The sequence below is a fragment of the Myotis myotis genome, unplaced genomic scaffold (genome assembly GCF_014108235.1).
Source record: "Myotis myotis isolate mMyoMyo1 unplaced genomic scaffold, mMyoMyo1.p scaffold_m19_p_18, whole genome shotgun sequence".
In the NCBI taxonomy this organism is placed as follows: Eukaryota; Metazoa; Chordata; class Mammalia; order Chiroptera; family Vespertilionidae; genus Myotis; species Myotis myotis.
Window position 1 is genome coordinate 4,012,108 of NW_023416322.1, and position 252,791 is coordinate 4,264,898.

General features: G+C 46.7%; 5 protein-coding genes and 1 pseudogene across 16 annotated transcripts; 2 read left to right on the top strand and 4 right to left on the bottom strand.

Moving 5' to 3' along the window:
• Nucleotides 1-21,733: 21,733 nt before the first annotated feature.
• On the bottom strand, nt 21,734-30,896 carry LOC118673227 (annotated as a pseudogene).
• A 2,995-nt stretch (nt 30,897-33,891) lies between these two features.
• Nucleotides 33,892-53,100, top strand: ATP1B1 (ATPase Na+/K+ transporting subunit beta 1). Its single transcript, XM_036343429.1, has 6 exons — nt 33,892-34,462; nt 38,716-38,844; nt 47,140-47,295; nt 49,266-49,450; nt 50,794-50,874; nt 51,790-53,100. The coding sequence occupies exons 1-6, from the start codon at nt 34,366-34,368 to the stop codon at nt 52,051-52,053; spliced, it is 912 nt and encodes a 303-aa protein (XP_036199322.1). The 5' UTR covers nt 33,892-34,365; the 3' UTR covers nt 52,054-53,100.
• On the bottom strand, nt 52,870-165,105 carry NME7 (NME/NM23 family member 7). 5 transcript variants are annotated; one of them, XM_036343424.1, is made up of 12 exons: nt 164,972-165,105; nt 143,365-143,472; nt 142,500-142,666; nt 139,410-139,520; nt 136,541-136,591; nt 132,926-133,133; nt 127,320-127,425; nt 114,184-114,248; nt 111,337-111,405; nt 109,181-109,282; nt 96,521-96,628; nt 52,870-53,185 (listed from the first exon to the last, which is right to left on the bottom strand). In XM_036343424.1, exons 1-12 carry the CDS (start codon nt 164,972-164,974, stop codon nt 53,153-53,155), a joined length of 1,131 nt encoding a protein of 376 aa, XP_036199317.1. In that variant the 5' UTR covers nt 164,975-165,105; the 3' UTR covers nt 52,870-53,152. The 5 variants fall into 5 exon arrangements, with proteins under 5 accessions (XP_036199317.1, XP_036199320.1, XP_036199321.1 ...); XM_036343427.1 differs by lacking the exon at nt 164,972-165,105 and adding an exon at nt 147,203-147,460; XM_036343425.1 differs by lacking the exon at nt 52,870-53,185 and adding an exon at nt 79,681-81,774.
• Nucleotides 165,106-165,242: 137 nt separating this feature from the next.
• BLZF1 (basic leucine zipper nuclear factor 1) lies at nt 165,243-183,741 on the top strand. The gene is made up of 7 exons (XM_036343422.1): nt 165,243-165,594; nt 166,572-166,645; nt 170,987-171,426; nt 173,384-173,583; nt 176,447-176,575; nt 179,488-179,707; nt 182,388-183,741. Exons 2-7 carry the CDS (start codon nt 166,615-166,617, stop codon nt 182,571-182,573), a joined length of 1,206 nt encoding a protein of 401 aa, XP_036199315.1. The 5' UTR covers nt 165,243-165,594; nt 166,572-166,614; the 3' UTR covers nt 182,574-183,741.
• CCDC181 (coiled-coil domain containing 181) lies at nt 166,126-202,892 on the bottom strand. 5 transcript variants are annotated; one of them, XM_036343418.1, is made up of 7 exons: nt 202,737-202,881; nt 197,380-197,519; nt 195,375-196,316; nt 192,322-192,468; nt 188,144-188,298; nt 186,063-186,218; nt 166,126-167,195 (listed from the first exon to the last, which is right to left on the bottom strand). In XM_036343418.1, exons 2-6 carry the CDS (start codon nt 197,494-197,496, stop codon nt 186,065-186,067), a joined length of 1,515 nt encoding a protein of 504 aa, XP_036199311.1. In that variant the 5' UTR covers nt 197,497-197,519; nt 202,737-202,881; the 3' UTR covers nt 166,126-167,195; nt 186,063-186,064. The 5 variants fall into 5 exon arrangements, with proteins under 5 accessions (XP_036199311.1, XP_036199312.1, XP_036199310.1 ...); XM_036343419.1 differs by lacking the exon at nt 166,126-167,195 and having other exon boundaries at nt 185,885-186,218; nt 188,144-188,295; nt 202,737-202,892; XM_036343417.1 differs by lacking the exon at nt 166,126-167,195 and having other exon boundaries at nt 185,885-186,218; nt 202,737-202,880.
• A 5,293-nt stretch (nt 202,893-208,185) lies between these two features.
• Nucleotides 208,186-226,650, bottom strand: SLC19A2 (solute carrier family 19 member 2). 4 transcript variants are annotated; one of them, XM_036342937.1, is made up of 7 exons: nt 226,246-226,384; nt 224,701-224,843; nt 218,876-219,478; nt 214,061-214,283; nt 212,816-213,008; nt 212,326-212,467; nt 208,186-210,271 (listed from the first exon to the last, which is right to left on the bottom strand). In XM_036342937.1, the coding sequence occupies exons 2-7, from the start codon at nt 224,767-224,769 to the stop codon at nt 210,143-210,145; spliced, it is 1,359 nt and encodes a 452-aa protein (XP_036198830.1). In that variant the 5' UTR covers nt 224,770-224,843; nt 226,246-226,384; the 3' UTR covers nt 208,186-210,142. The 4 variants fall into 4 exon arrangements, with proteins under 4 accessions (XP_036198830.1, XP_036198829.1, XP_036198831.1 ...); XM_036342936.1 differs by lacking the exon at nt 224,701-224,843 and having other exon boundaries at nt 226,246-226,650; XM_036342938.1 differs by lacking the exon at nt 226,246-226,384 and having other exon boundaries at nt 224,496-224,842.
• Between the last annotated feature and the right edge of the window lie 26,141 nt (nt 226,651-252,791).

Sequence of the window (252,791 nt, forward strand, 5' to 3'; positions counted from 1 at the left end):
CCTAGCGCTTCTCCAAAGAGACAGAGGCCAGGAGCCTGTGTGTCCCAGAGACCGGACTGTCCTCCTGCGATCCTGGGGAGCCGCCCTGCTGCTGGGGCCTCCCCCATGCACCATCTCTCGCCTGACTCGGGTGGGCTGTCTCTCTGATGCCTACTCTCAGGCCGGCAGGGCTGTGGTGCCAAAAGCACAGGCCTCCATCCTGGCTTTCTCAGGGGCCCAGGGACCAGAGGGTGCCTGGGAGCCTCCCCCGGTCCTCCTCCCTCTCCAGGAAGTCCTCCGGGGAGCGCACCCTCCTCCCACAGTGGCCTCCTTCCACCCCACACTTGCAAAGCAGGGCTCCGGTTCCTCAGCCATGAACCCATGGTCCACGTGATGAAACTTCTTCCTTCTCCCACTGCTCTCTCCAGAGAGGGCGGGTGTGTTCTGGCTCCGGCCACGGAAGCAGGTTTCTTCTGGAACAGTCTGGAGAAGAACTGGGTCACAGAACCACCCCAAGAAAGCAGCCGGGTGTTGCCAAACGGCCTGCCAGTTCCCGGTCTCCGCTGCTGTGCTTGTCTGAGACCCAGGCTCCCACCTGCCAGGCAGCTGGCAGCATGAGCCCCGGTCCCTGCAGACAGAAGGGTCTGCAGGCTGGTGTCCTCCTGCCCCTGGACTGTTAGGGGCAGAAGTAGAATAATGGGGACCAGCTATAGTTATAAGAAATAGGAATCGTAAGAAACATTAATCTGCTCACGTAAGGAAACATTCAAACCTGTAAAGAATTGTTTAATTTATTTGAGCCGAACTGTCAACAATTGGCCAGGAAGCAGAATCTAACAGATTGGGATAATGCTCCCGGAAATGGTGATTTTTTTTAACCTATTTTTATAAATTAATATCAAAGGAGGAGATGTAGGGGGGTTACATGAAATCCGTTGGTGATAGATTAGGGATGTGGGAGAAAGCAAAGCTGGGGAACCTCTGGGATTGGAGAAAAAGAAACAGGAGAGACACACGCTTCCTTCACACAGGTGGGCATAAGATAGTTAACAGTCAACAACTAACATGATAACAATAATAATGAGGAAATTCGTAGTTTGTGCTCTGGTGCCCTTTGTGAGCCCTGAAGGGTCCGGAAAGAGGGAAGTTACAAGTTACCCTGACATTCCAGGGGTATATTGTCTTAGATACAAAAAGACAAGAAAGTAAAGTTGATCTTTGTTAGGGAAGATACTGGTCTAAGACTACCCACTATAAACTGCTTTTTAATTAAAAAGTTTTAATTTCAGCCCCAGCCAATTTGGCTCACTGGATAGAGTGTTGGCCTACAGACTGAAGGGTCCTGGGTTCGATTCTGGTCAAGGACACATGCCTGGGTTTTGGGCTCGATCCCCAGTAGGGTGCGTGCAGGAGGCAGCCAATCAATGATTCTCTCTCATCATTAATGTTTCTATCTCTTCCTCTCCCTTCCTCTCTAAAATCAATATATATAGATAGATATATAGATATAGATATATACAGATATATAGATATATAGATATATAATTTTTTTTAAGTCTTAATTTCAGACCATCCTTTGTGGTTACTTTAGGCCTAAGAGTTTGCAAGGCCACCACTCAGGCCTTCCGCTAGTTAGTCAGGTGAGCATGTGGCCCCTTTCGTCCACAAACCATGCTCTGTAACTGTAATTACCTTGTTCTGATGAAAGAAAGCTCATTCGAACCTGGCTGGGAGTTGAATGGCCCAAGGACCTGGGAGTCAACCTTGGAATTCAGTTCATCATCATGGACAGATTACATCCTTGTTGTCCAAACCATGGAGTCCCACCACATTGCCTATAACCTGTAACCATTATACCCATTCTTATTCCTTCCGCCACTTCCCCCTGTAATCTTTGTCCTTCTACCCAATATAAGCTGCTGGCTCATGGGGCGTGCACAGCAGATGTTTGTGGACGACCTGCTGCTCTCCACGCCGCCGGCAGGATTGGAATAAACGCTCATATATGAGTCTACCCTGTCCCTGCTGAATTGACTCAAGTAGCGACAGGCAGCTCGGACCCTTGGTTGTCCGGTGTCAGGTTTCAGTATCAGTTGTGCGTGGCCCTTTTTCAGGGAAGAGAAGGGGAAGTCCCGACCCACATTCAGAACCTGGAGATGAAGATGAGAAAAGAGAGGAGTTTAAAAATTAAGGGTTGAGAATTCAGCAGCGGCCAGGGTTAGCATTGCTGCCGCACCACGTCCTCACTGCACAGCCTCCATCGCTCCCGCTGACCCGGGAGTGACAGCGCCCTCTCCCGGCTGCTGGTGGATGTCCACCCGGCGGACAGTAGAGCCAGACTGTGGGCGGTGGGAGGAGGTGGGCAGCAGCAGCACCCAGCAGCCCTGGGCATGGTTATTAGTAAAATGCGGGCCCAACCCGCAGAACCCACTGATGTGAGGGCCTGACCCGGGCGCACTGCCCGTCCCTGTGGGGTCGAGAGGAGGGGGAGGCAGAGGGCCAGCGAGGAGTCGCCCTTGGAGCTGGGAGGGGCCCACGGTCCTAAAGAGGACCTAACCCGTGGGATGGAGGCTGCCGGGTGGACCAGCCCCAGATGGAGGGAGGTGGTGAGGAAACAGCCCTGGCCCAGAGGTTCCCTCCCGCTTGGGCTGAACTAAGTACGTTGATCAAAGTGAGTCATGCTTCTCCCCTGGACCCAGTTACTCCATCTCAGACGTTACTTCAAGTTACTCCACCTCGGAAGCGATCTTCCCCAGGCACCCTCACACGGGGAGTCACCACTAAACCACCTGGGACACACCCAGGGCCGCAGCCCCAGGCGCACAGCTCTGGCCGCAGGGTCAGCCAGCGACTGTGAAAAGAAGATTAAAAACAGGAAGCCTCTGAGGAAGGTCACAGCCTGGCCGGACTCAGAGCCCTTCCCGCCAGAGACCTTCAGGAGGGACGCTCGCCGGTGCCAGTGTCAGGGGTCCTCCATCCTAAACGTTTAAGGTGGAGATTTGGGGGGGTTTGGGGGTCCTGGGGGAAGATCTCAATAGAATTTTCAGTGGTTTTCCAGGTGTGTCCATTCAGGGCTGATGGATTGGCCGGCGCCAGGGCGGGGGTCACTATCGAATGCAGCTGGTCCTGTGGTCAGCCATGGCTGGTTTTGTTGCTTTTCTGGGCCGGAGCTGCAATACAACTGAGGCCCAGATATTACCTCCAGGGAGGAAAGGTCGGGGGGTCCAAACCGAGGACCAGCCGTCTGCTAGGGGAGGAAAGGTCACTCTGGGGCTGGAGCCCACCCTCCAACTGACTGTCCCTTGCTGGGCACCGGGGCTTCCTACGCTGGCGACCTGCTGGGCCCGGCCCATCGTCCCTGCTCTGCTTACGTCTGTCTAACCGCCCACGGCAGATGGGTGAACACGAAGTGGGAAGGGCTGGATGGGAACCACCACAGCCCGAAGCGGTCTCTAGATGAAAGGTGTGGGGAAGGGCTATTTCCTCTTTCTCCTTGTCTGAGTTTCTCTAATTTTCCAACACAAAACCGAATTTATTTTGCAATCAGCGAAACATTCTCCTTTTACGTAGGTAATTTAAAAAAAATAAAATTACAAAGAAGAACCTCTAGCCAAGTTGAACATGGGGACTTTCAAGTACTTTTAAGAGGTCATCTCAGAAGGCAGAGACCTGCCTAGGCCGGCTTCACAGGAGCCTGACTTCCAGGCCAGGCCCTGGGTCCCCAAGTTCCAGGGTCATCTCGATGCCCCTCCCCTCCCCACCCCTACCCACCATGCCCACCACCGCGGCATCCTCACTCCCAACGATTCTGTGCCTTGGTTCCCTTCTGTTCACACAGATCACAACCTGACAGCCCCGGCCAAGCAGGCTCACAGGTCCCTTCCTCGGATGCCCTGCCCTCGGTGGGCTCTTTTTGATTTAACGAGGCACCCACATGGGAAACAGGAGAGCTGCTCTCTTCCGGGAGGTGGGAGCACCTGCCTCCCCGTCCTCCTCCCTCAGCACGGCCTGCCACCCGGGACCTGATGCATACGCAGCAGAGGGAGAGGATGAGACGGATCAGACGCTGGAGGACAGCACAGCAGTGAGTTTCTGGGGTTCTGGTTTTTGACTCATAGATCGCAGACTTAAAACAAAAGAAGCCCACAGCCTAGAAAGGCCTGCAGGTGCAGATGGTGACAAGCTGCAGGGAAAGCCGGCTCTCCCCAGGGCAGCCAGCAGGCGGACAAGGCAGCCTAAGGAGACAGGCCTTTAGACAATAACCGCTCTGCTCCAGCCTCACCCCAGGAAAGCACGGGCCCACCCCCACCCACAGCCGCGAAGCCAGGGGGGACCTGCACTTCCACTGCGGGGAGGTTCCAACGAGGTGTCCCCACTGTCCCACTGGTGGTTCAGGGCTCCCCCCATCTCAGACTGAGAGGCCTCCCCCCACACAGGAGCCGGCCCAGCAGTAAGGGCAGACCTCCTCCACCCTCCCCTCCACCCCGTGGGGAGTGTCAGAATCAGAACCTTCACCACTGCCCAGTGGGAAGGAGGACACCCGCCACCGGGCTCCCATCCCCCCAGCAGTCAGAGGAGCTCCCCCCTCGCCCCCCTGGACCACTTGAGCATAACGGAGGCCAAATGCGGAGCCGGCCTCCGCCCCGCCCGAACGCACAAGGTGGCAGCCCACTTCCCTGCAGCATGGTGCCAGCAGGGACCGGCTACAAAGTAGGTGCCAGTAGGACCCAGAGTCCCCTCACACCACACAGAAACGCCGGTTCCAGTCCAAGTCGCTCCTCACCCCCAGGACCCGCAGGGTCTCAAACGGAATTTTAAAATGCATTCATTTGCTAGGTGCCGACACCAGGATGACACAGATGCTGGATTTGTATGACAAACGTTTTAAAGCAGCCGTGATAAAAACGCTTCACCGAGCACTTGTGAGCATGCTCGAAACAACTTCAAAAGCAGGAAGCCTCAGCCAAGAGCTGCAAAGTGTCAGCAGAGAAAGAGAAGACACAAAAAAGAGCCGAATGCGAATTTTGGGGCCAAAAGATACAGTCATCAGAATAGAATCTCCGCGAATGGACTTGTATTCGCCTCTGATTGCTGCTGTGACAAATGGTCACCAGCTTTGTAGCTTAAAACAATACAAATGTATCACCTACAGCTCTGGAGCCCAGAGAGCCAAATGGGCCCCATGGGCTCAGCCCCAGGTGTGTCGAGGCTGCAGAGGAACCTGTTCCCTCGCCTTTTCTAGCTTCTCGGGCCGCCCTTGGTCCTTGGCTGTGGGTCCCTCCCATCACCAACATCAGCGGTGCCTGGTCGGGTCTTCCTCACAGTGCAGCCCTCCGCTGGTGACTATCCGGCCTCAGTCTCCTTCCCCGAGGGGGACCCTCGTGCCTGTAGGGGACCCACTGGGAGAACCCAGGGTGAGACCCCCATCTCAAGATCCCCGATGGCGTCGGCAAAGCCCTTTCTGTCTTGCAAAGTAATCTAGTCCCACGTCCTGGGAACTCGGATGTGGGGCTCTTTGGGGACCATGGTTTTGCCTGCCACACTCTGCCCCCTCAAGACTCGTGCCTGTCCCACACGCAGCGTATGCTCACCACATGCCAACCTCCCCAGATCTCAGTCGATGGCCAAACCACCCCAAAGTCCAAATTCTCATCAGCTCAGAGGTCCCAAACCTCGTCGTCTAAGTCATCCAAACAGGGTGGGGGGCTCTGGTTATGACCCAGCCGGGGCAGAGTTCCTCTCTGCGGGCCTGTTACCCTAGGAAGCAGGTGATCTGCTCCACAATGATGACGGACGGCTTAGCACAGCCGCGACAGACATGCCCTTCACAAGGGGCGGTGGGAGGAGGGTGAGGGCATGCGTCCTGAGCAATTTTTAAATCCCAATGACAAATGTCACTCAGCCCCATCCTGGGGTTAACCTTTCTTTCTCCTGTAGCACTTTTTCACAGTTGAATGGTTTTACCTGTCTGTTTTCCTTTCTTTTTTAAAAAAGACATTTTTATTGATTTCAGAGAGGAAGGGAGAGGAAGAGATAGAAACATCAATGATGAGAGAAAATCATTGATCGGCTGCCTCCTTCACGCCCCTCACTGGGGATCAAGCCTGCAACTGGCGCGTGTGCCCTGACCAGGAGTCTAATCATGGCCTCCTGCTTCATAGGTTGACACTCAACCACTGAGCCATGCTGGCCGGCTATCTGCCTGTTTTCTATCTGTAGAATTTGGGGGTTCAAGAGCTCTGTAATTTTTAAGGAATTTGAATTAGTAATAAAAAAAAATCTCCAAGCCCAAATGGTATCACTATCACTACAGAATTGGAGCAAACATTTGAGGGACAATTAACTTCTACTCAACGCAATCTCTCCCAGAAAACAGAAGAGGAGAAAACATTGCCCCATTCATTTTCGGAAGCTGGTGTTACCCTGACACCCAAACTAGACAATGACAGAACAAAAAAAGAAAACTACAGACGAATGTCAACTATCCCTCAAAAGCACGAATGTAAAAATCCTTAAAGCATTAGCCAGTAGGATTCCTCAATATATGAAAAGAATTACAAACTCTGACCAAGTGGGTTTATTCAATGGATGAAAGTCTGGTGATTCGTTGTTTGAAAAAATCAATGAAATCTATCACATTGACAGGCTAAACAGGAAAATCAGGTGATCGTATCTATTAATGCATCACGAGGTCTGGCCCACTGGACACCCTGCCAGCTCACCCCAGTCTCTGCCACTCCCTGTGGTCTCCCCGTCTCCCGGGCTCTGGATCTGCTGCTGTTTCATCCGCTTCCCGGCTGTCAAACATCCAGGGAGGCTCCCCGCCTGGCCCCGGCAGCATTTGAATTTTCCACTTTTGTCGCCTTGGATTCCTGACACCAGGGAGCAGGGTGGCTCGGTCATGCGAGGCAGTGCGTTCATGGACATCTTATCTCTACCTCTCATGTCTGAAAAGTGTGCGCCTGCGACATGACACCACGAAGTGCAAACCCTTGAAAGTCAGACAGACCTGAGATAGAATCACAGTTTTCCCATCTGACTTGAGCAAATGACTTGAATTTTCACATCTTCACGTATAAACTGGGGACAGTAGTACAGTAGGTCCTCAGGTTACGTCGGAGATCCCTTCCTACTGCGCGACGTATGATTTTCGCCATAAGTCGGAACCCACCTACGTAAGCACCTACGGCACTCACATGGAGCACACACACAGCAGTTTACGTGAAACAGTAAAAAAAAATTAAAAGAAAGATAACAATTCCTGACCTTTACTTGTGGTAAATAAATAATAAAACACATAAAGCACATATGTACACATGTTGAAATGGAGGAACTTTTTTTTTTAATAAATAAATGGGAGATGGCGATGTAACCACGAAACGAGTAGGTCCGGTCCAACGTAAGCCGAGCCGCTCGCTGCCGTTCCCCCCGCACCAGGCGGCCTCTCTCTTACTGGGCGGGGTCCCCCCTTAGTAACCAACAGCTTGGCTAAGAGAGGCTGGCTCCCCCGGAGGTGTGTACACACTTCCCATCACCGGGAGCTTGTGCTCACGCTCCTTCCAGCCGGCCTCACCGTCCTCACGATCGCCCTGCAAAACGTGCTTGTTTCATGCTCATCTTGCGAAGGAGGCTCTGGGGCCGGCGGTTGTTTGGTGGTTGAGGCCCCCGCCAAGGCCTGTGACCCTAGGAGCTGTGCGTGCCCGAGGTTCCCACCGCCCTGGCTGCCTGTGGCTCAGCAGAGCTGGGGAGAGGCTGTTTCAGACCCCCTCACCCCCCGGACACCGGCCCACCTTCGCAAGGTTGCTACAGGCTAAGTCTGACAGCGGTGACCTCCTGGCCAGCCTCGTTCCCGGCCTTGGGGTGACAGAGAATTGCATGTCCATTTCTCCTTCCTCCCTGACGCAGGAAGTCTCCGGGAGGAGCAGGAGGCTCCGGTGCCCGCAGCCGGCGCCGAGCTGGGGAGGGTCAGTCCCGGGCGCCCAGCCGTGGTACAGCCGGGCCTGCTTTCCTATAGCAGCCCCGTCGGCATCTCTTCCGCAACCCGATGATCTTCTGTTGGCGCCGACTTACATTGGCACAGAGAGGGGGACAAAAAACACACCAAACAGGCCGAGGGAAATATTAGCTCTCCCCGGGGACGGCTTGCTGGCCGAGCTGCTCCGGGCCGTCCCTCACCGGAGATGAAGCTACTCAAAAACAACAGGACACTCCCTGGCTCCTGACACGGCGGCGTCCAGGAGCTTCCCGGGGTGTGAAACCAGAGAAACGTCCGAGGCTCCTTTCTCAGCGGTCGGTCAGCGGTCGGTCGGCAGCTCCAGGAAGACGGAGCTGGGCTGGCCGCCGGCTCCCCGAGCTGTGCGAGCCTGCGCAGGGCCCCACCCGCTCCCGCCAAGCCGGTGCTCTCCTTGTAAAATGGAGATGGTGATCACTGCCAGGCCTTCCCACAGGGTCTGCACAGGAAATGGCAGGTGATGCAGGAAGTGCTGGCGACAGGGCCTCAGACTGGGCCCTCGGAAATGGTAGGGGGTTACATGAGATCTGTGACAGGTCATGATGGCCACTAGCATTGCTACAAGTGCTGCGTTTTCTCATGTGCTGGGAAAGGGTGGTGGTGCTGGTGGTATTTTAGGTATTATCAGCAAAAGAGCCAGAGGTGGGGGGTGGAAATCAGATTTCAGAGAGTGTTCTGGGGGGGTTCACCTCCCACAAAAGTTATATTTTTCAGGGATTCTCTTGATTTTTAAAAATGAAACCATGTTTTCCTACTAAATTATAATTCCAGAAATGTTCTCTGTTCAATTTTGATACATTTAACTGTTTTCTTTAAATGATATCCTGACTTCTCCTCTTCCTACCTCTGTGATCTTGGCCAACATTATTTACCTCTGTAAATAGTGGTTTTCTCATCTATCCAATTAAGTTCTAGAATCACCTTTGACAATGGACAATAAAGCTTCATACTCTGTGTGTGATTCCAATTATATATCATCCTAGAGAAGGCAAAACTGTGGAGACAAAAAAGGATCTGTGATTGCCAGGATTTGGGGTGAGGAGGAGGCAAAGAAGGGATGAGTAGGCGGAGCACAGAGGACTTTTAGGGCAGTCAAATACTCAGGGCCTGGCCGGGTGGCTCAGTTGGTTAGAATATCGTCTTGATAACCCAAGGTTGTGGGTTCAATTCCTGGTCAGGGCACATGCAAGAATCACCAATCCTATATAATAAAGAGGTAATATGCAAATTAACCCTCACACTCTCACAAGATGGCTGCCTATGACCAGGCCGGCGGGGGGGCCATGAGGGGCAACCACGCCAGCGGGGGGGGGGGGGGGGGGGGCGGTAGTTGGGGGTGACCAGGCCAGCAGGGGGGGCAGTTGGGGGTGACCAGGCAGGCAGGCAGGTGAGTGATTAGGAGCCAGAGGTCCAGGATTGTGATACCTGGCAGTCGGACATCCCCCAAGGGGTCCCGGATTGGAGAGGGTGCAGGCTGAGCTGAGGGCACTCCCCCTCCCCCTTGCACAAACTTTGTGCACCAGGCCTCTAGTGAATACATAAATAAGTGGAACAACAAACTGATGTTTCTTTCTCTCTCTCTCTCTCTCTCTCTCTCTCTCTCTCTCTCCATCTCTCCCACTTCCCCTTTCTATCTCTCTTAAAAATCAATAAATAATTTATTTTAAAGTCTTAAAAAAAAAGTGAATGCACATGGCTATTGTGGTGCAGAGAAAAATAATCACTCACCGATTTCTAGGTACAGCTTTTCTCATGGGCAGTTTGATGATGTATGAGTATCCAGAGCCTTTGAGTAAGAATGTCCTCTCGCCAAGAAATTCCTCTTTCGAAATTTACGGTAAGAAAATAATTGAGAACATGTACAAATATTTAGTTTTAAAGATGTCCACTGAGTTGAAGTGTCATTTGTAGTAGATAAAAGTCAGGAGCAACCTCAAGAGTACCACAGCATGTTAGTGACGTGGATATGTACAAATGTGCATGCAAACGATAGCTTTTATAACACGTTGTATAAGTATGCTTATCAACATGGAAGGCTGTGCACAGCGTCTTGTTACAGAAGAACAGTGTGGAGAAAGCACGCAGGTACCAGCATAACCTGCGTTGTTACGTAGTGTTTTCAGTGTGCCACAAAGAGCTCTGTAAAGGTGCACAGCATGGTGGCAGGCTTAGGGGGTAACTTTCTACCCTTTCCGAATAATTATATGTGCCTTTTATAAAAGATACACATTGTTTGCATTTTCAAGATCTTTAAAGTGAGTCAATAATGGAAGAAGACTGAGCCCACTAGGACTGTGGCATGGACGGGTACGCGTGGTTCTGAACGACTAGGACTGGTACACGTGGTTCTGAACGACCAGGACGGGTACGCGTGGTTCTGAACGACTAGGACGGGTACACGTGGTTCTGAACGACCAGGACGGGTAAGTGTGGTTCTGAACGACTATGACAGGTAAGTGTGGTTCTGAACGACCAGGACGGGTACGCGTGGTTCTGAACGACCAGGACGGGTACGCGTGGTTCTGAACGACCAGGACGGGTACGCGTGGTTCTGAACGACCAGGACGGGTACGCGTGGTTCTGAACGACCAGGACGGGTACGCGTGGTTCTGAACGACTGCTGATACTTGGTCCCGCTGGTGCAGTAGCTGTGCGCCGAGCGAATTGCCTTTTCCAACCCGCCGACGGGAGGAAACGGCGAGGAATGGAAAGCATCATTTGAGACTAACTGCGCCTCATGCTTCTGCTTTGGACGTTCACGCCGTGTTAACTTGCAGACGTGCTTTCAGCAGGAAACCCCCAAAGTGTTGTTCTTTTGCCGGGCCCTGGCCACAGGAGCCATCTCGTCATTAGAAGAAAGCATCGGGTCGGCCGCGTGTGTGGTGCTTTCCTCCCGGTTCCCGGGGCAGCCACAGGCCCGCAGCTCCGGACGCTCAGGTAACGCGGCCGATGCCTGGAAGCGCTGCACCATAGACACAAGCAGGCAGATCCCTCTGCCCCTTAACAGCTCCGATCAGAACACGAAGCCACCTCCGTGTCCACGAGAGACACACGGATAAAGACACTGAGGGGAGTGCCCCTTTCCCCAGAGACCAGACGCCGGCCCCAGAGGCTGTCACCTTGGCCGGGCGCTGTCCCCACCTGGAGAGAGCGACACCGATGCTCGGAGAGGGTGGCCTCCCGGAGTCAGGCCGAGGTGCAGAGGTGAGGCCTGGCTGAGGGTCCCTCGCCCGAAGGTGCTGGAGGCTCTGTAAGTAAAGCAGGTGGGCCCCGTGACAGTCGGGAACAGGCTTGCTCAGTGTCAGCGTGTCCCTGAATTAGCTGCGTGTCCTTGGGCAGGAACCTTCCCAGTGGGACTCTGCCTCTGCCTGGAGCACGAGGAGGCTCTCTTGGAGATGCTTGCTCCTCGGGTGAAACAGCCCACGCTGTCCAAGCCCATGAGCTCCCCTCCCCTGGCCCTGCAGGTTTAGGCCCTGCCGGCCGCTTGCCCCTCTGGGCGCCCTCTGTCCACCTTCCCCTGCACACTTGTCCTCTGACCTCCCAGCTGTGCAAGGTCAGGGTGGCCTTTGAGCTGGCCAGGCAGGTGCTGGGATGTGTCCCCACGGGCGCCTCTTGTTTGTTCTGTTCTGCCCAACTGGACTAACCAGACACCCACGTCCGTAGGCAGAACACCGCTGAGCACACTTTGCAGAGTAAACAGAGGTCGAATTTTCCCTTAGCAGACACCTGTGGAGTGTGAGTGACTTCCCCAGGCAGCCTGGGGAGGGGCTGCCCTGCCCCGGACAGGAGGGAAGAGAGGGGGCTGCCACGTTGAGCTGCACCAAATTGGAGCACAGCCCAAGTGACAGGAGGGACCGAGAGAACTGGGCTGTCAGTCAGTTCTCAACTCCAGTTCACTCCATTGGCAGGACAAGGTGGGCACGGTGCCAGAGTCAGCACAGGAGGTGTGTGTGCCCGAGGGGGGCTTCGCCCCAGCAGCCACAGGTCATATTGAAGGTCATAGAATTAAGTGTGGGGCCATCAAACCAAATGTATGGTAAGGGTCTTCTCTCCTCAGGAACTTATGGTTTTATTTTAACGTACAGTGTGCAAAAATAAACAAACATTTTATTCAGATAGGGTGTTGTTAAACTAGTCACTTCCTAGGCAGGTTTTTAAAGTAAAAGATGCCACTAAGAAGTGGACCTAGCGCGTCCTTATCAAAGAAGTTTGCTGTGAGGTTTCCATTTCTAGTGAACATCTAGTCAAGCCGGGTCTTTGGCTCCTTTCTGGTTGGCTGAGGTTCCATTTCATGGTCATGGTTGATGCAGACACGCCCCACATTATTCTTAGCAGGAACCCAGCCCAAGAGGCCAGGCCGGAAAGCACGAATAGGCAACAGATAAAATCAGACCGTGAACCGATTATGACTCTAGCCAGCAAGTATGTGATAATGGCTAAGCTTAATGTTTAAACAAATATTTGTTTCATCGGAGGTGAAAAGGGGGAGTGTACATACGTTTCTGATACAACATAGGTATGGCGCAAGCCTACCATCTGGAGTATGTCCCTTACAGACAAAGCATCCCCTCACCTGGTGGCTGCAGGCACTAATTGCACAGGTGTTTTTTGTGAGCTTCCTGTACTAAATGACGGACGGAGCACATCTGTACCTATAAGATCTAGAACTCGAAGCTGTAAGGAGCCTACAAAGTCAGCTAATGTAATTCCTCGCGTGTTATAAAGGCTGAGATGCAGGTATTTTTTGTTCAAGGTCGACGTTTAATGACTAAGGTGATACTGGAATTCAGGTCCCCTGGCTCTCAGAGTAGTTAATGTTCCACTATACCAGGACCCTCCTTGGATTCTGTACTTTGCCCTTGATATATTCATACAAAAGTTAAAGCTCAAGTCTGTGAGAGGCCAATGTCCACAAATAATAAAGGAACCTGGACATCCCGCCTAGTTCTCCGCTCCTGCCCACAGCTCACTTCTCCACGCCCGCAGTGCTCAAGGCAGAGGCTCGGGTGGGCGGGCGGGCTGGTTGGTGGGTGGGTGGGTCGGTTGGTGGGTTAAAGATGCCCTGCAACTGAACTGAAAAACCAAGGAGCAATCAAAGCCGCCCAAGGTTTTTGCTGGAGGTGTGATGAGCACGCCCAAGGAAGGTCATTGTTATCACTAATGCAATCACAGCACCAGGCGCGTGAGAAAGAAAAAATACATACATAATTGACATATAGAGTTATTCACATACATAATGAAAAAGCATATGTCATTATATATATACATATATAGAGATATATATACATCCCTGCTTGTCTAAATATTTGAGCATTTCTTCAACTTACATACATATAAAAGTTAAATTGTATACATATATACTTACACATATATGTAAAGAAAAATATATATCATAATAAAATATATATATATATATATATATGTATATATATATATATATATATATATATATATAGCTTGCCTTTAAATATTTGGGCCTTTCTTCAAATTACATACATATAGAAGTTAAATTATATACATATAATTATGCATATATGTATAGAGTTGTACATGTAAAGAAAGTATATATATATATATATAATCTTGCCTTCTAAATATTTGAGCATTTCTTCAGAAGTTACATTTTTCAAGGGACTGCATGGCTGGTGAGAGTGGATGGTGGGGGGCACTTGCTTGTCAGAGGTAAATGATACAAACGATCCCACTCTGAGCTTTTCTCCCGACCCCCACCCCCAGCAACGGCCTCGGGAACCGCAGCTCCCAAGGTGGAAGCTCCGGGTCCTGTGCACTCCACGTTGGGGTTCTCACTGGTTTCCAAGCGTCCACACTGCGGCCTGGGGTGACAGCCAGGACCAGGGCTGACCCGGAGCTGCTCCCCGAAGAATGGCACCTCATGCCTTGGTCGGGGAAATTAAAACCAGCCCCCAAGATGCTCTGTTTGTAAGACACCTTCCGCCCGGAATTCCAGCTGCAGAAGTACTTGTGGCGAGTAAGCAGCCGGGGGCCGAGAGCCCGGTCTGGGCTCTGCTGACCCCAGCACCCGGGGTGCAGAGTGAGCAAGGGGAGGAGAAGCAGGCTGGCACTCTGAGGCCCGTCGGCCCCTGAGGACGGGCACACGCTCGCGGGCAGCGTCTCCAGCGGGGCACCCGTCTGCTCCCCGGACTCCAAGGCAGAGAGCGTGGCAGCATTGAAAGGTTCAGGTGGGGACAGGTGTGGGGGAGGGCGGAGGTATCAGGCACCGAGCTGCAACCCAGCAAGAGGTGTGGGGGCTCGGCCAGGGGACCAGCGAGCTGTCCTCCAGGCCACACTGGGCGGCTGGCCGCCCGCTCAGCCGCGGTGTGGCCCTATGCCGGCCAGGCACGCACACCCCGGTGCACGGGGACAGCGTCACACAAGCGCACTTCAGGGCTGTAATGTATATAAGCATTGAGGTACTCCAAAAGCTGCTAGTTCTACTATATCTGTGTATGTGTGTGCCGTGTGTGTTGTGCATGTATATATGTGTGTATATGTGTTATGTATGTATGTGTGTTGTGCATGCATATATGTGCGTATTTGTATTGTCTATGTATATATGTGTGTTGTGTATGTATATGTGTGTGCTGTCTATGTATATATGTGTGCATATGTATTGCACATGTGTGTCATGTTGTATATCTGTGTGTTGTGTGTGCATGTTTGCATGTGTGTGTTGTGTGTATATGTGTATGTGTTGTGTGTATACATGTGCTGTGTGTGTATGTGTTGTGTGTATGTGTGTTGTGTATGTATATATGTGTATATATGTGTGTTGTGTGTATATGTATGTGTTGTGCATTATATGTGTGTGTTATGTGTATATGTATGTGTGTTGTGTATGTATATGTGTGTATATGTGTTGTGTATTGTGGTGTATGTATATGCGCGTTGTGTGTATATGTGTTGTGCATGTATACGTGTGTTGTGTGTATATGTGTTGTGTATGTGTATGTGTGTTGTGCATATATGTGTGTGCATATATGTGTGTTGTGCATGTATGTATATGTGTGTGTTGCGTATGTATGTGTTGCATATGTATGTGTTATGTGTATATATGCGTGCATGTGTGTTGTGTGCATGTGTTTGTCATGTACACATGTGTATATATGTGTGTATGTGTCATGTGTGTATTGCGTGTTGTGTATGTATGTGTGTCATGTATGTGTGTGTGTGCATATTTGTGTTGTTATGTATATGTGTGTTGTGTATGTATGTGTGTGTTGTGTATGTATGTGTGTGTTGTGTATGTACTGTGCATGTATATGTGTTGTGTGTGTATATGTGTGTTGTGTGTATGTGTGTTGTGTATGTATGCGTGTGTTGTGTATGTATGCATGTGTTGCGTATGTGCTGTGCATGTATATGTGTGTTGTGTGTGTATATGTGTGTGTTGTGTATGTATGTGTGTTGTGTATGTATGTGTGTTGTGTATGTATGTGTGTTGTGTATGTGCTGTGCATGTATATGTGTGTTGCGTGTATATGTGTGTGTTGTGTGTGTATGTGTGTGTTGTGTGTATGTGTGTGTGCTGTGTGTGTGCTGTGCATGTATATGTGTGTGGTGTGTGTACATGTGTGTGTTATGTATATGTGTGTGTATAAAATTTACAGTCGCAGCTTAAACGTTTGTAGGTGCCTGACTACCTTCATTCAGAGGCCCTTCCGAGGTGGTTGCTGAGCTCCACTAAAAACATCGCAATAGTCACACCTGTCCGCTGAACTAAAAGAAACCCTTCTTCTAGTTTTAACTTGAACTTTAATAAGTACAATATTCATTTTTAATCTAGAAAGTGAGCCTTTGGATGATGTTTTCTGCATACAAAAGGCACCTCCGATGACAACTGGAAACTGATGTGAACAGAAACAAGTGCCACGGTGAGGACAGGTGTGTGACAGGTGTGTGGCAGGCATGAGGCAGGCATGTAACAGGTGTGTGACATGCATGTGACAGGTGAGTGACAGAGACAGAATACCGCGGGGGAGAGGCAGGGTACCCCATCTCTGGGTGTGGGGGGCGGGGTTTGGAGGAGGGCCAGGGAAATCCAGAAAAAGAGGAGGACCAGGCGCACAGCCAGGGGCCCAGACACAGTAGTGAACAGGACAGGGTTCCCTCCGGAGGCCAAGGCCAGGAGGTGGGAAACAGGCATGGAATTCGGGGTGAGGACACCCATCCCAGGCGGTGAAGTGCCTAATGCAGCGCTGGGGACATGAGAGCCTTGGCCAGCCTTGTTCTTCCTCGGGGGGGCCTGTGTTTAACTTCTTTTTGCTCTGGGGTCTGAAGCCCATTCTAAATCAAGCCTTTAAACTTACCTAAGGCTCAACCACCTACACTACTGAACTATGGACCCTTAACCCAGGTGACCCTGAACCCTGAACAGCCAAAGGAGAGTAAGACCTCATCTTTGCTTGGGCCTGGGGTCCCAGGAATGAGCCCGAGGTCCCGGGAATGGGCCCGAGGTCCCGGGAATGAGCCCGAGGTCCCGGGAATGGGCCTGGGGTCCCAGGAATGAGCCCGAGGTCCCGGGAATGGGCCCGAGGTCCCAGGAATGAGCCCGAGGTCCCGGGAATGGGCCCGAGATCCCAGAAATGGGCTTGAGGTCCCAGGAATGAGCCCGAGATCCCGGGAATGGGCCCGAGGTCCCGGGAATGGGCCTGAGATCCTGGGAATGGGCCTGAGGTCCTGGGCTGCGGGGAGGGCACCTTTGTTCCTAAAGACCCTGAAGACCTGCAGAGGGTGGCCCTTGTCCCCAGGGGTGCCATGGGGGTGGGCAGCTGGGTTTGCTGAATGCCCTGCAGATAATGGCTCTTTTTAAAAGAGAAAAGAGATGCTGTTTTCCAAAGGCCAAAATGGGAGGCGAGGTGGTGGTGAAGGGGAGCAGGGGTCAGTGAGAGTCGGCAGCGGGGACCGCGGTTGGATTCAAAACAGAGAGGGGACAGAAGTGGCTCTGGGCCAGAGAGCTTGAGAGCCTGCCCACCCGCCAGGACTCACACAACTCATTTTCTTTCCTTCTTTCTTTCTTTCTTTCTTTCTTTCTTTCTTTCTTTCTCTCTCTCTTTCTTTCAAAATATATTTTTATTAATTTCAGAGAGGAAGGGAGAGGGAGAGCAAGATAGAAACATCAATGATGAGAGAATCATTGATCGGCTGCCTCCTACACGCCCCATGCTGGGGATCGAGCCCACAACCTGGCATGTGCCCTGAACAGGAATCAAACCATGACCTCCTGGTTCATAGGTTGACGCTCAAGCAGTGAGCCCTGCCACCTGCGCTCCTTTTCGATTTCATAGGCAACAGCTGTGAAGTTGGTCTAAGCAACATCACATGTCTAACGGAGCCCACGTGTCTCAGGGGGGCGCTGAGAAGCATCGAAAAGCACCCCCCACAGGGCCGGACACTGCAAGGGGCTCCAGTGCAGGCCCCGCCTCAGCATGTGCAGGCCCCAACTTGGTGTGTACAGGCCCCGCCCCAGCGTGTACAGAGCCTGTCCCAGCATGTGCAGAGCCCGCCCTGGCGTGTGCAGGCCCCTGCACTGCAGCCTCTAGGTCTGAGAGCCCCAGGACACCAAGCCTCGCACCTGGGCACGCCCTCTGGAGCTGTCTGGTGGCCCTCTGGCTATAGGACTGGGGACATTCTCCCCAGAGCTCCATGGAAGAGTGTCCCTGTGCTTCTTGTCACAGCAGGTGAGCCACACTGCCTGCATGTCCCAGGGTGACCGGATGTCCCAGGTGACCCTGACCAGAGCTGGATGACTGTGAGGTGGCAGCCCAGCCCTGACATCTGCCCAAGGCCAGCAGCCAGGGCTCCAGGAGCTGGAGGGCCATGGTCCATGCATCTGCCACCTGTCACTGGTTTACCCTGCACCTCGGGCACCGAGTCCTCACTCCCTGCCATCTGTGGGCCGTGCATACAGCACCTCGTGTCCTTCTCTCCCTCCTCCTTGCTCTCATTCACCTTTCCTCCCTCCCTCCTTCCCCTCCTCCTCCTGCTCTTCTCTTGTCTCTCTCTCTCTCTCTCCTTCTCCCCCCACCCCCCAGAAGAAGATAATGTGTCTGTAAAGTACTTTGAGCTCCTTAGAGATAGAGGGTCTATAAATATAGGCTGTTATCACTGTCGCCATGGAAACAGGCTGTGCTCCATTCCCGCATCTGTGAGCACAGTTCTGGCCTCCCCTGGCTGCTGGCTCCTGCAGTCTGTCAACCCCCCGTGGTTTCAGGGAGCACTGAGCCCGGTCGGTCGCGGTGGGGACGGGGCAAGACTTGTTTGCTATGGACTCGCCTTCGTGTCCGTTGCTAAAGCTGTGCTTCTGTTTGCTAAGGTAGAAGGCGAACGAGATGGGCAGATACTAGTCCAAGGATGCAAATCATGACAGGCACAGGTGCCACCCAAGCCGGGGCCTAGCCTGCAGTGAGCTTCAGCATGATATTCCGCCTGCAGCGCTCCAACCCCTGGCTCCTCCACCTCCCAGCCAGCCTGGCGAAACGTGGGTGAAGGGCTGAGTCTGCGCTCTCTGCCGGCCGGTGACGCTCTGGAAAGCAGGAGCTGTGTCTTTCCTGGTTGTCTCGGCAGTGCCTAGTACGGTGCCTGGTGCACAGCAGATGCTGGACAGAGGTTTGGGGGGCGGGGAGGGGATGACCCTGTGGCAGCCATTTCCTGTGACAAAGTGTGGCCGGGACGTAGGGTCCCGAGCACTGCGGTTCCTGGTGGTCTGTCTGCTCCCCCAACTCCCCCCCACTGGCCATGCTCATACCCCCCAGGCCGATGATGCCCCTTCATTCCCAGCTTCCTGGGTGGTCCTGGGCTCTAGCTCCCTAACTGAAAGCTGGGAGCCTAGAATAAGTATCCTGCTTGTCAGCCCTGAGAGGCGTGAGAAAGGGAGGGTGACGGCAGTGGGCCAAGTCCCGTCCTTCGGGCAACGCTAGATCTCAGGTTTCCCAGGCCACAGGTGAGCCAAGGCAGGAGGTGGGATGGGCGTTGGAGTCACGCCCCATGCACCCCATCCTCAGTGCACCCGGCTGCGAGATCAGAGGGGCAGTCCCCCAGTTTGGGCGGCGGTTAGGCAAGCCCACCCCCGCCCTCGGGCTCCACGTGTCAGATTCACACGTCATTCTGTCCCAGCTGTGGGGCACGAGCACAAGGAAACAGCCCAGTTGGAATAACGCACCTACTAGTTTATCCTAAAGGTCTGGCAGGTGTTCAGATCCTACTGAGAGGGGGTGTGAGGGCCCTGCCTTGGGGAAGAGGCGGGGACGGAGGGGTGAGAGGAGCTCAGGCTCTGTGATTGGCAGGGGTCTATGCAACATGAAAACGCGTGGCCGCTGGTTAAAAGGTGATTTCAGGAGGGAGGGGCGAAGGCGAACTTGCCATTGGGTCCCAGCCGCGTGGAGGAGCCCACGCCGATGGCGGACGCGGACTCACAGGTCCACGGTGTTGCTCAGACGCGGTTCGTGCCGTCGCTGTGAGCCTAAGACAATCATGGGGACCGCAATGCTGTCCGCAAACGCTTGGATGCACGGAGTTCATGTTCTGAGCCGCAGTGAAGGTCATTCCCAGAGGGAAACGCTCATAAAAACAGCCAGACCCCCACGGGCTGGTTAATGATGCACGGAATGCGTTTCCCAGCCCAGCGTGCTCCTGTTTCCTCGCTCAGGGCGCGGGGGGAGGTGAATGACAGACCGCAGGAAGGACGCACACCATTCATTCAGTTGCTACCGAGCGAGCCCCTGCTGTATACCAAGAAGGCGCCGGCAGGTCAGGGAAACGGGAGAAGACGGTCTTCAGCCAAGAAACGAGGCTGGACCAGATGATGCTCAAGGCCCTCTTGGTTCCAGCATCTCGGGGCCCTTGACGAAGGCCTGGGGTTCACTCGTAAGAAACTTAAATCGGCTGCAATAGCGACAAGAAGCCACTTCGTATGGAGCGCCTTTCCAGGGAGCGTTCAAAACCCGCCTGGGCCTTCCCATCCGCGCGTTCCTGTCTGCTGGGACTCGCACCTGCTCTTTCGCCTAGAATTTTACTGAGCTGCCCAAACACTCAGAGTATTGTCTTTTCTGTTGTTGTTAACCCTCACGCGAGGATATTTTTGCCATTGATTTTTAGAGAGTGGAAGGGACGGGGGGGAGGGGGGGGGGAGAGGTGAGAGAGACACATAGATTGGATGCCTGGGAATGGAACCCAAAACCCTTGGGTGTGCGGGCTGACACTCTAACCACTGAGCAGCACTGGCCAGGGCTCCTCTCCAGGCCTGGCCCAGCATGTCATGGCCGCTCAGCGCATGTCGCCCACGCCCACCCCTCCTCTTCCTTCCATTCCTTCTGAAGAGCCTGCCGTGACAGAATGCGCTATTTCACGGAAAACCACGCCCGAGGAAGGGCAAACGCCCGCAGAGCGCGCCAGGCACCCAGGATGGCGCCTCCAAAGACAGTGCTGAGCGGGTGAAGTCTAAACAATGACTCTAATTTCAGCGTCGAATGTGCCAGATCCCACCAGGCTTTCCTGGTTCCCCTCAGCTGATCGGAGCCCTCACTGGTTGCCGCACCGCACAGGCCTGGATTGCGCAGGTCACAGGGCAAGAGAGCAGGTAGGGGAGGCGGCCCAGGGCCGCCTGCTCTCCCCATAGACACGTGGCCCTGAGCTGACCCAGCACTTCGGGTTGTTGGTGGGCGGACCCACCAGCCATTCCCCTGGATGGAGTCACCCTAAAGGGAGATAAAGTATTACTTTTTGTTACAGATGCTTGTCCTCTGAAGAGAACAGAGGGATGCTGCCGGCTGGGTGCTATTTGCAGAGCAACAAGAGCCCTGATAAGCCAAGACTGATGCCCAACGGCCTGAGATTGGCCCATCACTAGAGACTCACATGTCACAATGAGGCCAGAGCCCCCAAAGCTCTGGACCCCCCCCAGGAGAGCCCCAGGAGTCCCTGTCCCCCTCCCCCAGGAGAGCCCCAGCAGGGAATGCAGGGATGTGGGAGGCAATGGCAGGGGTCCCATTGGGCAAAAATGCGAAAAATGCGGAAGAGAATGAAGGCTGCCAAAGTCACGTTCAGGCACCCGGGGTGGCCTGGCTCGGGGTGACTGCGTCCAGGTCGGCTCACAGGCGTGTTCTCCCCTCACCCCCCACCGCCTTCCTGGGGTTTGTGTTCAGGGCTTGCTCTGAGCCGCTCCCCCCGTCCCGTGACCTTAGGTGCATTGCAGCCTTCACCAAGGTCTGAGGGATTGGAGGCACGTTGTTCAAATCTGCAGCCTCTGGTACCAGGGAAGTTTTCCACTTGTGAATTCAAGGAAAGGGGGTTACTGGCCAGTGCGGCTCAGTTGCTTGGAGCGTCATCCTGGCAGCAAGAGGTGGCGGGTTCAGCCCTGGCAGGTTTGGCTCAGTGGTTAGAGTGTCAGCCCTCGGACCCAAGGGCCACAGGTTGAGTCCCTGTGAAGTGCATGTACCTCGGTTGCAGGTTCAATCCCTGGCCCCCGTCAGGATGTGTGCTGGAGGCAACAGATGGATGTTTCCCTCTCTCTCTCTCTCTCTCTTTCTTTTTCAATTAATAATAAAAAAGGATAAAGACGCAGACATCTCACAGGCACCCAAGCCTAGGGCTGGGCCCACGGGCAAGCGGAGGAAGGACAGCTGCCCCCAGGTCTGGCAGAGGCGCCCTCTGTCTCCCAGGGTTCATCTCAGGACCTTCTTCCTATGACAGACCCTGCGCTTCCCGTGGGCACAGCTGCTGTGGTGCCTACGGTCCCAGCCGCCTCGCTGCTGGGGTGACTGTGAGTAACGGGGTATAAATGGAAGCAAGATGTATAAATTTGGCATCATCTTCAAAGCAAAGCCACTTGTCCTGGACCTCCTCCTCGCCGTGAGAAGGGCTGGAGATGCGCCGTGGACCAGCCTCAGTCACGCCAGGGACAGCCCCAGGGGATGCACAAGGGTCAGAGGACTGGGCAGCCCAGTCGCGGACAGCTCCCAGGCCGGACGCCTTGGCTCCGCTCACCCCGGCTGTCCTGAAGGAAAACGAGCTGCTCTTTTAGAGTCACTTTACCTTTTTTGTTTTTGTTATTAATCCTCCTCTCCTGAGGATATTTTCCCATTGATTTTTAGGGAGAATTGAAGAGAGAGGGAAAGACAGAGGGAAACATCGATGTGAGGGAAACACATCGACTGGCTGCCTCCTGCAGGAGCCCGGGCCGGGGAGGAGCCTGCAACCAAGCCTGCCCTTGACCGGAATCGAACTCAGGACCCTTTGGTCCGTAGGCCAACACTCTATCCACTGAGCAACACCAGCCAGGGCCTGAGTCACTTTATCCTGAGGTCTCCGTTGCAGTATCTTGGTTTGCATCCTCACTGATCAAGGCTGGAGGGCAAGCCCACAGAGGGAGCCTCCCTGTGGGGGGCAGGGCCACCCTGGCCCACTGTCTTAATCAGCTCGAGCTGTGGTGACAATACCACCAGCTGGCGGCTTACATAACGGACACTTATTTCTCAGTCCTGGAGTCTGCAAGTTCAAGACCAGGCGCCAGCATGGCGGGGGATTGGCGAGGCCCTCCTCCTGGCCGCAGACAGCCCTGCTGCGTTCGGCGTGCGGAGACAGAGGCTCAGGTGTCCCCTAAGAAGGGCACCATCCCACCACGGGGCCCACCCTCACAACCTCATCTGCACCTAATTTCCTCCGAAGGTCCCACCTCCTAACAGCATCACCTTGGGGGGTAGGACTTCAGTAAATGCGTTTGGGGGGACACACACATTCGGTCTATAAAGGCACTGTGGCCTGAGTGGGCAGTTTGGGCAGGACTCGCAGCCCACAGACCACGCCTGGGGCCGGTTAGGTGATAAGCAGCTGAACTCACATCTGTCACTGCACTTAGGTGCCTGAAAGTCCTCTGCCTGGCGGGTCCCCGTTGGTAAGCACCCTCCTCTCACCTCTCTGGTGAATGATGTTTGCTGGGTGCGAGTCATCTGTTCTCTTTATTTTTTCTATTTCAGACATTTTATTTTTCCAATTCTAACATTAGGCTTTGATAAGTACAAAAGGCTCACAAGTACAAACATTTCTGTATAGCTATACAGTAAAAAAACACCATAAAAACAAAACAATTTTTTTAAGTTGGGCAATTTTCATCTCTACATAGCAGAGTGACAGTGTTCTTGAAGTGTGACGGTAAAAACGGTGAAAACGATGTCACTGTGATGACAGCAACATTCCTGATGACTCTTTCCCACTTGTCTCGGGAAATCTGTCCTGGGTGCTGATCCTGGACGGATTCCTCGTTCGTATTTCACAGCAGCCACTTCCCTGCTTCTTTGGGGCTTCGATGAGGAGCCTTCGCTGTGCGGCCCTGATGCTCTGACCAGAGGAAGACTCTGACCCCAGCTTCAGAAGCAAGCAACGCTCAGATTTGTAACTACCATCCTTTCCGATGTTAAAGAGAGAGTGATGACGGAAAAGACCAATGAATTTTTTCATAATAATTTCTCTCCCGGCAAGGATTTAGTTTACATAGACACACTGCAGATGAATTACTAGTCCATGTGATGAGCTTTAACTTTTTCAAAGTATTTTTTTTAAATTCTCTTGAAAAGATCAATTCTTCCTACCTGTAGGATGCTGAGTGAAAATGGCCCGCTGGAACAGGGAAAGTCTGAGTTTGTCTGAGTTTATCTTTGTTTTCCCTCCTAGTAACCTGCTGGACACAGAGCACAGATCTCCTAGGTCCATGGTCGGCAAACTGCGGCTCGCGAACCACATGCGGCTCTTTGGCCCCTTGAGTGTGGCTCTTCCTAAGCCTTAGGAGTACCCAAATTAAGTTAATAACAATGTACCTACCTATATAGTTTAAATTTAAAAAATTTGGCTCTCAAAGGAAATTTCAATCGTTGTACTGTTGATATTTGGCTCTGTGGACTAATGAGTTTGCTGACCACTGTCCTAGGTCTTCATTCAGCGGCTCTAGGTGTGGCTGAGATTAAACAAAACAACAAAACAAAACTCACTGTAATTGGTAAGAAGATTGGCGGATGTTGTGGACGTGAAGCGCAGACCAGTGCTGGGGAGCCGGCTGGGCAGCAGTCGCAGCCTAGACTGGGTTCCCTCCGCTTAGTAAGAAGGAAGTCATCCTCGTCCCCCTCCCCCACCCCCCACCCCCGCTCCACGCAGCACCCCTTTCCTCACGCCGCCACCGGCCTCTCCGGGCAGCTTTCTTCTCCGGCTCCTGCCTTGTGAGTGGTGAAAGGACTGTGAGGCTTCTGGCTTTGAAGGTGCCGAGGGGAGAGTGGGTTCTGGGGCCTCTGGGAAAGCCCTCATCCCGTCACGGCCCCTGTCGGCCTCCTGTGCCTTCACGCTCTCTCTTGTCCCTGCTCCTTGCTTCCTTTTGGGGTTCTTTCTTTCCTTGAGGCCACCTCGTGTTTCTCCTTGAGGCCTGGCTCTTCCTCGCGTCACGGTGGGACCCCTGATTTGCTGCTTTTATATGCAGCCTCTTGAACTGCCTTGGAAAATCCCCATTTTCTGGAGTTCTCTTACTTTTCGTTAATTTGTATTCTTGCTCCCGAATTTCCTATTTGTCATCATAGTAGCAGGTGAAGGGAGATGTGGGAAAGGTCTGGCGAAACGTTCGCCTTCCTGTACGTGCATGTGCATAAGGGCCGTCTTGGCCACAGCTGTAGCGGCTCGCTGAGGCTGATGGTCCAGAGGGGCCTCGGCTTTGTGGGTGGTCCAGGTGGAGTGGCTGGCGATGCTGCCTTCAGGTTTCTGGGCAAGCGTCGGCACAGCGGCCTGGCATGTCACACCGTCACATCGTGTTCTCCAGGCAGGTCTTCCATGACATCTGTGCGCAGAAGTCATGGGCAAAGAACAGCTTAAGCAAAGCGGGCTGGACAGGCGTCCTGGAGGTGTCCTCTCGGAGCAGAGGGAGCAGCGCGGACTTCTTGTGGAAAGGGGCAATTTTTTGACAAATGGCCCCATTTGTCACAATTTCTACAGGTGATGTTTTTGTTTGCTGTATGGTATCGGTGGGTCCCTCTTCCAGACGATCTATTATTATATCTGGGCCTCAACATCTTTGTCACGGATGAACCAGTTTACACCATCTTCTCCTTTTGTAAACCAGAGCTCCCTTTGAGTCCCGTCATCTATTCCTGAGTCCACGAGGGCCCTAGTTAAAACTGGAAACCCTTCCTTTAGTCATTTATTCAGTCGGCAATTCTTCAAACCACTGAGTCCAGGCCCTGTGCTGGGAACTGTGGAGTGCAGGTCAGACAAGGTCCCTGTTCTCCAGGAGCTTAATTTACAACTGAATGGGAGCTGGCTTAGTGGGTAGAGTGCTGGCCCGTGGACTGAAGGGCCGCAGGTTCGATTCCGGTCAAGGGCCTGTACCTCAGTTGCAGGCTCAGTCGCTGGCCCTGGTGGGGGCATGTCTGGGAGGCAACCAGTCCATGTGTCTCTCTCACATCGATGCTTCTCTCTCTCTGTCTCTCCCTCTCCCCTTCCACTCTCTCTAAAAATCAATGGAAAAATGTCCTCAGGTGAGGATTAACGAAAAAATTAAAAAAAATAAAAATGCATTTAAAAAATAAATAGCCTGGCTGGCATGGCTCAGTGGTTGAGCATCAACCTATGAACCAGGAGGTCATATAATTCAATTCCTGGTCAGGGCTGTGGGCTTGATCCCCAGTGTGGGTCGTGCAGGAGGCAGCCAGTCAACGACTCTCTGTCATTATTGATGTTTCTCTCTCTCTCTCTCTCTCTCTCTCTCTCTCTCTCTCTCCCTTTCTCTCTAAAATCAATAAAAATATATATTTAAACATGAATAAATAAATAAATAAATAAATAAATCCCATTGTTAGTTAACATGCTGCAACTGACCAGGCAGCTGCCGGCTGGGTGGGTGACTCACACCCCTGCCACCACCCCGCAGGCCAGCTGCCCCGGGTGCTAAGTGCCCTGTGCTACTAAGATTAGGCAGCAGCTGTCCAGGTCCCTCAGCCCCAGGGCGGCTGCTGGTACTGAACCCAGGGCGGCTGCTGTGGGAATGTGAGCAGCCCAGCCCTGCCCGTGGGGCAGAGCCGCAGACGGGGCCTGGAGCACCTGCGTCTGTTTCCTGCCGCCCCCTGAGACCCTGCCCAGCTCTGCCCCTGCTCCTTCCAGAGCCTCCTCTGGCCCGAGGCCTGGCCGTGTCTAATGAATTACTCTTCCAATGGCCCCTCAATGTCTCCACAAAGGAAAGAGGCTGATGCTCTCCTTGGACAAGTGTCAGATAATGGCAACCCCTGTAGGCCCTGTAATTTGAAAGGGGCCTGGATGACACTAACTCAAAAGGCAAATCCATAAGTGTCAATCCCCCTGCATTGTTGTGGCAGAGACGGATAGACCCTCTAACTTTCACGGGAACATGCTGCCCAAGTAAAGACTGTGCTCCCAGCTACCCCTGCGCCAAGTGCTGCCCCGAGGCCACGTTCTGACCAGGAAGCCCAGCAGACAGCTCCTGGTGGGTGTTTCCATAATGGGCTGCACTCCTGCCTTTGTCCCCTCTGGCCTTCAGGCCTGGCTGTGATGACCATGGGAACATGCACCAAGGGGGCCAGGAGAGCAGGGCCCCTGGGAGGGATGGTCGAGGGTGAGCTGGAAGGGGCCTGGCCCCCGAGGACGCAGTGAACAAAGCCAGCATCCTCCTCCGGGACCACCTTCCGGGACTGAGTGAGAGGGACGTAACCCACACTGCCGAAGCCATTTTATTGTGGGGTTCTCTTGCTCACGCCCAAGCCCCAGCTCTAAGGATAAAATTGTCATTTTATCCTTCCTTCCTTCCTTCCTTTTTTATTTATTTATTTATTAATTAATTTATTTAGTGTTAAATTCACCATTTTATTTTTTTTAATATATTTTTATTGATTTCAGAGAGGAAGGGAGAGGGAAAGAGATAGAAACATTAATGATGAGAGAGAATCATGGATTGGCTGCCTCCTGCACTCCCCACACTGGGGATCAACCCTACAACCCAGGCATGTGCCCTGGTGGGGTGTTATGCCATGAGATCAGACAGGGGGCCACCTGCCATCCATACATTTGGGCAAGGGGCACAGCCCTCCTGGGGGTTGTGGGTGCGATGCCACGTAGATGGTGGGTATGAAAGGCGGGTGTTTCCTTTATTAACACAAAAGCTATGCTGTGAGCAAGCTGGGATGCAGGTACCGCAAAGGCAGGCACTGCACCGGCCAGTCCGCCTGAAGGATTTGCTCCTGAGAGCGCCCAAGCCTCCCTTTCCGGTTGTAATCCAGTTTACGCAATTTCTTTTGCATTTTCCTGCCTCCCAGCTCCTCCTCAGAGTAAAATAAATGCAAAACAGTCTTTTTTCATTCCTCCCCTTGGGTTTGATTCCTACAGACTAGCTCCTTACCATGCAGTGTTTCGAGAACAGCCGGGGGCAAACTACGGCCCGAGGGCCTTTGAAATGAATAAAACTAAAAAAAAAAAAAAAGGCCGTACCCTTTTATGTAATGATGTTTACTTTGAATTTATATTAGTTCACACAAACACTCCATCCATGCTTTTGTTCCGGCCCTCCGGTCCAGTTTAAGAACCAAAAAGTTTGCCCACCCCTGGGCTAAAACGACGGGGAGAGGTCAAGCCCGTCAGGAAGAGGAAAAGTTGGCCCACGTTACAGGCTGGGCAGGTTCTGTGCTGCCGTGTGTCATCGGCTGCGGATCTGAGTGTCCTGTGCCCCCCATAGCTCGGCAGCCCTGGGAAGGGCACGGCCCGGCCTCCGTGTCCCAGCCTCGCAAAGGGCGGCACCCAGGCCACGGAGGTCAATGCTGAGGCCGGTGACGGTGGGATCTGTGGGCCTGAGCCCCCGCCTGGACCGAGACTGAAGGCAGAGCAAGCCCGGACCAGCCGGCAGGGGCTGCCGACACTGGCGAGGGGTGCAGGTCCTGCCAAGACTCTCCTGCTGCCCGCCCAGCCTGCTGCCTGCACATCAGGGCATCGGAGGCTGAGGGAGTTGGAGGAGGAGACCAGCCCCCTTGGCAGCAGCCCTGCAGTGTAGCCCCTCCCCCCCCCAGGGCAGTGTTTGCAGCCTGGGGCCAGGGGCCCCACCCTGACAGTGTCTTGTGTGTCCCTGTCCTTGAGCTGGATGAAGGGGAGGGGCCTTTCTGTTTCTCCCCAAGAGCAAGAGCCTTTTCTGAAACATTTGCCCGGCTCCAGCCACAAGGAGGCCTGGGCTCGAGGAAACCACGAGGCAGTGCTGGGAGGGTAGAAATGAGGACGGTGATGCGGCCAGGGCACCCTGGACACGCTCCCTGGACTCTGCCACCTCGGGGCCAGGTCCTTGCTTTAAAAAGGACGTTAGTAAATCGGAGCCGCCGGCGTGGCCCAGTGGTTGAGCGTCGACCTATGAACCAGGAGGTCTCAGTTCGATGCCCGGTCACGGCACTTGCCCAGGTTGCAGGCTCGATCCACAGTGTGGGGCTTTCAGGAGGTGTTGGGGTCCGACCCCAGCAGGTCCAGGGGTTCCCAAAGTTGTGGATGGAGTCGGCGAAGAAGGAATGACATGGAGGCAGCGTTCAGTTCATCAGCCAGCATCTCCAGCCAAGTTCTGTAGCGAGGTTCTGCCTTTTATTGTCTTGTTACATCTGTATTTATACCAGTTGATTTTAATCCTATCAATTTCTATTCCAAAGGTTAGGGCGTTTCTTATCTCCTTTCCAGGGAGTAAAGATTATGTAGCTTAAGCGTAATTGTTCGTAGTTAAAGTGATTAACTACCCGCCTGGCACTTAGTTAAGGGGTTTTATTCCCTCCCTAACTTCAGGGAAAAATCCCCACCTGGGGAAACAACCTTTCTCGGAGAGGTGACCTTGGTTAAAACACATAGCACCAAGAAGGGGAGCAAACATATTAAGAACAGTATGCCATATACGCCAGGTCCCTTGGAACATATGCTGTGCAGATGTTTCTTCCCTGCAGCGACTGTGTCAAGCAGCAAGGATGGACCGGCTTCCGGCAAGGAGGCAACTGATCAATGGTTCTCTCCCATCACTGACGTTTCTTTCTCTCTCTTCTCTCCCTGCCTCTCTGATACCAATAAAAATATATTTTAAAAAAACTAAATGGAAAAGTGCAGAGGAGAGGAGCTGAGCATGACGGGAAAGGTTAGAGACCACCTCACAGGAGGCTGGAGAAGGCACTGTGTCCGTTTGAAGGGTGAGCATTAGGGCAGGAGGAGAGCTGTGTGCGCCCCTGGAGGGCTGTGCACCCCGGGCCTCCTGCGCCCTCCAGGCGAGAAGCAGGGCTGGGCTGCAGGTGGAAGGAGCCAGGCCTCTGCTCAGCTTCCCAACAGCGGGATGTCCCGGCAGGTGGGCGTGCACAGCCCGACAGTCACCTGGAGGCTGACCTGTCCCAGGAGATGGGCTAGGACACCTCGGGCACTATTGTCCGCACCGGTCACGGTGGGTTTGGCCACGGCGACCATGCACGACCTGGAGCCCTCAGCTGAGGCTGCTGGAGGAAGGTAAAGACTCGGCGGATGGACCATAACACCGGCATTTCTCAAATCTCTGGCAGACTCAAGTGGTCCAGCCAGAAAAGAGTCGTAAAATGCCCCACATTCTCATGTGCATCTGCCCCGAGGCCAAGGCCATAAGACCATGCTGCTCAGAGGGGGTCCACTTGTTACCCATTAGGCAGACAGAAACTTCTCCAAAGGAACTTTACTTTCTGAAGCCGAGAGGATGTGCTGGTTGGTACCAGACCTTCCTCCAGGGAAAAAGCAAATGGAGCCTCTTAGTGCCTGGGCAGGAGAGAGGGCAGGCAGGTGGGAGGCTCTCACAGTGTGGCCACGCCCCCTGCCCCTCCGCCCGCCACCCTGCACACCCAGGATCCCTGTGCAGACCACGCATTGCTGTGTGTCCCCTCTACTCTGGCCGCCTCCACCTGCGCACACCTTACAACACATTGGCAAAGGACCCGGATGGTGGAGAGGAATCCCAGCCTCTCCCGCCTCACATGGTGCTCTCTGGACTCGCCCGTTGTTCCCCGACTTACAAGATAGGGACCAGGTCAGCAGGAAGCAGCTTCCGGAAGTCTGCCAGCCGGGGCCTGGTGACCGAGGTGACGAGGTCCCTTCCTCTGAGGGCAGGAGTAGTCCGCCTTACCAAGGGGCCTTCTAAAACAGCCCCCTCCTTCTCAACTTTTCATACCACGTCCTCACCTAGAGCAAGAACTCAACCCCAGACCCACTGAAACAGGCACGGGCCAGATGCCTTAAATGCAGGTACCAAAGGGACATTTCTACCGAATGACACCCTAGGGGGCTCCCGTGATGGCTGGTGAGGGGTTCCCACCCAGCCTGCCAGGCCTCCGCCCATGTCCCACCAGCGTGACTAGTCGACCCCATGTCACAGTGCTCCCCACTCCCAGCCCTCACTCCACTGCAGAGCTGAGCATCCGGCCTCGCCACTGCGAACAGACCTGCCGTGGATCATGGAGCCCTCTTCCTCGGCGTGCACACTTTCTGCTGCCAGGATGAGTCATCATGCAATCCGAGCCCTCCCCCGCTGGGCACCCTCCCGCTGGCACTGAAGCAGTGTGTGCGTGAGCGTGCCGTGGCCCGATGGTGGCTTGCCCTCTGAGGCCTCTGCAGGCGTTGGCCCAGGGGCTCAGAGAGCCAATAGCTTGGGTGGGGGTGGGGTCTGATTTTTAGATCTGAATCTCCCTCGCGCACCTGCCAAGCCACACCCCCTCTTCTGCAGGCCTGTGAAGCTCCATTTTAGCCTGTTTCCTGGGTTTGAACCTGTCATCCTCACTTGGATGAGGTCCCTAACCTGCTGCTCTTCCTCCTCTCTGCTCCCCTCCACCCAGCCCACACACTGCACCAGTCCTGGGAAGAACCATTCATAGTACTCCAGACCCATTCCGCCCCCCTCGCCTGCACAGAAAAGAGATGTAAAAATTGCTCTCTCTTTCCTCCCCCCCCCCCCCCCCCCCCCCCAGCCTTCAAATGCCTCCATCCTCCATCCTCTTTTCTGCAGAGAAAAACTGGATCTCCGTAGGCAGGCACTGAGCCACTTGCCTGGTTCCTGTGGTCAACACCTCCCCCGCCCCCCACGCCCAGCTACACTCTGCACCTGCCAGAGGCTCCCTGCCCTCCCGAGAACCTCGAACTTTCCACCTTCAACTCGCTGCTACAGCACCCTTTGCTGAAGGGGCCTCAGAACAAGAGCCCAGCCCAGCCCAGCCCAGCGCAGTCCAAAGGAACACGGTGTGCTCAAGTTATCCATTACTAGGGTTAGAGGAGGTCACAGGGCGGGAAGCACGCTGGCAAGCAAGGAGAAAGGTGCAGAGAGGATGGGGGCCTCCTGAGGGTATCCAAGGGCATCCGAGTGGGAAGGTGGCAAAGTCATAGCAACAGCCCCAAGGTTGGATGAGGTCAGATGGAAACGGTGCATTACAATTAAGCTAGCTACTCTTGCTATGCATAGGCACTGCACTTCGTTAGCACTTTGCCACAACTCCCATTTAATCCTTGCAACCCTGTAGCACTCGTTTTTACAACTGAGGGAGAACAGGCGACTTGACCCAGGTCGCACAGCTGGCACGGTCGCAGCTGGGAGTGTGAATGCAGGCCTGTCTTGCTCTTCACCAGGTGGCTCTTTGTGGTGAGGCACTTAGGTGGGTGACACAATTCTGGAAGGTCGAGAGTGGCAGGGAAGGTGGCATCTGCACCGGGTTCCCAGGGGGCTGAGATCCTGTTCTCTGTAGGCAATGCGGGGTTCTGGGGCGGGGGTACCAGACCTTGCTGGGGGTGGGCAGGGAGTTCCTGGGAGGCCTAGGGGAGGCTGATTTAGAATGAGATTCCTCTTTGGCCATGAAGGCAGGACCCTCAGGACCTGTCAGAGTTTACACGCAGGGGAGGGGGTGTGGGAGAATGAGCGACTGGGGAGCTAACATTGGATGGGGAAGGGGGAGGAGTATCCCCCAGAGGAAGACAGTAGGCCAAGGACAAGAGGGAAAGTTCATCCTGGCCAAACACAGTCTCCTTGGCATTTGCCACCGCCCCACAGAGCTAGAGAGCTAAGATAAGACAACTCTTTTTTTAAAGACAAAATGGGGGTTCTAATTAAAAATCTGTCACTCGGAGCCTTTCTCCACCGGCTTTGTTTTATGGCATGCTTGTACTGGAAAAGAATGAGAGGGGAGAGGGAGACAGAGAAATCAAGGTGGGTGTGGGGAGGGTGGACAAGGGGAGTGTGCACAGGGAGGGCCCACTCCTTCCCCCACCCCTCCCGGTCTGTTCCACCTCCTCCCCGCACTCCTCCATTTCTGCTGATTCTGCCCTCCAGCTCTCTTCCCTCGGACAGGTAGCTGGTGTCCAATAAACACACGCCCTTGCAAGTGACCTGCCTGCTGGAAACTCCTCGGTGGGGTAACTCCCGTGGGAGGGGACCAGGGCATCCTGTCCGCAGGTGCAGCCTCTTCCTGCAGCGCTTCAGCAGCTGGGGCTTTGCCAACACAAACTGCAGGGAAAGCAGGGTGGCTTCCTGTCTCGGCACCAGGCTCTCAGGGTCGCCCTTGAGGCAGCCCTGCCCGCGGCACCCCTGTGGGGCTGGGCAGACAGGTGGCTGCTGCTTTCCTTAACTCCCGGGGTTCTCAGGTTGGCCCAGACCTTGCAGGTGGGCCTGAAGAAGGATTCGCGGGAAAGAGCGCGTTCTATTCAGTTAATGCTCATCCTCAGACCTGCGAGTTGACCTTGGAGACAAAGGTGCCCCAGACAAGCAGCCCAGACTGGGCGATTCCTGGACATGGGGCTGGGAATCCGCCCCGATGGGCCCTGTTGCCCTGGGATGGATGGATGCCCCTCCCCGGTGGTGACTGCAGAGCACCCTGCCTTTCTGCTGTGTCACTGCCCCCAGAGGCACGTGCGAAGCCGCTCAGGGGCTCCCGGAGGTGGGGGACATGAAACCAAGGAGTCTAGCTTTTCAGCAGCAGGGAGAGGAGGGGAGGGGAGCGCATGCCCAGGGCTGCCCGGAACGTCTAGCCATTCGAGCTGTTGTCCCAATCCCTTTAGTCCCAGAGATTTCACAACCAAACGAAGGGGTCGGTACCCCCCAAAGGGGCGCAAAGGCATGTCCGTGAGAAGGCCAGCCACGGGCTCCGCACCAAGGACAGTCCGCGGGGGTTGGGTCATGTGCAGACATGGTCGCTGGGGTCTAGACTAGCACGGACCGCCTGGCAGTGCCTTTGGTCTCGGAAGGAAGACTCCCTGGGGGTTGGTCGGCCTCCGTCACCCTCCAGGCCCCGCGGCCCGGCTGCGCTCTGGGTGGGTCAGCAAGTGTCCTGCTTGAGGTGGTTCGGGCCGCCCACACGGAGCGCAGCCTGGCAGTCAGGGGAGGGCAGGGCTGGAACTTCAACCGCAGCGGCGGGGAGCGCCCAGGGGCGGCAGGTGCAGGAGCGGGGAGGCGGGGCGGAGCTGGGCAGAGTCCCCGACTCCTGGGCGTCCCGGAGTGACCTTCCCCCCCGCCCGGGCCTAGGAGGGTGGACCTGCGGCAGAGGAAACCCGGAGCGCGCTGGGAGGGCGGGCGCGGACGCCACTAGATCAGTACAGCCGGGCCGGGGCGCCGGGCGACGCAGGTGCAAGACCCCGCACGACGGCGGGGCTGGTGGGCGCTGGGCCGCAGCGAGGAGAGGGCAGCGCGGCGCCGCCTGCTCGCTCCCCGCCGCCCCTCCCCGCGCCCCCGCGCGCCTGCCCACCCCTCTCGCCACCGCGGCTCCTTTGTGCCGGCCCCACGCCCGCCCCCCCGGACCCGGGGCCCCGCCCCTCCGCGCCGGCGATTGGCCAGCCTGGCCGCTAGTGGGCGGGGCCCCGCGGCGCCGCGGCGCGGTATATAGTAAAGGTAGAGCGTGCGCCCTCCGCCAATTGCTCGGCTCGCGGCGTCCCTGTTGTGCCGTCCGCCGTCCGTTTGTCCGTCCTTCCCGCTGACTTTCCCCGGCCTCGGCCATCTCCGCAGAGGTCACCGGAGGCGGGGGCCCCGTTCGCGTTCCCAGGGGCCGCAGGAGTGGCAGCTGCGGGCTCCAGGAGCCCCCGAGCTCCAAGGGCAAGAGGAGCGGGTGCTGGACCAAAGAGAGCCCGTGAGCGGCCGCGTGCCCACCAATAGGTGCGGGGCTCGGAGCCGCCCAGCCCTCCCTCCGCCCCCGCCCCCGCCTCCTCCCCCTCTCGCTCTCGCTCCTGCTCCTCCGCGGCGCGTCTGGCACTCGGAGCGCCGCAGCGGCAGCGGCGGGTGCAGCCTTCGCAGATCCCGGCCGGCGCCGAGCGGCAGCGGGAGCGGACCCCGGGCGCACGCCGCAGTCTCACCGCAGCCCCGCGGCAGCCGCTGACCCGCCACCATGGCCCGCGGAAAAGCCAAGGAGGAGGGCGGCTGGAAGAAATTCATTTGGAACTCGGAGAAGAAGGAGTTTCTGGGCAGGACCGGCGGCAGCTGGTGTAAGTACGGGGTCCGCAGCTCTCCCCCCAGCGCCTGTCTCCAGGGCGGCGCGTCCCCTGCGCGCCCTGGAGGGTGGAGGGGTCGCGCCGCGGGCCGATCGCCAGGGCGGACTGCGGAGAACCAGGCGCCGGTGCGGGTGGGGGCCGAGCGCCAGGCGGAGGGTTCTCTGGATCGTGGCGGTCGTGTTTTGGTAATTTGCGGTCTATCGATCGAGCCCTTCCCTGCTGGGAATGGTCAGGCATGGGCAACGAGATGGGTCTCTCCCAATGGTCATGTCCCAGGTCCCTAAAAAACAACAGGGAGGTGTGAGGCTGCGGGCAATCGGGCGTCATGCAGGCAAGGCTGCGTGTTTTAGCACCTTCTGGTCTAAATATGTGCCTCCGGGCGCGGGCGGGAACCGTCCCCACTGCAGTGTTTCAGCGCGATGCCCAGTCCCCCGCGACCTCCCCCGGAGCCCGCACAGCCCACCACGGCCCTGCAGCACCGCACAGTCTGGTTGATTTCCACGTCTCCTCAGATGCGGCATTGGGAGCTGAGTGGATCATGGTGCAGGGTTCGTCTAGGAATAGCACAAAGGCACAAGCAGGTCATTGTGTAAGATTTTGGGCAGCCGGTAGCTTAGCTGGATACCTTTCCACCCCCATTGAAAATTAAATACCACATGTGTCGTCTGCCTCCCTACACCTGGAGGGTGACATAGGTGCGTGTGTGTGAGTGTGTGTGTGTGCGTGTGTGAGTGTTTAAAGGTCATTTTGAAGGGCAGAGTTGTAGGCAAATCTGAGTCGTGACTGCAGCGAGAGAGGGAGGGACTCCCCCTGCTGCATCACTGCCCCCTCCCTCTGGTATCATCACCACCACCATCATGGACACCCCTGCACCCCCTTGCAGCCAGAGGGAGCCCAGAGAGGGGCCGGCGTAGGGTCCTCATTGGGAGACTCTGTGGGCATCAGCAGAATGAGTCAGGGAAATAGGTCTTGGCTGACATTTTGAAATGGAAGAAGCCAGAATCTGTGTTTTTATGTAAAGAAAGAGAAAATGCAGCCTGTGGTCTAGGCCCCTCTTGATTGAAAAGTGAAGGGTTAATAATGCATCACCCTTCAAGGTTAGTCAAGGTGAAACCTCATCCCAAGGTGTTCCTGGGGAGCATGGTGTCCGGCAGCCGTGTTCCATGTAGCTCTTCACCGCGATGGCTTCTCGCGTGTGCTCCATGTTTTCCTGTATTTGGGGAGACTGCCCTGCAGTGGGATGATTGCCGTGGCTCCTCTGCGTCTTCCCAACGTGGAGGGAACCTGGGAGTCAGGGTGTGTGGCGTGAACAGCTCCCTGCCAGGGCCATCTTCTAGCCACTCCTGGTGCCTCGCAGGAGGCCTGGGGTGGGGGCGCATGCGGAGTGGCCCCCTTCTCCCAGGCCCCGGAACCTCCCTGCCCGGGGGGCTGTCCCCAGCCTTGGCATGGGTCGCTGCCGCATTGGCTCTGGGAATATTGCGAAATTTGCCCTCTCGTGCTCCTCCCCTCCTGATTAAATATATATTTTTTTCCTCCTTCCAATTACAGAATAACATTTGCTTTGGAGGGTAAGGCTGTATGGAAGTGCTTGTTCTTTCAGCCGACATTTAAGGGGGCAGCACCTCCATGAGATAGTGGGGGGAGAGAGGGAGAGGGAGAGAGAGAGGGAGGATGAATGTGTTAATGTTTGTGTCTCGGGTCCACACCACACAGTGGATGGATGCAGACCCAGGACCCGTGTGCCTGGCCCATCTTCGTTTCCCGAGGCAGGTGCTGGGCCAGAGCTCCAGGGTCTGCTCGGTGCTGACATGTCTGCCCGTGCCGCGGTGTGGGAAAGGTCAGAGCCTGGGCAGCAGAGGCGGCGGCGGCGGCCCCGCGGGGAAAGGCCACCTTTGCAGCACTGGCCTGCAGGGCGCCCTTGGGACTCGCCCTTGGCTCAGTCATGCCTGCAGGTAGATTGTCACCGGGGGCGCTGGAGCCTCCCTGTCACCGGAAACCTGGGCAGAAAGCCCCACCTGTTTAAGTTAGTGCCGATCACCTGAGCCCCCCTTACTGCGCTAACAGGAACTGCGGGTTGATGTTTTCCTTCTGTCCTTGACCCTTTGAAGGGTACTTCTCTCCCCCCCTTTGGACAGCCTTTATATTACTTGTATTTTTTAAAAGGAAGAAAAACTGCTTTAAAGAAAAATGCCCCTCTAGCCTGCCCCTGTGCCCCGGCTGGCTGGTACCATTTGCCCAGCTCTCTCTGAGCAGCCCCTGGGGGCCTGTGTAGGCCCTGCCAGACCTGCATTGCCCCCACCCCCACCCCAGGGGCTGCGCCCCGATACCTGGGCACCTTTTGCTAAGTGACACCTCACAGCAAGAGGGGAATTCCTGGCTTCCCTCTGGGCCCAGTGCGTTGGGCAACCGGATCGGCTGCATCTTAAGTGTAATCAGTGTGCTTGGCCAGCGCCCCGTGCCCCCCTCCCCTGCGTTCCTGTTGTAGATGGCAGCCTCCATTATGCACCTTCTCCTGTGGTTAGCGTGGGGCCTCTGGGTCCGAGGGAGGGTATAGAAAGGCTCTGGGCGTTGGAAGCCAGTGTGCCTGAGCCGAGAGCACCGCCGAGGTGGGGGCAGCACGCAGCGGCTGCATGGTTCTCCGGACTGCCGCACCAGCCTTGCACCTCTTAGGAGCAGCCGCTGGAAAAATTTTCCAGATCTCTTGACGTCACAGCCTTGCCATTTGCCTGCCGCTGCCTGGATACGGAGCAGCGCTTAACCCTTGCTCGCCTGGAGGCAGCGACGGAGCTGGGCAGCTGCCTTCTGCCGCCCTTGCCTTTTCCTTTGCTGGTCTCTGCCTCGCCCCCTTCTTCTGAAAGGGTTATAATCCTTCGCTTTGGTGTGCTTTTTTGGCACGGGTTGCTTATTCTAACAGCTCTCTAGTGGGATTACTTGCTGATAGGAAAGCTGGGGTTTAAATGGATGGAGACCTGGCTAATGCCCCTCCCCATACTCCCCCCCCCTACACACACACACACACAGGTCCCCCTCACCACCCTCACCCACTTCTTTTCAATAACATTTTTGTTCTGTAGCTTTTCCCCAAGGACCCCACACCTAATGCATGAGATCTGGGCCTTTTCTAGGCGCCACCAAAGGCCCCTCTGCAGTCATGTTGCAGACAGGGAACCTCCCGGCTCACTTCTTCCCACTTTGCATTTGCGTTGAGCTGTTTGGCTGGCGCAGGGCTGCCAGGCCGCGCCTGGTACAGCCTGTTACCGTGCAGCTAATCGGGAGGTAATCCTTGTAAACCTGTAACTGATAGCTCAGTGAGCCTCCGGGCCCCGGGTTTTTTTGCATTTTTGCTTTTTCAGCTATCTCAGCCTCTGCTATCCTGGGAAAAAGAAAATGCAGCTCAGGTTAGTCATTATTCTGGGTCCAGAGGATGAAATACAAATGTGCTGGCCATTTTTACTAGTGCATTTTCTTTTTAAATATATTTTTATTGATTTCAGAGAGGAAGGGAGAGGGAGAGAGAGAGATAGAAACATCAATGATGAGAATCATTGATGGGCTGCCTCCTGCATGCCCCCTACTGGGGATCAAGCCCACAACCCAGACATGTGCCCTTCACCAGAATCGAACCCAGGTCCCTTCAGTCCATAGGCCGACGCGCTATCCATTGAGCCACACCAGCTGGGGCTGCGTTTTCTTTATTTCTGGTTTGGTGCGCCCATAGGGAAACCTGGGTGTGAGTGACGATTGATGAGTACCAGAGGCGGGAGGCCGTGAGGAGCAGGAGAGCCTCCTGGGCCCTGGGCACTCCTGGCTGTCGCAGTGCTGTGTGCTTGAACGAGCAGCAAGGCGTGGCTGTAAGCAGCACAGCTCACAGGCTTCTGTGGGAAGATGCTGCCCTTTGCAGTGCATGGCAGAAGCACACCGACAGGGCCCTGGGTTTCATGGGCGACCTTCATGGACATTTTTTAAATTTGGGGAATACAGTTATTTCCTATAAAGAATCTTAGTCCTAGTTGAACATTCCTCCTACCCCCAACCTCCCCTAACAGGCACACCGTGATGGAGGCTGTCCTCCCCCTGCCCCCTCCCCCTGCCTGTCACACTGGTCAGGGATGGAGCAGGAGCCCTGCAGGCACGGGTGCGGGGGGCGAGGTGGGGGGGAGGGCGTGCACGCACCTCTGGGAAGGTTCGAGGGGCGTTCTGAGCCCGTGACGGCATCACAGCACCTGTTCTGTCTGCTCTCCTTGCAGTTAAGATCCTTCTGTTCTACTTGATCTTTTACGGCTGCCTGGCCGGCATCTTCATCGGGACCATCCAGGTGCTGCTGCTCACCATCAGTGAATTTAAGCCCACCTACCAGGACCGCGTGGCCCCGCCAGGTAACGTGAGCGAGCACGCGCTCAGTGCTTCCCGAGGGGGAGGGGTGCTGGCCTCCGTCCTGGGTCCCTGTGGCCACAGGCCGTTAGGGGGCTCTTACACACTGTCTCGAGGGGACTGTGACTCAGAGAAATCCTTTAAAACACCGCTTGGCTCCTGTTCTCAAAGGCGAACTGATTTCACACGGGAGGAGCCAGGGTTTCAGGAGTCCATTTTCCCACCTGCTACTGACTTACAGTTTGACCTTGAACAAAAGCACCCTCTTCCATTCTCAGTATTTATACCTGTTTTATGAGCATCTGTTTACTGGCTTTCGGGACCCACTGCCATTTAACTGTCTGAAAACATGGCTTCCCAAAGCTTCTAGAAAATACAGGACCACACGAGGGCCCCACCTGTGCGTGTCCACAGCGGCCATGACCACCCCGGAGCCCGGGCTGGCGCCCTCGATGCTCGCAGGGCAGGGCGTGCAGCCTCCAGCGCGGCTGTCCTGGCTCTGAAGAGTCATTGTCGGGAGGACCTGGAGGGAAGGAAATGTTGCATAACTTCCGAGTTCTCGTTATAAGTGACCTTGGGGTGGCAGTGGCGTGTCCCCTCCAGTGTCCTTGGGCAGCTGTATTGGGGTGACAGTCCTGGGCTGTCTTCGGGCACCGGGCAGCCTCGGTCACGTCTGGCTGCCGTTGCAGACTCCTCACACCACCCCCTTGGCTGTGGGAGGGACTCTGAGAACATCCCTGAATGTGGAGGTGGCGAGCGGGCCTTTTAGCCTCACGTCAAGTCACGTCTGATGTAAGGAAACCCCCTATTCCCAGATACGTTAGGTCTAGGGGATGTTGGAAGTGGAAAAAGAAAACATGTAAGTATATAAATTTACTTAAACCTGCTCTTAATAACCCCGTTTCCAGCAGCATCCCCAAGGAGAGGGGGTCTGTGGGCGGCTGCAGGGGATTCTGGGAAACGTCCGCCACAGTTAAGGGTGGCATGTCCCGCACCCTCTTCTGTTACAGTGTTACGGGAGCATTAGTGACCACAGTTTAAACTTGAATGGAACTTTTTTTTCCGTTTAAAAGCTATTTTTCGATAATGATGCGATTTTATAAGAATTCTTGTATGTACAACCACAGTTGACCAGGAAGTCCAGCGTCTTGTCTCATTGCCACATTCAGAAACGGGTCCTTTACTGTATGAACTCTGGGGTTCAGCCTTTGATAAAGTTCCGCATCTCCTCCGCGTCCTGTGCAGAAGGAACTGCTACTCTCAAGGGGAAACCAAGTACCTGCCTTTTCACAGGGACCTTGCAGGTGACCTTGCAGATGACCTTGCTGGGAAACCCCTGGCCGAGGTGCTGGTCCTCCCGCCACCCTCCCGCCTCTCCAGCCCCTTCCTGAAGGCACATGCTTAGCGCCTATATTTAGCGTCCTCGAGGCCGTGGCGGTCCCTGGCCCAAAGGAATGCCGGTGGCTCATCTCGGAAATATGCGGTCCTGTCCTTTGAGTCACAGGCCTCATCCTCCAGCTTCCCTGTCCTGTCACCTGGGTTCTTTGTCACTTCTCTGTCTTTCCTTTTCCTCCTCCCCTCGCCCTTCACTTTGCCAGGGGAGTCCAGGCCAAGCCCCCTCTATCCGTGGCCTTGCCCAGTGAGGGACCCTGGCAGCCTGGAGGGGGTGGGGCGGCCAGGTCTCAGAGCTCTGCCTGCGGAGGTGCTCCCAGGGGCTGCGCGCCCTCCTCTTGGCGTCGTGGAGAGCAGATCATAGCGGTCTGCATCTTTGATAGGCAGTAGCTGTTCTTCAGGCTGCAGGCGGAACAAATGTATAGAGGAAAACCCTGACCATTTTGGGTCTTCAACTGAATGTCTCTAAGCCTCTCTTTGACATTTAAAGAGGGAACACTGTAGTTTTCAGCAAATGAACCTACTGAGTGTGGCAGAGTTGGCCCAGTGTTCACAGACAGAAGACGAATTGAGGCCGTTTTTGACTGAATTGGAGGTGCTAGCAGCAGCCTGGCCGGACCGGGTGTGGCCCGCCCTGTGCACTCGGAACCCTATGACCGTGGCCAAGGGAAGCAGCTGTGCAGAGCATTCGGCCCTGCGTGTCTCTGACGTTGGATAAGCCGGCAGGCTGAACACGAGTCTCAGGACTAGATTACAAAATGAACCGCAGGTCAAGGGAACACGCATACCACGGCCAGCTTCCTGGGTGGTGGTGGCCATTGGCCTGTGGCAGTCCTGAGCTCCTTTTGGAGTGCTATTGCTGTAGGATATCGGAACAGACCTGCCCACCAGGCCTGGGAGGCCCAGGCTCTCCTGGGCAGAGATGTTAGGCTGAGACATATTCCTATTGCTATTCTCGTGGGTCAGAGTGGCTGCTGGTGGCAGTTTCACGTTGCCCAACCTACACCTGCATGCGGGGTGAGCCATTCCACCTGAGTGCACAGCAACGCTGACCTGACGGGGAAGGTGGCCTCTGGAATTGGACACAGCCACACGCACTGCTTCACCTCACTAAGCCTCAGTTTTCTCATCTGCAAAATGGGAATGCTATCCTGGGAGGATTAAAGAAGTGTAGGTAAGGCACACGAGTGGCATTAAAAGGTGGCTATTAACAGCCACGTTCCGTAACCCCTGGATACCGAATTCATTTTTGCAGGCTGAGCTGTGGCTGATACAACAGAGGCGCTTTATGCACTCACGTTTTCCTGAGGTGAATAGAATCCTGGCTTTCTGTGAAGAGTTGTTGGGAGAAATTGGAATAGGAAACATGTTTGAAAACAGTGAATTTAAATGACATTGGAGTTCTGTGATCTCCCTGTAGAATACCCACGCCCATGGGGTCAGCCCCGGCAGACCTCTTAGGGAGTCCCCATGGTGTCAGCTGTGTCCTCTCCCTGTGATGGGGGTGTGGGGGGCCCTGGACAGGCCGAGGTCCGCGTGCACACCAGCGCTCGCCCCCCAGGCCCAGCCCTGGTCTGCCCCTGGGTCCTTGCCCCGCCTCCAGCTCACTGAGCAGCAGTGGCATGAAGGAAGGTCCCTGTGTGTCGCCCATGGGCCCGGGGAAGGCAGAGCCGCCGCCGGCTTCCTGCTGAGCAGGGATGAACTTGTGCCCTTTCCTTCCTCGCGAGGTTGGGGTGGCTTTGGTTTGGCTTTGAAGCGCACGTGGCTCGTTGTTGAGAGGACGGAACCAGAACCGAGGCGGGGAACAGGGTGGCGAGGCCAGACCACACAGCCCCGCCCGCAGCCTCGGCTTCGTGTCGGTGGCCCAGGGGCACATCTCGTCTCCAGTCTGTTAGGGTCCCAGGCACTGTCGCTCCAGCTCAGACGAGTGGGTTCGTGAGACGTCATCACATCCATCAGAACTGCCTTTTTCCCAGCGACAGCACTCGGATGACGGCCTTTCCCTTAAATTTCAGGGGGAATTGGAGCCGTTTGCTTGTTGTATTTTGGAGAAATTGTTTCTTTAAAGCCAAGAAGGGGTTTTCTGCCGTTGCCGATGAGACGGCACCAGTTTGTGATCTGTGAGCCGAAATGATGACCAAACACACCGGCCTCTCGTGCCCCCTCCCCCTCCCTCTCTGATGATGGGCTGGCACTGGGGGGTGGGGGGGAGGGCACGAGTTCCTAAGTAAAGGGTGTGGCTGCAAACTCTAGTTCCTGTCCCTCAGGGTCCCCAGCCTCCGTGGTTTCACCACCTGCCCATGTTGCTGTTTCTTCATTTCCAAAGACAAGGATACAACCAAAAAGCCCGCCTGGGTGCCCAGGAAGCCTGGGGGTTAGCTGTAAATAGTCCTTGGAGCCCCAGGAAGATGGGTCTTGCCCTGATAAAGAGACCAGGAGGCTCCGGAGGGGGGGACGGAGGGGGGGGGACAGGGCACCGGCCTCAGGGCCTCCGACCCCAGGTGGTGCAATGCGTGGGGGCAGCTGCCTCAGTGCCTGCGTCCTAGTAATCTCGTGACCCAAGGGCCCGAGTGACGCAAACGAGACTGGGGCGGGGGTGGGGTGGGGTGGCGAAGTATTTTCTAGTGGCTTCCAACCAGGAAAGCATACCTTTCCCCACATACACGCATGAATAGACATAATCAGATATCAGCCCAGCGTGGTGTCCTGTTTCAGGGTATCAGTCCTCAGCCAGTGTTTTGTTTTGTATCCAGGGAAGGCACATACCCGGGCTGTGCTTGTCCTTCAGCTCGGCCCCGACGGGAAGGCACAGTTAACGTAAAACGCTGGGATTTGCCTCCGTCTATATTTCCCGCTGGAAAAGCCATACCTCCACTGGGGGCTAACACATTAGCAGCTGCACGGCCTGCAGAGCTGCCCGGTGAAATCCCACGCGCTTGTACGATAGAGCCGCTGGAGGACGTGCCCTCTGCTCACCTGAGGGTGGGTGTGCGGCCCAGGCAATGCCTGCTGGGCCTCCGCCCAGCGAGCGCGGCATCGATCTCGGACGGAAGAGGCCCGTCCACCGAGGGCTGTTGAACGCCCAGATGGGCTGCAGAGGCAGTCCAGCAACTCGTCTCTCCAGGACTTTTCAAAGGAAGCAGATTCGGGGTGCCTGGAGAGGGTCACAGGGGCTGCCTGGAGGGGGTCGCAGGGGGCTGCCTGGAGGGTCACAGGGGCTGCCTGGAGGGGGTGCAGGGCTGCCTGGAGGGGGTCACAGGGGCTGCCTGGAGGGGGTCGCAGGGGCTGCCTGGAGGGGGTCACAGGGGCTGCCCGGAGGGGGTCACAGGGGCTGCCCGGAGGGGGTCGCAGGGGCTACCTGAGGGGGTCGCAGGGGGCTGCCTGGAGGAGGTCACAGGGGGCTTCCTGAGGGGGTCGAAGGGGGCTGGAGGGGGGCTTTGAGTCTGGTTGGTCCCTGGTCACTGTCAAAGCTGAGCCTGAGGCGGGAGGTGAGGCAAAGGCTGCTGGCTTCCCCTTTACCCTTCCTGTGTCATTAGGAAAGCTGATACTGAACTCGCAGAGGCAAAGTAAAACGCATAAATATCTTAGTGGCATTTGAAGGGGGAAACTGCACGTGCACACGCGTGCACGCACATGCATGTATACATGTATGTTCAGGCATACACGTGTATGTGCACGCGCAAATCTATAGACACGCACACATGTACAATTGTATGTACAGATGTGAGCATGCACATGTGTATATGTGTATGGGTGCATGCATATATGTGTATGCATGTGTGCACATATGGGTGTGTTGCATGCATGTGTGTACACACGTATGAGTGTGCATGTAGGTGTTTATCTGTACATAGGTGTGTGTGTGTATGAAACATACTCCCCATTTTTAATTGAAAATCACTTCTGAACACACAGGAGAGACAGGATATGAGGTAAAGTGCCCGTGGCTGCATTGATTAGTGATCTTTGCCCCTGGTGGTCGGGGGGTCCCTGCCTGAGGTTTCTCCGGAGAACGAGGCTTCTTTGGGGAGAGCGCAGGTGAACCCGGGCGACATGAGGGCCAGGGCGCTGACTGCCCTGTGCAGTGGGAAACCCACATCTAACTTTTCACTCCCAGAGACTGAACGCTCATGGCCTCCGTGGACCAGACGCCTTTCCGAGAACATAAACAGGCCATTCACACATTCTGCCTGCTGTGCTCTTACAATAAGGTAGCTGGAGAAAAGATGTTCCTAAGAAAAGCATATGCAAGAGAAAATACATACATATATTTTATGCATTCATGACATACTAACTTTTTCTTAATTAAAAAAAAGAAAATATTTGTAGGATATAATACAGTATTTTTGCCTGAACTTGCAGAGGCAAAATAAAACCCATAAATAGCATTCATCTGTGAGTTTTTCAAATTATCACAAACTTTCAGAAAATGTTCCAATGTCTTAGAGGAATCTGCACGCCAGTGGGCCAGGTCCTGGGGCTGTGCGGAGGCCTGAGTCTCCGAGCTAAGGCTGTCCAAGTGGACAGGGTGGACCCTGGTGGCTTCAGGAGCGAGCTCCACCACAGGCCCTGGACGAGGGCAGCGAGGGGGTGGCAGCCCCAGGAGAGGGCAGCGAGGGGGTGGCAGCCCCAGGCGAGGGCAGAGAGGGGGTGGCAGCCCCAGGCGAGGGCAGCGAGGGGGTGGCAGCCCCAGGCAAGGGCAGAGAGGGGGTGGCAGCCCCAGGCGAGGGCAGAGAGGGGGTGGCAGCCCCAGGCGAGGGCAGAGGAGGGGCGGCAGGGAGACCACCAGAACCCGAGGAAAGAGAGCCCCTCCTCACCTGGGCTCCTTTCCCTCTTCATCTTTGTGGGTAGCTGTCGATGGTACCCAGGTGCCTCTAGCACCAATCCCACGGCCGGTTTTCCTAATTTATTGTAGAAAGATTGTCCAGGGGACATTTAAATTCCTTTGGTCATATAATTTTCTATGGTTTCGGAGCATTATAAAAAATGTAGATTATTTTATTTATTGATCTTAGAGGGAGAGAGAAACATCAAATTGTTGTTCCACCATCCATGTACTGCCTGGTTGAGTCTTTTTCTTTAAAAAAATTTTTTTTTGATTTTAGAGAGGAAGGGAGAGGGAGAATGAGATAGAAACATCAATGATGAGAGAGAATCATGGATCAGCTGCCTCCTGCACGCCCCCAACTGGGGATTAAGTGCGCAACCCAGGCATGTGCCCCCATCAGGAATTGAACTGTGACCTCCTGGTTCATAGGTCGATGCTCAACCACTGAGCCACGCCAGCCTGGCTGCCTGGTTGATTCTTGCATGTGCTCTGACCAGAGACCAAACCGCAAGCTTGGTGACTTGGGTCAATACTCTAACCAACTGAGCCACTGGCCAGGGCCTAAACATCATCTCAGCTGTAGTAACCTTTTTCATTTTTAGGCAAAGACTGAAAACATTTTGTTTTTATGAGTGAGCTCTGTGACTTCCCCCGGACTCCCTCCCTCCCGTTGGCAGCCTCGTCCTGGGTTCTTCAGGTTCTGCACCAGCCTTTTGAAGATTCCTAATGCCACTCCTGGAGTTGCCTGTCTCGGCCCCCCCCTTTCCCCGGGGAGCTGCGTGGGGGAAGCGTCCCAGCCAGCCCCACGCCGGGCCTCCTCACGCCCCGCCTCGAAGCTCAACGCCATCCTCAAGGGCTAGAAAAACAGCCGCACCCCGTGGTCACTTCTGCTTCAGTCACGTCACTGTGTTCATATCTGCGTGGTGCCCGGAGGAAGGTGGCCGTGCGCCGTCCGCCTGGCACAGAGGGCAGGTCTGGGACTGGGGACTAGAGTAGGGTTGCTGGATGAGCAAATAAAAATACGGGAGGTGCAACTACATTTGAGCTAAAGATCAATTACAGGTGATCTTTTAGGTGGGTGTCCCATGTAATATATGCAGTACATGTCCCCTGTCGTGCATGTCCATGTAGCATGTAGGCCATCGATCTCTAATAATAAAAGGGTAATATGCTAATTAGACCGGACGTCCTTCCGGATGTCATTCCGGACGTCCTTGATGAAGCCGGGGCGAGGGGGAAGCTGGTGCTGGCAGCTGGGGGAAGAAGCCTAATCTTGCACAAATTTTTGTGCATCAGGCCTTTAATGCTTATATAAAAGTTCCTTGTGGGTTATCTGGATTTCTGGTGTGGCCAGGCATCTTGAATTCACCTGCATCTGGGACAGAATTCCACTGTGACGGGCACCCCCCCGTCGCCCCTGGGAGGGCCGTGCACTGCTGTGCACAGGTCTGTCTAGGAGTCTGTGATGGCAGAGTCTTACAGAAATTACAGAATTTAAGGCCCGGGTGAAGCGTGGAGCCCAGGGTGCGCATGCTGAGACCTTTACCCTGGCTGGCACTGTGCCTGCTCAGAGTAGCCACTTACTTCAGAATGGAGAGCAGGTCCCTCGCGTCCATCCCGACCCTCCAGTTCAGGGTAAGAGCCAGAGAAATGTCCGTGGGGTAGTCTTGAGTCTTGTAGGCTTGGAGTGGCCTGACCTCACTGACGGGGAGACCTGTGGCTCCGGCCGGCAGTGAGGCGGGAGGGCACCTGCGCACGAGGGGCCGCTGGGCAGGCGACAGGCTTTGGATGCGGCGTGGTTGGGTGGGAATTGTGGTCCCACCGCTTCCTCTGTGACCTTGGGCCAGGTGCTTAACGTCTCTGTGCAAGAAGTGCTTTCATGCATAACGTGGAGATAACGCCTGGCATGAACCATGACGTTATTCTGATGCCAAGGGATTACACGCGTGGGGAATCGGACTCGTCCCCTTTAGGCAGGTGGGATGAGCCGTGTTTGTTCGCGGAGCGTCTGCTGTGGATTCTCTCGGTTGACTTGCTTCTCGCTGGTGATCGTCTCTGTTTGTGCCTCTGCCTGGTGCAGGACTCACACAGGTTCCTCAGATCCAAAAGACCGAGATCTCCTTCCACCCCGCCAAGCCCGAGAGCTACGAGCCGTACGTGCTGAACATCGTCCGCTTCCTGGAGAAGTACAAGGACTCCGCCCAGAAGGACGACATGATTTTTGAAGACTGTGGCAGTAAGTCCTCGCTCGGCTGCTGTGGTGGGCTCATTCCATCCCCGTTTCTACTGAACGACACTCCTGGGATAATCAAAGATTGCCCCTGGTCATACTGAGGGGCCATTTTAAAAATTGATTACTTTTAGAGAGAGAGAGAGGGGGGAAGGGGTGGAGAGAGACATGGATGTGAGCGAGAAACATTGATTGGTTGCTCCAGCCACTGGGGATTGAGCCCGCACCTGAGCACGTGCCCTGATCAGGAATCGAACCCACAACCTTTTGGGGTACGGGATGACGCTCCAGCCAATGGAGCGACCAGGCCAGGGCCATTTTTGTGTGTTTCTAAAGCAGGGAGTGTTTTATGGTTCGGGCTTGGGTGCAGTGGAAAAAACAATGTATCCTCGAGTGTTACTACTGCATTGAAAGATGTCTTTAAAAACCTAGACCTGTGGTCGGCAAACCGCGGCTCGTGAGCCACATGCGGCTCTTTGGCCCCTTGAGTGTGGCTCTTCCACAAAATACCACAAAATACCATGTGCGGGTGCACACAGACAGTGCGATTGAAACTTCGTGGCCCATGCACAGAAGTCGATATTTTGTGGAAGAGCCACACTCAATGGGCCAAAGAGCCGCATGTGGCTCACGAGCCGCGGTTTGCCAACCACGGACCTAGACGATCTGCTTTTGACTGCTCAGACTCACAGCCACAGGTCCGCTCTGGCCCCGGTGCCCATGGCTTTTGAGAAGTGCAGTTGCCCGTATTTCCAGATTCCCGCCCTCCCCCGGGCTCGCTCCTCGGAGGCGCGCCGGGCCTTCCCCGAGTGCCCCTTCGGTGGGACCGTCCCTGACTCCACCGGGCTTCCCACCAGACAGGACACCTCCGGGCCGGTGCCGCCACGCCAGTCCTTCCCCCCATCCCAGCACCGAGCAGCCCGCCTCCGCCTGCAGGGGGTCCCCTCCTCATGATGAGGGTGAAAGCCCCAGTAAGTCCTTTAGGAAAGATTCCCTCGTTTAAAAGGAACGTCTCATCACGTCTTTCTCTTTAGAATTTAAAGGTTGTTTTTTTTTTAATGTATTTCTTTATTGATTTCAGAGAGGAAGAGAGAAGGAAAGAGAGATAGAAACATCAATGATGAGAGAGAATCATTGATTGGCTGCCCCCTGCACACCCCCTACTGGGGATGGAGCCCGCAACCCAGGCATGTGCCCTTGGCCGGAATCGAACCCGGGACCCTTCAGTCCACAGGCTGATGCCCTATCCACTGAGCCAAGCCGGCTAGGGCGAATTTAAAGGTTTTCATCTCACTTTGCGGTAACTTAAAAGGCCTGATGGATTGAACTGAGGCACGTTACCGTTGGAAGGGAAAACGGTTAATTTGTGACCTTGAAAGTCAATAGAAATTAATTTGCTTCAGTATTCTGCAGGATGTTTTGTGTCGACTTTGAAATCTACATTCCTTTTCTTCTTCCTCTGGGTTTGGTATGAGGCATAATAAAAAATGCTCCAACTAAACTTCCCATTTGAATGAATTTATAAGAACGCACAGCTGTGAATGGCAAAGGACTCACATCCGAAAGAACATTTTTAGAAAACCTTGAATATGAAAAGGAAGCAAACCGATCCTTTCCCTCTTTCCTGTTCAACCTGTGAATCAGAGGCACAGCCCCAGGACATCCTGACCCAGACCTCCGGGTCCTGCCAGTGACGGGACCCTCCTCGCCTGGGTTCTAACCACGCTGTCCTCCGAGGGCTGCGCTGTGAGGGACGATCCAGTTTCCCTGCAGCCTCCCGACAGCTGAGTCATCCATTATTTAAGGCGGAGAAATATTGCCAGAGACCAGCTGTCAGGAGCTGCCCTGGTGGGGTTCGGTGCCTGCATCGGTGTGCTGGGAACCGGGCTGCACCCAGACACTGCGTTCCGGGCAGAGCAGCCGCTGAGCCGGGGAGGGCGGTGGGGGACAGGGTGACCAGGCGCTTGCATTTGCAGGTGTGCCCAGCGACTTCAAAGACCGAGGCGCCTACGACAGTGACCCCGGCGAGCGGAAGGTCTGCAGGTTCAAGCTCGAGTGGCTGGGCAACTGCTCCGGAATAAATGACGAGTCGTTCGGCTACAAGGAGGGCAAGCCCTGCGTCCTCATAAAGCTCAACCGCGTCCTGGGCTTCAAACCCAAGGCAAGTCCCACTCCTCCCAGCGCAGGTGGGCCACATGGGGCGCGGAGCAGTGAGGGGTTCGCAGGGAGCCGAGGCGGTGTTAGAGGACACCCGCCAGGTGAAAACCTGCGTGCCCAGCATGAGTTCCACAGCTTCTCGCTCTCGCTCTCTGCAGCGGTTCCGAGGGGCGGGGCGGGCTCCCCGGTCAGCAGGTGACCGTTCTCCACCCTGTACTCAGCCCAGAGAACGGCGTTCAGAGCGTGAGCTCTTTCGGAGTAGACATAGGAAAGGATGTTTTTAAATTTACAAGCTACCTGCGCAGAGAGCCGTATGCTGGTTTTGGTACTCTTGGAGCCCGGGTATTTTTAAAAATGAACGGCAATCTGAAAAAACAGTTTATTTTCCTGAACGAAGATTCCCTTGCAGAATTAGTTGAATTCCGTCTGAGTTGAAGTTGATGACCGTGCTGCTGGCTTGCGCCTCCCACGGGGGCCGTCCTGAGGGCCCTGAGGGATGGCAGGTGCCTCTGCTTTTGTAAAACGGGGGACCTTATTCTCTCCTGAGCAGCTGATGCTGCCGTTCCCCCGTAAGCACGGGCGCCGGCAGGTTCTGGCCGCCCGCGTGGGCACCGCGGCCCTGAGCGCAGTGTTCGTCCTGACGGGACCGATGGCGGTGCAGCTGAGTCATGACCAACACTCACTTCGTTTCTGGAGCCTGGCCCTTCTGTTCACCAGTTTGGTCTTCCTGTTTTTAACGTTGCAGGGATTGCTGGCAGGGAGTTCCGAGAGTCCGATCTAGATCATTCCTTTCTGGTCTCACGCAGAGGCTAGGCCAGAGCATTAGTGCCGTACGATACAGGGGCTGCCCTTCAAAGTGTGCGCGGGTCCCTTCAAGGATGGACCCCTGCTGGACCCCGCCATTCAGGGCAGGGCCCCCACCTGTGTGCAGACCAGGCGTCCCTCACAGCGGGAATGCCCCGGGCAGTGCCCCCACAGGAGGGGAGGGAGGGGGAAGGCGAGGGAGGGCGGGAGCATTGTATCCTCACGGTCTCGAGGAAAGCCCGAGTTCCATAAAAACAAACGCCGACCTCTGTCCCTCTGTCTTAGCCGGCGAGGGATGCTTTGCCGGGCCGTTTCCCAGCCTGGAGCAGCGCCTGGTGGTTCCCGGGGAAGTTCCACTTAGGGCTGGGCTGGCCCCGCCTGACGGTGCTCACGCAGCGCAGGCCTTTTGTGTCATCGGGTCGCGGCCTTTCCGAGATCCCTGGCACTCATTCATCTGCCACCCCCAGGTGTACTTGTTTGGGCTGCAGAAAATTTTAAAAAGTTATTTACAAAATCACTGACCACTGTGGGTTTTATTTTTAGCCTCCCAAGAATGTGACCATGGAGAATCTTCAAATGGTGAAGTACAGCCCCTATGTCCTGCCCGTCCAGTGCACTGGCAAGGTGAGGGCTGGGACTGACCGAGGGGGCGCGGTGGGGGCGGGGCGGGGCAGGGGGACCAGAGGGAGGGGCAAGGGGGGGCGAGACAGAGACTGAGGGAGGCTGTTTGAATTAGAGGTAAGATTTTAATATGGGACGCAAGAAACATGGCTTCCGGAAGCAGCCTCTGTCAGTCAAGTTGTGACTCGATGGAGTAGAACTTCTTAAAAGAACAGAAAGATGTCACAGGAGTGAAACCGCATGTCGCCTCCGCCCTGGGCGAGGCAGCGGGAACCCTGGATTGGTCAGGCGGAAGGAGCACTGTTCCTGGAGCTGAGAGGCGGACTAGCCCACGCGGCTTCTCTGCTCCAACTGGGGGAGGGGGGGGGGGGAGGGGGCGGAGTTTGAGCCCAACATTTTTTTTATTGGTAATTTTACATAAAAAATTGTCTTTGGTTTTTTTTTTAAAAATATCGAGACTCAGGGTAACACTCAGCACATGTTCCCTGTAGACCTAAGAGCAGGTGCCTGGGGGCTTGCTTAGAAGCAAGGGACTCCATCCCCACAGTCCCTGCAACAGGAGAGAGGACATGGGCACAGGGGGATGATGGGCACGTGAGGAGTGATGTCCCTGGGAACGGGCCGCTCCCTTCCCTGCCGCCCGGCCTCTCGGGCCTGCGCTGGAGAAGGGCTGGTGGGCCCCGTTCCCCGTGTGCGGGGCAGTCGCCTCCGAGGGGACCGCTTCCCAAGGCGGCTTTTACAGACAGTCCGCGTTGCTCCCTGTGAGACCCCGGCCCAGTGTCCTGCAGGGTTAGGTCACCTGCTCCCGGCCGGTCGGGGAAGGCCGTGTCCCCGTGTCAGCGTCTGCTCGCTTCCCGAGGGACCGAGGGCCGGTCCGGCGCCTGCGCCTTTAACGTCTCGTTTCCTTTCGGTTTCTAGCGGGACGAGGACAAGGATAAAGTTGGGAACATAGAGTACTTCGGCCTGGGCAACTACCCCGGCTTCCCGCTGCAGTACTACCCCTACTACGGCAAGCTGCTGCAGCCCAAGTACCTGCAGCCCCTGCTGGCCGTGCAGTTCACCAACCTCACCATGGACACGGAGGTCCGCGTCGAGTGTAGGGCGTACGGGGAGAACATTGGGTACAGTGAGAAAGACCGCTTTCAGGGACGCTTTGATGTAAAGATTGAAGTTAAGAGCTGATCACAAGCACAAATCTTTCCCACTAGCCATTTAAAGAGTTAAGAAAAAGATACAAAAAACCTACTAGTCTTGAACAAACTGTCATACGTATGGGACCTACACTTAATCTCTATGCTTTACACTAGCTTTCCGCATTTCATAGGTTAGAATGTAAATTTAAAGTGTAGCAATAGCAACAAAATATTTATTCTACTGTAAATGACAAAAGAAAAAAATACAAATTGAGCCTTGGGACGTGCCCATTTTTACTGTAAATTATGATTCCATACTGACCTTGGTGAGCAGCGTTCCTGCCCCGAGCATTGCTGCGTGCGCATTTCAGTTCGTGCGCGTCCCGTGGGCGCACACACCGGTCATTTTCAAGCCATGTTTTATCGTATCTGTTTTCTACTTTCTGTGAGCAAGTTTGCTGTCCAAGGTGTGAATATGCAACGGGAATGAAACTGGCATGGTACTTCTGGGGTGGGGGGCTGGCTCTTTCAGAGACCCACGTGCGAGCGTTTTCACACACTCCATAGTCTTTCCTGTGGTGTCAGGTCTTATTCCCGGGGCGGGGGCTGTGGGGGGAGGGGGGCTGCCCTTTGAGTTTTAATGGCACTACAGAGAAGCACGGACAGGGAGGGTGTGTTGTGCTGTAGGAAACGCTGGCCTGCCCTCGCCCTGTCCCCGTCGCCGGCCGGGATCAGCCCAGGTGTTTGCTTTGAGCGTTTTCCTTTCCTTTCTCTGAGGCATCACGTGCTGGTGCTGTGTCTTCATGAATGTGTTAACCATTGTCATGGTGGAAGAATTTTATATTTATGCAGTTGTACAATTTTATTTTTTTTTTCTGCAAGAAGAAGTGTAATGTATGAAATAAACCAAAGTCACTTGTTTGAAAAATAAACCTTTATTTTGGACTTTATAAAAGCAACGCAGTAGCCCATAGACGGTGTCCGTGTTGTCCGCAGCCAACCCATGTCCCCGTGTGTACTAGCGCAGGACTGCAGTGCTCTTGTTGATCTTGTACTCGGTCAGGTTCAAACAGTGGACAATAAAAGAATGAACGTGCTCCTCCGTGCCTGAGTCCCTCGTCTCCGCGCCGGCTCCTTTGTCTCCACCGCTAGTTATCCAGGATCTTGAAGAAATACTGGACCTGAAAGACAAGCATGGCTTCGCTGTGTGAGGGTCACGGGCGGCGCCTGCAGAGGCCACGCCGTGCTCGCCCCTCCCCCGACGGGTGGGCTGGTGGAGGCAGGGCCCTGGGCGGGAGGGTTTGCAAGTCAGACATGGTGGGTGCTCCTTCTCTTGTTTAGAGAACAAACTGGTTCCTGCTGGTGCTGCACCAGATACGTCTGGTTTAAAACAAAGCCCAGTTGTCAGCAGTTCAGTTAAAAAAAGCTGAGGTGAGGTTTGGGGCTCGGAAATTAGCAGGCTCCTCCCTGCTGTTTGGGCTCATGGTCTGCCCGAGTCCTTATTTAGCCATATTGAGAAATCAGCCTCAGTGCGAAGACCACACTGGCTGCTGAGAAACATTTATCAGGTATAACTGAGCCGAAGGTTTAGTATCGCTTCACCAACCTGGGAAATGCCCAGACAGACATGGTGGCTCATGTTTCTGGAAAGGGAGCCTCGCACAGGCCAGGCCGAGAAACCCTTAAGTGTGAGCGAGCCGCTCAGGGAAGCGCTGTCCGCGGGAGGCAGTGTCGCTTTCAGACTCGAAATAGCAGCCCGTTCACACCCCACTCCCACTCCTCGGTGTACAGCCCGCGGACCTGCTGCTCTTGTCTATTCTTTAGAAACTACCTGAGACGCTGGTATCGCTAGGGCAGCAAAGCGTGATGGCCAATTAATGCCAGAGGGACAATGGCCCATTGAGCAGCAGCAGGGAGCACAGGGGCACAGGCCTGGCTGAGGCACCGAGGAAACGGCAAAACCTAAAGCAGCACGAAGTGGCCTCAGAAAGGAGCCCCCTTGTCCCCCCGAAACGGAAGCTATCCTTCCCGTAACCTGGCGGGGGGGGGGGGGGGGATGGGTGGGTTGGTGAAACAACTCTTTGCACAGGGTCTTAAATGTGTGATGTTTATGAACAAGAAGGGGAATGTTTAGTTTTTACTTTTTAGAGTGGAGGGGAGGGAGCGGGGGAGAGAAACATTGATGTGAGAGACACACATCGACTGGTTGCCTCCTGCACACGCTCCAACCAGGGCTGGGTATTGAGTCTGCAACCGAGGTACGTGCCCTTGACTAGGAATTGAATCCACGACTGGTCTGCAGGCTGATGCTCTAACCACTGAGCAAACCAGCCAGGGGGGTGGTTTGCATTTTTTTTTTTAAAATACATTTTATTGATTTTCTACAGAGAGGAAGGGAGAGGGATAGAGAGTTAGAAACATTGATGAGAGAGAATCAACAATCAGCTGCCTCCTGCACATGTCTAACTGGGGATGTGCCCGCAACCAAGGTACATTCCCTTGACCGGATTCGAACCTGGGATCCTTGAGTCCGCAGGCTGACTATCTACTGAGCCAAACCGGTGCTGGCTGGTTTGCATTTTTCAGGCTATTCTAAGGTCACAACCTTGGTCAGACAAAAGACCTACTGCTTTCATATACCTTCTGTTCTGAGCCGTTGCATGTGTGCCTGTAGGGGTGTGTGTGTGTGTGTGTGTGTGTGTGTGCATGCACTCTGCCTGTCACTCCCTTCAAGCTCCTGTCCAGTCCTGCTTCCCTTGCCCACCTATTTCCCACCTGTGGTCCTCAGGGTTGTATCTCCAGCCAGGAGAAGGGAGTGGGCTTAGTGTTCTCTGAAGTGGGCGTTTGTGGGCAGCCTGCTCTGTGCCAAGCAGGTTTAACACTGACGGTCGGGCCCAGGGGAGAGCAGAGCGCACCCACGTTTCCTTTCTGCTGCAGCTCACTCCTAGCATGAAGCACTTGCGGGCTCTCAGACCTCTTGCTGCTGCATTCCCCGCCCCCCTTGCACCAGCTGGACACACAGGATCCCCTAGAGGAGGTCAAAGCCACAGAATCAGAGACGGCCCCTGAGTCCTCACGGGGAGGAAACTGCTTCTAACTTGTAGCTTCAACCACGTCGTGAATAAGAAATAACCTTTTATTGTTAAGCCACTGAAATCCTGGGGCTTATTTGATAATGCAGCTAATACAGTGCCTTTTTTTAAACAAAAAAAGTGAAAGGTCTGTACTCTGAAAACTATAAGACATTGAAGAAAGGATTTGAACAAGATACAAATAAATGAAGGCTACACCTTGCTCATGGACTGGAAGGATTAACACTGTTAAATGTCCATACCACCTGAAGGAATAGGCAGGTTCCATGCAACCCCTAGGTAGATGCCAGGGGCATTCTTCCCAGAATTAGAACTAACCCTAAACTTTATGGAGAATCACAAAGACCCAAAATAGCAAAAGAAACGAGAGAAAGAACCAAGTGGGTGGTACCCTGCTTCCTGATAGCAAACTACACTCAAGGCTGCACTACTCAGGGCCCTATAGTGCTGACACAAAAACATGGGCTACAACAGAGAGCCCAGAAATAACTCTCATTTATAGGACCAATTGCCCTACAACAAAGGCAGCCAGGAAATACAACGGGGTGAAGACAGTCTCTTCGCTAAGTGGTGCTGGGACAACTGGACAGGTACAAGCACAAAATAAAACCACCACGTGCTTGCACCATATACAGAAATAAACTCAAGATGGTTAAGCAGTTAAGTGTTAGGCCTAAAACCATGAACTAGAAGAAAATACAGCGAACTCTGACATCACTCTCAGCAATACTTTTTGGATATGCTCCTCGGGTAAGGGAAACAAGAACGAGTAGACAGCCCAGCCAGAGTGGCTCAGTGGTTGAGCGCCAACCTATGCACCAGGAGATCATGGTTCGATTCCCGGTCGGGGCACATGCCCGGGTTGCAGGCTCGATCCGTGTGGGGTGTGCAGGAGGCAGCTGATCAATGATTCTCTCTCATCATTGATGTTTCTCTCCCTCTCCCTTCCTCTCTGAAAAAACAAAAACAAAAACAAAACACACCATATATTTAAAAAAGGAAAGTATACAAATAGGACTATATTGAAGTAAAAAGCTTCTGTACAGTGAAGGGAACATTGACAAAAGGAAAGGACAACCACTGAATGGGAAAAGGTATCCCACAAATGATACATCTAATAAGGGGTTAATATCCAAAGTCTGTAAGTAAAGAACTCGTGAGACAGCCCCAAACAAACAACCCCCAAACCCAATCCAATAAAACACTGGGCAGAGAACCTACAGAGACATCTCTGCCAAGAGGACTTAGGGTGGGCAACCGGCATGAAGACACGCCCAACCTCACTTCTCCGGGAAATGCAAAGTGAACCCCAGAGATATGGCCTCACACCTGTCATCATCAAATCCACAACACGTGCTGGTGAGGCTGGGCAGAGAAGGGAACCTGGTGCACTGCTGGTGGGATTGTAAATGGGTGCAGCTACAGTGGAAAACGGTATGGAGGTCCCTCAAAAATTTAAAAATAAAACTGCCAAATAGTCCACCAATTTCACTTCTGGGTATTTATCTGAAGAAAAAACCCCCACTAATACGAAAAGATATACATACCCCTATGCTCCCTGCACCATTCTAGGAACAGCCACAACAGAGAAGCAACCTAGATGCCCATGGGAGATAAGGGGTAAAGACGATGTGGGAGACAACAGAATATTACTCAGCCATAAAAAGAATCAAAGCTTGTCATTTGTGACAACATGGATTGGACCTAAGGCAGTGGTTCTCAACCTTCTGGCCCTTTAAATATAGTTCCTCATGTTGTGACCCAACCATAAAATTATTTTCGTTGCTATTTCATAACTGTAATGTTGCTACTGTTATGAATCGTAATGTAAATATCTGATATGCAGGATGGTCTTAGGCGACCCCTGTGAAAGGGTCATTCGACTGCCAAAGGGGTCGCGACCCACAGGTTGAGAACTGCTGACCTAGGGGATATTATGCCAGGTGAAATACATCACAGAGAGAAAGGTAAATAGCAGATGATCTCACTAATGTGTGGAATCTAAAAAAACAAATGAATAAACAAAACAGAAACAGACCCCTGGATATAGACAATAAGCTGATGGTTGCCAAAGGGGAGGGAGCTGGGAGATGAGCTATACACAAAGAAACAAGTAAGTAAGTGGAACTCCTGCTTCCAGACCATTACCAAGTCTTTCTCTTCTCATCAGTGCGCTCCGTCCCTCCGGGGACCCTGTCCTCTCCCTCCTCCCTGTATCCTTACTACCCCTCAGAAAGGGGTGCTCACGCCAGGCCAGCCAACCAGACACTTAGTTCCCATACAGACTGTAAGGGAAAAGTTTTCCAAAGGCCAGCGTTTCCAAAGGCGGGCGGGGTCGCCTGGGCGCGAGCATGAGAACAGTCCCTTAGGAGAAGGAGGCCGGGCCCCCGGCTCTGCGCCGGCAAGCAGCCCTGTGCAGGCACACTCAGTCGCTTGTTACATTGCATCTGTTTTAGGACCTCTAATTACGGGCAAGCAATACTCGATTTCCACTGATGGCAGTAAAACAGACTTAAGTATAATAATGAATGCACTTAAAGAACCGCAGTAAATAAGATTTCGGCTGGTCTCAGATATGGTAAAAATGACGCAGGTGATACATGGCTGACGAGAACTTAAGAACCTTTGCTCAAATTACAGCATGAAAAGAAGCCAAGGTTGGCGGTTCTGTACCTGTTTGGGCCAAATCTACTTGAACTCGGGTTTGGAACAAGGGCGGCACTCATCCCCGGAGGGCCCTGCTCCAAGCCCAAATTAAAAACGTTATCAGCAATCAGAGACCAAAATCCAGTTATCGGGAGCGTTCGAGTCGGCGATCGCCGACTGCTGGCCTCCCAGAGGATTAGTAACGCCTGGCTATCTGTTTGGCCCGTGGAAGACTGAGGACCTTGGGAACACAGGGAGGCTATGCAGTGAGCAGTCAAGACCAGCTTTACTCGAGTGAGTCAAGTGACCTTAGTTTCAAGTTTGAGAGAGAAATGTGCCTTGCTCCTCCGTCAGGGCAGCACCAACCACACATGGTCCCTGCCAACCCCGAGGCTCAGCACCAGGGACGATGACAGGGAATTAAAGAGACATGAACCTTTGCTATCCCGTTAGCACCCATCTCCTGCCCACTGTGGGGTGGAGGGCTGGGTACCGGCAGACACCTTGGTGTGAGTTTTAATTCTGTATTCTTCCCTCTGAAATTATCCACATCACCTGTTTTGAGAGAGCAAGTGTCTCACTCAGGTGCCAACTCTGACTGACCACAGAATGCAGCCACAGGCGAATCCCACTCCCTCAGAAAAGGCCCAGCTGTTACTAAAGGCCTCGCACTTTTGTGTGACATTTTTGTTTTGTCTCCCATGTAAAACTGTGACCTCCAGCTTGCTCCACCACACACCTGAACAAAGCCGCCTTCCTAAGAGCAGGACTCTGACGCCCCTTCCCAAGGGAGAGCGTGGCTTCCTCTAGCGTGGCCTGTGGACAGGCAGAGGGGCGCAGGGCGGGGAGAGCCCCGTGCCGCCACAGTGCCCGCCCGACACAGGCGCTGCTGGGTGAGCCCCTGGTTAGGTGCTTCAGCTCAGGGAAGTCTAGGGCTCCAGACACAGGGCTGGGAGGAAGCGTTCGGGCCTTGACCGAAGGGAGATGAACAGGACCTCCGTGCCCATATCACAGCGATGGAGCCCAGACATCCTAGGGCTGTGGCTGTCCCCTGAGATCCAGGCAGGTACAAAAGTGGCCCAAGTCATCAGAGTAGCTCCCGCATATAACTGTCTTCCCCGTGAGCACAGAGGCTACATGTGAAGGGCTGGGAGACAAAACAAAAATGTCGCACGAAAGTGTGAGGCCTTTAGTAATTCCGTAAAGCCAACATCCTCGGGATTCTCCTGAAAGACCTTGGTCTTTCTGATGGCCACTTGCTAGTGAGAACAGCTCTCTGTGAGCCAGGAGGCAATTACTCATCAACTCAAAATAGATGGCACTGCCCTTTCTCCTTGTGGAACAGACACCCCTTTTTCTAATGTAACTACAGATGCAGGAAACAGCGTTCGAAGTCACCGAAGTTTCTGGAGTTTCATTCTAAAACTGTGCCTCTTCTCCTTGAAGGTGGCTTTAGTTGTAGCCAGTCCCTGCCCAGCCCCTCAAACAATCTGAAACTATGAACAGACATTTGTCGCTTCTGTCCCCTTCTCCTCCCCTCCCCGCCACAAAAGATGAAAAAGCACTGAGTTACCGTGGCTCAGTGTGAGTCACGCCAACTTCTCCATATTTACATTTTAAATTTCACTCACTCTTGCGACAGATTAAGTGCTTTAACAGATTACCCTGCAGGATCCTCATATGTTTACAAAGTAGATATTAGCCCATTTCTCAGTTGGTGAAACAGGCTTTTCCTAGGACAGCTAGTAACTTGCCCGGGGGCACATGGCTGTGAGTGCCTGGGATCCACCTAACCTGAAGTGCTCACAGGAGGGTGGAGCCTGGCCTGGCTACTTCCGGCCGGATGACCTTGAAAAGAACATGTCCCTGCGTCTCAGATTTCATATCTGTAACACAGTGATACCTATTACACAGGGATGTTGTGAAGATTAAATGAGTTGGATTACACAAGCATTTAAAACAGTGCCCAGCAGGTACTAAGTACCACGTAATAAGTATCAGTATTATTGGCTCTCAAATAGGCCCACAATGCATGGCCCATCCTGTTATGAAAACACAGGTTTCTGAGCCATCAAGAGAGCTGAGACTGAAGGCCATTCCTGCTTCTCAGAGGAGAGCGTGCTTCACCGGGATCCCTTCCTGCCCTCAGAGGACAGCGTGCATCACTGAGATCACTCCCTTCCTGCCCTCGGAGGACAGCCTACATCACTGAGATCACTTCCTGCCCCTCAGGGGACAGCTTGCATCACTGAGATCACTTCCTGCCCCTCAGGGGACAGCCTGCATCATTGAGATCCCTTTCTGCCCCTTCAGGGAACAGCCTGCATCACTGAGATCACTTCCTGCCCCTCAGGGGACAGCCTGAATTACTGAGATCACTTCCTGCCCCTCAGGGGACAGCCTGCATCACTGAGATCACTTCCTGCCCCTCAGGGGACAGCCTGAATTACTGAGATCACTTCCTGTACCTCAGGACAGCCTGCATCACTGAGATCACTTCCTGCCCCTCAGGGGACAGCCTGCATCACTGAGATCACTTACTGCCCCTCAGGGGACAGCCTGCATCACTGAGATCACTTCTGCCCCTTCATGGGACAGCCTGCATCACTGAGATCACTTCCTGCCCCTCAGGGGAGAGCCTGCATCACTGAGATCCCTTTCTGCCCCTTCAGGGGACAGCCTGCATCACTGAGATCACTTCCTGCCCCTTCAGGGGACAGCCTGCATCACTGAGATCACTTCCTGCCCCTCAGGGGACAGCCTGCATCACTGAGATCACTTCCTGCCCCTCAGGGGACAGCCTGCATCACTGAGATCACTTCCTGCCCCTCAGGGGACAGCCTGCATCACTGAGATCACTTCCTGCCCCTCAGGGGACAGCCTGCATCACTGAGATCACTTCCTGCCCCTCAAGGGACAGCCTGCATCACTGAGATCACTTCCTTCCCCTCAGGGGACAGCGTGCATCACTGAGATCACTCCCTGCCCCTCAGGGGACAGCCTACATCACTGAGATCACTTCCTGCCCCTCAAGGGACAGCCTGCATCACTGAGATCACTCCCTTCCCCTCAGGGGACAGCCTGCATCACTGAGATCACTTCCTGTCATTCAGAGGGACAGCCTGAATTACTGAGATCACTTCCTGCCCCTCAGGGGACAGCCTGCATCACTGAGATCCTTTTCTGCCCCTTCAGGGGACAGCCTGCATCACTGAGATCACTTCCTGTCCTTTCAGGGGACAGCCTGCATCACTGAGATCACTTCCTGCCCCTCAGGGGACAGCCTGCATCACTGAGATCACTTCCTGCCCCTCAGAGGACAGCCTGCATCACTGAGATCACTTCCTGCCCCCCAGGGGACAGCATGCATCACTGAGATCACTTCCTGCCCCTCAGGGGACAGCCTGCATCACTGAGATCACTTACTGCCCCTCAGGGGACAGCCTGCATCACTGAGATCACTTCCTGCCCCTTCATGGGACAGCCTGCATCACTGAGATCACTTCCTGCCCCTTCAGGGGACAGCCTGCATCACTGAGATCACTTCCTGCCCCTCAGGGGACAGCCTGCATCACTGAGATCACTTCCTGCCCCTCAGGGGACAGCCTGCATCACTGAGATCACTTCCTGCCCCTCAGGGTGAGCCTGCATCACTGAGATCACTTCCTGCCCCTCAGGGGACAGCCTGCATCACTGAGATCATTCCCTGCCCCTTCAGGGGACAGCCTGCATCACTGAGATCACTTCCTGCCCCTCAGGGGACAGCCTGCATCATTGAGATCCCTTTCTGCCCCTTCAGGGAACAGCCTGCATCACTGAGATCACTTCCTGCCCCTCAGGGGACAGCCTGAATTACTGAGATCACTTCCTGCCCCTCAGGGGACAGCCTGCATCACTGAGATCACTTCCTGCCCCTCAGGGGACAGCCTGCATCACTGAGATCACTTCCTGTACCTCAGGACAGCCTGCATCACTGAGATCACTTCCTGCCCCCAGGGGACAGCCTGCATCACTGAGATCACTTACTGCCCCCCAGGGGACAGCATGCATCACTGAGATCACTTCCTGCCCCTCAGGGGACAGCCTGCATCACTGAGATCACTTACTGCCCCTCAGGGGACAGCCTGCATCACTGAGATCACTTCCTGCCCCTTCATGGGACAGCCTGCATCACTGAGATCACTTCCTGCCCCTCAGGGGACAGCCTGCATCACTGAGATCACTTCCTGCCCCTTCAGGGGACAGCCTGCATCACTGAGATCACTTCCTGACCCTCAGGGGACAGCCTGCATCACTGAGATCACTTCCTGCCCCTCAGGGGACAGCCTGCATCACTGAGATCACTTCCTGCCCCTCTGGGGACGGCCTGCATCACTGAGATCACTTCCTGCCCCTCAGGGGGGGCTTGCACCTGGGTTCACTCAGCGCTCAGGGACAGCCTGCATCACTGAGATCACTTCCTGCCCCTCAGGGGACAGCCTGCATCACTGAGATCACTTCCTGCCCCTCAGGGGACAGCCTGCATCACTGAGATCACTTCCTTCCCCTCAGGGGACAGCGTGCATCACTGAGATCACTCCCTGCCCCTCATGGGACAGCCTACATCACTGAGATCACTTCCTGCCCCTCAGGGGACAGCCTGCATCACTGAGATCACTCCCTTCCCCTCAGGGGACAGCCTGCATCACTGAGATCACTTCCTGTCACTCAGAGGGACAGCCTGAATTACTGAGATCACTTCCTGCCCCTCAGGGGACAGCCTGCATCACTGAGATCCTTTTCTGCCCCTTCAGGGGACAGCCTGCATCACTGAGATCACTTCCTGTCCTTTCAGGGGACAGCCTTCATCACTGAGATCACTTCCTGCCCCTCAGGGGACAGCCTGCATCACTGAGATCACTTCCTGCCCCTCAGGGGACAGCCTGCATCACTTAGATCACTTCCTGCCCCTCAGGGGACAGCCTGCATCACTGAGATCACTTCCTGCCCCTCAGGGGTGAGCCTGCATCACTGAGATCACTTCCTGCCCCTCAGGGGACAGCCTGCATCACTGAGATCATTCCCTGCCCCTTCAGGGGACAGCCTGCATCACTGAGATCACTTCCTGCCCCTCAGGGGACAGCCTGCATCATTGAGATCCCTTTCTGCCCCTTCAGGGAACAGCCTGCATCACTGAGATCACTTCCTGCCCCTCAGGGGACAGCCTGAATTACTGAGATCACTTCCTGCCCCTCAGGGGACAGCCTGCATCACTGAGATCACTTCCTGCCCCTCAGGGGACAGCCTGCATCACTGAGATCACTTCCTGTACCTCAGGACAGCCTGCATCACTGAGATCACTTCCTGCCCCTCAGGGGACAGCCTGCATCACTGAGATCACTTACTGCCCCCCAGGGGACAGCCTGCATCACTGAGATCACTTCCTGCCCCTCAGGGGACAGCCTGCATCACTGAGATCACTTACTGCCCCTCAGGGGACAGCCTGCATCACTGAGATCACTTCCTGCCCCTTCATGGGACAGCCTGCATCACTGAGATCACTTCCTGCCCCTCAGGGGAGAGCCTGCATCACTGAGATCCCTTTCTGCCCCTTCAGGGGACAGCCTGCATCACTGAGATCACTTCCTGCCCCTCAGGGGACAGCCTGCATCACTGAGATCACTTCCTGCCCCTCAGGGGACAGCCTGCATCACTGAGATCACTTCCTGCCCCTCAGGGGACGGCCTGCAACACTGAGATCACTTCCTGCCCCTCAGGGGACAGCCTGCATCACTGAGATCACTTCCTGTACCTCAGGACAGCCTGCATCACTGAGATCACTTCCTGCCCCTCAGGGGACAGCCTGCATCACTGAGATCACTTACTGCCCCCCAGGGGACAGCCTGCATCACTGAGATCACTTCCTGCCCCTCAGGGGACAGCCTGCATCACTGAGATCACTTACTGCCCCTCAGGGGACAGCCTGCATCACTGAGATCACTTCCTGCCCCTTCATGGGACAGCCTGCATCACTGAGATCACTTCCTGCCCCTCAGGGGACAGCCTGCATCACTGAGATCACTTCCTGCCCCTCTGGGGACGGACTGCATCACTGAGATCACTTCCTGCCCCTCAGGGGACGGCCTGCAACACTGAGATCACTTCCTGCCCCTCAGGGGACAGCCTGCATCACTGAGATCACTTCCTGCCCCTTAGGGGACAGCCTGCATCACTGAGATCACTTCCTGCCCCTCAGGGGACAGCCTGCATCACTGAGATCACTTCCTGCCCCTCAGGGGACGGCCTGCATCACTGAGATCACTTCCTGCCCCTCAGGGGACAGCCTGCATCACTGAGATCACTTCCTGCCCCTCAGGGGACAGCCTGCATCACTGAGATCACTTCCTGCCCCTCAGGGGACGGCCTGCAACACTGAGATCACTTCCTGCCCCTCAGGGGACGGCCTGCAACACTGAGATCACTTCCTGCCCCTCAGGGGACGGCCTGCATCACTGAGATCACTTCCTGCCCCTCAGGGGACAGCCTGCATCACTGAGATCACTTCCTGCCCCTCAGGGGACAGCCTGCATCACTGAGATCACTTCCTGCCCCTCAGGGGACAGCCTGCATCACTGAGATCACTTCCTGCCCCTCAGGGGACGGCCTGCATCACTGAGATCACTTCCTGCCCCTCAGGGGACGGCCTGCAACACTGAGATCACTTCCTGCCCCTCAGGGGTCAGCCTGCATCACTGACATCACTTCCTGCCCCTCAGGGGACAGCCTGCATTACTGAGCAGATCGCCTATGACAAAGACAGACCTTTGCAAACAAAGGCGGTAAAGAGTCACGAGAACCCAATGTAGCATGTGATCCCTGAATGGATCCTAGCCCAGAAACACTTTCTTCTTTTGCTACAAAAGACGTTTGTGGAGGAAACTGGAGAGATTGTTGCTCAGGGAGCAGTGCTGTTGTGATTTTCTAACTTCGAGTCATTGTTCTGTGGTGAACGAGTACCGTGTTTTAGGGCACATACTCTGAAGTGTGGTACAGTAATGGGCAGATAGAAATAATCCCTTCCATCTCTCAGTGCTCCCGATGGTCCTTGGGCTGCAAACACTGCCCTGCCCTTGGCAATCAGGAAAGGGAGGTGCCCAGAATCCGGGCTGGACCCAGGCCCATCTGACACCGTCGTAAGTGATCTGAGGGAGAGAATGAGATCTTGTGTTCACCAGCCTGCTGGCCCACAGGTACATGGGGCCCTGGGCATGAACGGCGTGCCAAGGAGATGGGCGGGGCCTCATGCAGTGAAATGGGAGTGTGGGCAAGAGGAGGCAGTAAGGTCAGCGGGGACACCTTGGGCATGCATAAGAAGGAAATCCAAGTGGGCTCATTGAGCAAGTTCTCTAAGCAATCGCCGGTGACTCCGGGAGCATCTGGAGGGAGTCCTGGGGGCTCCCTGAGGACTTGGGTCAGAGGCAGCTGCTGTCAGCAGCCATGCTGCTGCCTGGCCTCACAGAAGACAGGGCACCGAGGACCGAGGGCCTCTGTAAAAACACACCAGATATCTCTTCATGGGAAAACTTTTGTTGCCACAGTTCCTGCATATTTCAGTTTGCAAAGCTCTAAGAGGGAAATAATCGAATTAGAAAACAAATAAAATTACTTGGAAGACAGGACGTCACTTTTATAAAGACATTAGAGAAGTCAGGAAAGGCTCTTAGATCAGATCTGACTGAGGCTGACAGGTTGCATACTCAGAATTTAATAGTTAATGAGGAAATAGTGGCATGAACTTTGTCACTTCTATCCAGAAAGAAATGGAGAGAACAAATGTTGATGTAATTGAAGATTTAAAAAAAACACGACTTTTTTACACCGAAGATATCAAGTCAAAATGGTCAGAACTCACGTTGATAATATCTTTTAAAGGGCAGGCTGGAGATGCAGAAAGGATACCCTTAAACTCTGACAGTAATGCTCTAAAAGGCAATTGCCATATCTATATCTATATATCTATGTCTATGTCTATGTCTATGTCTATGTCTATGTCTATAAATATATATAAGCCTAAGCGACCGAACAACATAACGACCGGTCGCTATGATGTGCACTGACCACCAGGGGGCAGGCACTCAATGAAGGAGCTGCCCCCTGGTGGTCAGTGCACTCCCACAGCCAACCTCCTGCGGCCGGCCAAACTCCTGCAGTCCCTCCCTGCCGCCAGCTGGCCCCATTTGGCCCTGATCGCTGGCCAGGCTGAGGGACCCTACCCGTGCATGCATTTGTGCACCGGGCCTCTAGTTTTTCTATAAACCATCCCCTCTGTCACTCACGTCAAGCTGTCCTGGCTAAACACATTGCATGAAATGTCAAGCGTCTCCTTAGGCACAGCCCCTGGGAAGGTGAATGGGACCGTGGGCCTGGGCTCGGGCCAGTGCCTTGGCAGACAGATGCAGGACAGAGGGGCGCCGTCTCGGGTGCTGTGAATCAGGGGCTCCCATCCCCCCTGCGCTCCGCTCCGCCCCGCCTACCACCGTCACTGTGTGCAGTCTCTGGACAGACGTATGCAGCCTCAAGGAGACTCCCTGCTCCTGGTTAAACCTGGCAGCCGTTTCTCTGCCTTGCATCAAATCCCAGTTACCCCAGTTGGGGCTCTCACGAAGCGTCCGTCCGACAGGCCCCACACCAGCTTGCATCGGGCTCCAGCCACTCCTTCCCTCCTGAGCTCGAGCAGAACCAGGCTTCGCCCCTGGAAAGTCCTTTGCACCTGGAATTCCTGCTCCTTCCTGTGCACTGTGTCCTGTGCATACAGTGGCTCTAAGTACGTGATCAACCGTCTCATCTGTGCTCGCTGGCTCTTCTTTTTCACGCCCTCCCCCTCCCCCCTCCAGCTGCTGCTGCGTGTTAAAGAGGCTCCACGCACTGTCCCTCCCTGCCTCTGCCTACTTGCTGCTACCTCCACCACACACACCGCAACCCGTGACCAGAGGGAACCAACTGGCAACACGTTCCTATTGCACAGGAAGGTAAGTAAGATTTCCAGAAAGGGACACGCGTGACAGACAAATCCTTTTTCTATCATGAATTCATCTTAATTTATTTTCAAGCAAGAACATGGTAGCCCATAAAGATTCCAAAAGTTTTTTGAGTTTCTGGAACAGCACAGAACAATGAGTTATCTAAAGCTTTATTGGATGTCCTGAGAATGGCCTGGCTTAGTTTACAGCCTTATGTGAATGGCATACCTCGGCCGTGGCCCAGCAAAGTCTGGATGACTTACTTTAATTAATGTTCCATATTCTCCTAAACTACTTAGAACACAACGCTAATGTCAAAGGCTCAAACAGAACCCAACCAACAAAAGTACAGGCGACCTGGCTATCGGCTCACTCCCTGGTGCTGTTTTCGAGATTACTGCTGACGGATTCGAGAAGTGTTTAGAACAGGGAGGTACCTCTCCGTGAGCCTGTCTTCGGGGACTTTCAGGAGAGAGAGAAGGCGTGTTCCAAGGCAATGGCAGCAACAACAACGTTGGCAATACTGTGCGCGCCCAGTCCTCATTCTCCCTTTCCCTTCATAGAGAGGATGTTGATTTTGCTGCCATTACATGTATGGGGAGGGGGCACGTGATGAATTTCTGACCAATGTCACATAAGCAGAAGTTGTCAGGTAGGTTTCCAGGAAGCTCCTTAAAACCAGGCACTCAGGCCTGCCTGGTTTGGCTCAGTGGATAGAGCGTTGACCTGCGGACTGAAGGATCCCAGTTCGAGTCCGGTCAAGCGCACATGCCCTGGTTGTGGGCTCGATCCCCAGTAGGGGATGTGCAGGAGGCAGCTGATCAATGATTCTCTCTCATCATTGGTGTTTCTATCTTTCTTTCCCTCTCCCTTCCTCTCTGAAATCAATAAAAATATATTTAAAACAAAAAACCAGGCACTCAGCAGGTGTAAGTGTCCCTCTGCCCTAGCCCTTTGTCCTTTCTGCCTGGACCAAGCACGTGACACAGGAAAGGGTGGCCACCTTGGAACTGAGCGGTGACTCGAGGGAAAAACTGAGATCCCAGAGCTCTCAGGACTGGTTTCCGGAGCTGCTGTCACATCGACCTCCTCACTTCTTCTTTCCCAATAAGAAAACGTCTCATTTGTTCTATTTTTGGCGTTTCTATTCCTAGCAGCCCCATTCTTAACGGCTATAAATAACCGTAATAACCACGACAACGGCGACAATAGCAGCACTGTTCTAGACGCTTTGCATTCTTTACCATTTAACACTCACAATCCTCACTGACCTAGGAGTACCATGTCTGTGGACAGCTGGGAAAACTGAGGCTTGGGTCCCATACTCAGCTAAGAAGCAGACTTGGGAGGTGAGCCCCAGCAATCCAGTTTTACCTGTGCATCTGCTCTCTCCCACCTGCTAAGTAAGGGAAGACTGCCAGCCGCTCAGCCGAGGTTCTGGGGTCCCATGGACTGTTCTCCACCACTCTTCTCCTTTAGGCTAAACACAGCTCCAATTCAGGCTTCTCCACTAAATTCCTAAAACTCCTCCTTTGCCTAGTCATCCATTGAAAGACATTCGGGTTGTCTCCATGTCTTGGCTATTGTGACTAATGCTACAATGAACCTGGGGGTGCATATATTGTTATGAATAAGTGTTTTCAAGTTTTGGGGGTAGATACCCAGAAAAGGGATCGCTGGGTCATATGGTAGCTCTATTCTTAATTTTTTGAGGGACCTCCATTCTGTTTTTCACAAGGATTGCAGCAACCTACATTCCCACCAGCAGTGTGCAAGGACAAAGAAGACATGGTACATGCACACAATAGAATACTACTCAGCCATAAAAAGATGAAATATTGTCATTTGCAACAACAGGGATGGGTCTCAGAAGTATCACGCCAAGTGAAATAAGTCAGATGGAGCCCTAACCAGTTTGGCCTGAGGACTGAAAGGCCCCAGGTTCGATTCCAGTCAAGGGCATGTACCTTGGTTGCGGGCACATCCCCAGTAGAGGGTGTGCAGGAGGCAGCTCATCGATGTTTCTCTCTCATTGATGTTTCTAACTCTCTATCCCTCTCACTCTCTGTAAAAAAATCAATAAAATATATTTAAAAAAAATAAGTCAGATGGAAAGGGACAAGAACCGTACCATTGCACATACCTGTGGGATATAAAACAGAAAGCAACAAATGAACGAACAAGCAAACAAGCTCTATACAGACCACAGAATGGTGGTGACAGGAGGGGAAGGGGGTGAGGGGGACCAGAAGGTAAAGGTGGTAAAGGTGATGAAGGAGACTGGACTTCGGGTAGTGAGCACACAATTGAGTTCAAAGAGCTCATGTTATACACCTGAAACATGTTATCTTCAACCAATTTAATTTAAAAATAAATGTTTAAAGAGTAAAGGCAGATCAAACAGTTCCAGGAAATAAATATTCACTGTGAGAATTTAGAGCCTCCTGCTGTGTCTGTCTACTTCCTAACTCACCTGCCAGAGCATTTCAGCAGCACCTGGTCCTCGCCTGTGGGCATGTGGGATGAGACCTGCCTTCACTGATCTACCCAACCCTGACCCTTGCCGATGACGTCATCACCAAGGGCGCCAATCAGGGCCAGCTTCAGTGGTGGTGTCTTCAGTCAGGCGCCATGCCCCCCACTGGGACCTGGGGCTCCCCTAACACAGGTGGGAATTTCTACCTGCAGTGGGATACACTTGGGTTAAGACTGAAAACAAAAACAAAACCAACCACTGGAAGTTGCCTGTGAGGCCCCCTTGCAAGTGTGAAGTGACCTTTCTCACCACGACTGCTCTCTGAATCGATCACAACACAACAGTGAACGGGAGGGGAAGTGGGGGATGCTGGCCATGGTGGAAATTCATTGACAAGTTTGGAAAATCAGAATCACAGGAATTAAGAACTGAGGGAGACCTGAGAGAATGTTGTGCAGTCCCTTTAATTCCATTGCTTTCTCACTTTCAGACTTTCCATTTCCTACAGATGGACAACAGAGAATGTGATGCTTAACATGTCTAGTCAGAGACTCACTGAGGGCGTGTAAGACTGGAGACAGGAGCACGTCTCTGACTCTGTGCCTGGACCTTCCTCTCATGCCTCCTTACCAAGGAAACAAGACACGCCCACCGCTACTTGGGCCTAGTCTTCTAGGCCAAATTCCACCACAACCACTTGTTTCTCTGGGGTTTTAAACTCTAGCCACTCTGATCTTGAATAATGACCTAAATACTCAACCTTATGCTGTATTTCTGGGCCTCTATACACACCATTCCTCTTGCCCATATGCTCTTCCTGGGCCTTTTCCTCCCATCCTCACCTCTGTACCTGTGACCTTATTTTCTACTCTAAGCCTCCAATCTACCAACAAACAGAAAACAAAGAAAGATTCTTGTGGAACTTAAAAAACTGATAAGTGGCCAGACTAAGCATTTAAATTAGGGATCACCAAATTCCTTCTGTCAAGGGATAAGGCGGTAAATATTTCAGGCACTGTGGGCCATACATCTCTGTTGCAACTCCTCAACTCTGCTGATGTTATGTAAATGAATGTGTGTGGCTGTGGTTCAACAAAACTATTTTATTAGACCACAGACATTATGTAAATGAACAGACGTGGCTGTGGTCCACTAAAACTTTATTTACAAAACCAGGGAGCGGGCCAGATGTGGCTAGTGGGCCATGGTTTGATGAGCCCCACTAAATCACACTATGTCTAAACAGCATCCATCTCTCTAGCTGGCAACATACAACAGTTCCCATAAGTATGTTAATAAATAGCAAAACCACACTGATCATACACAAGAAGTTGTATCTCCCATGTGGGATGTCTTCATACATCTTACCGAAAAACCTAATTTAAATAATTTAAAAACTCACGAAAGCTCATTTTTTAGGGTAAGGACTATTGATCATACTTGAGTAAATGACACATATCACTTAGCAATTCGTGGTCTTAACAAATGCTGAAGATTATACCACTGAACGCAGCTGGAACAGGCATGCACCTTGTTCTTGGTGAACTGTGCAAGGTTCTTTGTTTTGTTTTCATGTCTCTTCCTCCCTTCCTCCACTCCTCCCTCCCTCCCTCCCTCTTTCAAGAAAATTATCTGATTCGGAGGAGCCTCCAGCCCCCGCCCCACCCCCACCCCCACCACCACCACCTTGGTCAGTGCACAAAGCCTATCACCTGCAGCCAAGAGAGAAAGGAGAGGCTGGCTCTAGTGAAACTGGTGCTGCCTTATGCTGCTTAGTCCACACTCCAGACCTTGCAGTGGCCCAAGGCCAAGGTCTTATTTGTCTCCAGAGGCCTTGCTTCCTACAAAGATTAAATATGCTACAGTCGTATAATTCACTGAAATTACTTAAATACTACTTTCTGAAAAACACTCCTTGTTTTTTGGGAAAAAGCACTAAAGTGCTTGCTTCAAAGCCATTTCTATATTTAATCCTGAATTGAGAAATCACTCAATATTTGATGTGCCACTAATGCCCCCCCCCCCGTCCCACCCCCTTTTCCAATTCTGTTCTTTAGCAAACTTGAGTGGTAGCCAGTCGCTCAGGGTGGCCCTCATGAGTCACGCCATCTGGTAACTGTGGCCCTGGGCATCCCCTCTCCATGGAACTTGGGCTGGCCCGGGCTCACGTTAGCCAAGAGTGTGACGGGAGGGACGCTGTGCCAGCTCCAGACCTCAGAGGCCTGGCAGCCTGTGCGCTCGCAGGAGGAGGAGCTGGGAGCCCGCGTGGAGGGAGAGCATCAGCCGCCCGAGCCCAGGGAACCTCAGAGCTGAGAGAGAAAACGCGTTTTTTAAAGCCACTGAGGTTAGGGTAGTTTACTATGCAGCAGTAGGTACTCAAAACACTTTGAATGATGACAAAGAACAGACGTGACTTCTTTTCTGGGAACCAACGCAGTGAATATCTGAACCATACAGAGTTCTACCTGGAGTTAGTAAAAAAAGAAAAATAATTTTTTTTCTGAAAAAGCTTACTGACCCAGTCTTGACTTGGCCAAGAGGAAGACAGTGAACAACAAGATCTCCAGAACGGAGGGTCATTTTCTGCAGAACGGGGAACTGTGGGGCTTACCTATAATAAGTGGCCATGTTACCTATAACAAGTCACCATGTTTTCTGCAGAGAGAGGCAAACAGGTGCGATGGAAACCCAGGGCGGGAGTCGGGCACAGCCGGGGCGTGCTGCCAGCATTCTGTGCACTTGCTGTGGGACCCTGGGCCCCTCCCTCACACCAGTGTCCTCAGCTCCCAAGTGTGAACCATGGCGGTTTGTACCTTTCAGGACTGTTTAAGGACTCAGCCAGGCAGATGTGTGTAAATGCACAGCACTGAGCCTGGCGCACAATCGCACTCAGTACATCTTATCCCGTTGCCCTTCGGAGCCTCGTGACAAGGACTCGGCTGAGTTGCAGGCAGAGCCCTGGGAGAGGCCTCTGACCTGGGACCCTTCGTCCCAGCGCAGCTCCGCTGATCCACGGGAGACGAGCCGTTCCCCAGCCCCCGCCATGGTCAATGCTGTGACCAACAAGGATCAGGAAATCCGGCTACTATCCTGGGCTGAGCTCGGTTCCCCCAAACCTGTATGTACCTCAGAACGTGACTGTATTTGGAGAAGGTCTTTAAAGGGTGACTATGGTAAAATGGGGTCTTTAGGGAGGATCCGAAGCCATGACTGGTGTCCTTGTAGGAAGAGATCAGGACACAGACACACACAGGGATGATGTGTGGAAGCGAGGATAAAGAAGACATGGCACATGCACACAATGGAATACTACTCAGCCATAAAAAGATGAAATATTGTCATTTGCAACAACAGGGATGGGCCTCAGAAGTATCACGCCAAGTGAAATAAGTCAGATGGAGCCCTAACCAGTTTGGCCTGCGGACTGAAAGGCCCCAGGTTCGATTCCAGTCAAGGGCATGTACCTTGACTGGGGAACGTCCTCAGAAGAAACCACACCTGCTGCCACCATAACCTTGACGTCCAGCCTCCGATCTCGCAGGAAGTCAATGTGTGTGGTTTGAGCCACTCGCCTGTGGTCCTGTTAGGACAGTCCTGCCAACCACATGGCTGCTCCGAAAGGATGATGGTAACTGAGGACGAGCTAACACAGCATGGCCGTGAGGGCCTGGAAGGGAAGGGCCACACTGGTCACCTAGACGGAGAAGAGGAAGGAGCCAGGCCTCGGCTCTGGGGAGCTCGGGGCGCAGTGGCTTTCTGGGGTTTGCCTAAGGCCACGCCTGAGCTCGTAGGTTCACAGCTCACCCAAGGGCACTGCGAGCAGAAATGCCACTGCGACAGCAAAGGCTGAGGGAGCTGGAGCTCCGCCACTCGGACCTCTTTCTCCTGGAAAGTTGTGAAACATCTCACAGGACAGCGAGAAGGGAAAACGCGCTGCTATTTCGAGCCCTTTCTTCTGCTGTAAGGCCATCGGCAGTGCCAGCTCAGCGAGAGCTCCTCCGACTCTGGCGCTGCTGCGTCCTGCGAGAGCCAGCTCCACGAGCAAAGGCCGCATCAGAGTGACGTCTGACATGAAGCACAGACACTGCCTCAGAGTGGATCGGGGATAAAAATGTCAACTGTGTGTGAAATAAAACACCACCTTCCCGAGTCCTTTGTGGTAGCATCATGGGAAATTTCCCAGCCTCCCCGACGAGAGTATCTGATGTTGGTAACAGTAACTCATAAGTAGTCTGACTCCACCGTGAGTCACAGGGGCTAAAATACTCTGCATAAACGCTGCACTTATTTATGCTGTTGGGTCAAAACCACAATGTGTGTGATCATCGACCTTGGTGACATTAACCACCACGCATCCTCCAATGCCTGGGCTGCTGGTACACGCAGGAAGCTGAGCAGGGTTAGTGGGGACCCCAAGCTTAAAAGCCACTGAAAAGAGGACTGACCCACAGGCAGCCTCAGTGATGATATTAAGAAGAGCTATTCCTATGAACACAGGATCTGGGCATCGAGGCACAGCCTAACTTCATCTTTGACCCTGGAAAGCTAAAATATTCTCTTTTAGTGAAGAAAGGGACATTATATTGAAACTTTTTAAATTATGGGACGTTATGAGAATAGAGCAAAACCAAGCCATAAAAACCTACAATTTTAATGTAACCTTTTTCACTTCCTTTAAAAATGGAGCCCGGCCGGTGTGGCTCAGTGGTTGAGCATCCACCTATGAACCAGGAGGTCACAGTTTGACTCCTAGTCAGGGCACATGCCCAGGTTGCGGAATCGATCCAGTGTGAGGTGTGCAGGAGGCAGCCAACTAATGATTCTCTTTCATCATTGATGTTTCTATCCCTCTCTCCCTCTCCCCTCCTCTCTGAAATCAATAAAAACATATTTTTTAAAAATGGATTAAATGCTATAGATTAAAAATGGTGGCAGAGTAAGTGGGTGCTGCATGGACATGCTCCCAGGAACAAACTGGTATTACAACTAAAATACAGAAAAACTTCCTGAATAATCAATGGAAAACTCACAGGAGAGACCCTGACACCCGAGGACCAAAAGTGGAGACCACATAGAGACGGGTAGGAGGGGCGGAGGCACGAAAGGGCTGGCTGGCACCCACAGACAGCAACTGAAGTCTGGGAGAGACAGCTCAGCTGTGGGGGGTTGCCATGGAGAACTCTGGGATCTAATCCCCAAGCTGGGCCCCCCAGGAGAGAGCACCAAAACTGAGGAGGGTACCCAAATAACATCTGGCTGTGAACAGCAGCGGGGCGCTGTCTGCCGGGGAGTAAGAGCTGAAAATTCAGGCACCCCCTTAAAGGGCCAAGGCAAAAAATTCTCTGTGGAGCCACCTACCTTGTGCTCCAGCAGAGGGAGGGTGAAGTGGACTGGAGCTGTGAGAGCAGAACCCAGGACTGGGGACTCAGGGGATAGAGCTCAGAAGGCAGACACCCCAAGTTTCCTGGGCTGAGTCATTCCCTCATACACTGGAGGACATCTTTCCCACATAGACATTTGCCTTGCCTGGGGGGAAGACAGTCAACACACCCTATTGGAAAACACCTTACCCTCAGGCCACTTAAGAGATTAAAAATAACAATTAGCCTCCAGGCAGAAGCAACTGCCCTACCCTGCTGGAAAGAAACCCCCAAAACCTCTCACCACACCTGAGGACAATTGCCTGAAGGGCAATTCAAGGCAGAGGCTGTCTCTGGAGGCTTTGAGTCTTTGCCTGATCTAATTAGTCAGAAACAGCCTTTAACACTGTCCTGATTGAGAGGTGTAGAGCAGAGGTCCTCAAACTTTTTAAACAGGGGGCCAGTTCACTGTCCCTCAGACATTCCACACATGTGCATTGTGGACCTGGGACAAGTCGGCTGCTAAGCAGGACAAGGCAGCAGCAGCAAAAACACCCGGCGGGCCGGATAAATGTTTTCAGCGGGCCGCATGTGGCCCACGGGCCGTAGTTTGAGGACCCCTGGTGTAGAGGATCTACCTAATACATAGTCACAAACCCGAACAGGAAGCCAAAATGAGGAGACAAAGAAACAACCCCCAAATGAAAGAACTAGAGAATTCTCCAGAAGAAGAGACAAATGAAGCAGAGATAAGAAATTTATCGGAATCAGAGTTCAGAGTAATGATGGTAAAAATGCTCAACAGAATGAAAAAAGATATAGTAACTATGAAAAAAGAATAAGGAATGACATAACACAATAAAGAACACATTGGAAGGAATACACAGCAGATTAGGGGAAGCTGAGGATCGAATTAGTGAATTAGAAGACAGAGTTGAAAATGTAACTCAATCAGAGAACCAAAAGGAAAAAACAATTAAAAAACAGGAGGACAGCTTAAGGGAGCTGTGAGACAATATGAAGCATAACAATATTAGAATAGCAATTGTGCCAGAAGAGGCAGAAAGGGAGAAAGGCATAGAAAAGGTGTTTGAAGAAATAATGGCAGAACACTTCCCTAACCTGGTAAAGGAAAAAGTCACACAAGTTCAGGAGGCACAGAGGCACAGAGAACCCCAAACAAGAAGAACCCAAATAGGCCTACACCCAGATACATCATAATTAAAATGCCAAAAGTTAAAGACAAAGAATCTTAAAGGCAGCAAAAGAAAAGAAAGCTGTTACCTACAAAGGAGTTCTCATAAGGCTGACACTTGATTTTTCATCAGACACTCTATAGGCCAGAAGGGAATGGCATGAAGTACTCAAGGTAATAGAAAGCAAAGATCTGAGACCAAGATCACTATATCCAGCAAGGCTATCATTCAAAATAGACGGTCAAATAAAGAGCTTCCCAGACAAAAAAAAAAAAAAAAGGCGAAAGGAGTTCATAACCACCAAGCCAGCATTACAAGAAAGAAACAGAGAGAGAAACCTAGCCATCCAGAATTAAAATGGCAATAAATAAGTACCTATCAATAATAACCCTAAATGTCAATGGATTCAATGCTCCAATCAAAAGGTGTAGGGTAGCTGGATGGATATGAAAAAAACATGACCCAACTGTATGCTGTCTACAAGAGACCCACCTCAGAACGAAAGACACACGCAGGATGAGAGTGAGGAGATGGAAAACAATTTCCATGCAAATGGGAAAGAAAACCAACTGGAGTAGCAATGCTCATATCCGACGATATAGACTTTAAAGTGAGGGCCATCACAAGGACAACAATGGTCACTACATAATACTGAAGGAACTGGTCCAACAAGAGGACATAACCCTAGTAAACACACACGCACCCAATATAGGAGCACCTAAATATATAAAAAAACTTCTAGAGGAATATAATGGCGAGATTGACAACAATACAGTCTTAGTGGGGGACTTTAACACCCCTCTGACTTCACTGAATAGATCTTCCAGACAAAACCTTAAGGAAACAGAGACTCTAAAGGACACACTAGATCGGATGGATTTAACTGGCATTTATAGAATATTTCACCCAAATGCAGCAGAAGATACGTTCTTCTCAAGGGCACATGGATCATTCACAAAGACAGACCACATGTTAGGACACAAAACAAGTCTCTACAAGTTCAAGAAGATTGAAATCATATCAAGCATCTTCTCAGATCAGAGTGGAAAGAAAACAGGAGTCAACTACAGTACAAACACCCCAAAGCATTCAAACACATGGAGGCTAAATTGCATGTTATTAAACAACTAGAGGCCTGGTGCATGAAATTCATGCATGGTTAGGGTCCCCAGGCCTGGCTGGCAATCAGGGCTGATCTGTGGGGTGACCGGCGGGGTGACTGGGCACCCTGCTCGCACCTGCCTTGGCCGGCCTGGCACTGCCCGCTGGCCAGCACTGTCCCCCGCCGCTGCAGCCGGTCGCCTCCCTCTGTGCTGTGATCAGCAGGGCCATCGGGGGCTTCCCACTCGCACCTGCCTTGGTTGGCCTGGGGCCAGCGGGCTGGGGGCAGCTCCTGAATTGAGCATCTGCCCCCTGGTGGTCAGTGCATGTCATAGTAACCGGTCATTCTGCCAGTTGTTCTGCCATTCGGTTGATTTGCATATTAGATTTTTATTATATAGGATGAATGGGTTACCAACGAGATCAAGAAAGAAATCGAAAACTTCCTGGAAACAAATGAAAATGAACACACAACAACCCAAAACCTCTGGGACACAACAAAAGCAGTCCTGAGAGAGAAGTTCATAGCACAACAGGCCTATCTCAAGAAAAACAAGAAAAATCAGCAGTAAACTATTTAACACTACAACTTAAAGAACTAGAAAGAGAACAAGAAAAGCCCAAAGTAGAAAGAAAGATATACTAAAGATTAGAGCAGAAATAAATAACATAGAGACTAAAAAAAAAAAAAAAAAAAAAAAAAAGAATACAAAAAATCAATGAAACCAAGAGCTGGGTAAAGGATAAACAAAATTGATAAAACATTAGCCAGATTCATCAACAAACAAAGAGAGAGGACCCGAATAAATAAAATCAGAAACGAACATGAAGGAGTAATCACTGACACCACAGGAATACAAGGGATAGTAAGAAAATACTATGAACAACTATATGTCAACAAGCTGGACAGTGTAGATGAAATAGACAAATTTCTAGAAAAATACAATCTCCCAAAACTGAATCAGGAAGAATAAAAAAACCCCGAATAGGCCAATAACAACTGATTAAATAGAAGCAGTAATCAAAAAACTCCTAGCAAACAATAGCCCAGGTCCAATCGGCTTCACAGGGGAGTTTTACCAAACATTCAAAGAACTAACTCATATACTCCTCAAACTATTTCAGAAAATCCAAGAGGAAGGAACACTTCCAAACTCTTTTTATGAGGCCAGCATTATCCTAATTCCAAAACCAGATAAAGACACTACAAAGAAAGAGAAGTACAGGCCAATATCCCTGATGAACACAGATTCTAAAATCCTCAACAAAATATTAGCAAATCATATCTAGCAATATAATAAAAAGATCATACACCATGATCATGTGGGATTTATTCCAGGGAAGCAAGGCTGGCACAATATACGCAAATCAATAAACGTGATATATCACATAAACAAACTGAATGGCAAAAATCATATAATCATATCAATAGATGCAGAAAAAGCATTCAATAAAATACAACACCTACTTTTTCAAAAAAATTTTGCTTTATTGCTTAAAATATTACAAAGAGTGGTACATATGTCTCCTTCCCGCCCCCCGCCCCCCGACCTTCCACAACACCCATTTTTGATAAAAACTCTCAGCAAAGTGGGAATAGAGGGAGCATATCTCAACACAAAAAAGGCCATATATGACAAACCTACAGCCGACATCATACTCAATGGGCAAAAACTAAAACCATTTCCCTTAAGAACAGGAACAAGACAGGGATGCGCACTTTCATCACTCCTGTTAGACACAGTACTGGAAGTGCTAGCCATAGCGATCAGACAAGAAGAAGAAATAAAAGGCATTCAAATTGGAAAAGAAGAAATAAAACTGTCATTATTCACAGATGACATGATATTGTACATAAAAAAACCCCAAAGACTCCATCAAAAAACTACTAGACTTAATAAATGAATTCGGCAATGTAGCAGGATACAAAATTAATATCCAGAAATCTATGGCTTTTTTTATACACCAATAATGAACTCACAGAAAGAGAAACTAAAAAAACAATCCCATTTATCATTGCAACAAAAAATTAAGATCTCTAGGAATAAACTTAACTAAGGAGGTAAAAGACCTGTACTCAGAAAACTACAGGATGTTGAAAAACGAGATAGAGGAAGACATAAACAAATGGAAGAATATACCATGTTCATAGTTTGGTAGGATCAACATCATTAAAGTGTCCATAGTACCCACAGCAATCTATAGATTCAATGCACTCCCCATTATGATACCAACAGAATATTTCACAGACCTAGAACAAACTCTCCAAAAATTCATATGGAACTAAAAAAAGACCCTGAATAACCAATCCTGAGAAAGAAGAACAAAGTTTGAGGTATTACAATACCAGATATCAAGCTATATTACAAAGACACTGTTCTTTGCAGAACAATTTACAATAGTTAAGATTTGGAAACAGCCTAAGTGCCCATCAGCAGGTGAGTGGATTAAAAAACTGTCATATATCTATACAATGGAATACTATGCTGCTGCTAAAAAGAAGGAACTCTTACCATTTGCAACAGCATGGATGGACCTGGAGAGCATTATACTAAGTGAAATAAGCCAGTCAGAGAAAGACAAGTATCACACGATATCATTCATTTGTGGAATATAATGAACAACATAAACTGATGAATAGAGCCAGAGGAAAAAAATATTTTAGAATATAAGTAATCCTGTTATTTGCAGATTTTTAATATTTCCTACAACTTTTGTGATATTATACTATGTTAGTACAATTTTGGTAATATTATTATATTTAAAATATTTTTTTCCTAAAATATGTTTATTGCATTAAAAAAAAAAAAAAAAAAGGAAGTCCTTCAGCTCATATAGAAACCTAACCTCTGGTCGAAAATGTAGTGCTAAGGGTGAACCACGGGCTTATGGACCCTAAGGCTGAGATTAAGTAAGTACATCAGCCCTGAGGGCTTCTACATTCACAGATACCAGGGGAACTACTAGTCCACGCTGCTTAATAATCTTAACTAACCTACTACTTCTCTACTTGTGGGTTTGCAGTGGTTCTCAACCTTCCTAATGCCGCGATCCTTTAATACAGTTCCTCATGTTGTGGTGACCCCCAACCATAAAATTATTTTCGTTGCTACTTCATAACTGTAATTTTGCTACTGTTATGAATCATAATGTAAATATCTGATATGCAGGATGTATTTTCATTGTTCTCGACCCACAGGTTGAGAACGCTGGTTTAGTTGGTAGTGGAAGGAATTTGTGAGCCCTTCAGCGACACTGTAAAACTCGACCACGCTTCTAATTTGGACGTTAATACTCAAAATAATGTTAGAAACATTGATCTCTTCTTGCATAGGTTATTCCCTATTGGTTTTGTCTAGAGCTATGGATTTAAATGTACAGCATCATGTTTTAAGTTAGGGAACCTGAATCTAACCTTTGACTATAATGGGAAAAAAAAGTGCTCCCTAAACCAAAGTGACAGCTACTGAATGGCTGAAACAGCTTGTGCTTGGAGGAAGAAAAATAATATGTATTCATCTCATGGGAATGGAATTAGTCATAAAATCCCCAGCTAGGACACACTCATCATGTGCTTTGCTGTCATTACCAAAGAACTAGCAAAAATCTCTACATGTCCCTTTGAATAGAAAACATATTATTTGCTTCATTTCCTTTAGCTTATAAACACATTATTTACATCTTTCTTTTAAAAACTGTATCCCTCTTTTTTGATGACACAAGGAAAGCATGGGTACAAATGAACCTCTCTTAACCTTAGTATAATTTAAAATATCGTTGACCAGAAATGATGCTGGTGGAATGCCCAGTGATGTTTGTGGTATAGCCGTTATGAAATGAAGCTAATTTCCATGACCTCTTACCTGGTTCCCATTACTACGCCATTAAATATCGCTGGGGATTTAGTGTGGAGACGGTCCAGCAGCTCGGCACTCAGATGTGGCCACTGAGTGACTCATACAGAACATCTTTGTTTTCATTTAATTCCTATCAGTAGCTCATACTTCATTAGTCCCATGATGGACTAAGTCCTTGGTGGTGTGTCTAAGATCAAATCACAGCAAGGACGGAGCCACTGGACTCCAGGCGGGCAGAGGGAGCGGCCAGTTCCAGAGCGCTTTCTGTCCAGAAAATGCCACAAACCCATTTTGTGAAAACCGTCACTTTCCTGCTGAAATCAGTTTCAGGATTTCTACTGTACTCCCAGTTGTCGGCAACCAGCTAGCGCTTTTGTTGATAAATGAGATATTGGAGAAGAGTTCCTCCCACAAAGGCTCCACATTTTGTAACCTCATGCTCCCTGGAGAGCCCGGTTCTGTGCTTATGGAGCCACTGAACAGAGCAACCACCCACCTAAAAAGACTGGGGCAGATTTTACAAACCTGCATTGGGTATCCATGTGGAATAATTATTCTGTTCCTGAAATTCTGAACTCCAAGCCCCAGATGAAGGCTTCTCTACCTTCTGGCACCTACCTGTTTACTTAAGCTCATCTTCCACACCTGTTCCTACTACACAGCCCTGTTCACTCCAGCCAGCAGGTGCAGTCTCTCCCATGTCTTTATTCAAAATCCTCTCTCTTTGCATAGTGTTCAACTTTTCTTACCTTCATTTCATGTCTAGTTAAGTCTCCATATAAGATTTTTCCTAATTGTTGCGGCTTCTCACTTCTCTTTTCTGATCTCTATTTGTATTTATAGGGGGATATAAATTATGGGAATATATTTTAAGAATTAAGAACATGATATAACTAGTCTGACAAAATATTGCTTCATATGTATGCACTTGTCCCTTACAGCTTCGGATCCCCAGGAAACAGAAGGAGTTCAGTGTGCATCTGTGGCAGTAACAACGAGGACTTTCGCGATGTGAGGACTCAGACTTGCATTTGCCCAGGAGGCTGAAATAGAGCAAGATGGTAATCTAAGCTTCTACCTTAGAAAACCAGAAAAGATGAGCAAATTAAATCCAAATTAAACAGAAGAAAATAAATAATAAAAACTAAAGAAGAAATCAATAAAATTTAAAACAGGAAATCAACAGAGAAAAATCACTAAAAGTTGGTTCTTGGAAAAGATCCATAAAACTGAGGAGCCTCTAGCCAGGTCAACTAAGAAATAAAGAGACAGAACAAAAATTACTAATATCAGAAATGAAAGGGGGGACATCACTACAGATCCCATGGAAATCAAAGGATAATAAAAGAATGTTATGAAAACTCTATGCCCACAATTCTGACAACCTAGATCAGTGGTCGGCAAACTGTGGCTCGCGAGCCACATGCGGCTCTTTGGCCCCTTGAGTGTGGCTCTTCCACAAAATACCGACTTCTGCGCATGGGCCACGAAGTTTCAATTGCACTGTATGTGCGCGCCCGCACGTGGTATTTTGTGGAAGAACCACACTCAAGGGGCCAAAGAGCCGCATGTGGCTCGCGAGCCACAGTTTGCCGACCACTGACCTAGGTGAAATGGATTGATTCCTTTAAAGACACCTGCAAAAGAAGAAAGAGACTATCTTGAACAGGCCTATATCTATTAACAAAATTGAATCAATAATCAATAAACTTCAAAACAGAAAGCACTAGGCTCTGATGAGTGAATTCTGCCGAAACTGGTGAATTCTACCAAACATTTAAGAAATTATACCAATTCTCTACAATCTCCTTCAGAAGACAGAAGCTCATTCGATGAGGCCAGCCTTATGCTAATATTCAAACCTGATGGACACTACAGGAAACTACACAACGTCTCTCATGGAAATAGATGCAAACATCCCCAAACAAGTATTAGCAAATAAGACCAAGCAGCTGTTCACACCTCAATGCTGCAAAGCACACCCATCAGTAAACAGGGAACTTCACTGACTGCATCAGACCATACACAGAACTTGGCTCCCTAATTTACTTCCTCTTGGTGGGGAGAAAAGGGACCTTATAAACTAGGGGTTCACAACATAAGGATTTATATTTAATTGCACCCTAGTGCATTCCCTTAGAAGCAAATCAACCTCTAAGGTTAATGAAAGGTTACATAGTAAATTAAGTGTTGACCTTAAGTGATACCTGTCCTCCTGCTACTAATATACCAACGGCAGCACAACCAACATCTCAATTTCCATTCCATCCGCCTTCTGTTTGGTAGCTGGAAAGCTACAAACTATATTTCCCAAACTCCCTGGCAGCTAAGGGTCTTGCTACAAATCAGGCTCCACCAATAGATGGCTTCGTGTAAAATTGGAAGAGAGAGGCAAGACAAGGCCATCTTCTTAGGCTGTGGCTGCTGGCCAGTGAGGCGGAGGCCTGTGCTTGCAGTGGCTGGACTCGGCCTTCCCTGACTCGTCTTCAGGTCTGTGGCTGTGAGAGACAGGTGAGTCAGCACTTGTGGCTGCAGTGGCACCAAGACCGCAGCCTGAACCTGGATCAAAGGACAGTGATTGGCGTGAGATCAGGGTCCCTGTGGCACCCCTGCCCTTCTCTGGTCTCCCCTGTAGGAAACCCCTTTCTTATTGAAATCCCTCGAGGGTCTGTTTTCTGTCCTGAGCTCTGCTGATTTAGTCCTTTATTCAGGTCATCTCATCCAGTGCTTAGTGTGAAATGCTTGCCTTCCTTCCTTCCTTCCTTCCTTCCTTCCTTCCTTCCTTTTCTTTCTTTCTTTCTTTCTTTCTTTCTTTCTTTCTTTCTTTCTTTCTTTCTTTCTTTCTTTCTTTCTTTCTTCTTTTTCTAATCCTCACTGAGGATATTTTTTCCACTGATTTTTAGAGAGAATGGAAGGGGGAGGGAGAGACAGAGAGAAACACCAATGGGAGAGAGACACATTGATTGGTTGCCACCAGCATCCCCCAACCAGGGCCGGGGCCGGGGCCGGGAAGCCTGCAACCCAGGTACGTGCCCTTGACCAGAATTTAACCTGGGACTTTTCAGTCTGCAGCCGATGCTCTATCCCAGCCGTGGGCAAACTACGGCCCGGGGGTCGGATTCGGCCCATTTGAAATGAATAAAACTAAAAAAAAAAAAAAAAAAAAAAAAGACCGTACCCTTTTATGTAATGATGTTTACTTTGAATTTATATTAGTTCACACAAACACTCCATCCATGCTTTTGTTCCGGCCCTCCGGTCCAGTTTAAGAACCCATTGTGGCCCTCGAGTCAAAAAGTTTGCCCACCCCTGCTCTATCCACTGAGCCAAACCAGCCAGGGCTGAAATGTCGTTATTTCTATTCTGTAAGCGGGGAAAGTGAGTCTGAAGCTGAGGGTAGAGAGGGTGGGGTGAGCTCTGGGACCCACCTTGTGCTCTAGGGTTTCGTTAAGGCTGAGGGAAGCCTGCAGGACACAGTAACACGCAAATGCAACTTTAAACTTTTGATTTACCTTTGAACTCAAGTTCAAATCAAGCAGAAGTTATGAAAAGCTCAGCTCATTTCTCTTTCTAGTCGCCACTTCCGTCAGCTCATGGACTTTGCACTGCTGGGAACAGGAGTGCTGCTCTTGCAACCTTTCAGCTGAGTCAGAATCAAAGAAGCCAGGTTTCCCCAGGGCGCCATGTCTCAGAAGTTCTCAGCTTCAAGGTTGAGTAAAAAGGTGCTTGATGTCTTCGAGCAACACATTGTTACAGCCTTCGAGAAAGAATAAGCTGCACCTCTGTTCACAGCCAAAGGAAGCGCCTGCACCCCTGACAGTGATAACAGCCGCCAGTCAGCCGACGCCCAGGCCAGAAAGATGACGCCCTGAGAACCCGGCACCGCAGGGCAGGAGGCTAGACTCCACACACCAGCCCAGTGCCAGGCCAGCCACTCTCCTCTGGGGAAGTAAAGGGGTTAAATAGGAATCTGAGTCCCTCAAAGCCTAGCAGCACGAAGCACTGGTGCAGAGACAGGGAAGCAGAGCAGGACCGCGCAATCGCTGCCGCCGCACGGTGCACAGAACACGCTAATTCTGTGTGGCTCACGGAGGGCACGGGAGAAAGGCTGGGTGGCCCGTCTCAGGGCATCCAGCCTGGGCTCACTGTGGGGAAGCCTGAGCTGCGAGAAACACAGCGGATTTATAACCAGCCACACACCAAAACCCAGCGCATCGCACCGATGCCCTTTCAGCTTCACACGCAGACATGGTCTGCTTACTCCTTCCCAACGGTCCCCTTCAGTCCACTCTCCACTTTGTGCACAGCAACCAGGAGGCTCTCTCAGAAAGTACGTTCCTGACCATGTCAGTGCCCAGGGTAACACCCATATTCGTCAGCAGAGGGAAACTGCCCAGCCTCGGCCTCCCAGGGTCCCCCCACTACGCTCCTGCGCCAGCGCTGTGGTCTGGGGCCTCTCCTCCTTCCCCAGCTGACACGGAACTAACGGCTTCAGGTCTCAGTTCCAATGTCATTCCCTCCAGAACACCTCCCTGACCCCTTCTGGGGTCTATTTAGTTGACAGCCCTTCCTAGTGCACCTCACCCTATCTCACTACACAGCCTGGCGGTGGCTGGAACTGGCCACTGTGATTACCTGGTGACTGTCTGCTTTCCTCTTCAAACCTAGGCTCTGGGTCACCACTATCCTCAGTGCCCACCCAGCCTTGCAGGCCATTTACGAACGACCGCTACGGTGTCTGACACTCTTGGTGAAGAAAGCTGAACCTTCTCCGCGGTGCCTGAGTATGTTTGTTCAGTGAATGAATTTAAGGTTTGGTTTTGGCTACACAGTAAATCCTCCCTTAACATGTCAATAGGTTCTGCTACTTGAAGCAAAATGAAGCTAATTGCGCCACAGGCTAATGGATACAAACGAGTTAAGTTCCTAGGCATCCCATCATCGTCATAAGGAAACAACAATGAATAAAATAACATTATTTGAGAACCTGGTGTACACAGAGTTTTCCTGGCAGCTTTAATCTTTGAACTGACAGGTCTGTATATTGAATTTCTTATGATGTGAAATAGGGATATGGAAATACTTTACTTCATTCTAATTAACAAACAGTATGGTCATTCACTTAAAAATGCAAGTATTCTGAACAATGTTTGGGTAGTAGAACACTTTGAGATCTAATAAAAGCTTTGGATGTTTTTTCCCAAGGAAGTGAATGTATTCATAACAGTTTTCAAGAGTCTTGGGCAGTTAGTCCACAAATAAATTACAAGCTCCTAGATATGGTATAAAACAGTCACTTCACATGATCCTGGTCTACTCTTCCAAGCTCACCTGCCATTCTCCAATATCAGTTTAAATTCTAATACAGTGGGGCCTTGACTTACGAGTGTCCCAACGAATGAGTTTTTCGAGATACGAGCCATCTCTTGGCCGATTTTTTGCTTTGAGTTGCGAGCTAAAATTCGGGTTATGAGCCAGCTTGAGATACCCCACTGCTAGTTGGCGCAGCGAACGTCACAGTGAACGCCACATCAGCCCAGCATCACGTGTCCTTGTAATGGTGAAGACTGATTTGACATACGAGTAATTTGAGTTATGAGCTCCGTCACGGAACGAATTAAACTCGTAAGTCAAGGCCCCACTGTATATCAAATTGCATGTGGTTCCCCAGCACGCACACGGTTTCCTCGGCCTGGAGTGCCATTCCCACCCTTACTTAGGCAGAGCCGGTACCTTCCAGGGTCCTCCCTGACTCCACTCTGCGCTGGGAAGTAGGGACCCAGTGGAGGCTCAACCTCCCAGCACTTTTGTCCTGATATGAAAGATCTATTTAGTTTACAGCCCTTCCTAGAGAACATCACATCCTGTGAGTTCCCCCTGGTGTCTGGAACAGTGAATGGCACAAACAGGCCTTCGACACCTGCATGCGATCTTGAACTGAGAAGGACCAACGTTAAGGATGGTAGGAGAGCTAGAGCAAAGAGAATCCACAGATACTATCCCCCAGGTGAGAAGGCAGGCTGCAATGCCAGCAAATAAGCAGAGGTCGGCAGTGGATAACTGTCAGCAAAGGCTACTAACACAGGAGACACATAAAGTTATTTTATCCTAAAAAAAATTGGGCCCAAGATATCAGTGTCACTACGGGTGTCTATTATCAGGGAACAACGGCCTCTTTGTCAGACTCCGAAAGCGCACACTGCGATGCCCTGGAGGGCCCCCGGGCGCCCCTGCACGGCGCTTTACGTTCTTGTCCTACGACTAAGCAGCGGATCCGAGCTCTCGGGTGCTGACTACACCGGAACGGAAAGTTAATGTGTACCAGGCAAGGCGAGAACTTTGCACAGAAACTTATGTTCAATGATGTCCAAGCAAAGGCACTATTTTGCCACCTTAAACCTGCAGTGGTTACTCATTGACGGAGTGGATGACGCGGCTGGTGATCCTGCAGCGTGTGCCAAGGGGGCCCGCAGTGATCACCGAGGCTCACCCCTCACACAGCAGACCATACGCCTGGCACGTGCGGCCTCTCAGTGGTGGGCGGGTCAGGGAGCTGGACAAGCCCCACGCTGGCTTTACTCACGCTGGAACTCTTCTCTCGTGTCAGGTTCACTCCCTGTCCTACGGGCAGTTAGAGCAGCCAGTGGGTGCGGGTGGGGGAGGCAGGGAACAGATGCTTCCATGGAAGAATGGTACCCCCACCCCCCTGAGAGATGACACTCCAGCCCCCACTCCCACTCAAGCCACCTCAAGTCACCACGGGAACCGAGACAGCACGGATGGGCGAGCGGACGACATGGAGTGACGGGCAGTGAAAGAGAAACCACCGGACAAGACCGTGCTCACAGAGACCGAGGCCGTCCTGCATGTCGATGGGAATTTAAGAACAGAGCGTGACTTATGTAGGAAAAGGGTTTTAAAGCCCTTTGGCTGTGGGTGCACAGTGCACCCGAGCAGTGGCCTGAGCTACGCGATGAGGTTTGGGAGTGGTCGAGCCTCGGGGAGAGGGAGCACCATGTGAGACACACAGTATCTAACAGTCCGGAGAAAAGTACCGATGCTGCACGCAGCCTCAAATAAAGGCACATCTGAGGCCTTTCAAAGAAATCAGCCATCATTTTCCAAGGCAGACCTCCAGCCTACGTCCCCACCATGAGACAGAAATCTGCACGCCGCGTGGACTTGGGCTGCATGGATACGGAGGCAGTCAGTACAAAGTCAGCAAAACCAACATGCTTATCAATAATCACGTGACCTCACCATTGCCCTGCTGATGGGGCAGAGCCTGCTAGTTGAGAGTTCTGATGAATAAACAATTTTATATTTTTCATCTAAAACTGAGGGGGGCAAGTTCATGAATAAAAGTGGAAGCCAGTGAGGATAAAATATAAGTGAATGTCCACACATCCTAACTATTTCTGAGGGAGGCCACCTATTCTGGCTGAACATTCTGTAGCATCCCCACTCCCCCGCCCCGCCCCGCCCCGCACCCCAAGCTGAACTGCCCTGCTCTCACTCAGCACTGCCCCAGGGCTGGAGAAGTAGCCTCGCTAGAGTTCAGATTATAGCCCGGGAGGAGGGGTAGAGAGAGGGATCGTGATGGTCGGGTTCCTCTCTACTGCGTGACCTGGGAGTGGCGAGGTAGGGAGAGGGGATTGTGGACGGTCTGGGCTCCTCTCTGCTGTGTTCTGTTGTGTGATTCCGGAAAAGTTACTTGACCCTCCATGCCTCAGTTACTGACCCAGAAATAGGGTAATGATATTTACTGCCCTGAAATCACATATGTTAATGTATGTAACCCATGTAGAACAATGCCTGGCACATGGTAAGTACCCCTAAAGTTAGCCAATATTGACCCCATACACATACAGAAAAATATAAAATTAATAAGCAGATGACATGAAGGAATTAATGCAAACCAATTTCATAGCATAGTTATCTTTTAAACTTGGCCACACACTGTATCAAGTTCCTAACTTGAAGTAAACGTGTGTCCAATATAAGATTTAAAAATAGTGCCTACAGTACTTTGGATTTCACTTGTACTTGCATCAAGGAAAGAATGTGTGGCCTTTGCTGCCTAAGACACTGGCAAGATGCAGGCGCTACCTTTATGGCTAAAGGGATGTTCGGGTTAAAGAGGAACAGGAGACAGCCACTGTTCATCAGAGTTATTCACAATTATCTCACAGAACACTGCTTGCGCTCTGTGGTAGTACTGGTATTTGACACCTGAGGCCTGAAGGCCTTTCAAGTTTCACTAAAAGTTTACCTCACCTGCAAACCTTCTCTATACATTTGTTCTGAAGACATCGAGCCTGGCACTTTCCTTCTGTTAGACTACCCCTGTTTTCTCCTGTTAAAACAGAAATGTCCAGCACTGTCTAATGGGCAAAGAACAGTAGTGGGTTTAGCAACCTTTACTCTAGAACCAAGGGAGTAGCAGCAAAGCTTTATGAATGGGAAGGAGGATGGATTTGATCAGGCCATTGAAGCTGACTTCTGTCCCCTCTGGAAGGACTTTTAGTCGCCAAGAGTTACTTATCAATGCAGCTCATGCTTAGTCATGGGCTGGAAGGTGAGGCTGTGCGCATCCAAAGGCAAGAGTCCAGGTCGAAGTGCAGAGTGCAAAGGCCAGCGCCTCCCTTTTCCAGTGCCAGGGAGAGGAGGGGACCGCCACCCGGGAGGTGGTGGCTGGAGCTTTATGGGATGTGCCAGGTGAGGAGTCACATCGCCGGGAAGTTCCTTCAGAAACTCCGCCATGATGGGGAATAAGAGCTCTCATGAGCACGCTTATTTATTTGTTTTAAATAATATTTAACTCAGAGGGGTTACTATTTTAGTTACACATTTCTGTCGATTGCTTGAAGGTCACACTTGGTTATAATATAAGCTTATGGAATGTAAATTATATAGTTCTGGGATGAGTCAGGGTTAACTACTTTCTAGTTTGTGCCTTTGGGTTCCTTCATGATTCTTAATCATCTTCATTCAATTATTCAAAATTTATTTAAGTCCTTGACAAATACTGACACTCTGAAGTTAACACGTCTGCGCTGGCCACGGCTCCTCCATCCCCCCGGCCTCCTGGGGAGGCTGCTGCGGCCCCTCCTGCCGCCCCTCCCCTGACTTATCACTCCCCTCTCTGGCTGAGGTCAATGGTCCTCCTCAGCGCGCCCACCTGTAGACCCTCGCCCGCATCATCCAGCTCAGAAACAACAGCATCACGATGCACCTCATCGCCCAAATCCCCCACATCCTAAGCATCACCCAGAAGGTCCATCCTGTGATCAGCCCCCTCTCCAAGGCTGTTTCAGACCCTGCCCACTGTCGTTATTCACAGCTTCTGGTGTCTGATGTTTGAAATGGGGATTAGCGATGTGGCGTTCACATCTTATAATACACTCTCTCCCCGGAGTCTGGGAGCTCCTGTAACCTCTACACCAGCGTCTGTGCAGCAGAATGGGCAGTCACAGTGAGGGCAGTCACAGTGAGGGCAGTCACAGTGCGGGCAGTCACAGTGTGGGCAGTCACAGTGAGGGTAGTCACAGTGTGGGCAGACACAGTGCGGGCAGTCACAGTGTCAGTCACAGTGAGGGCAGTCACAGTGTCAGTCACAGTGTGGGCAGTCACAGTGAGGGCAGTCACAGTGCGGGCAGTCACAGTGTGGGCAGTCACAGTGAGGGCAGTCACAGTGTGGGCAGTCACAGTGTCACAGTGTGGGCAGTCACAGTGTCAGTCACAATGTGGGTAGTCACAGTGTCAGTCACAGTGTGGGCAGTCAGTGTGGGCAGTCACAATGTGGGCAGTCAGTGTGGGCAGTCACAATGTGGGCAGTCACAGTGTCAGTCACAGTGTGGGCAGTCACAGTGTCAGTCACAATGTGGGTAGTCACAGTGTCAGTCACAGTGTGGGCAGTCACAGTGTGGGCAGTCACAATGTGGGCAGTCACGGTGTGGGCAGTCACAGTGTGGGCAGTCACAATGTGGGCAGTCACAGTGTCAGTCACAGTGCGGGCAGTCACAGTGTGGGCAGTCACAGTGTGGGTAGTCAGTGTGGGCAGTCACAGTGCGGGCAGTCACAGTGTGGGCAGTCACAGTGTGGGTAGTCAGTGTGGGCAGTCACAATGTGGGCAGTCACAATGTGGGCAGTCACAGTGCGGGCAGTCACAGTGCGGGCAGTCACAGTGTCAGTCACAGTGCGGGCAGTCACAGTGTGGGCAGTCACAGTGTGGGTAGTCAGTGTGGGCAGTCACAGTGTGGGCAGTCTCGGTGCTGGCAGTCACAGGGTGGACAGTCACAGTGTCAGTCACGTCATGGGCAGTCACTAAGGTGGGTTCTGTAGAATCATACAGGTGTCAGATCAGGTTGGGCTCTGCCATCAAACTTGTGAAATACGTCCGTATCACAGAGGAAGGTTACGCATTAGCCTCTCCATCTTCACTTGGGGATGCGGGTTAATCCTGTCTCCTGTAGGTAATCCTTCACACTCATTAGTCTCTGGGGATGTCAGCTGTGCCGTCCGAAATGACTTTGAAAGCTCTGCTTTTGGCTATCCATGCTGCGATGTCTTTTCAGGCTACAAAACCTCCCGGGGTGACTGAATCTTCCCCGAGGTGATCGGGATCCTCCCTGGGTAACAGAATCCTCCCTGGGTGACAGAATCCTCCCGGGGTGACCGGGATCCTCCCCGGATGTCTTAGTGTGTCGGTACAAGGCCTCTGCTGACTCTTCCAGCCTATCTCCTGCCATTTTCTACCTCAGGTCAAGCCCAGGGCTTACTAAGCTATTTTTAGATCTCTAAGAGAACGCTGCTCTTGTCTTCGTACAAGTTGTTCCTCTTTGACGAGGTACTAGTAAAAATCACAACTCTTCCCTCGCGATAGAAACTAGAACTGAGATAGGTTACAAGTGTGGGTGTGTGTGGAGGCCAGGAGATCCAGGCCGCCAATCTCTTAGTCACTGCACCTGTTCGCTTCTGGGTAATGCAGTACACTGGCACCAGAACCCATGCAGAAACACTTATGCAGCCAAATTCAGATTTGTTTTGATCACCTATATACACAATGAATTATTTTATGTAGTTCTTAACATTTTATATTATAACCACAAACATGATATAACCAAGTGACAGAATATTTGAAAAAGATAAACAGATCCATACTTGGTCACTCCAACAGAGCCATACTTTCATCATTCCAAAAAATAATGACTATGATGACCACTCCTGGAGATAAGCTCCGGGAGGGCAGGGCTATGTGTATCCTGTCTACTGCTGTGTTTTTAATTTTTAAAGAATGTAAATACCTGGCCCGGCTGGTATAGCTCAGCAGTTGAGCAAAGAGCCAGGAACCAAGAGGCCACCGGTTCGATTCCTGGTCGGGGCACAAGCCCAGGTTGCAGGCTCCATCCCCTGTTGGGGGTGTGCATGAGGCAACCAATCGATGTGTTTCTCTCACACTGATTTTCTCTCTGTCTTTCCCTCTCTCTTCCACTCTCTCTAAAAATCAATGGAAAAATATCCTTGGGTTAGAATAAAAAAAATACACATTAAAGTATTCAGAGATTATGGGGCACTGTGTTGGCAACTTAACCCCAATGCTTATTTAAAAAAAAGTTTTTGTATAGTACTTACAACTCTTCTGTAAGTTTGAAATTATTCCAAAAGGAAAAAAGTGGGACTCTCTAAGGGTGGGTCTGAGCATCAGATTTTAAAAGTGGCCGAGGTGAGTCTAACATGAACCAAGGCCACTGCTACAGGTAGGTCTCTGTTACCATCATTAAAGAAAAAAGGTTACATACTTCAGCCCGAGTACACGAACCAAAATTTATTTAACCAAACCCTCCCCACTTTCCCTTCAAAAATGATTTACTGGAGAGTTTTCATATGCCAGGCAGGACAGATCCCTCCCTAGGGGTGCTCAGTCTTGTGGGAAATATACATGAGGAGACAGGCTCTGTAACGATCAATTGCTGGCATTTGTTCAACAGTGGCTCTGTCTGGGCAGCATGCTATCTGACGGCAGGCACCGCTCAGATCTTCATGTACAGGATCGGGAGCCAGGTGCAGTGAGATGAGTAAGTGCCGGGGTAGAGCTATGCCGACTGTGGGCTATGCTGCTGGGTTGGAGGGAGCGAGGAGCTATGAGCACACAGGGACCGTTCTCAGCTAGACCCGCAGCCACGCACCCTGTTCCGCTGTAATCACACCTCCTCCGCAATGACACCGTGCGGCCGGCTGTCCCCTCCCAGCCCCGCCGCCCTCCTCCTCGGGTTAATTCTGAGGAGTGGAATCTGGTTGTAGGGAACAACCCATGGCTTTCAATACCTGTGGCCACGTCACTGGCACCAGCCCCTGAGGAATCCATTTTCCTGGAGCCTCACCGGAAGTGGGCGTTGAGACTTCAAAGTGTTGCCATTGGTAGAAAACTAGTATTTCTTTTATTACTAGTTAAACTAGATCATTCCCATTCACACTCTCTTTAAAGCAGAAACTTAAGGTCTTCATAGTCACTACCGACAGTGTGTCAGGGGACACCAGTGAAATAACACCCCGGCCTGTGTCCTACTGCAGCCGCTGTCCTTCCTCCCTGTAACCACCAAAGCGGTTGTGTCGCAATGAGCGGCATCCAGAGAAAGCCATCTCCAGGTTCCTGCTGAGCCCCCCCCCCTCCCCTCTGACACTTACTGTGAGCTCAGTGTGAACAGGGGAAGGGTCAAGTTGCTTTGAAATCCTAGCCCAATGTCAGCAAGGCAAACACTCTGTGTGGTTTGTTATGAGGACAAAATATACATTGAAATCATACTTCCTGGACATTCGGCACAAGCGTGGCTCAGGAAACATCACGAGGGAAAGACTGAGGGGTAAATTGCCCAATTCTTGCCACAGCAACGGGGAGCCCATAGTCCCCGTGCCCCCGACAGCTCTGGCGTATGCCTTTGAGATGGGAACTTCCTTTCAAAAAGGTCCTGGACTGGGCAGTAAAGGTCGTGGTCACCAACAACTAAAGAATGCTCCCCAAGGAACAGCACGTGTGAGTACCAATGTTCCCGGTCAGAGGCGTGTCTGTGTCACGCTGACCCGCACTTCGAAGGCCTATGAGCAGATAACTCTTCTGGCCTCCATGTGTCGTTGTGCCAAGGCTTGACCATTTAAAGCCAAGTCATCTGCAAGGAGCTAATCCCTGACTCAGAGAGCAGTCCTCGGTGTATCAGCGTTCTTTGTTCCATTCTATTGATAAGAGAAATGAGGCCTGGAAAGAAAAAGTGACTCAGCGGAGGTCACATCAGCTATAAATCACCAGCCACAGGACAGGAGGCTGTTAGGGCACAACTTCCACTTGCTGTGTTGTTTTTTATATTTGCAATGAAATCTGCTGTGCAGTCAGGTTAGAACGATTTTAATCATTTCGTAAATGGCTTTGTAAACTGCAGGCGGTAACAGTCTAAACTGCATGAGCAGTCACAGGCATACTTGGATAGCATTTGTTAATGGGCATAAATTTCATGATTAATAACGTTTCAGTTTCGCTGAACAACACTCTGTAGTCAAACCCAGACTGCAGGTCCTGAGCTATCAGAAGGTGAAGGGAATAGTCATAAAATAGGTGGGAATTTAAAACCAACACTTAATCCTTTGGGTAATTACGAGGTGACGTTTGTACCATTTTTACATTTTGGGAGTATGGTCAGTATTTCATACCAGGGTTAGATAAGATTTTAGTTTAGGTAAGATTTTAGCCAATTTACACCCTGGATTACAGGAGAAAGTCTTACTGGAGCTAATGAAGTCATTCTCTACAGCAACAAGAACAAAAGCTGGCGGGAAGAAAGGTGGCAGGCTGTGCCCCAGGCCCACACTAAGAGAAGGCTCTGCTGGCATAAGGGAGGCAGGAGGAACAGCCACCTGTGCTGGTGGAGAGGTTGGCCACTACAGACACGTCACTCCCACACTAATCACAAACACAGCGGATGTCAGCCCCAGTCCCCTTGGCATCCTGTGGGGTGGGGTAAAGAACTCAACAGACTCGTGCAAAGTTCATGTGGAGGAATAAGCTTAAGAGAATAACCAAGAAAACTTTCTAAAAGGATAAACTGCAGTAGTAAAGTAGTATTTTTCTGGCACCGACCAGTGGAATAAAATGGAAAGTTCAGAAACAGGCACAGGTGTGCATGGGCATCAATCAATGAGAAATGGCAATGAAAGGAAGCACTGATGAGCAACGTCATCACACTGACTGGATCGCTCCCTCACACCACGTGACCACACAGGTGCCAGGTGCACTGAGCATTTCAATGCAAGAAAATTAAACGAAATGGGGAAGGCTTCTCTACAGATGATTTCAAAGGTAGAAATAAAATAAAAGATTGATAAATTTGACATAAAACAAAAAATACTAAAGTAAGATGTCTTATGGATATCACTTTTCTGTCCTTTATACTACAACTAGAGGCCCAGTGCACGAATTTGTGCACCAGTGGGGTCCCTCAGCCTGGCCTGTGTCCTCTCGTAATCCGGAATCCCTCTGGGGATGTTGGACTGCCAGTTTCGGCCCAATCCCTGCAGGCGGGGATGTAGTAGTGCATGAAGCAGCAGGTGGCCGGGGAGGAGCCCCGAGCCCGGGCTGGGCACCATGCTGCTCCTGCTCATCCCAGACTTGCTGCACCTGCTGCCGCCGCCACTAGTTTGGTAGTGCTACCGCAGAGGTGGGAGAGGCTCGCACTGCTGCAGCTGCGCTTGCCAGCCATGAGCCTGGTGTCTGGCGCCCATCTGTCAGCTGAGTGGCGCTCCTACTGTGGGAGTGCACTGACCACCAGGGGGCAGCTCCTGCATTGTGTGTCTGCCCCCTGGTGGTCAGTGCGCATCATAGCGACCGGTTTCCTGGTTGTTTGGGCATCCCATCCAGTTGTCTGGTCACTTAGGCATAGATATATTCCTTAATTTAGCATTTGTCTTTTCATTGCATTAGTTCCTTTTGACACATAAAATTTTTTTAAACTATAAAAAAGGATATCAATCCTTTCCTTAAAGTTTCTTTGCTTTGGCCAACAAATGACTTTCTTAACCCCAAACCAGACCAATTTTTCTTTATATTTTCTTATAATTCTTTGTTTTTTATTTTATGTTAATTACCACGTTAATCGCCCAGTCAGTCACCGGTGACTGACACTGTATTTTCTGGCTGGAAGACAGAACAGGCTGGGCGCTTAACGTGCTAAACAGATGAGAGGTCAGAGCACGGCTCTGTTCTACATGCACTGTTTGATTTGAGGATGTTACTTAACCCCTCTGAGTCTCAATTTCATTTCCCTGATAAAACAGACATAATACCAACTTATTAGAGTTGCTGTGGGATTCCCAGACGTAATTTACACGGAGCACTTACGATGGCAGAACCCGATAGAGTCAACGAACAGTGGCTATTTCTTTCCATGCTCTCACGTTACATATTAGACTTCTGGATTTCATTGACAGATTTCCATGACTAGCCACTTATGGTGATATTTTCACCTGACTTTAAAACAGGTTTCATACTATTTAATTAATGCTGTAGTTTTTCACTTTTTAAATTACTTTTAAGCCATAATATCTGCCAGTCAGAAAAATAACAGTTCTTTGAAGGCTATCCAGTTATAAACCGCATCCTACCGCTCAGTCCTTTAAAGCTGCAGCCTGGGGTCATCAGATGACCAGTAACAGTACCACCCAAGACTACTAAGCGGTTCTTACACACCAGGACTGCTGAGCTTATTTGTGAACCTGAGCTATCAGCAGATGTTTCCGACTCACCTCCAGCAGCCCGTCCTCTGGCAGGTCGGTGCAGTGCACGGCGTTCTGGATCTTGGATTTGCCGAAGACCGCCCGGAGGGTGCCGGGGCGCAGATGCCGGGCAATTTCCTGTTCAACACACATACGCAGATGGGCCAAGTCAGCCAAGTGGTGTTGGTAAGAAAAATGCCAGCAATATAAAACGTTGGAATTATTTGTTTATGGAATACACGAATACATTGAGGGGACTAGTTTTTCTTGGAAATAGCATGAATGTATGGAAACTTTTCCTGCTGAAGGGCCTTCAAATAATTTAATTTTTTCCTCTTCTCCTGCTCTCTCTCCTTCTCCTTCTCCCTCTCTCCTACGCACACACACTTTCACACATACACACAGGTTACACAGATATACATTCTGCTACAGCATTCTTGGACAGGGTGTGGTGCAAACGTAAAGTTTTTCTGGAATCCTAGGGCACATGGGTGTTCTATTTTACTAAGCACTGCCAACCATTTCATTTCCTTTTTAAAAAATGTATTTTTATTGATTTCAGAGAAGAAGGGAGAGGGAGAGAGAGAGAGAAACACCAATGATGGGAGGGAATCATTGATTGGCTGCCGCCTGCATGCCACCTATAGGGGTTCGAGCCCACAACCCGGGCACATGCCCTTGGCAGGAATCGAACTCGGAACCCTTCGGTCCGCGGGCCGATGCTCTATTCGCTGAGACAAACCGGCTAGGGCCCAACCATTTTCTTAAGTGGTTATAACAATTTTCCCTCACCCACCCGAGCACAAGAATTCCCACCCCCCACATAAAAGCCAACCTCTGATGCTGGGTGAGTTTAGCGTTCCATTCCGGTGGGTGTGAATAGCATCATGGCCTTGGTCCATCTTTCCCTGGTTACTAAAGAAGCTGAGTGTCTTTCATATACATCCTCTTCTGCAAAGTGCCCATTCTTGTCTTTCTCCATTCCTCTATGAGGTTATTCTTTTTCTTTTGAATGCTATTCTTACTATATTCTAACTTCTATTTTTTATCAGTTATATATGATGCGAATATCTTTACCTAGTATGTAGCTTGCCTTTGAGTTTTTAAGTATGTTTTCTGATGAACAGAAATAATTTTAATGAAATTAAATCGTGCCGAGACTGCTGAGCAGCAGTGAGGCCTCTTGAGGTCAGTGGTCATGGAGGTGAGGGGTCACTCAGGTTGTCTGGGTTCCCAAGCCACGTTTCCTGGTCCAGTGTATTGTGTTTAGATGCCTGGTAGCGATGAAGCATAAAGATATAGAATAGCAAGTGTTCACAGCTGCTGTTAAAATTCAGGCTTTCGTTTTGGATAATTTTTTTAGGGAAACGCCTTGATACTTTGATTTTATAGTAATACTTTGTGATTACTGTAAAATATTAGCTATGCCTAGGAAAGTAAAAAATACTGCAATACTAAAAGTGAAAGCTCACTGGATCCCCACAGACCATGTCCCCTCCATCTCCTGGACTCCTGCTCCTCCCTCTGCTTGGACTCTGTAGTGAAAACCATCCTCAGGCCCAGGCGCCAACCACCCTTGATGAAGCCAAAACGAGTGTCAGACACATAAAAGCAACACAAAGTACCAGCATGTGATTTTCATTGAATACCACAAATAACTGTTTAGAACTGAGCACAGCATGCGTGAGGGGTTTAAACAATTTTCCAAGCTCCACAAAATCACCCCCATATTCACTCCCCACATCCACCTGCCTGCTCAGCCCCAACCCGTCGAATGCTTGGTCATTGCCCAGCTCATCACAAGCACGAAACATTCAGCTCAGGTAGTCCTGCAGTGGGAGGAAGCGTTCTGCTTGAAGAATGACCTCTACATCTGAGAGGTGGAAAAATGCACTAAGTAGAATGGTGATTAGCAAAATGCTGAAAAAAAGGAAGAGCAAATGTATGTAATTATTCTATTGCTGTGTGCATTAAAAAGAACATTATTGATTATTGAGTAACTAGAGGCCCAGTGCACAAAATTCGTGCATGGGGAGGGTGTGTGTGTGTGTCCCTCAGCCCAGCCTGCACCCTCTTTAATCTGGGACCCCTCGAGGGATGTCTGACTGCCTGTTTAGGCCCAATCCTGGTGGGCAGTCAGACATCCCTCTCACAATCCAGGACTGCTGGCTCCCAACTGCTTGCCTGCCTGCCTGCCTGCCTGATCACCCCCTAACCACTCCCCTGCCAGTCTGGTCGCTCCTAACTGCCCTCCCCTGCTGGCCATCTTGTGGTGGCCATCTTGGACCACATGGTGGTGACCATCTTGTGTGTTGGATGGTCAATTTGCATATTACCTCTTTATTATATAGCATATAGGATGGGTCTATTCAACTGATAAAATATATTATAAAGCCATTCTGTTTCAGTTCTCCACAATATGGGAGAGATATGCAAGAATAAAATCACCTTTCACTTAAGAAATGAATTAAATTGATCCCTAGCTAGTGTGGCTCAGTGGGTTAGAGCGTTGCCCGAGGACTGAAGGGTCATGGGTTCAATTCCGTTCAAGGGCATGTTTCGTGGTTGCAGACTTGATTTCTGGCCCTGGTCAGGGCACATGCGGGAGGCAACCAATTAATGTGTGTCTCTCTCATCGATGTTTCTCTCTTTCTGTCTCTCCCCCTCCCTTCTATTCTCTCTAAAAATCAAAGGAAAAAATATCCTCAGGTGAGGATTAACAAAAATATTAAAAAATAATAAATAAATGAATTAAAATAGGAAGGATTCATGAAATGTACTAATTATAGAACTTTAAGAAAGACAACTTGGTGATCAACTATTGAGTATATTCATTAAATGAGTGGCACATGGTGGGTAATCACACCTGTAATTAGTCTAATTTTGGGCAAATTCTAAGTAAAAGAAAGGAAGGCTTCCCTAAACTATAGGGTAACCATAACCACAGTGATATAGATAAGTGGGTGAATATTAAGAGAGGGACTAGCATAGCTCCTGTCTGGGCCACCCTAGGACAGCTGTGAAGCAAAGAAACAAAACAAAGTCGTGTTATAATCACTGCCCTCATCCCACAGACAACGAGGGTAATAGAACATAATATGAAAGGCCAAGGAAGCAGCTGCCACCATTAAAACAGCACAGACCCACGCTGGTTCTCCCACAAGGAGCCCAGCACTATTAACAGTCCTCTTCCCGGCCCCTCGGGAACCTCAGCAATATCTCACCAAAGCTCACGTGCAAACAGCTTTCCGTTTGCATGCAGCTGTGAGTTAACTGAGACAGTTGCAGTTTACATTCCTGGAGATAAGCAGTATCAGACTAATTCACGACTAAAACAAGATAAGGAAACACTGGGAGAAACTGGTAGCAGGAAGGGAATCTGAGAAGAGGTGGAAAGGCTCCTTTTTGTCAGTCCGAGGATCCTCTCCCACCCAGGGAGGACTCGGGGAGGAAAAGGAACTCAGCCGCCGGTGGCCCAGGGTGGCCCAGGCTCACTGAATGAGCCAGCAGGGAGCCCACAGTGAAGGCCCGTCACAAAGGCCACCTGCTTGCATATGAGGAGCCACTGAAGCATCTGACTTCTCAGCACTTAGCACTCCGGGGCCACCAGCCCTTATTCTTTCCTCCGCCCACGCGGCACCGCAGACCAGGCCGGGCCAGGCTCCCCTCCTGAGGGTGGCTCCTGCCAGGGCTCCCTGGGGCTCTGTCTCACCTCTGGCTCTCCCTGGGCAACCTCATAAATGGTGCTGGGAACTAGGGCAACAGTTTTGTTTTGTTTTGTTGGGTCTCGGTTCTCTTCCATAATTTCCCTTATTGTTTGTTTGCTTTTCAGGGGTTGGGGGTGGGATAATAAATAAATGATTTCAGTAATTAGAAAGAAAACAATAAAAATTACATTAAAATGTTTTATTTCACGCCTCAAGAACAGAGATGTCTTCCAATTTTATTATAGAGGCTTCTGTTTTAAAGCCTAAATGTAGTGAAGCCCAAGTAGAAACTCCTCACATACAATCTCGTCTGATCTGCAGCTACTCAGTGGATAAGCTAGAGTCCATTGATCAAATAAAGGAATCCGAAAAAAGCAAAACAAAAAAAAGGACACCCTACACCTTGCATTAGTCACAGAAATTGATTTACATCTGTGTTTACTTCCTAATGCTTTGTTCATATTGCAGACAAATGAAGCATTTAATCAAATTTAAATATTTTGTCCTGTTTTGAAACAAACAGCATAATCAAGAGACAACTGCTGAAGGTTTGCCAGAGACTTGCAGTGTGGCCTGTGGCCCAGCGGAGTCACATCACCTGAGACTGTCAGACAAGCAGAATTTCAGCGCCCCCTCCTCCGATGAAGAGAGAATTTACACTTCAATAAGATTCCTGGGGTTTCCTATGTTCATGGAAGTTGAAGAAGTTCTGTGTTAGAACACAGGTCCTCTAATTAGCATCTAGACCAGGAGATGAGGGGCATTCATAAAGGATAAATTACACAAGGAACTCATGCCAACTGCCAGTCAGAAGCGCAGAGCATCAAAGGCACGGGGTTGAGGAAAACAGAGCCGCTCTAGGCTGGGCCTTGGTGCTTCTTAAGGACAGAACTTGGAAAAGCAGAGAAACTGGAGTACGGTAAACTCACCCCCTCTGCACAAATCCCGTTTTGTAAATGTGACAGACCCAGAGCTTTGCCCACTAATATGCATTTTACCTGTTACACTACATCTTACATTTCGGTTTTACTTAGAATGTAGGGAAACCTCTTTTTGAAGCACCCTGAAAGGACTTTTATTAGAAAGAACAGAATCCTATATAATAAAAGCCTAATATGCTAAGTGTCCGGTCGTCCGGTGACCAGCCGACTGTTCAACCAATCAAAGCGCAATATGCTAAGGCTGCTCAACACCTCACTATGACATGCACTGACCACAAGGGGGCAGATGATCTGACCAGTAGGTTAGCTTGCTGCTGGGGTCTGGCCGATAGGGACTGAGCAAGATGGGCCGGGACATGCCCTGGAGCCCTGCCGCAGTCCCTCCCTGGCCCAGTTGTGCATTGGTTGGGTCCTTCGGCCTGGCCTGCGCCCTCTCGCAATCCGGGACCCCTTGGGGGATGCTGGGGAGCCGGTTTCAGCCCAATTTACAGGCCACTCCTCTTGGAAGGGCGCCAGACGCAGGGCTCCCGGCTAGAGGCAGGTAGGAGCTGCAGGCGGCATTGGACTGAGGGTTTCTGCCCAATCTCTGCAGGCTCCCCAGAGGGGCCCCACTCGGGCATGAATTCATGCACTGGGCCTCTAGCTTTAAAATAGTATGAATAGTCAATCCCTAGGTTGCATGCACTGAGTTAATATTTTCATTATATTTTAAGTGCTTTCAAAAGCCCCTGCCCACACTTACTACGGAGGAGCTGGGATCATTGTCCTGACATCTCCGGTCACCAATCAAAAGCCAACAAACGAACACGAAAGGGGGCACTTGTCTGCAGGGTCACATTTACGGCCCCGAATGCCTTTCTTGGGCTTTGCCAGTGGTAGGACTGTCTCACCAAGATATAAATAAAACGCCTCGGAACCGCCTCCCAGGACACTGTGGCTCAGGGCTGTTCCTGCCACTGCAACTGATCCTGGGCCCAAACCTGGCACCTACTGAGAGTCTGGGAAGGTGGCAGCTCTTTCCTGCCCCAAACGCTAACTTCCCTGGGGCCTCGAGAAGGTTTGAAAATACATTCCTCCCACCTCGCCACGAAGCCTGTGTCTCTAGGAAGTGCAGTGCTGACACCTGACACTGACAGTGCGTGTGCACTGGGGAGATTAGGCTGCCCGCGGCTGCAGCTCCCGGGACTCAGATGCTGGCGGCTCTGCTGGCGGCTGTGCCCAGCCCAGGGCGGAAACTCTCGCCCTCCTTCTGACTGTGATGGGGACATGTCTGATTATTTTCTCAGGGAGTCAGAGCAAGTGACCTTCGCTATGAATAACAAGTGGCAGGGTGTGAGAAATGACCCGTCCGAATTTCAATGACAGACTGGGGAACAGAAGCGTGGTGAAAATGAGACTTTTAATAACACTCTCGGGACCAGGCATTGTACAGCACACACGTGGGCAGGGATCAGAGCCTATTTATTTAGTCCCTCCTCCAGTTCCTCATTGGCTGGTACTATGAGTCCACCTGTTTCCTATACCTCGCCTAGGTCTTGCTGTCTCACGTTGGGCCATTTAAGAATTGGGCTGAGGCCTTCCTCGCTGCCTCCACCTCCCCCGTCTAGCTGAGGCAGATGCCTGGGGGAAGGGGGGGGTCCACCATGATGCTGGCCCCACATTCTGCTTGCTCTGGGGAAATTCCTCAAATTCCCTCAGAAGCCGACCATGCTGGAGATGGATCACAGAGGTCCATTTCTTACAAAAGGGAAAAAAGGGACAATATTAAGCTAAGAGATCTTGAAGGGAACAGATCATGGGGGAGAAAACACTTCATGCAGCCAAAGAGAGGTAAAGCGTCACTAAGGAGGAATAAATTTTAAAAGTAAAAAGGAAAATACATGAGAGGAAAACAAGGCACTAAAGGGAAACTCATTGTGAGGATTGTTCAGGTAAACGCACCAGGAAATGGGGTGTAGATATAAGGAAGGGAAATGGAAACAAGTGAAATGTCAAAATCATACACACATGCACACACACACTCACACATGCATTCACACACATGCATTCACACACACATGCATTCACACACATGCGTTCACACACACGTATTCACACACACATGCATGTGCACACACATACACACTCAGAAGAAGAAGAAAGTAAAAAGCCCATTACAGGCAGAAGAAGATAGTTACCCAAATCTCTTAACCCCTGTGGGGACCGAGGTGGCGCCTGTGGAATAAAGGGTGAGGGAGAGAGGCTGGGTGGGACAGAGGGGACGTGGTTCCCAGCAGTAATACGGGGGGCGGGGGGGCCAGGGGGGACGTGGCCTCAGCAGTAATATGGGGGGCGGGGGGGAGAGGGGACATGGTCCTCAGCCATAGCAGGACGAGCAAAGCAAAAGAACTTGCAGGGAAAACAACATTCAAAAATATCAGGAGAGTCAGAAAGGTCCAAATCCAAAAAGATACAAGTGTCTTGGAAACAGTGAAACCCACCTGTGCGGTGTCATGAGGGTGACTGAGCTGGCATGTCACACAGCTCACCTTCTGATGGAGCAGGGGACTGGGCAGGGACAGAGGGGCTGGTGGCACCCGCACCGGCGAGGAGCATGGGCTCCGTGCCAGAGGCCACGTGCTAAGAGTCCTCAGACAGACTGTGGCGATGGCTGAGCCGGTCTCACCATCCTCAGAGGCGCAGGGCGCGCAGGGCGTGCGGGTGGGAGGGTTCAGCTGGGAAAGGAGTGAGATAAAAGGGCCGCCTCCAGCCACGCCCGGCCTTCCCCCTCCAGGGGCCCTATCTGACCCGGCGCTTCCTCCTCTAGAACAGGGCTCTTCACTTCGCCTGGTGCCGAGGCCTCTGGGGCAGTCTGATGAGGACTAAGAAGCTTTCTCAGAGGCCTGTTTTTCAATGTCCACAATAGGATTACAAAGGAGATGCGTTATTTTGAAATACAATCATCAAAATATTTTTAAAGTTGTGATACAGTAATGTGCATCTTTATCAAGAGCTAGCAGCTGAGCCAATAACTACTGTCCTTTTCAGGTAGCAAGACTATCCAGGACGCGGTGAGGTATGTGCGCTGCGGGTGGTGTGGGGTGCTGCGGAAACCTGATTCCGGCGGGGAGCAGAGTGCAGCACTGCATCATCCCAATGATGCTCACTTCTAGGGAACTCTAACCTTCCCTAGGAGATGAGTGAACATAGTGTGTGGGTTTTTCTCCTCATCCAAGTTCACAGACTCCTAAATTCTACTCCCTGAAACTTGGAGGGTCTGTCAACACCGGGACGAGAATCCCGCTCTAGGCCAGTCTCGGGCTGTCCTCAAGGGGGAGGGGAATTCCCAAACTAAGCCCCCTCCATCCCCTCAGCAGGGAAAGGGGGGGGGAGAAAACAAACCAAGGAAACAAAATTACTTTTCCAAATTCCTTTACCTGCAGATAATCCTTTCACTCTATAACTGGAGAATGGCCTAAAAGGCAGGTTCTGTGATAGAATATGGGGATGAATAGGTTTTAACCACAGGACAAGTGATCACTTTCTAACGTTCATGAGAAGTCGAAGGCGTGCAGCGTGATGGCCCTGGCCAAGGCTGGGAGGGAGGTGCTGGCTGAGGCTGCAAGTCCAGGAGCAACATTCTGAAATGGAGGTTTTCTTTCTCTCCTTCCTGAAAAGGCAAAGCTGTTTCAAAGCGCTTCATGGTCTCTCCAGGTGCCCGCAGCCGGCTTAGCAGGAATTCTAGTTTGGATTTTCTTCTTATCCTGACAGTCATCACTGACTTCTGGCAACCAAGTAGGAAAATGCTTCATCCCGAAGCCCTCCTTGGGGCGTGAGCACTATTCTTGGGATCCAGGATTAGCTTCACCCAACCCAGGATTTCTCAATCTCATGTGGCCATGAATGGTTTTCCCCTTAGATAGGTACTTGTATTCATCATGGCAACCACAAGACTCCATTGTGATTACTGACCACACAGCGATTTCCTTCCCCTCGGGCCAAGGCACTCTGGCTCAGGGAGGCCTGCCCTCCATCTTTTCATTGTCAACCCCAAGAATACGAGGCCCCTGGAGTCTGTGAGTGCTTGGCTGGCCAGTGGGTTGGCCGATGGGTTGATCGACTGAATGAATGAATGTCTGAGAGACGGAAAGAAATGCTGAGTGCAGGTCGCCGTGTGTCCCTCTGCCGCGAGCACAGGGAGGAAAGGCCAGCACAGGCAAAGTTTATCATAAACTTCTCAGTGCAAGTCTAGTTCATGTTCCACTTAAACTGAAATAACGGTGCGGCCCTCTCGCTGCAGAAGAGGCAGGTGCGTCCTATCCAAGCATCTGGAGCTCCGAAGCGACAGAGACCAGGTCACTAGTGAGTCAGCAGCATCTCATCTGCAGTCTGTGCATGTTTAATGGGATATCTCAGCAGGTATCACAATTCCTAGCAGATGATGGCAGCTAATAGGAAGGTGACAGGCCAAAACTGGGCATGATCCTAAACAGTTTCTCAATATAACCTTTAGTGGGTTGGATCACATTTATAGGAGATAATGAAGCAGTAAAAAGTTATTCATAGAGGTACAGATTTAGGAGAAAAATATTAATAGTTGGATTTCAACCCGGTAAGCCTTTAAAGAATGTTTTTTTCATCGACCATCTGTTTTAGGATCCTGATCAACTAATTCCACCCACTGCATAATCCCCAAAGCAGAACTAACAAGAAACAACATCTGCTGGTTACAGCAGGGTGACATATAGCATTTTTGTTTTTACAAAACTTGAGTTCAAAAAGAACCTTCAAAATTAAAATTAACATTGAAGGACCTGGACGAGAGCCCACTGCTGCCAGACTATGTTCTTTAAGAACAAACAGAACAGGCCACTCAAGAACTTCTTCGCCGAAGACCCGGGGTTCACTTTTCCTAAAGCTGATCGGGGCCTAAGTAAGAGTTTAAACTCAATACTGAATGCTTTTTTCCCTATTTCAGTCGCCTATTTCTGAGAACAAAAGCTGCTTATATGTAACTGAAATTTAAATCAATAGCTCAGGAAGAAGAGTTAAAGAATGAATATAATGAAAGAGGCTTTGGGGTTTTAATCACTGTTTCTGTATTTCTTTCAAAATCGAACAGTCCCTTCTATCACAAACTTGTTCACCTGGGGGATAAGCTGCCTGGCTGCTCATACCCACACCAGAATCACCACGTCCTGCAAGCTCGCCTTCCAGATACATTTACCTTGTGCAATCATGAGGTAAATTTTGGGGGTGCCTACCATCTCAGTTTTCCGGGGGCTGAGGGATTTCTCAGATGCTGGACCTGGGAGAACCCTGGGCGAACTGGGACAGTGTTGGTTACTCTGATGGGTATATGACACTGAGGTAAGTGGGGTGTGTGTGTGTGTGTGTGTGTGTGTATGTGTTTTGTTAGAAAAGTTATTCTTTATTAAAAACATGATTTAAACAGGGTTATTTTTCATTGCTGAATCACTTAATAGCTAGTGTAAATTACTGCATGCAAATCACTTCGAATTCAGTAAATTACTATCATGTGATTGTGCAACTACTCTACATTCTTATTGTACTTAGAATACTTTCAATTTTCTTACTTTAAAAATGCACTTACTACTTTTCTGGAGATGTATATTTTATATTTGCTAAAATCAATGAAATGCTTATAAAATAACTGAGTTGGTTATTCTAAGAAAGGTGATTCCTGCATTTTGCTATAAACTAGCAAGAGGAACTGTGGTTTGGCTGGTTTCCACCTGTGTGTGTGTTGTGGCCGCTGGTCGGGCATCAAAGCTTCTCGTGGTTGCTGGGCACTGAACTGACCAAGGAGGGGCAGGGACTCACCCTCCACTCAGCTCATCTGCAGACTGAGGTGAACCAGCAGCGAAAGCAGTGAAGAGAGTTCCACTCCATCCTATTTCCTTCCTGTAGACCGGGGGGTCCCTCCACATTCCTTCTCTATCCACTTATCCTCTTGAGATAAAGAGTTGCCCTGGCTGGTTTGGCTCAGTAGATAGAGTGTTGCCCTATGGACTGAAGGGTTCCAGGTTTGATTCCAGTCAAGGGCACATGCCAGGGTTGTGGGCTCAGTCCCAAGTAGGGGGCATGCAGGAGGCAGCCGATCAATGATTCTCTCTCATCATTGATGCTTCTATCTCTCTCTCCCTCTCCCTTCCTCTGAAATCAATAAAAAGTGTAAAAAAATAATAAGAATTTCAAGAGAGATAGAGGGGGAGAGAGGGGAAAGGGAGAGAGGGAGGGAGGGAGGGAGAGAGAGAGAGAGAGAGAGAGAGAGAGAGAGAGAGAGAGAGAGAGAGAGAAGCTAAGCTACCCAGTAAACACTACCTGGCTGCTTCCCCGGACGCCCACGGCTCCCACCCCGGTCCATGTCACCAGCATCTGGGGCCTGGACTGCAACCTGTGCCCTGTCTCCCTTCAGACTGTTCTTACACTAGTCAGGATGATCCTGTTTAAAGTCTAATTGAGTCACTACTCTGCTCAAACTCTTCAAAAACTAATGGTCTCACACAGAGACCAGACAATCTCACGTCATTACAAGGGTCTGCCCACCCTTCTCTCTGACCTTGATCTCACGAGTAACATTCAATGAACACTCGCCGCCGTCCCTCTCTCCAAGCTGCCTCCGCAGCAGAGCCGCATCTCAGGCACTCTGGCTCAGCCACGTACACTGGCTTCCATCCTTCCTGCTGCCCCCCTTTGATGTCAAGGCCTGTCCTTCCCGACTCTAGAGCCCCTGCCTCCAAGCTCTTCCAGTTCAGCTTGCTCTCCAGGAATAGCTAGGCATCCTCAAAATTAAGCAGATGCCAGGAACTATATGGGATTCTAATGACACCACGTCCACCATTTCAGCCTGGCTTTTAAGGCTACCCAGCCCACACTCCCAACCCGCCCCACCGGATTTCCTCTAAGCAACTGTATTTCCTTGTGCTTCCAGGTGCGCACTGCCCACCGAAGCCCAGCAGGTATGTCTGCTGAGGGCCAGTCAAGGTGCAGATTCCTTCATCGCTGCCTTTGCGCATGCTTCAGAGATTTCCCCACTCTCTCTGTGCCTTGACGCTTCTTTAAATCCCGTTTACGTCTGTCTCTTCCTCTAACAAGGTTTTCTCAGTCACTTCCACTTCCTAATCATTGCTGCTTGCTAACAACCCTGTGACACTTTCACCCAAACGTTAGTCCTTGCTTGCGGGTTTCTCTGTAAATGCTCTAAACACCTTTTGTGTACTCTGCCCCCCCCCCCCCCCCACACACACACACAGGGCTTCGAAGCACTTTCTCAAGCTGACTCCTTAGCAGGTGCTGCTAGCAGACTATTCTACACCTACGGGCATTCCCATAAATGCTGTCTGAGTCAAAACGCAGCGGATTGGCACTCATTTACAGTGACTGTTTACAAGTGGTAGTGAAAAGAAAGAAGGAGAAAGCGTAAATGTTAGTTAGTTTTTAAAGTCAGTCACACTTCCCATGATCCGGCCAGCTTGTACCACACGCATGGAGATTTCCCATGTGTCCTAAGGCAACGTCTGCTTTTCTACCTCCTCTCTGACCCTCGCCACCAAGCGCCCATGGGAAGAGAGCCCAAAGCCATTGGAAGGTGTACAGAGAACACCAAGCTTCACCCAGTCCCACTGCGCACACTCAGTGTCGGATCTGGTCTGAGGCCACCAGATCCACGTTCTTTACACTGACTGCTTACTTACGGCCTCCCTAAGCCAGAGGAGAATTAGTACCTTGGACAATTTCCCCCACAGAGCTTGGTAAATTTACTTACCCTGACAATTTAGCAAAGAAGAAACAACAAAAGAAAATGCCACGTTAAATGTTTCTGCCCATTCTGTACCATCACTAGGCTAATAAAAACTCACTGCTTCTTAGAATATTATACAAAAAATAAATGATGGGAAATGCTACTTTGAATTAAAAGTTTTGTCTAATATGTCCCCATTTGTATTATTTCTTTTAAAGAACAAACTGAAGCTATCAAACCAGTGAAGACATTTGGTTAAGGACTGAAACGGACGTGGCGATATTTAACAGTAACTCACAGGATCCGCAGGCCCACAGAGCTCTCGGAAGGTCTTTGCAGGGTTCGTCTGCAGGATCTCCAATGCCACGCAAGGGCCAGAATATATTTCTGTCACCATCTCCTGTAATATGTAATATAAAATATTAAAAAATAAAGTAAAAATTACCTTTGACTTCTTCCCCACCTATACTCTACACTTTCCCAACAAAAGTGTCTGTGTTCCCTCATCTCCGTTCCTACCACTGCCACCGCGTGAATGTAATCCTGGACACTTTCACTATCTGAAATCATTTTCTAGGACAACCTCCTTTCAAAGGGTCTCTCCTCGTGAGCACAGTACTGTCGAAAGCATCTCTGAAGAAATACATTCCAAAGCGCTCCTTCCAAAGACATGAGAAACAGCAGGGAGAGGTTTATCTCCTCATTAAACACCTGGAAAGCAGACCCTCTATGGAGCCACAGTCAGACACTGGGTGAAGGGCAGGCCAGTGGTCCCGGGAGAAGGGAAGCGAGCGAGGTGAGCTTGCAACTGCCCAGCTCCCTGCCTGGAGGCCTTTTCCAGACAGTGGGACAGGGCAAGGAAACAGAGCCCAACATTCTCAACCGTCCAGGAGACAAAGATGGTGCATGGACTGGACTCGCCGGATGGACTACTAGAGGGGGTGCAGGAGCCCTGGGAGGGTAACCCCAGGGATCTGCCAAGAACGTCACTTGAATTGTTGGCTAAGAGACTGTGTGTGCAGAGGTCACAATCCAAGGCTGAGATAAAGAACTCCCAGAGCATATGTGGACTGATTCAGACACACACGAAGCTGAGAAGGGCTCACGCTCTGCAGGCGGAGTGGCCAGCCCTCATACAACACCTAGGGCATCAGAGAGAGTTCGGGGGGGGGGGGGGTGTGAGCTCAGCCAAGGGGCTAGGGCATCGGGGGCTGAGCCAGACCACAGGGCAGCAGCAGAGACAGGGCCAGACCATGCAGGGCTGGGGGCCCTTGTTGTGGCCCTGCAGCGTTTATGGTACACAATGCCAAAGTAAAATAAGACTTACTTGTTATGACAATATTTCAATATTAATCTGAAAGTAGTCATCATAACAAATAGAAATGTCAGAAGTTGAGAGAGGAGGGAGGGGACGTCATAATTAATATGGTCCCCAGAGCCCTGCCCCTGAGGGCCCCTGACTGTATCCCCTGAAGCCACTCTGCTATACACGAGGTCCTGTGTGACTGATTTTGGTGGATAATTGGGGTGAATCTGATTTCCGGTCTCATGCTCCTGAAGTTCCACCTGCACTAAATGACAAGAGCCAAGTTCTCAGCAGGGGGAGGTGGGGGCATGGACATGCAGGGCTGAGGAAGCCCATGGCTGCAACAGAATGTTCACTCTCAGCCTTGACCACGTGGGCTGAGGAAGGCCCAGGCTCCAGCAGTCCTGGAACCAGCCAGTTTTCCTTGGTGAAGGAAGGTTGAATGGAAAGGGCCTCGAGAAGAGAGGGGATGGAGGTCTAGTCTCATTGTCAGGAACAATGAACTTCATGCAAAAAGAAAAGTCAAACTATCTCTGAAACAGCAGGGCTAAGGGGGCAGTGTACCAGCACAAATGTGTCTGAGACAATTTGATAGAGAGGGGAAGGAAACTACCTTTGATTAAATGCCTACTATGTGTTATTTTAAGGAACAATCTGGTGTACTTGAATATCGTCATTTGTTTCCAAGGGCCCTTTCAGTCTTGTTTCTTCCGTCTCAGTCCCATTTTCAGATGACTCCACCCGCATTTGTGTCATTGAAGTAGATGGTAAGTACTGCTATGAAGTTATACGATCATGTTAAGATCTACTTGCTTTTAACTTTCTAAAGCATTTGGGACTGAGAATATTATAAACTTTACAGATAATGTCAAAATGTGTCAATATCCCAGCAAGGTTTTTCCCCCTTGCATTTTCTGTTTCCCCTGCAGATTTCTGTTTCATAAATGAAACATTAAATGTTTAAAACTGACCCAGTGGCTCTCAGGGGTAGAATATGGCAGTCACTGGGCATCACGGACTGGCAGCTGGCAGGATCCTGTATACTTTAAAGAATACTTTCCCGATTAAAGATTACCCTGAGACTCCCCAGCTGTGAGACACGCAAACTGTTTCCAGTACGAACGCTTTGCGCTCAGTTTGATACTTACGTTATACTCAGACACCACTCCTTTATAAACTTCGTAAAACTCTTCAACGTTAGCTCGGTCCATGTTGAACTATGTTAAAGAAAAACACCCACAAAACCATAAGTTGACCAAGCAAAGAAAACGAACTACACTTTAAGCACTCAACATTTATGATCTCTTGGATGTATTTTCTTTACTTTAAAATGTAAAGTTTGCATGAATCAAATACTCTTTGAAGAAACTGCTATCAGAGGCTAGCTCATCAATAATAAAAATGTGTAATGATTAGAGTGCTCAACGTGTCAGCATCGCTCTTGGTCCTGTCCACGCAGCATCTCCTCTGATGCTGCGACCACCCTGCCACGTGAGGGTGGCACCAGCCCCGATTTGCATGAGGCTGAGCCTCAGAGGGGCTGTGGAGCCCCACAAACCTGGGTTCCATCCCGGCCTGACCTCACTGGTCATGCTCTTCACCACAGCATTACACCTCTCCGAACAAAACCTCATTCCCAGCACAAGAAAGAGACACACATAATGCATTGGTGTTTGTGGGTAAATGAGTGGCACAAGAAAAACATGTGACTAAAGAAAATTACTTGCAATTCTGTCGAGAAGGCTGAGCATAAGGTTTCTCCCAAGCACCCTGAAGCCCCTGGTTAGTCCGGCGCACGGTAAAGCGCCTGGAACTCTGCTGCTCTTCCAAAGGGTGCAGGCACGCTGACGAGACCAGCCGACAGACTCCTGCCTGCCCAGCTGCACTCAGACTGAGTGAGAAGTAGAAGCTCATCAAGTCCCAGTGTCTCAAAAACTAAGACCTTAAATGTTTTCCGAAATAGCCTCAGGCTTTCCAATTTTATTTCCCACCTCATTCCACTCACTTTGCTTACTGTGGCCAGGACTGACAATTACGGAGAAATCTCTGCCTACTCAGACAATAATTCAAACGAGGGGCATTTATTTTATTAGCAACATAACCATACAGGGAGGGAATTTTGTTTGGTTTCTGGTGTTTTTTTTTAATCCTATGTTCACACAACCTGTACTGTTAATATAATAAAGTAGTAACAGAAAATACAATTTATTAAATACCTAGCAATTTGCACTGAAAATTCCACAATTCTTGCAATGAAAATTCTTCCATTAGGTAGGGTTATTTCATTTAATCTAATTAGGTAGACAATAATGGTCCCCTTGCTTAGCTGATAAAACTGATAAGAATATTTGAGCCCTGGCTGTGTTACTAAGTGGTTAGAGTGTTGGCTCACACACTGATGGGCCAAGGGTTCAATTCCCGGTCAAGGGCATGTACCTGGGTTGCAGGTCCAATCCCCTTTGGGAGGCAACTGACGGATGGATGTGTCCCTTTCACATTGATGTTTCTCTCCCCGCCCCCCGCCCCCCACCTGCCTCTTCTCCTCTCTCCCTCCCTTCAGCTCTGTCTAAAAAGCAATGAAAAAATATCCTCAGGCGAGAATTTTAAAAAAAGCTTGACATCTGGCCACTGTCACATACCTAGAAAGCAGCTGACCCATGACTCATAAATAGATCTTTAAGACTCCAAAAAAGAAGGACTATGCTTGTCACAAAATCACCATGCATCCCCCACAGGTTCAATGAATCCTTTTTAAATTATTCTTGTTTTCACTGAGCACCTACAAGGGCCAATCACTGAGTTACGTTATAGGTTGATCCAGCCAGACTTAGATCAATGTTTACAACTAAAATTCCCACACTGGTTACTTTTTAAGCAGGCTTAGGTCCCACAAAGCTGCGGATACATCGCCATGCTGCTACTTTGCGAAGGTTTTGGCTCACAATTTCTTTATAGTCCTAGATAAGAATCTTCTAGATAAGATTCTTCAAATACCAACTTCCTCACCAGTCTCCAAGTTTTTGCCTGAAGACTTTGCAAACCAATCGATATTTCTGAGCTTTTCTTGACCTATGGGCAGCCCCACCAATCGGATCAGTATTTCACTATCATAACAGCAGAAGCTTGCTGGCCTTGGGTACTGTAACACCCACATTGTTTATCATCTGCACCCAATTCCTCCTCAAATGCACTGGTAAGCGGAGCACAGAGGCCTGAGCCTCGAAGGAGCGATGCTGCTTCTTCAGTGGATGGTTTCCTAAACGTGTGTTGGGCAGTCTGCCAGCCACCTAGGGGCTGCAAGGCGCTGGCTCTGTGAAGGTGCCGGAGGGGAAAGCCAGAAACCAGCACAAGGCCCAGGTTAAGAGAAATCCGAAATGATCTCTTCCCCCACTCCCCTCTGAGTCACAGATCCAGACAACAGAAAAGTCACTATAACTACTTAGCTTAATTCTATCTTTTGTTTGTAAAAACTAAATACTTTATTTCAGCCCATATTTGCCAGCAAAGTTCCAAGAACTGCATAAATCTACTGTACCAGCTTCAATTAGGTGCACAACTTGATTGTTAGTTCTCTCAGTGAAAGATTTGATGTGTAAAAGAATTTCAAAAACATTTTTATTATAAGACTAGGGGCCCAGTGCACAAAATTCATGCACAGATAGGGTCCTTAGACCTGGACAGCAATCAGGGCTGATCAAGGCCTTCCGGCTGCCAGCCAGGGCCTCCCTTCCCCAGCTGTCAGCCAGGGCCTTCCTTCATTCCATACCGCCCCCTGGTGGTCAACGCAGATCATAGCGAGCGATAGAACTCCTGGTCTCCTGGTCGAACTCCCAAGGGGACAATTTGCATATTAGGCTTTTATATATACAGATTACCAAGTTCAGTAACTCTTTTTGTGTATTTTAGTGCAGAGAAAATTCAATGTAAAACAGCTTAAAACTTATGTAGAAAAAAACAATTCCTTAATAGGTTGTGACTCATTGCAAACTACGTACCATCTGCATAGCTGAGATCTCAAAGCCTGAGTCTCGGATGGCCATTAGAATCTTCCCCAGCATTCCTGGAAATACAGAACAAATGTGTGAAAAATGCAAAACTTCTCAGGCATTTCAGCTGCTTAGAAATACAAATTTTCTGCATCAAGTTACTTTCCTTTGCTTACACTCTCTATGAGGAAATCACATTTCCCAAGGGACACTAAGTCCCTGAGACAGCACCTATGGCCATTCCATCCACTGGAACCCAGTCCCTGAGACAGCACCTATGGCCATTCCATCCACTGAGAAGTCATTTCCATAAGGGAACCCAGTCCCTGAGACAGCCTCCTATGGCCATTCCATCCACTGGGAACCTAGTCCCTGAGAAAGCACCTATGGCCATTCCATCCACTGAGAAGTCATTTCCACAGGGGAATCCAGTCCCCGAGACAGCCTCCTATGGTCATTCGATCCACTGGGAACCCAGTCCCTGAGACAGCCTCCTATGGTCATTCGATCCACTGGGAACCCAGTCCCTGAGACAGCCTCCTATGGTCATTCGATCCACAAGGGAACCCAGTCCCTAAGACAGCCCACTATGGCCACTGGATCCACTGGGAAGTAAGGGCTCCAGGAACATCAGGGATGACCCTGAAGACGAAAACATTTCTAAGATACTATTTTGCTCTAGGGCCCATGAAGTCCAGTGATGTGCAGAACATGAAAATCAAACCACTAAAACTCATACTACAAGAAAATGAAATTCCCAAGTATTAGATACACAGAAAGTTCAGAGAAGTAACATCAGATTAAAACTGAAGAGGCATGCCCTAACCAGTTTGGCTCAGTGGATAGAGCGTCAGCCTGCGGACTGAAGGGTCCCAGGTCGATTCCGGTCAAGGGCATGTATCTTGGTTGCGGGCACATCCCCAGTAGGAGGTGTGCAGGAGGCAGCTGATCGATGTTTCTCTCTCATCGATGTTTCTAACTATCTCTCTCTCTTCCTCTCTGTAAAAAAATCAATAAAATATATTTTTTTAAAAAAACAAAAACAAAAAAACTGAAGAGGCAGCAGAAGCTCCACACGAACCTGGGAAAGTGAGCATATCCTCAGAACAGTAAGACATCAAAAAGAAAAACAGCTGAAAAGAGAAATGTAACCCAAATGGATGAAGGCCCTGGGTGTCAGCAGGAGGAATTTGTATAATGGGGTCTATGAACACTGCAAGGCTGGGACTGATTTTCAGATTCCATTCACTTTCTATAAAAATATTCTAAGTTTTTTTATTTGTTCAAGTCAACTAAAATTGTCTGTCTTACATACATTCACACACACCCATTCTCACACTCACACATACCAACTCAGACTCACATTCACACACACACTCTCACACCCATTTTTATACTCACACATCCACTCGCACTCATACACACCCACTAACACTCATACACACCTTCTCATACACACACCCATTCTCACACTCACACACACCCATTCTCACACTCACACACACCCATTCTCACACTCACATACACACCCATTCTCACACACACCCATTCTCACACTCACACCAACTCACACTCACACAAGCCCACTCTCACATTCTTACACTCACACACACCCACTCACACTCATACACACCCACTAACATCCACACACACACATTCTCATACTCATATACACACCCATTCTCACACTCACACACACACACACATTCTCATACTCACACACACTCACCATATTCTGGGTCATCTGGGTGCTCACCCAGTCATCCCAAATCACCAATAAGTACCAGTGTCTGGATGGGCATCTTATCTAGGTTACTGTTACTGCAGCTATTTTCCTTGTAGAAGGCTGAGGGATAAAAATATAAAATAAAAAATGATGCCATCTATTTTCCAAATGACAAATTGGTATCACATGAAGGCCAAATGACATCATAGCACACTGTACAAATAAAGGTTGTGTGGAAGTCTGAGCATGTAACAGGCTCATGTCAAACTCTGAACAGTCTGTACCATATCCACATTGACCTTCATGATTTAGTTTTGGCAAACATCTATATATATAATAAAACCCTAGTATGCAAATTGACCAAATGGCAGAATGACTGGTTGCTATGATGTGCACCGACCACCAGGGGGCAGACGCTCAATGCAGGAGCTGCCCCCTGGTGGTCAGTGCTCTCCCACAGGGGGAGCACTGCTCAGCCAGAAGCCGGGTTCATGGCTGGCAAGTGCAGCAGTGGAGGCGGGAGCCTCTCCTGCCTCCGTGGCAGCAGTCAGACATCTCCCAAGGGGTCCTGGACTGGGAGAGGGTGCAGGCTGGACTGAGGGACATCACTCACCCCCATGCATTAATGTCGTGACCGGGCCTCTAGTCTATATATATAAAAGTCACGTGACCGGAATGATAGAACCAAAATGACCAGAATGATGAGTCGCTATGACATGCACGGCAGCAGCCAACCAGCCCGATCAGGGCCCCCATCAGCACCCCCAACCTCCTGCAGCCCCTCCCCCTAGCCGGCCCAGCCTTGATCAGCCCCCCAACTGGATCAGGGGCAGGGCTGGCCAGCCAACCTTCTGTGTCCCCTACCCTGGCTGGCCCGGCCCCAATTGGGGCCGGGCCGGCCAGACCCTACCAGTGCACGAATTCATGCACTGGGCCTCTAGTCACATTATAAATTTGATCCATTATATAGCTTTGTTTGGACTGAATTTATAAAATTGTTTTAAACAGTTGTACATGAAAAAGTTTATAATTAACTTTATATTTGGACATATTTAAGTTGCATTTAAGTAAAATAATTTATGTTAACACTGGGAATACCTTTTTTCCTTCAAGAGGAAACCCTGCCTGCTGTGGGTCAGTGTTGAGCATTGACCTATGAACCAGCAGGTCACTGTTCAATTCCTGGTCAGGACACATGCCCTGATTGCAGGCTCGATCCCCAGTAGGGGCATGCAGGCAGCCGCCAATTGATTATTCTCTCTCATCATTGAGGTTTATATCTCTCACTCCCTGTCTCTTCCTCTCTGAAATCAATAAAAATAAATTTAATTTTTTAAAATATGTAAAAATAAAAGGAAACCCTGCCAAAAGCAATGGAGACTCCCAGAAAGCCTGAGCAGAACAACACAGGACAAAAGTGGTGTTGTAGGAAGGTTACTAAGGCAACAATGATGGGGCAGCTGATCTGAGGGAAGGAATAAAGGACAGAAGAAGAACAAAGGCTTCTGAAATGATCAACATGCCGACTGGGCTTGGGTGGCAGCAGCAGAGAAGGAAGGAGTAGAAGACGTTGCCAAGCAAATGTAACAGGACGAACCTTGACAGACTGTGAAGAGGAAGGAGGAAGGTTTTGAGTCTAAGTGACTGGCAGAATGTGGCACTTTAAAGAAAAAGAAAAACAAAAACACGAGTGATGTAAACAAATGAAGGAAAACGACACTGAATTATTTTGAACAGAGAAACAGAATTTTAGAGCAGGGCACTGACGGGTACTTGGGGACAGAGCTTGGCCATTGGCTGAAGAAGATCACTGAGCGGTGAACGAATGAAGTCCCTGGGAGTTGGGGCACAGGTGCCGTCCAGAGATATTATGAGGTGCAGAGAGATTAGAGCTGGTGATGAGACTAGATAACTACTGTTTGACAAAAAGAAGAACAAAAGCAAAAAAGAGCTTTAGTTTTAAAGTTTGGGAATTGAAGAATGAAAATAAATAGATACATAAAAGGAGACATGCAAGAGAATAAAGAAGATACTACTGTGACATGACAGTAGTATCACAGCATCAAATGGAGGGGGAGTTCTTAGAATAGAGGGACAGTTAAGACTTAACGGAGATGAAGGACCCTGGGAACTGAGATAACATAAAATTTCAAACCTCTCCCAGTGAATTTTTTTTTTTTTTTATATTGGGAGACAAAATCCACTGGTCTCTTGTACTTTGAATAAATCATTCACTTGTGTATGATTTCCTAACCTCACACATTGATCATTTAGGAAATGTTAGCTCACTGTTTTGCAGTCTTCCAAATGCTGACTCACTTCATTGGGCCACACTGAAAAAATCACCCCCAATTTAATCAGCATAGTCTTCAAGCATGGGGAGCTGTCAGGCTCAAGGTGGTGAGTAGAGTTTTCCAAGATTCTAATCCTAGTGTTCACTTGGAACTTTATCATCACTTGGGTCTTTATCTTGGGCAACAACTGCTGTCAGTTGTCATGTCTTTGAAATGACAGGATTACTTCATTTTGAAAAGAGTTAAGTTGCAAACCAGTGGGAATTTCTGGTGTGGCTACAGTCTTGCAGGTAAAGTGGGACTCCCTAGAAAGGCTCCTTGTTGAGTTCACAACTCAAACAACGGTTCAAGTGCTTTTCGTAAAGACGGGGTTGCATTTGAGTGTGGAGCACAAGTGCCCTCGGTGTACTGCCCTTAGTTCCATGAGTATTAGCCAGACCTGTACTTGAGGGTCAAAAATTACTCACTTGCATTGCTGCATTGAGGACATTCTTACGTAAGAATGGCGTTTCCCTGAAGCACCTGATAGTTAAACATGCATGAACTATGAGCTTGGGGCGACTGTCTTGATTTGTGCGAAGGTAATTTCCCCTGCCATTGCCCTTGCACCATCTGTGCAAATGTCAACACATTTAAAAAGGCAAATAAATCATATGTTTCCGAACTTTCCTACTTTCCATAGCATGATCTTTTCATATGACTGCATTCACATGTGGGATATAAAACTAAAAACAACAATGAACAAACAAGGCAAACAAACAAAAACTCATAGACACAGACAACAGTATAGGGATCACCAGAGGGAAGAGGGGTGGGGGTGGGTTAAGGGTAAAGGAGGTCAAATATATGGTGATGGAAGGAGATTTGACTTTGGATGGTAAACACAGATGATGTAGCATAGAATTATACACTTGAAACCTATGTAATTTAATTAACCAATGCCCCCCTTCCCTATAAATTTAATTTTTAAGAAGGCAAATATAAATTCTTAGTGTCCTTATGTACACAGATCTGACCTCAGGGATACTGCTGGTGCCTTAGCACAAATCAAGGTCTTGTTTATTTTGATAAAGAAAATGCTTTACATGATTATTTAAGAATCCTGATCTAAATATGAAAGCAGTATTGAGCCTTCTGCATTAACCAATATGAAAGGAAATCACAATCTACACCTATTGTAAGTCTGTAACCACATTAAACTACCCTGCAGAATACACCACTGACAGAATAATTCCATTCACAGATCAACCAATAAAAAGTTCTAGTCCGAGCAGCTCTGCATTCTGCCCAGAGCAGTCAGACAGGAGGCAAGGATATTGCTGTTATTTATGTGGTTACGTGTGGAGGCAGGACAGAGAGGACTTAAGAAACCCATTCTGTATTTCGCAGCCTGAAAAGACAAACTGTCAATAACCACGTCCTTTACTTTGGTCTAGATAGGAAATGTTCAGGTGACCGAAGAAATGACAAATAACTATGCAAATGAAGTTAAAATGCAAAGCTGCGTGCGGCGCAGCCAACAGGTTCAAGGGGCACACAAAGCGGAGGCCTGCTTCCTGGGCTGGTGTGCACACAGCTAACTTGCTCCCCTGGTTTGTTTATAACCCCATGAATGCTCCCTCTTCACTGTTTTGAATGTCAAATCACCTCCCCACCTCCTCTTCCTGTGCCTCAGTTCATAGCCTCATAGTCCTCACTGGGACTGTTCAAAAGCGCCTAAGTGGCCACCCTGTATCCAACCATTAACAATACCTTTCTGAAAACTCTTGCTTCTCCTGGGACTAGGAACCTCCCTCCATCCTCTCTGATTAGAAAGGAAGTTGCCACCTGTCCTGGTGTGGCTCAGTGGTTGAGTGTTGACCTATAAACCAAGAGGTCACTGGTTCAATTCCTATTCAGGGCACATACCCAGGTTGTAGGCTCGATCCCAGTAGGGGATGTGCAGGAAGCACCCAATGGATGATGTTTCTCTCTATTCCTCTCCTTTCCTTTCTCTCTAAGAATCAATAAAAACATATTAAAAAAAAACAAACATGCCTCTGAGAGTGGTCACGAGGTGGCATCCACCCCAACAGGGTCAGCCTTAGCACTCTGCTTCGGAGACCCGAGCAGTTCCCCTAGGAACGGGGGTATCGTTTGCACAAGCCAACCAGAGTCCTTCCCTGGGGTTTTATTTATCATTCATTCATTTTAGCTAGAACCAGGTTGAAAAGCACTCTTCCCACTGGGTTCATCAGTTCACTGCTGGCAGACCTCGCCCTCTCTCATGGTGCCGGGAAAAGAGCACCTAAGAGCATGATGCTGACAGGAAAGCCAGAGACCCCAGAGATTGCCCGAGGCAGTTTAGAGTCCTCCCTAAGCCCAGCTCGCCCCTGCCCTTCCACTGGCAATCTGGGTACATGAGACAGGACTGGGGATTCAGGCTGGGTTTCTGTCAGGTGCACGCTGTCCTCACCCAGCCACTGGCTTATGTGGGAGGTGATATACTGCAGCCTGAGAAAGGAAGGTTGCAGTAGGAAGGGTGGGAAAAGGGCACACATCCAAAATAAGATGTGAGCGGACTAATAAACGGTCCTCTGCTTTTCTATGTACTGGCGCCTTTTTCTTACTCTAGAAGGCCTGCGGCTCACAGCTCTCACTTGTGTTGGTGGGTCATTTGCCATCTATCACAAGTTTGTATCCTACTGCATCTGCGTTGTCAAACGCTGGCCTGTGTCTGTGCAGAGTGGAAGTGGGTTACTCACCCCCGTTTTTCCTCCAGAGCTATTTTCATAGGAATCAACTATAATTAGATTGTTGGACTCTCAGCACTTATAATCTGCCATGTAACTCGAATCATCTTTTAAAGTCTTAAAACGTGAGATCATGCTGCCTTAAGTTTTCATCTTCAAAACATTTCCTGGTAAAGCAGCATCACATGGCCTGGTCTCTGGACCCAGCTCCACCGGGATCGGTCATCTCCTGGCTTGGAAGAAGGACAAGTCCAAGGGGCAGAGCCACAGCCAAGCAGAAGGAGCTCCTGTCCTCCTCTGCGGCTGCGCCTTCTGCAGGGGAGGGTCACAGGACACACAGAAACCAGTGCCTGGGGCTCCTCCGAGGTGGGATGGGAACTCACTATCTTTGCTACGAACTCTCTGAGATACGTTTTCTGCACATCTACAGCAAGTGTGGCTCTGCTCAGGGGTCGCCCCCACGTGCCCTAAAATTACAGGGTCCTCCAACAGACACCGGCATGCAAAGCAGGCGAGGAGAATGGAGCTGTCACCCAAGTTCCGCTGGAAACGTGTGGCGACCTGCTCCTCCTGGAACCCAGGGGGTTAACACTCTCGAGCTCAAAGGCATGCCTCAAGGTGCATGCAGAACAGCATGCCCTGAATGGTGATGACTAAGTCCTGAAGTATAAGAAAGTGAAAAAGGGGAAGGCAATGAAGTGTCCACCTTATTTTCAAATGAAACAGCACTCTTTCCAATAAATACGGTCCCTTAAGTAATACACATACAGGGTGTCCCACAAGTCTGACTGCAGGTTTCAGTAACTTAGAAGACACGTGCTACACATATGTAGTAAAATAGTATTTGAAAGTTTCGTTATATACATTTCTTTTTAAAATGTTTACCAAGACATAAACTTAAAATCAAGTATTTTTCAAAATCTAAAAAGATGGAATATAAACTAAATTAAATAATTACACTTGCAAGTAGTATTTTTAGTTTGTAACATTTGTACTCCTAAAGTTACGAAAGCTAAAAAACTGCGTTCTGACTTTCGAGACGCCTGCCTTAGAAGCCACGCAGCGACCCAGGTATACCACGAAGGATCGCCAAGGGAGCCCAGCAAGTGCGCAGAAGTGTGTGGAGTAACACATGGTTGTTAAGGAGCTAAGTTCTGGGATGGTTTGTTATAAAGCAATAGATAGCTGATTCGAGGTTTTAAAAAATGTGTCGTGATAGAATCACTACAATTACTATTATTAACAGCTAACAGCTTCTGGAACACTTACTATGTAAACTATTCTAAGTGTATCACATGTATTAGCTTGTTTATGAAGTAGGACCTGTCACCCTCATTTTGCAGATGAGGAAAACGAGGCCTCAGAGAGGCTAAGAAATTCCTCTGAGCAAGTGTCGAGCCATAGAAGGATAATCGTGTCCGCACGTCACATCCTACAATAACCCCTGCCAGGTGCTCAGGACTTTCACGGGCTGATGGCCATCCCTTTATTGTGCTCCTTCTAATTCAGACAGACGAGCATAGGGCTTGTGCTTGTAACACACATCACTGAGCTCTGAAGGGTGCCTGGGGTCCTGAAGCTCACATCTCAGTTGCTAGGTGCTAGTGCCCGGCTGCCTAGCAACAGCTGCTTCTTTATTCCAGTCGGGTGGGGAGAGCAAGCCTGACTCCTGAAGATAACGGACAGGGCGACCTCTCATTGCTTTGTCATGGACAGAGCCCCCCTAATCAGAAAGGCGCAGAGTGGAGCCTGGACTAAGTCTAGTCAGTCCTCCTTCACACAGTGACACTGGATTCAAACAGTCAGTCTGTCTACGCATCCTCCAAGTGTCTCCAGGGAGACATCTGACAAGACCAAGTTTATACACGAAGGACTTTGTGACTGAGAGCTTGAGGCGCTGTAACATAACATCAGAAGCGCATGCTTAGAACATGTGTGTCTATGCTATGTAATTTATACATCAATAAGGTTAAGTAAAAACGTTTGAAAGAAAGGAGAATAGACATTCTCACATTAATAACTTGGAAGATGGGAGGAGATTCCAGTGGCTGTTTTAAACATTCTAAAATCTTTGTCTTAGAAAAAAAATCTGGAGAGAGTGAGCAAGTTCACAGAATATTAAACAATTCAGAGTTAGGTACACATGCCAAAATGTAGGCAGGGCCAATTAAAATTGCACGGTATGACAAAGGCCAATAAACTTTTTCTGTGAAGGATCAGGTAGGTCATAGTTTAGGCTTTGCAGGCCACTCTGATTCTGTCGCATCTTATAAAGCCCCTTCCTGTTTACTGTTTCAGATAGAACATAAAACAACCACAAAACTCCGCAACTGTGACATGCTAAGCAAAACTGGGCCCACTTCAAGAGTCTTTATTGAAACTGAGTTAGATTTACGATGTTTAAATCCAATCTCTTTACACCAAAAAGTTCACACCTCCTCCACAGTATTCCAGAGGCTAAATTATTTGAGGAAAATCATCTATAGAAAAGGTGGGAATGTAATCATTTTAATCATCCCAAATTCAGGGGGTTCCACAGGGTGGATGTGTTTCTCGGGCTCTTGGTCTATTGAGCATCAAAATGATCATTCAGGGAGGAAAGTGAATCTCTGAAAGAGGCCCTGAGTAAGAAGCGCTGATTGATAAAAGTAAGAAACTTGATAAACATAACCTGGCTGAGAACGGTCTTCCTGCTCCATTAGCATATCAGAGATAACTCTGGTGTTACATTTACAAACTGGCCAATGTTCTACTAAATAATGTGCTTCTTAATAAGTGAATTGCAGACAGACAATATATCTTTTTAGAAATAAAATCTAAAATTACTTTCCAACAGCCTCCGTGAAAATAGATTTTTTACAGCCAAAACAAAACATAACATTAAGATACAGAACACAATTATCTTTTACAAGAATTTTCTACACAATTTCATAGAGTAAGAGAACACCTGGGTTTAAAGACTAAAGGAAACTGAATTTCAGAAAGGACAATGTCATGAACAACGCAAACTGTTTAATGCATAAATCTGCTAAAGAAAAAATTTCCCACAGAATTCGGGCTCTCATACTTCAAAAGGCTAATGCGGGGGCCATGGCAAGTGTAGAGGCCGCTCTCCCGATTCGCCACCTCCTCGTGCCCAGTGCCAGCCTCACGGGCCGTCAGGGCAGGTCATGGAGGACGCTGCCAGTCAGCCGGACAGAAGCAATGACCGCTTCACGGACTTCCCTTACACCAGACTTTAACTGAGGACAGCGCTTCGTTCCTTAAACAATGAGATGGCTTTTCTTTCTTTCTGCGGGTGACAGGTGTGGATGTTGGATTTTGTTAGCATTTTAAGCCACTGCACTGTTATGAAGGAGTTACTAGTAGCAGTCATGGCAGTGGTAGAGGAGTACTCATCACAGTAAGAATGTCCAACTCTGACGCAGCACTCAGCTCAGCTGCGCACTGGACCTGGGACAGCCCTTATAGTTAATTAATGTTAGTTATTAACTATTACATTTAATGCATAGTTACTCTGCGAAGAAGGGAAACTGCTAATCTCACTTCACAGATGAGGACATAAGGTGGAAAGAGATTAACCTAAGTCAGTTACCTAACAGCCCATGGAGAATAAGTAGTGGAGCCAGGATTCAAGCCTGTGGAGCCCGATTTCAGGGTAAAATTAACTTATTTTATCAATGGAATTGAACTAACTACATATAAGTAATACTGAGGACATCAAACAAACGCTCTGCATCATCTTGAAGTTAAAAAAGAACACGAAAATATTCGCCTTATTTTTCTTCCCTTTTAAAATCTGAGTCCTCCAAATGACAAAAGATATTTCAATCGACACAGATTACAAGACCACGAATGCCACCATCTAGTCCACAAACCACGCTCTGTATGCTCTGTAGTTTTCCCTAGCTCTCTCAGAAGTGAGAAGCCAACCACTGAACCTATACAGATTAACCAAAGGACTAAGAACTAAGGCGCCTACATCCGCATGACTTTATTATTTGTGCTAAGAAATTCCTAGCCACAAAGATAAGGCTGTAAATCAGTAAATGACGTCATTGTGCGTGTCAGGAACTTCCCCAAAGTCCATTTACACCAACAATAGACTACTCAAATGATCCCCTTTTCACAATATCCTCTCAACTTGGCAAACAACTCACTCATCAAACAACTGGGTACTTAGAAGGCTTGGTTAAGATCCCTGCAGCACTGTGTCCACGAAACCTAAACTCGGATCTCACGAACGCTGCCCAGTTTCCATCAGATCTCTGCACTCACAGGAAACCTTCCATCTCTCCAGGTGGACGGGGAACTCCACAAAGTCCGCCCAGGACCTCTCCCTTGGGGCGTCTCCTGGGCTCCGCCCAGCTGTGCTCTCTACTGGAACAGCAGTAAACTGCACTTTGCTTGGTCAGCAGGCTATCCTGGCCTTTGGGGGAGTGGTGGTCAACCTCAGGGAACAACCCAACTTCTTTTCAGCTGCTCTCTTATCAACAACTTTTTCTTTAACCTCTTTTCCTCTCAGATCCACACTAGACCCCGGATGAAATTAAATATGCCAGGAAATGGGATCATTATAGAAAAAGATAAACATAAACCAGCCATTGAAAGGGGGCCACGTGAATCTAATAATAAATTCAATATGAAACTTTAAACTGTATTTTATTGTAGCCACAGTTTATTAACTCTAAGCTAAATTGGGTTAATTACACATTTCAAACTAGTCTTAAAGCATCCCTATAATTGAGGCTTAGAAATAAAAGGGGGGAAAAAAACAACTTGAAATGCCAAAGTTTAAACTGTTTTGCCACTTGATTAAATTTTACAAAATTTCCTTTTAACTCATTTACCTCAAATGCTACGTATCAAATATGAATATATGAAATATAGTTAATCTTTAAAAAACAGCTGACTAAAAATGATTTAAACCTGTGTAAATATAAACTTAGTCATGTGACATCATCTTTCAATTATATAATCATTTTAAATAGATTTGTTATATTTATCTATGCAATTATTAAGAGCTATAACTAGTATTCCATTTTATTTCTCTTTCCATGCATCACATTTTTCCTTAGAAAAAATAAAATCAGATAAAGATCAAATTGAATGTATTAAGATGCCAAAGATAAGCTTTTTATAAAGTTGAGGCCTTTAAACGGGAACTTGGCTCATCACATTAGAATGTGTCTGTATATTGATTGATTGATTGATTGATTGATTGTGTGTGTGTGTGTGTGTGTGTGTGTGTGTGTGTGTCCATGCCCAGGTAAGAAAAGTGAGGGTAACATAAAATTCCCATGTTCTTCATAGACTGTCAACCCCAGCCATTTCAAATGTTACTGCTACACCATGTGATGCTCTGCTGTGACTGCTGCAGAGCAGTGGGTGTAGAGGAAGAACCCAGAGGTGACAGGAGACCAGTGTCTGCATCCTGGCTTCCCTACTAAACTGGGAAATGACTTATTCACATAGAGCCTCATGTACCTGGGAAAAAATGCCAGACCCACCTATTTGACATGATTGCTGAGATTAAAAGAGATACAGGTGTTCACTCTGCTACCTGGCACATAGTGGTAAGTTCTCCATCAATTTTTATTACCCATCATGCATGTTGCTCCCCTCTAATTACGGTCCCAAGGATCTGCCAATAGACCTATATCTTGAACATGTTAATTACATTCACATGTGTCAGTTACACACATATACATACATATGCAGAATAAAAAGATTTGGAGGAAATATCAAAATGTGAACAATGACTCTCTCAGGATAATGAAAAACAAGTAACTTAAAATTTTTTTATATTTTCTACTGTGTACCTGAATTATCTTAATACTAAGAAAAAAATTAATCCATTCAATTATGTTTATTATTTAGTACTAAAGGCCCAGTGCAAGAAGTCAGGCACCAGTGGGGTCCCTGGTGCCGACATCCCCCAAGGGGTCCCGAATTGTGAGAGGGCACAGGCCAGGCCGAGGGACCCCACCAGTGCATGATAAGGGGCCGGGGAGGGACGTGGGAGGTTGGCCATCCAGGGAGGGACCGACAGAGGGCTCCAGGGCATGTCTGGCCCGTCTCACTCAATCCCGATCGGCCAGATCCCAGCAGCAAGCTAACCTACCAGTTGGAGTGTCTGCCCCCTGGTGGCCAGTGCACATCATAGGGAGCAGTTGAGTGGCCTTAGCACATCATTAGCATATTATGCTTTGATTGGTTGAACAGCCGACCAGACAACTGGACACTTAGCATATTAGGCTTTTATTATATAGGATATTCTAGTTTTTTCAGGATGATTTTTAAATTACATCCCATCTCATTTCCAAAAGGATTTGCTCATAAGTTCCTATGAACACAATGAATTGGACATGTTATACTTGACATAGCACTTACCTTCACTGATGGCATGGGGCTTAATAATGCAACAGGTACAATTGGTAAATTTAGCAGAGTTTGCTGGTCCACAGACTCCACTCGAAGGAAAAAATAACTCCATTTCCTAGAAATAGAGAGAAATGACTTTGACGTGTAAAATGGAGATCAAGAATCAGAACTATTGTTAGTTAAAACTAAATACTCACTATAGTCCTGTGATAAAATTAAATTAAATGAACCATATTTTGTAGCTAGATTTGGGCAGTGTTTTCTTAAAATGTGTTTTTATCAATTTCAGAGTGAGGAAAGGAGAGGGGGAGAGAGAAACTTCAATGACGAAAGAGAATCATGGATCTGCTGCCTCCTGAACGCCCCCTACTGGGGATTGAGCCCACAACCAAGGGATGTGCCCCAATAGGGAATTGGACCATGACCTCCTGGTTCATGGGTTGACCAATCACTGAGCACATCGGCCAGGCCAGGCTGTGTTGTTTTACACGTGGTTCACTGAAACAACAACCCAGCCATTTGAACTAGTCGAAGATTGTCACACTCATCAGTACCATTAATTATTTAAACACACTTCCCTATCTCTAAGCTTTTACCACTATTAATCCAAGCTAACATTTGCAAGAGCACACTTTTACTAATTCAGAGACTTCAAAGAAAGTAAAGTTACACAAAAAATTTTCATATTACTTTGTGATCTGAGCTGCTGAAATATTTCTCATAAAGCTCCTCTCCTGTTAGCCTTTACTTTTCCCTAAACTGACCAGTAAGGAAGGACAAAAATATATAACTTTCTCCCCTAAATAAAATTCAGACTCAATTTGATAAGCTTTAAGTATATTGCTTTTATACTATATTTTATTTAACAAATTGTAAAGCATATAGTTGTACTTTTTCATAAATTTCACCTTGATAAGATCCTATGGTAACCTCATTAAAGCATTCAACTAATCTACATTCATATCTTTAATTATAAATATAAATGGTTGCCAGTTAAAAGTTTCTCCCAAACTTTTACATAGTAATTTATATAAATACTAGAGGCCTGATGCACAAAATTCATGCACAGGTAAGGTCCCTAGGCCTGGCCAGCAATCAGGGCCAATCTGTGGGGCGATTGGCGAGGCGATAGGGGCCCCTGCTCGAATCCTCCTTGGCTGGCACCACCCACTCACCGGCCCCGCTCCCTGCTGTGGTCCTGCTCTTGTCAGGCCATTGGGGCCGGCAGCACCTCCACTGCCGTCCGCTGCCAGCACTGCGTCACCAACGCCCGCCATGTTCCGCGCCACTACCTGGTGGTTAGCCACATCTAACTCCTGGTCAGTCAAACTCCCACCCATGGGGACAATTTGCATATTAGCCTTTTATTAGATAGGACTAGAGGCCCAGTGCACGAATTTGTACACAGGTGGAGTCCCTTAGTCTGGACAGTGATTAGGGCCCATCGGGGAAGGACCAGCTGGAGGGAGGGACTGCAGGAGGTTGGCCAGCCGTGGGGAGGGAACGTGGGAGGTTGGTTAGCTGGCCCCGCCCCCAATCGGGGCCCATTGAGGCTGGGCTGGCTGGGAGGAGGGGTTGTGGGAAATTGGCTGCAGGAACACATTGACCACCACGAGGCAGCTCCTGCGTTGAGCGTATGCCCCCTGGTGGTCAGTGCGTATCATAGAGACTGGTCAACCGATCATTCCTGTCATTCTGATCGTTCGGTCCTAATGGTCACTTAGGCTTTTATACAGTATGTATATATATGTATATAATTTTTGTAAATGCTCCAGATTAAAACATTGAAAAATACCAAACTTTCTCTCTATATACTTTCCTAATATCAAATAAAAACACTTTTATCAGAAAATAATCCAATATCAAGTGGCATGAACAATGCACCCTTATTTACAAATATGAGAAAAACCTCAAACCTAATCTTCAAAAGGGACCTTTTAAGTAAATCATGTTATTTCCATGCCAAGAGAATATTCTGAAGCCATTAAAATGTACTCTTTTGACAGTAATCTAGTGACATGGAAAAATTTTATGGTATAATATTAAGTGAAAAAAGTAATTAAGTTAAAACCATGTAAAATGGTGTTTACTTTGCAGGTTACATAAATGACCAAGAAAACGAGCTGGAAGAATCCTATATAGTAAAAGCCTAATATGCTAGGTGTCCGTTCGTCCAGTCGTCCGTTCAACCAATCAAAGTGTAATATGCTAATGACATGCTAAGGCAGCTCAACTTCTCACTGTGACATGCACTGACCACCAGGGGGCAGACAGTTGACCGGTCGACCAGTCGCTATGACATGCACTGACCACCAGGGGCAGATGCTCCAACTGGTAAGTCAACTTGCTGCTGGGGTCCGGCCAATCAGGACTGCGTGAGACAAGCTGGACATGTCCTGGGGCGCTTCCACGGTACCTCCCCGGCTGGCCAACCTCCTGTGACCCTCAATGGCCCCAATCGTGCACTGGTGGGGTCCCTCAGCCTGGCTTGTGCCCTCTCGCAATCTGGGACCCCTTGGGGGAGGTCAGAGAGCTGGTTTTGGCCCGATCCTGCAGGCCAAGCCAAGGGACCCCACTGGTGTATGAATTCGTGCACCGGGCCTCTAGTATGCCATAAATAGGTAAACTGTAAATGCTGCTGACAGGATTATTGATGACAAAATTTCTTTTCTCTACTTCCTATGACTTCCACATTCTAAAAGACGGTGAGTAGGCTACTACTTCAGCACACACAGTGGAGGGAGTGGTCAAGCATGTGGCCCGGGTACCTAAACTCACTGAGTCTGCTTCAGCAACAGTAAATTAGGATGACAAGCAACTGCATAGGATGTCTGAGATTTATTTATTTATTTATTTATTTATTTAAATTAAATCTTTATTGTTCAGATTATTACATTTGTTCCTCTTTTTTCCCCCCATAACTCTCCTCCTCCCAGTTCCCGCCCCACCCTACGCCCTCACTCCCCACTCACTGTCCTCATCCATAGGTGCACGATTTTTGTCCAGTCTCTTCCCGCATCTCCCACACCCCTTTCCCCCCCAAGGATAGTCAGTCCATTTCCTTTCTATGTCCCTGATTCTATTATGATCACCAGATTATTTATTCACTTGATTCTTACATTCACTTGTTGATAGATGCATGTTTGTTGTTCATAATTTGTATCTTTACCTTTTTCTTCTTCTTCCTCTTCTTAAAGGATACCTTTCAGCATTTCATATAATACTGGTTTGGTGGTGATGAACTCCTTTAGCTTTTCCTTATCTGTGAAGCTCTTTATTTGACCTTCAGTTCTGAATGATAGCTTTGCTGGATAAAGTAATCTTGGTTGTAGGTTCTTGGTATTCATCACTTTGAGTATTTCTTGCCATTCCCTTCTGGCCTGCAAAGTTTCTGTTGAGAAATCAGCTGACAGTCGTATGGGTATTCCCTTGTAGGTAACTCAGTTTCTTTCTCTTGCTGCTTTTAAGATTCTCTCTTTGTCTTTTGCTCTTGGCATTTTAATTATGATGTGTCTTGGTGTGGTCCTCTTTGGATTCCTTTTGTTTGGGGTTCTCTGCACTTCCTGGACCTGTAAGTCTATTTCTTTCACCAGGTGGGGGAAGTTTTCTGTCATTATTTCTTCAAATAGGTTTTCAATATCTTGCTCTCTCTCATCTTCTGGCACCCCTATAATTCTGATGTTGGTACGCTTGAAGCTGTCCCAGAGGCTCCTTACACTATCTTCGTATTTTCAGATTCTTTTTTCATTTTGCTTTTCTGGTTGGGTGTTTTTAGCTTCTTCGCATTTCAAATCTTTGCCTTGATTCTTGCGCTCCTCTGGTCTGCTGTTGGGAGTCTGTATAGTATTCATTATTTCAGTCCGTGTATGCTTAATTTCTAGTTGGTTCTTTATCATAACATCGAGAGTCTCATTAGATTTCTTGAGGATCTCACTCTATTTATCGGCGGCTTCTAGACAGTTCTTAAGAGACCTTAAAAGTGTGGTTCTGAACTCAATATCCTCCATTGACAGTTTTGTCCTGTTTCTTTGTCTCCGCATTTTGTATGCTTTCTTGGTGCACCCCCTAGTGGTCTTTGTGCGCAGTCTTGTTGTAGTTAAGCCTTGATTGTTGTCTGCAATACCGGGGGTGATTTGACCTCCAGGCTAACTGGCTATGAGAGTCCGAGGATGTCTGAGATTTAAATGAGACACTCCACTGCTTGGAACTATGCCTGTGATACACACAGTGAGCCTTGATAAACATTAGGTTTGTTATCATTTTTAATTCCAAAACTTTTAAAACACCTCTGATCTAGATCCTTGAGGTAAATTAGACATCTTCAAGAATTCCCAGTCTAGTAGGAGGCTGAATATAGAATCAGAGGGATGTGGTGGGCATGAAGCAGGCATCAAGGAAGGATGCCGTGCATAGAATCAGGGAAGTGGTAACAGGTAAGCAGTGCTGTTACTGTTTTTCTTAAGTTTTGTTGAGATATGATTAACATACATTAAGGCCAACAGTCTTGTACTACTGCGGTCTACAGGACGACATGACCACTTCTGTGACCTCATCTGCCCCTCCTCCCTCCCCCCATCCAACCACACTGCCCTCTTTGCTGTAGGCTGAACCAGTCAGGCCGAAGGCCACTCTAGGAGTAGCAAGATAGTCATACACCTGGGACACAGTAAGGGAGAGACTGGTGAGAGGTTAAGTGTAGAGAGAGGCAGGGGCCAGGTTGGGGGAGCTTTGGATGCTATTCCACAAGAGGCAAAAGTTCATGGAAGGGTTTGTAATAGTTCAATTGTTAATACAATTTGTTTTTAAGAAGGTCCCCCTGGGCACAGTTAATTTTACTTGGGCAGGATAAAATTTTCATAAACTGATTAACAGGAGAAAAGGAAAAAATCAGGTGGCATCTGCAGTAGCCCAGAAAATATAACGGTGATTTGACCACAGTGATCAGATTCAAGGTCTTTTTTGAAAGGCCAGCTGAAGGAATTTACTAATAAACTTGTAAGAAAAGTCAATTATCATAAAACTGTCTAATATTATTTAACTGCAAACATGACCAGACTAAAAACCATCTTAAATGAACTGAGAAATGTCTCATGATGCCAAGAATAAATTTGCACTTCGTTAATTCAATGTCAGTTTAAACCCAGTGTAATACCTTATTTGTGTGAATTTAAAACAAGGGATGATGCAGGAAAACTTTTTCATAAACACTAGGGAGATATAGGAGAGAAAAAGATGTCAAACTTGGAAAGAGAGTGCTAGGGGCCAGGGAGAGAACATATCCAATGATGCCTTCTTTTTGAATATTCACTGTCTGTAAACTGGTATTCTTTCATAAACTCCATAATTTAAACATTGATGAGCATTAGTAAGTTCAGTCTTTGGAACAAGAAGTGGGATACATATTTTAAACTTACCTTGGCCGTAACCAGATTACCAGCTCCCGGGGGAGATGTATCATTGAAACACTGTTAATCCCAGGCCAAAGGTCAAGGTTTTCTCTGCTACGAGATCAGCTGTATCAATCCACCCTCCACCAGCAGCGATGGAAATGCTAAACGCTGACATCAAACAGTTCCCAAAACCCAAACTGAGTGACAGCATCGGAAACACCTTACTCGGGCCGCACAGGCGAAGGAGTCGGGGCCGTGGGCTGCATTCCTGATGCCGTCGGCTCCAAAGAGGGCTCGGATGCTTCCGGGCGCATCCGCACGCGCCACCACAGAGTTGGCAGGTCCGAGAAGTCTCTTCCATTCACATATGGCATCATCTCTTAAAATCTCCATGGCAATAACAGGACCACTTGTAATAAACTGGATCAGCTCACTAGGAAACAGGTGAAAGATGGTATTTGCTTCATTGTTCTGTCCGACTAGGCATCTCTCTTCACAACAAGGATACATTACAATTTGAGTATTTCAACAAATACATGGACATTATGATCTCAGAACTACTGGATATAGTGGATTTCACGTGGACAAGGTGCATTTTTCATAAATCAAGTGCCTTGCGTTGGCCTGAATTGCCAGTGTTATCAAAGCAATTACTGTGAACAGAAAAATCACTGTTTCATTGGACTGAGACTATTTCACTGCCTTAAAATGCATCCTGTTGATCTATGCTTCAATCAATAAGCATTAAGTTTGTCTAGTTATAAAAAAAAAGAAATCAATAGGCCTTTAAGAAATACCCTTTTATTAGCATAAAAGCTGCAGTGACTTATTCCTATCTTCAATTTCAAAGCTACACATACACCGAGTCAGACAGTACTCCAAGATATGAAAAACAAAACCTCATTTTTTTACTTTTATTTGTGTACAAGGCAACAATGACAAGTTTAACTGTGAGATAAGGGACACCGTTCCTCCTACTGTGCTTAGCGGGGACAGTCTACTTTTAAAGAAAGCCCATGCTTCTCTCTCATCTAAGCCAAGAGTGGCCGGGACCCTCCTGGAGAGAGGAGCAGGGCACCACAGCCCTTCTGTGCCTTTAACTCTTGGCTGTTGCACATACTTCCTGCCCTGGTGAACCATGTTCCATGAGCCAACCCTCTTCAGTACTGACTTCTTAAATCATTTCATGCTGCCCGGCTGGTGTGGCTCAGGGGTTGTGCATCAATCTATGAACCAGGAGGTCAAGGTTCGATTCTCCATAGGGCATATGCCTGGGTCATGGGCTCGAACCCCAGTGTCGGGCATGCAGGAGGAGGAAGCCAATCAATGATTCTCTCTCATCATTGATTTTTCTCTCTCTCTCTCCCTCTCTGAAATCAATAAAAATATATTTTCAAAAATCATTTCATGTTGAATATTTCTAAGCAATAACACGTACGTAGGAGTATTCATATCCTCCATCCTAAAAGGCCTACATGACCTCCTCAGACATATTCTACTAGGCCTTAGGTGCCAAAATAATTAGACTTAAGGAATCTAAGTCAAGGGAAGAAACATATGTTCATCCATTCAATAAGCATTTAATGATCATCTACTACAAATCAGAATAGGTTGTAACAGAAGCTTCCCTCAAGAAACCTATAATCTAATGTCCTAGTAGCACAGTTCTCTGAGCACACAGCAGAATGAGCCGCAGGATGAGCGTGGCAGGTGAACGCAGGAACGGCATGCCTGATCATAAAAGATGGTGCTTTGTGGCACTGCCTCCGTGACTGCAGCTACGTCTTTTGTTATGTGTTTCTCAATACAACACGAAAACTAGTTAATTCATACATGTGATAAAATTTACCACATACTAATTACATGTAAGACATTACATCAAGAGCTGCAATATAATGCTATAAACGTATACAAAGAATATAATAAAGAGTAACTTCCAAGATAATTATATGTTCTTATTCTAACAAGGTTCAGGAACATTTTTAGAACGCCTGATTTAAAACAATGTATAACATAATACATTTCTTATATCAAACTTTTTTTTAAAACCCCTATTCTGTGTAGGGTACCAAATGGCATGCCTATCATAGCAGCTTGGCTAACATCTTTCTTCATTAGAAATACAAGTGCTCCTTTATCAATTTACACTAATAAAAGAGAAACATGCAAATTAACCATCACTCTGTCACTCTGCCACTCCGCTACACCCACCAGCCAATCAGAGTGACTATGCAAATTAGCCAAAGAAAGATGGCAGTTAATTTGCATATGCAGGCACAGAGCAAAGACTGAAGATGACTGAAGATGGCAGAGGCCACAGAGCTGGATCGAGCAGGAGGCTTGGGTTGCTCCTGGCGACGGAGAAAGCCAAGCTTCTCACAGGCCCTGTACTCTGCTCAAGGAGGGGCGGGGGGGCCTGGGTCGCCAGGGACCTGGGTCGCCAGGGGGCCTGGGTTGTCGGGGGGAACCCAGGCTTCCAGTCTGCCCTGGGCTCTGCTGGAGGAGCTGGAAAAAAAAAAAAAGGAGGGGCTGGGAGCAGCAGGAGTGGAGAAGCCAAGCCTTGCTTCTGCGGCAGGAGCAAATGTCCCGGGTGCCGGAGGAAAACCGGTGCCGGCAGCCAGGGGAAGGAAGGCCTATTGCACGAATCTTCATGCAACGGGCCACTAGTAGTAATATAAGATGCACAAGGTTCAACTAAATTTAAAAACAAACCAAGCCCTGGCCTGTGTAGCTTGATAGTTAGAGCTTCGGCCTTCTCACCGAAGGGTCACAGGTTCAATCCCTAGCCATAGTTGGCACCCAATCAATGTTTCTCTCTCACATCATGTTTCTCTTTCCCTCTCTCCCCCTTTCTCTCTCCCAACTCTTTAAAAAAATATCAATGGGCCCTAACTGGTTTGGCTCAGTGGATAGAGTGTTGGCCTGTAGACTGAAGGGTCCCAGGTTCGATTCTTGTCAAGGGCATGTACCTTGGTTGTGGGCACATCCCAGTAGGGGGTGTGCAGGAGGCAGCTGATCGATGTTTCTAACTCTCTATCCCTCTCCCTTTCTCTCTGTAAAAAAATCAAGAAAATATATATTTTAAAAAAATATCAATGGGAAAAATATCCTTGGGTGAGGATTAACAAAACAATAAAATATAAAATAAAAGCAACCAAGATATTTAAGACATAGATTCAGTTTCTAACATATATTTGTTGCTATGTTTCAAGAACAAAATGTATATAAAATTATTTAAAATGTAAGGATTCTAAGAACATTTATTTATACATATGAGAATGCCAAAATAAGAGTTTAAAAGCACAGCAGAAATAAATATTAGACATAAAATATAATTATCACTCCATGTTAAATCTACTAAAATCTAAAAAGAAAGTGATGCTCCTTATAATTTAAACAAATAATCTTATTTGCTTCTTATTAAAGTTTAAGATATTTAATGATGAGATAAGAAAAGGACAGAAAAACCAATTTTTAGAAAATAATTCTTTGCAGCCCATCTGGCATGGCTCAGTGGTTGAGCATTGACCTATGAACCAGGAGGTCATGGTTCGATTCCTGGTCAGGGCACATACTCAGGTTGCAGGCTCAATCCCCAATAGGGGGCATGCAGGAGGCAGCCGATCAGTGATTCTCTCTAATTATTGATGTTTCTATCTCTCCCTTATTCTATGAAATCAATAAAAAAATATTAAAAAATAAGTAAAATACTTCTTTGCGGTTGCAAGATGTTGCTGGGGTCCTTTATGACAGATTATCCTCATATAACAAAACTTTTAATTGTAAAACTATGACTCGTTTTCCAGAATATTCTCCATTAGCCTCCAATTCAGTACCTACTTAAAAAAGGGCTTTGAGTGATGGTCTATATGAAAATCTGCTGCTTCTTTCCTATAAAATAATAAAAATGACAACAGTTAGCAATTACATAAGAGAATTATTTTAGCTTACATTAATAAAATCAAAATAAAACCCTCTATTGATTTGATCTGAATGCGAATTATTTTTTAACCAAATAATCTGCTCAAATACCCCGTCCTTTCAATTTTTTGCTTATGCCATATTACCAACTTCAAAAAAAATTTCTAGAGTGTAAGGGGAAGAATTCACAAAACTGAAATGGATATATGTATTGCAGTCTACAATGAGGTAACATCGCATGCCAGAAAAACTCATTAATGTGGTATTTTAGAAGAGTCAGCAGCAAGACTACAAAACAACCAATTCTACCTTTCAACACAACTGAACTACTAAAAGAGAAAAACACACAATCATAATCTTTAATATCAATGAAAAGAAGAAAAATCTTAATAAACTACTAAAACTGTTTCATTATTTTTTCCTACATGTCTCTGGCCCAGCAGTTATCTCCATTCAAAATCTAAAATGGAAACCACAATGAGAGTTCATGAATTTTCCCCATCATTCTTATCTCATTCTTCCTTAAAACGTTTCAATGGAAGAGATGCTAACAAGTGTATCACCACCTAGAGAAGAGCTGCTGTGTTTCATTCAGGAACGCACCAGTCTCTCAGAGGATCTAACCACTGACTCTTCCATGAAGTATTTACTGAGTGCCTACCTCGACTGAAGCCTTGATCCAAGAACTAGAAAGACCAAGTAGGAGGAAACTCGGCTGCTGCCTTTAAGATATTATGCTAATGGAGAGACTGACGCTGGAGCCAGTAAGTTCAGAGAAGACTGAAGTATTGTCAGATCCTCCCATGGGTCTCCGGTGCACCTAACATGTCTCACTGGATAAGCTAGGAATGCGAGGCCCTGACTGCTCTTTATCCCACCACTTCTCAGAGTCCTGTTCATGGTGATTATCTTTGAGGGATGAGGTCATGTCTCTCTTCAGTACAAAGAGCAGGCTTGTTTACTGCTTCTGATGAAACAGTGGTAACCCAAGTTCAATGCTCCGCACTGCGATGCAATCAATTGTGCATACAACACCCACCAGGGCCCATATCACATTATTTCCATGGCCCTGGAGGAGGCAAGAGGAACCAACATAAACATGACGTCCGTGCTGCTTGCTGTACCCCAACAAGGTCCTCTGTCTTTGACCCAGACGTCTCCTGCCTTGTGCAGCACCCATGAAAGAGTAACAGTCTACCTCATTAGCTTCTGAGTTGGGTAAAGGCCAAGACTCGACAATAGTGTTAATAGACATGTGTGAGATGGCATGAACAAGGAGAAGTTTTCTTGGGCATCTCTGGCATGGGAAGTTTGATGCCCAAGTACCAGGCACTGGAAGTGTGGCGACATAAAAAATGTTCCATCTCCCTGAAACTACGGAAATGCATCTCCATAATCCAGTCCCATTGCCTGCTAGAAGGCAAGCATCTCAGTGCCTACAGAAATGGGACAAATGGGACCACTTATAAAGGGTCATGACCTTGGTTTCCACGAAATAATAATGATATCACTAGTACTAATGCTACTACTAGTAACAGCTAACACAGAGGTACACCTACGATGGGACAGGGTTTCTCAAAGCACCTGACATACAGTAAACTCATGTCGGCAATATAGGAACTTTCTGGCACAGGTGCTATGATGACCTACATTTCACAGATGAAGACACTGAAGCACAGAAATCAATTGTTCACAGTCACACACCTGGTTAGCGGCACAGTTACAAGCAAACTAGCTCTAGACTCTGTGCTCTGAAATATAAGCCTCCTGCCTTCCTGGTAAATAGGGAACTGGGAGATCTCACAAAGGGGAAAAAACACAAATTAAACGTCTGTCATTGTTGGGGATAAATTGAGGGTGTTTTGTAATGGTTTCCTGGGAATGCAATGTTGAATAGCTGCTGCTATCCATGTCCCTGTACACACAGACAAAAAAGCAACTGTCTGGTGGATTAGATATCAAAACAGCAGTGAGAAGAGACCTGACCCTGAACACACAAAACTGGTGGAGTAACAGACCCAGTCGCGCCTACCTGCCACAATAATGCCTCTGCTATAAGAAAGTCTTGTTTTCACTAAGCAACTTAGAAAACACCTGCTCAGATAGAATGGAAGAGTAAACAGGTATATTTCCCAATTACATATATGTTGGTTGGGTGGAGCTAAATACAAACATTTCCAAATGCATCACTTTTGAAAATCTCAACAATAACACTCCCATATCAATGGGAATAATGCAACATTAATTTCTCCTTCTTTCATTTCTATAGTGTTCTACTGATGTGTTAGGAGATCACAGTGAGCACACAGTGAGTTATAACGGCAGATGGGGCTGTGCAAGACAACACACAGGGAATGAGGCAGGAGGATCTGACAGCTATGGCTCACCAGCTGCCTTGCATTTTCTCATTCTAATTAGATAACTATTCTATTTGTCATTCAGTGTGAGATTTTAAAATTTTCAACAATGAGATGAATGATAAAAGATGATTTTTTAAAAAAAAAAAAGGGAAATGGAGCCAAAACCGGTTTGGCTCAGTGGATTGAGCGTCGGCCTGCGGACTGAAAGGTCCCAGGTTCGATTCCGGTCAAGGGCATGTACCTGGGTTGTGGGCATATCCCCAGTAGGAGATGTGCAGGAGGCAGCTGATCGATGTTTCTCTCTCATCGATGTTTCTAACTCTCTATCTCTCTCCCTTCCTCTCTGTAAAAAATCAATAAAAAAATATATTTAAAAAAAAAAAAAAGGGAACTGGACATTGCATAATTAAAAATTATCAACAAATTACCTTGAAAGCATCATCATTTTGAGTTTGGTGATAGTAAATCCAGCTTTGTTTATTATTTCAATTATTTCTCCAGCTTTTGAAACGGCATCTGGCTTAATCAGGGCTAAAGTTCTGCAAAGAAAGAAAGAAGTTTGAAAGTAGCTCATCAGATTCTACTTTTAATTCCCACTCAGTGGTTGTCTCCCTACTCAAACATCACAATCCTATCTAATAAAGAGGTAATATGTAAATTGACCATCACCCCAACACACAAGATGGTCGCCCCCATGTGAACACAAGATGGCCGGCATGGGAGGGCAGTTAGGGGCAATCGGGTTGGCGGGGGGGGCAGTTGGGGGCAATCGGGCCGGCAGGGGAGCAGTTAGGCGTAGATCAGGCTGGCAGGGGAGTGGTTAGGGGGCAATCAGGCAGGTAGGCAGGTGAGAAGTTAGGAGCTAGTGGTCCCAGATTGTGAGAGGGATGTCCAACTGCCCGTTAGGCCCAATCCCACAGGGAAGTTGGACATCCCTCAAGGGGTCCCAAATTGGAGAGGGTGCAGGCTGGGCTGAGGGACACACACACCACCGTCCCCCAACACACCCCGTGCACGAATTTCATGCACCGGGCCTCTAGTAAATTGTAAAAGAAGTGCACTGAAGGTCTCTTAAAAACTTCTGCAAATTAAGGTAACTATTTTTTCCCCAAGAAAACCAAAATAAGGTATACAATATAGCAATAATAATAATATAAGCTTAGAAGAAAATATGCTAAAATTGTCATTTTAATGTGCCAAAATTGGAAAACGCTTTTTAAAAAGTTCTACTTCTTAGAACACGTTTTATGAAAGAAAAAAATGTTGTATTAAATATATTATCAGCTTGATTTCTGGTCTCGTTGTCTTTAACATGTATGCTATCCATTGATTGGAAATAATTATAAGTTCTTCTATTAATAATTACATATTATTCACATTCATATTCACAACATGAGTGATGCACAAAGAACCAAACGCCTTAACACTTGGTGATGAACATGGGTAACAAATGCCACCCTAACTTTTGTTTTTAAATATATTTTTATTGATTTCAGAGAGGAAATGAAAAAAAGAGAGAGAAACATCAACGATCAGAGAATCATTGATAGGCTGCCTCCTGCACGCCCCCCACTGGGGATTGAGCCCACAACCCGGGCATGTGCCCTGACCGGGAACTGAACCGTGACCTCCTGGTTCATAGGTCGACGTTCAACCACTGAGCCATGCCGGCCGGGCCCACCCTAACTTTTAAAATCTCTCTCCTCCAAGGCTACCCCAAGCAATGCACTCCCCTCCGAAGCCACAGGACTAACAGATATTTGACGATGGAGATCACCTGGGTGCCCTCATTTTACTAATGAGAAAACTGGGCCCAGAAAGGCGACTTGGCTAAGATCTCAAAGCTGGTCAGTGGCATCTTCAGAACAAAACACCCACCTGATGACATTCCCAGTCTGCACTTTTCCCGCACCACAGGTGCTGTCACGCTTAATGTTGTTAAAAGGAACATCCTCACAACACCCTGAAGGCTACTACTGCCAGCCTGATTTCTGGTCTCCTTGGCTTTAACATGGACGCTATCCATTGATTTGGAAATAATTACAAATGCAAGATGAAAATCAGAGCGGTGGGAGTCGCTCAGTGCATATGACACAAGATTATGGTCAAGAACAGCAGCCCCTTCCACTTTATTTTCGGTTGTACGACGACATTAACTCACAGATCCACAAATGGAGATTCGTTGGGCTTTTTTTCTCCAATGAGACGCACTTGGCTGAGACTCCCATGATTCAAACAGTCTCACAGCTGGATGTAACTTATGGCTGGAGGTTAAAACTTTTGAAAAACAAATTATTCATCTTGGTCTGTTCAGTACCAGCAGCACCAGACTATCTTTCTTCTTTGTTTTGAAGCAGATGAGTCTCCTACAGTATTTTATATCATATGGCTTCACTGAACACAATGAAAATGAGTCCCTTTTTAGCTCACATTATTTAAATATGACGAGCCAAACCCATCAACTGTCTATGCTGAACTCTAGGAGAACTTTTGCGAACCACAGCTCTTGAAACACAGACCCAATCGGTGTGTCTTGCATCAATGTTTCTCTCTTGCTTGCTCTCTCCCTCTCTCTCCATCTCTCTTCCTTCTTCCCTTCCACTTTCTCTCGAAAGATCAATGGAAAAAATGTCCTCAGGTGAGGATTAAAATAATAAATGAATTAATTAATTAATTTTACAAGAGGATGAAAGAAGGAAGACCATGCAAGCATCATTTGAGGAAAGCCAGGGCAGCTTCTGCATCACCAGGGAGACTTCAAGGCTAAGTTCATCGCTAGAGATAAGGACCATCTCTTTATAATAGCAAAAGTTCAATTTTCCAAGAAGATTTAACGATTTAAAAACCTAGTGACATATCCTCAAAATTACAACATAAAGATGAACATAACTATGAGGAAAAGTAGACAGGTGACAAGTATAGTGGGGCATTTTGACAAAACTTTGGTAATTGATGGAATTAGCTGGGGAAAAATTCATGACTATGTGAAAGGTGTGAACACCACAATCACAAATTTGACCTGATAGATACAAACCTAGATCTCAACTAAAAAAGAAAAGAGGAGTAAAATGGTAGAAATATGTACAAAAATACCAACAACACAACATATTTAAATGTCCATGTGCATATCTACCAATGAAAGTCTAGAGCTTAAGGTACTACTTTCCCCCATAAGCCATGTTTATCCCATACACCAAAACCTTTTCTATTCCAATGTTGTTTCCAGCTGGAGGTATGCTACTACGATTGCTGAAGGTGGAGAAAGTTTGTATTTTCTTTCCTGCAGAAAAGAATCACTGCTTAAGACTACGGGCATCACCCTGGTAGCCAGTGGAGAGGAAATCACAGAATCTGGTCCATAGAATTCTAAAAGTGTCTCAACACTGAACGGGATCACTGAAAAATGTCTACACTGTAAAAACAAGATAGAAAAAAACAAAAATAAAACCACCACAAAGTCTGGTCCCCAGTCAACGTTTACAGAATGAAAAGAAAAGACGATCGCACGGTTTCCTTACTTTTCTTTCCTGCTGCCCAGCTGGCGAGCTGTGTACTGGTCCCCGTAATCAATCAGCACCAGCTGCCGGGAGAAGACGTTCACTTTGTTGCCGATGAACAGATCTTCCAGGTGGAGGCCGTCATACCTGGTCCGCTTCAGGAAGGTGCGGCGGTTCTTCACGTCATGCTAGAGCCGAACGATACCAGTGATCAGAGGGAATGTTCAACTCCGAGATTAGGAAGAGCCCTCCCTGCTACATTATTAAACACAGACTACATTCTGCTTCACTTTGCTACAAATGCAGACTGTAATTTCTTTTATAACTTCTGTATTTCAGAGTCTACTCCGGTAATAACATAAGAAATTCTCCTTACAAATGTGCTACTTCTTAAGAAAACCCTGACTGTAAAGATGGGTTTACTGCCGAATCAGCTCAGCAAGTCACTACCTCTGACATCCCAGAGAAATGCCAATGCCTGCTTTCTCGCCTAAACAAACCTCCAATGCCAAAGGGAGTCGCCTGTCAAAGGGGCTGCCAAGGAAGGGACCTCAGCTCGACCTTCTTCAGTCGGGCCTTGTGCAGAGATGACAGCTTTCAATAATGGGGACGTATTTGTGACCATGACCAGCTTTCCCTAGAGCTACTTGCTATCACTTCATCCAAAACATGGATAACTCCACTCAGTTCTCTAACCAAAAAAAATGTTCATTCCTATTTTTCGACATTTAAAAATAAACTGGAATTATAATACCAGAAAAGAATCCCCATTAAAAATGTACATGTAAAAGTATTTTGGACACACTATCTAAAAGGCAAGCCCGTTCCTCTCCCTACCCCACCCTGGCTCCCTTGCCCACTTCCAAACAAAGAAAGGCTCATTTACCATTTCAACAGATCCGTCCCCTGGGTAATACAAAAGCTCATACCGTCGAAAAAGCGAAGCGTTTGGATCATACCACTCTGTGATGAAAACGAATCTTTCACTCTGATTCTGCAAGAAAATGGAAGATTTCATCACTAATCCATAAAATATAGGCACTCTTGTAGAAATCATATACATTGAAAGCAAGAGTTACCAACAACCATCTGTTATACCTATTATATCGAATTATTCTGCTTTTCTACAATATGTCAGTTATCAACACACCCTCAGATATGCGCCTCTAATTTATTAAATAGCCTTAGATATCTTGAACATGGCTTAAGAACTGCTTCAGAACTGCTTGATTCCTCACAGCCATCCAGTCTTCCTGAGTAAATCAACCATGTTTAAAACACTTTTTAGAACTGTAATAATTCAGTCCTGCCGAAAGCAAGTTTACACATACACAGACAATCAATAAACTGCCATGAAAAAAAAAATCTGAGTGACTAGCTCTCAATTACATAAAGTTTTAACTTTCCTAAATTCAAATATGTAACAGTAATAGCATATTATTGCCATGAAAATTATAGTAAATACCCTTTCTCTCCTTAGTAATTTCACCTGATAGTATCTTTTTTATTTTGTTTTTTAAAATACATATTTTTATTGATTTCAGAAAGGGAGAGTGAGAGAGAGACAGACTCATCAATGATGAAAGAGAATCATTGATCGGCTGCCCCCTCCTGAGTGGAGGACAGAGTGGGGGACTTGGTGGGATCCTCCTGGATTGCTGGCCGTCTGGGGAAGGCTCAGCACAGCCACCAGAGAGAAGGTGCTCGAGCCAGTCGGCCCGCAGAGTGGTTCCTGCCTCCCAGGGCATCCCTGCTCCTCCCGGGCCCTACCTGCAGAGCAGCCCCGATCACAGAGCACAGTGGCAGGGGCCCCTGGTCATTCAAGTTCCCTCTAGTTGGAGGTCTGCCAGGGGCATCCTTACGGTTAACACAGAGGATAAGATGAAAACACAAGTCTAAGATGGGCCCTCCCTCCTTGACTATGTAGCAGTTATTTCCCATCAAACACATTATTAAACACATCTTAGCCCCAGAGCCTTTCATTACAATAGCAAAGTGAAGAGGGATGAAAAAAGGAATCTGGGAGTATTGCTGCTAATTCTGGATCTAATGTCTGATTCTCAGGTTAAGGTATATGGATGTTGATAATTCACTTATAAATGTGAATTACGTTAATAATACACTTATATTCTAATAGTTATGTTTATGATTATATTCAAAACTATAATGTAGATAGTTTTTAACACATTATTTCATTTTCCCCACAATCAACCATAAATGATACATTTAAACAATGCTTTTTAAAAAAATATATTTTTTTTATTGATTTCAGAGAGGAAGGGAGCGGATGAAAGAGATAGAAACTTCAATGATGAGAAACATTGATTGGCTGCCTCCTGCACGCCCCCTACTGGGGATCGAGCCCGCAACCCAGTCATGTGCCCTGACCGGAAATTGAACCATGACCTTCTGGTTCATGAGTCGATGCTCAACCACTGAGCCACACCGACCCGGCTAACCAATGCTTATTAGTCAAGATGAAATAAAGGTAAAATAAAAGACAAACCATGATATTTGTAATAGCTTTTTATCAGACATTTTTTCTTGATTCTTATAAATACAGACTTTTAAAGATTAGGTTTCACTGTGCCTTTAATTATTGCACTCTTTTAATATAAAATTTGAATATTAGTAGCTTATTAAATTTTTACTATCTATATTAAAATATTCATCCACTCAAAGACTCGATTGAACTAGTGCCTTCACGCTAAAATAAATACAGAACACTACACAATGGAAGCAAGGAGGCACATCTACCGGAAAACGGAAGGCGAAGGGCAGGGTGGCCAGGCCAATGGAAGCCCAGGGCCCCTGGCACCTCCACTGGTCCAGGCAGCCCACCCACTAAGCTGGCAATGGCACTCTAATTCTGAGGCACTCGAATTCTGCACAACACACTCTCCAGAAAACAGTATTAATATGAAGAATAAACTACTGTTTATGAGAACTATTGTTTCTGGCTGACAAAGTAGCTTCTAGCAAACCCATGGTATCTCCCAAGAACTAGAAAAGTGGGGTACAAAACAACTGAAAACAAACCAGGAAACCAAGAGTCCGATCAGGCAGAGAGCAACCGTGAGGGAGTCAGTGAGAGAGCGTCGGTGAGAGAGGGCGGCTGTCTACCAGGTGCCGCTGAGCACTAAGGAGACCGAGACCAGTAGAAATTGGAGGAGATCACTAACAGTGGGAAGAGCAGGAGCCATTGGAGAGTTGTAGAAGGTCATGGGAGCTCTTTTGTAAGTTTCTGGCAATTGCATTTAAGATGTGTCCTACCAGGTCACTCAGAGTCGGTACATGATTCCTAGAGAAGGAAATCAGTTCATGGAACAGAAGGGTGTCCATGGCGAGAAAAGATGCAGAGGCCACAGTAATATGACGTGGTGGTATGGGTTCAAAGACAGAGTGGATGTTGGCCTGGAAATGTCTTTATTTCACCTCCATTAATTTGCAGGGTATTTTTTTTCCCCACTGTTTATAGAGTTTCAGTGTTTTAAGATGAAAGAGCAACAGAGATGGGTGGTGGTATGGTTGCACAATATCAAGAGTATATTCAGTACCACTGAATTGTACACTTACAGTGGTTAAGATGGTAAATTTTATGTTGTGTATTTTACCACAATAATAAAGGGGGTGGGGGGAAGAGACCACAGAGGATCAAACAGCCCATTCATGCACTGACTTATTCGTTCCCAAAATATTTATCAACTATTTATCTGGTGTCAAGTTTTGTGGTACATTCTTTAAATTCCAAGAAACAATTCCTGACTTGAAGGAGGTCAATGGTATAAAACCCAAATATGTAGGGAAATCATTACAAGTCAATATTGCAAGAGCAATAACAGTGTAGAGTTCATACTTCCTTTAGGTACTTGCTATGGGCTAAGTACACAGTTCTAAACCTTACGTATTGTATACGACAACATTACGAGAGAGATGGTATTATGTCATATTTTGATGACATTGAGGCTCAGATAAGCTAAAACACATGCCCAAGGTGACATCGCTTATACACAGGTGAACCCGGACGGCTTGATGCCAGGCCCCATGCTCCTAACCACCCTCCTGAGAGTGGGGAGGGCGCTGAGGGAACGGGGCCGGCAGTCTCACTGGTTGCTCTGCTTGCTGGGTGTCCAGAACCTGAAGTGAGACCCTTCAACTTAATCTCCTGTGAGAGCAGATCTTAGAAAGCCACACGGCAACAATGACAATCGGGCCACACTGTCAGACTTGTCCTTCTATCCCTGCGCTGAACAGTGTGCATGGCACTCTATGATGCTGTATTTCAGGAAAAACGCCCTCACAACAGGCAGCAAGACAGTTGTGTTCCTACCGAAGTGCTCCCTTGCCCAAGTCGCACTGAAGCGGATTCAAATACCACCTCACGGAGAATAGTCTGGAACTAACCAGAAATCTGATTTTCAGAATTTGCATGATTAAGGGTTAGTAAATGGTCTCAATTGATCTTAAGCCGATTACCTGTTTCAGTGTGACTTCACAGACACTCTGGAGTAAACTATATAGATGATGGAGTAGACATTTCAGCAGGCTTCCACCCGATGACGGTATAATAGAAACCCACCCTGGATGACAGCATATTGGAAACCCACAGTGTGCAAGAAGCCCTGCTGCTCCCAGTGACGGCTGGGGAACGTGGTTTCCCAAGAAAAACCTTCACCTGGCCTTGAACGTTCTGAGGCCGCAGCGGACCATTAAAGGTCTCTCACCTGACACAGTAGGCAAACACACAGAGCAATTCCTAGTGCTTCACTTCGGGGCCACGGTGGTAAGTACAATGAAACGAAAAGACAGCAGCCCAGATGTTTCTATGTTCCCCTTACCACCGGGCTCGGCTTGCGTGTTCACTTGCTGGTACTAAACCTTCACCAGTAGTCTTCCTCCTGGGCTTCTTTCAGGGACCAAGTATTTCCCGCACATTGGATCGTGTCAAATATTAACTCAGAACCGGTGTGAACCTGTCTCGATTGTTCTCAGAGGGCTATTGCTCCCTCGTGAACCCACCTTGAAAGGCAAGCAGAAGGTGAGCTCCTGGGAAAAGGGCCTTTGTGTGGAGTTCTAGCTTAGCGTTTCTCACCAAGTCCAACAAACATATTGCATAAGAGGAAAAGGCAGGTGAATTATTAAACTTAGTTAATTATCCCATTCCACTTAAATTCTTTAAGAACTAAGTAAACTGTTGCAACCCCCTCCCCCCTTTTTTTAATCCTCACCCAAGGATATTTTTTTCCATTGATTTTTAGAGAGAATGGAAGGGACAGGGAGAGACAGAGAAACACGGATGTGAGAGAGACACATGAATTGGTTGTTTCCCACATGCCCTTGACCAGGGCCAGGAGCCTGCAACCAAGGTACATGCCCTTGATCAGAATCGAACCCAGAACCCTTCAGTACACAGACCAACACTCTATCCACTGAGACAAACTGGCTAGGGCTATTGCAATCACTTTTATCTTTTTTTAAAATTTACAGTTTAAGGCCAGATGTCTTCTCCCTTTGTGAAAATATGATGTTCAACATTAGGAGTCCACATATTTCCAAGATGGTATTTTTTTAAATTGATTTCAGAGAGGAAGGGAGAAGGAGAAAGAGTAGAAATATCAGTGATGAGAGGGAATCACTGACCGGCTGCCTCCTGCATGCTCCACAATGGGGATTGAGCCCGCAATCCAGGCATGTGCCCTGACCGGGAATTGAAATGTGACCTCCTAGTTCATAGACTGACGCTCAACCAACTGAGCCAGGCCAAGATAGTATTTTCTTTAAAAAAAAAAAGTCATCAGAGACAACATGGCAGAAGTCGGAGGTGTCCCTGTTGGCCTTTAAGAGGAAAAAAAGTCAATGCCAAGTAAACAGAACACAAGCCCAGGTGGGTCCCCAACTGTGACACTCAGGTACGCACTCTCAATTTAACTAACGCGCAAAAAGAGCCCGAAAAGATCCATTTCCCTAGATAAGTGGAATCATTTTACAAGGCACACATCCAGGCTCAGGGAAGAAAGGGCTTTCTAAATATTTTCCAGCATGGGTCCTTAGATCTCTTGAAAATTCTTCCTCCTAGGCCTCTGCAGATCACTATGTAAACTTAAATCTACCTGCTGCCCCGTGAAAAACACAATGCCACACGCTGCCCGCCGGGGGAGTGGGGGGCGGGGACCTTCCCTCTGAAAGCCAGGCTGAGCTCTGCTTTAGATCTCTTCAAGAAAACACAAGTATTTCCAGACCAACCCTAGCCACCTGATATTTCTGTACTTGGTATTTGATTTTCACAGAAGTTCAGGCATCAAAGGGACATGAATGACGAGGAAACAGAAGGTCAAACAGGTGAAGTGACTTGGCGGGAGTTTTATGACTTGTTTCCTGGTGGCCAGATGTGATGTTCCATATCAACTGCAGGATCAGCTGCCCAATCTCTGCCAAGATATCTGCTGGGATTTTGATAGGGGCTGCCCTGAATGTATTTACCACTAGAGAGAACTGCCAGCTTAACAGTATTGGTTCTGCCGATCCCTGAGTGTGCAACGTGCCTCCATTTGTGGAGACCTTCAATTTTCCTCTGCAACGCTCTGCAGTTTTCAGTGTAGACCTTGCACTTCTGCTAAAAACACTCCTAGGTACTAGTATTCGTTCTTTAGACGCTGTTGTGAATTATTTCCGAATTTCCTTTTCAGATTGTTCATTGTAATACATAGAATACAACTGATCTTAAATTCTGCAACCTTGCTGAACACATTAGTTACAACAGTTTTGTTTTTTCGTTTTGAAGATTCCTTAGAATTTTCTACATTTAGGTGATATAACCCGTGAATAAAGAGAGTTTTACTTCTTCCTATCCTGTCTGGATACCTTCCAGCCCCCTTTTCCTTCCCTGACTGCAGTGCCTAGAGCCTCTGTTACAATGTTGTGTGAAACCGGCGGAATGAGTCTGAGTATTTCTGAGCAGCAGTCCTTGGAGAAAGCACGGTGTGCCCCGTCCAGCAGTGCAGACTCAAGTGGCCCAAGCATCGCGGCTCCTGTCTGGGAGCGCGGAGCATGGCGTCAGCAGGTGTCAGAGGTACTGAGCAGACAGCATCTGCGGGCCGCACAGGAGACTGCCCGTTCGGGATACGTTTGCCTATATCATCCCATGTGATTCATGGGTTATTTTAATTTAGTAGTTTACCATTTGGGGTTTTCTTTAAATAAGATAAAGGATATTTTAGTTGAGTAAAAAATTCTAAAGAAGACATTTTCACGTTTAATCCCAAAGGAGGGCTTTGTCATTTAGGCCTCAGTTTTCCAATTTGTGTCTTTGGCTGTATGAGAAGTAGCCTGAGTTACTGCGTACTCTGTGCTTCCTAGGTGGATGGAATTCATATGCCACATCAGAGAGATTAAAAGTAATAAGCAACTAATCAAATCCACCAAGGACCTAGCCAGTGATGGCGAACCCTTTGAGCTCGGCGTGTTAGCATTTTGAAAAACCCTACCTTAACTCTGGTGCCGTGTCACATATAGAAATTTTTTGATCTTTGCAACCATAGTAAAACAAAGACTTATATTTTTGATATTTATTTTATATATTTAAATGCCATTTAACAAAGAAAAATCAACCAAAGAAATGAGTTCGCGTGTCACCTCTGACACGCATGTCAGAGGTTCGCCATCACTGACAGCCTGAAAGAATGTCCAACGGTGGAGGGGTGCCACCTAGTGTTCAATGTGGGTTTCAACACATCCAGGCCGCAACCATTTTACAACCGGCCCCGCCTCTGCAATGTTAGCACTGTCATTATGTATTAAATCATCATAATGTTGCAGAAGCCCTGAGTATCAAAATATGAATTGTTATTTTTTAAGGAAATTTGAGCCACTTGAATGCTCTAGAAATTCAGTTTTCAAAAAGGAAGTAAACAGTATTCACTTCTCTCTATAGCCACAAAAAAAGCAGAAGAAAGGTACTCCTAAAAAATAAACACCTCGCCGCCAATTTCAGATTAGAAGGAGCACAGGCTTCCAGGCTAAACAGGTTCAAGGCCAGGCCCTGTCACTTACTCATAGCATAAATTTGAGTGGTTTTGTTTTGTTTTTTAAAAGTTCTTTTCTTCCTATGAAAAAACTCAATACAAAGTAGGCACTCAATAAATGAAAATTGTTAACAATTAAGAAAAATAGATTTCCCATCCTGATTTATAAATCAATAAGTTTCTTTTCATTTTTAATATATCCCTCTCCAGTCACCAATTCCCTTTCTTTCTAATCCCTTGCATGAAAAAAGACCTGAGTTTTTGTTTTTGTTTCTTTATCTTTCCCCCAACAACAACAAAGTTCCAAGCAAGTTTAAATCAGTTACAGCTTTTTCTGTTTTTAGCCACTGAAGAAATCACCAGGTTCAAACAGCTGCTCTTATGGAAGCCGAGGGCTCTTCACCTGCTTTCTAACATTTAATAAACTGCACAGCAATTTAAACAGTTAAAAGCAAGGCTTTAAAAAAAAATCCTGTAAAACTATTTCAATATCTTCCTCGTGACATAACAAATGGTTTAATCTTTCTGTAAGTTCACTATTGGTGTATAAAAATGCCATAGATTTCTTAGCGTTTTGTGTCCTGCTACAATGCCGGATTCATTTATTAAGTCTAATAATTTTTTGATTGAGTCTTTAGGGTTTTCTATTAAAAGAATGCTTTTTAACCCTTGGATTAATTTCATTAACTTGCCCTTGCAAATTTTCCAAATTTAAGTCTCTTTTGAGCCTAACCCTGTCTTTAAGATTACAGATGTATTCTTGGTGTAAGCAAGAATTTAGCTGTAATGCACAGGGGCAGTCTCCTGACAGCTCTTTGTGTGAATTCGGATGTCTTTTAAGCTGTCTGTTCCCGAGGGCCTCCTGAGGCCAGGCCTGGGAGTGCAAAGGACCCTAAGAAATCAGCCCTGCCCTCCTGGCGCTCACTGTCCTCAGCTGAGGGCAGAGGCCTCACGGGAAAGCCAGGAGGCAGGGTGGAGGTAAGTTCCCCTGAAATGCACATCTGAAAGCAGATGGCCCAGCACCCACCAGCACTGCCTTCCTAAGAAACCAGGGCCTTGGGGAAGGGGCAGGGGTGACAGCAGGGACAGCAGGAGGACAGGCAGGGGCCGAGATTTCCCAACTACATGCCATCCTTCTAGTTTCTTCACCCTCTTCCAGCACAACCTGTTTGTTTCCTAACACTGACCAACGCTAACATTACATTACCTGTTTGTTTACTGTGACACCCTACTCCCGGAAATGGTAGCTCCACACCAGCAGAACAAGTCATTCACGCTACGTACGCTATATATAGCTGGTGCCTCAGACACAGAAGAGGGACTTTAAAATCATTGAATGAATGAATGAGTCTAGAGTTTCATAATAAAAGACTCTACTGTTTTTGACTTAGAATCCCAGGTTTTCTCTGGTGGTGAACAAATAGTTCTCCACACCTGGTTTCTCCAAAGTGACCAGGAGAAATTCAGTGGGAAGTAACCTCCGTCCTTTCGGCTGTCTTTCAGAGCATTCCTCGTCTCCCTCTCTGCTCTATAGATACTGATCTCCCTTCTCCAGGAACAAAATTCAATAGGTTTCTTAAAGAGCAAGACAATTTAGCACAAATGATAGACTGTACTAGCCACGAAATGGAGGACTTTTCCTTGTTCTCAAAGTTATATCTCTGAGCCTGTGTAGCAAGAACCAGATAGGCCTGAATGGGCTCATTGTACTTTCACAATCAAATCGCCAAATTATAAAATTTCAAGACTCCCAGATAATCCATTTAAGCTGAGTATAAATTCATGGGTCTCAGATCTAGTACTTGTTAAATATACGATCAGACATGCTTAGGTCTCAAGAACTATTCCTGCCATCTCCTCTCCTTCTCACGGACCTTTATTGTTCCATCAGGAAAATGAACTATAATAGAAATTGAAAGAGAAGGAATTTAATACATTAGAATTTAAATATTGGACAATAACACCACTAACCTCAAATACTTATTTCTAAAACTCGTTTTAGATTTTAATATCCTCCCATTTCTCATTAAGCAGCATTCTGGTGAATATGAAAAGAATGCATTTCACAGGTGTAGTATGTTACAGTTTATAAATGTCTTTCATATACATTTTCTCACATGATCCTCACAAACATCTTTAAGGTATTGTGAGAAGAAACTGTTATTGTGATTTTATGAGTGAGAAAACAATTTCCCAGAAAGATTACAGGTTGCACAGTAAACAAGCGTTGAGGCTGAGACTGGAGAAAGGGCTGGAACTCTGCACCAGGTACTCTATGGCGGGACAGGCTGCTCCTGCAGAACAGGCAGATGAGACGAGGCGCGAACATCGGTCTGTGACTAACAGCTGGGGAAGGCTGCCTCTATCTTCTTCAGTACAGAGAGCCAATAAATTCTGACTTTTAACAACTTATAAAAGATGTAAGATAATAATTACAGGTAAGTATTAATAGTGCATTTCACCTACAGAACACACAGTATTTGTAATCTTTCTCTCTCAACACACTGGAGTAAGGAAGGTACTAGTAACATTTTATTAAAAGTTCATAACCATTGTTTGATGTATGTATGAAATGTATAGAGGTTCCAGGTTAGAGTTTAGGAGAAATGGGCACCATGGCACACTGCTAGTGGAGTACAAATTGGCAAGGCTTTTCTGGGGTAATTTGGCAATTCATATCAAAAAGCCTTAAAAATGCACATGACCTCTCACTCAGTTATTCCATTTCTAATTTATTCTAAGGAAATAATTACGGATGTGTATAAAAATGTATCTGCAAATATATGTTAACTATGGTGTTAAAAGACCAAATTAATAAATGGATTGGTTAAATAAGAGCACATGAAAGAATAAAATATAGTTCTTAAAACTGATCTGGAACAATGACTAGGGTATATTAAGTTTAAAAAACAGATCTGTAAATAATGTATACAATAGAAACGTTTTAAGATACACGCATGTATGTGTATACATATATATGCATGTAGGTATGTGTGACTGGAGTATCATACAAAAATATTAATAGTGATTGTATATAATCAGTGATATTTCAGATTCATTTAACTATATTTTTTTTCACTTCTATATTTCAAAATCTCCAAAATTGACTATATTTCTATAATAAAGTTAAATATTTGATATAGGTATAAATATGTACATACTATATGTGTTTTATATATATTGCATGTTACATATATACTCAGTATAATTACTGTATACATACTATACTAGAGGCCCGGTGCATGAATTCATGCACTGGTGGGGTCCCTCGGCCTGGCCTGCGGGGATCAGGTCAAAACTGGCTCTCCAACATCCCCGAGGGGTCCAAGATTGCGAGAGGGCGGTTCTCGGGTGACGCACCCTGGAATCAGGCTTCCTCCTCTCTGGTTCTGGGTGCATCACCCTAGAACCACAGCTGCCATGTCATCACAGCTTGGCAGCTCCTGCATTGAGCATCTGCCCTCTGGTGGTCAGTACATGTCATAGCTACTGGCTAGTCAGTCGGTCGCTTAGGCTTTTATATATATAGATAGATAAAATGCATATAGCACATATGTATATTTAACTGGTATAAGAACTATGGAAAAGAGAGGATGAAATTGAAATTTACATATGTCAGACAACCATTATGCATACACATGGAAATACATTTTTAGAAATAAAGCAATATGAAGAAGGCACAGCACATAAGAGGAGTCAGGAGAGAGAACAATAGCAACTTAATTAGACAAAGCACCTAGTGTCAGAAGATAAACTTGGATTGAGCAGTACATTTTAATAGTTACAGCAGGGGTCTTCAAACTAAGGCCCACGGGCCACATGCAAATACAAATATTGTATTTGTTCCCATTTTGTTTTTTTACTTCAAAATAAAATATGTGCAGTGTGCATAGGAATTTGTTCATAGTATTTTTAAACTATAATCCGGCCCTCCAACAGTCTGAGGGACAGTGAACTGGCCCCTGTTTAAAAAGTTTGAGGACCCCTGAGTTACAGTTTCTCACTTCTAATTAACAGAAAATCTTACAATGTCAACAGCTTTTGAAAGTGAAGTAGTTTAGGCAGTTTTTTCAGGAAAGTGGATGTAAGGTTCATAGGAAGTGTTGGGGAACAAGTTACTTCTGTCTGAGGCCGCAGCACCATCGAGGAAGGTCTTAGGAGAAACCACAGAAGAACACACACTGCCTATGTAGGAACTGACACAACCGCCCTGCAAGGTACAGCTCTGCTTGTCATGCCTCAGAGGAGATATGGAAACAAAAGGCCCAGAAAAGGGCAAATTGTGAAAAGGCAATTATAAGGAGAGAAATTAGGAACCACTGATCTTCAAAGACAAAAGCAGAACAGAAAAATGTCTTCCAAAGTTTACAGGTAGGATGAAAATAAGCACCAACTAAGATGGTTGAAGTTTAAATCAGGCAAAGCCAAGGAAAATAAGATGTCTTGATGGAACAGGAAAACATATGAGATGCATCATCCCACTGCATTTAGAATGAAACCCAAAGTCCTTCCCAAGTTCCGTGCACCTCTCAGATCTCTTCTGTCCCCACCCTGGCCTCCTCCCCAGGCCCAGCCACACCATCTCCCTCCTGCTCCTCTAACAAGCCTATGCCCTGCTACTGCCTCGGCCTGAATGCTCTTCTCCTAGCTCCCTACCTGGCCAGCGCCCCTTTGAGATCTCAGTGATTCTTATCATTGATGTTTCTATCTCTTTCTCCTTTCCTCTCTAAAAATCAATAAAATATGTTTTTTAAAAATATTTTTCATTTACACTGTTTTAAAGGTACAAAAATACCAAGTCCTTAGGAGCATTTTATCACAAATTTATAAATTTTCTTCAAAATTTTGGATCCCACTAAGATGATTTCTTTTGTTTGTTTTGGAGTTTTGGGTTTTGGTGTTTTAGGGGTTTTTTTGAGATATAATAGTCATATAACTTTACATTAGTTTCAGGCCTACAACATAACGATTCAATATTTGTACATATTGCAAAATGACCACAATAAGTCTAGTTAACATCCATCACCACACATAGTTACAAATTTTCTTCTTGTAAAGAGAACTGTTAAGACCTACTCAGCAACTTTCAAATATGCATTATAGTATTATTAACTACTAGTGGCCCAGTGCACAAAAATTCATGCACAGGGGGAGTGGGGAGTGTCCCTCAGCCCAGCCTGCACCCTCTCCAATCTGGGACCCCTCAGGGGATGTCTGACTGCTGGTTTAGGCCCGATTCCTGTGGGATTGGGCCTAAACAGGCAGTTGGACATCCCTCTCGCAATCCGGGACTGCTGGCTCCTAACCGCTCACCTGCCTACCTGTCTGATCGCCCCTAACCACTCTGCATGCCAGCCTGCTCGCCCTCCCCCCCTTGCTGGCCTGATCACCCCTAAATGCCCCCACCCTGCCTGCTCACCTCCAACTGCACCCCCTGCTGGCCTGCTCACCCCCACCCTGCTGGCCTGATCGCCCCCAACTGACCCCCATGCCTGCCTGATCACCCCCAACTTCCCCCCACTGATGGCCTGCTCGCCCCCAACTACCCCCCCCCCCCCTGCTGGCCTGATCACCCCAACTGCCCCCTCCTGCCTGCCTGCCCACCCTGCCAGGGCTCTGTGATCAATGCTGTGCAGAGGGAGGCCCTGCCCACCCTGCTGCAGCTCTGGGATCAATGGCAGAGCAGAGGCAGGCGTTTCCCACCAGACCTGCACTCTGCCATTATTCCTGGAAGGTCATCCGGAAGGTCTCTTGGTCTAATTAGCATATTACCCTTTTATTAGTGTAGTCACCTCACTGTCCATTACATCCCCATGACATTTATTTTGACCCCTTTCACCCTTTTCACAGTGCCCCCTTCACCTCAGGCAGCTCTTGAGCTGTTCTAAGGCAGTAGATCTTAAATGTTCTTAACACACCCCACACAGTAACTTTGTGACATGATGGAGGTCTCAGCTAATGCTACAGTGGTAATGATTTTGTAATACATAAGTGTATCAAATCAACACTTTGTACATCGTAAAGTTACACAATGTTATATGTTAATTATATCTTAAAAGCTGGGTAAAGAAAGGATGGGGGATAAAAAGGCAGAAAAAAGGCAGAGCTCCATATGAAGAAAATGAGGGCGTTATATTAACCAGTTGCAGTTCAGTTTTGCAAATACTTCTGGTCCCTACTGAAGAAGAGTATCACGGACTGTGTTGGTAATAAAATATATATAAAATGTATATTTGTAAACGTTTCTGCGTATAATTTAGGCTCTATATTTTCTGACTCAGTTACAGCAGGGGACACCGTGCTGGGGGCTTTGGGACTGCATGTCATTAGTTCAGGTAACAAGGAATTCTGGATGGATAAGAAGCATGTGCCAAAAACACAAACAGTGTACCCGTTAGAAGAAACTTTATAAAGCTGGAACCTAAAAAAACATTTCATGGACTAAAATCCTGTCTCTATTTAGCAATCATGAAACTCTTTTTTCCAGGTTCTTTTAAAAGAACAACTTTGGAACATTTGTTTAGCCTAATTCTTGTGGAACATAGTTGAACTCTAGCATATTCTTTACCTTAGACACATGTATGTGAGACATACCAAACTACTAGTCGCCTACCTCTGCTTAGGACAAAGGTGGTTCTAGAATTTGCAGGTAGAACCCAGCTCTGGTGCTGAAAGCTCCAAGGGTAACAAGCCAGGTGCAGATGGAAGCTGACCAGGTAATTTAACTGCAGTGGTCAGAAGCCACGCCAGCAGAGCAAAAGCCTCCATTGTTGGTGCTTATAGAGAGACCATCAGCCTTTGAGACCATAGAGATGCCAGTAGCTAGACTGAACACAGGAAAGGACACCATTTCTCTCTCTCTTCTTCTAAAGGCCTATTTTTTCTCATAAAGGATTGATAACAACTGACATGGAAGAGAGATCTGGATACAGAAAGAAACTTAAAAATTCTCCTCTAGTCATTTTTAGGTTTTCATTCATTTCAGAGCTTTCCTGCCATGCACACACATGCACATGGAACTGTCACCAGGGTCAAAGGGAGAATAAGAAATATGCATGTCTTGAGAATTCAACTACTTTGCCTTTTAAAGTATACACACACACACAGTGGCCAGATTATTATGACCACCTGACGTTTTTAGGCAAATTAGCTATAATTTCGCGCTAAAGTTGCTAGAGGGCCAGACCATTATAAATAGGGAAGCAGGTTGTTTACCACAACAGTAGAAGTGATTTTTTTCTGAAGATATGGGTAAACAATGAGATTTAACAGCCTTTAAATGTGGGACATATATTATCATGAGTGGCCAGATTATTGTGACCACCTGACGTTTGTAGGCAAATTAGCCGTACACTGCATCGTATGGGATATGGAAGCCGAAGGCCTGTTCAAACACCTTTGCTGTCTGCAGTTACCAAGATAAAACGTCTCCAATTCACACAGGAACACAAGGATTGGACAGTCGAGCATTGGAAAAAAGTCATGTGGTCCGATGAATCACGTTTCCAGTTGCATCATGCAGATGGCAGAGTGAGAATTTGGCGAAAACAGCATGAAAGCATGCACCCCACATGCATGAGTACAACCCTTCAAGCTGGTGGGGACAGTGTTATGGTTTGGGGCATGTTTTCCTGGCATGATTTGGGCCCTTTAATTCATGTGGAACAATGTCTGAATAGCACAGCATACCTAAGTATCGTTGCTGATCAAGTTCATCCTATCATGTTGATGGCGTATCCCAACGGAGATGGCTTCTTCCAACAAGACAACGCGCCATGCCACGGTGCTCGTATTGTGCAGGAGTGGTTTCAAGGACATAAGGGAGACTTTACCTTGCTTAGGTGGCCCCCACAATCACCAGATCTCAATCCAATTGAGCATTTGTGTGACGAAGTTAAAAGAGCCATCAGGCAGCTGGTTCCACAGCCATCAAAGCTCACAGAACTGGACAGTGCTATTCATCAGGCATGGTGTCCGATTCCTCACATCACCTTTCAACATCTCATGGAGTCAATGCCAAGAAGAATCACCATAGTATTGAAAGCAAAAGGTGGCCCTGCTGGGGTGGTCATAATAATCTGGCCACTCACGTTCATATATATCCCATGTTCAAAGGCTGTTAAATCGTGTTGTTTACCCATATCTTCAGAAAAAAATCACTTCTGCTGTTGTGGTAAACAACCTGCTCCCCTATTTTTAATGGTCTGGCCCTCTAGCAACTTCAGCGCGAAATTATAGCTAATTTGCCTACAAATTCAGGTGGTCATATCTACACTAATAAAAGAGAAACATGATAATTGGCATACGACCGCTACCCTTTTCATTGGCTAATCAGCAAGATATGCAAATTAACTGTCAGCCAAGATGGCGGCCGGCAGCCAGGCAGCTTGAAACTAACATGAGGCTTGGTTGCCTCAGTGACGGAGGAAACCAAGGCTCCCCGCCTGCGGCTGCAGGCCTCTGAGCCTGCAGTTTGAAACATTTTAACAAATACTGCAGGACTTCAGCCAGCAGATTCGCAACATTGTATGCAAAGGCCAGAAACCTACTTTCAGGAGCGGAGGCCTAAGAGCTGGAGCCAAGCCTCAAGCTAAAGCTGGCCCAGAATAAAAAAAAAAAAAGGAAAAAAGGAGCGTTTGGGAGTTCAGTCACCCCCAGCCTGAAAACAGCCCTCAGCCCCTCACCCAGACTTGCCAGGCACCCCAGTGGGGACCCCCACCCTGAAGGGTGTGTGACCAGCTGCAAACAGCCATCATCCCCTTACCCAGGCTGGCCAGGCACCCCAGTGGGGACCCCCACCCTGATCCAGGACACCCTTCAGGGCAAACGAGCTGGCCCCCACCCATGCACCAGGCCTCTACCCTATCTAGTAAAAGGGTAATATGCCTCCCAGCACCGGGATCAGCAGAGCCATGAGGCCTCCCGGCACTGGGATCAGCGTGACAGGGGGCAGCGCCCAAACCCTCTGATCGGCCCTGCTCTGTGTGTGACAGGGTAGAGCCATAACCTCCCCATCGGCCCTGCCCTGAGTGTGAGAGTGGCGGCGCCCCAACTCCCTGATCGGCCCTGCTCTGTGGGTGATAGAGGGCGGTGCCCCAACCCCCCCGCCCCCCCACGGGCCCTGCTCTGTGTGTGACGGGGTAGAGCCATAACCTCCCCATCAGCCCTGACCTGAGTGTGACAGTGGCAGCGCCCCAACCCCCTGATTGGCCCTGCTCTGTGGGTGATAGAGGGCGGTGCCCCAACCACCTGATTGGCCCTGCTCTGTGGGTGATAGAGGGCGGTACCCCAATCCCCTCCGCCCCCCCACGGGCTCTGCTCTGTGTGTGATGGGGTAGAGCCATAACCTCCCCATCGGCCCTGCCCTGAGTGTGACAGTGGCGGCACCCCAATCCCCTGATTGGCCCTGCTCTGTGGGTGATAGAGGGCGGCGCCCCAACCCACTGATCCACCCTGCTCTGTGTGTGACAGGGGACGGTGCCCCAACTCCCCTATCGGACCTACTCTGTGAGTGACAGGGGGGAGCTCCTCAACCTCCTGATGGGCCCTGCTCTGTGCGTGACAGGAGGGAGCTCCCCAACCCCCTGATGGGCCCTGCTGTGTGTGTGACAGGGGGCAGTGCCCCAACCCCCGGATTGGCCCTGCTCTGTGCGTGACAGGGGGTCGCGCCGCAACCTCCCCATCGACCCTGCCTTGAGTGTGACAGGGGGTGGTGCCCCAACCCCCCAATCGGCCCTGCTCTGAGCCCGACCAGGGGCTGCACCTAGGGATTGGGCCTGCCCTCTGCCACCTGGGAGCAGGCCTAAGCCAGCAGGTCGTTATCTCCCGAGGGGTCCCAGACTGCTAGAGGGCACAGGCCGGGCTGAGGGACCCCCCCTTCCCCCCGAGTGCACAAATTTTTGTGCACCAGGCCTCTAGTCAGTATATATACATATATATATATATTTCACAGTACACTATTGTGACTTACAGCATGAAATATATTTTACATCAGAACCCAGCAAACACAATGCACAAATTTAAAATAAAAATTTCATCAAAGTTACCCTTACTATGTGCAATGAATATGGCTATTTTATGCAGTCTTCTTTTTTAAAGCTGGCTACATACCACAAGTCAACTTCATGAAGGAATGATGGGTTACAACCTACAATTTTATTTTATTTTTATTTTTTTGTTAATCCTCACTTGAGAATATTTTTTTCTCTATTAATTTTTAGAAAGAGTGGAAGGGGTGCGGGGAGAAACAGAAAGAAAGAAATACCAATGTGAGAGAGACATATTGATTGGTTGCCTTCCACAAGCGCTCAGACGGGGCCAGTGATTGAGCCTACAACTGAGGTACATGCCCATGCCCTTGACCAGAACTGAACCTGGGACCCTTCAGTCCACAAGCTGACCCTCTAACCACTGAGCAAACCAGCTAGTGCACAACCTACAATTATAGAAACACTGTTTTAAGACTCACAGTGTCCTCTGCCTACCTCTCTAATCACATCTCATGCCATTCTCTACCACACTTCCCCACTGCTGCCAGCCATACCCTAACTTCTACTCTGTTTGTTTTTTACATTAAACCGTAGGTCAGTTCCTGAAACGTGCTGCTTCGGGGCCTTTGATCTCCTTCGGGCTGCCTGGCACCTTTCCCCAGATGACTGCACTTCATCATTCAGGCCTCAGGACAGAAGCCCCTTCCTCAGAGGGGCCTTCACTGACCACCTAGTGCAGTGGTGGGCAAACTCATTAGTTAACAAAGCCAAATATCAACAGTACAACGATTGAAATTTCTTTTGAGAGCCAAAGTTTTTAAACTTAAACTATATAGGTAGGTACCTTGTTATTAACTTAATTAGGGTACTCCTAAGGCTTAGGAAGAGCCACACTCAAGGGGCCAAAGAGCCGCATGTGGCTCGCGAGCCGCAGTTTGCCGACCATGGACCTAGTGGAAGGAGCCACACACACAACTCCAGCCAAGGCAGAGGGTGAGGGGAAGTCTGAAGGACAAAATGTAAGGCAGGGACACACACAAAAAGCAACAACAAAACAACAGTTCCCTACAAATGTCGCTCTCCACCTCCTTATGTCATCGCACAGGACTGAGCTCTCGCTGCTGAAACTGACTCCATTTGCTTCAGGGTGGCTTCCTGACTCTGAGGAGTGAGGATGCCATCCTCCAATATCCCCAGCACTCTGGACCCTCCGAGTGCCCTCAGATCACTTACCACGGTCTTTTTACTAGAAGCCCAGTGCATGAAAAGTCATGCACTGGAGGGGGGTCCCTCAGCCCGGCCTGCCCCCTCTCACAGTCCAAGAGCCCTCAGGGGTGGGAGACGACCCGGCGATCAGGGGAAGGTGACGCCCCATCACACGTCTGCTGCTGCCACTGCCGGCAGCGCAAGCCTCGGCCGGCCCTGGTTACCTGAGCCTCAGGCGGCCCTAGGCAGCTGGGCAGCCGCCATCCGAGGCTTGCCTGTGCCTCGCACCAGCCCTGAGCAGCTGGGGGGGGCTGGGAGACTCTGGAGGCAGGTACATGGAGCAGCCAGGCCCACCCGACGGGGCTGAGGGAACTGGGTGCCGCCATCTTTGAGGGCGGGGCAGTCAATTAGTATATTCCCTCCTTATTGGCTGTGGGCGCCACCATCTTTGAGGGCGGGGCAGTCAATTAGCATAGTCCCTCTTTATTAGATAGGATTCACTCAGCAAATATCTAAGTGCCTAATATGGTCTAAGCCAGCGGTTCTCAACCTGTGGGTAGCAACCATCGGAAAACACATATTGCATATCAGATATTTATATTACAATTCATAACACTAGCAAAATTACAGTTCTGAAGTAGCAACGAAAATAATTTTATGGTTGGGGGTCACCACAACATGAGGAACTGTATTAAAGGGTCGCGGCATTAGGAAGGTTGAGAACCACTGGAATAGCAGCGAACAAAATGAAGATCCATTCCTCTAACAGTTCACTGCTTTGTAAAGGTGACAAATCTATACACAAATAATTTCAACTTGAATGCGCTCGTAACAGAGATGTGTACTATGTAAACTGGTAGCAAAACGAGTGAAGCGTCAGCTTCCTTTGAGTAGGTAAGTCAGGCATCACAGAAGAGACACCTCACCTGGGACTGGAGGGTCCACAGGGGTTTGACAAGGGGCAACAAGCTCACAAGTCAATGTTCAATGAAAGGCAAGGAGCTAGAAAGCAAGAGGGTAAAGGCACGTGCAGGAAAGGGGGAGCAGGAAAGGAGGCCGACGGGCAAGTGCTCATCATGGAGGGCCTTGTGTGCCAAACCAGTAACTGAACTGTATACCCTAGGGGAGTGGTCGGAAAACTGCGGCTTGCAAGCCACATGTGGCTCTTTGGCCCCTTGAGTGTGGCTCTTCCACAAAATACCGACTTCTGTGCATGGGCCACGAAGTTTCAATCGCACTGTACGTGCGCGCCCGCACATGGTATTTTGTGGAAGAGCCACACTCAAGGGGCCAAAGAGCCGCGTGTGGCTTGTGAGGCACAGTTTGCTGACCACAGCCCTAGGGAATGGAGAGTCTAGAGTTGTAAAGAGGTGGGTAACATCAACAGATTTGGGTTCTAGAAAATTCCTTCTCATGCCAAAGAAAATAATGCATTGGGGAATTGTCAGACCAGATGGTTGAAGACACTGCTACAAGAGTCCCAGCAGGAAATGCTGTCTTAAACTAAACAGGAATTGCTGGCCAGCTGGGTCAGGGAGACATGGGAGAGGAAGGAATGCAGGCTAGCCCTGGTTCCTGGTGTAGGTGACAAGATGGTGGTAGCTACCATTCATTATCTTGGGGAAATAAGAGAAACCAGGAGAAAAGAGACCAAGTTCAGTTTTGGTCATAATGAGGCTGAGGGGCCTTTGTGGTAACCAGGTCGAGATGGTCAGGAAACACCTAGGTTAGGCCCCAGCAGGTCTGAGATGGAACCGAAACTGGGGGATGGAAGCTCAGGCACTAGGACAGTGGTTCTCAACCTTCTGGCCCTTTAAATACAGCTCCTCATGTTGTGACCCAACCATAACATTATTTTCGTTGCTACTTCATAACTCTAATGTTGCTCCTGTTATGAATCGTCATGTAAATATCTGATATGCAGGATGGTCTTAGGCGACCCCTGTGGAAGGGTCGTTCGACCGCCAAAGGGGTTGCGACCCACAGGTTGAGAACCGTGCACTAGGAGAACTCATGTGTGTGCATGAAGTCACCCACGGAAAATGCATAGACTGAGGAGTGAATTAACTAAGGAGCGAGTCCCAGAGAATGGCATCAAAAAAGCAGGCGAAGCCAGTAAGGGGGGGGGGGGGAAAGGGAATGGATGACCATGAGTTTCGGTCACAGCGGCCGAAGTAAACTTTGAGGAGTCATTGCCAGATTTAGCACTAGCCAGGCCATTAGAAACCTAAGCCAGAGAAGCATCGCCAAGCCTTTAGACAGGAAGTAAGAAAGCAGAATACCGAGGCTGGAAGTGACAAGGCGGGAGTGGAAGCAAAGACACGAGGCTTTCACGCAGTTTGCTGATAAGCGGAAGAACTGCGGAGAAGCACAGAATGGAGGGTGTGTTTTTGTTTTATTTCCTTTTCTTAAGATGTATGATTCTAACACCGAGGAGAAGGAAGTGGAGAGGAAAAAGCTAAAATCACAGGAAAAAAATAGAAAAGCAAAGAGTCTTGTCATGAATGGGAGGGAATGAGATCTAAGGGAAAGATGGATGTGTTATCCTTCAGCACATTTCTCTAAACTGGAAACACCAGGCTGCATCGTGGACAGAAATACAGATCAATGTGTAGGATGGGCCATGAGGGTGAAGAAACTGGCTGTTAGACTGTCACCTGCAGTCCGTTAGTCACAGATGCTTAAAAGGTTTGAAATCACGTGAGTTAAGTAGAACCCCGGCGCTCTCAAACAGATGACTGGATTAAAATCACCTGCAGGCTTTTAAAAATGCAAATCCCGAGCCCTGGTCCTTTTAACTCAGAATTCCTGGGGGCGAGGCTCCAGCGAGCGCGTCTTCCGCGTGGAAAAGCGCGGAGCCAGGAATCCGCGGGCCACTGCGAGGTGGCCCTGCGACCCGCTGCGGACAGATGGACAGCCCTCCGCCTCTCGGGGGGCAAAGACTCAGATGGGGAGAGGGGAGCAGCCACGTGCGCACCACCGCATCCTCTGAGATGAAGCGCGCTGAGGTGGAGCCGAGAGCTTGAAGAATGCAACGAGGAACATGCAAATATTTAAAGCGTTTGCCCGGAATGATGCTTCACCTCAGGCTGTCAGGGTCAGTGTCTTACCCTACACTTCCTGTCGAATTACTAGTCTAGGGGCTCAGCAGCCCCAAAGAGACGACGGGGCGAAGGTGCAAGGGCCGGGGACGCCCCGAGTGCGCACCCGCCCCAGGACCGGGGACCCTGCGACACCAGGACCCCGGAGCCGTTCTCTGGCCTCGGCTGGCACTCACCATAGTCTCAGGAGCTCAGCACACAGAAATGGGTAGCACTGCCACAGGAAGACACCAGCTCGGACACCGACGCCCGGTTACCCTGGCAACGGAGCCCCGCCCCCTGCAGGACGCCGCGGAGCGGCCGCGGCCCCTCTCCCTCGTCCCTATTGGCTGGGAGTAACCAAAGCTCCGCCCACCCAGTCGACGTTCGCAGCCCTGGACGCCGTGGCCCGGGGCGACGGAACACCGCCTAGGTCTTGCCAGCGTCATCACTTCCGTTTCGTTGACAGATGACCCGGAAGTTCAAGCCAGTATCCGGCTAGGGTCCAAATATTCTCTAGTTTATTTTAAAATAAGCATCTTTCCAGTTTTCACTCACTGAAGCCTACACCGTCTGGTCTGCGTTACTTGAGTTTAAACGCACGACAGCGTATGTTTACCGGTTTGTTTGGAAACGTATTCCGGAAACGAAACCCTGAGTAATCGATCGGAAGTGACAGGAGGGAGCGGGAAGTCGCTGTCGCGAAGGCCGGCGGGCGGCTGGGAATGGAAGGGGCCTGACTGCGGAGAAGTTACCCCAGGACTTCGCGCCGAGCCCCCTGGACCGGAGAGCCCGCTGGGGAGGACTGAGAGTCTCAGAGGTACGTCCAAGCACGGGCCGGTGGGGCCAGGGGGACGTTGACAGTGACGGAGTCTGGGCTGGAGTTTGGTGTCCACGCCTTCGGGTCTAAGGCTGGACCGGGTCGGAACTTCGGGTACGACCACCCGGGACGGCAGAGGTTGACAGGCTTGTGGCCTCCTTACGGGTCGCCTGTTACCCACTCCCGACCCCGCCCCCCGCCCTCGCCCTGGCGCTCGCGGTGCTTGTCCATCGCGCAGCATCTTCCCAGCGCGGTTGGCGGGCCCCTTGCGCCCTCCAAGGCACTTTGAGACCCGTTTGCCGGGGGAGCGAGTCCCGGAGCCCCGGTGCCGAGCTGCGAGCTGCGGCGAGTCCTCGGGTGATGGCTGCTGTGGGAAACCAGCCGCCCCCCTGAGCAGTTCACCATCGATTTCTAGCATCGCGTTCCTACCGCCTCCCTCTCGTGTTCTGCCCTGACTCTTCGTCGATACTTTGCGGCCACGCACACATTTCTGAGAGTCCAGGCTATGCCACTTTAATTTTATTTCTGAGGAAGTGCAAAGTGAGCCATCATGAATATTTTTGTTTGTTAAACATCTAAATAGAAGCTCTGATATACAAAGTGAACACATTAGTGCCAGTGTCTGCTGGCACTAATTACTTTAAATTTCCAGTTGTTATGTCAATGATGCAAGAGCCTCTGCAATAGCTTATGTGCTATTTCTGAACTGAAATTCAGGACACACATCCAGTAATTTAGAGTATCCTGGTGAGGACAGTGACAGAAACACCACCCCTGATTTTTTGTGTGTGTGAGAGAGAGAGATTTGGTAGCTTTAACAATACCGCCTGTTAAAAAAGGGGTGTGAGGGATACTCCCTTTCTAAATGCATGTTACTAAATACAGAAGTAAGGAGAATATAATTAAGTTTCAGGGTATTACTTAGTAAATGTGTTTATACAGTATTGTTTTAATTCTTTCATTTTATACATTTTTAGGTTATTCAGTAGAAGTCTTGGGGTGCATTTTCATTGATTAAAAATGACTACTCTTGAGAGTTTACAAACTAAAGGTAAGTCTTCTTTCGATGATAATTGTTTTTAAACCATGACATTTATGATGATAGGGCAAAGGCATGTTTGAGCCAGCGGAGTAGATCTCATAGAGGCCTGGGGATCATCTGTGTCTTGGACTGTAGCTGAGTCTTTCACTAATGATTTGGTGGGGAGGGGACAAAAATTAAGCAGTTCTAGGATGAGCTAGTTACTGGCTGTTAGCGTGAAATCCTCTAGGGTGTGTTAACATCAGTGAACTTCAGGAAGCACCAATTCACCTTTTCTGTACCAAGCACATTTCCGGAAGCTGAGGAGACAAAGGCTAGGAGGCAGGCGAGCCTGCCGAGCTCCCAGCACTCTCGTCTGCGGGAAAGCAGTGATTTGAAGACACGCTGGTGTTTGCATTACTCTGAAAGCACTGAGCGAGGAGGAGGGGAAAGGTCAGGGATTTGCCCCAGGTCACACAGTCTGTGGCAGGAGGAACTGGAGTTATTTTGACTCGGCGTCTGGTGTTCGTTCTATCGCACCATCATGCTGACTTAAGGTGTCTGTCTTCATAGATTTGCACTTTTATGAGAAAAGGAAAAATGTTTAATAACAAACTATGAAGTCATATTCTTTTTGCCTCAGTATTCTAGAGCAGGGTTGAAAATTAGGGCCCTTGAGACTCCTGAGAACATTTGCAATCAGTTTGATAATAGGGAGCACTAACTGAATCCCACTTAAGCCAAGTGCTATCCCAAATAAAAAAGAATTCTGTTCTTCTCATTATTAGACCTATATTAGAAAATTTATTCAATGATTAGTTTGAATTTCATGTATAAAATTGTGGGGGTCTTTTTCCCCCTTCTTTTATAAGTACCTACATAATATGCTCAACTTTGTCTCATGGTCCGAACAGCTTAAAATATTTATTATCTGGCCCTTTACAGGAACAGTTTGCCAACCCCTATCATTTGTTCTTTCCCTGCCTTTCAGCATCCTTGGGGAAGACAATAAGAATGAGTCAGAAACCTCAGATATGTTTTAATCTTTGATAACTGATCACAGATGGAAATACTGTTGCTGCACAACTGAATTATTTGGTTAGTTCCCTCCAAACACTGGAGAAGGATAGGGGTGATGTTTTGCCTTATGTAAGCGTTGCTCATCATTACGGAGCTGATACCACACATCGTGGTCCTCCCACTTGGGAGAAGGTAATTGCTCATGAATGTGTCCTGGCTTGTGCCCAGTGCATGTGTAATAAAGGTTTCTATGTGTGTCATGAGAAAAACAGAACTATGAAAGGTGAGCTTCCAGGTGAGGAAAGGGGAAGCCCTGACCCATGTGCCTGCTGGTGCGTGCCTGTGGGCTGGCATCGTCGCCATTACAGAGAGGGAGCCGCCACGTGGCACACAGTACAACTTGGCTCTCCTAAGCCCTGAGTAAGTAGGACAGTGTAAATGCAGCTAAGAGTAAACTGTGGTTGAACCAAGTTGATTGAATTTGATTGGAACTTGAACATATTTTGTTTGAAAGGAGATTTCTGTTATGCTTCAGTGGGCCTGAATGTAAAGCTCTAGTTTCTTTAAAAAAAAATATATATATATATATATATATATTTTATTGATTTCAGAGAGAAAGGGAGAGGGAGAGAGAGGTAGAAACAACAGTGATAAGAGAGGATCATTGACCGGCTGCCTCCTGCACACTCTCCACTGGGGTTCAAGCCCGCAACCTAGGCACGTGCCCCAAGCAGAATCGAACCGTGAACTCCTGGTTCATAGGTCAGTGCTCAACCACTGAACCATGCCAGGTGGGCTAGTTTCTTTAAAAAAAAAAAAAAAAAAATCTGTGGTTAATTCATGATTCTATATTACATCTTAAAGGCCAGGTGTCTCGGTGATAATTAGATTTGCATTAGACAGAGATCCTTAGGAAGAAGGGTTGAACTGAGATTTGAAGGGTGGGTAGGAACTTGCTGCAGGGGGGAGGGTGTTAGGAAGAATATTCCAAGCAGAGAAATGTCTGGAGAGGAAGGCAGACTTTTGTTGCTGTTGAGACCCCTCCAAAAAGCAAGTCAGGCTGGAATCCAGAGTCTGGGAGGTGAATGGCAGAAATGGAGCCCAGTAGACAGGCAGGGCCAGGTCTCGGAGAGCTGGGCAGGCCATGCTAAGGATCTTGGTTTGTTCTGAGAGAGACGGGAGGCCATTCAGGGTTTGATGCAGATCAGCTCTACACGATTTTGAAAGCTCACTATAACTGTCATAAATTCTGTGGGCTCCCGTGGTCTGCCAGGTAGCATCATTAGCAGAGGCTAACTTCAGGTTGATGAGGCAATAGTTGTGGTTTGTGGATGGCCTCCTGGGCCAGTTAACAGCTTACTGTGGAGTCAGATTTGGATTCAAATCCCAGTCTGACACAGATGATTTGGACAAGCTGAGCAACTTTTCAAAGCCCCTGTTTCTGTCTACAAAATGTGTATGTTGTGCTTACCTCATGAGACAGGTGTAAAATTAAATGTCACGCATCTGAAGGACATGGAGAAGCCCTTCACACATAGTAAGTTGAATAAAGGTTAATTATTACATTTGTGGGCTTTGCCTTCCATTTCTCCAGTGTGTGCTGGACTTGTCAAATGGCAGGAAATCTAAGGTGTAGCTCAAAGGGATGCTACGCACGAGTTCAGGAGCTCCGTGTAGGTTAGGGGTCACCTGAGTTACCTCCTCAAGGTCTGCAGCACTTCCTGTTCTAGCACACCCTCCGTCTTCCTCAGCCCTAAACCACCTTCTGGCTGAGTCAGTGAAGGAGCCCTCTCTTGGAGAAAGGTGACTCTGACACTTTTCTTACTGCTCCACTGGCGGTAAGACAACGGGTGGAAGAAACAAATCTGTTACTGACTGGAGCAGTGGCAGCGTACTGGTGAGGAGAGCTGCCTTCTTGCTTACGTGAGGGAAGATAATTGTTTTCCGTTGAGCAAATTAGTTTGGTAAACATGTGTGCAGCAGTGCTCTAAGCGTTATGGAGGAAAGGGATGGGTGCTACTGTTTATTGAATGCCTGCTATTTACTTTAAACCTGAACTTGAACTTCGGGACACTGGAAGAGGCAGTATATGCAGTGGCGACTACTTAGAATTCACTTCTGCCTCTTCACTTACTGGCTGTGTGGTGTGACCTTAGGCAAGTTGCTGGACCACCCTGTGCCTCATGTTCCTCATGTATAAAATAGAGCTAATCGAACTACTCACAGGGTTATGTAAGGATTACAAGAGTTCTATGTGAAGTATTTAGAATGGTATTTGGCACATGCTAAGTCTTTTGTAAGTGTTGGTTACCTGTTACTTAATATTTTCTCATTTAAAATTCAGATTTAATACTACCTAGATGTAAATATTATTAAATTAATTCCATGGAAGTTAAAACTGAAGCTGAGATCATTGTAGGATTTTGTCCAGACAGTAACAGTGGAAAGAAATTCAAACCAGATCTGGCTGATCCCCAAAGTCCTATCATATCTATTGCACCATGTTCCTTCCACTTGTATGGGGCATAATGTCTGCTCTTAATGTGCTTATCAGACTTACTGGGAAAGAGAAAATAGCATCTACAAAACCCTTAAAATGATAATGTTGGTTCATGATTGAGTTTCAAACTGAATGTTTGAGACAGTAAGTGCCATGGGTGTTCTTCAGAGAGTGGGCCGAAACAATCGGGAAGATTGAATGTCAAGCGTGGATTGAAGCTGACTTCTTAGGGGTAACCGAGAGCCACAGTGAGGGCCAAAGAAGCCACTTAGGAGAATAAGTCAGCGGGAAGAGCGATTAGAGGCCTGGGAGAGAGCATTGGATAGTCCAGTTGGGTAGTTTGTGCGAAGCATTCTTTCCAAGAGTTCAGACAACAGATGAATCTCTTTGAAGTAGATGTTTTCAAATATGCATATATATAGCTGACATTTATTTTTTATAGTTAGCTGACACTATTGCATGTCTAGGTGCGCCAGGCTCTTGATCTTACTGTGTTCTTGTTTACCACAACCTGCAGCACAACTGTCATTGTCTCCATTTTGCAGGTTAGGACACTGAGGTTCATGGAGGGCTAAGTGATTTTCCTAGGGTCATACTAGGTCTAGGAAGTAGAGGTCAGAACCAAACACCCCGATTCCAAATCTGCATTTCCTACCGAGAGAAGCCATTTACATAAGGGAAGCTTGAACCTGTAGGGCAGAGTTCATCTTTCTTTGACACACGATTGTTTTGAAAATTACTTTCAGTCTGAATATTTCCATTCTGTAAATGCCAGTAATTCTGACATGTCTTGGCATTTTCTTGGTACTTCTTTTCAGTAAGTAGTTTATGTTTTGTGCTCCCTTTTTCAGTCACCCTGACTTCAACCCCAGTCCGAGGAGCAGGAGATGGAATGGAAACGGAGGAGCCACCTAAGTCTGTTGAAGTCACCTCTGGAGTCCAACCTGTAAAGCCCCACACCCTTCCGAGTCCACGAAGGAAAGCAGTCGCCTCAGAGAGCCCGGGAGTCCTGCAGCTGGGCAAGATCCTCACCGAGAAAGCGGTGGAAGTCGAAGCTATACGGATATTGGTTCCCAAAGCTGCTATAACCCACGTTGTCCCCAACAAAAATGCCAAGGTTAAGCCTCTCGGACGTCAGAAAGGGGAGCTCTCTGGTCCGTCTGAGGGGGCTGCAGAGCCCAGGAAGGAGCTCGCAGAGGTGAAGAGCACCCTGGAGAAGCTCCGGAACTCGGAAAGGAGGCTGCTGCAGGACCGAGAGGGCCTTTCCAACCAGCTCCGCGTGCAGACAGAGGTAAGGGGCCGGGCTGCAGCGGTGGCCACACCTGGCCCTGGGCCTGCAAGTTAGAGACCCCACTCCTCCTGGGAAGGCGGTGCCACTCACTACAGCTCATCACGCTCTAGATCAGCAGTTCTCAACCTGTGGGTCGCGACATTTGGGGGTCGAACGACCCTTTCACAGGGGTCGCCTAAGACCATCGGACAACACATATATAATTACACATTGTTTTTGTGATTAATCACTATGTTCAATTTGTAACAATGAAAATACATCCTGTATATCAGATATTTACACTATGATTCATAACAGTAGCAACATTACAGTTATGAAGTAGCAATGAAAATAATTTTATGGTTGGGGGTCACCACAACACGAGGAGCTGTATAAAGGGTCGTGGCATTAGGAAGGTTGAGAACCACTGCTCTAGATGCTTCCTCTCACATTTCCCACTCTCAGGGCCTCGCATAGAACTAGTGTATGTCGGGAACGTATGCTCTAACCCACGTTGAAGAGGGAAGAGTGAGGGCCTTTGGACACCTGTAAGTTGTAAAGGAGGTTACAGTTGTAAATTTCCAGACCAAAGACTGGCCAACTCAGGCTGTGAAACTGACTTGTTAGTAAATCCTGTTTTAAGGATCCATGAATTCCAAGTATTTTTACCTATGTATACATAATGCTTGGAATATAGAGAATGGTAGGATACGTATTGTTCTCGTCACTGTAAAGGGAAACAATCTATAATGTTTGTGTTTCTTTAATCTTTTCGTCATAGTTAACATCGCCTTGGCCTCCACTTTCCCCTCTCAGTCTTTGTGACACTGGTTAGTGGTTCTTACCCAAATGTATTTTAATATATTTTTAAGAACTAATTTCTAATTATAAAAATATTTGTAAACAATTTGAATACAAAAAACAATGGAAATAGTGCCATCTTAGATGTTAATGTTTTCCTATGTCACAGAACGTTCTATTACAAGTAGTGCCACCTTAGTTGTTAACGTCTTCTTATGTCACAGAATGTTCTATTACAAATGGCCACAGTTCTTCAGTGCCTGCACCATAAACCAACACCTGTGATTGGACATTTATATTTTTGACTCCTGGGTTTTGGATATTAATGTAAAGGATGTGCTTGTAGAGAATCCTGAATTTCTTTCTTTACTTAAATTCTTTTTTTTTTTTTTTAATATATTTTATTGATTTTTTACAGAGAGGAAGGGAGAGAGATAGTTAGAAACATCGATGAGAGAGAAACATCCATCAGCTGCCTCCTGCACACCTCCTACTGGGGATGTGCCTGCAACCAAGGTACATGCCCTTGACCGGAATCGAACCTGGGACCTTTCAGTCCACAGGCCGACGCTCTATCCACTGAGCCAAACCGGTTTGGGCACTTAAATTCTTAAAAGGAAAAATCATAGGGCACAAAGAAATTATTTTTTAAATGTTAGATAAGATTAAAAAACACACACATAAAACATTCTCTGTCCACTGGCCTTTGTGGCTCCACCCAGGAACCAAGAGGTTCAGGCTGGATTCCCAGCAGGGGGCCTGCAAGAGGCAGCTGATGGTTGATATTTCTCGATTGATGTTTCTATCTCTCTACTCCTCTCCCTCTCTCTCTAAAAATAAATTTAAAAATATATATATTTTAAAATTGTCATTTTTTAACAAAACTCACTGTTTAATTTTCTAATTTTTCCCCTTTAAGTGTTGACTGGGAGCAGTTTGTTATTTTTATGATAATAACTTGTGCTCTTGTTGTAAGAGGCTCAGTTTATAACCACCTGGGCTATAAAGATAGAAGTAGGTTTGGTTAATATGTGTATATCATGACACTTAGATAATGTCACTGTTTCATCTTTAATTAATGGAGGTTCAAATTATGCAGAACAGTTTCTCTTGTTCATTCTGCACTGTAGTCACTGACACGCCCCTGAGCGTGTTACATTGTTATGTGTTTTTCTAGGTCAATCGTGAGTTAAAAAAGCTGCTGGTGGCTTCTGTTGGTGATGATCTTCAGTATCACTTTGAACGTCTAGCCCGTGAGAAAAATCAGCTTATTTTAGAAAATGAAGCCCTAGGTCAGAACACTGCTCAGCTTGCCGAGCAGTTAGAACGAATGTCAATACAGTGTGACGTGTGGAGAAGCAAATTCCTCGCGAGCAGGTATGTTCTGCTTTAAATAGTTTTCCATGTTCTAGTTTCGGTCTATTAGCCTTTTGACCCATAACACAAGAAAGTCAATTGTAGAGTGACAATTGACTCTACAGTCAATTGTCAGGTTGCTCATATATTATTTAAGATGTGGACTCTCACTCCTGTGGATGGAAGCACAGACTCCCTAAAGCAGGGGTCCTCAAACTACAGCCCGCGGGCCACGTGCAGCCCGCCGAAAACATTTATCTGGCCCACCGGGTGTTTTTGCCGCCGCTGTGTGCATAGGAATTTGTTCATAGTTTTTTTTTTAAACTATAGTCCGGCCCTCCAACGGTCTGAGGGACAGTGAACTGGCCCTCTGTTTAAAAAGTTTGAGGCCGAAACCGGTTTGGCTCAGTGGATAGAGCATCGGCCTGCAGACTGAAAGGTCCCAGGTTCGATTCCGGTCAAGGGCATGTACCTGGGTTGCGGGCACATCCCCGGTGGGGGATGTGCAGGAGGCGGCTGGTCGATGTTTCTCTCTCATCGATGTTTCTGACTCTCTGTCTCTCTCCCTTCCTCTCTGTAAAAAATCAATAAAATATATTAAAAAATAAAAAGTTTGAGGACCCCCTGCCCTAACGGGAGAAGAGATATAAGGATCCTCCCTCATTCCAGAATTCTAGGTTACTACTCTATAGTAGAAATCATTCCCACTTCAATACAGTGGGGTCTTGACTTATGAGTGTCCTGACTAATGAGTTTTTCGAGATACGAGCCGTCTCTCGGCCGATTTTTTGCTTTGAGTTGCGAGCTAAAATTCGGGGTACGAGCCAGCTTCAGATACCCCACCGCTAGTTGGCACAGCAAACGTCACAGTGAACACCACAACATCAGCCCAGCATCACATGTCTCACTTGTTCACTTTAAGATTTAACATACGAGTAATTTGAGTTACGAGCTCCGTCACAGAATGAATTAAACTCTTAAGTCAAGGCCCCACTGTATTTAATACCGAAACAAAATTGTCAATTCAGACATCTAGTAAATATTAAAATCACAATAAAAAACTAAATTATTTTTCTGGAGAACTCATGTCATTGCCACTTTGTAAGATAGTATTTTTTGTCCTTCATGCTTGTCTCATAGTAGTTAATATATAATAGAGCTTCCCAGCCTTTTTCTCTTTGCGCAAAGAGAGAAGGATGGCATATGTGTGCATAGTGGATGAGGCTGCGCTCCAACAGGCCCCTGGACACACTGATAGTTGGGAAACGGCAAGAAATTGTGATTATCTATTTACTAGAGGCTTGGTGCACCGATTCGTGCACCAGTGGGGTCCTCAGCCTGACCTGCGGGGATTGGGGCAAAACCGGCAGTCCGACATCCCCCGAGGGGTTCCGGAGGGCACTCTGCAAGGTTTCTGTCGCTCAGCAGCTCCTGCATTGAGCGTCAGCCCCCTGGTGGTCAGTGCGCATCATAGCTACCGGCTGGTCGGCTGGTCACTTAGGCTTTTATATAGATCCCCTCCTCCTTCCAACGTTGTGTTACTGGAGAACAGGGCCTGGGGGTTATCCAACTGTATATTCTCCGTGCTCAGCCAGTGTTTCACACGCAATATGCTTCCTCGTAATAACTGTTGATTCACATCCAGTCATCTGGCGATATCTCACAAAGCCCCAGAGGTTCTCAGGCTGTACTCTAAGAACCACAATTGTGATGAATAAATTTTCAAGAAAATGTTTCTTCATGTCTTAATATCTGTGCTACCTTCTAGTAATTGACTACTCTCGTAAAGCCCTTATTTTGTTTTCTAATTTGACCATGTTAAATATTCTTTGCAAGTTTTTGAAAATGACAGTATAGGATGCTGTTTGGAGAAATGAATTCACTGCTTATTGTCTTAGAATGAAAGTTAATTAATTCTCCTTGAACAGTTTAAGAGACAACAGATTATTGTAATATGTAACTTTTTTTAACATCCTGATCAAAAATGACAATAACATTCTAAGGGCAATAGAGAGTATACATTAGTGACATTTTAGTTGATTTAATCATTCATTGTGAAAATCAAAGCAAATTAGTTGTTGCTAATTTGAGACTTTAATTTTAGTTTTAAGATTTTCCGCTGATTAAACATACTTAAAATTTGCTTTAGTGCCAATTAATAGGGAACTGATTAAATAAACTTTGGTACATCCAATCAGAAGAAAACGTGAAGCTTTATTTTTAAAAAAGGGGATGAGTTACTAAAAACTCACCAAGATAAACTATTAGGTGAAAAAAGCAAAGTATAGAAAAGTTTATATTAAATAATCCCTTTTTGTAAGTGAAAAATATATTTATTTTAACCCATAGTTTTATGTTGAATATTCATAAATATTTTTCTGAAAAAATGTATAAGGAACTGAACTGGTTACATGTAAAAGAAGGACGGGACTCTGGACAGGAGGGAAGGCTTCGCTTTCCTGTGTGGAAGCCTTTTTACATTATTTTAGTGTTCTTCTAAGGGCAAAGAGGTAATTGGATGGCAGGAAAATAATGCATTTTTGTTTTCCTCTAAATTGTTTTATATTTAAAATATTTGATTAATGTTATTTTTTCCAAAATCTGGTCAATCTGAAGTAAGATAGAGGAACATTCCAGAAGTCACTATATATAAGGAAAGTCCATTTCCTTTGTCATTTTGTAAATATTTTAATTGAATCCCTTCAGTGAGTTCTCAGCTTGTAAACATTTTAAATGCTTCCTAGTGAAGATTGAAACACTGAGAATATATCTGTTACATATTCTTTGTAAGCTTTTGAAAATGACAGTCGCCAAGGTCATATATTAACTTCTTGCACTGTGTTGTCGTCGGAGAATTTATAGGTAAGATTTTTATCTCTTCCAGGGTCATGGCAGACGAGTTAACCAACTCCAGGGCAGTTCTGCAGCGGCAGCACCGGGACGCGCAGGGCGCTCTCCAGGACCTCCTGAGCGAGCGGGAGCAGCTGCGCCAGGGGATGAAAGCCACCCACAGGTCTGGCCCTTTACCTCTGACTCTTCTGAGCTCCTGCAGTGCCCAGCACACGGCGGTTCTGCAGTGCTGCTGCGTTTATAGCTGTTGAGTATACACTTGAGTAGCATTTCAAACAGACGCCCAGGAGAAGGAAGATGGCTAGAAGAATAGAAGACCTGCGGCTTACATTCTTATTTATCATAGACCTCTCTGAGCTTAAAAGTCATTTTATATTATATTTCTTGCACTTCTGTGTAACTTTTGGTAGAAGCCAAAGCATGTACTTGTTTGTCCTTCGGAAGGAGGTCTTTTTGAGGACCACTCTGCAGTGTTTGAGCTTGCTTTCATGTCCACGGGCCCCAGAACTGGCAAAATTGGCGGTCTCCCTCCAAAGCGCTTTGTACTTCTACATCATTGATGTACTGGAAATCAGATCAGTACAAGCCAAAGAGGAAACCATAGGGGAAATTGGAAGAATGAAAATGCGATATATCAAAATACCAGATTTTGTGGGAGGCAACTAACGCAATGTTTAGAGGGAAATTTGTGACTTAAATGCTTATCTGAGAAAAGAAGAAGGGTCTCGTCAATAATCTGAGCTTTCTCCTTAAGGAATAAAAAGAGCAAATTAAACAAAAGAAGAAAACAATAGGATGAGAGCAGAAATAAATGAAATAGAAAGCCAAATGCAGCTTCTTTGAAAAGATAAAATTAAGAAACCTCAGTATTATCAGGGAAAAAGATATGCATGACCAATATCAGGAATGAGGAGGAGGAGGCTTCACTACAGATTCTATAAACATAAAAAAAGATAACAGGGTGCCTGGCCAGTGGTGCTAGGTGGTGAGAGCATCAGCCAGCACACCAAAGGGTCTTGGGTTTGATTCCCCACAAAAGGCTAAGTGTCCATCCATCCTACTGGCAGCTATGATGCACACTGACCACCAGGGGGCAGATGCACACTGGCCATTTAAAAATAAATGGTACCACGGACCTGGCGCTGACAAACCAACACTCAGCTTCCCCCTAGTGGGACACAGGCCCGCCAACACCCTGGAGCGACACCCCACCAAATTGCAGCCAACACTGCCAAGATCCCATGTTGCAAAATGTGGCCCACAGCCCAGCTCAGCCCAAAAACGGTGGCTCTGGGCACCAGGTAATGACGTCATGTAGCAATGCCCAGCTTCCTCTCCCTAGTGACTAACATCCTTGGAGTTTCTTCAGCCCAGGAACCCGACTTGCTTTATAGCCAGGTGCAAACATTTTACAGTTTAATCAAATGTTTGTGAAGCGTTTTCCCATGCCTCATCTTATTTGATCCTCACAGAAGTCCTGGAGTAAGTAGATGGGAGACTTGGTAGAATCCTATTTTCTTTTCATTAGCAAGGCACGAATAGCGATATTAAAATATTTCTTCTAATTAATTTCCTTTCAATGTGCACGAACCTGTGCACGGGGACACTAGTGTATATATTACAGGGCGATGTTGTAAACAGCTCTATGCCAATAAGTTCAACAGCTTAAATGAAGTGGACAAACTCCTTAAAATGCACAAACTACCTAAGAGTATCAAGAACAGATAACCTGAATAGCATAGGCTATTAAGACAGCTGTATTTGTAATTAAAAACCTTCCAGTAAATGAAAGTCCAGGCCTAAAGGGGTTCACTGGTGAATACTAGCAAACATGTAAGGTAGAAATAAAGCCAAATTTACACAAACTCTTCTAGGAAAGAGAGAAGCAGGGAACAGTTTCCAGCTCATTATATGAGGCCAGCATTATCTTGATACCAAACCAGACAGAGACATTGCAAGAAAACTACAGATCAGTAGTTCTTATTACGTAGTTGCAAAAATCCTTTACAGAATTTTAATGTGTCAAATCCAACCAAATACAGTCATGTGCTGCATAAAGATGTTTCGGTCAGTGACGGACCTATGGTGGTCCCATCAGATTATAATGGAGCTGAAAACTCCTGTCACCTGGTGACATGGTCATCCTGAGGTTGGCTGAGTGCTTGTGATGATGCTGGTGAAAACCAACCTGATGCACTGCCAGCCGTGTGAAAGCTTAGCACATACAATATGTACAGTCCCTATACCTGGTGATCACAAATACCTGTGTTACTGGTTTATGTATTTCTATACTGTTTGTCATTATTTTAGAGTGCACGCTTCCACTTACAAAAAACAACAAGATAGTGCCCCATGTCATCCCAGCAGCAGCCTCATCCATCCAGTGTCTCTGGATTGCATCAATTTCTCTTGCGCTTGCTCAATCTCGTTGTACAGCAAGCATGTCAGACTCACGGCACGTAGCCTGCCGGCCGCAAGTTTGACATACTTGTGTACAGTAACCTGCTGTACGAGTCTGTAGCCTGGGAGCAACAGGCTGTCCCAGGCAGCCCAGGTGTGCCTCAGGCTGTACCATCTAGGTGTGTGCAGTGCACTCTGGGATGCTCACACAATGATGAAATTGTCTAACGATGCATTTCTCAGAAGATATCCCCATCGTTTAGTGGAGCATGACAGTATAAAAAGATTTATACATCATGTCCAAGTAAATTTTAGCCCAGGAATTGTAGGTAATATGTCATTCAAAAATTAATGCAACTCACCAGAAAGGAAATACCATATGAATAGATGCACAAATCAAATCAGTAGTTCTGTGCAACTGAATGATATACTAGTGTATTTTACCTATTCTAGAATATGAGGACAAAAAAGTACTGCTTGTTAAGAGATTTCCAGATAATAATATAGCAAATTGATAAGTGTTTTTTGTAATCTAATCTTTTCCCAGACTTCCTGATTTATTGAACTCTGAAAGGAAGATATATAACTTCAGAAATATGTTTCTCATGCATTGAGCATTCCTGATTTTTCTGTTTTGTGTTATTAATGTTCAGTGTTCATGCGTGTTCTCTGCAGTTTACTGGAGGAGCTCCTGGTCTCCTTGCAGTGGGGAAGAGAGCAGACTTACTATCCTAGCACCCAGCCTCACAGCACAGCAGAACTAGCGCTAACCAATCACAAGTTGGCAAAAGCAGTGAATGCTCATCTTCTGGGAAATGTTGGAACTAACAGTCAAAAAAAGACTCCGCCACCTGTTGAATTCTGCAGCACCCCAGCGGAGAAAATGGCTGAAACGGTAAAATATTCCTTGCATGATCTGTGGAACTTTGAACAGCGACCTCTCGCTAAAGGGTGGCGTGTTCTAATGGCAAGTGCGTGGCGCTGGAGTTCAGGAACATGGGACTTAAACATGAGCTCATGCACCTGAGCTTGTGACCTTGGAGAAAATCACTTCCTCCTCTGAACTTCAATTTCCTTGAATATCATTATTCTATTCTTAAAGAGAAAAATGCAATTGTTTTGAAAAAGGGCCTATTTTTTTAGCCTTTTCTTGAATTCATTTTGATATGAAAACTACCAGGAAGAATTTTTCATTTAGTAATCATGAGTAGATAATAGATTACTTCTGATTTAAGAAATTATTTATTAGTTCTCACATAGAGATGTGAATCATAGAGTAGAGACCTGGAACATATAGTCCTGGGTGAAGTAGGGCTCCCATAGATGACCTGTCACATACTGTGGTCTCAGTTCCGCGAGCAAACCAAGTTCACTTCATGGAACTTCAATATCCAGCTCCCCAGCTCCCATCTTAGGCCTGGCCATTAACCAGATCTGTCCACTTTTAAAATCTTCCACTCAACACCTTGCACTGGCCTGTGGTCAACTTTTCCTCCCAGCTCTGCTTCCTTAATTCTGATTACCCTGTTCCTTGTCACATCATCATTTTTGTCCCTCTTGATCTCTTCATTGTTTTTCTTCATCTCATCCGCTCACTGTCCTGGCTTTTTCTTGCCATAGCTTACGTAGACTCCATTCCGAAGAGCCTTTGTCCCTTATCCTTCTCTCAGGTGCCCTGAAGACTCCAGTCCTATGTCAGTTCAACTCTCTTCTTTGTTTCTATACCCCTCAGACTCATCAGCAGGTGACTGGTTCCTTACAGACAGAAGAAAAAGGGAGCAGAGGCAGAAAACCACCACAAGGTCCCACTTGATATCTAGGCGCCTGTCTGCATGGCATATGTCCCTCCTACTGGAAAAGGTGTCCCTCTCTCTAACGCTCCCCAGCAGGCTCCCCCAACACCCATCCCTTCTCTGTATTGGCTCTTTCTTTTTTTGGCTTAAGAACGTGCCCAAGTGCCTCGCATCTAAAATGAAACATCCTCCCTCCACCCTAAGTTCTCTGCAGACGGCCTTACCACCTTCCCTTCACAGTCAAGAACCTTGGACAAGCTGACTTGTTTCTCATGCCCCGTCCACCCTCAGTTCCCGCCATCACTTATCCTAGTGGACTTCTAGCTCCACTGTTCTCCAAGTCCTTACGAAGGTCATGAGTGTTTAATGACTCTATTGTCCTATGTACTACATGTCACTTCTGTGACATTACTCTTTCCCGGCTCCATGCTACCTCACTGAATTCCTTGTCATACCTTGTCTCCTCCTCTGCGTGTTGATATTCCGTAGGAATCTGTTCCCCAGGCTTTTAAACTTGCATGGTTTCTCAAATAACTCTGCTGTTTCCGTGACCATTCTTCCTGGGATCTGAGGAACGGAGCATCCTCTCCCTGTGCCCACTCCTGAGCGTCTCCTCACGTAACAGGCTCCTTATCCCATAGCTTTCTGCTTACGACTTTGAGAATCTTTTTAGTTCAAAAGACAGATCCAGGTGGATATTTCTATGTCCGTCCCACAGACACCTAAAAATAGATCCCTTTTCTCCTTGCTTTCGCACATGTGTTCCAGCCCCTTCCTCACCAGTACTCCCTGTCTTAATAACTACACCTACTATATAGGGATGTTCTGAGGAGTCCGTAGAGAATGCATATAGATCCCAGAGCAGGCTCCAGTGTGGTGTAATTTCTCAGTCGTGCTAGCTATCATTTTCATTATTTCCTTCATCCCCCGGATCCTGTTGGTTTTACACGTCCTATCAGTTCCTTCAAATTTGTGCTCTATCCCAAGTTCAACCACTGACCTCCAACCTCGACTATTGCAAGAGCCTCCTCACTAATATCCCTGCCTTGCTTTTCACCTGCCAGAGAGTTATTTCAAAAATGCCACCCCCCCCCCCCAATTTTAGTGTTCAAATGTCTTTTTCAAACAGCTCCCAGCCTCCCTTACTGAGTTTGAATTCTTTATACTGTATAGAAGGATTTTCATAATCTTTACTCCATTTTTCCTTTCAAGGATCATTTCCCAGGTGTACCCCCACCCCCAACACACACACACACGTACATACAATTCACATGCCAGTATTTAAACAGTTGTTATTCCACAGATATGCCATTGTGTCTCACCCGCCTATACTATTCCTTATGCCTCAACCATCCTTCCTGCACCTCTCTATCTGAAGAATCAGCCCTCCCCGAATCTCACTGGAAAACCTAGATGTTTCTTCCTCCAGGCTTCCATTACATTTTGTACATATAGCTCTTTAACATGTAAAATTGCAACTGTTTGATTCTCCATCTCCCAAACTACAAGCTTTTTAAGGGCGGGGCTGTGTCTGATGTGTCCTCAAGGTCTGGTATAATCCTTTGCACAAACTAGGTAGTGTAATAACTAGACATCATTGTTAAATTTAGAGCTTTTTGAGAAACGGAATAAGTTCTCTCATCAAATTTCTTATTCAGATGTTATTTTTATGATAGTTACATATTAATGAAATGGAGCTACATAGGGAATTACGCCTCAATAAAACCAAGGGGTTTACAGTCCCTGCTGCATATGTCTGACATCACTTCTTATTTTCCTCAGGTGCTACACATTTTGGACCCAGCTACCAGTTCAGAAAGCTCATCTGATAATCCATTTTCTGCGTCTTCACCAACCACCTTACTTGCTACAAAGAAAAATATTGGGCGATTTCATCCCTATACTAGATATGAAAATATCACCTTCAATTGCTGCAACAACTGCCAGGGAGAACTTATTGCCCTTTAACATGTAACACTGGGGTATGCTGCAGGCATGTGCCTGCTACCCAGGAGCCATTCTTAGTGGGGAGCTGGGGTTCCTATAATGCTAGAAGTAATCTCACTTTCTACTTAAATAATGAATATCCCCAAAATGTTTTATGTACTAGACTCCAGGTTACCCTTTCTTAATAAATGTCTCAGGGTAAGAAAAGAATGAAGCAGTGCAAATATATATAAAGTGGGGAATGTTTCCCGGGTATTACGCGATGCTTTTCCTAATGGGCTTTAAAAGGGAAAAATTATATACCTTCTTTTAGGCCCCAAATTATTGGTTATCTTGCTATATATTTTATATGCACAGATTTAATTTGGTAATCAAAATCAGTGATTGGCAGACTAGAGCCATGGGCCTTAGGCAGCCACACCCATCATTTACTGCTGTCTGCAGTTGGCTCTTGTAGTACCACAGCAGAGCTCCGCAGAGGAAACAGGCTGCAAAGCCTAAAATATTTCCTATTCATCCCATTACTGACCCCTACTCTAAAGTAATAATCAGCAGAGGGGATGAGGGAGGAAGTGTTTTTTCCCTTTCGGTGAATTTGGGGTGTGAGGGGCTACAAAGGAGGCTTAGGAAATATAGTAGGTGAAGGGATAAATCTTTTAAAAAGAAATACTGTATATTAGGAAAATTAGGAACTGACAGCCACATTAACAAGAGCTTCAGCAAAATGTGTTCTGCTGTTTTTGTGCAGAGGAGTCCATATTTTGAATGGATGCCACTTGATATATATAGAAGAAACAGGTTCTAACTATTTGCTCAATTTGGCAAAGCAACGAAATATCCAATTTGATATTTATAAAATAAGGTGGAGAAAGTAGGATCTTTCTAGGATAGAGTACAAACTCAAACATGTAACCCATCAATTAAATTTACATTATGTAAGATCCATTATTGTTTGTTTATGATGGATAATCACAAAGATCCTTTTATAGGCCTTTAAAACTATCCATAAAATGTTTATACCAAATTATACTAATTAGTTACAGAAGTGCCTGTTAATAGAGAAGCCTTCAAGAAACAAATCTGGTCAAAGTACATTATATTTTAATGTCAATCTAGTGATTTTTTTGGTCTGATTCGTCTGAGTTATATTTATAATTTCATGTGGCAATAAATTTCTCTATCTTCTTTATGCAATGTTGTCTTTTTTCCCCTCGGAATGATGTATTTCAAGTCTTCATCTAGCTTATACTATTTACAACTGATTCTTCAGCCTTTCCTTTAGTTTTAGTATAAAACTGGATTTGGCAGTGATTTCTTAGTTACGAAACCAGAAGCACAGGCAACAAAAACAAAAAGATAAATTGAACTTCATCAAAATTAAAAACTTTTGTACATCAAAGGACACTATTAACAGAATAAAAAGGCAACCCACAGAATGGGTAAAAATATTTGCAAATCACATATCTAATAAGGGTCCAGTACCAGAATAAGTAAAGAATTACAGCTCAACAACCCAAAAGCAACCCAATTTAAAAAATGGGAAAGGACATGAATATAAATATCTCCCGAAAAATATACTAATGGCCTATAACAGTGGTGGCAAACCTATGATACGCGTGTCAGAGTGTGGAAGACCACCTATTGTTTTCACTAGCTGATAAGCGTAGACAGAGACCCCCTCCTCCCTCCCAAGGCTGGGTGCCTTTGAAGCCCTAGCAAAGGTCTGAGCTAGGCGCCACCTCTGTTTGTCCAGACAGTGGTAGCTGAAGCAACTTCCCCATTTATTATTATGTAAATCCTTGCTGATGGGCTAGTCTGCCTGTTTCTGGGGGGGTCGCCTGCCTAAGGGCTATGCTATGGGTGTATCCCAGATCAATAAAAGCTTGGTGAGGCCTGAGCACCAGTGGAAATCCTTCCCCTTGAGTTGGACTTGCCCGCCTGGCCCCTCAGTATTTCCAATTATCTCTTGTCTTTTCTCTTTCATTTGTGTGCGGCTCCGCTTCCAGGTCCTGAACCCTGAACCACGGGTGTTAGGTCGGAGAGAGCCCAGGATCAGATACATGCAGACATGTGATGAGACAGTGGACTTCCCCTGGAATTTCTCACAGATCAACGTGCCAGACACAGATACCAGCTTCTTCTCCCTTAATCCACATACCCCCACACAGATACTGACTTCTTTCTGAATACCCTGGCCCATCCCCTGCGGCAGAGAATTCCTCAGCTCATGTCCCCGCCCCTCACCCAACTGCAGTATAAAAAAAGCGCCCCCCCCCTCCCTGTTGGTGTGAATCCACGTGCCCTGTCCTGGGGGTACATGGGTCTCCCGGGGACGCAGAATAAACCTTTTCCTTTCCTTTCTTTTCTAATTCACTGGACTCTATTTCTTGCGCTGCCTCCTGAGCCACCTAACCTAACAACGGGGATGTGGAGGGAAACACACCATCAGAGGTGACACGCAAACTCATTTTTTTTGGTTGATATTTCTTTGTTAAATAGCATTTAAATATATAAAATAAATATCAAAAATATAAGTCTTTGTGTTACTATGGTTGCAAATATCAAAAAATTTCTATATGTGACACGGCACCAGAGTTAAGTTAGGGTTTTTCAAAATGCTGACACGCCGAGCTCAAAAGGTTCGCCATCACTGGCCTATAAGCACATCAAAAGATGCTCAGTATCACCGATCATTAGGGAAATGTAAATTGAGTACTTCATACCCATTAGGATGGCTATTATCAGAAAAGCAAAATAACGCAAAAATGTGAAAAAATTGGAAGTTTTGTGCATTGCTGATGGGAATACAAAATGGTACAAACACTATTGAAGACAGTATGGCAGTTCCTCAAACACTGTGAACCTAACACTGCTGGCCTCATGGGCAAAACGAGACTAATAGGGTTGTTACCAACATTATACTAAATTATTTATGTAAAGCATTTACAATACCAGGCACATTATAAACTAAGAGCTGGCTAATTTTGTAACATACCTAAAACAGTATTATGCGTAATTGCCACTTTGTTTTAAAGAAGTCGGGCTACCCTATTGCTTATTGCCACAGCTAGTCAAGGTTAAAGTTGATATGAGACTTTGTATAAGGCCTTGAGCCAGACTTGTTCAAGAGGTAACTCCTCCTGCCTTATGAAATGTCCTATTGCAATTTTTTCATGATAATAAGAACTAAGAATAGAAATGTGCCTTTCTTGTGGTTCTTTCCTGTTAGAAACGTTAAAATAATTTAGAAGTAAGGGAATAAAGAATGCAGAATTCGTTCATTGTTCAATTTGTTGCATGGCCTAAGGAAGGGTATAACACATTCCCACACATCAAGAGAAGAAATTTATTTTGTTCTAGTGTAAAAAAGAAAGGATCAATCACTGTCAACATCACCAAAAAGATGTACCATTTCCGTAATTCAGAGGATAACCAAAGCACAGGGCCATACAAAAATAACATCCAAAATTCTGAGGATTGTGGCTTCAAAATGAAGTATTTAATAGATACCTTCAGTTGTAATGGTCAGTAAAACGGAAGGATCTGGCTTCGGACACATATGGCTGAAACTGTTTGGAACGCTTTGCTTCCAGGCGGAACTGTCTAGTCCTTTCCTTGACAGCTTGTTGCTCCACCAGTTTTTCCACCCGCTTCCTTCGTAGCCACCTGCGGGGACAGACAGGATCGGGTCTGGTGTAACCAGCATGTGTGCTTCACGCTGTAAGGTTACTGCCATAGCCAATTAAAAGAAACTGAATGTCTTTACACTGAAACGCTGTAGTCACAACACAAAAGTACTAACTGAAAAATTTCAGGCTTATGCCCTAGGCCAGCCGTGGGCAAACTACGGCCCTCGGGCCGGATCCGGCCCGTTTGAAATGAATAAAACTAAAAAAAAAAAAAAGACCGTACCCTTTTATGTAATGATGTTTACTTTGAATTTATATTAGTTCACACAAACACTCCATCCATGCTTTTGTTCCGGCCCTCCGGTCCAGTTTAAGAACCCATTGTGGCCCTCCAGTCAAAAAGTGTGCCCACCCCTGCCCTAGGCCCACACAAGAAAACATAGTTATATCTGGTATTGAATGTTTGAATTAAGTTTGTCTTACAATAAAATTGCAAACATAACATTTTTTAGTAATAAACAGTTTTATAGGTGATATGGGTCCTATCCTTTTTTAAAAAATATGGCTTTATACATAAATAAGTATGTGATAGATTCCAAATAACTAATTTTTTGTAACTAGTTGCATGCTAAAACCTTACTTAACCAGGCTGAGAATCCCAGCATGCATCAATGTTGCATTGCTTTTCTTGGTAGAAAATTACAGAGCTCTTGATTTTCATTGCATAAACTAGTTTTTCCTTAAAGCAGAAAAATAAGTCTAAGCATAAAAAACATCAAAAAATGGAGAGTCCACATTCTAACAAATTTAAGTCTATAAATCTTGCTTAGGTAAAATAACATAAAAAATAATTGTATACACACATATCTAGTATATAAGTATGTATATGGTGTGTGTGTGTGTGTGTGTGTGTGTGTGTGTGTGTGATATTTTAAAGAAATAAATCTAAACTTTAAAATTGTATTAGAAAAAGACACTTAAGAAAAAAAAAAAAAAGAAACATCATAACCCAATGCAGTGTGGTCCTGAATTGGATACTAGTTTGATCAAATTAAACTGTAGCCATTTTGGGGGCCAACTGGGAAAAAATGGCTACGGGCTGGAGGTAGATGAAATCATTAATGAAAACAAGCCAATTGAGAACAGTTTGTAAGTATGATCTCAATTTCTATTTTTAAATTATAAATACAGAGAAATATCTAGAATATATGCACTAAGGTCCTAACAATAGTGACTTCTGAGTGATGAGAATGCGATGTTTTCCCCCTCCATTTCCACAATGAATATTTACTGCTTCTATTATAAAGGGTTATATATTTTTTAAAAAGGAAGAGAGAGAAACAAAGAAAAAAAGAGAAATATAGAAAAAACAAACAAAAACAGAAATGAAAGTAACTTCAAACAACAGGCCTCCCACAGGCTTGCTGGCAAAATTACAAGCCAGGTGTGTTTCCTCAGAACCAGCCAGGGAATGCAGGGTCTTTCCCAGATACCGAAGAGAGATCAGGATTGCCTTGAGCCACCAAAATATGTACCCAAATCTCCTCTCATTTGGTGTCCTCAGTCTGACTGCCTTTCTTTACATAAAAATAGTTCTAGGTAAATGTAACTATTCAGTTATTCTGGGGACTATGGAGGAGAAGCTGTAATCAATCTTTGGCCCATTCCTCTAAGAAATGAACAAACGGATGGATATATGAATGAATGGTGGGCTCTCAAAGGCTATCACACTGGTGCCATAAGAAACAACGTTAGTGTTGAAAACTATCTTAAAAGAATGGTATCAATATTGTGCCAGTGTGGAATCAAAGAATCTCACACATTTATTAAAGTGGATTTAAAAGTGAATAGGATGCAATGTCAAAGATCCAATATTTGGCTTATTTTTTTTTCCCAAGCTTTATCCATACATAACTTTCTAAAACGACCTTGAGGGAGGGGTGCGCTCTGCCTGTGACTTACTGTTTAAAGGCCCGTTCACGGCCTTCTGTCCCCTGGAGAAAAAACAAGCATTCCTCCTGCTTTCGTAGTTCTTCTGTCTTTTTTTCTTTCAGCTGCTCTTCGTGCTTCTTTTTAAGCCATAATCGAAAAGCTTGTTGTGGGTCTCTGTTTTCCTGCTAGTTACGAAAACAAGCTTTGCTTAATTTGAATAAACCACAACTACATTCTGAGACCCTGCCTACAGGACCCTACAAGAATAGGTCCCACTCAAATTTTTCACAGGAATGCCAACCCATGATCTGCACTCCTCATATCCAAATCAAACATATCACATTTGAATCAGCAACAATGACTCCCCCGCCTTCCCCCCAACCCACCCCCACCCCACCCCCCACACCCCCCCCCCCCGTCAGAAAATTCTGCACTGAATTCACTGCCATGTGGCTTCTTTCAAAAGTCTTAGTGAGCATGGCCCTCCCATGTTTATTGCAGCATCATTTACAACAGCCACCTGGAAACAACCTAAGCTGTGATAGGTGAAGGGTTAAAAAAGATGTGACATTTATGTACAATGGTGTACTACTCAGTCATAAAAAAAGATGACATACTGCCATTTATGACAACATGGATGGATCTCAAATGTACTATGCTAAGTGCAATGAGTCAGATGGAAAGGGACAAAAAACCATGATTTCACTCATTTTTATGGGGAATATAAAACAAAAAAGAAACAAATGAACAAACGAAACAAAATAAAAACAATGTTAGGTACAGAAAATATATAGATGGTAATAGAGGGGAAGGCAGTGGGAAGAGAGCAAAATGGGTGAAGGGATCAATTGTGTGGTGATAACTGGTGAGCACACTACTGTTATTAACCAATATTCTCTCAATAAAAAATACATGCATACATAGAAGAAAAGAAATAAAACAATACAGTATAACAGCTATTTGCATATCATTTACATTCTATTAGGTATTATAAGTAACCTAGAGATGATTTAAAGTGTACGAGAGGCCCTGGCCGGTTTGGCTCAGTGGATAGAGCGTCGGCCTGCGGACTCAAGGGTCCTAGGTTCGATTCCAGTCAAGGGCATGTACCTTGGTTGCGGGCACATACCCAGTAGGGAGTGTGCAGAAGGCAGCTGATCAATGTTTCTCTCTCATCAATGTTTCTAACTCTCTGTCCCTCTCCCTTCCTCTCTGTAAAAAATCAATAAAATATATTTAAAAAAAAATAAAAAAATAAAGTGTACGAGAGGATTATGTAGGTTATATGCGAATACTACACCCTTTATATAAGGGCCTTGAGCATCCAGGGATTTTGGTATTGCAGAGGGACACAGGGATCAATCCCACACAGGTACTGGGGGACGACTGTCATCAATAAATGAAGGTCTAGCCGAAACCGGTTTGGCTCAGTGGATAGAGCGTCGGCCTGCGGACTGAAAGGTCCCAGGTTCGATTCCGGTCAAGGGCATGTACCTGGGTTGCGGGCACATCCCCAGTAGGAGATGTGCAGGAGGCAGCTGATCGATGTTTCTCTCTCATCGATGTTTCTAACTCTCTATCTCTCTCTCTTCCTCTCTGTAAAAAATCAATAAAATATATATAAAAAAAATAAAATAAAATAAAATAAATGAAGGTCTAAACATAGCGACTTGCAAACTTTGCAAAGTTGAGCCCTTTGACAAGAAAAAATAATTTTGCACAAACAAATAAAACAGTTGGAGAAAGGCAGTGTGAGTAGAGTTGAGGTCTTTGTAGCAATCTGAAGAATGTCCGTGGAATACAGTCTGAAAACCAAAGATCCAACACTTACGTTATTCAGCCTTTCTTTAGATGCTAACTTTGGGGTTCAGACCCCAGAGTTGTCAGTGGGAACCCGCCATAGCTGAGCTATCCCTCCAGAACTTCAGCTGCTGCCCGGGCAGCCTCCAGGCGATTCTGACTTCCTACCAGTTTGTATGTGGTCTCCACTTTACATCCTTGGTTATCAGGGCTCTCTCCAGCTGGTCTTCATTTGATTATTCGGGATGGTTTTTCTATATTTTAGTTGTAATTCCAGTTTGGTCCTGGGAGAGTATCAGTGTAGCTTCCACTTCATCTGCCGCCACCATGGTTCTTCACGAGATCCCAGCTTTGATTTTTAGCTTTGAGAGCATCTAGCTGCCCAGCCCACCTCCAAAGCTGTAACTACTCTTATGGAGAGTGGCTTTAGCATTTGCAGCCGTACAATGTCTCATCAGGGTAACAGCCATGAAGCTTTGTCATAAGCAGCAGCTAGTGGGAGTAGCCCATTGTGTTGAAAGAGCTTATTTGGGAGAATAAAAAGAGCAAAGGGACAGATCTGGGGCCTTGGGATGGATGCCTGGCTAGAACACTCATTTAATACTTCCCCCAAATATGAGCCCGTGGTGGAGAAGACCTTCTCCTACACCTTGCATTTTCCTTTACCTGTGACCCACATGGCAAAGCATGCTGGTCTCAGTTATGAAATGCATGTGACCGAGGGTCTTTTGTGTACGACGCTGAACCTGGTGAAGAGGACTCATGGACCTAAAGGATATCGCTGAACACCTAGAAATCGCAGAGTGGCTGCAGATGACAGAAAGTGTTCATCTGGAATTATAGACCAGAAGAGTCAGGAATTCAGGAACCACAGGATTGATGGGTATCTCTGTCCATTTATTCATTCAATGGATATTTACAGAGTATCTATTATATAGACTATCTACAGGCACATGAGTACTCGGTCACATCAATGAAAAAACCAGGTCAGCTCTCCCATACATCCTAGGCCGATACTGTACAATGCAGTAGCTGCTAGTGGCATGTGGCTACTGACAGAGAAAATTACACACTCAGCACCTTGGTCACATTAGCTCCATTTCCAGGGCTTCACAGCCACACTGTGGCTTGATCGCCAGCACAGGTACAGGGCGTTTCCATCAGCTCAGAAAGCCACACTGGCAAGTGTTGCTCTAGACGAGCAGGTAAGAATAGATGATTGATCGACTGACTGGTATGTCAGATGCAAAGAAAAGTGTGGTAAGGAGAGAAACTAATCATGGGAAGGTGAGGAGAAAGGACGGTATTTAGAGAGAAAGTGAGGGAGCGAGTTTGGAGACATCTGGGCAGAGTCTTCCAAGCACTGGTAACACAGCAAAGGGCCAGACGAGGGGCTGTGTTTTGCACGTTCAATAAAAAGCAAAGTCAAAATGAAGCTGTCGCAAAGGGGCTGGCAAGTGGAAGGAGACGAAGCCAGAATAACAGGGATCCGACAGTGCACAACCTTGTAGGCGGTGGTAGGCACTGGGACTTTATTTGGAGATGAGGAGCCACTGGAGGTTCTGAGCGTACGTGATGCAATCTACTCCGCATTTCAGAGGCTCACCCTGGCTGCTGTGCTGGAGACGGGATGGAGCTGGGGGCAAGGTGGAAGAAGGAGCAGCAGTTACCAGGCTTTTGCAGCGGGTCAGGCAACATGCAGGGGTGGTTTAGATGAAGATGGTGGGACTCGGGATGTAAGTTGAAGATAGAATAGACAAAATTTTCTCCTAGACTGAATGTAGGGTTTTATATTGTGCTTTACTAGATTATGTTTTAATATTTCCAGGATTTGTTTTTATATTTTTATCAATACAACCATATAAAACCAAACATTTCTGCACTGCAAAACAAAACAAAAAAAATGAAAAACCAAAGGAAAAAAGTAATGCAGATTTCTCAAAGAAGGTTTCCTAACAGAAAAGTTGATAAAGAATTTTTCTATGAAAAGAATATTCAAACAGCTCAGAGGTGATCAGTCTTGCTGAAAATAACACTGCAATGCAACAACATTTCCTACCTATCATGTTGGTAAAAATAAAAACCCTTGAAATCACACTTCTTAATGCAGGTGCAGGGGTATTTGTGTGTGCACCCCATCTTTGCCCTATTTGAATATAAAAGTTACACTGTCTAAAAAAATTGGTAGCTTTCCCTATTTGGTGCTATGACAGTTTAAACGAAATAGGAGTCACTGGATTTTTGCAAGGCTTCTTAGGATGCGCCTGATGCATCTTGTGCGAGGGTGGTTCCTGGACCAGTCTCTCTACTTCTCGCAGAGGTTCTTAGTCTGACATTCCGATGCCCTTCCGTAAACAAACCCCGCCTCCATCTCGGTATGAAGTTAATTTCATAGAAGTTTTACTTACTCTGCTGCTCATGTCTTCAATTTCCTTTGCTCGCTGAATTCTCCTCATTTCTACAACCTGCTCTCTTTTCTTTTGCAACCACGCTTTAAATACTATGTCGTTCTCCTTTTTCTTTTCTTTCTCTTCTTCTATTTTCCGTAGTTCTTCCTGGTGGAAAGAACATCAAAAGGCATTAATAAAAGATTTAAAAATCGTAGGTGAGTCCTTAGAGTAGAGAGAGATATTTTGAGATCTGAAGTTAGAATTCCCTGCCTCTAAAACTTTCCAACGAAAAGCTAGGTGTTCTTTAATAATAATAATAATAATAATAATAATAATAATAATAATAGTAATAATAATAACAATGCCTCTAATTTGCTTAGGAAGAGAATAAAGATTTTTTAAGATAAATCAAACTGTAGAGACAAAGGCTACAATTATATGGGTGTATAATACATACTGTCCAGGAATTCCTTGAATCTCTCCTCCACTTCCTACTTTAATTTTAGTCTTAAATGCAGCTAAGCCACAAAAGCACTGCATGATGTCCGTAAAAGCAGAAAGATGTTCTAAATGTTTTTCTACTATTGTTACATTTGTTCATTGTAATAAATGGCATTGTGGTTGCAAAAGAAAAGGTGGCAGGCACTTAGAGATGTACTTTGAAGGGTGTAAGTGAGCCACCATGTGCTGTCTAGGACCTGCTCTGAAAAGTCCTTAGCCCACGAAGGAGATGAAGCAAATACGCCAAAATCGCAGCGATTTCTGAATCCGGATGAGAACAGAGGGTTAGTTGCACCTTGAGATATGTTTGGAATTTTTATTAGTATGTTTAAACATATTTTCAGCTAGCATATATTCATAAATTAACACTTTGCTATCAGGAAAAATGTTTAGATAATTAGTTAAATGCAGGAACAAAATGAATTTTTAAACCTGAATTATCCAGCTAATCTTCTAAAAGGGAGTGACTTAAACCTGAAGGGCGGTACTTCATGGACCCGGTTACAGACAGCGATGAAGCAGTGCCTGGGAGCCGCGCCTCGCGGTGGTGGGAACAGCAGCGAGCTCGACCTGAGGCACTCACCCTGCCGCGTACGCACCTGCTCACCTCTAACCTGAGCCGCCTTCACAGCTCTCCAGTCTCTCCCAACACTAAAGTCATCACTGAAAGGAACTGAACGACACAATCCCTGCTTACATTTTCTCAAAGAACAGAATTCAGAATCCTTTCCTTATGCTTTGACAACAGAGAAAGTCCTTCTAATTCCTTTGGATGCAACACAATATAGGAAGGAAAGACAAAATTCTACCCTTGACAGCATAAAATACCTTTTAACATGCCTGTCTACTATTTCCTAAACTCTAATGGAGCTTACATTATATATAGTTCCTTTTTACAAAAAAAAAAAAAAAAAAAAAAAAAAGAACATTGGACACGGACAGTATGGTAGGACGATTACCTTTCCAGAAGGAACCTTTAGACACTCACACTGATGACATCAGCCAGAGCCCAGCTAGCAGAGCTGCCAGGGAGAACGGGGAGATGGCTCCCTTAGCAGAGGGCCAGAGTACAGCAGCCAGCCCAGCAATATTTTGTCAGGCATAAAAAGTAAAGCTGTGAAAGAAGCTAAGTAATATTTTTAAAGGCTTAGAACGTAAAGCCCATGCCTTCAGCAAGTACCAGGGAAGGGGAACAGATATGCGGATCTTTGACACAAGGAAACAGCAGTGTGTGTGACACCCAGAGAAGAGGGTCAAATGCAAACAGAACAATCTACCAGCCACACCAGTCACAGTTACCCTTAGTTCACTGGTGAGAGATACTGAAATGGTGTAAAACCTCCTCCACGACTTTTAGAGAAATACGCCCACGCATATGCATGGATGTGTGCGTCCAGTTACTCTCAACAGGTACTTTTGTATTGTCGTAAAGTTAACAGAGCCTTCAAGTATTGTTGTGTATCTGATCCGAGTAAGCAGAGCCTGGCTGTTAGCGTTTAGATACCAGTGGCCGAGCCAGAAAACACTGAGCCTGCAGCCTTTCAGACTCCGCCTGAGTGGGCTATGGGCTCCATGTTCTTGCTGACTCTGTTTCACTTTTTCTGCAAATGTGAGTTCCTGATAAATGCAGAGATTCCCCTGGTAGTTTCCTGCCTAAGTGGAAAATATACTATTTCTCAATGAATGCCAAGAAAACCGGGATTTTTTTACTCCAACTTTGCTACAAACAAGTTGAATGACTTTGGTAAAGTTACTTAAACTTTCTACACTATAGTTTTCTGATCTGCAACAGGATCTTTAAGCTTTCCTCTATCTGTAACATCCTATTAGCCCATGATTCTGCTGAGGTTTGGTATTTACAGTTAGACATTTTGGGTGGTTCAGCTTGATACCATTAGTTATCCAGTAAAACAGAGAATTTGGGGCATTCAAGTCATTTCAAGAAAACATACCAATTTTGGCACCTGTAGTTTTCAATTATAAAATACTTTTATTTTAGGAGCAAAAAAATACCCCAAAATAATAATTTTGGATTCCATAAGGCGTTCTGGAGATATTTCACTTAGGTCATCAGTTCTATTCTTAATTTGAAACTAAAATCCCTGAACTCAAGGGATTATAGGCATACATGATACATGAACACACACACGCCACAGAATTATAATCCAATTCTACCTGTTGCCTCCTAAACCCCAGCACAGCTTGCCTGCACGTTCCCACCTGACATTTGATTCTCACCTGTCTCACATCCAGGTTCCTTTCAGCAGTCACCTGACTTCTCTGAGCCTCACCTTTACAATGACAGGATCAGATGAAGTCCCCACTGAGCTCGACCCCCGCTCCAACCCAGGTGTTTTTACACCAAGGACCAAGGTAGTCATGGTGTTCATCCCGTCCATACACATCCTGAACATTCAACCCTGCATCTTCCGACAGGAAGACAAAGCAACCAGGCAAATACGCCCAACACTTGGAAGAAATACTTTGGTGAAGGACCGTTTCCATTGCTGCTGCACCTGTGAAATAGGAAAACAGACTCTCCTCTCCACCCGGTGCCCATGCGCTCTCACCTCCCTCTTCAGCTTCTCTCTCCTTTGTTCCAGCCGCTTTTGCAGTTCCTTCTGTCTCGGAGAAAGACAATACGTGGAGGTCACTGGACATACATTGGCAGACTGTATCCTGTGATTAGACTTCCCGTTCCCCTTACTGGGCTCTGAGTTGGCAGCGGAGCTGGGCCGCGCCTTGGGGCTGGGCGGCGGCGGCTGAGGGGGGAAAGCCGCGGGCTCCTCTGTGGATGAGCCCTGGATCTTTGCTGCAGGCTCTTCCTTCGTGACACCACTGACAGCTGAGCTGGAGGACCTGGCTGATGACTGCTGAGCATCATTTTCTGAACTGTTGGCATTGCTAATGGGGGGCAAGAACCCCTGACTCTCAATGTCTTGCAGATTCATAAGTTCAAACTTCCCATCTCTCTCGACCAGTACCTTCCGGTCCTTGTTCTCCTCACAGCCCCCGCCAGGGAGCGACAGGACCACACCTTCCCGTCCAGGTTCATTGGAAAGATGTAACTGCGACAGCTTCCCAGACACATTGCTCTCATTTTCAAAACGTGTGTAGTCGTCAGTGTCTTCCAGCGGAGGAACTTCGAGATCCACTAATTTGTCCTTGAACTTCAGTTTCCGCTCCCTCTTGTCATTCACTGGTTCTTGATTCTGTAGAATCTTGTTGGCTTGTATAATTTTCTCCATAATGTATCTCCTCACTTCCTCATCCTCGTCCTCCTCCACGTCTTTCTGGCTTTCCAGTCTGGATTCCTGGAAGGAGTTTTCACTGTCTGAATCTGACATGGGTTCCAGAGACTGACTGCTCGGCACGGAAATGAAGTCATTTTTTCTTGGTGAAGCCTCGTCCCTCCAGGATGTGTCAGGATCAGGAAGCTGTCCCGTGTGTTCGGCTTCTGTTTCATTCTCTCTTAACTCATTGCTAATGCTCTCTTCATTCCCACAAGCCATCTGAAAAAAAAAAATATATATATATGAGGTTCTCTTTTCAGCAAAAATGGAGACACTTTGTCTATTTATATGTAAAAAAACCAGAAACGGATTTTCAGATTCATGTAATTTGTTTCAGAAATGGGAAAATACATGTGCTTCCTGCTCGCTCTTTGCTCATAATACTCTAACTCACATTTGTGAGCACCCCAGGGGAAATGCATGGACAACACCAGTCAGGAAATTTTAACTCTAAATCTGTATTTGATGGTATTGAGTGCTACACTGATATTTAAAGTATTTTATGCCAATGCATGAAAAGGTAACTATAAATATTATTTTAATATTCCACCCTCTATATAAATTTTCCTCCCTTTACATTTTCAGAAGTATATTTTTTAATGTTTTTTTAATAATATTTGTATTCTTCAAAAAACAAAGTATCTTTCTCCTCAAGACCTTTAAAAGTTACTGTCATTGATCAAGTCCTAATTATTTTGAGGTTCTTAGAATCCCTTGAGATTATTATTGCCATTTTCTGCAGAACCCAAATCCCAGATCAATTTTTACCTCTAGATTTTCTAGAGAAAAAAAGTAATAGACCCTCTATATTTTTCTTTTTAATTCCTGAAGAACTCATTCACTTGTCTTTTCTTTGTTGCTCAGAGCTTATTTACTCTTAAAATTTCAAATATTAGCCAAAAGACTGTTTTTTGAGGATTTGCTTCATTTGTCACTCACATTAAACCTCCATTTTACCCGTTTATATAAACTAGAAATGAATTGTACTCATTTTTTTTTGCTTTTCATGCAATTAATTATATTATTTATATTATATAAATTACAATTTTAGAATTATAATTTTAGCTTTATTAAGTGCTAACTTAATCCCTGTTCTCTCACTAATTACCCGTGCCTTAAGATACAACATTTAAACTCTCCATGCCTCAATTTTCTCATCTATAAGATGGGATGATGTCATTTGTTCTATGTACATTAAAGAAGTTTTGTGAGGTTTAGATGAGATAATATGAAACTCTTCAAGAATTACAAAACACTGTTGCTGTTGGCAATTTATTTATACCTCTATTATGTTGACATCACTTTGTTCTTTTTCATCAATTAACCACTCCAGATCCTTTTCAAAGTCATCTTCATATTCTCCAGTTTCTTTGGAATCAGTATCTTTATTTTCATCCATTTTCTGTGTGTTAGGGAATAATGCTGTGAGACGAAAAGAGATAAGGTCTATGCTATGTGCACTTCAGGTGTATGTGAGTCTAAAGACCAATATTGAAGATAAGCTCATTAACACACAACATGGGGTGCTCAGAATAAACATGTGCCTGTAGACTTACAATGGCCAGACATTTTCCAAGTGTACTACTCCTAACCACTTCCCCCCAATTCCTGAAACCGGAATTTGCAAGGAGACTAAGAGGCAGATAAGAAGGCTATCGGCGGCTTAGAGAGGGATGTTCCACATTCCCCCGATAGCATTAAAACGCCTGTGCGTCAGAGCGCTCACAGCACATGACTCAGCTTCTTAGTCTCACTCATCTGCATTTTCTTATGTTCAAATGAACACAAGTATATCAATCCCCACCCTCAGTTTCCCCACCTTCTTAAAAAAGGATCTAGTCACTTATAGGCGTAACTATAATTTGTGACCTGAGAGCTTTTTAACTAAGTAATAACTAATTCTCATTTATGGTAAATGCTGGTTTCCATAGAAGTCAGGCTGTTGTCTACTCTAAATAAAACATTTCTTTTTGTTAAAAAAACAAACTCTGATGCCTAATACTAGAAGACAGTGACAATAAATGGAGATGTCAGATGAAAGTTAATAAATGTTTGTGAAATGAAATTCATTTTTAAAAGAGCTAAGCTAAAGTTATCTTCAAAATTTTTGAGGTCAGTGCATAGCCATGTTAATTTTTTGTGCACAACTTTTCAAACAAAAGCAGCATGTAAATCTCTACCTATAATGTGTCTGTATATGTGTGTGAGCATACCACATATATGCACAATTTTGCACACACCTATAATCTATATATATAAAAGCCTAATATGCAAAGTGTCCCCCCAGAGTTTGACCAGGAGACCGGGAGTTCAATCACTCGCTATGATGTGCGCTGACCACCAGGGGGCAGTGTGGAACAAAGGAAGGACCTGGTCAGCAGCTGGCTGGCAGCTGCTAGGGACCCTACCTGTGCACGAATTTTGTGCACTGGGCCTCTAGTATTCCTATAAAGATTATACAAGACCTCTGGCCTACTCAGTCTGGTACAGAAGGCAAACATAAACAAAACACATAAATTAAAAATGCAGGGAAAAATAAAAATGTAAGTAAATGTAATAAAGGTGTATATGAAGGACTGTGGAAGGGATAAAAGAAGCAATTAACTCAGTCTAAATTGCAAATACCATAGAAAGCTGAGCAGGGTTTGATTACTGAGTCTGAGAGTCCATCAGTTATTCCACACAAACAGAACAGCACGAGAAAGAACAAACACACATGGACAAGCCTGGAACTGAATATAAACATGCACTAAAGAAAGATCTGGAAGGAATATGGGTCAGTTTGATGTCATATAATCTTTCACAAAGAGAAGGGTTGAGGGAAAATTATTTATGTAGATTTAATTGTCACAAAATAGCCAAAGGTAGAACTATATAGCGATAATCTACACACTTCCCACTATTGACTTAAACAAAAGAGTCATGCTCTCTAAATGTACGCAGAATATTAGACCCAGTTTCAAAAAAACTGTAGAAATCTGATGTTAGGGCTCCAAGCACCTGGGAGCCTGTTCCCATACCTGCTTCTCTAGCCCCTCCACCAAGAATAAGTTGCCTAAAACCCACTTTGGAAGTAGAACGAATGGATGTCAAGAATGCGAGAGACCTCAGCACGTTGGTAAAGATGTAACATGAGAGCTATTGTGGCTGAATATATAAATTACCCAATCGGAACTTTGCTTTAGCCGTTAGCTTCACTTTGTTCTCCCCAAACATTTGAAGAGACCACCTTGTCCTGGTACCAATTTTACTAAAGTGAGATTTATGTTGTTTACCTTCCCCTGTTCACCGACAAATGATAGTGGACGCGTGTGGGGGGCCATCTTTCCACTGGCTGCACCAGACATGTGGCAGGGCTTTTCAGCACTACACGTGAAAAACACTGCAATAGGCTTGGTGAACACTGGGTTCAAAATGAGTTTAAAATGGAGATACCCAAAACGTAAAAGAGCTCCAAGGCTGAGACTGTGGGTGAGAAACAACACAGAAATCCCTGTACTGATTCCTGTGCTACTGCCCTTTAAAGAACAGAAGACAAGCTGGGACTCATTCATGGGGCTAGCAGGCCAGGAGAGGGGATCAAAGAGAGGAGAAGGGAAGAAGGTAGGTTGTGAGGTAAAGTGTCTTAGCAGCAGACTCTGGGGAGCACTTGAATGACAGTCTAAGGAAGCGCAGGCCCTGGATGCACCTGTTAAGCACTATTGAAAAGGCTGCCATGTGAAGGGGAGTGAACTTGTATCACGTCGAGTAGTACAATTAGTACGAGGGCTGGAAACGTGGGGCAGATTTAGGTACGTGAAGAGAGACGTTCCATTTCAAAGCTTGTCCTGAAGTGAGGTGAGATGCCTAGAAGATGACTCGGGCATGAATGATTTCCAGGAGATCAAAGCTTTAGAAAAGTTGAGCTAGATGACTCTTAAGGTTGCTTTTAACCTTTTCTATAAGATGCAAATGAACAAATAACTGCCAACTCGTGAAAAGCAAGAGAATTTTAAAAGCAAATGCATAGCACCACGATAAAGGGTATCTAACAATCGAAATAGAGACAGACCATTGATAGCAGGACGCCAGCTGTCAGTGGCAGGGGGGAGATGGGAGGCGGAGAGAGGGGAGAGGGATTGAGCAAAAAAGAATATAAAAGAGGGAAACTGTCATGGAAAAAGAAGAAGTGCAGAATAGTAGTTACAAAATAGTCATGGGGATGTAAAGCACAGCATAGGAAAAGTAGTCAATAATATAGTAATGACTATGTGTGGTGCAAGTTGGGTACTGCAAATATCAGAGGGAGGAGCACTGTGTAAAGTATATGGTTGTCTAACCACTATGCTGCACATCTGAAACTAACACAAAATAATACAGAATGTAAGTATATATATGTATACTATAAAAATAAAATAAATACTTGGTATCTAAATAACTAAGTTCAAGATTTAAAAACACTGTGGAGTCTGTCTCATTTAAATGTCATCTTTCTTTGTCTAGTTCTTCATATTGGTTTCCTTTCCTTCTCAAGACAAAGTTAGACTTGGGTAACTGAAATGTCAATTATTCAACTGGATAATTATAACTATTTCTAATGTATTAGTTGGACTATAATTACTTCTAGATATTTATTTCTTTTAAACTAAGATTACAAAATGGACGTTCTTAAAGGACTCAGAGTTAAGCTGTGATAATTTGTAAGTCAGAGGTTGAGAGCAATAATACTTTGAGGTGACCTAGAGAAACCAAGTCAGTATTGCAGAGTGAGTTTACTCACCACTGCCTACCTGCAAGGCAGACTAAGTCACATCAACTGTTATGCGTACTTACCTAGCAAGTGAAATAAGGTTGCCATGATCATGCAGAATAAACTGAAACGCATTGTGATTCAAAACACATACATAGTTCCATTTTTCACAGTCACAAATGCCTTAGGACCATCAGCCCTCTTTTCAGAGCAGGGATCTTGAAATGTACTATGTTAAGATGTTTAAGTTACATAACTAATTTTTTAGAATAAGATTTGTATGGAACTCTCCCATGCTTTCCCTTAACTTTATAATAAACAGAGTGGAACTTGTAAATAAATGGTTGTCTAAAGACTTTCATTAATATGCTTTATTACTTACAAAGAATCTCACCCATGTGAAAACTCAAATTTAAAGCCAAACCATAGCATAAAAATAATAAAAATAAAATGATGACAAATTAAACATATTAGGTGTTATTACGTCATACTAATATACCATACTTTAAAGAGCCACAGTTGAAGTGACTCTGAGAAGTAACTGATAGGTTGCATCGAATCAAAAGTGCCATTCTCTTCCTATAACTTTAAAAAATTCATGGCTCGTTCCCAAGTAAACAAAGAACATGAATCATACACTCTTGTTACCTAGTCCCCTAAGTCTCTCTCAAGTGCGTCACCGGATATTCAATCCCCTTCAGTCCCTTTAATCTTCATTCCCAGGGTACTGGCCATATGATACACAGCCAACATGCTCCAACAAAAATACTCCTCACACCAACGGAATCGCCCAACACATTTCCTGTAAGTTTCACATTTAAATTTCCATGTTTGTCCTCCTTAGCAATCCATGTAACTGGCTTGGACGAGAACTACCTTCTTAACAGGAACTGTAGTAAGAGAGAGGAATTAATTCCTTCTCCCTGGTGTCTGCTAACTCCCAGAGGGAAGTGACTGCCCATCTTTTTAGTGTTGAGCCTGAGTCCAGGGGTAAACACAATGTTGATAACTTTCAGGATTCACAACTTACAAATATAGTTTCATCATTCTAAGTCATAGACTCCACTCTTATCTCGTCTCCTTTTAAACACAAGGGTGTTTAAATTCTAAGAACATGGAAAGAATGTCAAAGAGAACGCCTTTTAACATAAAATAAGAACTTAAGCAATATCCACCCCGTGGTCACATCCCGAGACCACCGGCCCCTTCTTCCTGCTGCCTCCTGCGGAGACGGTTCCCAGGACTGAAGAAGGTGAAGGGACTAACACAGAACATACGAGCTTAACCCATGGGCGCAGGCAACAGGGATGGTGGCCACAGGGAGGGGGTCGGGGTTTGAGTGGAGGGAAGAAAGGGGGGATGAACAGGGACATCTGTAAATAGTGTCAACAATAAAAAATAAAGGAAAAAAAAAAACTTATAATCTGCCACCCCAAGCATGACGATACATAACAGTTAACAAACACCAGGGGGTCGTTTTCGTTGTATCCCAGGTACCGGGGACTCAGCGACGGCCTGGCCTCTTCCTGAAGGAGCTGATGTCGGGGAGTGAGTTTTCCGGCCCAGGGAGGAGCCGCGGGGAGGGAAAGGCTACGCAACAATGGCAGACCCGCCAACAGCCAGGCGTTGCCAGGCTCCGCGGGCGCGGGACTCGGGAGGATGCGGAGCCCACAGGAGGGCTCTGCCCCCTGGTCTCCCGCCCCTTTCTTCCCACCTGTCCTGGCCGCTCCCCCGGTTCACTCGCTCCCCCATAAACAAGTCCGCACCGTCCTTCCCTCGGTCCCTTACAGCCTCTCCTGCCTGTGAGGTGCAGCGGCTGAGCTCACAGAGATGGCCGGGGGTGCTCTCCTCTCCTCCTCTCTCTCAGCTCTGAGCAGGAGGCGAGGGAGACCCCGGCACCTGCTACCTACGCAGCCGGGACCCGGCTGCTATGGCAACGGCGCGTCTCAGCGTCCTCCATCCCGGCCTCTCTGACAACGAGGTCTGTGGCGCGCGCAGGCGCAGACGGCAGCCTGCGGCAGTGGCAGCGCGGACACGGACACTCGCGCTCCTTGGCAGGTGGCCTCGCAGGCCCTGCCGCTTGGTGGTTTCCATGGAGACAGCGGGACCTCCTCCCCCAGACGCACACGCAGGTCTCCGAGGGTCGGCGACTGGCGCGCTCTCTTGGTTGTGAGATTTCCCGCGGGGACCTGCCGCTCGCCAGTGTTTGGAAGGTGTGGGACATCTACGCGTGTTTCTGTACACTATTCTCTCAGCTGTTAACGTCAAACACTAATTTCTCTCCTGGGTATAAGCATATTGCGAATCAGCTATCAGATGTGGGCCAGAAGGTCTCCCCGTCCCGCCCACCAATCATAATCAAAACCGAATTTACGGTTTTACGCGTGGTCAAAGGAAATAGGATGTTTGCTCCAGCCTTCAAGCATGTCAGAACGGTCAACTGGAAACCTATGCAGTTGAAACCTATATAATTCTATTAACCACTGTCCTCCTAATAAATTTAATTTTTAAAACTCATAAAAATGGTCAACTAGCATTTCCTTAAATCCTCAAATATCCTCTTTATGTATAAAGAGAAAGCAAGATGGCCCCACCCGCGTGGCTCAGTGGTTGAGCGTTGACCTATGAACCCGGAGGTCACGGTTCAAGGTCAGGGCTCCATGCCCAGATGGGGGCATGCAGGAGGCAGCTGATCAATGATTCTTGCTCATCATTGATGTTTCTATCTCCCTCACCCTTCCTCTCTGAAATCAATAAAAATATATATATATTTTTAAAGAGGAAGCAAGATGAATTTAGATTGTGGTGACAAATGAAAGAAATTAGGACTATCTCTTTCCCTGCCAGAAATAAATAAAAAATGAGGATAAATGAAAATATTTACTTAGTACAATCCAGTGTTTGTTGTTTTTAAAATTTTTATTACAATTTCTATCATTTGATATAATAGAGCACCTTTTCATCAAAAGAGGAGCAATGTAAAATTGAACTTTTAAGTATTATCAAACTGTAACTTCACAAAAAAAATTTAAGGTTAAAATGGATTACATTTCCAGCTGCAGTGTAGAACTTATAGTTGTAATGACCTAATGTTTCTTCTGCTGCAGGACTCAGTCTGAGGCCACACACTTGAAAAGACAAAAAATAAAATGAAATTTTTGACTATGGTAGGGCAAAGGAATTTTAGTCAAATCTCCTTTAGTGAATAATGGAATTACTACCAAAGCTAGAGTAGACCTTAGGTTTCAGAACTCCTAGTTTAATATTTTTCCACTGACTCTCTGAAATATTTGCAAATGTTTGTTGCAAATATTAATGGGATATAGCAGCTCTCCTCATAACAGCCAAAAATTGGAGACAAATGCCCATCAAACGATGACTGGATAGATAAAGTGTGTTAAATATCCATGCAATGGAATATTTTCAGCAATGAAAAGGAATGAACATCGATGAACCATGAAATTATAAACATTGTTAAATGAAAGAAGCCAGACACAAAAGACCACATATTGTATGATTCCATTTCTATGAAATGTCCAGAACAGGCAAATCTACAGAGACAGAAAGTAGATTAGGGGTTGCCTAGGACTGGGTGGTGTGTGGGTGCTGCTATTGAAGATCAACTGGGTGCATGACTGCTAAAGGATGAAGTATATGGTATATGAATTATATGTCAACAATAAAAACATTACAAAAATATTAATGGAATAGTGGGCAAACAATCACTGGAGAGTTGAAAATAATTTTTTTAAAGAACGTTCTCAAGATTAATATATGGATTCTGTCTCTTGTGCTTAACTAGCTTATAGATTTTAATTCTGAAGTCTAGTTACACCATCTTTAAAACAGATAATATTAACACTTGCCTTTAGAACTGTGAGGATGAAGTAAGGTAATCATGTGCCTAGCACAATGATTGATGCATACAAAGTGCTCAATAAATGGTGACTATTACCATTACATAGTTTTCAAAAACGATGAGTAGATTCTAGAATGAATATCTTTAAATGTCCAAAATGAAAATAATAATTTTAAATGATGTGTGGAATTCTACACAAATATTCTCTACATTATCAGTTTGTACAGAATTGTACAGTTGAAACCTATATAAATTTTATTAATATATAAAATAGCTAGGTGGTGATGTATCCATTTCAAAGAAATGTACATAAAACATTACAATCCTTAGAGCCCTGTGTTATCTGAGTGAGTATAAAACCTGGATTATCTCTTCTGCAAAATTTAGATTTACACCCCACTTAAATGGAAGTTAGAGTTCCAGTTACCTCAAATCCAGCTGCAAACAAAAACAAGTGTAAAAACGCTTGAAAGCAATAATAAAAAGTGACTGCAAAGTTTGTGAGCTAAGCTGGAGCTGTTTGTGAGTCTCTCACAGTCCATTCGTTTACCTTATTATAATAAACTAAAGGCCCAGTGCATGAATTTGTGCACAGGTGGGGTCCCTTGGCCTGGCAAGTGATCGGGGCTGATGGGGGCTGCAGGAGGTTGGCCGGCTGGCCAGATCGGGGCCATCGGGGCTGACCAGCCGGGGGTCAGGGCCACAGGAGGCTGGCTGTGGGAGCGCACTGACCACTAGGGCACAGCTCCTGTGTTGAGCATCTGCCCCCTGGTGGTCAGTGTGCATCATAGCAACCGGTTGACCAGTCGTTCAGTAGCTTAGGTATATATATATATATATATATATATATATATAATGTTCAGGTCTGTGAGTTCCCAGCCCAGAAATTAGAATGTGATCATTGGAAAGGAAGGAAAAGAAAAGGGGTGCTTTGTTAAAAGTAAACACTGACACCAGAAAACAACAGAACAACTAGAAGGGTGACAGACTGACAAATAGGGAGAATAAGTAAAAAGAGTTCAAAGCAGGGGCTACCTAGAATAAAACTCAAACCTTGGCTCATCTTTTCTACAGGCAAGCAGAGACAAACACTGAATTACAACACTGTACAATCCGCAGTGATAAACCTGAGCCACTTTAAAAAGGGTTTATTTCACCATCATTTACTTAAAAAGGCAGAGAAATATTAGGACTAATTTCTAATACAGTGGGGCCTTGACTTACGAGTTTAATTTGTTCCATGACGGAGCTCGTAACTCAAATTACTTGTATGTCAAATCAATTGTGAACGAGTGAGACAGGTGATGCTGGGCTGATGTTGTGGCGTTCACTGTGACGTTCGCTGCGCCAACTAGCGGTGGGGTATCTGAAGCTGGCTCATAACCCGAATTTTAGCTCGCAACTCAAAGCAAAAAATCGGCTGAGAGACGGCTCGTATCTCGAAAAACTCGTTAGTCAGGACACTCGTAAGTCAAGGCCCCACTGTATCTGCATGAAGGAGTTCACACACTTTAAAAGAAGATGGGGTTGAACAGAGAGAGCACAGGGTGGTACACAAAGGTGCATTTAGCTAAAAAAAAAAAAAAGGATTAGCAAAAGGTGACAATAAAAAGACTTCTGCAGAGTGTTGATGTCACCGCTGACTTCTGAAGAATGAAAAAACTGCAAGAGGGCAGGCAGGGCACTGTACACAGACAGATGGTGGCATTTGTGAGGGCCCATCAAGTTTACTCCAGGATCTTTAGGTAGTTCAGAATCTCTGGCATGAAACACACAAGGTGGGGTGGGGCATAAAAATGCAATCTACCCCCAATTGCTGTGGCAGCCTCTGAGATATCACAGACATATGGTGAAAACCACTGCAAGACGACCTGTGAACAAACATTTCTACTAAAATCACTACCATCGCTGGGCAAGTTAAGCGTATCATCCATTTCTTCTAACCTGTAAAAACAGAGTATTTTCATATTTTTGTGTTTGTTGAGATATTTTGCAGACCTGCTCCATTAATTGAAGTTTATATTGGGGGCGGGGAGGTTAACTAAGCATTACTCCAGAGAAATTCAAAGCTTATGATAGGTGGCAACTACTCGATTTCTCCTAGTCAGCAGAAAATGTTCCTGTCAGGGTCTCAACCATAATTGGCCTGAGTTCTGAGCAAGGAATACAGAAGGATCGTAGAAATACTGATCAAAAGTATGAGGAAGTTGGCAATGTACTCTTTAAAAACCTAGCATTTTGAACTCCCTCCCATCAATATTAATGAAAAAAAGAATAGAGGAATTAGACTACAAGATCCTTTTCCAGAATCAAAGGAGATGATGTCCAGAAACGCCTTTTCCAAACTAAGTTGTGTTATACAAATGTAAGGTAGTAATTATGGTGCCATGATTAAGTAAAATAGTATCCTGTTTCTATCATTGAAGCACAATGCCTTGAATAAAACGTCCATGGACTAGAGATTATTAGTAATCATTTTAATCTTAATGTTTTATAAAATAATGGACATTTAGCTATTGCACTGGCAGGTGGCTATATTGAGCCCATTGCATATCACTTATATAATTCAACTAGAGGCCTGATGCATGAAATTCGTGCAAGAGTAGGCCTTCCTTCCTCCTGGCTGCTGGCACAGGCTTCCCTCTGGCACCCGGGACCTGGGTTTCCCTTGCAGCCCCAGCTTTGTCCAGAAGGTCGTTCGGTCTAATTAGCATATTACCCTTTTATTATTATAAATATTCATGTGGCACTAGGATGCGTTCTGGAACAAAGGACAAAAATAAGACAGGATCCCTGCACAGAAGGCATACAATCGAAAAGGCATAAAGATACAAGGGATAGAACTATAGGAACAGAAAACTTAATCTTTAAAAAATTTTGTTTCCATGAAAAATTCCCAAGTCTTTGGTGATAATCGATGGAATGCCTTAATGAAGTAGGTTTTGGAAGCGGGTCTTAAAGGGAAGGTGCTCATTTGTTGTAAGAAAGGACGGATTTGTTTCTGGGACATGATGACCAAATGATTCTTGACGGATGGCAGGAAGAGGCTTCCCTGGGTGTCAGAATATTCTGGGCGGCAACAAAGAAGCTAGGAGGTTTCAGAACAAGATGGTAGCTTCTGCCCTTGAATTGATTTCATTTATTTTAAAAATTCAGTTAACACCGAAGGGAATGTGGGCCTTTTCGGTTTCTAAAAGGGAGAATGCTTTAAAGACAGAGATGAGCGATATTAAGATGAAGATCAAGAAAAATGAACAGTGCAATGCAGTGCTAGAAAAAATTAGGAAAAACAACAGACATAAGGGGAAGAGTCAAAGGTAAAGACCACTAAACAATGGAAGAATTAACAAGACGTCAAGGTTAATTAGGAAGGTCAGGTGAGGGAAGGCTTAATATGAAATTTGTCTTATGAGAAATTATTAAAAGATTTAAAGATGTAATACAAAGGTCCCACTGAAGCAAAAGATACATTTTAAATGATTTTGATTTAAAAAGGGAAATATACTGTAAAATATTTATTTAATAAAAATAATTTTATAAGCTATACAGAATTGAATAAAAAGTACAACAAATTATTTCCACTTTGCAAAACTGCATACAGTACAACTTGCAAATAGTGTTCAGCATTCTGCAAACATGGCCACCCACCAAGACGTGCACCTATTACTGTCTTAATAAGTAAAGGCTCCAGGTGTGTGCCACAGACTTCAAATTAAATTCCAGGGAGAAAATGCTTTGGTAACATGAACACTTTGATTATACAACAGTCCATTTCATTTAAAAAGATTAAATAAAATCCCTCAAGTACCACTCTTCTATTTGTTTCTGAGTAAACAATTCCCTATGTAGCAAAATACAAGATAAAATATAAAATTACAGGCTGTTACTTTAAGATATCATGTCCTCTTCCCTTCCATAGCTAGTGTTCTTTTCCTTTCCCTATATCCAAAAAGATGTTGAATGGAAAATGACCTATTCTTATTCTATTCATTTACTTTTAGAGTTCCTGCTTAAACCAAATATATCTGTCAATTTTGCAATCTTGACACTGTTATTCAGTTTAGCTGTGTCACTCGAAAAATACTAACACCCCAGATGAAAGCAGCTACCAAGGTTCTTTTCAAGGTAAGGCAACACAGTTGGCTTTAAAGTCCTCTTCACGGCTCACATATCCCAGCAGCCACTTGGTAGGCAGGCTGATTTGTTAATGTATAAATGTATACAGAATATTTTTTTCAAGTACCTTGGAACTGGAATCACTAGCAGTTGTTATTTTAAGCAAATATTAAAGATGACCCACCTTTAGAGCAAAGGCAGATTTAATGTACAAAGTGCAGGAATCGTATCTATCCTGGTTCCTGTCCCATTGAAATCAACGAAAAGAGGCTCAGTTTGTGAAAAAGGCCTTGGAATAATCCAACTCCTAATGACGACCTTATCTTGGATAAGAAGGACAAATATAAAAGTTATAAATGGAGATGAAGTTATTTTTAAAAAGACTTTTTCATTTTATTTTGGAAATAAAAGGGAATGCAAATACAGAGTGGGCTAGCACAGTAAGCGCCATGTCAGTCACCGGTGACTGACACTATACTTTCCGCCCGGAAGACAAAACAGGCTGGGCGCTTAACGTGCTAGTTGTGTCTTTAGCCCATATTTTAACTTTTCATCATGGAATTAACAGTCCTTCCCACTGCGGAATAAAAGACGAGGAAATCTACCTACATTTCCTGATTAGGTCTCTTCACTCAGCTTATGAGCAGGCTTCAAAACTTGCCTTATTTTCTAACTAAATGAGCTTCTCTGGGAAGCATAGAATAATGCAAACATATATTTCAAACAAAAATCTACACAAATACATAACTCGCAAGATGGGAACATTCATACAATGAATTCTTAAACATAACTTATTAGAAATAACATATACTCCTTATAGGACAGGACACCAAACCAGAGCAAATATTGCCTGTGATAGGACAACTTTCATCTGTAGAAACACAAGCGCACATGAGTAACACAAAATAAGAATTAAGTTGTACAGAGACAGGTGCTGTTACAACATATTCCTATTTTGACCTGTAACATCGGTGCCCCTGTGAGACCCTGGTCTCAAGCTTCTGTCTAATCAGCTATAGAAGTACTTGACCTATGAGACACCCAGCTCACTTGCTATCAAGTATACAGCACCATGTGCTGCTTGACTGCTCACGATGATTTAGTTTTCAAAATCAAGTTCACTTTTGAATCAGAAAAAAGTCATCCTTAAATAAACAAACTTTCCTTCTGTTCCTCTGAACATGATTATGTTACGCTAGAAACACAGGTATAGTCAATTGGCTGCTTTGAAGCCATGAAATGCACATTCATAAATATATGTTCTACACCTTAAAAAATTAAATACATCCAGGGACTGTGGCTGTGCGGAGTTCTTGCTGTAAGAAGCTTGTCAGTAGTATATTATGAAGTGGTTACTTGAGAACTTGACTCTGGATCTTCCTGCTTTGTATATTTCTTCATAATCGTGACTATACCATTAGCCAGGAAAACCACAGCGATGAGTGCAAAATAACCTGCGTAGATCAGGAACTAAAGGGGGAAACAAGTCATGTATAGAATTATTAATAAGAAGAGCTGTTGTATTACATGTATGAAAACGTACTCTATAATTAAAAGGAATTCAGTTTCTCAAAGAAACTTTAAAAAGTAGTGTGTTTACCCAATGTGCCAGGCACTGAAAACACAGAGGCAGCAGGGTGTGGAGGTACAGAAGCCTGGATGCCTGAGTGTGAGTCCTGATGACATCCTTGACCAGCTGTGTGACGGTGATTGAGATACCTAATCTCTGAACCTTAACCTCATTTACAAAATGGAATTCGTATTTCCTACTTTACAGGGTTGTTGGGAAGGGATGAGATCATGCATGTAAATGTTTATTAGCACCATGCCAGTGCTGTTAATATTACTGTTGGTAATTCTGTTGTCACTGACTCATGGTCTCTACCCTCAAGCTGGCAGATTGGTACCTGGGTATGACTAACACACCAAGTTCTGAAGATCAAGAACTTTGATTCTTCCCCCAGAAGAGGGCAGTAGAAGGTCAACTACAGATTGGGGCAAAATGAGGTTTATAGTTGTTTGTATGGAAAATAATACAATAATTAATACATAATAATAATGAATAAACTGTGTTTCTATAAACCTACTTTTGCCCCACCCTGTATATTCCATTATAGGATTATATTTTATATGGATCCTCTCTAAGCTGACTTTTTAATGTGGCTATATAGTTTAGCAACATAGTCACCACCATATTCTTCTTAAAATAACTTACTAAATACATATAAGCTGGTCCATGGGTTCAATAAGAGAGTAGCTCTAAGTCTTTGAACTAGGTTTTTAAAAGATTGGATACGTTTTCCTATAGGAAATCTGTTAATCATGGCAGCTACAGGTTCAGCACAGCCCACAAATTTCTATTATCCCATATGTTTAAACCCATAATCTTTATAGCAGGATGACAGGTTCTAGTTTCTGTCCTACCCTCCATCCTTAATGAAGCTCCTAACTCTTGCAAGGCCTTCTGAGGTTTCTACTGCAAGTAGTAACTGGGAAACAGGAAGTAATAAGCTCCCCTCCTCTGCCCCCCCCCTCCGCCTTTCTGAGGCAAATGCAGTGCAAGGCAAGCAGGCTTCGGAGTTAGATTCTGGTTGAGATCCTAGCTCTGCGCCACTATTGTTGACTCGGTGACCTTAACACTCAACATTTACTTAACTCTCAGATTATTTTCTCCATTCTAAGCCTGACAACTCTACAAAATCCTATTTAAGTACCTGGCACATAGAAAGCGCTCAGCGCACATTGCCTATTATGATTTCTCTTAGATCTCATCCATAAAAATACAGTTAATTACTGCTGATATGTTGGGTCTTTCTATTCTAAGAAAACTATTGTGTAAGAATAATGGAGAAGCAATATTCTGGCCTGGGAGGGGGCACTTTTTGATTTAATCGCCTGTTTTGCCAAAGTACAGAGCAAACCCTACCTATAGGCTCACAATGCCTGAAGGCATATGCAACCATCTGATCCCTCAATGAAGAAATGTGTTTACATAGTCTTGGGTGTTTGTACAGGTGTTTTCTCAATAGGTCGTGTGTTAAGAATCAGAATGCTATTCATCAACAGCAAGTCATTACCGTGGTATCTGGGGGAGGGGGATTAAATAAAGAAGGGAGGAGACTTAGCTGCGAGGTAAGGCAGGATTGCCCCCAACATGCTCCAGGTAGCAAAGAACTACAGAGGGGGAGGACTGACAGGAGGGGACACCGTTACTTTTTATGTTACGTCAGTCTATACCAGTGGTCAGCAAACTGCAGCTCGCGAGCCACATGAGGCTCTTTGGCCCCTTGAGTGTGGCTCTTCCACAAAATACTGACTTCTGCACACGGGCCACGAAATTTCAATCGCACTGTACGTGTGCGCCCGCACGTGGTATTTTGTGGAAGAGCCACACTCAAGGAGCCAAAGAGCCACGTGTGGCTAGCAAGCTGCAGTTTGCCGACCACTGGACTGTTTGAATTTCTTTTCATTAGGCATGTCACCCTGATCAAGGCGTAACTTCTTCAGTGAAAAACAGCTCTTACCTGAGTGGTGATTTCTAAGCCAAGGCCACTGGCATCGACTACAATGAGCGTGAGCAGCGTCTGCAGGGCCAGAGCAATGAAGGTGTTGACACCAAACACTAGGGCATAGCGCTCCATACTGAGGTTTGCTGCAATCTGAAAACTTTACAAATAAAGAGGAATAAATAGATAAGAATTTCTTCCTGGGTAGTTAAAATTTTAATTTAAATGGGAAGGCCCCCTTCTTTGTACTGTCAATCACCTTCCCAACTAAGTGAAAAGTATTTTGTTGCTAAATGACTTAAATCTCATGCAAAATCTGGAAACAGTGGGGACACGTGAACGAGGAATTAAATGAACCTTGCCTAAATGCTTCCTTAGGAGAAAACAAACAATACAGTGCTTTCTCCCATTTGCCTCTCTTACTTAGAAAATTTAATTTCTTTGTAAAGAAATCAAAAGGTTTATCCAATCACACTTTTCCTAATGCTTCTTTGAATAAAATACATACGTTGCTATAGTGATGAGTAACATGTAGATGATTCTGAAGACAACATAGGACGCGTAGCACACCCAAATGTTACCCACGGTGTCCATGATGTACACTGCGGCCGCAATCAGGAGAGAACACAGCGACAGTGTCATTTCTCCCCAAGTGGACCAGGATATTTTTATGTAACCAACTGCAAAAACGGCGACAGCACCTGCAGAATGACCAGAAAAATAAATAAAGACTATTTAAAAAAAATTAAATCAGCTTAGATTATTCCATTTTAAAGCTGTGAACTTATATAGAGGGTGCTCAAGATTAGGGAGGGCCTTGAAAGGGAGGCAGAGAATTGGACTTGATAGAATAAATGCTATGGAGCCAGTGTGAGGTTGAGAGACTGAATCAGGGTGGCTGGCAATGAGATGGGAAAGGAGGCCACAGATCCAGGGAGGCTGCCAAAGAAATGCGGCTGAGGCAGAGGCAATGTCCAGAGGAACCACTGCTCCTACCGGTAAGCCTGGCACTGTGGCAGGACAGGGCCCTCTCTTCCTCCCCGAGGAGCCACTGAGAACATGGCAACAGGGCATCTCTGCCCTTTGGGAAAATGATGACAATGATAATGACAGCTAAAAATCTATGGAGTGCTCCTAAGTGCCAGGTGCAGTTATAAGTGTTTACAGAAATCATGTGAAAACCTTTATGAGGCATGTCAACAAATTAGAAAGGGACAATAGAATAAAGCAGTCAATGCACCGGCTCTGAGTTCAAATCTTAACCTCACTACTTACCATCTACATTACCTTGGGCAAGTTAGTAACCTATCTGTCCATGGTTTCCTCAACTGTAAAATAGGATGGCAACTGCAGCTATCTCAGGAATTTTGTAAGGACTGAGTTAATATACATGAATTATAACAGCGGTTCTCAACCTGTGGGTCACGACCCCTTTGGCGGTCGGACGACCCTTTCACAGGGGTCGCCTAAGACCATCCTGCATATCAGATATTTACATTACGATTCATAACAGTAGCAACATTACAGTTATGAAGTAGCAACGAAAATAATTTTATGGTTGGGTCACAACATGAGGAACTGTATTTAAAGGGCCAGAAGGTTGAGAGCCACTTAATTATAACATCAGAGCTCAAAGTAAGTAAGTCATTCTTTGGAGTTACTTCAAGTTCGGGAGAGGAGAGAAAACCTGATTATGGTTGACGACTACCAGAGGAATCCCCCTCCTAACCATCCCTAATTCAGCACTGCTTACCCAGTAAGGTGGAAACGGCCTCCACGCCTCCGTTATAGATAGCAGCATTGCGAGAAGGCATCACCTGCTCCCACAGGCCCTGTGTGTAGTTGATCACTTGAAAATAGCCACAGGTGGAGAGGGCCCACCACACCGACCAGCAGAGCAGCGGGCGGGAGGAGTAGCACATCAAGAAGTCGTTCCACAGTACCTTCAGCACAAGGAGCCGGTCTGGCTGGGGCTCCTACAAACCAAAGGGAAGAAAGCTCACCCATCTCGAAGGCAACTGGACAGGAGCAATTGTATAGGCTCAATATTTAACTTAACAGGCGTTACTCTTTTCCTTTGTGAAAAATATGTACAGGGTGGGGCAAAAGTAGGTTTACAGTTGTTCATATGGAAAATAACAATAAATAATAATACAAGAATAAACTCGTGATACATAGTTATAAAATTTTCTTGTAATGAGAACTTTTAAGACCTATTTTATTAGCAACTTTCAAATATGCAATATTGTCATCACCATGTTGCACATTGTGGCCCCAGGACTTATTTTATAACTGGAAGTTTGTACCTTTTGACCTCCTTCACCCATTTCTCCTACTGCCCAATCCCAATCTGTTCTTTGTATCTATGAGATTTTTGGATTTTTGGTTGTGTGAGTGCACGTTTTGTTTTGAGAATCCAAATATAAGGGAGATCGTATGGTATTTGTCTTTCTCTTTTTGACCTATTTCTTGTAGCATAATACACTTGAAGTCTATCTATGTTGTCTGCAAATGGCAAGAATTCATTCTTTTTTTTCCCCTTTAATCCTCACCCAAGGATATGTGTTTATGTATTTAGTTTTTAGAGAGAGAGGAAAGGAGAAACATTGATGTATGAGAGAAACATCAATTGGCTACCTCCCCCAATCAGGGATCGGATCCAGTGATTCTCAACCTTCCTAATGCCACAACCCTATACAGTTCCTCATGTTGTGGTGACCCCCAACCATAAAGTTATCTTCGTTACTACTTCATAACTGTAATTTTGCTACTGTTATGAATTGTAATATAAATATCTGATATGCAGGATGTATTTTCAGGGGTCGCGACCCACAGGTTGAGAACCACTGGTAGGCAATCAAGGTAGGTGCCCTGACTGGGAACTGAACCTGCAACCTTTTGGTGCACAGAACAAAGCTCCAATCAGTTGAATCACCGGCCAGGGCATTACTCATTTTTTATGGCTAATAATTTTTTATTATTATACACCACATTTTCTTTATTTGTTCATCCACTGACAGACACATAGGTTGTTCCATATCTTGGCTATTTTAACTAATGCTACAATGAACATGGGGGTGCAGATATCTTTTTGAGATAGTGTTTTTGTTTTCTTCAAATACCCAGAAGTAGAACTGCTGGATCATATGGATGTTCAATTTACACTTCTATCAATAGTGACAAAGGGTTTCCTTTTCTCCACATCCTCTGAGACCCAGCTCGTTAAGGAGCTCATTAACTCAAATTACTCTGTCAACTCAAAGCAAAAAATCAGCCAAGAGACAGCTGGTATCTCAAAAAACTCGTTAAGTCGGGACACTCCTAAGACAAGGCCCCACTGTACTTGTTATTATCTTTCTGAGAACAACCATTCCAACAGGTGTGTGTGGTTTTGATTGCATTTCCCTGGTGATTAGAAGTATCTCTTCTTGTATCTGTTAGTCACGTGCATGTCTTCTTTGGAAAAATATCTATTCAGATCTTTTGCCTGTTTTTTAATTGGATTTTTTTTTTTACTATTGAGTTGTATTAGTTTTTTATGTATTTTGGATATTAACCCCTTGTCAGATATATAATTTGCAAATATTTTCTCCTATTCAGTAGGTTGCTCTTTCATTTTGTTGACTGTTTCCTTTGCTATGCAGAAGCTTTTTAGTTTGATGCAGACCCACTTATTTTTGCTGTTGTTGCTTTTGCTTTTGGTGTCAGGTTTAAAAAATCATTGCCAAGACCAATGTCACGAAGCTTACTGCCTTTGTTTTCTTCGAAGAGTTTAATGTTTCGGGTCTTGCTGTCTCAAATCTTAATCCAGTTTGAGTTAATTTTGTGTAGCCTCTTTTCCTTTAAATAGAACCTTGAAAGGGTATAATTAAGTCTTTACAAGTTAAAGGCCACTCTTTACTGAGCTCAGTTGTGCAAAGGGAAATTTATCTATACTCAAACCAATGGCTACGATGGGAACTTTTGAGAATAAGTTTGATAAACTTATTATTTGTCAAAATATGGTTCTATGAGTCAGGACTGCACTTTTTTCTGATTTTCATGGCTGGTTCCTTTATGTTACTCAGGTCTCAACTCAGACAATAGCTTTCAGAAGCCATTCAGTACTCTTACCAGTCATTACTTCTGGAGACCCTGTCACTTGCTAGCCCATTTTCCCTTACTATAAAATCAAGATCAAACCACCAACCTACCTACATATTCTTCTTTACCATATTACTTCAATTATAACTTATGGTCAGTTATGAGCGTTGTCAACTTAAAATGACAGTGCAACCTCCAACATCCATATTTTGACTTTCCTTCAGGCTTGTCAAAGAAAAGCAGTATTTTAGGGCTGTAAGCGCCAAGCAGCACTGCCTGCCTGTTAGCCAGGAGCAAAGCCAAGGACATCATGGTATGGCTTGAACCCTAATTTTTACCACACTGTAACCAACATGATGGCTCTGACTGTTGTCTCCCAGTGGAAGGCTTCATGGAGCACAGTCCAGGGTGAAGTGAATCTCCCGTATATTCTTCGCTGTGTTTAGGAGTGTATCTGTCTAATTCTACAGCCACAACCTCTGATCCCGATCCCCTTCTCTAACACGAGAGGGTTGATGAGATCTAATGTCCCTTGTAACTTTAAGATGCTCTTATTATTCTAAGACTTGTGGTTTGAATCACTTTTAACTCTAAAAATGTTATAATTATTCAGCATGTCAAGTATTCATACTTTGCCTATCTATAAACAACAAATATCAAGTTGCTCTATGACTGTAGATTTCAACTCATTAGTAGGTAATAAAATCAATTTAGTGAGCAACAATCACATGATAAAAAATAAAGTGAATGGAATGTGTCAGAATAATGTATTTTAAAAACCATGGTTTCAGTTACATAAAAAGTATGTGTGTGTGTGTATGTATGTGTATATATATATACACACACACACACAAATATATCCTATATAATAAAGAGCTAATATGCTAATTAGACCGAACAGCAGAACGACCATCCAGACAACCTTCTGGACGAAGCCCCCGAGGCACCCGGGGCTGCGAGGGCTGAGGCCGCTTGCACAAATTTTGTGCATCGGGTCTCTAGTGTGTGTGTGTGTGTGTGTGTGTGTGTGTGTGTGTGTGTACACACATGTGCGCACACACACACACACCTGTGTACTGGTTGCTATGTAAAATGTTTCTTCCTAAGTAGTTTCTGATTCATATTCAAAAAAGTTTAAAACTTAACTGGTCTATGAAAATCTTTAGAATTATGGTCAATATGTTAACATTTTTAAAAATATACACGTATTATAGATATGCATGTACTTATTAATCTTAGCTAAAGCCATGTTGACACATTTGAGACAGATTTTTAGAAGGTTCTTATTCTTTTTTCTACATGAGATCTATCAACCAACCACTCGTACTCCCTTCCCTCCCTCATCAACTCTTTGTTGACTCTCTGGCATCACCTAACAAACTGATGGAATTAGCATTTCATTTCTACTTAGTTCCTGGTAACTATGACTGAAGCGGCCCTAATAGTCAAAGTGAGTTTATGGTAAGTGTCACCCAGGCTCTAAAGTGTGACCCAGGCTCTTTGGGATGATAACCTACATTTCAACGAGTAACCAGAGTGAAGATGGGGGAAGGCGAGAGAGTAATTTTCGATGAGGACATTAGATGCCACGTTGAAACAAGTTGGATTAACTCCAGGTGGAGAGCCAGGCTCTATTCATGCTGGTCCTTTACTCTCAGCCGGCCCACAAAGCCTACGGAGCTTGGCTTTATGCCTGACAGAACCCGTCTACAAAGATGGAATGTTAATAGGCTTATTAACAAACACCTCCCAAGAAAACTAAGATTAATTCAGTATGTTTGAAATGAATCTTGCCTCTCATAGCTTATAACCTGATAGAAAGATAAACTTTTATTAAAGGGTGACTGACTGGGGGAGGCGGTGAATCTTCCTGGCTAGAGAGAATGGATGGATGAATTATTTGGATGCCATACCTCAGCTAAGAAACAATTTCATAGTCACACTTCTAACATTATTTCATCTTCTTAAATATTCCTTTGGATCCTCATCTCCTGTATTATTCATTACTACGCACTTCGGCAAAGTAAAATTTCCAGCACAGAAGAGGACAGTAACTCCTATCCGTAAACACTTTGGCTTCAAGTGAGAAACGGGAAGTAGATATTCATCATTTGTTGGAATCATTTCACCTATTCATTTAGCAAAAATTTTCTGAGTGCTGTATTTATATGCCAAGTTCTGGGGATTGAAAGATGAAAGAAGAGATAGCCCTTACTGTGGCTTCTAAAACATCTCTGACAGAAGCAATAGAATGTTGTGCCAGTCTGACCTTGAAGGTCATTCACTCCAGAGGAAAACACATTTGTCATTCCTAATCTAAATCAACCTTATCTTGAATCAATGAATGAATCAACCTCCATCCAATTCAGGATAAAACCTGAGTCCACGTGAATACAAGGTCTAGCATAGGGGGTTTCCTGTCTGTTTTTTCACTGCTGGTCTGGCCCCGGAGTAGCAGCCACAAGACATTCAAAGTTGGACTTACCGGTTCCTCCATGGGAGGCTCCTCCACATTTAGAGGGATTTTTGACTCAACATCCTCCCACCCGGGAAGGTGGTTAGAAGCTGAGGTGTCAGTCACAATACCACCATTTTGTATCTTGATACCATTCACTCCCTTGCAGGTAGAATGAACATGGTGGAAAAAAAGGCTCTTCTGTGGCATAGGCAGAAACCAGGCCACGGCAAAAGCCACAGAAACACAGGTAAGAGAGATGACATTCAGGCTGAACAGGGACCAGCCGGCCACTGAGACGAGGATTTGCCCTAGGACAGAGCCCACTGTGAAGCCCACCAAGGTGGCAGTTCGACTGTAACTTGTGACTTTCTGGTACCTGCTCAGGTCTACCACACTGTAGATGTAAGAGTAATAGGCGATTTCAGTGGCTGTGCCGATGCCATAGAAGAATTCCAAGAACTGAATGGCCAGCAGTCCCTGGGCATAGAGCAGCATGAACCATGTGACGATAAGGCTGAGCCCTTGCAGCAGAATGACGGGTTTGTAACGGAGGTAGTCTGTGGCAAGGAACACAGGAAACAGCAGCACCAGATAAGAGTAAGTCCATACTGGATAAATTTCATTGTAGACCTGATAGGCAAAGAAGGATAAAAAGTTATTAGTGATATCAAAGGACCTGGAATATTCATAACAATTTATTCTTATAAAACAACCTACCAATACCTCATCCTTACCAACCAAAGAAATCATGACAACAGTTCTGAATAGTGTTTGGAATATACTTCCCTATTTCCACTCCATCTTTTTCTTAAAATCCTGCCCATTCATCAAGGCCTTGTTCTTAGGCTTCCTCGCCCTGGGAGACTGCGGGCGCTGACAATCTTTGTACCACAACACTCAAGGCTCTCTGGACACTGCTTTGTACGTGTCATCTCCCCGTTCCTCACATCACTGGTTCTCAGCCACGGCTGCACATTTCCCAAGGAGCTTTGAGAATTCTGGATGCCCAGCCATCGGCATTTTTTAAAAACCTCCCAGGAGATTTTAACATGAGTCAGATCTGAGAACCGTTGCCTTATAGTTCTTTAAGGGTGCACTCATCTGCACAACCTAATAGCCGGCATACTGTTTAGGACATACCTGGCTCAATAAATGTCTTCAAAACAAATAAATCCCTTGGAATCACTGTCAATTCCTTCTTCGAGGCACAGGACAGGAAGCCTTGATCTTACTGCTTGATTGATTAGGACTGATTTGAATCCTCTCATTTTTAAGTTTCATTTCTTTGGGAGCCCAGGAATAAAAGAGTTGATCTGTTTACAATCTTTTAAAGATATATATGTTTTACTGATTTCAGAGAGGAAGGAAGAGGGATAGAGAGATAGGAACATCAACGAAGATGAGAGAGAATCATTGATCTGCTGCCTCCAGCATGCCCCCTACTGGGGATTGACTTCCTAGGCATGTGACTTCCTGGTTCATATAGGTGGATGCTCAACCACTGAGCCACAATGGCTGGGCTGTTTACAATCTTGATAGAATATCTGTGGGTGGTAGAATTATGGGCAACTTTGATGTCCTTCTTTTTGCTTGAAAAAGTAGCAGTGTTGGCTATTTATTTTTAATGTATTTTTAAAATTGACATATAACAGAAATAATCTTTAAAATAAGCATTAAACCATTAAGACTTCCAGCTAGAATTTCAGTTTCATCATTTGCTGTGTGATCCTAGGCAAGTTCTTCTAGTTCCCGTTAGATTTACTCTCCATTATCAGTAAAAGAAGGTAAGACCTATACCATAGGGTTATTGTTGCAAGGATTAAATGAGAGAATATGTGTAAATCACTTACTCCACTTTATTCATCGGTCTGAAGATTTGAGGACTACCATGAACATACAGACCACTTGGAACAACATGAATTAGCTAAACTAACTGAACTGTCCTGCCCATTCTTCCAATAACAATCATCACAGGACACTTCTCCTTCCTCCTATACGTGCCTAGTGTCTAGCAAGGTCTAGACCAGTCAGTTTTAAAAGATCATTTCAAATTCTGCATCAGTGGCCCCACATTTTTTTTTTTTGGTTAATCTTCACTCAAGGATATTTTTTTCCATTGATTTTTAGAGAGTGGAAGGCAGGGGGAGAGACAGAGAGAGAAACATTGATGTGAGAGAAACACATCACTTGGTTGCCTCTCTCACCAGGGCCAGAGCCTGCAACTGAGGTATGTGCCCTTGACTGCAATCGAACCTGGGACCCTTCTGTCTTTGGGCCGATGATCTATCCACTGAACAAACCAGCAATGGCCCCAGTTTTTAAGTGCTTTCTAAAAGGTCGTCTTGGTAACAGGCTAAATACTTTGCAATGGTGCACTATAACCCTAGACTTTGACAATCTAAGTTCAAGGATGACTTTCTTTTTAACTCTTATGTATACCTCTGTTTACCCAAGTATAAAATGGGCTGTTTTAAGGTTTTAGAGGAGCAAGAGAGTAAACAATTATTGTGAAATCTTTTGCCAGCTCAGAGCACAACTATAAAAGTACAACATAATCTGAAATACATTCCAGACTTGATTTCTCTTTCTGACTGGCCGAATACCAAAAGTGATTTGTCTAAGCGCCTCACCTTCATGAATCTTTATCTAACTTGTGTTTGTAAGTCATTTAGCAACCTCCACTTGATCAGAACATGTTCTTGCACCTGAACATGTGCATGAAAGTATAATCGAGAACTGTGGAAATGATTCTAAATTCAGAAGTGTGGAAATTTTAGCAAATGAGGAACAAAGTACACTTGGCTGGCCTAACCACCGTGGAAGATGCCTCTCAATAGAAAAGCAAAGGCACCAAGAGTGCCCTGAGATGAAGGCCGGGAAGAGTGAAGGCTTCCCGACAGACTTCGTAGTTGTGTTCCATTAACAAGTTCCCACTGCTTTTTTGCCTGTAGTTTTACAGATACCCTCCTACAGTTTTCTTCAGTTGGAAAGTGCCTCCTGGGTTTGACTTAGCATGTTTCTTCACCTTCCCATTTCCCCAACAAAGCACCATAAAGCTATTAGCCACCACACCTCCCCTTTAAAATGCCCTCCATCACTTCCTTCCATACCCCACCTTCTTCTGTTTTCTACCACACCCCTCTGGACTTTAACTTACTTCTTCACTTTAGTCATATGGTCTGTACTGAGACTTTATACCCTTTCAATAATAATTGTCCCCAAATGATTACCTGCCAAATTTTCATTACATAAATCTCATCCTTTTAATTATCGATTTAAAGTGTTTATACTTATAAGTCTGTTGCTATTCCTAATACAAAACCACAATATAGACCATGAAGATGAGGAAAAGTAACATTGCCAGACCTGCAAGGCCAAGTAGAAACAAAAACAAAAGGCAAGCGGGCAGAGGCCAGATGGCTTCTCTTTAACTTACTCTAAACCGGAAACCAGACTTTTCTCCTGTGAGAGAGGATCCACCTGACATGAATGTCCCTCTCACAGTGTGACCTGCATTAGATTAGCAAATCACCTCACCTGCATGACCCCATTTAATCCAAACAACAGCCCGAGGAGGGAAATGCTTGTCATCCCTATTTTAAAACTGAGGCACCTGGCCTCAGAGAAAGGTTACAGAAACTGTCCCCCAGGTTATCATAGGTCGTAACTGGCAGAGGGAGACACTGGACCTAGATATTCTGAATCCACCGCGCTTCAATGCCTCATTTCTCCAATCAGAAAACTGGTATTGATCATTTACTGAGTTCCAGGGTTACTTCTAATGCCTGCAGCAGCTTTTTTTCTGAGAGAGAGAAAGAGAGAGAGAGAGAGAGAGAGAGAGAGAGAGAGAGAGAGAGAGAGAGAGAGAGAGAGAAAGAAACACATCAATTAGTTGCCTCCTATATGCACCCCAGCCAGAGATCAAACCTGCAACCTAGGTATGTGCCCTGACCAGGAATTGAACCCTTGACCTTCTGGTGCACGGTAGGACATTTGCCCCAACTGAGCCACACTGGCCAGGGCTACAGCAGCTTTTTCAGCCTGCATTGAGGTGCTTGTATAGGGCATTCATGAAGAGATAAAGGCCACATCTCCAGAGGTTAGCCATTGGGTTTCCAAAAAGAAAGGATCCCTTCTCTCTCAATGCCTCCAAGGAGAAACTGTCACACCAAAAGTGCTTCTTTGATATTTTGAATCTTGAAGGGGAACTTTCTACATGTAGAAATGGACAAATTACAGGCTCTACTGTCCAGATCCTGGACAATACCTTATGTCAGGTAAAATCTGCCATGTGAGCAAAAGGAACTGATTTTATTGTAAGGCGCCTGTCACAACTCTTGGGGCCAGGACTAATTTGTGGCTTTCCTCTGAGATAGAAAAGTCGAGGGGAGGCAGTTCGGCTTTAGTTTCTAATTCAGATTTAGACTTTATTTTAGAATCAAGTCCAGTTAAACTAATAAGCATTTATTTGCACAACACTGTTTTCAAGCTGTATGAAGATTACAAGAAAAAAGAATAAAATGAAGCCTGTTCTCCAAGAGCTCTGAACTAGTGTGGAATACACACACATACACTATTGATCAGGGAGATCAGAAATACGGGGTCGCTTCTGTGAGATAGGCCTTAAGGATGAGGAAGTTGGAGGCTAACAAAGTTTCGGTATCAACAGCTACACATGTAAGGGAGGGTTTCTCCAGGCTGAGATCTCATCTTTGAGTACAGACCAGGAGATGAGCCCCTGGCCGAGCTGGACTGAGGGCTCTAAGATGAATGAGGCAGGAGCTAGGGCCTGGGGAAGAGGGCAAGGGGGAGAAGGATGCAGGCCGTGGAAGATAAGGCTGTTCCGGAGGTAAGAGCCAAGTTCTGTAAGGCTCTGAAATAGCAGGTAGAGAAGGTGGAATGTTTTTTTTAAGAAAATCAATGAAAGGTAGTGAATGTTTGTCAAATCACACGCTAAAAAAGATGAAAGGGTTAAAAATATTTTGTTAAGAGGTAAAGAGCTCTATTTTATTAAATGTTTGTCTTTCCGCTCTTGGGAAACAATCAAATTTTAACCTGTTTAAAACTTACCAATGGTACCTAAAAGAGGTAAACATTTTCCCTGAGATATAAGAAAAAATCTTTTGAGAGTCTGTCCTTCCTTCCCTCCTTTTGTCTTTAGAGATGGCTACCAACAGCCTTATTTAAGACGATCCAGCTTGGCCCTTCTCAAGTCTTCTAGGAGGAAATACAAACTTCAACACAAACATCACTGAGCACGATTAACATTCACTCTGCCTAAAAACCATGTCATATTTTTATTTCACTGTCACTGGTGAAAGCAGGCACTCAGTCAGAAAGAACACATTGTTCTATTTATTTCAATTACTCGATTATTTTTAAAAATCTAGGATTCTGGAGGGGGTGAAGAGAGCCACACTGCGCAACCAACAGACTCAGCCCTAATTCCAGAGTCCTCAGAGACAAATGGCATCCCTTTCCCCAGACACTCGCTTTCTTTCCAAACCCTGCCCTCTTCCTTTTCTAATTTGCAATAACAGAAGTGTGCTACGGTTTTGTTACACAATCAGCAAATATTTCCGGGCCCCCCCCCCGGCCCCCCCCGCCCCCCGCTTTATTCCTATGCCCCTGAACATATTTCACTCACCCTAGAAAGTTTTCTGGTAAGACAGGGCACATCCCACAGCATGGAACAACCCACAGCAACTCTTTGCCCAGGGCACGTGACAAAACAGATTGCCTTTCAAACATCAACACTGGGAGAATGTTTCTTGGCCGTGCGCTTGCTCAGGCAAGGTGCACACACCGATCACATGGCAGTTCACATGCAACTTTAATTGTCAGCAGCTCACCAGCAGTATCACCTCTGCTTCAGTGCCTACACCTCCGACCCAGGGGCCGTGCTGGGTGTCCAGGATCATTCTCTCCTATTTACTGCAGTCATGTTCTTCTTGTAAAACCGTTCTGTTCACAAGAGTTGGCCCTTTCCATTTTACTACCGTATAAAAATTCAAACATGTAATGAGTAACTGCTGCAGTCCCTTGGGGAGTGGGCCCCAAGACTGCGAAACAGAAGACCTGAAGTTGGGTCAAAGTCAGTGACACTTGCGAGAGGTGAGACTATGAGAAACTCAAATGAAACCCTCCATCCAGACTTCACCACCCGCCCTTCAACTCCCCGACCAGGGACCTTGGAGACGGAGGATGATGCAGTAACCCAGTGCGCTGTGTGTGATGACATCCTGCTCTGACCTGCTAGGCAGGGAGACTGAGAGGTGATTAATCCCAGGGAGAAGAGCAAGGTTTAGACGGGAGCATGTCACCGCAACTGGAGGAAAAGTGAGCCTGGGCAAAAGGGACGAGCCAACCAGCGCCCACCCCGCTTTCCAGAAGGGGCGCCAGGCCTCAGCTTTCAGGCTTTGTAGCCTTCAAGGGAGAGCATGCTGAGCCAGCGTCATTCTGGTTTTGTGGGGCCGCCCTGTTTAGTTCCTTTTGCAGTTAATATAATGTCTTCTTCTTCAAAAACACAGGTGTGGAGACTGGCCCTACGGTTTGAGAGTTGGACGTTTTCAAAGCACACAGGGAACTTCTGAAGTACGCACACCCCCTCATCCGGGGAAAATCAACCAGCAAGAAGTTCTTGCTCACGGACTGCGGGCTCCCAATCACTCTGATCATCACACAAGTTTTGCAAGACCTCACCGTGCAGCTGAGGAGCAAAACTAACATCTGTGAAGCAACAATGCACAATGCAGGGAAAACTGTAATTAAGTGCCAACTCTGCGATACCATCTAAGTATCTGCTTTTATCCCAGGAGGTGTGCGTGGGGGGGGAGGTGTGTGTGTGTGTGTGGGGGGGGGGGCAGCAAATCCTTGGACACAGTCCCATCCAACTGAGAATCCAAGTCGATGAAGACGCCGGGCTCCCGCTGTCCAGGTCCTTCCTAATTTGAGCGCATCCATCTCGTCCGAGGTAAACAGAGTCAGGGACGGGAGGGGAGGGGAGGGGCTGCAGGAGCCGGAGGGCGGTCCTTCGAGAAAAGCATGTGGGTCCCTGCTTTCCATCAGCGCATATTTACTAGATCTTTACCAGGTGCACAGTGCGGCTTGCTGTTTTCACTGTTTTCTCCAAATGCACCCCCCTTTCCCCGCCAGCCCTCCCCCGGCCCCAGCAGGAACCGCCGGCCCGGAGCATCCCAGCCCCGCGGCTCCGAGCCCGCAGGAGGCGCGCCCCCAGGACCAACGGGCAAACAGCCCGAAGGACTGCGGCGCACAGCGCGGGCCGCCTTCCAACTGGGAAAAGTCACCCATCTGCCCCGCAGGGCTCCCGCCCCGCCCGCCCCCCGCCGCATCCCCTCCGCACACCTGCCGCCCGCGCCCGCGCCCGCCGCGCGTACCTCCTTCTCCGTCAGGTTCTTGTCGGGCCCCAGCAGGTAGGGCGTCAGGAAGGGCTCGGACGGCCGGAGGCTGGCGAAGAAGCCGTAGGCGCAGAGCAGCGACGTGGGCAGGAGCCAGCCCTCGCGCGGGACCCGCGCCGTGCGCAGGAGCATGGTGGCCGCCGCCGCCGCCGCCCGCCGGGACACCGGGCCGGGCACATCCATCCGGAGCGCGAGGGGCGGCGACCCGGCCCCTTCCTCCTCCTTTTCCTCCTTCGCCAACTGAAGTGAGGCTCGAGCGTCGCCCCGGCGCCGGCAGCTGTCACCACGCGCGGCGCCTCCTCCCGGCAGGGCCCGGCCGTCCTGGGTGTCGCTCCGGCCTCCTCCGCGCCGGGAGCTGCCAGTGCGGCCCCGCGACTCGCGGCCCGAGGCAGGCGCGCCCGAAGGCCCACCCTCCGCCGCCGCCCCCAGGCAGGGAGCCAATCACAGGAGAGCTTGGAATCTGGCTTCGCTCCCATTGGCCGATGGCGGCACGCCAGACGGCTGACGTCCCCGGGCCGAAGCGGGGAGGACGGGCTCGGTGGGAGGCCGAGCCGTGGCGGCGGCGCGCGCGGGCCGGGCGCATGGCCAGGGGGCAGCGGGCGCCGGGCGCCGAGGGCTCGCTGGTCCGGGCGATGCTCCGTGTGGGTCCAGTCCCCACCGGAAGGGAGGGCGCCACGGTCTCTCACCTTTCAGATCCCCCTTCCCCGGTGACTTAGCGGGCGAGGCCGGGCAGAGTACCCCTGGGGCAGGGGCTGGCGAACCTGTTTCACGGTGTGTTCAGCGGCCACGGGGAGAGGAGAAGCCCGGGAGCGTTTACCGAGAGAACGAACCGAAGAAAGTGCGTCAACTATTGCGAGAAGAAGGAGCCAGCTAGTCACGGAACAGAAGGACCTCAATGGAGTGCTCATCAACGGGATTTGGCTCAATTTTGTCACTTTTTTGCAAGCAGGATACAAAGAGAACAAACACATAACTGAATGCTGTAGCCTGTGTGTAAAAGGGAAGTGGGAAATTCTGAATCGTTAAAGCAGTTATTAAATACTACCAATTTGTTCGTTAAAAAAAATAAATAAATAAAAGACTTGGCATAGTTTCCAAGGGCAAAGCAAGACAAGAAGTCCCAGTGCTTCCTTTCATTTCGCGGTGAGCCTTAATGCCTGGCTCACAGCGGACTCCTTCCCAGTCCTGCTGCTGCAGACCAAGCTGCACCGCTTAAAGCAATTTTCTCGGTGCAGTATTTGCAGAGTAAGACATGTTTTTTTAACTCTCTATTTTGCTTTAATGTATGCTACGGCCCATCTACCTCAATTTTCCTCTTGTAAGCAAATGACGCTTTTTGCCAAAAGGATAATTTTTGCAAACAGCTACACACACAAAAAAAGTCTCCTAGATGGAACAATACTAGTAAAAGGGAAGAAGGCTGTACAAGTGAATGCGCCAAAATATATGAGATGATTAATCTCTGCAGAAATGCAATTGTTGGTATTTACATCCATCGGAGTCTCCAAGTGTGGTCCGGGAAGCCCTAGGGCAGAGACGGCGAACCTTTAGAGCTCGGCGTGTCAGCATTTTGAAAAACCCTAACTTAACTCTGGGACTGTATCACATATAGAAATTTTTTGATATTTGCAACCATAGTAAAACAAAGACTTATATTTTTGATATTTATTTTATATATTTAAATGCCATTTAACTAAGAAAAATCAACCAAAAAAATGAGTTCGCGTGTCACCTCTGATACGCGTGTCATAGGTTCGCCATCACTGCTCTAGAGATCCCATGATGTGTGATGAAATCACTAAAGGCTAAGGGGATGTGTGCTTGTGTATTTTTGTGTTTAATTGGCTTGCGTCAATTTCTGGGTTCTCTGTTCTGCCCCCACTGATCTATATGCTGTAGTACACTTACACAATAGAATACTACATGGCTGTAAAAAAAGAAGGAACTCTTACCATTTGCAACAGCATGGATGGACCTGGAGAGTATTATGCTGAGCGAAATAAGCCAGCCAGAGAAAGATAAGTATCACATGATCTCACTCTTATGTGGAATCTAATAAACAAAATAGATCCAGAGACCATAGAAGCATGGAGCAGACTGGAATCTCAGAGGAAAGGCGGGGGAAGGGGATTGGGTGGGAAAAGATCAACCAAAGAACTTAAATGCATATATGCATAACCCATGGACACAGACAATAAGGTGGTGAAGGCCTGGGGTGGTGGTGGAGATGGGTTAGAAGAGGTCGATGGGGGGTGGGAGGGGAATATGTAATACTTTCAATAATAAAGATTAATAAAACACACAAAATTTCCAGACTTGCCCGGCAAGTGTTGCTCAGTGGTTGAGTATCGACCCATGAACCAGGAGGTCAGGGTTCAATTCCCGGTCAGGTATATGCCTGGGTTGCAGGTTCAGTCCCCAGTAGGGTATGTGTAGAAGGCAGCTGATTGATGATTCTCTCTCACCATTGATGTTTCTATCTCTCTCTCCCTTTCCCTTCCTCTCTCTGAACTCAATAAAAATATATTTTTAAAATCATTCCAGACTTGATTTCTAATATGGCATTTATCAATAGATATAACCCACAAAAATAAAATCTTTAGGGTCTTCAGCAATAGGAGTCTTAAGGCTAAAGTGTGAGAACTTCTAATGTACATAATACAATTATGTAGTCCCCTCATCATGACTGCAGAGCGAACACCAGTGGTCCTCTTGGCAGTTGCTTTGCATAACATTTAGTGCTTTCATAGAAGGAAGAAAAAGAAAGCCAGAAGAGGCCTCAGAAAGAGAAGGCCACTGTCTCTTGCCTGAGGCCTGCAGCCCTGAATTGTGCTAACCTGTAAGTCACTGACTCTGAACCTTTTCCTTAGTATAAATCAGACATCTCATATCTTTGCAATTTTGGGCATTAACAAATAATTGTTCTTAAATTGGGTAGAAACTGTTTTTTACTCTTTTTCTCCAAGAGGTCAAGGTAGGCAGAATTCTAAGACTGATCCTTGCCCTTGTAAGATCCCTCCCACTTTGAGTATGGGGTAGAATCCAACCTGATGAGCTAACACAACTGTGATTGTTACATTATATGGCAAAAGTGAGACTATCCACATGGGCCCCACCTAATCACACCAACCATTTCCTTTTAAAAGCAATGACTTTTCTTCTGGCAGCAGAAGAGGAAGTTAGAGATGTTTGAAGAATGAGAGACTTGGTGTACTGGTGCTAGAGGGGGCTACATGCCCAGGATGGGGTTCCCTGTAGCAGTTGAGATGAACTCTTGGCTGATAGGCAGCAAGGAATCGGGGATTTCAGTCCTACAAAGGGCCTGAATTCTGCTGACACTCAAAAGGAGTTTGGAAGTAGGTACTTCCTCAGATCTAGAGAAGAGCCCCACCCCGCCAACACCTTAATTTCTTCTTGTAAAGCTCTAGAGAAGCTACCCAAGCCCATTCGAACTTCTGATCTACAGAACCGTGAGCTGAATTGTTATAATTTTTATGCCATTAAATTTGTGGTAACTTATGCAGCAATAGGGAACTAACACAGAGCTAAACAGACTATATAGGGTGTCTCCCCCAAAATGTATTATACCCTTTAATGGCTGATAACTCAATATTAAAAATGAAATGTATTTTAATAAACACTGCCTTTATAATTACTCAAAGTGTGTGTACTAGTATACGCTTTCTTGGGTCACTGTATATTTTACAAGTTGAGGTAATACTTACATAATGAGATTACCCACTCAACTTATTTAAGTGTACAACTCAGTGGCATTAGTGCATTCACGATGTTGTGCGGCCATCACCACTGTCTAGTTCTAAGACCTTTCACCACCCCAAAAGGAAACTTGTACCCGTTAAGCCATCACTCCCTAATCTCCCCTTCCGTGGCTCCTGGCAAACACTAATGTGCTTTCTGTTTCTATGGACTTATCTATGTTGGATAATTCATACAAATGGAATCATACAGTGTGAGACCTTTTGTGTCTGGCTTTGATTTAGCATAACATTTTCAAAGTTCATGGACATTGTAGTATGAATCAGTACTTCATTCCGTTTAAAAACTGAAAATATTCCATTTTATCTGTATATCACATTTTGTTTATTCTTTCATCAGTTGATGGACATTTGGGTTATTTCTACTTTTGGGCTATTATGAATAGTACTACTATGAACATTTGTGTGCACGTATTTCTTTGAATACCTGTTTTCAATAGCTTGGGGTGTATAAGAGCGGAATTGTTAGCTCACTTTTTAATTCTGTGTTTAACTATTTGAGGAACTGCCAAACTGTTTTCCCTAGACCCTGAACCTTTTAACATTCCTGCCAGCAATGTATGAGGGTTCCAGTTTCTCCACATCCTTGCCAACACTTGTTATTTTCCTCTGTAAAAAAACAAAATTCATTCCAGGAAGTGTAAAGTGGTTTTGATTTGCATTTACCTAATGATTAATGAGGTTGAGTATCTTTTCATGTATATCTATCATTTGCATGTCTTCTTTGGAAAAATGTCTACTCAAGTCTTTTGCCAACTTTTTAATTGGATTGTTTGTCTTTCTGATGTAGAGTTGTAAGAGTTCTTTATATGCATATTCTGGAAACCAAAGCCTTGTCAGAAATATGATATGCAAATATTTTTGCCCACTTTGTAGGGGTAAATACAATGTCAACAGACATTTTTCTCTCTCTATAAAAGCATGTAGGGATGGGTGTTTAGCAAAAAGTAGAATTACAGCCCTAGCCGGTGTGGCTCAGTGGATAGAGTGTTGGCCTACGGACTGAAGGGTCCTGGGTTCAATTCTGGTCAAGGGTGTACCCTCAGTTGCAGGCTCAATCCCTGGCCCTGGTCAGGGCTCATGTGGAAGGCAACCAATCGATGTGTTTCTCTCACATTGATGTTTCTTTCGCTCTATCTCTCCTCCTCCCTTCTACTCTCTCTAAAATATCAATGGAAAAATATCCTCAGGTGAGGATTAACAACAACAAAAAAGTAGAAATACATTCCACACCCTTTTGAATCTTGCCTTTCTCACTCAGGAATAATTCATGGAAACATTTCATGTGATGAGGTGAAGCTGTAATTCTTTCTAATGTTCTATTGTGTGAGTGTACCATTTCCTATTTATGGTCATTCCTTCTGTCCTTAGGGTTTTGGTTACTGCCAGCTGCTGAAATTAACATCCTTATATAATTTTTGTCTGTTTGTTGTTTGCTTCATTTTTAAAGGATTTATTCTCAGGAATGGGGTAGGCATTGTTTAGTCGTTTTCCATAAAAGCTATACGTTATGTTTTTACTGGCAACACATGAGAGTATTCTGTTTGTACTGGATCCTTGCCAACAGCAGATGTAATCAAGCTTTGAACTTGTTGCTTGTATGATAGGTGGAAATTCGTGGTTCTCAACCTGCAGTGATTTTGCTCCCCATTGCCCCCTCCCCCCCAACCTCTAGGACGTTTGCCAAAGTCTGGAGATAGAGATATTTTTGATTGTCATAACTGTCAATCATAGTTGGGGGTAAATGCTACTGGTTTCCTGTGGGAGAAGGAACAGATTCTGCTAAATATCCTGCGTTACTCAAGGCAGCCCCCACAACAGCATTACCCAGCCTAGAATGCCTCCCGTGCCCAGGCTGGGAAACCCGGGTATAAAGTGAGACCTCATCTTATTTTCAATTTGAAAATCTTGATGGGTGACTGAGCCTCTTTCCATACATTTGCCAGCTATTTGGATTTACTCTTCTATAAATTGCCCATTCATGTCTTTTGCTCACTTTTATTTTGGTTGTTTATCCCTCTCATCAAGTTATAGGAACACTTTATATTTTATAAATCCTTTATTTGTCTTCTTCATTGAAAATATTATTTTTCAAATATATTTATATTGACTTGTTTACAATATCTTTGCCAAATAGTAAGATCTTATTGAAGAACATAAAACAAGGTCTGAACAAAAATAGCATAAAAAATTCACTTCCTGAAGCTAATTTTATAACTTTAATGAAATTTAAATAGGAATTCAAACACTATCCAATTAAGAATCCAAAACTATCTTAATTGTTTATAGAGAATAATAAGTACACAAGAATAACATTTTGCAGAATAAGACTAGTAAGGGAATGCTTGCCTCACCAGATATCAAAACATACTTCAAAAGTTCTAGAATCATATCAATTTGGTAATATAACTGAAATAGACAAATATATAAGTGAAACATACTAGTGAATCAAAAAATAGGGCTCACTATATATGAAAATTTAATAAGTGACAACTATTTTGCTCAATAAAATGAAAAAAGGATGGATAACTTAATAAATGTTACTGGAAAAATTATTGTTCAATATGAAGGAAATTAAATTTGGAACAACTTTTTTCAAACTATTGATAAAACAAGTTCCAAATGTAGAAATGACTTAAATTTAATAATCCTCAAGAAAAAATCTAGAAGACTACCTTTAATATTCTAGAGGACAAGGAAACCTTTCAACTAAGAATGGAAATGTACTAATATAAAATATAAAAATATGAACAGAATGATAAAATGATTGTGTTTATTAACTTGATCTTATTGAGGAGATTACTGGACTGAGAACAGAGACCTTATCTTCATCTCTTGTTTGTCTGGCACAGCACCTGACAAACTGAAGGAACTTAATGAATCTTGGTGAATGAATGGAATGGCCTTCCAGAGATTATTGATTCTAATCTCTTGAGTGAGCCATTATAAAACCTCAAGGACAGCTCATGAGCCAGCAGTAACCTACAAAGCATGAGAGAGTCAAACATTTTTCACCTCGGTGTAGTGTAGGCAGGAAAGATTGATCCAAATCCATTGTGTGACATACAGAATTCCATAGCAAATGGAAGAGGCAAGTTGGCTTGTCTACTACATTACTTTCTAGAGAAGGACTCTAAGGGACAGAGAAGTTAAGGGACATGATATGATGAAACTGGAAGCATGACGGCTGGCCCAAATTGAACTTTGTTGTACCATAGAAATAATGGAGTTCATTAAAACATAATCATAACCATAGACTGTTAATTTTGGAAATAATATTGAAGCTGAAGCCAAGAAATGTAAATCCATTTAACTAGGTCACCAAGAGAGTTAGAAACAAACTCAAAAAAGTCTTTGGTTGTGCAGACTCACAGTCCAATACTAATCCTCCGTGCCAAGTAGCCTTTTATGTTTTCTTTCCAGTTAATATTCCTTTTTTTGTTTTGTTTATTCATTTATTTTGTTGTTGTTTTTTTAGATTCCATATATGAGTGACGCCATTTAGCATTTGTCTTTCTCTGTCTGATTTATTTCACTTAGCATAATACCCTCTAGGTCCATCCATGTTGTCACAAGTGGCAATATTTAATTTCTTTTTATTGCTGAATAATGTTTCATTACACCTAATGTATATTTGTATATATGTATAATGTGTATAATACATATAATGTCCTCTTTATCCATTTATCTACTGATGGACATCTATGTTGCTTTCATATCTTGGCTACTGTGAATAATGCTACAGTGAATGTAGGGGTGCATGTATCTTTACAAATTAGTGTTTTGGATTTCTTTGGATAAATACCCATAAGTGGAATTGCTGGATCATATGGAAATTCTTTTTTTCAATATTTTGAGGAATCTCTATATCGTTTTCCATAGTGGCTACACTAATTTACAATCCCACCAACAGCGTCTGCGGGGTCCCTTTTCTCCACCCCCAAGCCAATGCTTGTTTGTTGATTTATTGATACTAGCCATTCGGCCAGGTGTGAGGTGGTATATTATTGTGGTTTTTATTTGCATTTCCCTGATGATTAGGGAAATGCATGTTTTCATATATTTTTTTTTTGATCACATGTTATTTCCTCTTTGAAGAAATGTCTATTTAGGTCATCTGCCCACTTTTTAATCAGATTGTTTGATTTTTTGTTGCCATTTCTTTTTTCTTTTTAAAAAATATATTTTATTGATTTTTTACAGAGTGGAAAGGAGAGGGATAGAGAGCCAGAAACATCGATGAGAGAGAAATATCGATCAGCTGCCTCCTGCACACCTCCCACTGGGGATGTGGCCGCAACTAAGGTACATGCCCTTGACTGGAATCGAACCTGGGACCTTTCAGTCCGCAGGCTGATGCTCTACCCACTGAGCCAAGCTAGTCAGGGCTGTTGTTATTTCTTTACTTTTCAATATAATGTACCACACAGACATTATCATGGAAATTGGAATATTGAAATGCCTTTCAAATGTATTTTTTAGAACTTCTATTCTGACTTTATCACTGTAAGTAGAATAGATACAAATGGACTTTTTTCTTAGATTATAGATAGAAACACTGGGACAGGGAATCTCAGTCCTTCAGAGTGACCTTTATTCCCTCAGCATGAGCTACTGTCCAGGGCCTTGTTCTTGGTGCCACAGGGAAACAAGGAAAAGACAGTCCCCAACCTCAGGGCACTCATATGGTAATCAGTGGTGAATCAGTCATCCAAGTCCTACTCTAGGCTGTGCCTCTGAAATGCCCCTAAATTGATGACCTTTGTCACAAACAGAAGCAAGCTGTATCCTGACAATCATCGACTCAATGACTGTGCTGTGCTATTCAGTCAAAGGCCAACTCAGCTCACAACTCAGTGACCCTCCTCCCTGTTTCTTACATACTTGACCCAGAATTTTGTATGAAGTCATTAAGACACTGGCCCACAGCTGAGCTGTGTCATGGGACATCCCATCTAAAGGGTTGCCTATTCATCAGCCTTCTCAGGCTGTGTGGGCTGGGAACGTGCGACCTGATAGGCGAGGCGTTGGCACCATGAAGGCCCTTTGGAAAAGGGCTCAGTCCTCCGTCCCGTCGCCCCTATCTTCTGCCATCCACTGACAGATAAACTGGAATGCTGCAATCACTCACCAACCGTAAAATCTTCCATCCTGTGTGAGCGGGGCCCCTGACGAGAATGAACCTGTTGTTAATGATAACTCAGACATTACTAAACCCCTACCTTCACCCTCTGCCTTGCATTTATTTGATTGCAGTTCCCTTCCCTCTAGTCCAGTGGTTCTCAACCTTGGCTGCACATTAGAATCACCTGGGAATCTTTTTAAAATCCTGATTTCTGGGCCTCATCCTCCAGAAATTCTGTTTCTTTGTGACTAATGTTGTGGCCCCACCCCATAACAAAGAAACAGAATTTCCGGAGGATGAGGCCCAGAAACCAGGATTTTAAAAAGATTCCCAGGTGATTCTAATGTGCAGCCAAGGTTGAGAACCACTGCTCTAGTTCCTCCCTACTCTAGGCCAGTCTCCATACAACAGTCAGAATAATCTTCCTAAAATCAAATATTACCCTTGTCCTTACCTCTGATTATTTAAGAGTTTTGGGTGCCTATTTCTGAATTTTGCTGACCCCTCAGTCTCATTCTCCACTACTGGCCCACATACTCCCTATATTCAGCTGTGAGTATGAGGTGCCCACCAATTTCTCAAGATGCTGCTCAGATATCATATCTCCTCTATCACTACAACCCTAGTCCAAACCATCACCATTTCTTCACTGAGAAGCTATAGTAACTCCAAGCTTGTTTTCTGGACCCTAGCCTTTCCCCACTATTCTATGTGCATGTCAGCCAGAGTGTCTTCCCAAAGCCTAATCAAATCATGCAATTCTTCTGGCTTCCTATTGCCTTTGGAAATAAATTCTAAATTTTTACCATGTAAGGCTGCCCTGCCTGGTCTGCTCCCTTCACCTCAGTATATCTCTGACCTCCTCTCCTACGACTCTCCAGCTCCCCTCTCTGAGCCAGCTACAGTGGCTTTCTCAGAGGTCCTTGTAGGCACCAAGCACCCGCCTCAGGACTCCTGCACTGGTCCCCTCTGCCTGGAATGGTTTCTTTCTGGAAACTTGCGTGATGCCCTCCCTCCCTACTTTCTGCCTAATTATCACCTTATCCTACTTAAAATAGCACATACCCTCATCCTGGCACCACGCTGTCCCTCTACCCTGCTGTGTACTTCTTAGTACCCACCCCCACTTGCTGTTTGACATAGTCCTTTGTTGTAGTCTCATATTTCCTAGCATGAGCGCTAGAATGAGAGTCCCATGAAAGTAGTGACTTTGTTATTGTTTGCTGTTCTGGAACAGTGCCTGGCCATTGGAGTCCGCAGACATCACACACACCTAGGAGCCAACCTGAGGATAGCACTCATTACGGTAGACCGAGCATTGGATACGGAGCCCTAAGCCCTAGCTCTGGTTGTTTTTACAAGCAGGAGGCGTGACTTTGGATAAATGGCTGCAACTAGCACTCAATTTCCTCTAACATGGGAATTGGGACTAGATGATCTCTAAGCCTTTCCAGCTAAGAAGGTCCCTCAATGGACTCAGCTAGGAGATTGTCCACAAGTATCAAAAATAAATTCAGTCTGGGGGAGGAATGCCTTATCTCTCAACACCAATGACCTTGCATGCTGAGGGTGGGACGACAGTGTAACACCTGGCAGAGCCTGGACCTAGGCCTCAAACCCCATTTGCTTTCCTCAACCTGCCAGCAGCTGGGCTCTCACCAGATGGACGGGAAGAGGGGAGGTGTGGGGAAGCCCCTCCAGTGGGGTTTAAGCAATAGTGCAGCTGAGAAGGGCTTAACCAGGGGCCGCAAACCTGCCAGCACTGTGCTGGCTTCTCAGCTCTGCTGCAGGGAGCTTCTCTGAGAACTAGGGTAGTGTGGCCCAGGGCTCAGGGTGCGTCCTTTAGACGTTCCCAGGGATCCCGGAGCTCGCCAGGGACACACGGGGAGCAGACAGTCACTCGTGAGGCAGCAGTGCAGGAAGTGCTGGCTGTGACTCAGCTGAAGAGCCTGCTCATGTCAGGCCAACCACTCATCGGAGGCCAGAACTGACTGGACTATGTGGCTGAGTCAGGTGGTGAAATTATTTGCTTTCTGATATACTTTGTCTTTTTCTAAAGAATGCATAGCACTTTGTAGAGAAGTGTTCTAAGACCCATTTTATAAAAAGCTTGTGGCCTCTTGTGGCGGCCTCCCAAAACGGCAGGCACAACCACTTGTGAATGAGTCATAAGTTAGGCAATCCTGAATGAACTAAAGGGCATGCTGATTGCTCTCATCTAATATTCATCTGCGGCCACGTGACCGACCAAGGAGTAGATCAAGTGCTTCATGGGATTCCCACAGCCACAGTCAGGCCCTATCTATTCAAATGTTTCTGCTGTGTCACCCTCCACCTCCCTCTCAACAGTGTATCAACAGATACAGACACAATCATCTGCTTGTTTTCTCACCTCTCATTCAGTTACGTATTCTCCACGTGGCGTGGTGAGCTCTTTTAAAATACTTTCCTATGGCAAATTAAGGGTTCAAAACAGATAGGAGAGAGTAAGGAAATGCTCTTCCCAGCCCTTAATCCGAGTACTGACTCAGGACCTCCTGGGCAGGCCCTCACACCCCCAAATTCCCACTCAGATGTTCACCTTTCATCTCCTCCCCATTCTAGGGTGAGGCATCTTGGATGGACTCCTTATAATATAGAGTTCTTGGTGAGATATTCAGGCACTAGGGGACATGACTACTCAAGGGTCCTGTACTTGTGCTCGGCCCTTGTCACATTGTCCTGGTAAATAATTCCGGGTGGTTGTATACATGACTTCTCTCCCACCCTCTGTGGGCTTTTATGTTCAGAAACAGAATGTCATCTTTATCGTTGTATCCCCTGAGTTGACGCTGGTGCTTTCAGTATAGAAGTGGTTCAATCAACGTTTGTTAGACATGTGTTGTACACATTTCCCAGACCTCATGAGTTACTAGTACACTTTCAACTTTCATTCGTGCTTTTTTTTTTTTTTTACTGTGTATTAACAAGTCCAGGCATATCTTGGGGGTATTGTGGGTTTAGTTCCAGACCAGACCACTGCAAAAAACGTGAATATTGCAGTAAAGCGGGTCACATGAATTTTTGGTTTCCTAGTGCATATAAAAGTTATGTTTACACTTAGTGTAGTATATTAAGTGTGTAATAGTATTATGTCCAAAAACCAAAGTCTACACCTTATATACTTTATTGCTAAAAACTGCTAACAGGGCGGGGGGGGGGGGGCGGGTGCGTGTGGAGGGGGTAAGAGATCAACTGAAGGACTTGTATGCATGCATATAAGCATAACCAATGGACACAAGACACTGGGGGGTAGGGGAGGCCAGGGAAGGTCAAGGAGAGAAAAAAAGGAGACATATGTAATACTCTTTGTAATACTTTAAGCAATAAAAAAAAAAAGCAATAAATAAATAAATAAATAAATAATAAAAACTATCCTGGTTTCTTTAAAAGTCTTTCTAAAGTGAAACCAAAAAGACTATAATTTTATTAAATGCTCCTCTAATTATAAAGTATACCAAATATACCAAATTTTGAAAAAACAAACAAACAAACAAAAAAACCCTGCTAACCATCATCTGACTTCAGTGAGTCATAATATTTTTGCGGTGGAGGGTCTGGCCTTCATGGTGGTGGCTGCTGACTGATCAGGACGGTGCTGCTGAAGGTTGGGTGGCTGTGGCAATTTCTTAAAATAAGACAATGAAGTTTGCTGCATCAATTGACTCTTCCTTTCACAATTTCTCTGTACCACGCGATGCTGTTGGATAGCATTATGCTCACAGTAGCACTTCTTTCAATATTGGGGTCAATCCTCTCAGACCCTGCCGCGCCTTTACCAGCTAAGTTTATGTCATATTCTAAATCCTTTGCTGTCATTTCAGTAATCTTCACAGCACCTTCACCAGGAGCAGATTGGCCCCAATCCATCAGCGGAATTACTAGCGATGGCAGGTAAAGCCTTATGAAGTGTATTTCTTAAATAATAAAATTTGGAAGTTGAAATTGCTCTGTGATCGTGGGCTGCAGAATGGATGTTGTGTTAATAGGCATGAAAACAGCATTGATCTTGTTGGACAGCCCTAGCCAGTTTGGCTCAGTGGATAGAGCGTCAGCCTACGAACTGAAGGGTCCTGGGTTCAATTCCAGTCAAGAGCACATGCCTGGGTTGTGGGCTCGATCCCCAGTGGGGGACTTGCAGGAGGCAGCCGATCCATGATTCTCTCTCATCATGGATGTTTCTATCTCTCTCTACCTCTTCCTTCCTCTCTGAAATCAATAAAAATATATTTTTAAAAAATCTTGTTGTACATCTCCTTCAGAGCTTTTGGGTGACTAGGTACATTGTCAATATTTTGAAATGAATCTTTTTTTCTGAGCAGTGGATCTCAGTGGTAGGATTCAAATATTCAGTAAACCATGTTGTAAACAGATGTGCTCTCATCCTGGCTTTGTTGTTCCATTTAGGCTTAGTAGATTTAACATAATTCTTAGGGCCCCAGGATTTTGGGAATGGTAAATGAGCACTCTCTTCAACTGAGTCACCAGCTGCATTAGTCCCCAACAAGAGAGTCAGCCTGTCCTTGGAAGCTTTGAAGCCGGACATTGACTCTCTAGCTATGAAAGCCCTAGGTGTCTTCTTCCAGTATGAGGCTATTGCATCTACATTGACAATCTGTGTTAGAATATGAATTTCCTTTAAGAAGAACAATTCATACATGCTTTCACCTGTAACTCGTATCAATTTATAGTTCTAACTTCACCTTGTCTAGCTCTCTCCCTATGTTCCAGGGCAAAAGCTCTTTCTCCTTTGAAATATAAGAGAGGACCTACAGATTTAGGGTACTGTGTCTGGTGGTCCACTAAGGACTCTGTGCCTTAATGATTCTGGGGAGGGGTAGTTTGTTTGGCAGCACTCCGGTGTGTCCTCAGGAATGAGGACAATGAGGACAGGGCCTTCACACAGCCTAGAGAAACGCATAAAACTTGTGAGTGGCTGATTGTTCTGATCTGTTCTCTCTCCATATCTACACTACCTGCAACCTCATTACCTGGCCTAAATGAAGACTTAGTGGTGAGGGGCATTAGACAGACCTGAGTTCACGGCCCTGCCCCCCCCCCCCCCCCCACTGTCCCGTTTGGTAGCCTTGGGCAAGGTACTATCCCCTTCTAAGGCTCAGTCTTTCCAAGTAAAATGTAGATAATAATAACTACTTCTTAGGGGAGTTGGGAGGATTACATAAAGTTAGATATGACAAATGCCCTGCATAGTGCTTGGCACAAAATTGATCTAAAAAATAAGTTCTATTATTTTCTAAGTGGGTCAGCTTCCCACTTAGGGGAGAACCTACCAGGGGTCATTGTAGGAACTCGTTAATGTTTGTGCAGGTAGCAAGTCCAGATTACACTTTCAAATGGAGCTTTTATTTGTTTTGTCAGAGGCTGGAGTGTTCAGAACAGGAGAGATTCAGGTGTGTTTTTTAAAGAAATCTTAATTTTATTGAGGTATAATTTTCATCCAGTAAAACTCACCCAATTTAAGTGAATACTTCAAACATATACACTTGTATAAGTACCAGATGGGATTCAGGGGTTTTTGAAACAGGCCTCTGAGGTGGGGAGCTCCTGGCACCTAGAACCAAAAGGCCGAGTCTGGCCTGGGAGCCCTCCTTTTCCCTCTGAAGGAAGGGCCGGTGGATGGAAATGTGGGTGCACAGACTCTGGGTAGGAGTGTGAGTAACACTGAAAGTATTCCTTGATGTTATCTACTTCTCCTGCGTGCTAGGAGTTTAGGAATGTGCTGGGAAAAAGGTTAACAGGGAGGGGACAGGTTCTGCCATAGAGTATGAAAGTCAAAACTAGCTTCTGTGGGAGTGACTGGCATGTGCATGGAGACCGCCCAGCTCAGCCCGCCTGCCTCTGGGCCACAGCCTGGCTGTGCCACGGAGAAGCCACAGCTGAGGGTTTCTCAGGGCATGGGTGAGGGACAGAAGGTCAGAGACCAGAGTATTCTGCGAGTTTGCGAGGATGACCCGTGGGAGGGAAGCCGGGAGGGAGCCGGAGGCGGGAGACAATGGGGTTGAGATAACAGCAGGCCTCCGTGGGCGGGTGAGGGTGTGAGAGCCACAGGACTTCCTGGCCGGCTGGGTTTAACAGGTGGACCGGCTCTGAGAGATGACAAGGTTCGGGTCACACTCACAGGCATTGGCAGCTGAAGTCCAGCGGAGTGCAGAGTGATCAGTTAACAACCGATCAGCACGCAAAGACAGGATCCTTTACCAGTGGTTCTCAACCTTGGCTGCACATTAGAATCACCTGGGAATCTTTAAAATCCTGATTTCTGGGCCTCATCCTCTGGAAATTCTGTTTTTTTGTGACTAATGTTGTGGCCTCACCCCATAACAAAGAAACAGAATTTCCGCAGGATGAGGCCCAGAAATCAGGATTTTAAAGATTCCCAGGTGATTCTAACGTGCAGCCAAGGTTGAGAACCACTGGTTTAGATAACACAGGGCTGTCAGAAAACACTGCCCACGCTTCTCTGGGAAGGATTCCCCATTGTTTGGGCATACAGCTATGGTGTTGAACACTGCCCAATCCAGCAGCAAATTTCATTGGTTTAAGTATATCCAGAATCCCACCACCTTTGCTGCTACCCCCATCCACGTATCTGGCTATCTGCAGTTGCGTTTAAAGCGGTCTGCCTGTGACTATCCACGCTACCCTACTGTCTGTCCTCAATCCAGCAGCCGGAAAGATCCATTTAAAGCATAACTCACATGTCGCTTTTCTGTTCAAAACTCCTCAGCAACTTCCCATCTCATTGAGGAAACAAGTCCCAGGGCTTTCCAAGGGCGTGCTGCCCTCCCCCACCCACCGCTTCTCACCACCTCACCCTCCCAGCTCCCTCCACCACCACCCCTGCTCAGTGGGTTTCAGCTGCTGGTCTGCTTGCTGTTCCCGGATCACCTCCTGCGTGCTTTCACAGGTGTTAGCACTCGCTGTTCTTTCTGCCTGCTAATTCCTTCTCCCATACACCTGTGCCATTTACTGCCTCTCCTCCTCCTCCTAGTCTTTGCTTAGATGTCACCTTCCACTCCAGGGCCTTCCCTGGCCATGCCATTTAACATTGTTGACCTGCTCCCGTCCACTAACACCAGGCTCCTTCCTCGGATGTATTTTTGCCTCAGGACATTGTCTGATATCTAACATGTTGTTCTTATTGTTTACTGTATGTGTCTCTCAACATGCAGTAAACGCCATGAGAAGAGGGGTTTGTCTTGTTCTCTTCAGTACCTAGAACAGTGCCTGGAACTTTATAAGCAACCAATATAGGACTGACTGAGGAGATATTAGCTCACAACTGACGGTGAAATGAAATGGAATCCAAGCTTCCATAGAGAGACAAAGGAGAAAGAGACGTAACAAAAAGTTCATTTTATCTGGAAAAAGGAAAGAGGGAAAATAAAACAGATAGAGGAGAGGAGAAAGGAAATGCTGCTAATGTTTACTAACAGATCTTTGACAGTCCAAAGGCTGAGGCAGACTGAAGGTCAGGGAGAGAAAATCAAGGGGTAGAAGGAGGACTTAGGAAACCAACCAGAAGCCTGGCACTCCTGCATCCAATTTAACATCCCTCCACATTTATACAAATTTAGCTTGAAAGAAACTGCAGCACATCATTAAAAAGGGTGTTTATTTTATTTTATTTTTTTTTAGGGAAAGAACAGATAATACACTTTATTTTTTGTCTTTTACTTTATACATTTCTATACTGTTTATGTTTTAAAAATTTATCTTTATTGTTGAAAGTATTACAGATGTCCCCTTTGATTTTTTTCCATTGACCCCCTCCAACTTGCACCCGTCCCTCCCAGGCCTTCACCACGCTATTGTCTGTGTCCATGGGCTATGCATATACGCATACTAGTGGCCCAGTGCACGAATTTGTGTACACTGAAAGGAAATTAATTAGAAGAAATATTTTAACATCGCTATTCACCCTTTCTCTATAATTGAAGTGTCAATCAAATTCATGATCGACAATGACAGATGGAAACACACACATGCAATTGGCGCCAGCAAGAGTTTTATATGTATCGTGCATGTGCAAGTCAACTTAGCCTTTTATAGATATAGAATAAACTTGCTTAATTATACCTGCTTTCTGATTTAGCTAAACTTTTTCCAGCCCAGTGAAGCACCCCAACTTCTCTTTCAAGTAACACAGAAGTAAATATCAACGCAAAGCAGATTATTATTGTAGATCATGCAGGGAGAACAAAGGGTAAAATATTTAACTGCAGCAGTGTTTGACTATATTCTGTGCAGTGAGAAAACCTACAGTCATTTTCAAGGTTCACCATTTCTTACTTCTTTTCAGCTGGGTCAAGTTTCTAAGTTTTCTAAGTCTCCATTTTCCAGCTAATGAAAAGAAAATAGGATTTCACCTGGCTATAAAGCAAGTCGTGTTCCTGGGCTGAAGAAACTGCAAGGAGGCTAGTTGCTAGGGAGAGGAAGCCATGTGTTGCTACGTGACATCATTACCTGGACAGTCGGACACTTAGCATATTAGTCTTTTATGTTTTATATATATAGATATATAAGTTCCCAGGTTAACCTCTCCCCTCTCCCCCCACTTCTGCCTTCTCTCTGAGATTCGACAGTCTGTTCCTAGTTCTATTTTCTTCATCAGTTTATTTTATTCATTAGATTCCATGTATAAGTGAGGTCTTGTGATACTTATCTTTTTCTGACTGGCTTACTTTGCTTAGCATAATGCTCTCCAGGTCCCTCCATGCTGTTGCAAATGGTAAGAGATCCTTCTTTTTACAGCCTCATAGTATTCCATTGTATAAATGTACCACGGGATACAGATCAGTGGAAGAGAACAGAGAACCCAGAAATTGACCCAAGCCATTACACTCAGTTAATATTTGACAAAGGAGGCAAAGCATACAATGGAGTAAAGGAGTAAAGTCAGTCTCTTCAATAAATGGTGTTGGGAAAATTGGACAGGTACATCCAAAAAAATGAAACTAGACCACCAGCTTACACCATACACAAGAATAAACTCAAAATGGATAAAAGACTTAAAATGTAAGTCATGAAATCAGAAAAATCTTAGAAGAAACCACAGGCAGCAGAATCTCAGACATCTCTCAGAGCAATATGTTTATGGATACAGCTCCTAGGGCAAGGGAAACTAAGGGAAAAATAAACAAACGGGACAACATCAAAATAAAAAGCCTCTGCACAGCAAAAGAAACCATCAACAAAACAAAAAGGGAGCCACTCTATGAGAGAACATATTTGCCAATGATACACCTGATAAGGGGTTAATTTCCAAAATACATAAAGTACTCATACAACTCAACAAAAGGAAGACAAACAATCCAATCAAAAAATGGGCAGAGGACGTAAATAGACATTTTTTCAAAGAGGACATATAAAGGGCCAAGAGACTTATGAAAAAGTGCTCCACATCAGTAATCATCAGAAAGATGAAAATTAAACAACAATGAGGTATCACCTCACAGCTGTCAGAATGGCTGTCATCAACAAATCAACAAATGACAAGTGCTGGCAAGGATGTGGAGAAAAGGGAACCCTAGTACACTGCTGGTGGGAATGCAGACTGGTGCAGCCACTGTGGAAAAACAGTATGGAGTTTTCTCAAAAAATTAAAAATGGAACTCCCATTTGACCAGCAATTCCACTTCTAGGACTATATTCTAAGAAACCCGCAACACCCATCAGAAAGAATATATGAATCCCTATATTCATAGCAATGCTATTTACAATAGCTAAGATTTGGAAACAGCCCAAGTGCCCATCAGCAGATGAGTAGAAAGGGTGTTTTTTAAAGCGTGGTTTTATGTTTAAGTAGGCCAGCACTTTAAAAGGGGGCTAAGATGCGTCTTGTAGGTAATAAAAAAAAACACACACACAACACAATACTTTTAAAGAAATTCTCTTAATAAGAAAAAGAGAGAAAAAAACCATGCATCTTGTGAGTATTAAGAAAGTACAGTAAGTGAAGTGTTAGGGAAAAGGGTGTGTGATGGAGAGGAGAATGGGGAGATGTAGTTAAATATAAACCTGGTTTTATTGGCAAAGCTTTAATCTTGATAAATGCCATCTTCTTAAAGCAAACACCTTGTCCATGAAGCTTATAGCATTATTTGTGTTTCAAAATCCAGGCTAGAGTCCAAATGATTTCAAATTCTGTGGAAACTATTTGTTTAGAGTCTATTGTACTGAGTGTTAACATGACAACAAACCATAAAATATTAAGGAGCTAACTGTTAAGAAGAAATTAATATGTAATTGCTTAAACCAGGCCTTAATACGTAGATATTTGTAGATAAGTCTATTATTCCTTGAGGACTCTTCACTTGCCAGGCACTTCTCTGCAGTACATAGATTTCTTTTGCTATAAATGAGTAATGATGAATATTTGTTTAACTGAATTGAAAGATACCAAACATGCTATATTCATTTTCAGGAAAGAGGATGATTTGAAATGATTCATCTTTACACAATGAAATAAATCCTACATAATAAAAGGCTAATATGCAAATTGTCCCCTCGACTGGGAGTTGGCTGGGATTTTGACCAGGGGGCGGGGCCGGTGGGCCAACCGCCTGAGGCCCCTGCCCATGGCCAGCCCAGCCCAATCAGCCCTGATCAGGGCAGCTGGGGCTGAAACCCACCTGTGCATGAATTTGTGCACCGTGCCTCTAGTTATAAATAGGAATCAAAATATGTCTGTATGCACAATGTTTGGTGTTGATGTGTTTCATATGAATATTCTTCTGAGAGCTGGATTATGGTCTTCTATTACCAAATTGGAATGTTGTTTTACTCCACAATTACAGGCAAAAATTAGGTGAATGGAAATTATTTTTTCAATTTACATTTTTTTCTCCTGTGCTGAGCCAGCACGGCCATGGGTGAACCTGAGTGGGGGTGAAGAAGGATTTAGAAAAGACAGACAGGAGAATAAAGCTGGGTCTAGGTGGGATGCTGCTCTCTCTGATGGAGAGGCAGTGCCATGGCCTGCAAACTGAGTCTTTATTTTATAGCCAGATTCCACTAGGCAAAATAAGGGCTTGGCCAATATGTTTACAACGTTCTCGTGGGTTTCAAATCTACTCAATTACATGCACCTGATCAAGCTTTGTTTACTTGCTACACCTCCCGCAGCCTGTATCACTAAGCCACGTGGGACCACAGGTTCGGACCATAAGGTCAAGCTTACAACTATAGCCTTTGGCTATAATTGTGCTGGGGCTTTGCCACGAGAGGATTGTACCCTCTCATTAGTCCCAGGCTTGAACCTGTCCAAACGCTGTGGCCGCTCTCCACATTCTCCCATGAACTGTTCTGAAACATTTGCCTTTACTACAAATTGTTCTTCCTTTTTATTTTTTTTAAATTTTATTTTATTGTTTAAAGTATTACAAATAGTAGTACATATGTCTCCTTTTTTCCCAGTTGACCTTCCTTAATGGAATCTGGTGTAAGAGTGTAACACCATTGCACAAATTCAGTTGTTATATTTTGCAAAGTAGACAATCTTGAGCTCACTGGTATGGAATGGCTATCAAAATTAGGACATAGAGAAAATAGTTATGATATGAGCCGTTGTCTGAAGGAAAATGATTTTCCTTTAGGAACTATAAAATTTGCCTTTGGCTTAAGCAGACCAGCGGAGAGCCACGCACTTGGACCACACAGCATGGCCTCCCAGGTCTTGTTGTTATCGAGCTGCGCTCAGATGAGAATCCTGAGATGCGCAGGAAACAGCATTTTTGAACCTGCTCTTGCTCAGACGCTCTGCACTGCAGAGTGGCCCCTTTTGTGGACTCCTGGGAGGGATTTATTTTTAATTTCAGTTTCAAGAAATGTGCCTCTTTTGAATGTATTTTTGGGGACATACTATTGTATAACTAACATGCTTTTTCTTTTTGCATCTGCTATTAAAAAACACCACTTCCTGCTAAACCCAAGCCCATAGCAAGGTGACTGGCACAGTCATGTCATCCTCTTTCTTGCTTCCTTGTGTATGTGCCTAGCTCTCTCACTGCTTTCTCTCCTACTTCTAACATATGTTATCTAGTAGTATTTATGTTTTCTTTTAAGCAACCTTAAATCTTTTGAGGGAATAAGATGAGACAAACACATAGATTTGTCTATATATCTATCTATCCATATATATAGATAGATATAGATATAGATATAGATATAGATATAGATATAGATATAGATATAGATATAGATATAGATATAGATATAGATATAGATATAGATATAGATAGAGGCCTGGTGCATGAATTCGTGCACAGGTGGGGTCCCTCAGCCTAGCTGACGATGGGGGCTGATCAGGGACAGCCGGCTGGGGGGAGGACCCACGGGAGGTTGGCTATGGGAGCGCACTGACCACCAGGGGGCAGCTCCTGCATTGAGCATCTGCCCCCTGGTGGTCAGTGTGCATCATAGTGACCAGTTGACCGATCAGTTGTTCAGTCACTTAGACTTTTATATATATAGCTATATATAGATATATCCTATATAATAAAGAGCTAATATGCAAATGGTCATCACACTCTCACATTGTCACGCCCTCATGCTATCACATCGTAACTGCTTAGACCAGCTGTGGGCAAACTACGGCCCACGGGCCGGATCCGGCCTGTTTGAAATGAATAAAACTAAAAAAAAAAAGACCGTACCCTTTTATGTAATGATGTTTACTTTGAATTTATATTAGTTCACACAAACACTCCATCCATGTTTTTGTTCCGGCCCTCCGGTCCAGTTTAATAACCCATTGTGGCCCTCGAGTCAAAAAGTTTGCCCACCCCTGGCTTAGACACTCTCTGGGGAGAGAGGAATGGGGACCAGCTAGGCACAAATGAGCTCATGAGAGAGGAATGGGGACCAGCCAGGCTGTGGCCTGGGAGAGGGACAAGCCGCACACCCTGCGGTCCCGGGCACCAGCGACTGCTGCTGCGGCCCAGGCAAAGCTGCCCGCCATGGTCCCCTGTGGCTGTGGCCAGCCCAGGCAAAGCAGGCCCAGTCCTGGGTGCCTGCGGCCAGCCAGAGGGAGGGAAACCTGGTTCCTGGGTGCCTGCGACTGGCTGGAGGAGGGAATCCTGGGTCCAGGTGCAGGGCGAGGCAGAGGCAGTTAGGGGTGATCAGGCCAGCAGGGAAGCAGTTAGGGGCAATCAGGCTGGTAGGGGAGCAGTTAGGTGTGATCAGGCAGGCAGGCAGAGGGGTTAGGGGTGATTAGGCAGGCAGGCAGATGAGCAGTTAGGAGCCAGCGGTCCCGGATTGCGAGAGGCAGTCTGACATCCCCTGAGAGGTCCTGGATTGGAGAGGGTGCAGGCTGGGCTGAGGGTCCCACCCACCCCCATGCACGAATTTTGTGCACTGGGACTCTAGTATATATATAATTTTGATGTGTTAATGTTTTGCTAAGAGCATGGTGCATTCTAATTATTTTGCCACCTGAAGAAGTAGGAGAACCTTTGCTTAGAATGTTAGCTGCTAAGAGGGCAGAGAAGATTCTTTGTAATAATCTGACTATATCAAACCATGCTCTTATCACCAGCTAGAAATTTTTAAAGACCTATATGGTGCATTGCAGAAAAGTCCCATCTTCACAGTCTATGTGTGAATCTAGACCAGCTGTGGGCAAACTACAGCCCGCGGGCCGGATCCGGCCCGTTTGAAATGAATAAAACTATTGAAAAGAAAGACCGTACCCTTTTATGTAATGATGTTTACTTTGAATTTATATTAGTTCACACAAACACTCCATCCATGCTTTTGTTCTGGCCCTCCGGTCCAGTTTAAGAACCCATTGTGGCCCTCGAGTCAAAAAGTTTGCCCACCCCTGATCTAGACAGTACTACAATCTAGCATGCTGACCATTCGTTCCCATTTAGACTCTAGCAACTTATCTACTCTCTGTTTTTGTTTGTTTGTTTTTTATTGATTTCAGAGAGGAAGGGAAGAGGGAGAGCTAGAGCGAGATAGAAACATAAGTGATGAGAGGGAATCCTTGATCAGCTGCCTCCTACAGGCCTACACTGGGGATCAAGCCTGCAACCTGGGAATGTGCCCTGACCAGCAATCGAACCATGACCTCCTATCTGGTTCATAGGTTGATGCTCAACCACTGAGCCATACTGGCTGGGCCTACTTCTCCCTGTTTTAAGCCTCCGTAAACCAATTGGAAAACAATTAAATTTTCCCGTTGAGTAAATTTCTACCTAATACTGCTTTACATTATCCAATTTGTCTGTGGATAATTTACAATAATTTCTGGATCACATTCTAGGACTGTGAACTCAGGATGTAATGTTAATGTCTGCATCTACTGTTAAAAAATTTCCAGCCTCTACCTCAGAGAAAACATAACTAGGTCAGTTAAACCCACTGAAGAAAGTCAATGCAACTGTGCAATTCTTTGTTTAGGCTGGATAATTAAAGCCTGACCTCAGTGTGAAAGGCTCCGGACTCTGGCTGGGTATGCAGTTCAATCAGACTCTCCCCCTAGAGGGAAAAGCATGGTGTTACAGGTAGAAAATAGAGCGGCGATAAAAAGCAGTGATGATGGCCCCAGCCGGTTCGGCTCAGTGGACAGAGCATCGGCCTGCGGACTGAAGGGTCCTGGGTTTGATTCCGGTCAAGGGCACATGCCTGGGTTGTGGGCTCGATCCCCAGTAGGGGGCATGCAGGAGGCAGCCAATCAGTGATTCTCTCTCATCATTGATGTTTCTATCTCTCTCTCCCTCGTCCTTCCTCTCTGAAATCAATACAAATATCTAAAAAAATTAACGATGATTGCACAGAAGTGTCAACGTGCCTAACACCACCGAGCTGAACACTGGTAAAAATGCCATTTCAACCATTTTTGTTATGTATATTTTACCACAACTTAAAAAAGTATGAGTGGTGTAAAGCAAGGTGTTGAATACAGCAGAAATGAATAACAATTGTTCATAATAATGAATGCGGTTATATTGATTTTATAGTATGCCTCTTTATACCATTGTTGTTATTAATCATGTGAACATTAGTAATAATCAGTACCTATATAGCAGTTACTCTGTGCCAAGGACTATTCTAAGCACCACATAGAAATGTAGCTTTTGTCACTGTCTCCTCAGAAAATGAAAGTTTTACACCATCTGTCACATCTGTGGAATCATTGCCAGATTCCAGACCTTCCGAAAGCCTCTCAGTCAACAAGGAGGAACAGCTGCTAGAAGGCAGTTGAGATCAATAGGACAGGTAAACGTATTACCAAATTTCTTGCCAAAAAAAGCAGGTGAATGTATGAAAGTATCCGTACATCATTCTTGAGACATTGAGAAGCTGCTCCTAAATGAAAAATGTGAACGTGCAGATGAATTTGAGGCGGCTCAGATGTGAGCGAGTGGGAAAGCACAACAAAATAGAACGATCACATCAGCAGCCTAACATCTTGTCATTGTCCAGATATACCTGTGTGAGTGTCTCATATCTCAGTGAGCCAGTTTCCCACACGGGACACACTTTTACCCGCTTTCTCCCTGCTCCATTCCCTCTGAGCAGCATGTCCGGTCCTCTCAACCTGAGCGAGCCAGTGTGCATCCGTCACATTATCAATATATCTCCCTTTCAGCCTGGTCTCCACCGTCTGTCATTCACAGTTAGCAGATTAGGGACACGTTTTGTATCTGTATGTTTCTCTTACCTCACCGTCAGATCCCCGGGTCCTTCCAGGTAGCTGTTGTTTTTATTTCTTTTGACTTTGCAAACAGACTGGACTTACGGGCATGGTGTGGGGATGGGAGGTGGAGGCATATAGGTGGGTACCCCATCCACAGTGTCAGATTGTGGACCAAGGGAGTAAGGAGAAGGGGTAGGTATGTCAGGGAAAGCTTACAGGGACCTGAATCTAAGTATAAAGCTCTTCTACTTCTCTGGTCTTCATTGACCTTTATCCCAGTCCGGTTCTTTGGGGTTCTGCCAAGATCACCTTAATATATGCCCAATGTGTTCAAGGTCTGGGTCAAATCACCTTTTCCAAAAGTTTCCACAGGCTGACTCCATCCTCCCGGGGTTACTCCTTTGATTGACTTTTTACCACTGACTCCTCAGGGTGAAATCTTCCTACAGTCTGTGTTTGCTTCCTAAGCTTGTATTCTCTATCCAACCAACTAGGTAACAAGTGTTTTGAAGAGCCAGAGTGGTGTGTTTTATTTTTGTTTTATTTTCTCCCCCACAATGCCCACCATAGTGCTTTGTTGAGTTTGCCCAAATGGTTCTGAACTCAAAAGATAGTGATTATTCAATTATTCTAAAAAGTGTCACCAAGTTTTTAATTTCTCTTAACAACTTGAAAAAATCACGGAGAACTAATGCTGTGTTTTCTCTGACCCTGTGTATCTATGATCCGCTCATAGCCTCTCTTTCCCGACTCCTCATTTCCAGTGACGAATAATGCTCAGGTTGTATCTGTTTGTTTCTTTTTCCAAGTCGTGAGGCCACTGTGAGTCACTAATTTCTTTCCCATAGCAACCAGTTATTACATAACAAAGAGTGGAGGATACGGCACAAGTTGTAATTTCATCTTCATGACTTCAAAGAGAGGAATAAAAATACATGGTTTTATTTCAAAATAAAAGCGGTTTTAACATTTCTACACAGATCAGATGTAACCCAAACATTTTATCCATCTCCAAAGTGATTTTCATATCAATTAATAATTCATATTAATATTCAGGTCGACCTGTCTGGGGAGGATGAATCATAATCATTATCATGATCATTTCCATTTTATGGAACAGAAACCAGACTGAAGGAGAGGCCGGGAGTCTGCTCATCTTGTTTCCAGTTTCACCTCTGACTCGAACTAGCCGTGGCCCCAGGCAGGTGGTTGAAACGTCGTGGCCCTTTCTCTTCATGCAGTGGGTAATGAGGCTGGATCTCTGCTCCATTCTCGTCTCTCCCCTTACTGCTACTCGGCCTGATTTCCTTGCCTCTATTATACCTTGGTAGATAAGAAGAGATCCCGCCCATTTCTACAGTAGAGGGACCTCTTGCAAATTGCAAATGTCGGACTCATTGTTAAAAAATTATTAAGAACTTCAAGAGAGTGACCCCAGAGCATTAAGTTGGCCAGGGGCCCAGACTGACTGGCATCGCTGCACTGGGCCAGTGGGTACCAGCTGTCCCTTAGGTGAGCCTATGTTTGAAACAGTGCCACGTAATGTCAGCTGGAACGAAGCCAAAGTTCCGAGTTCTATGTTTAATGACCCCTAATGCCAAACATCCGCAATGTGCCATCAGCTCAAGGGAGAGCAGGTCAGATTCATAGGCCAACGGGGCTGCTGAGAAGATGCTTACTTGCGTTTTCCTCGTGGGGGTCAGAACAACCTCTGTCCTGTGGGTACGACAGAACATTTGAGGCTTTCTTCGTTCACACGATAAGATTTTTTCTCTCTACTGTCCAAAAGTCAACATTAAAAATCCTCATTTGTTTCCTTTACTCTTAAACCAGTGTGTGTGTGTGTTTTAAAATATATTTTTATGGATTTCAGAGAAGAATGGAGAAGGAGGGAGAGATAGAAACATCAATGATGAGA

Coding starts and splice junctions, on each gene's coding strand:
- ATP1B1 (XM_036343429.1), top strand. CDS start 34,366: ATGGCCCGCGGAAAAGCCAAGGAGGAGGGCGGCTGGAAGAAATTCATT. Junction 34,463..38,715: donor CAGGACCGGCGGCAGCTGGT/GTAAGTACGGGG, acceptor CTCTCCTTGCAG/TTAAGATCCTTCTGTTCTAC. Junction 49,451..50,793: donor TCCTGGGCTTCAAACCCAAG/GCAAGTCCCACT, acceptor TTTTATTTTTAG/CCTCCCAAGAATGTGACCAT.
- NME7 (XM_036343424.1), bottom strand. Junction 133,134..136,540: donor CACTCAAAGCCCTTTTTTAA/GTAGGTACTGAA, acceptor CCTGTTTCCTAG/TGAGCTGATCCAGTTTATTA. Junction 109,283..111,336: donor GAGTGGTGTCTGAGTATAAC/GTAAGTATCAAA, acceptor TACATATTACAG/GAGATGGTGACAGAAATATA.
- BLZF1 (XM_036343422.1), top strand. CDS start 166,615: ATGACTACTCTTGAGAGTTTACAAACTAAAG. Junction 171,427..173,383: donor AGCTCCGCGTGCAGACAGAG/GTAAGGGGCCGG, acceptor GTGTTTTTCTAG/GTCAATCGTGAGTTAAAAAA. Junction 173,584..176,446: donor AGCAAATTCCTCGCGAGCAG/GTATGTTCTGCT, acceptor TATCTCTTCCAG/GGTCATGGCAGACGAGTTAA.
- CCDC181 (XM_036343418.1), bottom strand. CDS start 197,496: ATGGATGAAAATAAAGATACTGATTCCAAAGAAACTGGAGAATATGAA. Junction 188,299..192,321: donor TTGAAGACATGAGCAGCAGA/GTAAGTAAAACT, acceptor TTTCGTAACTAG/CAGGAAAACAGAGACCCACA. Junction 186,219..188,143: donor CGTGAACGGGCCTTTAAACA/GTAAGTCACAGG, acceptor CTGTCCCCGCAG/GTGGCTACGAAGGAAGCGGG.
- SLC19A2 (XM_036342936.1), bottom strand. CDS start 226,449: ATGGATGTGCCCGGCCCGGTGTCCCGGCGGGCGGCGGCGGCGGCGGCC. Junction 213,009..214,060: donor GGCCGTTTCCACCTTACTGG/GTAAGCAGTGCT, acceptor GTCATTCTGCAG/GTGCTGTCGCCGTTTTTGCA. Junction 212,468..212,815: donor TTACTCATCACTATAGCAAC/GTATGTATTTTA, acceptor TTATTTGTAAAG/TTTTCAGATTGCAGCAAACC.